Source organism: Pleurodeles waltl, chromosome 6, assembly GCF_031143425.1.
Source record: "Pleurodeles waltl isolate 20211129_DDA chromosome 6, aPleWal1.hap1.20221129, whole genome shotgun sequence".
NCBI lineage: Eukaryota > Metazoa > Chordata > Amphibia > Caudata > Salamandridae > Pleurodeles > Pleurodeles waltl.
Window position 1 is genome coordinate 1078082230 of NC_090445.1, and position 288358 is coordinate 1078370587.

Consider the following 288358-nt stretch of genomic DNA (forward strand, 5'->3'; position numbering starts at 1 on the left):
ACAGTGAAGCATAAAAAGGCTGCATGAGCACCATTTGACTTATTTAGTTCAACAGTCTTTAGTTTCTTTCAGGTGAGACTTCATAGGACCTGACTAACAATTTTGGATTAGGATCTAAAGGTGTCAGCATAAGCCATGCAAAGTCCTACCAGAGCTGCACAAAATAAACAAGGCCAGTGCTAGTAGAATTGTGGAAGACAGTTGTATCTGAGTTGCAAGAAATGTAGGAAAACAAGGGTTCAAATACACTCTAACCCTCTGCTCAAAGGTGAAAAGTAGTAAGTCAAGATAAATTGAGACACAATTTTGCATTGTTACGGTTGAGTGCACAAGCGCTCCGTCCCTGTTGTAATCTCTCTTTGGGCTTGTAACCACACCCATGTCACGCCTGTCACTTTCATTGGTTTGTGGGCTTGCCTTTTAAAATCCGCTTGATTTCATTAGTGAAAGGCATGCATACGTCATGCCTTTTCAGGTGTTTAGCCCTCCATAAGCGCACCAGCCAACTGCTGAAAACTTACTAGGCTCGATGTTTTCAGCCTGGTTTATGCACAACTTTATCTTTTTATTTTCCACGCTGCGCGATCACGCTGGGTTTTACAAAGCACGATCACACTTGCTTTTTTGGTTTTCAGTTTCAGTGCGATCATGCTGCTTTTACATAGCGTGATCGTGCTCATTTGTTTCCTTTTGTGTGGCAAGAAAAGTCTGGTTAGGAGTTTATAACGCTAATAGCTCTAACTCGAGCAAATGCGATACCCGTTGCATTGCAAATGCTTGTTTTTTATGTAGTCCACACTTGACAAAAAGAGTGAGGTTACTGGGAAGCAATGAAGGATTGGGATGTCTCTGTATTGGTTAATGAACCTACTATAATGATGACATGGGAAATTTGAAGGAGCAGCTCATCGAACTAGTCACCGTCTTTCTTTGCTTGCTCCCTAAATTTCCTGCCTGGCATACAGACTACAATAACTGCTCCTGCGCCCGTGCAATACAGAGCAATCCCGGCTCTGTGTAATGTGTAAAGAAGAATCCTTCCAGCTTCAGAAAACAGTTCGAAAATGATTATTTTTTATACCCAGTTTTAGGACACAAGCAGGCAGAAGCTGCTAGGTTTTTTCAGACCCATTAATGACAAGCTGCTTCAGTCCGGAGTTTCCATTTGCATTTTGAAAATGTAGCCCTGAAAAATATATGACACTCAAATCTTTCCATGAGGACAGAGTGTCCGTGTTCCCTGCAGCGTTTGAATTCAACATAGTTGTATTTTTAGTTCAAAATAGCACTGATATGCCCTCAAAGAAAGATACCTGAATCGAAGTTCATACAACATTAAGATTCCGGAGCCACTTAAATGTTGCAATTCTGATGCTGTGGCATTTTCCATTCTATTTATGAATTTGCTGCATTGCCCAGTGCTTAATTTGTGCTGGTTGTTTCCGGTGCTGAGCACCGGCACTTATTTTTGAGGGCCGGGGCCTTTTCTTCTGTCTCAAGCATTTGCTGCAAGCAAAAGACACATACGGGAAAGATGGAAGAAGGGAAAAACGAAAATGCGTCATGAAGGGAGAAAGTAGAGAGCTGCAAGAGTGAGCTGAAGGGGCAGGGAGTGGCTGTAAATGGATTGAAGAGGCACGAGATGGCTTCAGAATTACACCACCTCAGTATTCTGTGTTCCCACATTTAATTGCAGCAGCCGCGTGTTTAAGAGGAGGGCTTTGGGCACTGCCACGTTTTTATTTACAAATTAGGCACTGCATTTGCCACTCAATCAATCCATCTTCTGCTGCACAATCTGACATTTTAAGAAAACAATATTGTTACTAGCTTTAAAAACAGAGTGACACGTGTTGCTGCGCGGTAGAAAGGCCTTTGCAAATGTTAACTGGCCACAAGCAACAGAAGTTGCTTGTTCCTTGGGTGATAAACTGGTGCTAACGAGGTGAAATATTTGCCGTGACAGTGTTAACATGTACCAATAAAATAATGAAATAGTACTATCAAACAATGAAAAAAGTGCTGTATTGCACTCCATAATCCGCCTTTTCTTGGTGCATAGTTTACTCACCCTGCATCAGAATTTGGTCCTTCCTCGTGGCATAATTCCAGTGGCCCTGAATAAGGCAAACACTGCGCATACAGCTATCATAGCTCGACTATGCAATTATCAGGCTAGTAAGGCACCCAAAAGCCCTTTCTACTGTCAGCAATTAAAAGTGACATATCCCATATATATTTCGCGTACCACCACAAAACTGAATGAAACTCGGGTGTGCGAAGGAAAGGACTGGATATTCCTGATGTAGCGAGCATTGCTCAGCTGGAACTACAGGAATTTCCGAAAGAAAATCCAGAAGAGTACTAACCAGTGAAGACTCAGTCACCAATTCTAAATACCTTCAAAACAACTGGGCAGCAAGCCACCTTCACTGTATTCCTAACTTTTCCTTCATCGGTGTATTCCAGAGTCAAAGGTCAAACGTGGTCTCTTAGCTCCTCTCTAAATAAAATATCTGTCTTGATGACAAATTAATATTTATTCAGTCAAACATAATTTGTCTTTGTATAGTGTGTTTTCTGGGCCAGTTTCCTGCTCTTTTTACCAGAAGCTGGAAGCACGTGTGGTCTATAAGTGGGAATCGATAATCATTCACTGGTAAATAACTTTAGACAGTGACCTGCTCCATTTATATTGTGTTTTTTTAATTTCACAGCACACAAGGAGCACAGAAAGACAAATTCTAATTCAAACTTATTAGTTCATCAAAATTGTCATGCAATTAGTTATTTTATGTCCCAGCAAAGGGTGTTGTCATAGAAAGAACTAAATTTGTTGTTGAATTTTAAGTCAAGAAGTCTGATGGATGTCTATTAGGAGTAGTACATGGTAGGAACTGCAATTCATGGTTGCTCGCTGCCTAATGTAACTATAACTATATCTCCCGCCCTTGCCATGCACTGATAATTAGCGTAGATATTACAGCATTCATGACAGCTTTTATAACGTCAATACAAATATCAATGAAACATTATAAGTCAAATTATTGAAGAAAAAACTGTGTATGGCAAGGGCATGCGTAAAGTTACCTTAGGCCCCAAGTTACAGTTACTTGAAATAACTCTACAACTGATGTATTTCTATGGTTTTGTGTGAGTGAATTCAGAACCTAACTTTAATGTCCCTGTAATCTTTAGTTTTTTAAGTCAATATATATATATATAAATGAGAAGAAGAACAAAGGGGAGAAAGGAATCAGTATAGTGAGGTTCATTACCACATATAATACTGCGCATACGCAAGTGTGAAAGTTACTGCAAAAACATTGGCATATGCTAAAGAGTGACCCAGTGATAGAAGAAGATCTAGCAAGAAAACCTCAGGTAACTTTCAGAAAAGGTAAATCCATGAAAGACATATTGGTAAAGAGTGATGTAAGACAGCAAAGTAGTTATAAAACATGGCTTAATACACAGGATGGCTTTTACAAATGTTCGAGATGCAAAGCGTGCAGAAATGGTGAAAACATTAAGAGTTTATCTATCGGAAATAGGATAGTTACATACTATTAAAGGGAGGTATACATGCAAAAGAGACTATGTAATTTATATTCTTAAATGTGGCTGCCCCAAATTATATGTAGGCAGCACCAAACTTCAGGTACACAAAAGGATCCTTCAACATTTAAGAGCCATTTCAAATAGGGATGATTCCTATCCGGTGGCTCGTCATATGCCTGATTTTCATGGAGGAAGAGTGGATGAACTGAGTTAGAGTGTTATAGATGGAATATTGAAAGATATCAGAGGCGGAGACAGGGAAAAGAACTTACGTAAGTTAGAGTCGAGATATATATTATCTTTAGATACCAAGGAACCTAGCGGGCTAAATAGCAGTGAAGAATTATATATTCATCTTCACTAATGTATGAATCAAGCAAACCTGTTTTTGATCTTGTTGATTATCAATATACATCACGGATGTGGCATATTTTTTCATATTTTTCATAGAAACTAGATAAGTGTATTTTACACGCAAACATTGTTAAATGGTTCACTTTGGAGCACAGAGGGAATTAATTATATGAAATTACTAATGCGTATTTTATGCAAACACTCTAAGCGGTTGTACAGCAATGTATATGATAGTTTTTGACAAGTTTTAATAACACACATAAGTTAGTATACAGTACAGACAAAATAATCCCTTCTGGGCATGAACTGTATCACAATAGTCACAGTTTCGTTGATTTTTGTTAAAACATTGGCTCTTGCTCTTAGGTAGAATAGAGATGGAATTAATTATATGGTGTTACTAATGAGTACATTATGATTATATGTGGGACAACAATGCAATGTTACGCAGGAAGGTCAATATCATGTGCAATATTACTATACATTTTGGTATAGGTTGAAGATCAAATAAGTTCCAGATTACAGATCTCTTCAAAGAGAATCGCAGGTACTATCATGTCGAGGTTTGAATTTTACTACTATCGTCATCGTTGTGCTGAGTTCAGGTCACTTTGCAAGTGTAAACGCAAGAAATATGCTTCAAGGAGGAATTTAAACTGCAATATATATTTTTTATCATACAAAGTTGAATGATTGCCCTTCGCAAAATTTATGAATTAATTTCACTGTATTGGTGTTTTGTTAGTGTGTAATGGGATCACATGATGCCAAGATGGCGACCATTAAGCTGACAAAGGCGGTAATGCCGAAACGCGTTCTTGTGCTAATAAATCTTGAAATTTACTATGCCTGTGGAGTGCCGTCCTTCCTCATTTTAAGAAGAAAGTGCGAAGATTGAGACGTGGTGGCACGCGTCATCCGACGAGCACCTCTGACGGTCAGGTGCAGGAACGGCACGCCGACACGGAGTGTTTATATATATATCTATATATATTTATATATACACAATAATAATCGTACTTGGTTAACTACAGATATTAGGCCGCTCATTTCTACTCAAGCCTGACTAATGAGCTACTAAACAGTCTCAGAGTTCGGCTCCGGCTGGAAAGGGCTGCCATGGTTATGGTAACACAAATAATTACACCATTTATAACCCTTTTTGACGTGTAACCCACAGGAAATTAGGTCGAGGGTGCAAACACTTTGACCTGTTGTAAGTATTACAGGCTTTTTACCACGCCCATTCGCCCATTCGTTCCTGGCCTTGCCTTTCAAAAATCACTTAATGTCATTGGTAAATGCCTTACATTTGTTCCGCCTTGAGGCTGTTTTTGTCACGCCTTGCAGACTGCCTCCATTACACAGATTATTGCACGATTGGCGATATACTTCAGCGTGGGTGAACTCTTTTTTTTTCTTTTGCCTCACCCCTTCATGCTGCATGGCAGCCATGGCGCTCACAGGGTGAACAGCCACAACAGTGTGAACTCGATCTGCAGCATTGGAGCGCTGGTCACATTGTTCACAGTTACCTAATCAGTCATTTTTTGTGGCTCTCCCCTTAAAACACTTGAAATTGGTAAATGCTTTAAGTAAAACAGAAATCCTCAAAGTGAAAGCGGTTCATAGCACAGTGGGAGAGTCGATACTACAGTATTCACTGCACTCGGGAAACCCGCCCCATAATGCTTTGCAGGGCATTACTTTTACAAAAATCTTTGCTCATAACTCAGCCTGTGGTGGTCCCAGGACAATGGGACCACCTACAAAAGGTTCAGCACAACTTGCTCTTTCTGTCTACATCATCTCTGGGTCCCCACGCTAAGTTACTGGGGTCCCCAAAATAATAACTCCTCCCACCATCCAGTGATTTTTTTTTAAATTGTTTTTTAAGCGTTCTCTGGCTGGAACATTTGTATTACAGTTGGGAATAGCTTGTGTTTTAAGGTTTTGTATGTGACATCATTGCTATAGGCCTGCTATTCCTAAAAAAGTGTAATGCACTATGCTCGCCAGGGGCTAAATGTATGCTTACACTGCATTATTTAATGTCATTTTCTTTTTGTGTGGTTATGCTCTCTAGGGGCTAAGTACATAGTTACATTGCCCTGTTTTTTTTTCAAATGCTATATTCATTGTTGTGTCCTCTAGGGGCTGTTCCAAGCCTTACAGTCATATCAACATACTAAAATATTTGTGGCATGGAAACTTGCCCCATAATGCTTTGCAGGGAATTACTTTTGCAAAACATTTTTGCTCATAACACAGCCTGTGGTGGTCCTAGGACATTGGGAAAACTTTCAAAACGCTCTTTCTGTCTTCACCATCTCTGTTCCCCACCTTAGGTTAGTGGGGACCCCAAAATAATAACCCCTCCCTCCATTCAGTGTCTTTTAAGCTTTCTCATGGCTAGAACATTTGTTTTATAGCTGGGAGAAGTTTTGTTTTAAAGGTCGTTTGGAATATCATTGCAGTAGCCTGCTAGCCCTACAAAACGCTCTCTAGGGGCTAAGTATATGGTTACACTGCATTACTTTCTCCTGTTTTTTAGTCATGGGGTTACACCCTCTAGGGGCTAACAATAAGGTTACATGACCATATTTCTTACAAATGTTATTTTTGTTATGGTGTCCTCTCAGGCTGTTTTGAGCATTATAGTCTAATGCCAAAAGTTTATTTCTGATAAAGGTTTATATGATAATTGTAATTCTCTCCTTATTACAATTATGACCATGATTCAGGCCAAGTTAACATTCTCATTACACTACGACTGTTTGAACACTCTTGATATGTTTGGGAGACCCTTCTAGTTTATTTCTCCTCTGTAGCTGTCTTGTGTCTTTTTGGGGGAATTGTGTTAGCCAGCCAGCAACTCTGATGGTGGGGTTGTGAAGGTGGTATTCTATTGGAATTATCATGGCAGATTTAAATTAGGATGCTGTTTGGCAATATTTCATTTTTTGCTGCAGATAGAGGAAGAAGGTAAATGGAAGTGCTTTAGTTATAAGCAGGGCCACTGGAAGTATATGGCAGGAAAAGACGAAATTATGAGGCAGGGTTGAACAATTTTGTGTCAAGAAAAGTCCAGTTACGATTTTACAATGCCAACAGTTCTAACTCAAGTAAATGTGAGACCTATTGCATTGTAAATGCTTGTTATTTGTGTATAGTTTATGTTGCTAAATATACTGCTAATTCTATAGGATGCCCACGCCGCTTGCCAGTTCTTAGTGGCACAAGAGATCAAGGTTTACTTCACATTAGCAAGTGAATCATTTATTTAGAATAGTGATCACAACAGATGGATGCCCTTGAAATCTAAACTGTAATAGTAGTCCAGTTTAAGCTTCAGCTAATCAACTCTGTCAACTCTGGTAAAAAAAAGAAAGTGGCAAAATACAGCATAATTGATGTGAGATAAAACTTGGAGTTCCTGCTGCAGTACAGGTTGTAGTACAAAGACATGAAGGCCTCCACCTATGGGGTCCAGTAGCTGAGTGGTGTGATAATACCCCTTCAAACACCCAGTGGCGTGACAAAACTTGAGGGTGTCCCCCATGCAAATTACATGGGGGGGAGACCCAGTCAGAAGCCCTTAGGCCAAGGCCCGCTTCCTGTGCACAGTGTACTGTCCTGAGGGGGCCCCCTGGAGCTTGGGGTCCCCGCACCACAGGGGGCTACGGGGTCTATTGTTAACCCAGTGCAAAACAACATAAATGTTCCTATTGATAGTGAAGGTAAGTGGAAATGTAATTTTGCCTGCAGAATAAAGACTCTATATGGCCACCCTTCTTCAGATTGTGCAGACATCCTTTACAGAGATGGCAACATTCAATTGCCTGGCAAACACTTATTGGTAATGTGTAGGGCACACGTTTCTTGGCTGGGTCTGAGGCTCAAAAATAGACATAGTTGGTCATTATCGACATCAATAATATCATTAAAGAGCAAAATAAAAAACTTTGGCAGTCTCTACTCTACCAAGAAAGCCGCGTAGTGTAAAGAAGAGCACTAAAGGTTTTTGAACGATGATCTATTGTTTATTGGTAGATTTTTCTGGCCATATTTTAAAACTTTTTAAACTGCAGCCATTTTGAAGTCAGGCAAGAATATGATGCTCAGATTTCTGTTTTGAAGTCAGCCAAGTTTTTCAGTAAAGAAGCAAAAAAAAACCCACTAGTGATCTGAATTTTTTTAATGTTTTGGAAAATAAGAATTAAAAAAATACGTATAAGGCAGTGCGCTGGAGGCAGGGCGGGTGGAGAAGGAGCCCACTCCATGTTGCACCAGGGTCTCTGGTGACTTACAGTGTTGTTTGTGGTGGCCATATGTGTTATCTGGTGTAGATGTGCATGTGCCAAGCATGCACGGGCGCAGCACTGCGCCTGCGCAATGGGTAGTTATTCAGTAAGGATGACTATATTTCCCATCATTAACTGAGTTTGACATCTGCCCCAGCTGGCACCACTGGCCACTATGCTTCAAGGTCACTGCACGCTAGAGAGAGGAACGAACACCAGTCCATGGTGGTGAAGGTATACAGAAAGGTATTATTTAAGAGTCTTGTATAGTGCGAAGTTGACCTGAGGGTATCAGAGCGCTGTACCGAATAAAAAAATAACAATTATTAACAAGTTCTTGTGTGGGTAATAGGGGTAGGGAGGGAAAACCATCCCACCAAAGAGTTACCAAAAAGCTGTAGAATGGGCATGCGATGGTGGTGATCGACAGCCCGAATTAGGAACTGCCAAACTGTTGCACTAATAATTAGAGTTACTCTCGGATGATTATGAATAGCTTTTGTGTTAAAGCTGCTTAAGACGGAGGATAGCTGCTACACAGAGAAAAAACAAGGTCAGTCTTTTCTCACTTCTTATTTAACCCAAAGGTCTGATTTGAGGGGGGAAATACAAACCTTTTCACCTGGGAAGTATGCACGCTTGGTGTTACGTTAGATCAAGCCCTTGTAGTGCATCTTGGAAGCAGGACCAATCTATGTCAATTCTAAGGAGTGAAAGCTGACTGATTGGATTTTTTAAACTTCAACAGACCACCTAAATTGATTTACGGTGGGCTACTGTCAGTGAAAGCTAGAGAACATCTCAAGCACTTGGAATAGCCACATCAACACAGGCCTCGGTGTACCCTGCTGTGGTGTTTCCTGATTGCTGACTGCACATTTTGTTGCACATTAGACTAAATCCTGAAAAGCCTTGTTCTACTGGCATGCCATGCGACACTGAGATCTTGTCTGTGTGGAAACCTCACACTGGGAGGAGTCTAGAGAATGTTGACTAGAGCACCAGGAATCTCTGTAAACACCTGCTTCCAACAGTGGTGGCACTGAGTACAAGATCACCACTGCCCTAGTGACCTGGATTTCAGAACAAGTGTTCCCAAGCAAACCTGGCAGTCCCCAGACCCTGCCTAGCTCTGCAACGGTCTGGTACCTGAGTGACTGGCTAGTTGGATCCTGATAATGAAAAGGGTCGTGTAAGATCATTGGTACTTCGTATCTCACTACCCAACTTTCTCCAAGGGTCACAGCACTGTCTGATCATCTTGCAAAATCAGCCACTCTTGGACCTAGGACCGCTAACTTGAGCTCACTAGTCTTTGCAGATCTTAAGTTATTGTATTGTATTGTAGTAGTATTTATATAGCGCTTACTACCCCTGACGAGGCGTCAAAGTGCTTTTCGGTGAGTAGCACGCTACTCTGGAACCCAACAAAAATTAGTGATGAATTAGTATCGGGAAATATGAGTACAGTTTTAGTATTATTATGAGTTCATTTGAGCTGCGGATATGAGAGTTTGTTAGTTAGATTGACTGGAGGAGGAAAGAAATCCATTATTCAACTATTATGGTTTTGTGACAACTATAATCCTAACCGTAAACTTGAACTTGGGGTCACAATAGGTTTCCCTGACAAAGATAATTGAACACAAAGACTGAGAAGCTTAATATTAATGTTAGCGTTTTGTGTGGGCCTCAAAGGTTGCCATCATAATCCGACCACATCTACTTCCTCCTCATCTACCAGGAAAGCATGTAAAAGTGTGCAAATCTGTACAACTGGCACTCTTTTTGACACTTCAGCTCCTATGCACTCCAACACTACACTTTCAGAGCATCGCTTTGAACATCATGCATTCCAGTACTAAAGAGGTCATACTCGCAAACTCTGTCAATTATATTGCAAGGCCTGGCTGACGACCAGTCGCCATCAGGGTGTTCATGCCTTACAGTCAATCAGACAAGGCATGATCGCTCTAGCTGGTAATTGATTGGATGTGGCTACTTCGCTGCAAGGACACACTAGTGGTATAGGCATCCTTTACAAATACCAATCAATAAAAATAATATTGCGTTATTGACCATCATTTTTTTAGTAGTTACTATGAGACAATAAACGCACACAGTTCAGTAAGTTTCATATTTTGTTTCAGGAGAGTTGGGAGTGACTCACCCTCCACCAGCAGGATAAAATTGATCGTTGTTTCCTTCGAAAGAGGATCACAATTAGGCCCGGACAGGAAACAAAAATAAGCACTGGCAAAAAACATTCAAATCAGGCCCCCACGGCAAGGGGTCATGACTAGCAACCCATCTGGAAAGTAGGAGAAATGCCAGTCCGGCCCTGGTCACAATTCCGGTTTGTTGTCAGTAATGTAATTGATCAGGGACAGCACAGTGGTTGCAGCAGCATATTTTTGTATTATAATTTAAGTACCCAGTGTTGCTATTTTATATTTGCTGCTGATGTATTGTGAATTTTTTGTGTTGTGGCAGAATAACTCAGTGAGTTTAACGCTTGCTGCTGAAAAAGGCAATGTTGTGCCGGTCATTAGTTTGACTCCTGGGAAGGCCGACTCTGAATTCCATCTTTCAGAGGTAGGTAACTTTGGTACTATACACTGAGTTATAGTTACACTTGCTATTTACAGTGCTTGGACGTGCCATAGCTACAATATAAAGCACTGCATTAAAATCAATGTATTATTTTGTGATAGCATGCAGTTACATTTTTACTTATTCATGTTGTTCTTCCCAAAGTTCTCTTTGAAATATCAAAACTGACTGTAAATCACACCGTTTATGTGAGTCTGATAACTGTGACACTAACTGTGACACTGTATCTGGTCTCATCTTTCACACCACCTCCCCTGCCATAGGAGTTGACTCCTCCACCAAGCTCCACCAGAGTGTCAATCAGGATTTAGTGGTCCACCTCTCAATCACAGATTGTCCCCTAGCACGCTGGTCAGAATGGAAGGCATGCTGTCTCATCTGTGCTACTGCTGGGTGGTCCCTACATTTTCACGGATCTGGGAAACAGCATGAGACATAGTTGCACTATTTTCACCACACACCATCACTTTAACTTGGTTTGCACTAGGTACATACAGGGAGTGCAGAATTATTAGGCAAATGAGTATTTTGACCACATCATCCTCTTTATGCATGTTGTCTTACTCCAAGCTGTATAGGCTCGAAATCCTACTACCAATTAAGCATATTAGGTGATGTGCATCTCTGTAATGAGAAGGGGTGTGGTCTAATGACATCAACACCCTATATCAGGTGTGCATAATTATTAGGCAACTTCCTTTCCTTTGGCAAAATGGGTCAAAAGAAGGACTTGACAGGCTCAGAAAAGTCAAAAATAGTGAGATATCTTGCAGAGGGATGCAGCACTCTTACAATTGCAAAGCTTCTGAAGCGTGATCATCGAACAATCAAGCGTTTCATTCAAAATAGTCAACAGGGTCGCAAGAAGCGTGTGGAAAAACCAAGGCGCAAAATAACTGCCCATGAACTGAGAAAAGTCAAGCGTGCAGCTGCCACGATGCCACTTGCCACCAGTTTGGCCATATTTCAGAGCTGCAACATCACTGGAGTGCCCAAAAGCACAAGGTGTGCAATACTCAGAGACATGGCCAAGGTAAGAAAGGCTGAAAGACGACCACCACTGAACAAGACACACAAGCTGAAACGTCAAGACTGGGCCAAGAAATATCTCAAGACTGATTTTTCTAAGGTTTTATGGACTGATGAAATGAGAGTGAGTCTTGATGGGCCAGATGGATGGGCCCGTGGCTGGATTGGTAAAGGGCAGAGAGCTCCAGTCCGACTCAGACGCCAGCAAGGTGGAGGTGGAGTACTGGTTTGGGCTGGTATCATCAAAGATGAGCTTGTGGGGCCTTTTCGGGTTGAGGATGGAGTCAAGCTCAACTCCCAGTCCTACTGCCAGTTCCTGGAAGACACCTTCTTCAAGCAGTGGTACAGGAAGAAGTCTGCATCCTTCAAGAAAAACATGATTTTCATGCAGGACAATGCTCCATCACACGCGTCCAAGTACTCCACAGCGTGGCTGGCAAGAAAGGGTATAAAAGAAGGAAATCTAATGACATGGCCTCCTTGTTCACCTGATCTGAACCCCATTGAGAACCTGTGGTCCATCATCAAATGTGAGATTTACAAGGAGGGAAAACAGTACACCTCTCTGAACAGTGTCTGGGAGGCTGTGGTTGCTGCTGCACGCAATGTTGATGGTGAACAGATCAAAACACTGACAGAATCCATGGATGGCAGGCTTTTGAGTGTCCTTGCAAAGAAAGGTGGCTATATTGGTCACTGATTTGTTTTTGTTTTGTTTTTGAATGTCAGAAATGTATATTTGTGAATGTTGAGATGTTATATTGGTTTCACTGGTAAGGATAAATAATTGAAATGGGTATATATTTTTTTTTGTTAAGTTGCCTAATAATTATGCACAGTGATAGTCACCTGCACACACAGATATCCCCCTAACATAGCTAAAACTAAAAACAAACTAAAAACTACTTCCAAAAATATTCAGCTTTGATATTAATGAGTTTTTTGGGTTCATTGAGAACATGGTTGTTGTTCAATAATAAAATTAATCCTCAAAAATACAACTTGCCTAATAATTCTGCACTCCCTGTAGTATTGATCCATTTGCTTTGAAAAGCAACGCACCAATATGAACATTGGCCTCTATTGACTGTTCTTTGGTTCCACAACGGGCCAGATTTGGACAGAAAACAGGCCCAGGTACCAAATTAAAAATTGCCTCCACTTGCGAATCATTGCTGTAAAGAAATTACTTTTTTTGCATGATCACCCCCAACGTTTTGGACTGCTGCTAGTTTTTCGGCTCTGAGAGTGCACTGGGGCCCGCTCACCAGTTCCCCTTACAAAATGTGTGTTGAATTTACTACCCCCAAATACTATATGCTGACTTATCTATAAGGTCCTAGTGTATGGTATCAAAGGTACCCTGGACAAGTAAGATAGAGTGTCCACTCAGGGCTGCAGCAGGAGTGTGCCACTGTGCGTGTGACAAAGTACAAAATGTCTCCCAGCCTGCCACTGCAGCCTAGAAGAGCAGTTTTAAAACTGCTAGTTTGACTTTCCCAGTTAAACCAATGGCAAAGCCCCCACTTCCCTTAACAATATATGTTAGTCTCACCTAAGGAAGGTCTACTTCTAGGATGGGTTCAGAGCGTAGAGAAGGATTGCGCTCAGCCTCGCCTAGTGCTTAAGAGACATTGACACCAGTCTGCTGCAATGCGGGAGTGGGACTGGGGCCAGACTGCCCCAGTGATGGAGGAGTCGTGAAATCAGCCTGTACCAGCGGTAGAGTAGTAATTAATTCAGCGTGCCCCAGTGTTGGAGGGGTAGTGAACTCAGCCTCCCCCAGTGATTTAGTAGTAATGAAATCAGCCTGTCCTAGTGATGGAGGGGTAATGAGCTCAGCCTGCCCCAGTGATGGAGGAGCAGTGAACCCAGACTGCCCCTGAGATGGAGAAGTAGTGAACTCAGCTTGTCCCAGTGATGGAGGAGTAGTGAAATCACCCCCCCCCCCCCCGCTCCCCCAGTGATCGAGGAGAGTGAACTCGGTCTGCCTTAATGATGGAGGACTAGTAAAATCAACTTGTCCCAGTGAATGAAGAGTAGTGAACTCAGCTTGTCCCAGTGATGGAGGTGAAGTGAACTCAGCCTGCCCCAATAATGGAGGAGAAGTGAACTCAGCCTGTCCCTGTGATGGAGGAGCAGTAAACTCAGCTTGTCCCAATGATGGAGGAGCAGTGAACTCAGCCTGTCCTTGTGATGAAGGAGCAGTGAACTCAGTCTGTACCAGTTCAGATGAGCATCGAACCCGATATATCACGGCACTGGAGGAGTACTGGCCCAACTCTGCCCAAGTTACAGGAGCGAGCAGGACTAAGCCTGACCCATTGCTTGACGGGCATTTGACATATCCTATTCCAGTACTAGAAAGGAATTGAATCCACACTATCACAGCACTGGCGGGGATATGAACTCAGCCTATCCCAGTGCTGAACGGGCGAGTGTGGCAGCGCCATTAAACTTAGCCTGTCCTTTTTGGGTGGATGGGGGTATTGGACCCTGCCTGTCCCCAGGGTTCGATAAGCTTTCAACCCAGCTTGCCCCGTTCCTGGAGGAGGGTTCAACTCACCCTCTTCCAGTACTGCAAGGGATTGAACTCAGCGGGTCCTAGTCCTGAAGGATGATTGAACTCAGCCTCCCCCTGCACTGTTGGCGGTTTAACTCCACCGGCATCAGTACTAGAGAATATTGAACTCAACATGCCCCAGTACTGGAGGGGGTTATACTCAGCCTGTCCCAGTACTGGACTGGGGTTGGCTTCAGCCTCTCCCAGTACTGGCCTGGGGTGAACTGAGCCTGGCCAATTACTGGACGGGGTTGAACTCAGCCTGTCCCAGTACAGGAGAGAAGTTGCACTCAGCCTGTCCAGTGTCCGGGGATCAGAGGGAGCAATTTATCCGGATTCCACAGGCACGGCACCCACCCCAGACTCTGGGGGGGTCACTCACTCTACCCCGCCTGCCAAAAGCCCTTGTAAGCACGGGCCTGTCCCCTGGTGGGGTGATGAGGGTCGTCTGGGATCCGTACTGAAGTGAGCCGCTCTGTGCTAAGGGGAATGGAGCACTCGCCTAAGTGTCTGTGATGGTGGAGGGGTGGGGGCAGACCCACCCTGCGCTAAAGGAGGGGGGTGCTCACTGGAATGGGCGGGGCTGGGATTGGTTCTCAGCGCTCAGCATCGCCTCCTTGCTCCTCCTGAAAGAATAGAAGTCCTCAGCCTATCAGAGCGGCCCGGGTCCCCTCCTCGCGCCCCTCCCCTCCTGCCTGAAGTTGGTCACTTTAACTACTTGCGAAGCTTTCAGCTGACATTATCCGTCCTCCCCCCGCGCCCCCAGGACCAGCGGAGCCTCCTGCAGCGAGGAAGCCCTGAGCCACCCGGACAGCGTGCCCACCCTCTGCCAACATCTGCCCAACCCCTGCCAAGGGCCGCTCCGCGCGCCTCTGCTCCCTCCGCCGGGGTCTGCTTCGGGTTTCAGGGGCGCTGTTTGCCTTTCCCGGGCTCATCGGTGTTGGGGGGCTGCTCCCCAAGAATTCTCATCCTCTGACGTGCCCCGGCGAATGGCGTGTCTCTCAGGAGCTGTCCCCAGAATGATGCGACCAGGACCCGGGCAGAACTACCCCCGGACGGGGTTTCCTCTAGAAGGTAGGTCTGCAGCCCCCCGCCCTGGCACCATCTGTGACCAGTCCCTGGCACCCCTGCAGTCGGAATAAAATGCATGCAATGATTGCCCCGTGAGAAACTCTTATCGACGTAATTCTACCTCTGCACGGATGGGGGTGGGGGCTAGCACCCCAGCCAGCTTCATTATTGATAAACCTCAGCATGCCACCGTCGCTGAGACCAGCTACCCCCCCTTGCCCACTCCTCCATCATCAAATGCCTTTATAGTTTCTTGAAACAAACTCTTACCTGAGCGGTTCTATTTCCGAGGGGATGTGTGGGGTGTAGCAACCCAGCATCTTCACTGATAAATCTTTGACACCATCTGCGCCCCCTTCTTACCCCATACTCCGGGATCAAATGGATTCACAGTGCCCAGAAGAAAACTTTTATATAAGTAATTCTGTTTCTGTAAGGGACTCCTCACACCACCACCATCACGGCTTTATTAGTAAATATCTGCATACCACTGGCGCGAGGCCAACTATGCCTCCCTTCCCGACAAGCACCATCATCCTGGAGTTACGTGCATGTATTGAAGGCTTCGAGGCACCTCCAGTTTCCATGGGTGCCACTTGCATCTACAGTGATGAATGTCTGCGCCGCATCCCGTCCAACGGCAGCGGTCTTAATTGCATGTCCCTCTTCCACACCCCAGTCGCCTAAACATTCTGCATTAATGCGCCTTGGTCCCTAATCCCTAACATAAAAATGTAGCTGCCCATATTCAGCAACTTTCACTTACACCATCCCTTCCAAGACTCCTGTGAATGAGGAGCGTGTGTGTGGAGTGGGTCGGGGTTTATAATAAATAAACTTGTTTTATATAGCTCTTAAAATCAAAGACTTTCTGTCTCTAAGCGCTGTAAACAATAGGTGTTCCTTAATTCCAATTGTATGGCAGTTTACCGACCTGTATAAGGATGAAAGGCAGGTACGACATTTTGCGGGAATGCAAGTCGTTACCTACAGGTAACAGTAGATATTAGTGGCGAGCGTTTAAATCTGGTTCGTCTTGAGGAAAACTGGGTGTTCATGGCCTTTGAAAACAGCGCGCACCTGAAGCCCTTCAATCTCTTTTTGGTTAATAAAACAGTGTAGTCAAGTAATGCCCGATTAAACCCCGCAATGTAAATCAGCGCCTGTACTGTTACTCGAAGTCCGTTTGTCCGGTTGGGTCCTTTCGACGCAGTGATCGTTCAGACGTGTTTACTCCCCAAGTCCCTGAAATAATGAATTGTGTGGCGGGGTAAGTCGACTTTAGCACAGAAGTGGAAACGTCCTCAATTTTTGGTAAACCGAGAATAGCGCCCGAAGGCTCCGTGCAGTAATAACGGCACTATTGTCGAGAAACCATGAAGGAAATTTGGGGAAAGGAAGACAATTTGCTTCCCGTATATGTGTGTGTTTTTGTAGGCGCAAAAAGAAAATGTTGATTTTCCTAGACTTGCAATCTGCTTTGTGCTTGTGGCATACTGTAAAACGTGGAATTTTAACTCGGATGATTTTGGTAAATGGTAAAAATTACGCCGACAAATATTGGGTACATCTGCCACCCCCTTACAAGTTGCATGCATGCCAGTTTTATACCGATTAACTATGTAGTCGGTATTTTGATATATTAAGCACATATCGGACAAACTGACTCCCACTAGAAATAGTACTGAAGATCGACGTATACAGTTATATTAAAAGTTGTGCCCTTAAAGACCTAAAGCGAGTTTTATTGCTGAAAAAAGAGAAAATGACTAAAAAGTGGCTCCGACCCCAGATAAAGGAGTACATCCAGGAGATTTGTTTATATCTCATTCACAAGCAGTGCAGGGGAAGTTCGAGGTCAGATTAATAATAGAACAATTTTCCGAATGGGTGATTCGGTCACAGCGCGGTAAATAAAATAAAAAACAGCACACCCGAAAATGTAAGTACCAACAGTACTACAGTTCTGCAATCTGAACCTCTGGCTGTCCACTTCACTAGACCCACCACTGCCCACATACCCCCCGAGCAAGACCCGCGGGTCTCGACTCAGGCCCTTCAGTCAATTCTTCTCTGTCCCCATCATTGCAGACTAAGCGCGCGCATCTCTCGTGTGGGCCTAATCATATATATGTAACCCCCCCCCAAAAAAAAAAAACCAGGGTCTACTCCCCTGCTTGTCCCACCTCTGGGATCTGTACTATGCCTGCTCCCCATCAGAGCAACCTCGGTGACCCCACTGTGCATCCGTGAGCGTAGCCTCTATGACCCACCGTGTATCCGTGAGCGCGCGCAACTTTGGTGATCCTACTGGTATTCACCCGTGAAAGCAACCTAGGGACCCCGCGTAGCACCTCTGATGAAGCCTCGGTACCCCACTGTGCACCCTTCAAGGCAGCCTCGATGACCCCACTATGTACCCGAGAGCGCACGCAACCTCGGTGGCCCCACTGTGCAACCGTGAGCGCAACCTCGGGACCCCACTGTGGACCCTTGAGCGCAGCCTAGGTGACCACATTGTGCACCCAAGAGCGCAACCTCGGGATCCCTACTGTGCACCCTTGAGCGCAGCCTAGGTGACCACATTGTGCACCCTAGAGCGCAGCCTATGTGACCTCATTGTGCACCCTAGAGCGCAGCCTATGTGACCACATTGTGTACCCAAGAGCGCAAACTCGGGATCCCTACTGTGCACCCTTGAGCGCAGCCTATGTGACCACAATGTGCACCCTAGAGCGCAACCTCGGGATCCCTACTGCGCATCCGTAAGCGCGCAATCTGGAGAGCCCAATGTACCCCAGTAAACGCAACCTTAATGACACGGCCGAGTCGTGTGGACTCCGCCGTGCCTGCACCCGTAAGAGCTGTCCTGTGTCTCACCTGTGCCTGTACTCTTAAGCACTGCCCCGTGTCTCACCTGTGCCTGCACCCGTAAGCGCTGTCCTGTGTCTCACCTGGGCCTGTACTCTTAAGCACTGCCCCGTGTCTCACCTGTGCCTGCACCCGTAAGCGCTGTCCTGTGTCTCACCTGGGCCTGTACTCTTAAGCACTGCCCCGTGTCTCACTTGTGCCTGCACCCGTAAGCGCTGCCCTGTGTCTCACCTGTGCCTGCACCCGTAAGCACTGCTCCGTGTCTCACTTGTGCCTGCACCCGTAAGCCCAGTCCTGTGTCTCACCTGTGCCTGCACCCGTAAGCTCTGCCCCGTGTCTCACCTGTGCCTGCACCCGTAAGCGCTGCCCTGTGTCTCACCTGTGCCTGCACCCGTAAGCACTGCTCCGTGTCTCACTTGTGCCTGCACCCGTAAGCTCTGCCCCGTGTCTCACCTATGCCTGCACCCGTAAGCGCTGTCCGTGTCTCACCTGTGCCTGCACCCGTAAGCGCTGCCCCGTGTCTCACCTGTGCCTGCACTCTTAAGCACTGCCCCGTGTCTCACTTGTGCCTGCACCCGTAAGCGCAGTCCTGTGTCTCGCCTGTGCCTGCACCCATAAGCGCAGTCCTGTGTCACCCCTGTCTATACATCCTTCAGCACTCTCTTCTGTGCCTGCACCATTAAGTACTGTCCTGTGCCTTATCTGCAGCTTTACCCCTCATCACTGTCCGTGTCTGAGCTGTGTGTGCACCCTTAAGCACTGTCCTGCATCTCAAGATCATCTGTACCCCTCAGCACTGCCCTGTGTCTCTTCTGTGTCGCTAAATATCAGCACTGCATGTGTCTCTTCTGTGCCTGTCCTTTTGAGCACTATCCGCGCCTCACCTCTGGCTTTACCCCTCAGCACTGTCTTTTGTCTCACGTGTGCCTGTAAATATAAGCACTGCCCTGTGTCTCACCTGTGCCTGTAAATATAAGCACTGACCTGTGTCTCACCTGTGCCTGTAAATATAAGCACTGACCTGTGTCTCACCTGTGCCTGCATCCTGAAGCCCTTTCCGTTATCCCAACCCAGTTTCTAGCCCTAAGCACTGTCCTGTACCCCTCAGCAGTGTCTGTGATGTGCCCGCAAACCCTGTGTCCTATAGAAATAAAAATAACAACCCTCTCCGTGATTTCCTAGAACCTGTAACCTCAATCTGTAACGTACAATACGTCGTGAATCATAAGGATGTGAGGGAACACAAATCAGTACATTTCTCCAGTTCTCTTGCTAGGAGCGCATACTGGGGGGCGCGTGGAACATATGAGGGGGCACATATTTATCTTCTGTGCACGGTACCAGGGCCTCTCCTGTGCACAACATTGAGGGGCTGTTCAGTGCAAGGTACTGCGATCTGTCCTGTGCGCAGTACGGGGGTCTCTCCTTGGCACAGTACTGAGGCCCTGTCCGATGCATGGTACCGCAGTCTCTTCTGTGCACGGTGCCGGAGTCTCTCCTGAGCACCGTACCAGGGTCTCTCCTGTGCACAGTATTGAGGGTCTGTTCTGTACAAGGTTCTGCGGTCCGTCCTGTGCACAGTACTGAGGGTCTCTCCTGTACATGGTACCGCTGTATCCACTTTGCACGGTGCCATGAGGGTCTCTCATGTGCACGGTACTGGTGGGTTCTATCATGTGCAAGTACCTCATAGTTGTTTGCATCCCATATGCCTGCACGCACCCCCCCACCCCCCCCCCCCCACCACCACCAATGCATAGTTCCCGGTTCCTTGTGCGACTGGGCCCCCCGAATAAGACCTCTGCTTTCCCCTGTTGCCCTGTGACTGCAGCCCCTCGGCACATAATGCTGACCACCTTGCCTGCAATCTCTTAGCATTGCTTGCTCTTCCCTTGTGACTGCCTGCCCCTCGGCACATACTAGGTCCCACACTTCCCCCCCGAGCCCCCCCCCCGAACTATACGCCTCTGCCCAGCGTGTGACTGCACCCAGTCATCACAGACCATTGCCTCGTTACTGCACCCACACCAGGTCCAGGACCCCCTGTTATTAACTCTCATCCCCTTGGCCACCAATCATCACAGACTGCACCCCCTGAGCACGCATAGGGAGTCTCACCCTGACTGCGCCCCTCAGGAGAGCTTGAGGTCCCTTTTCAGTACACCCCTCAATGCATATCACCCTCCTACTTACTGCACCCCCTGAGCACAGCTTGGGACCCTTTTGTTCACCCCCTCAGCTTAGATTGGGACCCCTTTGCTCGCGCACCCTCGGCACATGTGCCCGTCCGCGGCAGCGGGCCTGAGCAGCAGTTTGCGCATTTATTAACGTGAAGACTTCATACGTTTCGTGCCCAAGTGCTGGGCAGGAGCCTAAGGCAGCAAAACCCACAATCCGGGGATTTACTCAAGTGGCTCCTGCAGCAAGTGACAGAGGCAGGCATGTTTGGACAGCATGACTGCGAATAATGAGCGCTGAGGGGGGAGGCCGGGGCTCCACGGCTCTCTATACCCCCTCAGCTCCGTGCGTGAGGGCTCATAATTGCCCTCAGAAGCGAACGCTGCCTTTTGGCTCCTCTTCCTGGCACCTCGTTGTATGCGCCCCCATTATACCGATCGCTCTCTGCCCCAGGTATGTGAGCTCTAATGATGAGGGCTGGTGTTAGAGATCTACAAAATTGGGGTGGTGTATACACCTATCAAAGACGCCCCCACCCCGAAGAATAAGATAGACGCAAGTTCCATGAGGCTCCATACACATCCCGCTGGCACTGTTATTTTACGCTTTTCGAAAAGCGCGCACTCCGAACCTGGAAGTGTCTAGGCGCTTCGTGCAGGTGTTACCTAGATACCGACTAAAGAACCCCACCCCTGTGAATGGAGGGCTAATATTTGTTACTAGAATGGGTGAAATCTTTGGGCTCTCACTAAAGGCATTATTGTGGCAGGTTTATTGTGGCAGAGGCTTATAATGCTACAATTGTGACCGGTGAGAGTGAGAGGGTCTCACTGACATCCGCTTGACCCGTTTTCTCAGATCTTTCTGCCAGAGTGGCTGCCCACATACGCCTCCCCTAGTTAGGTCTGGCAGGCATTAGCATCTGGTCGAAAGTTCGAGCGAGTCTGCGAAATACAAAACTTCCAAATCCACACAAAACCAAAAACCACGGCGCCGTACCGAGAGATCGATAATGGTCAATTAAAGACAGACAGGCCGTTTTAACTGGAAAAGAAAATCGGCACGGGAACCAAAAAAGCGCCTCTAATTAGCGAATAAGATAGCCAGAAAAGTGGTCCACATTTACAAATCGGGGCAATCGTGAACTCATAAAAACATTCTGCAGGGTCCTGAGACTGCATGGCTTTGTGTTGCAGGCAATATTTGTGACTATCCAATTATTAACTTCCTGTGCCAACCCTTCCTCGCCCACCTGTCCAGAACTAAAGAAGAACGAGTCGCTTCCTGTTAGGCAAAAAATTGTATTCAGTCCTAGGACATGGCTATATTTAATGACAGGTTCGGTTGAATTTTCACCAACAAATCTCCCCCTTTTTTGACAAACCTCTGCCTCTCGGCGGTGTGAAAAGCAGGCGTTTTACCAATTACTTCACTTACGCCCAATCTGTAATTAGAGGTCAGGGCACTACATGGGGCGGACGGTGCAGGTGCCTTGCCCTGACAGCAGGAGCACTTCTGAACATCCTGCAGAACGGCCCACAGGTGTGTGCTTATAAAGGCAAGAGGCTCAGCAGAGAATAAAAGGTGCACACCCCAAAATACAGACCTGCGCCAACAGCCGGAAAAAGAAATCCGAGCTAGAAAAGGGAAATGGTTCAAACTAAATTATTAGTGTGAGAACTGCAGTTGCATCCCTTTTATCTAGAGCTTAAACCGTTTAAACAATTTCGGGAGCCAAGAAGTGCCTAAAATGCCATATGATTCGGGGTGTTTTCTTTAAAATCAAATGTACTCTACTTTGATAGTAAACTGCAATTTAACATTTGTATTATAGCAATGTGTCATTTTGCATTTACTACTGCGGTCGCACTATATACCGTGAAATTATAAATTATTGATGCACATATATATATATAATAATTATCCAGGGACTATAACCGGTGGAAGGCGGAGGGGGTCTGAGATAGAATGTGCTACATGACCGAAGGAGCCTTTAATGACGCCCCACCTCTACCAGGAGCTCCGATAAAAAGTCCTGTCTTCCAGCGCGTGCTGGAGTACGGATGTCGGGCCTCTGGGCTGATAGGTGGATGCACAGCCTTCACCGCCAGCGTCCACCACCTGTCATAGAAATTTTAACGCTGGGTGGGTGGGTCGTGCCTATGAGCGCATGGATGCGTTTGTTAGTCCGAGCCGTCAAAGTACGAATTACCCCGGAAGAGCATGTAACCCACACTTGGCACCCGGAACTCGATTGTGTGTGCCACTGAAACGTTTTTTTTTTTTTCGGGCCTGAGGATGTGCCTTGTATTGACCCCGCCAGGGCGCAATCTGTTGGGCGATTACGCAGGCGTCCAGGCGCTTGTGCTGTGTTCCGAAAAAAAAAAAAAAAACTGAATATTCTTTCATGTTAAATAGCGTTTTCACACGTCTAGGTCTCCAAAGACGGTATACATTTAAGAAGTAACAGCACACACAACCACGCTCCGATACAAGTTATTGCGCCCCCCGACACTGCCTCTAAATGTCCCTCTTTGCTTTTTCTAAATGTTGGGATGCTGATGCAAAAAAATACAAAAATATATAATTGAGTGTGATTATGCTCTGGATATAAAATAAATGATGACAAAAAATCTGTAAGAGCATTCTCTGAATTGATTTAGAGCTGGAGGTTGAAAGGAACGGTCCACCACACACTATGAGATCCAGTCAAGTTGTCCATGTTTGGTGTCTTTTTTGCCTTTTTTAAATCTATTACAGTTGTTGTTTTGTGTAAAGATGCAAGGTTTGGAGCTAATGTGGGTTCCCCACCTCTTTCCATTTTTATGATTCGCAGTGTCTACTCCTTTGGGCCAGGGCAGAGTCAACCAGCTGGGAGGGGTCTTTATCAACGGACGCCCCCTGCCCAATCACATCCGCCATAAGATCGTGGAGATGGCTCACCATGGTATCCGGCCCTGTGTCATCTCACGGCAACTGCGTGTGTCCCATGGCTGCGTTTCCAAAATTCTGTGCCGGTACCAAGAGACGGGCTCCATCCGGCCCGGAGCTATTGGGGGCAGCAAGCCCAGGGTGAGTGCCAAGGTTTGCAGGGTGAAAGCAGAAGGGGCAACTACCCCAGTGAGTGAGGGGCGCGAGGGGGAAAGCTGAAGGGTGTACCGAATGAGAGGGAAAGGGCAGCAGAGGGACAATCCCATAATGAGTACTAGGGTTGCAGGCACAAGGCTAAAGTGCCAGTGAGCTCGGGGTGAGTGCAGAGGGGTGCAGAGTGAGTGTTGAATGGGCAGTAGGTCCATAGTGTGTGCCAAAGGGGCAGAATGAGGGCTGAGTAGGAGCAGGTTCACTGTGAGGAAAGAAAGCCAGGGCAGACATTTCATGGTGATTGCTGAGAAGTGCTGGGTTAGGTCTGAGGGGCATTAGGCCTATTGCACTGGGTGGTGGAAGCAGTGTGAGGATGAAGAGGACAGGGCAGCAGAGTGGTGATCAGTGCTGAGATCTGCAGGCAGGTGGTTGAAGGCACACCAGGACAGCTGTGAGAGCTTCTGGGTGTAGGCTGAGGGGGAGGGAACAGGATAGCAAGCTCAAGGTTAGGGTTCAAACGGCAGACAGCTGGGGAGCCCTTAGAGGGAAACACATTTGGAGTGCTGAGGGGTGTAGGATGAGCACTGAAAAGACCATACCACCAGGACGTGTGCTGAGGGGTGTAGGATGAGAACCAAACGGGCCGTATGACCAGGAGAGGTACAGGGCTAGAGCTGAGGGTGCAACAGGTCCTCTTTAAAATATGATGGGTGGAAGGAGAAAGGCAACAATTTCAGTGCCAAGCGTGACTGCAGAGTCAGCGCTGAAGGTCGTGGTAAGCCTACTGAGAGTGCCTAGAGGTGCATGCTGACGTATGAGGACGTAGTGTGCCCAATTTGAGTCTTTGGAACAGCAGAATGAGTACTGAAGGAGCAGCTGATCTGATGCGAGTGTCAAAGAGGAGAAGATGAGTGCTGAGAGGACTGAAGGCAGTGAAGGGGAAAGCAAACTTTTGTACAGTGTATGGTGCCCAGCTTGGTACATTGTAAGAGTGATCTCAGGGAAAATTGGGGTAGCATCACTCAAACTCATGGTCACTGTAGAGCGCATACCATTCCATAACTGAGGCATCACTGCAATTTTGTCTCATTCTAGAATTACTAACTGGGTCGGGGTTCCATGACTGTCAGGAGTTACAGGGCTCCAGTTGTAACAAGTGGCATGGTTTACATCTGTCCCAGGGCCTCCTTACTTTTGGCCCCAAACTGATACTAAGTACAATCCGTTCACATTTGATTCTCAGTGTGGCAAGGCAGAGCAGTACATGGTTTAATCAAGGAGGCAATCCGTTTTATAAATGCAGAACTCAATAAGCCCAATAAAAACATTTAATAATTGAATATTTAGTAAGTATATTTACTTTAAGAAAATAAAAAGTAAGCTTTCATACGTATTGAGCACAATACTTCGCATGAAATACAGAATGCAGTAAATGAGAATTTTCTAGCTTCTCAACTAGAGATCTCCATAAAGTTATGTTTTATCAATATTACACAACCACCTAAAGGCACTGCCAGGCTTTCTAAGGTGTTTGCACAATGTTGCTCTGCTGGGTAATGCCGTTCTATAGTGCTTACGTGTCCGAACTACCGTCCCTAATGATCCAGTGTGCACTTGAACACTCGTCTTTGGCAGAGCAGCAACTCGTCAGCCTTAAGCACACAGACAGGGATTCCCAGAGTGAGGTGGGGGAGGCCAAAGAATCAAGACATCCTTGAACAACAATTACATCCCACCCGGTCAGCAAAAAACAGCCTGGGACCTACCTTTTGCTGTACTTGAGAATAACAATTCACCTGCTGTATTTATTTTTTCAACACATGAAAACACAATGTAAACATTCTCATTCAGGTAACTTTTAAACACTATGTGCATGAGAGAGAAACTAGGCATTGATTGTCAATCAATGAGAGAATTCAAGAATGCTGGACTGCCCAGTATTTGCCCCCATGAAAGACCAATCAGTTCAGATGCAAGGTTCGAACTTTTTGTGGGGATTAAAGTGGCTCCTTTTTTCAAATCCTGCAACCCCATGCATGCATAATAAGTGTATTACCCATGCCTGTCATAGGCTAGATGTCAACAGGCACCCTTCCAGAGCTGGCTCCAACCAGTTCATGTGTGGATGCTAACTGGACTCAGAAGGAAGGGCGAAATCATTTGCCACACAGATGAAACAGTAAGAAATGGCAGAGCTGGGGGCCACTCTTCTGTGGGTGTGGGTAGGGCGGGGTTCGACAGGAGGCAAACCACCAAGGATGAATCTGACGACCATCCCACATACTACTACATGTTATAGGGCAGGTCCCCAGGCCAACTGAAAACTTGGGCTGATTCACCCAAAGCCCTCTGCCAACACAAAGGGAAGACAAAATTGATTCCCTATTGCAACCACCCAGACAGACACACACGCTCAATCACCCTGTGCAAATATACCTTTCATACAGATAGAAGCCAAATATCCCAGAGGAGGCCAACGCTTATCTTCCAATGATGTATGTCATTAAAAAGCCCGTCTCTTTACTAGAATCAATGGTTCCACCACTTCCAGTCACACGAGGCCCAGGTAGACTGGGCAGTATTTACTCACTCAGAGAGGGATGACTTTTGGTGTCCTCTCAAACTCAGAGCTAAACGTTGGGGTCTCAACACATTGAATAGGGAGGTCCCACAGTGAGCACACATGATTTTAAGGCTCATTGACCAATAAATGGAGACCAATGAAAAGAGTAACTGCATAACGGGAACAAACAACATAAGGCAGGGCTGCATTCTTCCTAGGGCCATGCAGGGGCTATTCCTATCATAACAGGGGTTACAGTACATTAATATATTGACGGATTTTGCACCACATCATGGGTTAAACATAACATTCCAGAAATCTAATACAGTAGGAGATTGGTTGATTCTGTGCTACGGGGTAGTTAGACACAATGATCCGGTGGCCTACTACATTAGGTGATCAGCAAGTTCTGTATCACAACCCGGGGTTGTGAGAAATGTTTAAGTACTGTGGTACATTAAGAGATCAGCAGAAACCATACCTCCATAGGGACTGAACACAATGATATAAGGGCCTGGTACATTCGATGATCAGTAGATTCTGCACCACGTGACTTTAACACAATCAACAAATAGGACTAATACACTAGGAGTTGAGCAGATTCTGCACTGCTGGAGTGGTAGCCACAATGATCTAGGGTGTCTAGCACAATATTAGAAGATCAGCAGATTTTGCACCAAATCAGGGGTTGGACACAATAATCAAGGTGGCCTGGTACATCGCTAGATGGATGGATCCTACACCAAAGCAGGGTTTGAACATAGCGTCTGATTTATTGGATCATCAAGTTCTGCAACACCACAGGGATTGGGTGTAATGTTCTGGGTGTGTGGTACATTAATACATGATACAGCTGGAGTCGGATCCATAATTCCAGATTAGGGAGTCTGGTTTGACATCACACAATATCTACCTGTCCTTCCAGCACTGGGAGTGAGCTTAGCGTGTTACTTACTCTGGACCGTCTTCCTTCCTTTTTTCATTTTCCCAGCATCTTCAAGCCTTTTTTTCCCTCTGCACACCGACTTTCCATCCTTCACTTCTCCACTCCATGTGCCAGTATAGTGGTCATTCATGAAAGCTCGAGTAACTATGTAAATTAAAGTGCTTTCCTGTGTTTGTGCCCTTTGCCTCCTAAAGCAGGTGGCCACTCCTGACGTGGAAAAGAAGATTGAGGAATATAAAAGAGAGAATCCAGGGATGTTCAGCTGGGAGATCAGGGACAGACTCCTAAAGGACGGACACTGCGACCGGAGCACAGTTCCCTCAGGTGAGCCTCCTATGCTAGGGTGGCCTGCTGTGTGGGGGCGAGCTCCTTCAATTAATACACAGAACACTGCACGCAGAGACAGCTACGCTACTCATTGGGGCACACTGCTGGCAGGGTGGGGTACTACAAGTGGGACTGGGACACATTGTGTGTGGATGTGGCATTGCCCAGGGCGCAGGGACATAACACATTGGGCAGAGTGCAGGACAGCATCATAGCACAGGGAACTGCTAACACAAGGGAAATTGTCACTTTACTCAGAGTACCATTTTGCCACCTTCTAACTTAGCAATGGGGGAAGATTCGCTCTTGAAAAGAGCTTCTGATGGCCCTTCACTTGTTGCCAAAGAACCAGTGACACTAATGCTGTAGAACGTACTGGGAAAACAAATAAATGTATACTATAATTTGTTTAAACTATAAAATATGTAGGATAGAAACATAAACTAAGAAATGTAAAGAAACCCATACTATATAATGCTACCACATACATATAATCCATATACTGATTTGGGGGAACCTAATAATCTAATGTTTACTCTCTATTGAGAAGATATTATTGATATTGTGATCCTGATAATGTTTGATTTTGATTTCAATGGCACTAGTTTATCTTACTGGTAACAGTTGAATGTTTTCAATAGATGTTTTTTGTTTTCCTTCTTATTTATCCTGCTTAATTAAAATAAAAAAATAGAAACTCGTATATATATCCAAAATCACACCTCTTAAAGTCCTCCACTGGCTCCACATTCACAAATATGCCCTCTTAATTCTCTTCACTCACACATACAAAGCACTACACATTCCTGAACAACTATATCAACTTTCACACACCGACCAGACACTCCCGCTGTGCCAGCCTCTTGTCGCTCATCGTCCCCCGCATCTGAAGAGCCAGAGCCGGCATTCATGTCTATTCATACCTGGCTCCTATAGCCTCAAATGACCCCTCTTGCACATCAGAGCCGCCAGCTCAGCCCTAGAATTCCATAAATAAAACAAAAACACTGGCTATTCCAAACGTACCTGTCAAGGCAATGTCCTATCTCTCAAGGTGCCAAGATACCTTCCTGGGTGATACGTGCATCATGCAAATGAACATAACATACATATCTTTAACTGGCACCGCACATGATAGTATGGTACATATGCCCTTTAAGGAGACTGTCTGATGGAGAGAAAACAATCCATTTGCCTTAACTAGTACATTAGAACCACCTACAGTAAGGATTCTGGAATGTACCTTTGTGGATGACACTGACTTGAGATTGAGAACTTTGTGATGTGATTCAATAAAGGTTCTCTTTAGGAACACTAATCAGTTAGAAGGGTGTGTGGTCTAGGGGCTTACTTGCTGACTGTGGATCAAGAACACTTTTATTCTGGTCTTGGCTTCAGACTTGACACATACTGAAATGCTGTGTAGTCATTTTGTCTCCTTGTGCCTCAGTTGTCAAACGAGCTACAGTGCAAATAATAGATGGACTAACAAATGTATGAAGTAGTAGATACATAACACAACACTTCCGCTTGTGATTTATAGTAAACAGACACAGTATATATTATTAAGGTGGACTAGTTTATGACTGATTGTTGAGCAAGTCAGAAAAACTTCTTACTGGCTCAGCACACCGGAGAGGGTGCATAATTAAAGTGAGTGAACCCTAACTACATGTATTGACTGACAACGTCATCAGTGCCAGTTCTATCATCTCACTTTTCACCACCATTTCTTCTAAGAAAAAAAAGAATTATCGGCTGCGAGAGCTGAAACCGAACGCCAGTACCACCGTATATCCTATGACGTTCCACTTAATACATTCCAGTAAATATATTAATACAAAACATTGCTTTTTCAGTCTCACATTGCGTGGACCTCCTGTCGACACTAGGGGGCGCCTAAGCGGGCGGTGCAGTTCGCTGAGTTAAAGCCGGAAATGCGTTTGCGCGAGAGGTGCGTCATCACGTGGTGGACGCACAAGCACACACGCTCGTCGTTCACGCACCATGACTGCAAAGATACAGCGTTAAACATGGCTGTACCCGCAAGGGGCTCTTCTGTCACCAACCAGTGATGTGACTCGGTCCGTGAGGAGATGCTTCCCCCGGGATTGACAGTTGCATTTTTGGGTGTCCAGGGTCACATGTTTCCGCTTAGTTGTATCCTAAAGGTTTAGCACCCAACAGGTGTAAAGCCTACATTAAAGTGTGTTACTTCCGTACGTGGGAGCCGCAAACGCTATCACAGATGCCACCCCCGCACAGTCTCTGAACATAGTGTGGAGTGCTAGCGCTGGAGAATGTGAGAGACAGAGAAGATCACTAACCAGTGTGTGACGACGTGCGCTGTCAAAATGGAGACTGCTAGACTGTATCTGCGTATACTGGCGTACCAAGTGGCCATCTTAACACCTTAGACCGTCAGAGATAGACCGGGGCTTTCAGTAAGTATAGTGTGACAAGGGGTCATGCCAGGACCAGAGGGAGGCGGGCTGAACTTGCCGGCATTCCTCCCAGCACCTTTTGTTGTTTGAGAACCAGAGACTGAAAGACCGTCAAAGTTTGAGACGGTACTTTTTACAATGTGACAAGGGCCCTGCCCGGAGACTGCTATATAAGTTCAATAGCCAAATTGAGGGTGTCGGGGACCTGTCCGCAGCAAACACTGACACGCCTTCGCTGGTACCACCTGCTACAAGGGACAGCACCAGAGGCCATGTGAGCACCAGAGACACCGAGAGTGCACGAGGCAATGAGATCACTCGAGATGCTGCCATCACTGGGGGCACCGAATGCCCCTTACACATTGTCAGCACCGGTGTCACTGAGAGCGGCTCGAGCATAGCGAGTAATCGAGATACTAAGAGCACCCTGGACACCCAGAGATCCCTAAGGCACTGCATTAATCTTAGACACCGCCAGCGCCTGAGACACTTGAGTGTCCCTAACCCACTGTGAGCACCAGTTGCACGGAGGACCCTTATGACACGGGAGGCCCTAAGACACATATCACCTGACCAGACCCTGAGAATTTGATGCTTTGACAGGACTGACGTACACTGCCGCGCCCCTGGACAGTGACAACAGAAGACACGGAGTGCACCCGAAATGCTGAGAGCTCCTAAAAGAGTACCAGAACATGTGAACAGTAAATGTCAGAGAAATATCTCCAATGATAGGTTGGTGTCTGTGAGTCCGAGAAGAGAATGATCTGGGTACAGCGAGGCAACACTGACTTGTACCCAATTTCAGAAGGGTGGGAATCACTCATATAGTCGTCCAAGACTGAGTTTGTCTCTGTCCGGGCTGTGTTTAGTCAAACCATGCACCCAACTTAGAGATATCACTTGATCTAATGCCCTCTCAGCCTCACCCCAGCCAACCCTTGGTGGAGCTACCTGGTGCAGGGCAGGCTACATCGTCCAAATCCAATTTATATTGTCCTGTACCTTCTTGATGTACCAGTCATCTTCATGTTTTTTGCCCCCACGCACTGCACATAGACTATCATGTGGCACAAGGAAATCCTGCGGCGCCGGGGTGTCGTAAGGAGTTGCCAGGTGGGTGAGTCGTGTTTCTGTCCCCAGCCCACTTCACACAACCCAGACTGTACCAAGTTGCAGGTGTGTCAATCATGTGGCCCAGAAGTATAGACTACTTTGACTCTCCCTTAGACAACAGATGGTGCAGGTGTTGCAGGCTAAGATTTTTTTTTTTTTTTGGGTGGGGGGAATTATTAAACCATCATATCTCCTTGTCCCTTACCCTAACCAGCCTTCACAGAGCCTAGGATGGGGGAGGGGCGCGCCCCAAACCTAAGCGAAAGCGGTTGATATCAACTCTTCACCCCCCACCCCAGCTCTTCCACCGCGCCCTATAGAATACCCAACGGTGCAGGGATGTTAGGGCCAAAACGCTGGGTGGATGCAGCTTTTCTCAACTTTTGAGCACATACTGCCATGCTCAGGTCGCAGGACCCGAAGCCGAGCGGATCGAGCTTAAATCCCCCTGTGTTTCTTTGCTTTCCGAGGTTTAGTGAGTTCGATTAGCCGGGTGCTGAGAATCAAGTTCGGGAAGAAAGAAGACGACGAGGAGTGTGAGAAGAAGGAGGAGGAAGGCGAGAAGAAGACCAAGCACAGCATCGACGGTATCTTGGGCGACAAAGGTAGGGTCAATTATCCGAACTATTCACAAATGTTCCTGTGGACGGTGGGACTCCTTGAACTGAGAGGGAATATTTTGTCGGAATGTTCAAGTGCGGGTGTGATGTTCTAGGCACGTTTTAAATATTCGAAGTGTCATTCCAATTTTCGAAGTGTGGTATTTGAATATCAGATGGACTTTTCGAAGTGCGTTTATGATATTGGAAATCCGGGTGGAATACGTAAATTTATGCCACGTTGACTCACATAGTTTTGTTACAGTGCAGCTTTCGTTTTTTTACATGATCTTTTTGATTTGGATGTAAAGTGCTGATGGTTTTCGTGGAACTACCGGAGATATTTGAAATGCTCAACGTGTAGAATATTCGAATATTACTTGTATAGTGCGGCGGAGCATTTGATTTTTGAATCTATTGAAGTCTGCGATGTATCATTCTTGATTACACGGGGCCATTGATCAGCAGTGCGATAATGCATCACTATAATTACACAGTGGACTATAAAACTGCTTTGTACAAATTAGAAAATTATAACACGTACATATGTGTATAAATATTGGTATTTAAATACATATAGATAGTTATCTTTCTGTAACTTAACCCGATTAGTGTATTAATGTATCAACACAAACACAAATAAAGGGGCGCTTTTACATATAGCTAAACTTGGTACATAAAAATTAAGTTAATAACATGTAAGTAAAATTATAAAGGTAAACATAAACACTGTTATATTTAAGGAGATAGGCATATGTATAGTACACGTGTAAGAGAAAACCACAGCTATAATGCTTTGCTTACAAATCACATATTTATTAGCTTATATTTATCATCTATTTATGTTTATCTTTATCCTTCGTCCACTCTGCCTTACAGGTTATTATTGGACCATATTGCACAGTCACTTATTATAATATCTAATGTTATATATATATATATATATATATATTCATCTTTATTGTTTGATTTATAGATTTTACTTTGAATGTTGAGTTGCAATCCCTTATTAAGAAAAACAGTGGCTTATGTTCCTTAAACTTTTACACCGTCGTTCGGTTATAAGTCAAGTATCTTCAATTTTCCCATTTTGTATGATGAGTACATTTATTAAAAAAATTAAAGTATTCTTTAGTACACCTCGAAGTACAGAAGTTCTTCTGAATAGATCCATATATGCGAGGTTATTTGATTGCCCCTGTGATGTGCCATTTGTTGGTTTTATGTTGTATACTCTACATTTCCTGAAACCCTCTTTTGAAGTCATGGATTATCTGGGAGTGAGGAGGTGAAAGATTGTGTGAATAGTGTGTTTATCATTTTGCAGTGATAGTCGGTGAAATGATGTTTGGTGAGTCATTTTAGAGTGACCAGATTTAATGCTCAGTATGTAATTTTGTTGTGAGGAGGAGGGGTGGGATGATGATGCTCAGTGGTAATTCTGTTGTGGGGACGTGGGATGATGATACTCAGTGGGTTATTCTATTTTGAGGAAAAGGGGAGGGATGATAGTGGGTAATTCTGTTGTGAGGAGCAGGGGTGGGACGTTGATACTCATTGGGTATTTTTATGGTGAGGAGAAAGGGTAAGCCGATGATACTCAGTGGGCAATTCTGTTGTGAGGAGAAGGGGTGGGATAATTATACTCAGTGGGCAATTCTGTTATGAGGAGAATAGTTGGGATGATGATGCCTGGTGAGTCATGTTGTAATGAGGAGAAGGGATTGAACGATGATACTCAGTGGGTTATTCTGCTGTGATGAGATGGGGTGGGACGATGATGTTCGGTGGATAATCTTGAACTAAGGAGAAGGGGTCTTATGATGATGCTCAGTGATAGTTCTGTTGTGATGAGAAGCTGTGGGATGATGATGCTCGGTGGATAATCTTGGATTTAGGAGAAGGGGTCCGATGATAATACTCAGAGGGTTATTCTGTTGTGATGAGAAGGGGTGGGATGATGTTCTATGGATAATCTTGGACTGAGGAAAATGGGTCCGATGATGATGGTTGGTGATAATTCTGTGGTGATGAGAAGTGGTGAGGTGATGATTCTCAGTGGATAATCCTGGACTGAGGAGAAGGCAGGGGATGATGATGCTCGGTGGATATTCTTGGACTGAGGAGAAGGGGACGGATGATGATAATGCTCCGTGGGTCATGTTGAAGTGAGGAGAATGGTCAAGGCTGTGGTGATGGGCCATTTTGTGACATATTTACTTGGCTAATATTGCTTGAATGAAAATAAGCTTGGAATGGTGCTGTGTGGTGGTAATTCTAGGACAGCAGTTTTGGGTGGTTAGGCTTTTTGTTGGTGAATTTCACGCGGTGATAAAAGGGCGATAATGGTGGGAGGGTTATAATATTGGGGTGGCAATAGTGGGATTTTGAAGTTGGAATAGTGTTATTGGAGTGAAACTTTTGGGGTTGATAAAATCTGTACCGATCCTTTTAGACGAACTGTCTCTTCCCTTCCAGTGATGTCTCTTTGGGTGTAGTGAGATGTCACCTTCCCTTGTAGACGTGCTGTCCCTTAGGATGTCTGTGCGGCTTGAGTGAACTGCATCAGTCATTGTTAACGAGCTGTTTCTCCTGTTTTGGTGATGTCTCTATGGGTGTGGATACATGTCTCTGTCCCATGTACATAGGCTGTCTCGTGGGACGTCTATGCAGCTGGAATGAGGTGCATCAATCTTGCATACGAGATGTTTCTTTTGTTTCGGTTAAGTCTCTTTAGGTGCAGAGATATGTCTCTGTCTCCTGTAATCACGCTGTCTCATGAGATGTGTGTGCGCCTAGTGTGAGACACATCAATCCTTGTAAACGAGCTGTCTCTTCTCTTTCTGTGATGCCTCTTTGGGTGTGGATCGATGCCTCTATGTGTTGTACACGAGCTGTCTCATGGGATGTCTGTGCGGCTGGAATGAGCTGCATCAACCCTTGTAAAGAATCAGTCCCTTCTGTTTCGGTGATGTCACCATCCCTTCTACTTTGGAGTCCTCTGAGGGGTCTATGATGCTGCAGTGAGCTGAATCAATCTTTGTGAACGAGCTGCCTCTTCTGTTACTGTGTTGTCTCTTTGGTTGTAGAGAGATGTCTCTGCCCCCGGGCTGCTGTGCGGACTGGCCCTCAGGCTCCATCATTTGTTGTCACTGTGAGCTGCCGGCGCTGACGGGATGGGGAGAGATTCGCTAAATGAATTTGTTGTTAAACAGATTGTTCCCCCGCTTCCTAAACGGTCCCCTGAAACTGGGACTGACAGCTCACTGGTGGGGGTTGCAATATCAATTAGAGACCGGCCGCTGTGTGTGCTGCTCACGGCACAGCTATGAAAACGCTACTCACGGTACAGCTGTTACAGCGCCACTCACAGTTGTACGGCACGGGTATTACTTCAGTACTCGCACAGAGCTGTTCCTGCTTTCCACACTGCACCGGTATCACCGCGGTGCTCACAGCACAGCTGTTAATGCAGTACTTAAACACAACTACTACCCACAGCACGGATATGAATTACAGCATTCATTCCAAGTACAACTATTACTGGACTACACACAATACAGGTGTTACTACAATTCTCAAAATACTATTACAGTACATATATTACAGCATTATTCAAAGTATAGCTATTACTGCACTACACACAACACGGGTGTTACTGTGCTTCTGGCAATACACCTATTACTAACAACTCATTGATTGCTGCAGTACTCACAGTACAGCTACCACTGCAGTACTCACAGCACAGATGTTGCAGCACTGTTCACTGTGCAGCTATTATGCACAGCGCATCCAGTACTCACACTGCAGAATGTATTTAATTATTCACAGCACATCCAATAGCTACAGCACAACTATTACATAGCACAGCTACTGCTGCAGTTGTTACAGCTCAGGTTCACATCACATCTATTGCAGCACTACTCAAACTACTCCCAGTCCAGCTGTTCCTCACAGCAGAGCTGGAGCTCACAGTACTCAAAGCACAGTTACTCCTGCAACATTGACCATCCAGCTATTTCTTTTTCAGCTTTTACTGCTTTACTCAAAGCACAGATATAACTTCGATACTCGCAGCACAGCCATTGTGCCTTACTTACATATCAACAGTTACTGCAGAACTCAAAACACAGCTATTTCTCACAGCACCACGTTATTCAGATTGCATCTGTTACTCACAGCGCAGCTACTACAATTCCACTTTAAGCAGAGTTATTACTACCCCACTCAAGATACAACTATTACTCACAGTACAGCTATTTTACTGCAGTACCCATGGCACAGCTTTTATTGTGCTATTCACAAATCAGCTATGAATCCACTACCGACAACACAGCTATTACTGCTTTACTCAACACCCTAGCGTTACTTACTGCACGGCTATCACTGCACAATCTAAAGAACAGCTATTAGAACCCGGATGCCTCCAGTCGGCCCCAGCCACAACACCTGCCACACGTAAAGCGACAAGTCTGACTGTCTTTGGCATTGGAAGAATGTTATTTACAAATGGCATTAAAAACACACAGTTGCAGAATTAATTAAAATGAACATATAAATAATATCATGTCAAACTTCAATCAGGTCATAAATCTTGATAACACCCACACATCCAAAGGATCCTCCCGCGTCCCGAACTTCCATTGGACCACAAAGGTGATATGTATCTCACCTGTATCCATGGGAGGGGTAGGGCGGTTCCACACCCCTCACCATCCCTTGTTCTTGTGCTCCGGGTTCCAGCCCCGCCCAAACACCAATCTGCTGTGGGGGGTGCAACGGGGTGGCCAAGAGCGTGAGCACCATGCCTGCGATCTGGGCACCCTAACTCCCAAGCTGGTGTGTACATCCGCCGCTAGGCAAGAGGGCAGAAGCGCATACACCCAGAAAACGCATAACCAGTGCGCAGGGCCCAGGCCACGGTGGCCCCAAACCCTTTGCGCGGCGCCCCTTTCCATAGATCCCGGATGCCTCCAGCCAGCCTCAGCCCAACACCCGCCACACGTAAACCGACAAAGTCTGACAGTCTTTGGCTTTGGAAGAATTTTATTTACAAATGGCGTGAGCAGCGACGAGCAACTTCATGTCCTCAGAGGTCGCCAGGAGTTTCTCCGGTCACAGATCCCTGCCGCCCAAAGCGCATCCACGAAAAGGCTGAGGCCTGATCTGGGGGGCACTTAAATAACCCCCCACTGGATGCGGCCCTGGTGGTCAGAAGCGATGCACCCAGTGCAACCCCCAATTCCTGCTCCTTCTCCCTCTCACCTCGCAAGGCAAGAGGGCGGAAACGCATACGGCTAGAAAACGCATAACCAGTGCGCAGGGCCCAGGCCACGGTGGCCCCAAGCCCTATGTGCCGCGCCCCTTGCCATAGAACCCGGATGCCTCCAGCTGGCCTCTGCCCAACACCCGCCACACATAAACCCTTAAAGTCTGACTGTCTTTGGAAGAATTTTATTTACAAATGGCGTGAGCAGCGACGAGCAACTTCACATCCTCAGAGGTTGCTATGAGTTTCGCCGGTCACAGGTCCCCGCCGCCCACAGCACATCCACGAAAAGGCTGAGGCCTGATCTGGGGGGCACTTAAATAACCCCCCACTGGATGCGGCCCTGGCGGTCAGAAGCGATGCACCCCGTGCGACCCCCAATTCCTGCTCCTCCTCCCTCTCACCTCGCAAGGCAAGAGGGAGGAAACGCATTCGGCTAGAAAACGCACAACCAGTGTGCAGTGCCCGGTGCCACAACGGTCTTGTGTCCTCAGCGCTGCACCCCCCAATTGGGAGGGCCGCTCTTCCAAACTCCATGCAGACACTGCAGCAGTGCTCACGGCACAGCTGTTACTGTAGCACTGACCACACAGTTGCCACCTCAGGTCCCACGCACTGCTATGACACACGGCTGTTACTGCACTACTCAGGGAAGCTGTTATTCCCAGGTCAGCTGTTACTGCAGTACTCACAGCACAGCTGTTATACAGTACTGACAACACAGCTATTACATCACATCTTGCAGTACGGCTCTTACTACACCCCGAACAGAGTTATTACTGCACTACTCACAGCATATCTGTTTCTCTGGTACTTAAAATGTTGCTGGTACTGCTGTGCTGACAGTAAAGCTGTAACTTTTAGTGACACTTACAGGCAAGCATTACACGTGGGGCACTTCTTGACACAGTTTACACCACAACTCGTACTACCACTTCTAACAGATTAAAAAAACAGCACACAAAAATTCAGATTGGGACTACTCAGTGCACTGCTCAAAACACAATTTATGACAGAGCTCACAGTTTACAGGTCACATTACAACTCACAGCAAAGTTGACATGCATCTGGAAGAGCAGTTTGCGGGATAGATTACATCTCGCATCAAAGCTGGTATGCATCTAGAAGCACAGCTCAGAAGACAGTTCACAACTTACAGCAAAGATGACATGCATCTGGAAGAGCACCGTACAGGACAGTTTACACCTCACAGAAAAGCGGACATGTATCTGGAAGATGAGCTTCTATGGCAGTTTACAGCAAAGCTGACATGTATATGGAAGGACAGATTACAGGACAGTTGACACCTCACAGCAAAGCTGACATACATCAGGACAAGCATCTTACAGGGCAGTTTACAGCTCGTAGCAAAGCTGAAGTCCATCTGGAAGAGCAGCTTACAGCACAGTACACATACACCTCACAGCAAAGCTGACATACTTCTGGAAGAGCAGTTTACAGGACAGTTTACAATTTACAGCAAAGCAGACATGCATCTGGAAGAACAGCTTACTGGGGAGTTGCACCTCACAGCAAAGCTGACATGCACCTGGAAGAACATATTACAGGACAGTTTACACCTCACAGCAAACCTGGTGTGCACCTGGAAGCGCAACTCACAGGAAATGTGGCGTGCACATGGAAGAAGAGCTTACATGGCAGTTTACAGCTCACATGAAAGCTGGTGTGCACCTGGAAGAACAAGTTACAGGGCAGTTTACAGCTAACAGGAAAGTTGGCGTCACTTGGAAGAACAGCTTACAGGACAGTTTACATCTCCCAGCAAAGATGACATGCATCTGGAAGCACAGCTTACAGGACAGTTCACAGCTCGGGTTACAGCAGAACTCAAGGCGCATTCACTGCAATGCTTATAGTACAGATCACATCACAGCTTACAGCAAAGCACAAGGCACGTTTCCCAGCGCCTCTTTCAGTACAAGGCCACAGCACAGCATACAGCAGAGTTCGGAGCACTACTCAGAGGACACCATACATCTTACAGTTAACATCAAAGTTCACAGCACATCTTTTCAAGTCGAAGTATTATATTTCATCACACACACAGTGACTCAAAACAGACAAAATTAGCAAATAAACAGTTACTTCATAATTAAAAATCATGATCCCTATTCACAATACAAACTCTGCAAATGTCCGAGTGTGGAAATCCACAGCACAGCACATCCCAGCACAGCACACTATGCATCTGGCCGTTTACATCGAAACCTACGCTTAGTGCAAAGTTTTGAGACCTCGTTCCTGGCTCCAGGCTAGCTTACAGCACAGCTCACGTGCAGCTCATAGTGCAGCTCACGCTACAACTTACAGAGCAGAGCAGTAGACACAGCCTCTCCCTGCAAGAGAGCTCACAGCACAGCAGCACTGTCGAAGCTACTACTGACTGCACAGGCTCTTCTCACAGCACAGACTACTCATGACTACTACTCGTGTCACAGGAAGAACTAACAGTCAGTAGTCACAGCCTCTGCCTGCAAGAGAGCTCACAGCACAGCACCACCATCGCAGCTGCTATTCACTGCACAGTCTCTTCCAACAACACAGACAGTACTCACGGCTACTACTCACTGCACAGGCTCTTCTCACAGCAGTCAGTACTCACAGCTATTACTTACCGGATAGGCTCTTCTCACAGCACAGCAGCACCATTGCCCCTACTACTCACCGCACAGGCTCTTCTCACAACACAGCCAATACTCAGCTATTAGTCACATCACAGGAAGTAATAACAGGCAGTGGTCACAGCCTCTGCCTGCAAGAGACTTCACAGCATAGCAGCACCATCGCAGCCACTACTCATCGCAAAGGCTCTTCTCACAACACAGCAGGTGCTCACAGCTACTACTCACAACACATGTACATTTTACAGTTCAGATATAGTATATCCATGCCTCACAGCACTGAAGAACTCACATCACCGACGCAGCTGCTAGTTACTGCAAATGTACTATTTACAGCACAGGTCTCACAGTAGTCATACTCGTGCCTCACAGCACACCGCCACAGCTACAGTTACTACTTACAACACGGGTGATACTTAGAGGGCATGTTGCCCCCAATCATGTTCCTCAGCACTGAAGAGCCCACAGCACTGCCACAGCTAGTGCTGATAGCACAGGTGCTGCCCAGAGGACACGTGCTGCCATGCCTGTGCCTCGCAGCACTAGGGCGCTCTCACCTGCTACTCACAGCGCATGGGTTAGCACAACTATTACAGAGAGCCCACAGCCCTGTTCAGAGTACAGCACTGTCACCGCCAGCAGTAATTTACACAGACAGTGATTACAAGCCCGACACCTGCCACTGCACGACAGCACACCTGCCACTTACAGCACGGCCAGGACTCTGCCCAGCACAGCTCCCAGGCCAACACTTCTGCAGGAGCGCGGAGCTCAGCACCACATCACTTTCTACTCAGCACGAACTTACACACGCACAGCCCTCCTGCTGTGTGCACCTAGAATCTCACCGCAGACCTCTCTTTGTAGACGCTGCGGCTTCACCCACATACACTGCTGCGAGCACAGACGGTACTCAGCACAAACTTACACACACACACAGACCTTCTGCTGTGTGCACCTAGAATCTCACCGCAGACCTCTCTTTGTAGACGCTGCGGCTTCACCCACATACACTGCTGCGAGCACAGACGGTACTCAGCACAAACTTACACACACACACACAGACCTTCTGCTGTGTGCACCTAGAATCTCACCACAGACCTCTCTTTGTAGACGCTGCGGCTTCACCCACATATACTGCTGCGAGCACAGACGATACTCAGCACAAACTTACACACACACACAGACCTTCTGCTGTGGCCGTACAGAATCTCACTACAGACCTCACTTTGTAGACGCTTCACGCCCGTCTCTCTCTCACTCTATCTCCAGAAGCCCCTCCCCTACAGGCACCAGCCCCACAATAGGAGTTTTCTTTCTGCACGGACACCTACGTGCACACATCTCTCTCCCGGCACCTACGCCCCTCGTCTCTGCACAGAACCTTGCGTGCACAGACGCCTTTCCCCGCAGAGACACTAACGCCACAGTGGGACTATCTCTATGCACACACATCTTCTGTCTGCACGGACACCTCTGTGCACTCATCCGTCTCCCGGCACCGACGCCCCTCGTCTCTGCACAGAACCCTGCGTGCACAGACGCCTTTCCCCGCAGAGACACTAACCCCATAATGGGACTATCTCTATGCACACACATCTGTCTGCACGGACACCTCTGTGCACTCATCCGTCTCCCGGCACCGACGCCCCTCGTCTCTGCACAGAACCCTGCGTGCACAGACGCCTTCCCCCGCAGAGACACTAACGCCACAGTGGGACTATCTCTATGCACACACATCTTCTGTCTGCACGGACACCTCTGTGCACTCATCCGTCTCCCGGCACCGACGCTTCCCCATCACAGACGTCCGTCTGCGCGGAACCCTCCCTGAACAGACACCTCTCCGTGCACGGATCTCTCACCTAGCTCCTCCGGGCCGCCGGGACTCAGGTGGTCGGTTTAAAACAAACACGACGCCCCCACTCTTCTGCCACCAAACACACCCTCGCACCTTGGTGAAAACTTGGCAGTAATGTACCATCCTCATTTGAGACTTGGTGTGGGAAGTTCTGGATCTTAGAACAACGAATACAGAAAGAAACAGTTTTTAAAATAAAAAAAAATAGAAACGAAAATCACATGAGAACGTCCACTATCTCACTTTGCTGGTACAGTGGGTCAAATAGTTTACATCCTTGTGTGTAGGTATGAATGTCTGTGCGTGCATATTCCACAGTATAAATAGTGAAAAACGAAATTACAGTTCACCAACTCCGAATTTAACCGTAAACTTTTGACAGAAAAACAGATAAAAAACGGAAAGCATCATGTTGTTTTGGGTATGTATGTGTGTAAATATAGTGTTTGCGCTAGAACGAAACATTGACGTTTTCGCTCAGCGCGATTCGATTGCGTTTTATTTTTTATTTTTGGCATATAACGTAAGACGTTGCCCACGAGTGATACTCTGTGGCAAATTATCTGAAATTAAACCGCACGATTTTGTTGAGTCGTAAATCACTTTTTACGTTGTTGAAATGATTACGATATATCTCGCCGTGGCTGCGCGTAATTTATGCCTTTTGGAACGCAAAATCATGTTTTTGGCAAGAATAATTATATACTGCCTTTTTGGATGCCCCGTGTTATGTGTGGTGTTTGTTCGAGGAATAGGTGTTTTCAATTCGTGTATTGATATTTATGTGCATCGATGTATTATTGAATTTAATATTTTATCAGTGTTTATTTATATTATATTCTGTGCTGCTTGTATATTTATAGATACACGTGAGCACAGTTATATTATTCGTTTACGTTAAAGTACGCAAATCATTTAGCGCTTTATTACAATTTATATATTTTCATAGCGCTTAGGTTTTTATACAATATCATATACTCTGTTGGGTTATTTAACTCCAAAGCGTGCAGCCTCCTGACTCTTGCATGAGAAGCAGAGTTCGCCTTTCATCGCCGCTGCGTCTCCTCACCCCGAAATGTATTTAGGAAACCAGATGAAAGTTTCTTTATTCACCCCGCCCCGTCCTAAAAAGGGACAGCTAAAGGGGCGCTCTAGTAAAGGAAGAAAGGCTGAACAAAGAGGGACGAACAATCCCCCAGAAGAAGAGAGAGATAGGCGGCTGACAATATTTAAATTTAAATGTTTCGCGGTGGCAGAGTGGCCCCCACTCCCCTGACCTGAGCAAACATTTGTCTGCCTCTGAAAGGCGGGACACAGACAGCCTCTCGGGGCCGCAAGAGGCTCTTCTGTGCTGGCCCTCGGTGATGAACTGCGGCACAAAGACAGTTTATGGAGCCCTCACAAGCGCCGGTGTCTGACACCACAAAAGCAAACAGTTAAAAAAAGACAGAGCGCCTTAAAAACACACACACAAAACCCTCAGAGAAAAAAAGAAGTGCGGCGAAGGGGGAGGGAATTCCTTTCCCGTTGAAAAAGCAGCGAGCAGCAGAGAAAGTTTGCACAAAGCGGCGAGAAAAGGGGCTAAATTATTCAAAACTCCCCGCTGTTCGCGAGTTTAGCGAGAGCGGAGCCGCGTCTGTTCGCGAAGAATAACCTCCTTTTACGGGATGCTCTTTTGGAACACGAGAATAAGCTCTTTTGTTGTTAAAGAGGGTGTTTTTTTTAGATTTAAGGATTTTTTTTAATTCTTCATTTAGAGCTGTTAATACGGCGACAGGCGCCGCGGTAGAAGGTGATGTGTGTTGAGGAGCAGGAGGGTGTGAATTTCAGGATCGTTCATACGTTTGCTTTTTGGCTGTTTGCTATGCCGGCGAGCACAGTGTCATTTATAAGTTTGTATTTTTGTTTCGCTTAATATATAGAGAATATTGTTAGTGTTTTAAAATCTAAATTACAAGCAAAGGTAAACCAAATTTGCGAACGAGATGTGACACATAAATCATTCAAACATTTGTTGACGAAACTTCAATATTGCGTTTTTCTTGTTGCTTGTTTTCTTAGAGAAATGCCATACTATTTTATTCGTAAGTGTATATACATGTTCAGTTTTATTTTGAGTTCATTTTATATGTTTCTTTCAACAAAAAGGGGTAGGGTAACGAAGTTAATGCCCCCCTTCTGTATTAATGTATTTAAAACAATTGCCTTTTGTGCGCCTAGAAACAAAACTCCGTTTTATACGTTCTATTGAAGTTAATTGCATTACTCAGATTTTAAGATGTGAGAAAGCCCCTCGTTGGTGAGGAGGAGTGGGTACTCCTGGTGTAAGTTTCACAGCGCTCTCTTCTTCCGGATTTCTGAGAACACACATTCCAGGGCTCCCGTTCCTACTACCGAGCCTGCCCTAAAAGCCCCCCACTTGTCACAGTACAGGGTCTACAGAGCACGTCGAACGTTCTTCCTTGTGTGTGTGTGTGTGTATATATATATATATATATATATATAGTTCATAGCGTTTCTCTAGTCCGTAGTTGGCGGTCAGTGTGCTTTACAGATGCTTTATGCCTGGAATTGTATCTCTCTGGTGAACAAAGGGATTTACTAGAGCCAGAGCAGAAGCGGTTTTCCACTTGGTGAATGCAACACTAGGCCTGCGAGGGAATGGGTCATGATTTCTCCTGGACTACGCTGAAAACAGGAAATGTGACCTTTTCAGTGTACTGTGGTTATGGATTTGTGAATATACCTGTATTAGTACACTAATAGTATATGTTTTATTGGGGACGTATTTGCGCACTGGCATGACGTACATTTTTTGTGTGGGTGAAATGTATGAGGCACAATAAAATATATTAGGAACAAGCCTACCAGTAAACTCCGATTTGATTCACGCATTTCTTCCCACATTGGAAATGTTATTGTATGACCACTTCCTGTGCTCTGACTCTCCTTGAATACCTCTCTTTACATCTTCTAAACATCAAACATGGGCCAGGCCTAAACCGTATGGGCAGTTCCGCAGAGGGTGATATGTTATTTATTACCATTTGTTTGGGGTAGGGTGGTATCCTAACAACAGCTCGCAGCCTCTCCTGGCTCAATGTTATGTTACACTGCCTTATATAACGGCCATTTTGCCATTCTTAATAATTAGCATATTATACCCGGATTAATAAAGGGGCACACTTGTGATTTGTGTGAGCTTCTGAGCTGTGAAATGTCTGTTTTGATGTCTGAAAGAGTGGAAGGGATCATTAGTGTCCAAGTCTGACTCAGGATGGGGGAAGGACTCTAGGAAACGTGTACAGGGCGGCGGGGTTGGGGGGATCTCAAGCTGACAGGCGCGGAATGCTGAGTGCGCACTTTTCTCTCTCAGGAAATTGTTCTGTTACAGGATAAATTGAACGTTTCTAGCTGAGCAGGCGTGGAGGTGAGCATGGACGTGTTCCTGGTTTGAGGGTGGCTGGAGAGAGGGGTTTACAAACACGGGTGATGACTGTCGACACCCGCTGCTCGGGAAAGGAGGGGGCACCTTCCTCCCCTCCAGGAGGTTGGTGCCTTCCGGTTGAAGGGATGAAATGCCCTGACGCCAGCCCTACACCAGCCATCAACATCAGTGTTGTTTGGGACTGAAATCTCTCAGAGGAAGACCTCTGTTGGATGAATCACGACTCTTGGCTGGTGTTTGCGAAACAGTGCATCCTATTTCTTAACACTGCCTAAAGCAGTTCGTTCCTGCATATCCCAATGTCAGTGACTGTGAATGAGATCATGACTGATTGCTAGTACACCCAGTCCCTGTCCCACCACCCGCTAGGAGGTCCAGGGGTAGGAGCTTCATAGGGGGTCATCCAATGATCCAGGACACCTACCTCTGGCGCACCCGCCATCCTCAGGCTCCACCCCCCCCAAGGGCTAGCTCTAGCTTCAGGCCTTTGCGCATGCGCGAGTGGTTGGCCCTACGGGCCAGATGCCAGTGACCGCTCGCAACCCACGCCCCTCTGGATGTCATCCTCACTTCCCAGCCAGCAACCCGTGGATGGTCCAATTACCTTGCTGCCCTACTCAGGTAAGGAAAGGTACCTAATTGTCCCCCTAGTCATAATCTCACCCTGCCACCATCCCAGTATATTAAATACGACAATATGGCAACCTGCTTTAACGACAAATCCAATCACGCTGCCAAAAGACAACCTGTTAAAAGGCACAGTATACACTACAGACATGGATAAGAAACAAGATATGACAAGTTATCAAACTGTATTTCAAGAATGGATGGCTGCCAAAGAGGGGAGCCATGTGTGTGTTTCCCCGTTGGGCAGGGCAGACATCATTCGGTCGCGGCCAACGAGCGGGAGCAAGAGACCCGCTCGGTGACCGCGATCCCTGTATAAAAGTGGTGCATATCACTTCCATCACCGCATACAACCCCGGTAGCACTTGAAGTGCACATGGGGCCGTGCCAAGTAGCCCTCCCATGCCTTGAGCCCTCATTAAGGGGCGGTCGAGGACACACGCGCCCCTAACCCCTATACGTCCGACCTGGCACTGCTGCAATAAGCAGGGCTCCACTGATTGGGGTGGCCCCATGCATGTGGCCAGGTACCACCAAGGCCTTCTGCAACAAATTCCCACACCACCCCCAAGGATACCCCGCAAAGATATTACTTTGCCTTGCACAGAACCGCACTCTTTTAGATTGAGGGATTGTGAACCCATGACCGTATTTTTATTGACAAAAGACACATAAATCAATCATCAAAAATATACGCAGTAAGCCCCATCATATTTACATAATATTTACAGCGTTTCAGATGCCTAGCCTTAAAGGTCGCTAATACATCCAATTTCCTAACACTGACCAAAGCAGTTCGTTCCTGGATATCCCAATGTTGGTGGCTGTGAATCAGATCATGACTGATTGCTAGTACACCCAGTCCCTGCCCCACCTTCCGCTAAGAGTACCGGGGTAGGATCTCCATAGAGGATCATCCTATCCCCTCCCAAACCTCCTTATGGGTCCACCCTGTGGAAGGAGCCCGCGAGCCTGCCGGATACCTACGTTGGGTGCCCCTGCAACCCCCAGTCATCCCACCCCCAAGGGCCACTACTAGCTTCAGGCCTTTGCACATGCGCGGGTGGTTGGCCCTAGCGGCAAGATGCCAGCAACTGCTCGCAACCCCCGCACCCCTGGATGTAGTCCTCACTTCCCATCCAGCACCTCTCGAAGGGTCTGTCCTGCTCAGGTAGGGAAAGATACCTAATTGTCCTCCTAGTCATGATCTCACCCTGCCACAGCCCAGCATAGTAGACCTACTATCTGGCCTCCCCCTCCAGCAGGTACTCCTCTATCGAGGTCGATGAACCAACCAGGCAAGAAGATTTTTCAACAACATGTCATACCCAACACGAGAAAGATGCACCCCACCCATCGTGTAGGAAAGAACCCTCCCCATGAATGCAGCCATGTGTAACAACAGCTAATCTTGGAGGTCGAAATACCTTGGCCAACTTGTTATTAATTCTCCTCACCAAGTCGTTAAGAGCCTTAACTGACAGACTGCCCCTCCACTGCAGATGGGGTACCATGTCGGACCCGGCAAGCTCTGCCTGTGGGAATCTCTTGGCCAACCAACCAAACTCTGAAACCACCAGCTCAAACCACTGCCGGCGACAAAGGGGCACTAAGTCATTACCCCCAAGATGCAAGATGATGATACCCAGTATTGGGCAACCTCGAGGAAGCATTGAGTCCAGCACTAGCCTCAGTTGAGGGAGGCGAAGCCCGCCCGGCCAAAGAACGAAATACGGTATCCAGCCTGGACACGCATGATGCAAAGGCACTCCTTACATAAAGTTCACCTGCCCATCGGACATGAGAGTGGCAATGACCCACACATCAGTGACCCCTGCAGCTCCTGCATGAATCAGAACTCTTGGGATCTTCAAAAGACTGTCTCGGCTACCTACAGAGAATACAGGAAGAAACTCCGGGTGTAAGAGACAGATAATCACAGCATATACAATCTCACATACCTCTTGTAGCAATCCGAGGACCACCTTCCAATCCTCCTAACCGCTGCTCCTGAAAACCCCATCACCACTGCTGCCAAAGCTACCCGATCCTAAAGGAGTGGGTTCTGAATTCCGAGGCATCAAAACCCGCTGTGGACAGAGCACGCTTGAGTACTCAATCAATCTGAACTTGCTGGGCTCTTTTTTAGAAACCACTTCTAGGAGAGAACAGATAAAACCCTGCATGGGAACTTCATCAAAAGGCCCTGCTACCTGCCCCAACTTCAACTCCCTGAAATTCTTAGCCCTATTCACTTCTGGGTTGGACAGCACAGACAGCTGGTTCTTACAATGGGGTGAGCCCACATAGCTTTGGGTCAGGTCCCTGAAACCGTACCTAAAGCCCTGAGACAGCACCTGTGTGGCTGCACGTTTATTGTAGGAATTAAGCCAAAGGACCATAGCCAATAACTTAACAGGGGATGAGGCCTTACCGAAAACCGAACACCATGCCTAGTTCCTGTTGAAATATCATTCCTGTTTTTTGATACGTTTATCTTGTAATTTTTTGAAACATTTGAATTCGGGATGGGAGACCTGACCACAGAAAGAACAGCAGTGCTTGAAACAGCAATTTTCCGGGAACCGTGAGCACATGCACTGGTTCAAATCCCAGCAGGTCCCTCTCTCGCCCATACACCGCACCCCCCACCCAGACAGTGACCGAGGCAGTTTGCGACCCTTATCCCAAACCCCTGGTCGGCTTAATGGCCTTGATTCTCCTAAACTCCTTGTCGTACTCTTTCCGTGCAGTACCACCATACTCATCATGGGCTCCCACAATCTTGTTCTGGTAACAGACTAGCTTGGGCCCCCAAATCGTCAAAATGCTCTGCTAGAATGGCCTCATAAATTGAGAAAGCCTTCACTCAGTTGGACAGTGACTCCTCAACTTTCTTCTTTAGAGGTCAATGGCCACACTCCTTCGAGTGAGCGCACTCTTTACACCGCTTAACCTCATCCTTGTCTGGTTTGTCAACAAGTAGGTCAACATTTTTAATGTAAGCCCTCTTCCAAATCTTCTTCCTCACTTCAACTGGCACATGCTGCGCCAATTGCTCACGCTCGGAATGAATATCCCTCAGGTCTGTGAGGGTGAAGAGTGACTAGTACCTCAGTTTACTGCTCAGTGGTTTGAAGAAGATGTCACTGTAGCACTCACTGCTGCTGGTGCAATGCCCAATTGCTGGGCAGATATCTCTGGCACAGGGGCAACCTGACTCGCTGCCAGACAAGCTAAGGATGGGGGATTACTTCTGTAATCATTCCCTATGCCCAGTCCCAGCCCCATTCATCTGGGACCCCTGGCCACCCTTGCCAGTGTCCAGATGGGAGACTAGGCGCTGCACCCTCTCCATAACGTCACCCTCACTAGTACCTGCTAAGGGACCTCCAACCAGGGAGGCAGACAGCATACCCACCTCAGAAAGCCACGGCAACACTGATGCCAAGTGAGCTATCAGGTCCTGCTGCCCCACCTCACCACTGTAGGAAGCCCCCGCAGTCATCGTGTACAGGTCACCAACTGCCCCCACCTTTGCCTCATTACCAGTTGTGGCCTAAATGGAAACCTGGCTAGTACTACTAATAGTGAGCAGCGCCATCGCTGACACAGGAAATGATTGGACCACCGTTGGCAATAGAGGGGGGCTGGGGCAGAGTTAGCCTTCCCATTGTCAGTACGCTATCCCTCACCTGGATCGGACCAGTCTGCCTTACTTCGGTCTGTCCAAGTGCAACCCCCTTGCCCTTCGCTTCTCGGGCCGGGAGAATGCCTCCCTAGGAGGTACCTCTGCCACCGGGGCCTTCTGTCTGACCACTTGGTACCACCTCAGGGACAGAGGGCTAAGTCCTTAGGGTTGTTATGGCCTGTTCCATAGCATCCATCCTAAGCATCGGTGCCTCCAAGAGTGCCTCAATGCGTGAGCACTTCGCACCTCTGTGTGCGCTAGCTGCCATGCTTTGAGGACAACCACAAAACCAAATATTCTGATGTGCAACTACACTGCTAGGGCTAGAGCATGCCACCCAGCACTGAGAACCTGGCAGACGCCAGATGTGCACCATAAAAAAAGGCTGAAATTGGGGAGGACGATCCAAACCACTTACCACCACTGCCAATACGTCCCAGACCCCTTAATAAAATTTGCTATGAACAGATTCCAACAATCAGCCCGCCCAATACAGCCAGAAGCCCCTCCCTCACAGCACAAGTGGCCCACTTTGCAAGCCAATACATCTAGACCCAGAGAACAGCAGCAATAGCACAACATCTTGGACCCAAAATCAGCCCAACCAGTACTACCAAGAAGCCCTCATCCAAAAATCAGCACCACAAATATGGCCAGAGGCCCCTTCACCCACAGCACCAGAGGCCCCCCACCAGAACCGCCACAAGACAAACTTGGGTCGGGTGAGCACAGCTCAAACCTGTGCAGCTCCCAGGGAGGCGTGTAGGCCTGCTCGTGTAATTGTTGCCCAGCATGCACCAGGTGTCCTCCTGTGGCTCCCAGTCAGTATTGGCACCTGCCAAAAACAAAAGAAAGAAAACAAGAGCTGCAAACAAATCCAAGTGCTCCATTGGGCAGTGGCAGATGTAGTTCGGTCGTGACTCGCTCAGTGACTGTGATTCCCCTCTTGAAGTGCTTCCGGGTCAACACCAACCAGCCCTCCAATGCCTTGAGCTCTCATTAAGAGGAGTGGGGGGGTGGTCAAGGGCCCACCGCCATCAGCAGGCGCCCCCCCCAATTGGGGTATCCCCATACAAACAATACGATATACAAATACCCACTGAAGTTAGCATAATGAGTGCAAAGAGAAGCACTAGTGAATTGCAGACCCTAGGGTGAAGAAATAGTTGTGAAAGGGATAAACACCGGTGAAAGGGCAGACTGGAGTGAGGTGGATACTGGTGGCAAGGGAGGTGAACTGGAGGGTGAAATACGCACAGAGAGGCACTACTGGCGGTGGGGAGCTACTAAGGTGGGGGTGAGGGAGAGCCTGTAAGGGAGAGTTGATGTTAGTGCAAGGGCATACCTGTAGGTAAAACACAGTGGCTGAAACAGAGGAAGGAAGGCATCATTTAGAGGGTTAAAGACAGTAGCCTATAAAAAAAGACACTGGTAGATGCCAGGCACTGGTGAAACTGGAGAGACTCATTCAAAGTAGAGGAAATTCAAGGGGAAGATATGGTGGCAGAGTGTAGACACTAGCAGCAGAAGAGAGATGCTGAAATAAAAGGTGGGACACCACTGGTGGAGGGAAAGAGATACGCTTGAAGGAAGAGGTGACATTCGACATGGAGACAGTTGGTTGACTGGTGTAAAGGTGAAACTACAAAAAAAGAGTGGGCGCCATGGATTAGAGCACATGTTGATAGTCGGGGACGTGGATTGTATTGAATTTTACGCTGTGCCTGTGGAAGGGGAGGCAGGGAGAGTTTCATGATTCCATAGTACTCTTGTGACAAGGAAGAGATGGACAGTGCCAAAGGTCACGCTTCTCGGGCTCCCTTGCAATCCAGTGTGCGTCTGTCCATTCCTGATTAACCTACGGCAGGAAGGGTGAAAGCCAGGGTTTACAGCTGGTGGTGGGTGGAGGGGATGTCTACTCAAAGAGATTTTGAAGTTTTATTAAGATAGCAAACAGTAAAAGGAGTGCAAGCATGTCCTACTGTCATCAACACGTGATTACCTCAAACTATTTAGGCTTGAACAGGAGAAAATCAGGACCTTGGGGAACTCTGGGGACTGCTATTGTCATATGCAGTGATATTGATGGTAGTACTTTCTGATCTGGAACCTCGTGGTTCTTTCCACAGAGCCAAAGTCCTTCTCTGGACAGTTAGTTCTATCCGAGGCAAAACCTTGAGGTTCCCTTGAAGCTTCAGAATAAAGGTCCGAGCCACAAGCTTGGCAGAAGTGTATTAAGGCATCTTTCCTTTAAGACAGCTGCCAATGGTGGAGTTATTGTGCTCAACTTACAACATACCTCCTAAGACAGTGGTTCCCAACCTGTGGTCCGGGGACCCCTAGGGGTCTGCAAAGCCTCCTCAGGGGATCCGCAACTGCTAAGAAAATTCAATAATATTAACAGATTAGGTCCCCAGCTTTCACTAATGACTCGGTGGAGGGTTCCCGGATTCCAATAATGATTCAGTGGGGGTCGCCGAGTTCCAGTAATGATAAAGTGGGGATCCACAGAAGTAAAAGGGTTGGGAACCACTGTCTTAAGACAAGTCAGTGACCTCAGACTTCTTCTCAGAGCATCGACAGTGCTCGTACATAGTTAGCAACCTAAAATCACAGGAGAGGCAGCTTCTGATAGAACCAACCTGAAGGTACGCCATGGCAGACTTCTAGGCACTACCTCACATTGGTTGGGTCTCTCAAAGACAAGAGGACATCCTTTATGTTTTTATTTATATATTTTGTAAAGCTCTGCTCTGCATGGCGCCTAGCTTAGTGACAGAGTTTCCAAGGAGAGGAGGCAGTGATCATGTTAATATGAATACTCCTCCCAGACAAACATTGTCAAAGCCTTGGGGTGCACAAACCACTGCGTAATATATATGAAGAAGCACCAGTCATTCATAGCCATATGAGCAGCATAATGTGAATTAACTCCTTCAGGAACGCACCAAGAAAACAGGCAGCTCCTTCACAGTGTAGTGTGCAGACAGCTCCAGAGGGAAGATCCTTGCTGGATGACTTTACTAGGGTTCAGCATCACTGCCTGCAAGCCTCACAGGATTATTTATTTACTTGTTTATTTATGTATTCATATTTATTTATATAAATCTATTTATTCATTTATATATATGCATTTATATAAATCTATTTATTTAAGAGTTGCATAAAGTGATCTATGGTTACCTAAGGATCCTGGACAGGCACTATACAGCAGTCCATAGCCTCAGAGCAAGCTATTCTTTATGCAAAGGTCACGGATGAGCACTGAAGGAATCATCATAGCAAGCGCCATGGCAGCTTCAACCTCAGCAGCAAAGCCATAAAACTCAGAGACCACCAGAAAGCCCTCACCCCAACACCTGCCACACGCAGAGCGACAAAACTTTTGTTGGAAGAATTTTATTTATAACTGTTACCAATTACTTCATAAAGACACCAACAGTAATATTTCACTTCAAAAAGAATCTTCAAAAACATATTTACACTTATTTATAAAAAACATTTCAATAAGCTTTATTCATTAACCATAAATCAATGTGACAGGATCCCTTCCCGTCCTGAACCTCCTTTGGACCACACAGGTGAACAGTACCTCACCTGTATCCCTAGAGGGGGCGGCTCCCCCGACTTCACTGTTCCTTGTCCTCATGCTCAGGGATCCGCCCCCTCCCCAAACACCAATCTGCCAAGAGGGTGTAACGGGCGGCCAGGATTGGGAGCCCCATGGCCACGCAGCGATCTGGGCTCCCTACCCCCCTAAGCTGGTGTGTACATCTGCAGGTTGGTCCAGGACTTCAGGATCCTATCTCTGGTGTTATACCGGGGCCCCAGCCTTGGGGACCCCTCTGTTGCTTCAGGTTACTTTAGTACTTCTTCTTCCGCCTAATAAAAAAGGGAGAGGGTGGGTGGGACAAAAACGCCGCCGTCCGACCGCACCTCCGCTGCGCCAAAGGAAGAAGGCCGAGCCTTTCTGGGGGGGCGCTTATAAAGCCCCCCACTGGCACACAGCGGTTCGGTCCGGATCGGCAAACGCAGATCCGACGCACCTTCCGATGTGGTACTTCCACCCACACACCTTGCGAGGTGTGCAGGTGGAAGTATCAAGCCAGCCCAACGCACAAGTAGTGCGGAGGGTCCGGCCCCCGGTGGCCCCGACCTCTAAGGGGCCTCGCTCCCCCCATATTGGGGGGGCGCTTTTCCAGACACTGGTGTTGGGATAGACACCAGTGGTGCGGATGGACGCTGTTGACAGGACAGACTCAAGTGTAGGTGGTGACAGATATTTGGGTATGTACATTAATGGGGGTAGGCACAGGTATGAGGGACAGATACTGGTGTTAGGGCAGATATTGGGGGACGGGTGGATTTTAAGCGACAGACATTGGTGAAGGGAAACAGACACTGGCGTCCTGTGCTGTTTAAGAAAGAAAGGGATGAGCTATGGGGCAACTGTAGGGAGCGAGAGAGATGAGCTATGGGACAGGTGCTTCTGTAGGGAGAAAGTGGTGAGGTGTAGGGACAGGTACTGGGGAAAGTAGGCCTGAAATGTGGTGTAGATAATGAAGTGGAATAGATGAGATGTGGGTACAGGTACGGGGGAGGGAGCGATGAGTGGGTGCAGGTGTTAGGGAATAAAATATGAGATTTGGGTGAAGAGAGGTAAGAAGGCGAGAGATGAAATGTGGGACAGTTTATGGTGAAAGGAGGGTGACATGGGTGGTGGGTGCAGGTACTGGCAGGGCTTTAAGTGGGCCAGTTCCCTACAGGTTTCCGACCCGGTAGTAATTAAAAACGCACCTTGGAAAGGGTCGCTACCGGGGCATAAAACATTGCCTTTAACCTTCCTGCTAAAACGCCGAGCAATTTCTGTATAATGAATGTGAAAATCTTGAAGGTAATCCATTTCAGCAATTTAGTTCTAGTTTATATTTCAGCTATTTCATTTAATGTTGCATTCCCCAAGAATGAATAGCTATTTCCGTGATGGGGTTTTGTACTTTTTTGTGTGTAGCATATTCTTGTTTTAAAGATATTTTATTGCAAATACATCAAAGAGAATCATTGTGACATTAAGCAGCAAATTTCTCAAGAAGAAAATGATTGGTACACTAATTCTCATCTGTACTCTATAAACCAGAACCCCCTCCCCCCCCCCCCCCCCCCCCCCCCCCAACACCCCCTCTCCCCCACCCCCTCCAAGCAATTCACAGGACAGTATCAAAGTTCTGGCATCTTTGACCCCAAGTATCTCGATCGCTATTTGGAACTTTGGAGCACGCAACTCCTCCCGATATGCATTTAATTTCCCTCATATTTTTGTCCACTTGCTAGGACAACCCTTGCTTTGTAGCATATTAGTGTTGTTTTTTGCTTTGTCTTGAACAGTCAGTACGCATGACACAGCCAGTGCTCCTGGGAGGTTGTGGATGTATGTCCGTTGTGCTGTTATTATTTGGATGCAATAACAAAAAACTTATAGAGACACCAAAATACCGTTTGGGTGACACACTATGGGCATCACAAACATTTCGATTAGATGTTTAACCCACGCCTTATTTACATAGGCCACGCCCTTTTTAGACACCACCCTCTTTTTTTTTTATCCCGCTCAAAGCTCTAGGTACGGGGGAGGGGAAGCATAAAGATGTACGGCCAGCTACTGGTGGCGTGAGGGAGATGAGATGTGGGGAATGTACTAGTAAGGGAGAGAGTTGAAGTCTTGGGGCTGGTACTGGTGGAGGGAGGGAGAGGGTGTGGTATGGCTGCAGTTTCTCGGCCGGGAAGGAGTGGGAGGTCGGAGCCGAGAAATGAGGTGGGGGCAGGTAATGATGGGTGAGAGAAGTGAAATGTGGGGGCTGGTAATGGTGGAGGGAGGGGGAGATGAAGTGTGTGGCCATTTATCGGCGGAGAGGAGAATGATGAGATGTGATGGTGGACTGTGGGGGAGGGAAACCGTATGGGCAGGTATTGACGGAGGGAGAGAAATGAGGTGCGGCTAGGTATCGGGGAGATACAGTGAGATGAGATGCGGGGTGGGGCAGGTACTGCTGGTGGGTGAGATTAAGTGTGAGGTCTGATACTGTCGGTGCTGCGGATATGAGGTACGGGCAGGTTTCAGGGAGGGAAAGGGGAGGGGCGGGGGGCGGTAGGTACTGGTGGGGGAGTGAGATTAAATAGGCGGGCTGTACTCTTTGAGGGAGGTGAGGTGTAGGGGACAGGTATCCGGGGAAGAGATGAGTTCTGGTGCAGGTATCGAGGGGAGAGAGAGATGAGGGGCGGAGTGGTGCAGGTACTGGTGGGTGACTGAGGTACAGTAGGCGGACTGGCACTCCTTCAGGGAGGGAGGTGAGGTGTGGGGGACAGGTATCGGGGGAGGGAGATGAGGTGTGGGGTAGCAGCAGGAGGGTAGAGATGAGATGGGGCAGGTATCCGGGAGGGAGGGCGCTGAGGTGGGGGTGCAGGTACTGGCGGCGTGAGATGATGTGTGAGGGTTGGTACCATCGGAGTCAGGGCGGAGGGGCGCGCGGGACAGGTATGTGGAGATGTGTGTGTGGTGTCACGCGCTGGCTCTTGGTTCCGCCCCTCTGGTTTAGGTTCCTGCAGGGAGCGCGGCGTGCGGCGGCTCCCGAAGGTGCCGCACCTGCAGCCTTGTTTACTGAAGGGGGCGAGGGATATCAGCCGATGTATCAAGAAACAATCTGCATTGATTAAACCAACATCTCGTCTGTAAATGTATGTTTAGAGGGAGCCGGAGCCACTCCAGGGATCAGGGGATTAGCGCTAGTGCGCAGAGTAATGAGACACGGAGAAGGGATTTGTGAGAGCTCTGAGTGGGATCAGCGCAAATAATGGGGGGCAGCGGGAGACGGGAGGGGGCGGAGACAGGAGATGGGGCTCCCCTGCATACTGAGGGACAGGGGGGCCGCGAGGAGGGGACAGAGTGAGACACGGAGAGAGGAGGGCGCTTGGGGAAAGAGAAGGAAAAGGAAGCTGAGGAGAAAAGGGGGAAGGCAAAGGAAGAGTGGAGAAAAGGAGAGCGTGGGAGAAGGAAACGCTAGCGAGAGGAAGAGAAACGGGTAAAGAAAACAAGCACAGGAACCCGAAAAACAATGGGAGAAATAAAATGAGGGGGGAAGAGAAAAAAAAGCGAGAGAAGGAGAGAAATGGAAAAATGTAGAGATAAAGAATGATGCCGTTAAAAGAAAAGGTAGAGATGAAAAGACAAAGGGGTGAATAGAAAATGAATGAAAAAGTGAAAAAGAATGATAGAAAGAGTAAGTGAAAGGAAGATAAATACGTTTGGGGAAGAATGGAATTGAGCGAGAGAGTGGACGGAAATGAAAGGGAGAAGAGGAAAGGGAAAGGAGAGGGTGAAAGCAATGGGAGGTCTAGGAGAGCAAGTCAAAAAAAGAAAGGAAGGCAGAAAAAAGGCAGAGGTGGAAAGAAATTAAGAGAGGGAGAGAAAGGTAATGTGGGCAAAAAGGGAGAGGTGGTGGCAAGGAAACAAATGGAAGAAATCAGAGGGAGAGAAAGAAGTACATTAGTGAGATGAAAAGAAAAGGAATAGAAAAAAAAAGAAGAGCGAGGACATGAAAAAAAAAAGGAAACGAGGAAGTGAAAAACAAATAGAGAAGAAATGTGTGAGCGGAAGAGAAGAGGTGGAACAGTGGAGAACAACAGGTGAGTGAAAAATAAATATGAACGTGAGGAGAGAAACAGGGAGTGGCAAAGAAAAAAGAGGATATGACCAATAAATAGGAATGCCATTAAAAGAGTAGGGAGAAAAGAAATATGAAGAAGAGAAAGGAAGAGAAAAGGACGGACATAGGAAGAAAGGGAGGAAGATGAATGAAAAAAGAAGCCAAGGAAGAGAAAAAGAGAAGAAAATTAGTAAGAGGAGGAGAAGAGGGGATGAGTGGGGAAAACGGGAGAGAGTGAAGAACAAAAGGAAAATGAGATGAGAAAAGGAGAAAGGCAGAATGGAAAAGATAAGGGGTTGACTAAGAGAGAGAGACAAAAAGGAGAGCTGGAAATATCAGGAAAGTAAGAAGAGAAAACGGAATAAACAAGAGGACAGAAAAGGATAGAGGAAAATAAATAGATGGGAAAACATTTTTTTTAAACTAAAACAAAAAGAAATTCGAATAAACGAAGAGGGGAGGACAGTAAGAAAAGAGGAGAGTTGCATAGAAAAATGGTTGCCAAAATAAATGGGGAGAGGAAGAGGAAAGGAAGTGAGGTGAAATTAATAGTGAGGAAGAGATAAGGAGAGCTGGCAAACAAAAGGAAGGAAGTAAAAAGGTGGGAAGGTAAGCAAAGTAGAATAGCGTGAAAGGAAAGAATAGGAATACGCAGAGAGAATGAGCAAGAAAGAACAGGAACGTGAGCAGGAAAAGAAGGAATGGGAGAAATTAGAGTGCAAAGTAGTAGAATAGATGAGGAGAACAAACAGATGTGAAGAGTAAAAGGTGGCAAACGCACAGGATTCAGAAGAAAAGAATGGAATTATAAAAATAGGAAAAGAGAGGGTATGGAAAGAGGAGGAAGAGAGCAAGATTGGGAAGTAAAAAAAATAGAGATAAATGAAGAGCAGCGTACGTTACAGAGGGAGAAAAAGAAAAGAACAGAAGGCAAAATGAAGAAAGCAACGAAAAACACGGTAGGGTAAGGATGAGATGGATAAATGGACCATAACCGAAAACAGTAGATACATTGAAAGAAAATGACTGGGAAAAAGGGAAGAAAAGGAAAGGGACTGAGAAAAGGAAAAGAAAAGAGGTGGCTAGAAAGTGCCATAAAATGTGTTGAGAATGCCAAAGTGCATTAATTGTCTTTATTTTCAGCTTTCTTTTGTGCACATCTCTCTACAGCTACAGTTGTCGAGTTATGATGTCACCCTCACGCCCATTACACTTCCCTCAGCTACCTTTTTGTGCCCAGATGCCATTGTAACTGCACCCTCACACACCTTTGCCCTAGCCCCTTTGCTTGTTTGAAGTTCTAACGGCTCATACGTGCTACAGCATTCAGCTACAGGAGGCCAGAGTCACTGGATGAATGTGAGACGTAAGCTGTGCAGAAACCTACAGCTCAGGCCAGCCTGCAGCTCAGTTAAGCTGTTGCTATACCTTTGTCACTGCATATTGTGTTACTAGTTTGTCAAGAGCTGTCACTGCTCTTGCACCTCCTTGTCTTCAATCATTCCTGTCGCCTTTCTGATGTTTCTACACCATTTCTCTCTGTCTGGACACTCAAGCTGGGGAAGAAAATCAGTTATTTCCAAAATGGAAAAAAATGGAGAAAATTAGCAAAAAAGTAAAAAATCTGAAGGGAACTAACATCTGCTTCCTCTAATGTGTGTCGGTATGTGAGTGTGTGATTGTATGCATGATAGCATGGGTTTGTGAATGTTTTGTTGCATGCCCTTGTTCTTGTGTTCCTATTTGGGTGTGTGCAGATGTGCTTGTGTGAATGTAGCCTGCCTTCATGGTATTTAATTTGTGTGTGTCTATATGTGTGTGCATGTGTGGGTGTGTATACATCCACACATGCATACATATGTGTGCAAACCATTTCCTTGCAAGGATGGAGTGGGCATAAATTAGGGATTCGAGTAGGAAAACTTGGGTAGTTCCCACTCTGTATGTGGATACTAGTAATGTCTATCCGAGCATCTCTGCCAAAAAATCCAAGTCCTCCCTTCCTATCTTTCTGGAATTTTTGGGGACTGCAGACACAGTAGTATTGCTACAGCTCAACAGTGGCAATGAACTGCTAGCTAGTCAACCCAAAACTTCACAAGCAGTCCTCAAAGCTTTTCTATACCATCACAGGTGCATAGAAGGCAGACCACATCAGCCCCCTTCTGAAAAAGCTTCACTGGTTTTCCCTCCAATCCAGCCTCTTCTTTAAAGTGACAAGTGGCACAAATCTCTACACATTCTTCCCGGTATAAGACGAACTATAAACCACATAATGTAAAAGGAACATGAAAGTCAAACCCCACCCACTTCTAAAAATCCCGAAAACCAGAAAAAGTGAAATCCTCACTCTAGGTTTCGCTTGCTAAGCTTCAATACTGTGGAATAATAGACCATTACATTTCACTCTGTGTGTCCTAACTTGCTGTCCATCTGGAAAGACTCACCTTTCCAAGAGCTACTTTAATGTTTTTTTTTGGCTCTTGCATTGCTTTGCATTGTCAGTATAGATAGGTCTGGCCTATCTAAGTACCTGAAATAAATCAGTTCATAAATATTTGGTCCCCATAATTTAAAAGGACCTACAAAGATAAAATAAAATGACTTGACACCATCTAATTTAATTTCTAGTGTAAAGGACAATTAGAAGGAAGTGAACACTTCAAAATACACTGGATTGTGGGTCTGTAGAGGCAGATGGTCCTCGGGCTCTGCTTGTGGGCTGCTCGCGGGTGTGGTACGTCACAGCTCACAATGACTGCTGCGGTTTGTGTGGCTGGGATTAGATATTATCACTTTGCACTTGATCTTAGTGTCAAGCATGCAGCAACGTGTGTGTGTGGTTGGGGGTGTGGTGGGGGGGGGTTCATGAGATTCCTGCTATCCAGAATAGAGCTCCACAATTATTACTGCACTTCTTCCCCAGGCTGTGCCCGTCTTCATCTGAAGCTATGCTCAACTCTTTAGAGGATCCAGCAGCCCCCAGTGCTAGGCAGAGATAAGGCAATCAGACTGGGATTGTGCCTTCAAGCATTAAACCTGGATTAGCCTCCAGGGCCCCTCAGCTCCACAGCCCAAAGGCCATGACGGTCCCCAGAAGATGCTTAAACGTTGCAGGTGGGAGTCTACTACTGAAGACGACGTAGTGGGGGCTGCCTCTGGTGCCATTATAAACAGCCACTCCCCGCACTAAAAGCAACACCACGTCCATGTATGGGCGGTATTCACTATTCCACAAATCTTTACTGAAGACAGTTCCAAGCATATCACTAGGATTGGAAGGGTGCAGATAGTAAAGAGTGCTTTTAGATAACTAATTAAACATTACCTTCATAACACAATTTTACTACAGTACTACTGTTTGTACTCAATATATTTACTTTGCTTTAGAAGCATCCTGATTCTATAATCCACAAGTTTACATGGTAGGCCCCATCTTGTCTATCTAACGTGCCAGCACCCCGTAATCTTAGAACCTCCTTGCCATCTATTAGCAAGTTGTTGGTAGACACTGGCTTGCACAATAATCCACCATCTGATTTGCCATTCTGGTCCTCTTGTGTGTCAAAGGTCTTCCTAAAGATTTGGAGAGGCCTGAGACATGTCTTGTGATAGTCCAAGGGACTAGGATTGCCAACATTCAAGAAACTCCCCGGAACACTCATATAATACCACCAGCCAACACTTACTTTGACAGCTTGACTTTTAAACAGCAATGCCAACTAACCACCCAGCACTTGCCAAAGTCCTGTGAGCTCCCACCATACTAAAACTTCATTATCAAACCCATCTCCAAAGAAGTTGCCTATGTCTCCACGGGATGCATGAGCCAACCACTGATAAGGACACATCCCCTGTACCACCCGCCCCAGGCAGCCTCCACATAGCTAACGAATTTGTAAGTATTTTAATAAACACGTGCCTTGTTGAACTAAATTATGTTGTATTTAATTGTTTTAAATCACATTGCTCACTCTACATCCTTGTGAAAGTAGCCTCTTCTTTTAACCCGAGGCAAGGATAAAGGTCAGTGGCAGAGACAGAGGATGTGGGCATTGCGGGCAGTGCCATTGATACAGAGGGTAAGAATAGAGACCAGTGCCTGTGAAACAGGTAGCAGAAATTCAGGCAGTGCCAGGATAGAAGAAGCAGGGATTTGGGCAGGTTCAGTAATACAAGAAGCAGCGATTGAGGGCAGTGCCAGTGACCGAGGAAATTAGTAATTGGGGCAGTGTCAGGGATACACTGAATATATGTCTAGAGCAGTATCTGGGATACAGGAAGCAGGGATTGGGACAGTACTAAGGACAGCAGATGCAGGAATTGAGGCAGTATCAATAATACAGACAGCAGCGATTAAGGGCAGTGTTAGGGGTACGTGGAACATGGCTTGAGCTACAAGCCAGTGACACTAAAGGCAGAAATGTACAGCACTGTTGTCAAAGATACAGGAGATTAAGGGTGTGTTCGGCAGGCATAGAGGAGACAGTGATTGTGTGCTGTGTCAGCTGGAAAGAGGGCACGATTGTGTGCTGTGAAAGGAGGCAGGAGGCAGGGGATGTGTGCTGCGCCAGGTGATGGGAAGCAGAGGTTATATTCTCTGCCAGAGGGGGAGAGGCAGGGACTGTGTGCTGTGCCAGGTGTGAAGGAGGCAGTGGTTGTGTGTTGTGCCAGGTGTACAGAAGACAGGGGTTGTGGGCTGTGGTATACAGGAGATAGTGTGTGAGCAGTGCCAGGAGTAGAGGAGACAGGGAGCATGTATAGTGTCATGAGTACAGCAGACAGGGATTGTCTGCAGTACCAGGGGTGCAGTAGACAGAGAAGGTGTGCAGTGCCCCGGGGTGCAGGAGGCACGGAGTGTGGGGTGTGCCACGGGAGTATGTGGCAAGGGTTGTGAGGTGTGCTACAACAGGCTTGAAATGGGGGTATAGCAAATTAGACTTGTGGGCTACAGAAGTCCTGTTTGCGGACTGCACCTCTGGAGGACAGAAGCCAGAGATAATGGACTGTGGTCGTATTTAGTAAAATGTTAAGGGGAGGCAGATTTAGAGATATACTTTATAGTGAAAAATCCAAGCCTCACACAAAAAACAAACGTAGCAAATAAGCAACGCCTATTCAGTAGGAAAGAGGTAAGGGTGGGATCTGTAGCCGATGGTGCATTTTGGAGCATTTACAGACAGCACAGTTTCAGTTGAATTGGCCACTACATTTGCATATAGATGTAGTTTCACTGGTAAAACTATATAGCGCACAAACTAACGCATAGAACCTAGGTTTCAGTGAATAATTTTCATTTTCACTTCAAGTAAAGCGTCTTGATTTGTTTTGATCCATTACATTGTTTGCTTCCATGACACTTCGGAATTACAAAAAAATGTATTTCATCTGTTCTTTCATAACTGCTGATATAGTCTGAAATGTGGGTTCAGTTAATTTACAGTATTTAAATGTGGTTGTATTTTAGAACACAAAATGACAGCTTATAGCCTATGCTTTCACTTCCTTTACCCAAGCAAGATTGTCACCTAAGTCACTTTAACAAAATCCTCTCACTTTACATTTAGATAAATAAAAGTAAACACCCGCTCCCCAATAAGCGGCAATTTCTCAGAAGACTTAGCCTACTATTAGACTTATTGTCTTGATTGTATTACAAGTGTGGAAAGATGAACAGAAAATATAAAGGCATCTTTATTGCTCAGTCACCTTCTGAACACCAGCATGGTCATTTTGGTTGGGGTGCTGCTCTACTTCCAGCATCTTTGCTTTAAAATCGAAATTTTAAAAGAGACGTGTCGGAAACAATCGTGTCGCACACGTACATCAAATGTGTATAGCATTTTGGGCACTGAAAGGAAAATAAAGTTTAAAAAAAGATTTAAAACGTTCTTGGGTCCTAATTTTAAGGAACCTGGAGCTGCCTCAAAATTCGCATTTTGTCCTGTTTTAAGCTTCGAAATACAAATACCCCATGTCTTGCTTGCTTGGATTACTTATTAAATGGAATTCGTATAATGTTGGAGTAAATCTATCGGAAAACACACACACACTCCTTCTTCAAGCTCAGCCCAAGAAAAAAAACACGACTCCAAATGTGCCGAGGTCTCTTCTTGAAAATATCAAAACCCACGGCATCTAAAGGGGAATAAAAACAACACATCCGCGCCATTTAGTTCTAAAATCCAAACGATAAAAAAAGATCCAGGGGGTTCAGGCTAAAATTAAAAGGGGATTTTGGTGGACGTCCGAGATTAGAAGGCTGCAGCGCCCCCTCCAGGGGGCCCTTGACCTTTGGGTCAGAGTGTTCGGTACAAGTGAAAGCTCCTGTCCCGGCCCCTCCGCCCCTCCTCTATCTAGCCAACACTCGCTACACTTTCCTAGGCTGTCAATGGGCAGTTTAGAAACACAAACATCTGAAGAGGTGGTGTAAGCGAGCCCCCTCGGCCCTTTGAAGGGAATAGCGAGCTCTCTCCATGGAGTGTGCAGCCGCCGCGGCCTAATCCACCTTCAGATCCGCCGACAAATGCTTGGAATCCCTGTCTGACCCCCACCCTCACCACCCCTATCAGAGAAGCCCCAAACTCCAGGGAGGGTAAGAGACAAGAGCATCTTCACACTGTTGACTTAAGGGGATAAAGTCAGGAAGGAACGTGTCGCGGATGTAAAGAAACAAACAAAAACAATCTAATACGGATATTTAGGGTCGAGGGTTCTTCGGAGCACAGCGAATACCAAAACCCCTTTCCCTCAGAGGTAAAACGCATCCATGAACCTTAACGCCCCCATCTTCCGTCCCACACATACCCCTTACTCCCGCCCCCCTCAACTCTCACGATTCCCATTCTTCAGTAGCAGACCAAGGAACTCGTCGGCATGCTAAGTAAATGAATAAAATAAACCATGGTTTCCCCCCCATGGACTCCTGCTGCTTCAGGGCTGCCAGGTCTCTCACGGTGGGCCTTGTATTTCTATGGTGATGCCAGGGTACAATCAATCAATTAATCAATCAGTGTATTTGTAGAGCACACTACCACCCGTGAGTGTCTCAAGGCGCTGAGGGGTGAGGGTGCTGCTACTGCTCAAATAGCCAGGTTTTGAGCTTCTTCCTGAAAAGTCAGCAGGTCTTCGGTCTGTCGTAGGGGCAGGGGAAGGGTGTTCCAGGTCTTGGTGGCGAAGTGGGAGAAGGATCTGCCTCCGGTAGTCGCTCTTCGGATGTGGGGGACGGTGGCGAGAGGAGGTCGGCTGAGCGGAATTAGCGGGACGGGGAGTAGAAGGTGAGGTGTTTGTTGAGGTAGGCTGGATCAGTGTTGTGGAGCGCCTTGTGTGCGTGGGTGAGGAGCTTGAAGGTTGTCCTTTTGTTGACGGGGAGCCAGTGTAGGTCTCTCAGAAGGGGAGTGATGTGGCTGTGGCGGTGGGCATCGAGGATCAGGCGTGCAGAGGCGTTTTGTATGCGTTGCAGTCGTTTGAGGAGTTTGGCCGGGGCTCCTGCATAGAGGGTGTTTCCGTAGTCAAGTTTTCTGCTGACGAGGGCTTGGGTGACTGTTCTTCTTGTATCTGTGGGGAGCCATCTGTAGATCTTGCGGAGCATGCGGAGGATGTTGAAGCAGGATGAGGAGACGGCACTGACTTGCTTGGTCATGGAGAGTATTGAGTCGAGGATGATGCCCAGGTTGCGTGCGTGGTTGGTCGGTGTTGGGGCTGCTCCCAGAGCGGTCGGCCACCAGGAGTCGTCCCAGGCTGAGGGGTTGGCGCCGAAGATGAGGACCTCTGTCTTATCTGAGTTCAACTTGAGTTTGCTGTTCCTCATCCATTCGGCGACAGCCTTCATTCCTTCGTGGAGGTTGGATTTGGCGGTGAGGGGGTCCTTGGTGAGGGAGAGGATCAGTTGGGTGTCGTCGGCGCAGGAGATGATGTTGAGGTTGTGCAGCCGGGCGACGCGGGCGAACGTGGCCATGTAGACGTTGAAAAGTGTAGGGCTGAGGGACGAACCTTGGGAAACGCCGCAGATGATCTTGGAGGCTTCGTAGCAGAAAGGGGGGAGGTGGACGCTCTGGGTTCTGCCGAAGAGGAAGGAGGTGGTCTACTCCAGAGCTTTGTCCCGGAAAGCTTTGGTACCGGAAGCACATCTTAAAACTGTCTGATGATGATAAGTCAACCCACTAACAGTTGGTCATTCTGCAGGCCCTGTCCTAGTTAGCGATTGATAGTCACCCTTCTTGTTGCTACAAACCGCCGGTGGTGAATAATGAGTATTGAGATACCTGTTTATAAAGCACCCGTCTTTTAAAAGATTTAGGCCCATATTTATACTTTTTTGGCGCCGCATGTGTGTCATTTTTTTATGCAAAAGCAGCACACTTACAAAATATAATTGTATTTTGTAGGTTTGTGCCGCTTTTGCGTCAAAAAATGACACAAATGCGGCACAAAAAATATAAATATGGGCCTTCGTCATAAGAAAACAATTTTTAGGTCTCGCCTGCGACAGCCTTTATGTTGCATGCTCTGTTGCTTGCAAGAGATATTGTATACAATAAGATGCTTTCCGCTTGCCCATTGCTTAACATTACTGGACTTCATTGTTACTCTTATTTGGTGTATTCGAATTCGTCAGCGCTTGCTGACTTACTGTTCTTTCAGCTAGAGCATGGACCAAGTACTGATTGCATCAGCTTGATTGCTGTCCTTCTGCTGATAGCGCTGTCATTGAGGTATTACTTGTATTTTTTTCTTTTTCCCTGTCCTTGTTGAATCTCTTTTGTAGCTGTGTTTTTCTGTGTCACGCATATGTCAATGACACTCCTTTCTTCTTTGAAATGGATGTTTATTGTGACAACAGATAGTATTTGTATTTATTATGACAACAGATATTATCTGCTTCTGAATGTATTTTCACTAAGACATGGACGCAATTGCTTTCTTTATGTGATAGGATTTTTTTTCCAAGTGTTACAATTGTCTTCTTTTTCATGCATGGGGAGTTTAAGAAATTCACCCAGCATGTCAGAGGTGTTGTGCGGAGACATAAAAAGCATTGGCAAAGTCAATAGGTCTCACCTTTGACATTGCCTTTTGTTCATGATGCACCACATGGGCATTGCCAGCTTTGGCAATGATTTGAAGCCATACTGTATAGCAGAATGACTGCTGTGCAGCATCTCTAAAAACAATAATAAAGAAAAGACTATGATGCATCCAGCACTAATGCACTTTTTGAAAAAGAAGCACATTAGCCATAGCTGTCAGTGCTTTCTTAAAGTAGCTTGAGCCACTCAACAAAGCATCTGCGCTGGTACGCAAATCGTTGCCAAAGCCAATAACTGTTATAGGTGAGACTTTTTTGGCTCTGCCATGGCTTGTTTTTTTTAATACAACTAGGCAGTTCCTCTATCCCTAAGAAAATGATGTAAAGTCTCCTGTATGCTGAGCGTGAAGATTATTTTCTTTGTATACCTGGTTGTCTTGGATTTGGTACACGGGGAGGAGAAGCCACACATTCACATTTGGTTTCGCCAGGAGTAAACTACAGGTTAAGGGGTTGGGTGAGCCAGGCTTGGCACAGATAGCAGGAGTTTCAAGAGTGGGGGCAGGGGTAGGTCATTAAAGTTGAGTGTTTTTGTCACAGCCGGTGAGTAAGCAGAGGTTTGGAGCTCTGAACATGTGTAACAGTGATGGAGGTGACCATCAAGTGTGAGAATGAAAGAAGTTGGCAGTCTTGCCACAGGTAGTTGTGAATGTCGGTTATCAGGGTGTTTGTCATAGGTATTGGAGAACATAAAAACTAAGGTCTTGTTGTAGCTGGGGTTTATTAGAGTTTTAGGGTCTTTATTTACAGACAGAATTAGAGCATCCATTGATAGGTCTGTGATCACAAGAGTACATGGTCTTGTCACATAATGGAGCCCTAAGAGGGCATAAAGTATCATGGTGTCACCAGGGGTTGGTAGGGTAGTCAGGAAAGGTTTGCATTTTTGTTGCAAGTGGGAGAAGTCTGCGGTTGGGAGTCTTGTTGCAGTTATAGTAGGGTAATTGTCAGAGGGTAGGGGTTCTTACCCCTGAAAAAATATCCTAAAGACAGTGGTTGTGGATCTTTCTGCTGTTAAAATAAGGGAATAATCGTAGGTTGGGAGGGTCTTCCAGTAGTAAAATAGGGTAAACATCCAAGGTTAGGGGTCGTGCAGCAGGCAAAAATCAGTATTAATCAGAAGTTGGGGGTCTTTCCACGGGCAAAACGGGTAATCGTCACTGGGCGAAGGACTCTACTCATGAGGTTAAAAATCATTCTTAAATGATAGGAGGATTACAGGTACAATGCAGGCAGCTTGTCATATTTCCTGTAAAATCTCACTGTGGTAATTCTGCCCCAACAGAGACGGTATTTGCAATCAAAGACATCTTTCCAATTTGTTAGTAATTCCAGAAGGTAAATCGCTCCTTTTCAAATTATATGGGGGTGGCACAATTAAGTAATATGTTTGAACACCATAATAAAACAGAAGACATTACCCATCTTTTCAGTTAAGAAATGGAAAATACATGGCTAAATAAAAGTACATGGTAACAAAATACACCCCAAATTCAATAACATGTTCAATGGTTCACAACAAAAAAAACAAATGATGACATCCAGCTGCCTCCTTAACATCTGTTTAATGTAAGCGGTAAAAGCAAACTTTATCAGGAACTTTAACAATTAAACAAATGCTAACATAATGGACTGATACCAATCATGATGCATTAGATGTATCAGAAGGCTCACCAGGAGGCTGGTGAAAGTGCAGTCTCAGGCCAGCATTCTTGCTGGCCATGGCAATGGCTCGACTAAATCAAGAGAGATCCCTGCAAGGTGGCATCTCTAAATGTGATGGGTAGAAATCTGGCAGAGATAATGACCTCCGCCAGCCTGACTGATGGCAGCTCACTTGTCAACACTCTCCATGAGGGCCTCAGTCTCTGAGAACTATGCGAATGGAGGACGGGTGACTTTTGGATCTTCAAGCCCATAACCTGAAGAGCCCTTTCGGGGCATGGCATTGGTCTACTCCCACTGAATGATGCGGTTCTTGTGGAGGAGGATTTGGGGTTGGAAATTCTACCCCCTTCACCCACCGCAAGAGCCTATGTCTCCACCACATAACCATCACATGTACACTCGCTACTGCACTCACAATTTTCCAATTTTTGGGGCGAAATCCAAGAAGAATACCAACATTACCACAAGGTGAGACATGTTATCCCACAAGCATAATTTCTTGAAATGTGTCCCACCAGGCAGCACTGCCCAGCTCAACCCAGAAAGACCACGAGACATCCTTTGGCCAGACACATCCCTTAGCACCCAGATCTAGAGCCTAGTGACTTCACAACATCTCTCCTGGGAATCTGTGTAATAGCTTTTGGCAAGGAAGAAAGCCGTCCGATGCTCTTCTTAGTGTTGCCATTTGCATAGATCGACAGAAAACTTCACGTAATCCCAGTGCTGTGTAAGCTTCACTGTTTGCGGGTAGAAAAACATGTTCAAATTGAAACTGATAGGCATAGTCGATCATTCACTTTATAAGACATGCCCTGTGACCACTGCTTCACTATAAGTCAGTATTGCAAATGCCCGGACATATGCCTGGACCTTGCCATTGTCTATTACAGGGAGCAGAACCATCAGATGTTGGGGACTTGCCACTGGTAGTGTGGATCAGAGAAAGACACATTGTTACAGTTAGGGATTATCAGTAAGTGTAGCTTGTTACTATCAGGTAACATTACCACAGAGTGAAGGCCTTCTCTAAAGTGTTTGGGGAAAAAAATGCATCCCATTCATGGGCCAAGGCAAGGGCGTTGTCGCACGTACAGTGTGATGCATCAGAGCTTGGGAGTCTTGCTATATTTTTGAGAATCCTCAGAGGCTGGGTTCTTGGCACAAGTATACTATGAGGCTCATCAGGTTTTCAGGTTTTTTCTTTGGTTGCAGGAATCACCAGAGGTTGAGGGTCTTGTGCTGTTGAGGAATCATTGGAGGTTTGGGTCACAAATACAGTAGAGGCGTCATTCGCGGTTGGGTTCTTGGTGGATCCCTTAGTATTTGGGGGCCGTTCACAGATACAGCATGTGGATTTGGATGCTAGAGAGTAGTCACATATATGGGCAGTTATCCACAATGGGGTCTTGCCACAGGTGAGAGGGTTCTTCAGGGGCTGAAGCTCATTTCACCGGTGGGGAGATCACCAAAGCATAAGGTTGGGGTCTTGATGGAGATACCATAGGGCAAATCATCTTAGGCTGCATCCTTGTTACCCTTAAATTATATGCTATCAGCTTTTTGAGCAGCAGCCGGGGTACTACATTTTTGCATCAGCTGTGGGATGGGGTCAATAGGTTATAGTAGGCTTCAGTGGTCTAGCCACTTGAGGGCAGGACGTGTTCTCAAAGAGGATCTGTACCTTTGTGTCTGCACAAAGTGCACATTCCATCTTTTCCTTGTCTTAGTGCAAGTATTTAAAAGCATATTATCTGCATCTTGAGAGGTAGTGGTGAAGGTCTCCTGTGTTGGAGCTAGAGAAGAATCTAGCTCCAGAGAGGAGTGCCCAATATATTCCCCTTTAATCAAGTCTAGCTATGAGATCCTTGTGAAGGAGTACATGTAGGTCCCATATACAAGATTCTTGGTGTGTGTACTAGCCGGCCCCCTGGTAGTTAGCCTCCTGGACTGACAACTTTCATGTGCCTTCCTGTATTTATAGCCACCCTACATACAGGATTCTTGGTGTGAAGGCTGACCTCTTGAAGCAAGACTGTGTAAATGCTTGCAGATCATCAGGAGCAGGTCTTTTGTTCGAGGTACTTGCAAGTAGCCTAAATGCGGGACCCCTGTTGTGAGCGTTTTCAGCGACCCTAGGAGGAAAACCCCTGTTGTAAGTATCTTCGAATAGCCCCTTGCAGTGAGGATACCCGGATCCCTTGGGGAGAGTATTTACTACTCAGTATATGTGGAATGAGTACTTGCAGGTCCCTGGGGGAAGGACTCTTGGCGTAATTGCAGGTCCCCTTAGAGCGGAAGCCTTGACGTAAGCACCTGCGGGACTACCAGGGACAGGACTTTTGGGGCGAGTCCTTGCATGTGCCTGCACTTACAGAGCTTGTAGAAGCAGGAGTCTTGGTGTCAATGATGCAGTCTCTCTGGGAGCAACAACCTTACTTCGTATACCTGCGCAGTGTCCATGTGTCACCTGTATCACCAGCAACTAGTCATTCATCTTTAGTCAACAGTACCTTGCACTCTGTGATTTTTTAATCCCATACTCAAATTCTTAAAAGCAAATCTACAAGTCTTAGAAAGCGAATTGCTGCTGGATAAAATGCCATGAATGAGTGACGGTGTCACAGGTGATGCAAGGCCACCTGGCTTGTGACATGACAGCATGGCCCTGGTTGTCAGAACGGAAATGCCTGGTCAAGGATTGGTCTCAAAATAGTAGGACAAGGAGGGCATCACACCCTTACCTTTGCTTACATAGCTGCCTGGCTTCCCAGGTCGCTGTGAGATGTGCTGCTGTAGTCCAGGTATTACCTTTGAATTCTGGGACTAGAAGTCCTATTTTATAAAGCAATAGACAAAACTACTAGTCCTAGAATTCAAAGAAAAAGACTGGAACAGCACATCATGCATGGACCTGGGAAACTTGGTAGGGCTGTGCATACCCTGCAATGTCCACCAATTTGTAGACAATTCTGTTTTCACAGATGGAAACGTAAATGTTAGATAAAAGCCATACCATGAAATGTCTTGCAAGTGCGGCTGGTCATCAACATAGTCATCATTAACCCTCCGTGTAGCTAACAAATTGCTCCAGGTGCACATGCTTAATGAGTGATGCACTGGAGAAAAGTGGAAAGTGGCCAAGTAGGCCCCTTGGAGCGTGTGGTGGCAACTTCGGGCTGGCTATTCTTTTTAGGCCAAAGCACCATGCACACTGGGAAGTTCATGCCAATGCTTTTGTTGTTAAAGGTGAAACCACAAGTCCCAAAATGCAATTTGCTCTTAGTTTAAAAATATGGGGTCACAGTTTTACTAGAATGAAATTCGGTTGGCATCGCGGGGTGGCAGAGCTCTAATTCACATAACCGAGACTTCGAAGTTGTTGCTGTGGCCCTCTCCCTCTGAAGATAAGAGATCGTCAGATCATTGGAGAAAGGGACGTCCAGAAAGAGGGCTTGTTATTGGTCTCTCTGAAAGCGAACCCACTGTCCCCGCAGCGCACATTATATAATCCTGCCACACCCAGAAGACCCCCCTACACTCTTTACCCTTCAGGGCTCTTCAGAGCTCAGCCCTCTACGGACTCGGGCTCATGCAGTAGCTGCGCCCCTCAGCTGTGCTCCCTGCCGGAAGGAGCGGGCTAGCGGCCTGCCGCACTGCCTCATGGGACGGGGCGGTAAAAGGATCCAGCGCTTTCACTCGCGTCTCCTCACACCTGGCTCAGAGGTGATGACCTCGGATGATTATGGGGTATTAAGGGCTTTGCTTCAGATGCTTTACCTTTATCTGAAGGTAAAAAGGAAACGTTTTATAAAGGCGGAAACGTTTTGTCATCTGGGGCTTTACCTGATTGAAATCAATAAAAAAGAGGAAGTTCGGGCTCTGCGTAAAGCTCCGTAGAGCAAGATCAGGGCCTGCATCAGAGGAAAATACCTAGAGCAGGGACTGCCGCAGACACAACGCAGCTCTCTTCACAGAGGCTCAAGAGTGCAGATAGCCTGTGTGAAGCCTTCAAAACTTTGGGTTCTGCGATTTGCAGTTTCGCGTTTCGTTTTGCAAGAATTGTTCCTAAACATGCAAAAACATTTTACCATAGACTGAAAAAAACAGGGTGGCTCAAAGGCAATCCCTAATTAGTATTTGCGGTTGCAGGTGGTGGGCAAGGAAGCCTTGCTCTTATATTTAATGTCTTGCTCTTAAAACAATGGTGAGTTACTAACTGTTATACATAAACGACCCAGGAATATTTATGGTATCAACATTTTTCAATATGGGTGTGGTTTGGTCTTCAGTAAGAAATACAACTTTAATTTCTCTTAATTTCCAGAATTGTAACATTTGAAATGATTGCTCATCTTATTCTTTTATTCAGTAACCAAAAAGTCTGCATAGCTATTAGAGCACCTGCCACACAAAGCATTTTTTCTTTTATTTATGTTAGTGCTTTTGATGTGCTAATGTGTCACTTAGGGGCTTTTGAGGTTGCTTTTGCATATGTGTAATGGAAGGGACAGTCTTTGCTTGTATATGGTCCAGGACAGAGAAAAAGCAGGTACATTTTCTCTTGTCATCAATTTCCAGTGTGGTCCTGAACCTGGTTGTAATTCCTGCTTTTACAATCATGGGGAACTTGGAGGATCCATTTAAGAGCCCAGTACGCAGCAACAGTGCTGAGTATGTTGGATGGTGCGGGTGTATCCTGTTAAGAAAAGTGGAGGGGCACCAATAAGAAGGGCTAGTGTTGAGAGAGTTGCCAGAAGTCTTTCCTAAACAAAGAGCAGTTTGTTTGCTTCTCACCAATGGGTCGATCAGCATCTTTTACTTTCAGAAATAACACTCACTTCTTTTACCCTTTGAGCCCACCATACAATTTTAATAATTTGTTTTCCATGTGGTGCTCGGAAACAGAAAGTGTGCAGGGTGTCGTGCTACACCAAATGGCATTTCTATCGACACCCTATTTTCTGAAATCAGATTTTCCATCTGTATCAGACCCTATAGACTGTGGAAAAGAGAAGAGCCCTTCACTTGCAATCAAAATGTACACCAGCAAGGCTTGGCTGACTTTTGTCTGTTATCATTATGTTATATCTAGATTTTTTATGAGGGCTGTGGTAGTTGGACTGTTATCAAAGTGTTTGTTTCTAGTTGAATTTTAATACATAAGTAAATATTTTATTTCTTTAAATAGTCATTAATCTTAATAATGACGATAAACAATGTTTCTTAAATGTGTGCCTCTGTTTCTTTTAATTCATCGTTTGGTATCAATACAGCTTGTATAATTACAGCATTCAAGGCAGAAAATAATAAAACTATCAACAAGCAAAATTGAATTATCGGATTTTTATTTTAAATGTAAAATTCACTCATCCAGACTAAAACGACTTAGTCTACTGAATCAGAATAAATTCACATTTGTCTTTATATGTACATATTCAGAAGTAATCATCTAAAGCCAAATGTTTTACATTTGACCAAATGTTTATTTAAATTCGTGCACATCCCGAGTTTGTGATCAATATATTCTGCGGTACTAATTATATTTAAAAATGGCACATTTAAGATAAATTTAGATATGGCACTGTCTGGTCACCGCCAGCCGATACACACTCACTCTGCCGATACCACTCAGCCAGCAAGTGATGCTGGCTGAGTGGTATGGACAAACACAGGATTTTGGATTTTCGCGACAGGCTGGAGTCTCTAAAAGGACTGTGGGGGGTACTACAGACTCATATCTGACCCTGCCCAATAGTTCTTTCACGGATCCGACCTGTCCGGAAATCTCCGGATCTCCCACAGGCCGCCAGCTCATAAGCTCCGTCCTGTGGTGCCCTAGGCACCTGTAAGTCGGTTTCACTCGGATTTCCATAACTTTCCGCCTGGTGGGACCCGGCATTTAGAATCACCTGGCAGCCGAAGAGTCAGACAGAGTTCAATATCCTACTTTCTTGGCAGAGGACAAGTGGTTCATCCCCCTCGCCCTGGCCGATCTAATATCGCGCTCTCCAGGGGGGTGAAATCCGGACGCTTCTTCCCACTGATTGCAAATAACCGAAAGATTAGCACCAGCAGCTGCTGAGAACCCGGACAATAGCCAGTCCTAAGAACTGGAAGGATTGGGAATTAGAAAGAGCCCTCACATCCCCTCTGACCCCCCGCCCGCAAAGCTCGAAGTTCAGCAGATCAGCATCACCTCCACCTGCAGCTGGTGACACCGCGAAGGGATTCAAATAGGAGGCTAATAACTTCCAACATTTCGGAAAAACACTGTGAGCAACCCGGCCATGTGGGAGTATAGACCTGGGACACGAACATGTGACAAGAAGCGCAGAGTCTGAGCCAGGGGAGCACACATTTAGAGCCGGACAAAGAGGGCAGTGTAGCGGCCTAAGGGTCCCACATAGTGTATGAGAAAGAGCAGCACAGATTCAGAGCACGAGGAGCACACATTGAGAGACAGAGAAAAAGGAGCGCCGAGTTAGAGCACAAGGAGCAGACATTTAAAACCTGAGACGAAGTAACACACATAGGGCCATATGTACGAACACTTTTTCCCATAGACAGAGAATGGGTAAAAACCTTTGCTACATCTGGCCCATAGAGACTAAGAAAGAGGAGCACAGAGTCAGACCCTAAGGAGCGCACATTTAGAACCTGAGAATGCGGAGCACAGTCCGAGCCTGAGGAGCGCACATTTGGAACCTGAGCAGGAGGAGCGCAAAATCAGAGCATGAGGAGCGCACATTTGGAACCTGAGCAGGAGTAGCGCAGAGCCTGAGGAGCGCACATTGAGAACCTGAGCAGGAGGAGCGCAGGTTCAGAGCTTGAGGAGCGCACATTTAGAACCTGAGCAGGAGGAGCGCAAAATCAGAGCCTGAGGAGTGCACATTTAGCACCTGAGCAGGAGGAGCACAGTCAGAGCCTGGGGAGCATACATTTAGAACCTGAGCATGAGGAGCGCACATTTAGAACCTGTGTAGGAGGAGCACAGAGTCAGAGCCTGTGGAACATACATTTAGAACCTAAGCAGGAGGAGCGCAGAGTCAGAGCCTGAGGAGTGCACATTTGGAACCCGAGCAGGAGGAGCGCCGAGTCAGAGCCTGAGGAGCGCACAATTAGAACCTGAGCAGGAGGAGCTCAGAGTCAGAGCCCGAGGAGCGCACATTGAGAACCTGAGCAAGAGGAGCACAGAGTCAGACCCTAAGGAGCGCACATTTAGAACCTAAACAGGATGAGCGCTGAGTCAGAGCCTGAGGAGCGCACAGTTAGAACCTGAGTAGGAGAAGTGCAGAAACATAGCCTGAGGAGTGCACATTCAGAACCTGAGCAGGAGGAGTGCAGAGTCAGAGCAGCACACATTGAGAACCTGAGCAAGAGGAGCACAGAGTCAGAGCCTGAGGAGCGCACAATTAGAACCTGAGCAGGAGGAGCGCAGAGTCAGAGCCCGAGGAGCGCACATTGAGAACCTGAGCAAGAGGAGCACAGAGTCAGACCCTAAGGAGCGCACGTTTAGAACCTAAACAGGAGGAGCGCAGTCAGAGCATGAGGAGGGCACATTTAGAACCTGAGCAGGGTGAGCGCAGAGCCAGAGCCTGAGGAGCGCACAGTTAGAACCTGAGTAAGAGAAGCGCAGAAACATAGCCTGAGGAGTGCACATTCAGAACCTGAGCAGGAGGAGTGCAGAGTCAGAGCAGCACACATTGAGAACCTGAGCAAGAGGAGCACAGTCAGACCCTAAGAAGCGCACATTTAGAACTTAAACAGGAGGAGTGCTGAGTCAGAGCATGAGGAGCGCACATTTAGAACCTGAGTAGGAGAAGCGCAGAGTCATAACCTGAGAAGCGCACATTTAGAACCTGAGCAGGAGGAGCGCAGAGTCAGAGCCAGAGGAGCTCATGTTTAGCACCTGAGCAGGAGGAGCACAGAGTCAGAGCCTGAGCAGAAGGAGCGCAGACTCAGAGTCCGAGGAGCGGAAAGTCAGAGCACATATATTTAGAACTTGTGCAGGAGGAGTGCAGAGTTAGAGCCTGAGGATGGCACATTTGAAACCTGAGCAGGAGGAGCCTACATCTGGAACCTGAGCAGGAGGAGCGCAGAGTCAGAGCCTGAGGAGCGCACATTTAGAATCTGAACAGAGAGCCTGAGGAGCACACATTTAGAACCTGAACAGGAGGAGCGCAGAGTCAGATCCTGAGGAGCGCACATTTAGAACCTGAGCAGGAGGAGCACAGAGAGAGTCAGAGCCTGAGGAACGCCTATTCAGAACCTTAGCATGAGGAGTGCATATTTAGAACCTGAGCCTGAGGAGCACACATTAGGAATCTGAACAGGAGGAGCGCAGAGTGTGAGCATGAGGAGTGCACATTTAGAACCTGAGCAAGAGGAACGCAGAGTCAGCCTAAAGGGCGCACATTTAGAACCCGAGCAGGAGGGTCGCAGAGTCCGAGCCTGAGGAGCGCACATGTAAAACCTGAGCAGGAGGAGCGCAGAGTCAAAGCTAGTGCAGCGCATATTTAGAACCTGAGCAGGAGGAGCGCAAAGACAGAGCCTGGAAGAGCACACATTTAGTACTTGAGCAGGAGGAGCGCAGAGTCAGAGCCTAAGGAGCGCACATTTAGAACTTGAGCAGGAGGAGCACATAGTCAGAGCCTGAGGAGCACGCATTTGGAACCTGAGCAGCAGAAGAGCAGAGTCAGAGCCTGAGCCTGAGGAGCGCACATTTAGAAACTGAGCAGCAGCACAGAGTTAGAGCCTGAGGAGCGCACATTTAGAACCTGAACAGGAGACGCGCAGGGTCAGAACCTGTGGAATGCACATTTAGAACCTGAGCAGGAGGCGTGCAGAGTCAGAGCTTGAAGAGCGCACATTTAGAACCTGAGCAGGAGATGCACAGAGCCTGATCAAGGGGAGAGCAGCGTCAGAGCCTGAGGAGCACACATTTAGAACCTGAGTAGGAGGACCGCAGAGTCATAGCCTGGGGAGCGCACATTTAGTACCTGAGCAAGTGGACCGCAGAATCAGAGCCTGAGGAGCGCACATGCGGAACCTGAGTAGGAGGAACTCAGAGTCAAAGCCTGAGGACCTCACCTTTGGAACCTGAGCAGGTGGAGCGCAGAGTCAGAGCCTGAGGAGTGCACATTTGGAACCTGAGCAGGAGAAACGCAGAGTCAGAGCCTGAGGAGCTCACCTTTGGAAGCTGAGCAGCAGGAGCGCATTGTCAGAGCCTGAGGAGTTCACATATGGAACCTGAGCAGGAGGAGTGCAGGGCCAGAGCCTGAGAAGCACACTTTTAGATGCTAAGCAGGAGGAGTCAGAGCCTGGAAGAGCGCACATTTAGAACCTAAACAGGAAGAGCGCAAAGTTAAAGCCAGAGAAGCACACAGTTAATGCCTGGGACGGAGGAAACACACATAGAGCCTGAGAAAATGGAACCCAGAGTCAGAGCTTGACAAGAACAGAGGACCTTACAGTTCTGAGCATATGAAACAGGAGCAAAGAAACGGAGCCTGAGTCCAAGGAGTACCTATTTAGAGCCTGAGAAAGAGGAACGCAAGTGGAGCCTGAGACTGTCAGAAGGGCACACATTCATCATGAGTGACAAGAGTGCAGAGACAGAGCGTGGACAGAGGAATACTTAGAGTCTGAGATAGAAGAGCATAAGTCACATCCTGTGACAGAAGAATGCAGTCAAAGCTTGAGACAGAGAAACACAGATACGGAGCATTAAATAAGGGTTCACATATTTAGAGCTTGAAAGGGAAGCAGAGATTTGCAGCCTGAGACAGACCACGCATTCAGAGTGTGTGGAAGAGGAGTACAAAGACAGAGTCTGATATAGGAGATCTCAGATTCAGAGCATGAGACAGAGGAGCCCTTAGTTTTTTTTTGGCAATGTGTTCCCTGAAGGTGAGGTTGGTGTCCATGGGGAATCCAAGTGACTTGGCATTCGGTGAAAGTTGGGTTTCAAAGTCATCAATATTCTTGTGATTGAGCCTTGTTTGTACTGTATCCTGTTTATTGTTCTTGACAAATAAGAATTCTGCCTTGGTTTGCATCTCAACTCTAAGCCCGAGACAGGTTTTTGTTTTTAGTGAGAACCTGAGACATTGCACCACAGAGTCAGGTTGAGGAAGAGGAGCAGAGAGTCCTGAGAGGTTGTGTAGGACACAATGAGAAGATGTTGGAATACCCCTTCTCAGTATAACCAGAAGATGCCTATCAAGTGCACTGAGCTCCCCTCCCCTCCAACCCATCCAGCTCAGATATAACCTGTACAGTGATTGAGGGGACTCTGCTCACCTGCTGGGTGTGAACTGTACATTGAGGAACTGACCAGTAAATGCTGTCCAGGGAGTGACACCTGAGGGCACGGATCACTAATTCTTGCCAATGAGATGTACCCTGAGAGCACTCACCCTGTCTGCATTTATTTCATGAATTGGAAGGTATTCACTTCTTCCTTGGCACACTTAATGCTCAGGGGCCATAGCTGCGAATAATCTCCTTGAGTTATTTTTTATTATTTGTATTATCAAATGTGGACGTTGGTACAGATGGCACAGCCGTGAGTGGATTTAGACCCTTGCCTACTAATTACCACAAGCAATAGATCATATAATACAGTAGCTCATGGTATGTAGTTTGTGAACTCACATTTCCTTTGGTGCTGGGTGATTTTAAATGAGACTTCAGCTTTAACCTGTCAAGTACTTGGTTAGGAATGGAGGGCAAAGCAGAAGACATAATACATTCCAGCGTGACCAGGAGAGAATGCTCGACCTTTGAGGCCTAATGACAAAACAGAGAGGGGAAGAGTTATTTTTTGTGTACCACATTTTCACTAATTACTTGGCCTCAAAGGGCTTTGATGCAGAGCTTGCTTGAGGCTGTGGTTATGCCTGCAAGACAGGAGCTCCATAGGAGGGACGGGGAAGGACATCTCTGGGCTGACCTTATGCAGTAAGTATGGTGTGCAATGAGCATAGGGGCTTCAATGCATATTAGGGCCCCATATGCCTAAACTGCCTCACAACTCTGTGATCCCGCTAAAGTTGATACTCGGCTGCTGCTACTAGATCTACTACTTCAAATGGTGAAGACATCAGTGAGTGGCTAAAGAGACACCCATGCCTACTTTCTTGAGAGTCCATGAATTTTGAGCCTTAAAGCACCTTGTCTGGGTTCTTGTACAAATGACTGGTATTGACTACTGTTGGTGATGGGCTACTTGGTAGAGAAGAGTCTCCTCTGGGAACAGTCTGCCAGGATGTCCTACTGTATGAAAATTGGGTATTGGAGAGGAAGCACAAAAAGTCCACAACACAGTTTTTACTGTCCAAGTGTACCCAAGATCCAAAAGAATGTGCCTTAGACACTTGCAGGGAACATGTATCACTCACCACCTAAAGATCTAGCCAGAATGGGATCACTGGAGTTTGGTTTGTCAGGGCAGGTGATTGGTCCTTCATTCCTGCATATTATGCCCTTTAATAATTGTTGACATTCTTCTATCATGTGGATATACTTGATATTGTGATAAAGACCCCTGGCATAATGGTGGGCTCTTCTGATAGGAGTCTCTAGCATTTGATCAAGATACATGCAAGTGGTGATGATGATACATGGTCACACAAAACAGATCCCTTCTGTAGATAGGTGGTAGTACATGTGAGTACTTGATTGAAAATGGCACAATGATATCTGAGCACCAAACAAGAAATTTCTAAAATGGAAGCTGATATTTCAGGATAATTTTCTTCAAATAAAAGTACACATTTCTTTTTTATTTTGAGGGAAATTACAAGCTTGTATTTTATAGCAAAACAAAGTGTGTATTTTCATAAATTGACAAGCTAATTTATGGGGACACAATTGTTGCACTTCTGATTATAGGTTTGAAAGATGTTTGAGTGATAATTCATGTGACTTTTGAAGAAGCGTTGATGTTTGTTTCCACGTTGTCAGGGGGCACCTGCTGTTATTGCATCATGTATGTTGCTAAGGACCAGATGTATGACCTTTTCTTTTGCTACTCGCAAAATGCGACCCCATTGGGAATGCCTGCACTCACGGGGATGATGGCCTGCTGGGGACTGCAGACCACCATTTCTGTGACTGCTTTTTTAAATTAAGCAGTTTAAAAAAAAAATGCAGCTTGTTTTCCTCAATGGAAAACGGGATGCATTTCAAACAAAAAAATTGAAAACTTTTCTTTTTCATTTTTTCAGATTAGGCAGTGGTCCGTGGGACTACTACCTGCTCTGAAAAAATAATTGGCCTTCCATTCACAACGCGGAAGGGGGCACTTGGGGTCACCTTCCCATTTGGGAATGGGTTAACACCAATTTGAAATTGGTGTTAACTGCGATTGTTTTGCGATCTCATTTACGGTTGCAACACAATAATGTATACCGTTCAGATTCGGTATTGGGAAGGAATGCCCTGAACACGCCCCTTCCTACTACTGAATTGCAAAACCAAAATTGCGATTTGATAACAAGTTACCGAATCGCAATTTGGGCTATGTACATCCCAGAAAACACTTTTCTAGTCACAAACTGGCCAATTCTGCGAAACATGCTTTGTACATGTGATCCCAAATAATTGTGTTTATCGCTCTGGCTGGCTGAGTGATGAGCCCAAAGTTTGGTGTAATTGGTTATCTCTGATCTTTTAAGGCCTCTTTCAGTTAAGTGGCAACAATAGCTCTGCCATATGGGGACTTGCTGTGATGTTAGCGACCTCTGATTGTAAGGCTTGTTTATTTTTCCTCGCTGTCCCGTTAAAGAAGATCCTTAGTTTTAATAATGATTGAACATCTGCTTCGAAGAGGCGGTATGAAAAAATGGCAGTGAAATGTAGAAGCAAAGAAAGATGCCACTAAAACATTATGCCCTGTGAAATTCTGCATCCAGGTTTCTTTTTTATTGCACGCAGTACCAATGGCCTTTAATCACCTCTATGAAATTGTTTTAGAAAATGTACCATTTTACATAATTTCCTTTAAGTATTATTGGAAAAGTTAAATCCCCAGAACCCTTAGGGAGCGTCAGACTTGAATAACACCATTTAATATGTTGCAATGTTTAATTAATCCCTCTTTCAAAACCTGTGATTTTTTTTCCAAGTTTATGGTAAAATTGTCTTGTTAAGTACACCAGTTCACTCCATTTTGTAACCTTTTTTGGGCGATTCTTCAGCGCCTCTCCCAAGGAATCTGTGCTGTTCTGGTGAAATTGTGGCTGTTGTGCACGCCCCAGTTAATACAAGTAAAATTGTGGCACAGTAGTGCTATAAAAAACCTTGAAATGTACAATCCATTTTCACCGCTGCTGCCACCACAGGCTGAACTGACAATGAGACTGTGGATGCTGGAACTCAGGATGAACAGAAGCTCTGCACCGAGGACACTGGCCTGTTAAAGTGAGCGGGCACTGTAATGTGGCCCCTCATCCTTCAGGCTCACAGATGCTGTAGAGTGAGGCCTCTGATCCATACAGAGTAAAAGAGAAACCAAAGACTATCTACAGCCAGAAAGGCCAGACGTTTCACTAACACTGTTACAGCTGTTCCAGTTACATATTTTTTCTCCAACTGTAGCAGAAAACTTTGCCATGTTGAAAATCGTGAACGTTGAGACTATTTACGTCACATATATCCCATATTTAACACTAGCAAACAGTTTCTGCACAAAATATACTCAAAAGAAAGCTTGCGTTCTTCAGCTTGGCAAGCTTTATGAAGGACACTTAGTTGAAATTCACAGGAGTGAAAAAATAAAAGCTTCACCCGCCCTAAAATAAGACTGTCGTAAACTGGTATGTGACCTTTTGTTAATCAGAGCTATCTTGGCTTACATAAGACAGTCGTGTGACCTACCCTGCACATCAGAGCCAACAATTCAATTCTTGAATTCTTCAAAAAAACTAAAAACCGTGGTTCTTCCAATGGGCGCCATCCAGGATCGCATCATCCTTCTTTAGGTGCCAAAATACCTACCTGGGTGATATGCCGGTACTACAAATACACATAACAGAAGTCTTAGGACCGTCTTAAACCAGAGAAAGACTTTAAAAACTCAGACCCATGTAGCTGATTAGGAACAGCTTCTTAGACATGGAGCTCAACGGACCGATCGATCTTAGACAGGGAGCCACGAATACTAATTAGAATATCCAAGGTTTAAACTTTTCTAGTTCCAAAATGCGTTTCACACAATATCGAAGCCTTGTCAGCGAAGTCTGACTTGTGTGTGTCCGGAGGAGGCATTGACTGACCCATGACTAAGGTTGGCACCACTGGTATTTTGATGTCCTGGTCGGAATTATAATATGCGAATCACTGAAAGACGGTATTTATAACCCTTATCTGTACATACTTCATCAGCAAATATACCTAGAAAGCACTTTACATGTGGTCTAGAGTTGTGCTAACGGCCCTGACTAATAATGAAACCAAACAAAGGCAGAAAGCTCATTTTACTTAATCCTATTTAGTGTCCTGCCCAGGCCTTTTCAGACACGTAAAACAACAAATGGCCCATATTTGTTGCCTAAAAACTGGCAACCCTACCCGTAACGCATGATGCTATGAAACAGGAAGCAGTCACTCATAAGGCAGCCACATAGGATGTAGTCACTCAGGTATCATTCACACAAAATGCAGACACTCACAAAATGGTCACACAGGAAGGAGGCACTCAGAAGGCAGTGACACTGGGCACAGTCACTCAGGAGGCAGTCACACAGGATATAGTCCCCTAGGAAGCAGCCACTCAGGAGGCAGTCACACGGGAAGCAGCCGCACAGGACGCACCGAGGAGGCAGTCACACAGGACGTAGACACTCAGGAGGCAGTCACACAGGAAGCAGCCACCAGGGAAGCAGCCGCACAGGATGCACCCAGGAGGCAGTCACACAGGAAGCAGCCACCCAGGAAGCAGCCAGACAGAATGCAATCACCCAGGAGACAGCCACACTGGTCTTAGTTACAATGAAGACAGTCACTGAAAAATCAGGTGCATAGTACATTGTTACCCAGGAAGCGCAGACCGGTCTCAGGCACACAAGAGGCAGGTAAGATCGAGCTTTCCCCGCTGGTGCGCCGGCCCACAAATCCTTGCCAGCGGAGCCTTGCTCTTTTCTCTGGCAGCTTCCCAGTTGGGATGAAGGTTTCTGCTCTCGGTTCTCCTTCCAGCTTGCAGTAGGTATGTTTTATATTTCATTTAGAAACGCTTGGTAACACAATACGGCCAGCGAAGGCGCAGCTCAATTGATTTTATTTTAGGCATGTTATCCAAAACAAAGCAAGAAACGCTGCATGATGCTTGGCAGCCACGATACACGCCAGAATGTGTGTACATTTTGTGTTTCTGACCGGTTCCATCAGGCCACCTCTCCAGGGCTCAAGGCACTAGGAAAATGCTTGGCATTTTCACTGGTCCTCAGCCGTGTGGGAATGTTGCTTGCAGAGATTAACACGGGTGCAGTCACTTTAACTGTCTCCAGTAGAAGTTCTGGTTGCGAAGTCAAGGCTTGATGTAGGAGGTGATAAAAAAACAAAAAGGTTGAGCTCAGGTACACTATAGAATCAAAAGAACAACGCCCAGGGCGATCTCCTGCTCCCTATTCAAATAGAGAACCATATTAAAAAGACAACTACGTTTTAGTCCAATTTAACCTGTTGAACATTTTAGCATACCTGTGTAGCCCTTAAGTGTTTCAATCCAGGCATTCTTCATCTTAACTTATCCGAGGCAGTGTCCTTCAAACTTAATAGTCGTTGTGCTAGGCTGCACTTTTGCCTTTTTGAAATTGGTAAAACTCGGCAATTATGGAAAGAATCGGAAACCCGGGGCTGGAGGTTTTGTGCGTATAGATTTGGCAATCTAGCGAACAGTCTGCGCTGCTCAGTACAAGTCTCTCAGGGGAAGGAACTTATTCTTAAGAGCATCATTTAGCCATCTCGGAATTTGAAAATGTATTGATGTCATAACCTGCTGTTTTAGCAGCCGTTGCATGCTGCTGGCCAGTGGCTTGGTCATTTGTTTTGAAGGCAAACACTTTTAAAAATACAGAGTTTCGCAAACTGTGTATTTTGAGCCCTTCTGAGTTTTAGCAGCAAGATGTAGGCGTGCCAAATTAACATGTTTCTACATTTTGAATCTAGGGTCGACAAAGCATATCAGTATGCCAAAAGTTGAATGTGCTAAAGGCAGGTATGTTTGATTAAAACAAATGTTAGTCTTTATAGTCGGGCATCGTGTGAAATTAATAGAAATTTTTAGAACAACGATTAAGGAGCTTCAATATTTTTTTTTATAAAACTGTAAATGGTTTATTGATTGTTGGTTTTCTGTGTTGGAGAATTGTAATGGTTCAATCAAGCAATAAAGTTTTCATTCTTTCACTAGATCCAGCTAGGTGTATTTATTGAAAGGGAACACTTCTTTAACCCGTCTCTGAGTAGAAGTGTTAAAATGTAGCAGTATGAAAAACTTGAAGAGCCCAGAACCTGTCCCCACTGAGATATGTCACCTTTATGGTTTTGGTCACACTATTACAATAGAAATATCAACCTACACATCTATAACATCATCAACATGAAAAATCTTCAAGACTAGGTGTATATTTGTTTTATTAACTTCACCTTCACTATATTTCAGAGTCAAAATTAATGTGGCCATATGTATGCATAGATCAGTATTTCAACCGCAATAATGCAGCACCTCACCACCCAAATATACTCCAATATTAATATACGGGGGCAAAGATAACAGATTACTACAGTATTTAGTGCTAGACGAGCAATCAGTGAATAAATACTACATCTCTGCAGCTTCCACCAAGGAATAGCATGTCAGTCTGGTAGAGTTAAGGGCAGGTAAGCAGTTTGGATTGCTGCTTAGTTAAATAGTATAGCAATGTTCAGTAACTGTACAATAGATTTGTGAGCATGATGGTGCCTTGAGCAATTGTTCTTCGGATAGCTTAGAGCCTCCCTTGGGTATCGGTTACTGGATTGGGCTAAAAGTAAAAAAAAATCTAATTTATAACCTAGCAGTCATGGCTTATTCTTTTAGGTGCCCCCAAAGTCTTTGGATCTTCAGATGCCCATATTGTAAAAAAAAAAAAAAAAAAAAAAAAAAAAAATGGCTTCTCCATAGACTCAGGCTAAATAGGGTTACAGTTACTGCGAAAAACAATTGATGGCCTGTAGCTCAAGAATAGGCAATGGTGTTCTTAAAATTCTTTAAGCAGAAGATCCTTAAAGTCTGCAGTCCCCTTTCATGTTGGATTTGGAAATTCTATTAACTAATGAAGCAGGCAGTACCACAAGGGGGTCAAGAAAGTTTCTGGGTCAGGGTTTGGGAAGGCTATGTGCATTGGACATTCAGTGCCTTGCTGGCTGGTGGTCATTGGGAGCACCAGATATCTGCAAACACCATCAGAGCAGAGCAGGAGTAAGATTACCCTAAGATCATAAGCCAACCAGACGGAAACTGACACATTTGTGTTACAGGTTCCAGAGTTACTGAGTAATAGGAGGGTATCTTTTCTTTGATGTTGGGAGTAAGTTTCCCAAGCAAACTTAAAAGTTCTGAGTTGTTCACAAGGACTCTAACCGCTGAATCCACTTCTCCAGAGCCGCTTGTTCAACACTGAGTCATGTCTGCTGTCTCTAGGACAGGCAAGCAATCCTGGACATGTTACTGTCTCTTCAAGCTAGGTTTCTTTTGGGCTCCAAACAATGCTTCAGTTGAAAGGCAAGACAGTCCGTTTCAATAACATTTCCTTCCTCTATGGATCTCAACTGGAGGAGATTATGCCTCTGTACATTCAGACTCTGTAATTACCTACAGTAGGCCAGTTGACCAAGTACAAGTGTACAACAATTCCTTCAAAATCTGGGTAAATGGTCTTTCATAAACAAAATTCACTTTCAGTTAGAGCTAAATGTTAATTCAGCCACAAACCGCATCTTTACACACAAAAACATTTTGGGAATAAGGCTATAACATAGCAGATCCCGAAGGCATGAGGAGGGCCCTCCAAAGACTAACCATGGAAACCTGGCCATACAACTTAGTGTTCTTACCCTTGAGAAGGGGATGGCCTTCTTGAGGGGAACAAAGTGGCAAACGTCCATTACTGATTATAGGCCTCAGGCTTGCCAGAACCTACTCCGATCACAAACACACAGGCTAAAGGGAAAATATAATAGGGATCATAACAGTGACATTTCAGGGTTGGGGTTAGGAACCATCAGGAGTGTTACAGCTGGGATTTAAGTGGTTGGGCTTGGGAGGCCTCAACTCTATGGGTAGAAAAGCAAAGGCTGCACACTGACTCACTCCATGCACCCCCAGCTAGGGAGTGATGCATAGCTTGCGCAGGAGACTGTTCCTTGGGTACAAAAGGAGGAGTGCATGGGTGGCACACAGAACTGGCACAGGTATCAGAGACCAGCAGATGAAAATCATTACAAGATTGTGTTCTTTCTTTATTCATTGTATTGGCTGAAAAAAAGAATTAAGTAAACAAATATGTCAAACCTCAGATGGTGTCTTTCTGCACGTGGTGAAAAAAGGCCACAGGTTCTTGTTTCTCTGTTATTATCTGTGCATTTTTCAGCAAATATCCCACAGGGAAGGGTTTAACATTTTAAACCTTTAGTACACTAAAAAGGCCTGTTATAAATTACAGAACATTTATTTTTTATGCATTAATTTATTACAATGGCTTGTATGGAGCATTTATCTTAGTTTCTACACTCTTTTAACCTTTAATTATATGTTTTTTATAAATTAAATTAGTTGGATTCATGTGTATTTTTACAGTATCCTAAATCTAAAATGGCTGTTTTGTTGAGGTGAACAGACCACAGTGGGGGCACATTCATGCACAGAAACAAGTTATACCCTCAGGTCTCCTGTACTGCATCATACTCACACTCCACCCATTCGGTGGGAAACTGTGCTATGGATGTCAGTGGTGCCAGGAGATACTAGCACCCCATCTTCCCCTCCCCTTCTGACTACCACCGAGCATCAGTGTAAAGTGACCGGTAGTCCTAGTGCCAGGTACAGTGATAACAGAATTTGATTTGCTTTATTAGGAAAATATAATTTTCCTGGCTGGGCACCAACAGAAGAGGGACATTTCATCTATCAAGCCTTTACTGCAACCAGCAGGTCCTGAGGTACCAGCTTGCTTGGGCTTCTGGTGTTGTCACCCAAAAGCACGGGATTAGGAAGGCTCCTAAACTAGGATGGGCTTTGCATGGGGGGGTGGATTGCCAAGCCAAAATGGCGGGCGTGCTGTAGTGAGGCTCTGCTTCTAAAACCCCAGTTGTCCTATTGTTATCCCGTCTAAGTCACAACATCCACCCCCGTATTTCCCCCATAGTGTTCCCGCATTAACAGCCCACCTGGGAAGCCATCCATCTGTGGCCACGCGGATCAGGCACGTCGACTCGCCGGAGCGGGGAGGCCACAGCCTGCCTGGAGCTGCTGCGCCCCGGAACAGAAATGGAGCCTTGGTGGACGCTGCGGTGCACCACATAAAACCACTATTGCAGCTCAACGGCCACGCTGGAGGAGAGCGACCACCGCCCGGACCACTCCTGTGTCGGGAGTTGCTGTAGACTATACATGAGGTAGGAGCAAGCTGCCCTGACCCTGTGTGTGCAGCAACTGGGCCCCACGGCTGGGCAAGCCCGTCCTGAGGTTAGGACACCTCATTGACTCTCCCTAGCCTCTGAAGTGAACATGATCGCTAAACCAGGAGCGAAAGCTGTGTCCTGTGAGCTCAAGCACCGAAAGCAACACCAGCTGAGGCCTGGACTATGACCCTGAATGGGCCACACAGAAGACAGTTGGGCATGGCATACACATCTTGACTGAGCACTTAACCCCCAAGCCTGCTCACTTCCTAGCGGGTGCCCAAACAATTCCAGGGGACATCCTTGTTGGTGCCTTGGTGTACTGAGGCAAAGAGACTGGGCACACAGTAGGTGGAACCCTGGGGAGGGCCCCTCCATACCTTCTACTAGCCGCTGAGCACCAGACCATAGGCTATGCAACATAATTCTCTGGCAAAAGACATCAGGCTCCTACTCCCACGAACTAACCACTGGGGACTCGACGGGCATTGTAGGAACACAGGCGTATATATCTGGACCGCCTGCATGCCCATTACTGATGGATCGGCATCCACCAATTTGTGCACTTTGTAGCATGCCCTGTAATGAAAATTTTACAGCGACATCTTTCTAAGTAACTGCTGTCACAGGCCCCATATGCCTGTTGTAAAGCAGTGAAGCATGATCACGTTCCCAGACCCTGGTTACGAAGACAATGATGTTGCAGTCCACCTGATTGGACAGAGCTGAGAGGGGGTTTCATTGGCTTCTTGTTCTGCGATGCCTGGACTGTGACATAGGCATTACTAAGCAGCCCCTCTGCAACTATTTTCACCTGGTGTACTAAGCTGCAAGGCTGAACTCACTTGCCTGCCAGCGGCACCATGAGATGTTTGCACTCTAATATCTCTGGAGCCTCGTCATGCTCGTCCACTGTCATGGGTCCTGTACACCTGCTTGCACTGAATAGCAGCCACCTTCAGCAGATAAACTTGATGTGGTGTAGGCAGACATTGAAAAGACCAGCATAGCACCAGAATATAAAATCAATCACATAGAGGACAGACAACCTCAGGTTGCTACGCGAGGGTCATCGTGAACTGGCAGATCGCATGCACACAATAAAAATGTCAATCTTTGATATCCAACTGAAAACTCAGCAACTGATAATAGACCTGAAAACTTGCATGCAACGAATGCACACTCTGGAAGCACAGACGAAGACTCAGAAGGACGCGTTAGACGCAATAATGTTCAAATAATAGGACCCCCTGAAGGAACAGAGAGACAATACAATGTGACCTATGTTGAAAGTTGGCTCTGAGACCTCCTTCCAGCCACGGCGCTGTCGCAATTCTTCTCCATTGAACTGGGGCACCACTTCCCAGCCTGTGGGCCTGTGCCTGGCTGCAACGCCAGGACTCTAATATTTCAGCTTCTGCATTATTGCAAGCACTATTAGATACTGAAGGGAACCCATAAGCTTGCCAACATCAAGGTGGACAATGCACGTGTCCAGTTCATCCCTGATTACCAATACAGGTGCAACACCAACATAATTCATTCCTAGCAGCCAAACGTCGCTTATGTGAACTGTAATTATGATATTCTCTGCTGTTCCCTGCATGCTTGAGAATAGAGTTGGAGTGGAAAACACATTTCTTCGACTCTCCACAGGACGAGTGGAACTGACTGGACTCATCAGTACTGGCGACCACATCCTTTTCACAGAAGAAAGATTCTGCACGGAAATGATTCTGCGAATAAATCCAGTGACGAGGGATCATCTACAACGTGGTCTGGAATGGACTACAGGAATATCTGCAATGTGACTCCCCAGACATCGGAAGACACTGTATGAAAACTGTGGCAGGTGTTTGTGAAACTCAATGCCCAACCCTTAAGTTACTGTTATAACCTTCTTACCCTATTATCTTGGACAATAGTCCTTACTTTGCACCTTTCAAGCTTTGTTGGTATTTATATACTACTGCAACTTGGTGCGTATTAGGGGCTGGACAGGGACCCTTGCTCATGATGATCGTATCTGATGGGGGCACCAAAGGAGACTGTAAATATCTGGTATATATTCTGATTATCCTCTCATACTGGGGTTGCTTGTGCACAAGATGAAACACACTTGAGCCTCAGCCCTTCAGTATTTTGGTCACTGTTCTTGGCACAAGATGGCCACAAGTTTGGGCTGACACATTTTGTGGATCTGCTCTGATTGTATTATTAGGATTTTGTTGTTGGTTAGCCTTATAGTTCATTGTTTCATTATTTCGACCTCACGACACCTATAACACTTGGAACATGCCCACATTCCTCCTCTACTGATCTATTACCATGGTTGCTGCTTCTTTCTTTATGGCACACGTTAATATAATTACTGGGAATGTGCGGGTATGCACACCCCTTCACACCGCTACGCGGTTTACTCATATCTTAAATGCTGCTCAACACACATTCATTTAATGCAGGGTTCACATTTAGCACATCTAGAGGCAACCAGGTTGCAGCACAGATGGCGTGAACATGTATATGCCACTCACTTCTTTTCTTATGCACGAGGAGTACTAATCTGGGTGCGTCCTGGGGTTCTCTTTACAATGAAGGAGGCAGTCATGGGCCTTAAGGGTCGGTATTTCTTTGTAAGAGGTCACCTAAATGGTCATCTCATTGTAAAAGGGGATATTTATGTCCCCAGTACAGACCAGACCTCCTTTCTACACACCATCACTGGCACGCACTTTGGCTGGAGTGGGCTTCCATGGCTAAAAGGAGGAGACTTTAACAGTCCCTCCCACGCACCACAGCCACATCTAACGAACTGGCTGTGCAAGACTGGCTCACCCAGTGGCATTTAACAGACAATTGGCGATCCTGTCATCCTAACACCAGAATATATTCCTTCTATTCTCAACCATATAACCTATATGTCAGAATTGATCGACTGGTTTGTACCCTCATCCTGCTACCTTCCATTACTCACATAGAATAGTTAGGCCACAACCACTCAGACCATAATCAAGAATACTTACTTCTCACATGGGACACTGGTCCACTCCCAATCCTCGCCTGGCATTTGCAAACTGCAACATTTGAAGACCTCTTGTTTCGAGCGGCATTGGGCGCTGCCATCGAAGCATACTTCAAACACAACATGGAAACTGCCTTGTTGTGACTAATTGAGTGGAACTCACGAAAAATGACGCTCAGAGGACACTGCCTGGGAGCAAACTGTTGCATGCGTCGCCAAGTAGAAAAGGGGAACTGTCGCACATTGAACACACTCTCCTGGATCTTGAAACCCGGTTAGTGTGATTTCCATCGAGCGCATCTGCCCTTGCAGAAGAACCTCACAAGCAGGCCACCCTACAGAAGCGCCTTTGTTGCCTTAGCTATGAGGCTCATTCCACCAGAATCCACGCTGTTCAGAAACACCCACGACATCCCATCACTGCATTGAGTTCCTCTGATGATGCCTTACTTTACACTCAACAGGACGTACACATGGAATTACCCCGCCACTACACTGCGCGATACCAATCAACATTAGCTGCCAACCCAGACACAAGGACGAGAAGGATTTTGCATACCTGACATGACCACATACCTTATGCTAGATATAACTGTGTATAGAACACTATAGTTCTCAAACGACTAAAAAATGCAAAGAATCTCTGTTGTGTAGGATTAAGTGATTTAAAAGGTAATGTAAAAATCTCAATAAACAGATTGAACAAAGGATGAGCTTTACATAACTTTAGCTCCAAAAACACAAAAGCTAAGTAATGTTAAGAAAACACTATGCTGCAGAAATACTGTCCATGGTTGCAACCATAACAACATAGCCACCCATACTAATTAGCAAGTCACTGCAGATTTCCAAGGACTGTGGTCTAGCCCAAGTTTAAAACTGGCACTTCTTGATAACTGTGTCTCCCCTACTAAAAATTTTAGCACTTGACTTTTTTTTATTCACAAACTGCGAGTTAATGGTTAGTTTACAATTGCAGAATCTCTGCAGTCGTAAACTTACTATTAACTTGTAGTTTACGAATACGAAAAAAATAGAAAACGTACACAAAAGTGTACATTTGCCTATGTCTGATCCTAAGTGTTCCAATTACCTAGCAGCATAATAAATATATTTTTCTTTTCAAGGAAATGCCTCTCACTGTGCATTGTCCTTTGTTCGTTGTGACACCTAAAAAGGTAGTTTAGCTTTTGGTAAGCAGTCTGTGGTGCAATCTCGCCAGGACAGCGAAGGCCCCACCTCTACTGCTGGTGAACCAATCTCTATGTTTTGTGTGCTCTGGGAGGTTGGGGAAGCATTTTCATTGAAGGTGTCTTCACCAACATGTCAGGAGCACTTTCAGTGAAATTGTTATGCCCGGTAGGTGGACATCGTTGTCCATTTGGTGTCTTTTTTTGGTATTACCGAAATAAACCAAAAATTTGAGGATGTTTTCTGAATTATGAAGACAGCCGATATCCATGAGGCATGCATGTGCCTGGCCATGGAAAATCTGCATCTGAAAGCCTGCCCTAAATAGGGGGAGTCTTCCAGTGCTGTTACCTCGGCAGCCCTGAGGCGGATTGGTCTACTGAGAAAAAGTTTCTTTCAGAGGAGCCCTCTGCTGATACACCATCACTAAGTGGTTCTTCTTCCTCTAAGTGAGGCAGGCATCTGTTAGTTTGATGAAATTGGACATCTGCCAATTTACCGCAGGTGTCCCACTCTGCCAAATTCTGTGACAAGCCCCCTACCGCCTCCTACAGGTTAAGCTGCGACCACAATCCCTGGGTAGTTGGGGCGGCAGGAAACAAGGGACTGTTGGCTAAGCTATGCAAGCAACAGTGCACTGCATCCTAGGAAAGTTGAGAGAACATGCAACATCACCTCTAATCTTGGCTGGTGCTTCTAAATTCAGCAGAATCTGGAGGAAAACCTGACATGACCCTAATAAAAACTGAGGATACCTTGAAAAATTCTGATAGCTTAAGTAAATATTTTAATTCTGTACGATCCTAAGAGCAGTCGCGGTTCGCAAAAGGGGTGGAAATGTGTGCGGGGTGTGGGCGGACACATAACATTATATATATAAAAAAAAAAAACACTTACCTTCTCTGCCACCGCACCGCTTCTCTGCTTCCTCTCCGGGCGAGGCAGGCACAGGCTCCCAGCCTGCCCTGCGGCCAATCGCGTCAGGATTGGCTGGGAGCACCCAGTCAGGGCGCTCCCAGGCAGACTGGGAGCCTGTGCAGGCTCTCTCCAGCCTGGCAACTTTGTTGCTGGGCTGGATAGAGCCCTCTGCGCATGTGTGTTTGGCCGGCCTGACATGGCCGGCCAAACATACACGCGCCCTGAGGGGTGTGCTCTGTCCATTCCCCTCAATTGCTTGTCACCCCAATGACCCGCCCCTTTTCAAGAAAACGGTAATAAATACTTTATTATTGTTTCCTGGAAAAGCTTTCGCAGCTGCCACTGCTGGCGGAGGGGGCGATGCTTTCTTTCAAAGACCCCTGTATTCCACCAAAGCATTGATAGCTTGAGGGTAATGAACATGGAGCACCTCTGCTATTCCAGTAGATGATCTCCATATGATACTTCTGCAGCAAACATGTTATATTATGTGGATTTATAAAGCGCACTATGACCAATGAGGGTATCCTGGCACTGGGGCACTGGAAGCAACAGTAAAGATTCACTTTCAAGGTGCATAGATTCTAAAATGGCGGAAATCATTAGTGATCATCATCCTTACAAGTAAATCTTGTTCCTCATTTAAATCTCCCAGAGATTGTGGTCTATGTCAATATGGTAAGAATATACAAAGGTAAAAGTGGCTGAAGATTTTAGGTGTGCACAACTGGGCCCATCATAAAGCTACAGTGTCCATTGAGTTTGGTTAACTTACTGGATGTGTTTTACAACTTGGATACCCCAATAGGTTATTGAAAACAGAGTGGACAGAAGGTCATAAGGCATCAGACAGTGGCGTAACCCAAATTATGCCTCCTCCACAATGCTTGGTGTGGGGCCCTCAAATGTGATTTTTGCTGGCCCCCTTGCAAACATTCAAGGCTTTGTAAGAACGAGGACCCTCTGTGGTTTGGGCCCCCGCACCCCAGGGGCTGCAAGAGCTTTTGGTACACCCCTAACTGCAGGAGTCATGGCCCCCTTGGTTTGGCCATGGCTGCACATTTTCCACACATTACATCGCCAACACATTACCCCAGTCCCTCCACACAACCCCGCACATAGCATGTTACCACACCTAGAAATCACTGCATGGCTTTTGACGTCACCGCAGGAGGAAAGGATCCCACCCACCACTCAACACGTTTACAGCTGTAGTTTGCCCCTTACCACATCTTAACAGACCCAAGCTTTTGTGTTAAAAAATATTGGCGTCTCTCTTCTCCGGGCGCAGTGGCTTTGGGGACTGCGGGTAAGTGAGCCTTTGTCCTGGCCTTTCTTCGCTGCTCTTTGAGCCTTTCAGCGCCATCTGATAGAAAAAGGCCTGTTTCAAAGCAGGAAGAGGCTCGGCCCTTCTGCCCGGGCCCCGCGGGAGAAAGGTCTCATCAGCCATTCAAGCGGATTGATGAACTACCCCAAAAAGTTTATTAAGAGAGGTCGGAGACAAAGGCACTAAAGAGCGCAGGCAACTGGACAGGCAGTTTATAAACTGGCCCTTATTGTCCCCGGGAGGCGGGTGCCCGAGCAGGGCTGAATGGGCGTCTTTGGAGTGACACGACTGGGCCAGACAACAGCGTGTTAAAGGAAGGGGTGCCGTGCAGGTCCGGGCCGCCCCACCCCTTCATGTGCATCTGCAGGGGGCGGAATAAATATCCACCGCGTTCGTACATCTGTCTTTTACCCGCTCCAGCCTCCGTCCCCGGGATGTTCCTCGCACCATATGCCACAAATCACTCCCGACCTGCTCCAGAAGGGCCCAGAGACGAAACATGAAAAAGAAGCTGCTCCTCTCATTAGCGCCTGAATGTTAACACACCAGATAAATTCTATCAAACTGGACGCGCTCGACATTCCTTCAGATCAGAAGAAAGGTGACTGATTGCTTGGGATGGCATGGCACCCGGGGGTCCTGCAAGCACAGGTGACTGTTTAGCTCCCTCCTACCCGTTATTCAACACTGGAAGGGAATCCTGTGCTGCACAGCGCTGCTCGACCGTGCTGGCCTAATTTGCGTGGTTGTACATAGTGCTTCGACTCTGGTAATTCGTCAAATCGTCCCATCATTACCGTGCTGAAAAGATTACAGAACACATGAGTGAGTGAATGACTGATGAATGTGGGAATAACAAAAGGAGGAAAATGATTATTGAAGAAACTATATTTTTTTGGGATACGAAAGAATAGGCTATAATAAACACGTCAATGTATAATGCACCTTCTCGAGGAGGAGTGGTTGCAAAAATATTCAAGAAAGTGTCTTTTTAGTTATTATTAAACGTCTTTGCTGCAGCTGTCCACAAGGGTACATAACATGGTCTGGGTCAGTGGACTTAAATGCACCTTCCTTATTTTGACCCAGAAGCTTTGTGTGGTGTATGCTGGTGACATCCAGTGTTTTTATGTTGTCACTGAGTTATTGTGGGGTTTTCCATGGATGTCATTGTGGGTGAAGCACTTAGGCCTTGACAACAAACCAGGTACTGATGGAAGCCACCTAAACGTTTGTGGGTGATGGTGTTCAGCGGCCAGTCTTTCAGTGGTACCCAGACCCCCCTCGTGGTGGGAGGCTGTGCCAGTGCATGTTGGTTGCTATCGCCGCTGCTCCTTGATTCTTAGCGAGGGAGGGGAAAGGGAATGCATGGAAGGGCGGCTGGAGAGAAGTACTTGGACATGCTAGCTGCTGATCTGATGGAGCATCCTGTATTATTTCTTAGTCCATGGGTACTTCAGGCCTTGGGACCCGATACTTCTGCTTGTTGCCTGACTCTGGAAGGATGGAGGAGTCTTACTGGCAGAGCATTCAGCACTGAGAGACAGTAGCTCTTCTTGGGAATCATTTCCTTTCAGGAAGCCTGTGGTCACACATGACAGGAAGGCAGACAGTCTGGTTACAAGAGACTGGGATTAGGTTTTCTTGTTAGTAAATGGTTTATAAAGGTGTTTGTCATCAAGGTAGGAGAGGATAATATGTTGACAGCAGGCTTCAGTAGGTGGTGCGGTTAGATCCAGGCGTTAAATTGTGCTGTAGTGTCATTTTCAGTACAACTCTGGGGTCTGCATCATGATGCTGATTCACACCAGTTACAGATTCAAGTGTTACATTGTGCTGTAGAGTCATTCACATTACAGAGTTATAAATGGTATATTACCCCCTCCCCGATCACTGCTGATTGATAAACATGCAGCATTATGGTTCTTAATAATTTTTTAATAGAGACATAGGTGGTACATAATTCTGTTGAGTAATTCACGCATTCCCATTAGAGACATAAGATATGAGCATAGCCTTACTCATTCCACATCCAGATGATACATTGGGGGGCAGAGTTATTCTTAATACAAGCTAGGGTGTTACATTCCTCTTTGTAGTCTGCATATGGCATGGAGTGCCTCAGAAAACACAAATACATTCTGCCCAAAATTATTCTCATTACAGGTGTAGGTGCTGCATTGTGCTTTCGAGTCATGCAGAGTAAAAACAAGGTGCTGCACTGTGCTACTGAGTCATTTTCAGATCTAAATGTTGCCTTGCCAGGTTAAGTCATTCTCAGTATAGCCCGTGAGTCAATTTCAGAAAGGACCTAGAAGTAGCCTAGTGCTGGCAAGTATTATCAGTACAGGGTTACGTGCTGCCAGGACATTCCCATTATGGACCTATGTGCTCCTGAACCTTACCCTGATCATATCTAGGTGCCCCTTAATTTGAAGTTTTCCATCTCACTCAAAACTTTTTTACATAACTGTATTTGCAAAAGGCAGCATGCAGTGATAGGACAGACAGTGCTATGTATTTATAGGACCATGAAACAACAACATAGTACGGTTTCTGTGCACAGAGGAAAATAGTGTCCGCAGACAGCTGTGCAAGAATAGGGGCAGTGTGCAAGGGTAGGACGATATTGTTTTTGCTAGGATCAGTGCCCTGCGGTAGAACAATACTGTTTCTGCTGGAAAACAGTGTACAAGGAAAGACCAACACTTTTTCTGCTGGAGGCAGTGTACATGACAAGCAACACTAATTTCTGTTGTGGACAGTGTACTAAGAAAGGACACTGCAGTTTCTGCTTGAGGCAGCGTACACGTCTATGATAAAGTTTCCCCTTGGACCTCTTGCAAGGATCGGACAGTACTGCTTCGGCGAGGGGAAGTTTGCAAAGATAGCACAAAATATTTCTCCTGGGGGCAGATTGTAGCATAGCACTTTTTCTGATAGAACACTATATCAGTGTTTAGTGTTATAGTAAACGCTAAGTCTAGAGCAGGGTTCTCCAACCAGTCGATCGTGAGTTACCTGTAGCTCCCAGACTCTTTCAGAGTAGCTCACAGTCTGGAGTTCATTTTTAAATAAGCACAGGGCTGCATTTTCCCTTTTAAAGTTAAGGGAAGGCTGTGTTTATTTTATATTATTATCATCAGGCTGCAGGTAGAAGGGCCTGATAAGGAGCAGTGCTGTAGTCAGATTTATGATCAAGGGTACAGAGGTGAAGAACTGAAGCACTGAAATATTTCAATCTTAACTAAAGGTTCTTGTCAACTCAGTATTGGATCATGAGAACAAAATTATGTTTTTCAATACTTTTAAATTGGAGAAAGTTAAAATGGAACCTTACCTTAATTATTAAGTTGACTTTTCATTTTAATGTTCGAATTTTTTTTTCAAAGTGTTGCATTTACAGGCAGCAGGCCTCTTGCTCCCAGTAGAGCACTGTGCCATGGATGTATGATGGAACAACGCATGCACTTCCCACGCATGCTTTTCCAACTTGGTAAGTACAACGCATGGCCATTACCATGGATGCACTTACCACAAAATGTTTTTACCACACATATGCTTTTACCACGAAGATTTTGTAGTAAAGCCATGGTTGGTAAAGGATTATGCATGGTAAAAAGTAGAGGTAAGTATTATTTATATATATATATATATATATATATATATATATATATATACACAAACACCTTTCCACCCAAAAACCCTACCTACCCTAAAAAATTACCTTACCACCCCAAAACCCATACCCACCCAAAAACCTAAACCTCCTTAACACCCCAAGACACATGCACACCTAAATCCTAAAAATTCCCTTACCACCCCAAATCCCATACCCACCTAAAAATGCCCTTACCACCCCAAATCCTATACCCGCCCTAAATCCCAAAAACATCCCTACCATCCCAAATCGCAAACCCACCCTAAAACCTAAAAATCCCTTTTCTACACAAAACCGTTACCCACCCTAAAAGAGACCCTTACCACCACAAAACCCATACCACCCTAAAACCTAAAAATGTCCTTACCACCTTAAAACCCATACCCACCCTAAAACCTAAAAATACCCTTACCATCCCAAAACCCATTACCGCCCCAAAATCAAAAAATTCCCTTACCACCCGAAAAGCCATACCTACCCTAAAACCTAAACATGCTATTACTACCCAAAAAGCCATACCCACCCTAACATCTAAAAATGCTCTTCCCACCCCAAAACCCATATCCATCCTGACACCTAAAAATGCCCTTACCACCCCAAAACCCATACCCACCCTAAATCAAAAAATGCCCTTACCACCCCAAAACCCATACCCACCCTAAAACCTAAAAATGCCCTTACCGCCCAAAAAGACATACCCACCCTAAAACTTAAAAATGCCCTTACCACCCCAAATCCCATTCCCACCCTAAAACTTCAAAATGCCTTTACCACCAGTAACCATTACCCACCCTAAACACTATATATATATATATATATATATATATATATATATCACTCAACCCACTTAATACTTACCTGTTCTTTCCTTTAAAACCTTACCACCCATACACCATTACCATACATGCCTTTACAACGAAATTCGTTATAGAGGCATGCAAGGTAAAGTTATATTTGTGGTAAAGCCATGCATGGTAAACCCATATGCGTGGTAAAGGCATCGTGGTAAATGCATCTCGTTGCATTTATTTGCCGCGTTGTAAGTGATGTTTCCCCTGTGCCATATTTATAACTGAAAAATACAAATATTTAAAGTGCAGATTTTTTTTCCACATTATGATCATTTTTGCTATTTAATTTTCTTACATTAAAAAAAAATGGTTCTGTGTTTGAGTTATACATGTAACTACCACATATAGTGAAAGGAAGGTCCTGTGCCACAGGTACATATGACATAGGCTCTGTTACACATACACATATAGCCGATGTATCTGCACACATGTTCATACATCACCAAAGACCATGCCCTCACTGTCACACACACAAAGGGCAGCCCTGTCATAGTACCCCTAGTCAAAGTATTTTGTTCAAACCATAATATCTGGCTTTAGGAACATTAGGCTGAAAGTCAAGGAAGCCAGGCCTGGGGGTGTCTGATAATGCGCAAGTCGTTTAGCTTTTGTTAGCTCAGAATAATATTCACTAATCAGAAGTAGCTGTTGCTACAGAAAAGGTTGGAGACCCCTGGTCTAGAGGGTGTCACTGTACAGCGCTAGTGTAAATTATAAGCCTTCAGGGGATCTGGGTGCACTGCCAGGGAAAATGCTGTCTCTGCTTGGGGTCCGTATGCAGTGCTAGGATAGATTATGTGATTGCAGGGGACAGTGTACAGTTCTCACGTTGATGCTGTGTCTGCAGCGAGTTAGCCTGCAGTGCTCGGGAGGATGATATATCTGCAGAGGGCAGGTTACATGATATGTCTGCAGGCGTAGTGTCTGCAGGCGTACTGGGTAGTGTTAGGGTACATACGTCTGCAGGGGGCAGTGTTCAATTCCAGGGTAGATGCTGTGTTTGCAGGAGTTGAATGTGAAGTACTACTACAGACTGCAGGGCCTATCTTCTGCAGTGCTAGAGTACAGGTTATGTCTGCATGGGCATTGTGCAGTGTTGGGGATAGATGATATAACTGCATGGGGCAGTGAACAGTGTGGCGTATAATGCTATGGCTTCAAAGGACGATGTGTACTGCTGGGGTTGATGTTTTGTCTGCAAGAGATCAGTGTGCAGTGCTAAGATAGATGGTGTATGCGTAGTGGGCAATGTACAGTGCTTAGGAAGATGTTATGTCTGAATGGGACACTGCAGTGTAAGGGTAGATGCTTTGTCTGCAGGGGCACAATAAGTAGTGTTAGGGTAGATGCTAGTTCTCCAGGGGTCAATGTGCAAAGTTACATTAGATGCTATATCTAGAGGGGGTAATTGCCCAGTGCCAGGGTCGATGCTGTGTCTGCAAGGTTCAGTGTGAAGGTCAGATGTCCATGATATAGCTACCAGGGTAAATGTGCAGTGATAGGTAGATGCTCTTTCTACAGGGGGCCAGTGTGCAGTGCTAGAGTAGAGGTCTGTCTGCAAGGCCAGTGTGCAGTGCTAGGGTAGATGCTATGTCTGCAGACCTCAGTGTACCATACGAGGGTAGGTGATATGTCTGTAGCAGACAACTTACAGTGCTGTTATAGATGATATCTCTGACGACAGTGTGTTTTTCTGTGTTAGGTAATATGGTTGCAGGGGGGATAGTGTGCATTGCTAGGGTAGATGACGTGTCACCATGATTTAGTTTACCATGCTGAGGTAGATTATATGTCTGCATTGGTAAGTGTGCCGTTCTGTGTTAGGTGATATGTCTGCAGTGGATTAGTGTGTAGTGCTATGATAGGTGAAAAGCCAGCAGTGGTAAGTGTGCAGTGCTAGAGTAGATGCCGTGTGTGTGTGTTTGTGTGTGTGTGTAGGGGTCATTGTGCTTGTGTGGATGACATGTTTGCAGGGGGCAATGTGTAGTGCTAGTACAGCTGATATGTCTTCTAGGAGTCAGTGTGTGGTGCTAGTGACGGTAAGTGCTATATCTGTAGGGGGCCAGCTTGCAGTGCTGGGGCAGATAACACGTCTGCAGGGAGTCAGTGTGTATTACTAGTGACGGTAAGTGCTATATCTGCAGGGGGTCAGTGTGCAGTGCTGGGGCAGATAATACGTCTGCGGGGAGTCAGTGTGCAGGGGTAGAGTAGATATGTCTATAGGGAGCTGTTTCTAGTGGGAAGTGTAGATCACATATTTTCAGGGGCAATGTGCAGTGCCAGGACAGATGATATGTCTGCAGAGTGTCAGTGTGCAGTGTCCCGGTATATGATATGTCTACAGGGGGTCAGTGTGCAGTGCTACAGTAGATATTACTTCTTCAGTGCTAAGGTATATGATATGTCTGCAGAGGGCAGTGTGTGGTGTTTTGATAGATGATATGGCTACCTAGGCAGTATGCAATGTAGGGGTTATGTATGCAGGGGCCATATGCAGTGCTACGGTAGAGACTATACGAGCAGGGGGTCATTGTGTAGTGCTACGGTCGATGGTATGTTTGCAGTGCGACAATAGATATGTCTGCAGGGTGTCTGCAGTGCTGGTGTAGATATGTCTGCAAGGGGCATTGTGCAGCGATAGGGCAGATGATATGACTGCAAGAGGTGTGCCTGCATTGTTGGTGTAGATGACGTTTGCGGGCAGTGTGCAGTGCTAGGGCAGATGATGTGTTTGCAGTGTGTCAGGGTGCAGTGCTGGGGTAGATAATATGCCTGCAGGGGCAGATGGTATGTCTGCAGGAAGGCCAATGTGCAGTTCTAAGGTAGATACTATGTCTGCAGGGGACAGAGCACAGTGCCAGGGCAGATGAAATGTTTGCAGGTGTCGGTGTACAGTGTCAATTTAGATGCTCGGTCTTTAGAGGGTCAGTGTGCAGTGCTACAGTAGAAGCTATGTGTGCAGGGGCAGTGTGAAGGGAGAGAGTAGATGATGGCTGCAGGGCGGCTGTGTGCAGTTCTACGGTAGACACTGTGCCTGCAGAGGGTCGATGTGCACTGCTGTGGTAGATGCTTTGTCCTCAGGGTTCCTCCCTGCGGAGCTGGTATCGATGGCATGTTTGCATGAGTCAGTGTGCAGTGCTAGGTTAGTTGCTGTGTCTCCAGGGGTCAGTGTGCAGTGCCTGGGTAGACGCTATGTCTGCAGGGGGTCAGTGTCCGCCCGGGTCATGCTATGTCCGCCCGGGTCAGCGGCCAGTGCTCTGGTTGATACTATGTCTGCAAGGCTCAGTGTGCAGTGTTCGGATAGGTGCTATGTCTGCCGGGTTAGTGTACAGTGTTCATGTTGATGCTATGTCTGCAGTGGGTCAGTGTGCAATGCTAGGTTAGTTGTTGTGTATGCAGGGGTCAGTGTGAAGCACAAGGGCAGATGATACGTCTGCTGGGATCAGTGTGCAATGCTAGGATAGGTGCTATGTCTACAAGAGTCAGTGTGCAGTGCCTGGGTAGTTGCTATGCCCGAAGGGGTCAGTGTGCAGTGTTATGGGTAGGTGCTATGTCTGCAGGGCCCAGTATGCAGTGCTAGATTAGAAGGTATGTCGGCAGGGGTCAGTGTGCAATGGTTAGGTAGGTCCTATGTCTACAGGGGTCACTATGCAATGCAAAATTAAGTGCTGTGTCTGCGGAGAGGGGCAGTTTGCAGTGCTAGGGTAGACGCTGTCTGCAGGGGTCAGTGTGCAGCGCTAAGGTAATTATGACTGCAGGGGGCAGTGTGATGTGCTGGGGTAGGTGTTATGTCTGCAGGGGGCAGTGTGCGGTGCTGGGGTAGGTGTTATGTCTGCAGGGGGCAGTGTGCGGTGCTGGGGGAAGTGTGCGGTGCCAGGGTAGGTGTTATGTCTGCAGGGGGCAGTGTGCGGTGCTGGTGCTGGGGTAGGTGTTATGTCTGCAGGGGTCAGTGTGCGGTGCCAGGGTAGTTGTTACGTCTGCAGGGGGCAGTGTGCGGTGCTGGGTTAGGTGTTATGTCTGCAGGGGGCTGTGCGCGGTGCTGCGGTAGGTGTTATGTCTGCAGGGGTCAGTGTGCGGTGCTGGGGTAGGTGTTATGTCTGCAGGGGGCAGTGTGCGGTGCCAGGGTAGGTGTTATGTCTGCAGGGGTCAGTGTGCGGTGCTGGGGTAGGTGTTATGTCTGCAGTGTGCGGGCTGGGGTAGGTGTTATGTCTGCAGGGGTCAGTGTGAGGTGCTGATGCTGGGGTAGGTATTATGTCTGCAGGGGTCAGTGTGAGGCGCTGGGGCAGGTGCTATGTCTGCAGGGGGCTGTGTGCGGTGCTGGGGTAGGTGTTATGTCTGCAGGGGGCAGTGTGCGTTGCTGGGGTAGGTGTTATGTCTGCAGGGTCAGTGTGCGGTGCTGGGGTAGGTGTTATGTCTGCAAGGGGCACTGTGCGGTGCTGGGGTAGGTGTTATGTGTACAGGGGTCAGTGTGTGGTGCTGCGGTAGGTGTTATGTCTGCTGGGGGCTGTGCGCGGTGCTGGAGTAGGTGTTATGTCTGAAAGGGTCAGTGTGCGGTGCTGGGATGGGTGTTATGTCTGCAAGGGGCCAGTGTGAGGTGCTGGGGTAGGTGTTATGTCAGTTGTTGTGTATGCAGGGGTCAGTGTGCAGCATGAGGGCAGATGATACGTCTGCTGGGATCAGTGTGCAATGCTAGGATAGGTGCTATGTCTACAAGAGTCAGTGTGCAGTGCCCGGGTAGTTGCTATGCCCGCAGGGGTCAGTGTGCAGTGTTATGGGTAGGTGCTATGTCTGCATGGGCCAGTATGCATGGCTAGATTAGAACGTATGTCGGCAGGGGTCAGTGTGCAATGGTTAGGTAGGTCCTTTGTCTACAGGGGTCACTATGCAATGCAAAGGTAAGTTCTGTGTCTGCGGAGAGGGCTAGTTTGCAGTGCTAGGGTAAACGCTGTCTGCAGGGGTCAGTGTGTAGCGCTAAGGTAATTATGACTGCAGGGGGCAGTTTGATGTGCTGGGGTAGGTGTTATGTCTGCAGGGGGCAGTGTGCGGTGCTGGGGTAGGTGTTATGTCTGCAGGGCGCAGTGTGCAGTGCTGGGGGAGGTGTGCGGTGCTGGGGTAGGTGTTATGTCTGCAGGGGTCAGTGTGCGGTGCTGGGGTAGGTGTTATGTCTGCAGGGGGCAGTGTGCGGTGCCAGGGTAGGTGTTATGTCTGCAGGGGTCAGTGTGCGGTGCTTGGGTAGGTGTTATGTCTGCAGGGGTTAGTGTGCGGTGCTGGGGTAGGTGTTATGTCTGCAGGGGTCAGTGTGCGGTGTTGGGGTAGGTGTTCTGTCTGCAGGGGGCAGTGTGCGGTGCTGGGAAAGGTGTTATGTCTGCAGGGGGCTGTGTGCGGTGCTGGGGTAGGTGTTATGTCTGCAGGGGGCAGTGTGCGGTGCCGGGGTAGGTGTTATGTCTGCAGAGGTCAGTGTGCGGTGCTGGTGCTGGGGTAGGTGTTATGTCTGCAGGGGTCAGTGTGGTGTGCTGCTGCTAGGGTAGTTGTTATGTCTGCAGGGGTCAGTGTGTGGTGCTGGGGTAGGTGTTATGTCTGCAGGGGGCAGTGTGCGGTGCTGGGGTAGGTGTTATGTCTGCAGGGGGCAGTGTGCGGTGCCAGGGTAGGTGTTATGTCTGCAGGGGTCAGTGTGCGGTGCTGGGGTAGGTGTTATGTCTGCAGGGGTCAGTGTGCGGTGCTGGGGTAGGTGTTATGTCTGCAGGGGGCAGTGTGCAGTGCTGGGGGAGGTGTGCGGTGCTGGGGTAGGTGTTACGTCTGCAGGGGTCAGTGTGCGGTGCTGGGGTAGGTGTTATGTCTGCAGGGGGCAGTGTGCGGTGCCAGGGTAGGTGTTATGTCTGCAGGGGTCAGTGTGCGGTGCTTGGGTAGGTGTTATGTCTGCAGGGGTCAGTGTGCGGTACTGGGGTAGGTGTTATGTCTGCAGGGGTCAGTGTGCGGTGTTGGGGTAGGTGTTCTGTCTGCAGGGGGCAGTGTGCGGTGCTGGGAAAGGTGTTATGTCTGCAGGGGGCAGTGTGTGGTGCTGGGGTAGGTCTTATGTCTGCAGGGGGCTGTGTACGGTGCTGGGGTAGGTGTTATGTCTGCAGGGGGCAGTGTGCAGTGCCGGGGTAGGTGTTATGTCTGCAGAGGTCAGTGTGCGGTGCTGGTGCTGGGGTAGGTGTTATGTCTGCAGGGGTCAGTGTGCTGTGCTGCTGCTAGGGTAGTTGTTATGTCTGCAGGGGTCAGTGTGTGGTGCTGGGGTAGGTGTTATGTCTGCAGGGGGCAGTGTGCGGTGCTGGGGTAGGTGTTATGTCTGCAGGGGGCAGTGTGCGGTGCCAGGGTAGGTGTTATGTCTGCAGGGGTCAGTGTGCGGTGCTGGGGTAGGTGTTATGTCTGCAGGGGTCAGTGTGCGATGCTGGGGTAGGTGTTATGTCTGCAGGGGTCAGTGTGCGGTGTTGGGGTAGCTGTTCTGTCTGCAGGGGGCAGTGTGCGGTGCTGGGAAAGGTGTTATGTCTGCAGGGGGCAGTGTGTGGTGCTGGGGTAGGTGTTATGTCTGCAGGGGGCTGTGTGCGGTGCTGGGGTAGGTGTTATGTCTGCAGGGGGAAGTGTGCGGTGCCGGGGTAGGTGTTATGTCTGCAGAGGTCAGTGTGCGGTGCTGGTGCTGGGGTAGGTGTTATGTCTGCAGGGGTCAGTGTGCTGTGCTGCTGCTAGGGTAGTTGTTATGTCTTCAGGGGTCAGTGTGTGGTGCTGGGGTAGGTGTTATGTCTGCAGGGGGCAGTGTGCGGTGCTGGGGTAGGTGTTATGTCTGCAGGGGTCAGTGTGCGGTGCTGGGGTAGGTGTTATGTCTGCAGGGGGCAGTGTGAGGCGCTGGGGTAGGTGTTATGTCTGCAGGGGTCAGTGTGCGGTGCCGGGGTAGGTGTTATCTCTGCAGGGGTCCGTGTGCGGTGCCGCAGTTGGTGTTATGTCTGCAGAGGGCAGTGTGCGGTGCCGGGGTAGGTGTTATGTTTGCAGGGGTCAGTGTGAGGTGCTGGGGTAGGTGTTATGTCTGCAGGGGTCCGTTTGCGGTGCTGGGGTAGGTGTTATGTCTGCAGGGGTCCGTGTGCGGTGCTAGGGTAGGTGTTATGTTTGCAGGGGTCAGTGTGAGGTGCTGGGGTAGGTGTTATGTCTGCAGGGGTCCGTGTGCGGTGCTGGGGTAGGTGTTATGTCTGCAGGGGTCCGTGTGCGGTGCTAGGGTAGGTGTTATGTCTGCAGGGGGCTGTGCGCGGTGCTGGGGTAGGTGTTATGTCTGCAGGGGTCAGTGTGAGGTGCTGGGGTAGGTCTTATGTCTGCAGGGGTCAGTGTGCGGTGCTGGGGTAGGTGTTATGTCTGCAGGGGTCAGTGTGCGGTGCTGGGGTAGGTGTTATGTCTGCAGTGCTCAGTGTGCGGTGCTGGGGTAGGTGTTATGTCTGCAGGGGTCAGTGTGCGATGCTGGTGCTGGGGTAGTTGTTATGTCTGCAGGTGTCAGTGTGTGGTGCTGGGGAAGGTGTTATGTCTGCAGGGGGCAGTGTGCGGTGCTGGGGTAGGTGTTATGTCTGCAGGCATCAGTGTGTGGTGCTGGGGTAGGTGTTATGTCTGCAGGGGGCTGTGCGCGGTGCTGGGGTAGGTGTTATGTCTGCAGGGGTCAGTGTGCGGTGCTGGGGTAGGTGTTATCTCTGCAGGGGTCCGTGTGCAGTGCCGCGGTTGGTGTTATGTCAGCAGAGGGCAGTGTGTGGTTCCGGGGTAGGTGTTATGTCTGCAGGGGTCCGTGTGCGGTGCTGGGGTAGGTCTTATGTCTGCAGGGGTCAATGTGCGGTGCTGGGGTAGGTGTTATGTCTGCAGGGGTCAGTGTGCGGTGCTGGGGTAGGTCTTATGTCTGCAGGGGCTGTGCGCGGTGCTGGGGTAGGTGTTATGTCTGCAGGGGTCAGTGTGAGGTGCTGGAGTAGGTGTTATGTCTGCAGGGGTCAGTGTGCGGTGCTGGGGTAGGTCTTATGTCTGCAGGGGTCAGTGTGCAGTGCTGGGGTAGGTGTTATGTCTGCAGGGGTCAGTGTGCGGTGCTGGGGTAGGTGTTATGTCTTCAGGGGGCAGTGTGCGGTTCTGGGGTAGGTGTTATGTCTGCAGGGGTCAGTGTGCGGTGCCGGAGTAGGTGTTATGTCTGCAGGGGTCAGTGTGCGGTGCTGTGGTAGGTGTTATGTCTGCAGGGGGCAGTGTGCGGTGCTGGGGTCGGTGTTATGTCTGCAGAGGGCAGTGTGCGGTGCTGGGGTAGGTGTTATGTCTGCAGGGGTCAGTGTGAGGTGCTGGGGTAGGTGTTATGTCTGTAGGGGGCAGTGTGCAGGGCTGGAGTAGGTGTTATGTCTGCAGGGGGCAGTGTGCGGTGCTGGGGGAGGTGTGCGGTGCTGGGGTAGGTGTTATGTCTGCAGGGGGCAGTGTGCAGGGCTGGAGTAGGTGTTATGTCTGCAGGGGTCAGTGTGCGGTGCTGGGGTAGGTGTTATGTCCGCAGGGGTCAGTGTGAGGTGCTGGGGTAGGTGTTATGTCTGCAGGGGTCAGTGTGCGGTGCCGGGGTAGGTGTTATGTCTGCAGGGGGCAGTGTGCGGTGCCAGAGTAGTTGTTATGTCCGCAGGGGTCAGTGTGCGGTGCTGGGGTAAGTGTTATGTCCGCAGGGGTCAGTGTGCGGTGCTGGGGTAGGTGTTACGTCTGCAGGGGTCAGTGTGCGGTGCTGGGGTAGGTGTTACGTCTGCAGGGGGCAGTGTGCGGTGCTGGGGTAGGTGTTATGTCTGCAGGGGGCAGTGTGCGGTGCTGGGGTAGGTGTTATGTCTGCAAGGGTCAGTGTGCGGCACTGGGGTAGGTGTTATGTCTGCAGGGGGCTGTGCGCGGTGCTGGGGTAGGTGTTATGTCTGCAGGGGTCAATGTGAGGTGCTGGGGTAGGTGTTATGTCTGCAGGGGTCAGTGTGCGGTGCTGGGGTAGGTGTTATGTCTGTAGGGGTCAGTGTGCGGTGCTGGGGTAGGTGTTATGTCTGCAGGGGTCAGTGTGCGGTGCTGGTGCTGGGGTAGGTGTTATGTCTGCAGGGGGCAGTGTGCGGTGCTGGGGTAGGTGTTATGTCTGCAAGGGTCAGTGTGCGGCGCTGGGGTAGGTGTTATGTCTGCAGGGGGCTGTGTGCGGTGCTGGGGTAGGTGTTATGTCTGCAGGGGTCAGTGTGCGGTGCTGGGGTAGGTGTTATGTCTGCAGGGGGCAGTGTGCAGGGTTGGGGTAGGTGTTATATCTGCAGGGGTCAGTGTGCGGTGCTGGGGTAGGTGTTATGTCTGCAGGGGGCAGTGTGCGGTGCTGGGGTAGGTGTTATGTCTGCAAGGGTCAGTGTGCGGCGCTGGGGTAGGTGTTATGTCTGCAGGGGTCAGTGTGCGGTGCTGGTGCTGGGGTAGGTGTTATGTCTGCAGGGGGCAGTGTGCAGGGTTGGGGTAGGTGTTATGTCTTCAGGGGTCAGTGTGCGGTGCTGGGGTAGGTGTTACGTCCGCAGGGGTCAGTGTGCGGCGCTGGGGTAGGTGTTACGTCTGCAGGGGTCAGTGTGCGGTGCTGGGGTAGGTGTTATGTCTGCAGGGGTCAGTGTGCTGTGCTGGGGTAGGTCTTATGTCTTCAGGGGTCAGTGTGCGGTGCTGGGGTAGGTGTTATGTCTGCAGGGGGCAGTGTGCGGTTCTGGGGTAGGTGTTATGTCCGCAGGGGTCAGTGTGCGGCGCTGGGGTAGGTGTTATGTCTGCAGGGGTCAGTGTGCGGTGCCAGGGTAGGTGTTATGTCTGCAGGGGGCAGTGTGCGGTGCTGGGGTAGGTGTTATCTCTGCAGGGGGCAGTGTGCAGTGCTGGGGGAGGTGTGCGGTGCTGGGGTAGGTGTTATGTCTGCAGGGGGCAGTGTGCGGTGCTGGGGTAGGTATTATGTCTGCAGCGGTCATTGTGCGGTGCTGGTGCTGGGGTAGGTGTTATGTCTGCAGGGGGCAGTGTGAAGGGTTGGGGTAGGTGTTATGTCTGCAGGGGTCAGTGTGCGGCGCTGGGGTAGGTGTTATGTCTGCAGCGGTCAGTGTGCGGTGCTGGTGCTGGGGTAGGTGTTATGTCTGCAGGGGGCAGTGTGCAGGGTTGGTGTAGGTGTTATGTCTGCAGGGGTCAGTGTGCGGTGCTGGGGTAGGTGTTATGTCTGCAGGGGTCAGTGTGCGGTGCCGGGGTAGGTGTTATGTGTTATGTCTGCAGGGGTCAGTGTGCGGTGCTGGGGTAGGTGTTATGTCTGCAGGGGGCAGTGTGCAGGGTTGGGGTAGGTGTTATGTCTGCAGGGGTCAGTGTGCGGTGCTGGGGTAGGTGTTATGTCTGCAGGGGTCAGTGTGCGGTGCTGGGGTAGGTGTTATGTCCGCAGGGGTCAGTGTGCGGCGCCGGGGTAAGTGTTATGTCTGCAGGGGTCAGTGTGCGGTGCTGGGGTAGGTGTTATGTCCGCAGGGGTCAGTGTGCTGTGCTGGGGTAGGTGTTATGTCTGCAGGGGGCAGTGTGCAGGGTTGGGGTAGGTGTTATGTCTGCAGGGGTCAGTGTGCGGTGCTGGGGTAGGTGTTATGTCTGCAGGGGGCAGTGTGCAGGGTTGGGGTAGGTGTTATGTCTGCAGGGGTCAGTGTGCGGTGCTGGGGTAGGTGTTATGTCTGCAGGGGTCAGTGTGCGGTGCCGGGGTAGGTGTTATGTGTTATGTCTGCAGGGGTCAGTGTGCGGTGCTGGTGCTGGGGTAGGTGTTATGTCTGCAGGGGGCAGTGTGCAGGGTTGGGGTAGGTGTTATGTCTGCAGGGGTCAGTGTGCGGTGCTGGGGTAGGTGTTATGTCCGCAGGGGTCAGTGTGCGGTGCTGGGGTAGGTGTTATGTCCGCAGGGGTCAGTGTGCGGCGCCAGGGTAAGTGTTATGTCTGCAGGGGTCAGTGTGCGGAGCTGGGGTAGGTGTTATGTCCGCAGGGGTCAGTGTGCGGCGCTGGGGTAGGTGTTATGTCTGCAGCGGTCAGTGTGCGGTGCTGGTGCTGGGGTAGGTGTTATGTCTGCAGGGGGCAGTGTGCAGGGTTGGTGTAGGTGTTATGTCTGCAGGGGTCAGTGTGCGGTGCTGGGGTAGGTGTTATGTCTGCAGGGGTCAGTGTGCGGTGCCGGGGTAGGTGTTATGTGTTATGTCTGCAGGGGTCAGTGTGCGGTGCTGGGGTAGGTGTTATGTCTGCAGGGGGCAGTGTGCAGGGTTGGGGTAGGTGTTATGTCTGCAGGGGTCAGTGTGCGGTGCTGGGGTAGGTGTTATGTCTGCAGGGGTCAGTGTGCGGTGCTGGGGTAGGTGTTATGTCCGCAGGGGTCAGTGTGCGGCACCGGGGTAAGTGTTATGTCTGCAGGGGTCAGTGTGCGGTGCTGGGGTAGGTGTTATGTCCGCAGGGGTCAGTGTGCTGTGCTGGGGTAGGTGTTATGTCTGCAGGGGGCAGTGTGCAGGGTTGGGGTAGGTGTTATGTCTGCAGGGGTCAGTGTGCGGTGCTGGGGTAGGTGTTATGTCTGCAGGGGGCAGTGTGCAGGGTTGTGGTAGGTGTTATGTCTGCAGGGGTCAGTGTGCGGTGCTGGGGTAGGTGTTATGTCTGCAGGGGTCAGTGTGCGGTGCCGGGGTAGGTGTTATGTGTTATGTCTGCAGGGGTCAGTGTGCGGTGCTGGTGCTGGGGTAGGTGTTATGTCTGCAGGGGGCAGTGTGCAGGGTTGGGGTAGGTGTTATGTCTGCAGGGGTCAGTGTGCGGTGCTGGGGTAGGTGTTATGTCCGCAGGGGTCAGTGTGCGGCGCCGGGGTAGGTGTTATGTGTTATGTCCGCAGGGGTCAGTGTGCGGCGCCGGGGTAGGTGTTATGTGTTATGTCTGCAGGGGTCAGTGTGCGGTGCTGGGGTAGGTGTTATGTCTGCAGGGGTCAGTGTCGGTGCTGGGGTAGGTGTTATGTCTGCAGGGGTCAGTGTGCGGTGCTGGGGTAGGTGTTATGTCCGCAGGGGTCAGTGTGCGGTGCTGGTGCTGGGGTAGGTGTTATGTCTGCAGGGGGCAGTGTGCAGGGTTGGGGTAGGTGTTATGTCCGCAGGGGTCAGTGTGCGGCGCTGGGGTAGGTGTTATGTCTGCAGGGGGCAGTGTGCAGGGTTGGTGTAGGTGTTATGTCTGCAGGGGCTGTGCGCGGTGCTGGGGTAAGTGTTATGTCTGCAGGGGTCAGTGTGCGGTGCTGGGGTAGGTGTTATGTCTGCAGGGGTCAGTGTGCGGTGCTGGGGTAAGTGTTATGTCCGCAGGGGTCAGTGTGCGGTGCTGGGGTAGGTGTTATGTCCGCAGGGGTCAGTGTGCGGTGCTGGGGTAGGTGTTATGTCCGCAGGGGTCAGTGTGCTGTGCTGGGGTAGGTGTTATGTCTGCAGGGGGCAGTGTGCAGGGTTGGGGTAAGTGTTATGTCTGCAGGGGTCAGTGTGCGGAGCTGGGGTAGGTGTTATGTCCGCAGGGGTCAGTGTGCGGTGCCAGGGTAAGTGTTATGTCTGCAGGGGTCAGTGTGCAGGGTTGGGGTAGGTGTTATGTCTGCAGGGGTCAGTGTGCGGTGCCGGGGTAGGTGTTATGTGTTATGTCTGCAGGGGTCAGTGTGCGGTGCTGGGGTAGGTGTTATGTCTGCAGGGGTCAGTGTCGGTGCTGGGGTAGGTGTTATGTCTGCAGGGGTCAGTGTGCGGTGCTGGGGTAGGTGTTATGTCCGCAGGGGTCAGTGTGCGGTGCTGGTGCTGGGGTAGGTGTTATGTCTGCAGGGGTCAGTGTGCAGGGTTGGGGTAGGTGTTATGTCCGCAGGGGTCAGTGTGCGGTGCTGGGGTAGGTGTTATGTCTGCAGGGGTCAGTGTGCGGTGCCGGGGTAGGTGTTATGTGTTATGTCTGCAGGGGTCAGTGTGCGGTGCTGGTGCTGGGGTAGGTGTTATGTCTGCAGGGGGCAGTGTGCAGGGTTGGGGTAGGTGTTATGTCTGCAGGGGTCAGTGTGCGGTGCTGGGGTAGGTGTTATGTCCGCAGGGGTCAGTGTGCGGTGCTGGGGTAGGTGTTATGTCCGCAGGGGTCAGTGTGCGGCGCCAGGGTAAGTGTTATGTCTGCAGGGGTCAGTGTGCGGAGCTGGGGTAGGTGTTATGTCCGCAGGGGTCAGTGTGCGGCGCTGGGGTAGGTGTTATGTCTGCAGCGGTCAGTGTGCGGTGCTGGTGCTGGGGTAGGTGTTATGTCTGCAGGGGGCAGTGTGCAGGGTTGGTGTAGGTGTTATGTCTGCAGGGGTCAGTGTGCGGTGCTGGGGTAGGTGTTATGTCTGCAGGGGTCAGTGTGCGGTGCCGGGGTAGGTGTTATGTGTTATGTCTGCAGGGGTCAGTGTGCGGTGCTGGGGTAGGTGTTATGTCTGCAGGGGGCAGTGTGCAGGGTTGGGGTAGGTGTTATGTCTGCAGGGGTCAGTGTGCGGTGCTGGGGTAGGTGTTATGTCTGCAGGGGTCAGTGTGCGGTGCTGGGGTAGGTGTTATGTCCGCAGGGGTCAGTGTGCGGCACCGGGGTAAGTGTTATGTCTGCAGGGGTCAGTGTGCGGTGCTGGGGTAGGTGTTATGTCCGCAGGGGTCAGTGTGCTGTGCTGGGGTAGGTGTTATGTCTGCAGGGGGCAGTGTGCAGGGTTGGGGTAGGTGTTATGTCTGCAGGGGTCAGTGTGCGGTGCTGGGGTAGGTGTTATGTCTGCAGGGGGCAGTGTGCAGGGTTGTGGTAGGTGTTATGTCTGCAGGGGTCAGTGTGCGGTGCTGGGGTAGGTGTTATGTCTGCAGGGGTCAGTGTGCGGTGCCGGGGTAGGTGTTATGTGTTATGTCTGCAGGGGTCAGTGTGCGGTGCTGGTGCTGGGGTAGGTGTTATGTCTGCAGGGGGCAGTGTGCAGGGTTGGGGTAGGTGTTATGTCTGCAGGGGTCAGTGTGCGGTGCTGGGGTAGGTGTTATGTCCGCAGGGGTCAGTGTGCGGCGCCGGGGTAGGTGTTATGTGTTATGTCCGCAGGGGTCAGTGTGCGGCGCCGGGGTAGGTGTTATGTGTTATGTCTGCAGGGGTCAGTGTGCGGTGCTGGGGTAGGTGTTATGTCTGCAGGGGTCAGTGTCGGTGCTGGGGTAGGTGTTATGTCTGCAGGGGTCAGTGTGCGGTGCTGGGGTAGGTGTTATGTCCGCAGGGGTCAGTGTGCGGTGCTGGTGCTGGGGTAGGTGTTATGTCTGCAGGGGGCAGTGTGCAGGGTTGGGGTAGGTGTTATGTCCGCAGGGGTCAGTGTGCGGCGCTGGGGTAGGTGTTATGTCTGCAGGGGGCAGTGTGCAGGGTTGGTGTAGGTGTTATGTCTGCAGGGGCTGTGCGTGGTGCTGGGGTAAGTGTTATGTCTGCAGGGGTCAGTGTGCGGTGCTGGGGTAGGTGTTATGTCTGCAGGGGTCAGTGTGCGGTGCTGGGGTAAGTGTTATGTCCGCAGGGGTCAGTGTGCGGTGCTGGGGTAGGTGTTATGTCCGCAGGGGTCAGTGTGCGGTGCTGGGGTAGGTGTTATGTCCGCAGGGGTCAGTGTGCTGTGCTGGGGTAGGTGTTATGTCTGCAGGGGGCAGTGTGCAGGGTTGGGGTAAGTGTTATGTCTGCAGGGGTCAGTGTGCGGAGCTGGGGTAGGTGTTATGTCCGCAGGGGTCAGTGTGCGGTGCCAGGGTAAGTGTTATGTCTGCAGGGGTCAGTGTGCAGGGTTGGGGTAGGTGTTATGTCCGCAGGGGTCAGTGTGCGGCGCCGGGGTAAGTGTTATGTCTGCAGGGGTCAGTGTGCGGTGCTGGGGTAGGTGTTATGTCTGCAGGGGGCAGTGTGCAGGGGTGGTGTAGGTGTTATGTCTGCAGGGGCTGTGCGCGGTGCTGGGGTAGGTGTTATGTCTGCAGAGGTCAGTGTGCGGTGCTGGGGTAGGTGTTATGTCTGCAGGGGTCAGTGTGCGGTGCTGGGTAGGTGTTATGTCCGCAGGGGTCAGTGTGCAGGGTTGGTGTAGGTGTTATGTCTGCAGGGGTCAGTGTGCGGTGCTGGGGTAGGTGTTATGTCCGCAGGGGTCAGTGTGCGGTGCCAGGGTAGTTGTTGCGTCTGCAGGGGGCAGTGTGCGGTGCTGGGGTAGGTGTTATGTGTTATGTCTGCAGGGGTCAGTGTGCAGTGCTGGTGCTGGGGTAGGTGTTGTGTCTGCAGGGGGCAGTGTGCAGGGTTGGGGTAGGTGTTATGTCCGCAGGGGTCAGTGTGCGGCGCCGGGGTAAGTGTTATGTCTGCAGGGGTCAGTGTGCGGTGCCGGGGTAGTTGTTGCGTCTGCAGGGGGCAGTGTGCGGTGCTGAGGTAGATGACACGTCTGCAGGAAGTAGTGTGCAACAAGATGCGTGTGAGGCGGGTGGACTGGATGAAGATGATTAATTGGTCAAATGTCACACAATGATTTAAAGCCCAGCTGCCTCTGTGCTCGGCCCTGGAGCGGCAGCTCAGTGTGGTGGCTGCGAGGGGTCAAGTGATAATCACAACAAACAAAAACAATTCCGCAGTTACCCCCTCAACCACCCCCTCTTTCAGTAGAACACTTATTCACTTTTCCATGGCTGGTCCACTGAAGTCCAACTGCCTCAGGGCTCCCAGTGCCTTGTGACCTCTGGGACCTCTTCTCAGCACCATGAAAGGACCCTGTGCCCCTCTGGGGTGACCCGCGGCCGCGCGGGTCTCCTGATCACTGACAAACCGTAGCATACGGTCATTGAGGGGTCACTGAGTGGAAAAGCAGACAAAAGACCCTCAAAGGGCAACAGGCGGCACTTAGCAGAGAAATTACTCGCACTTTGCTTCTGCACCACCTGACAACACGCAGACCTTAAGAGAATACATGCATGAAACCACACTTCCACCAGATAACAGCACTGCTGCCTCTTCTCATTCAGTCATGTCACAGCAGCACTGCCGGGTCTATCCGTCCATTGACCACACTGTATCAGTGCTCTCTACCCTCATTCAGTCATAACACAGCACAACTGCTGCTTCAACTCAGTCAAAAAACTAAACAGCGCCACTTCTGCCGCTGCACATTCAATCACCTAATAAAAGCACCACCACTGCCTCTTACAAATCAATCACCCCACAGTACCACTTCTGCCACTACCCATTCGGACACCTCACAGCACCACCACTGTCTCTACCTATTCAGTCACCTCACATTAGCATTGCTGCCTCTACCCATTCAATCACAGTGCAGCACCACTACTACTTTTCATCATTCAGTCGCCACACAGCACCACTACTTCAGCTGCCCATTCAATCTCCTCACAGCACCACCACAGCCTCTTACCAATCAATCACCCCACAGTAGCACTGCTGTCTCTACCAATTCACAGACCCCTCCTGCCTATCCTCATTCAATCACACCACTACTGCATCTTACTATTCAGTCACCTCACAGCAGCAATGCTGACTGCCCATTCAATCACCGCACAGCCCATTACTGCTTTTCATCATTCAGTCCCCATACAGCACCACTACTGCCTCTGCAGATTCAATCACCTAACAGCAGTGCTGCTTCTACCCATTTAATTACAACACAGTACCACAACTGCCTCTCCACAGTTGAGCAACCATACAGCATCACTTCAGCATCTACCCATTCAATTACAACACAGCACCATTATCAACTCTTCCAATTCAGTCACCTCAAAGCACCACCACTGCCTCTCCCAATCCAGTTCTGACACAGCACCACTTCTGCCTCTTTCATTTCAATTAATAAAGAGCATCACTACTGCCTCTCTTCATTCAGCGACAGCTCAACACCTCTACTGCCTCTCCTTATTCAAAGATTGCCTAACACCACCACTGCTTCTTTTCATTCAGTGACAACTCAACACCACTATTTCCTCTCCTCATTCAATGACTGCCTAACACCACTACTGACTCTGTTCGTTCAGTGATCACTCAACACCATCTCTCCCTCTTCTCATTCAATGACCACTCAACACTACTACTGCCTCTCCTTATTCAATGACAGCTCAGCACCACAATTGTCCCTCCTCATTCAATGACAGTTCAACACCACAGCTGCATCACCTCATTCAATGACCAGTCAACACCACTACTACCTCTTCTCATTCAATGACCACTCAACACCACTACTGCCTCTCCTCATTCAGTCACAGCTCATCACCACAACCGTCCCTCCACATTTAATGACCAATCAACACCACTACTACCTCTTCACATTCAGTGACCACTCAACACCACTACTACCTCTTCTCATTCAATGACCACTCAACACCACTACTGCCTCTCCTCATTCAGTGACAGCTCATCACCACAACTGTCCCTCCACATTTAATGACCAATCAACACCACTACTACCTCTTCACATTCAGTGACCACTCAACACCACTACTGTCTCTTCTCATTCAATGACCGATCAACACTACGACTGCTACGACTGCCTCTTCTCAATCAATAACCGCTCAGGACTACTACTGGTGCCTCTGAAAGGCAGTCAGCTCGGGGATAGGGCCGGGTACGTCTCTGACACACCTACAGTTACCCAACTATAATGCTCAACTCACTTTGCTTTTTCCTAATATGTTACTTTAATTTCCAAATATGCTTCATGCTGCATTCCAATACACTCTTTCTGCTGAATTGTGGGTATGTCCCCAAGATATTTCTCAGCCATTTTCAAAAATTTCCCCAAAAGGTTGATACATATTTTATTAGTTTTTCATGCCCTCAACACCTTTTCAACATGCATTCAAGAGTTTCATTCATTTACATGGGTTTACACACACACACACACCAATTACCTAAGAGTTTTCCACACTTCAGAAGGTATGCAAACCATTGCAGTGTTTCAAACATTTTTGTCAAAAATTGTATGTATCCTTCCCAATTGCTATACACACTTGTCCCAATTTTTTTGTAATTCCTTTCCCAAATCTTACCCACCCTTTCTGCTGAGAGTTTTGTACACCGTTCTAAAGATTTTTGCACTTTTTCGAAGAATTTTGCAGATATATCCTAAGAGTATTTCGTACATTTCACTCTCTTACAAACTGTTATGCCCTTCCAAAGAGTTTTTTTTACTTCATTGGCAATAGTTTTGTCTTCAAACCTCAACAGGTGTGTACACAGTTTTCAAGATATGTGTTCATATTTTGCAAGAATTTTCCACACTTTATTGGAGAGTGATGTACACCTCCCCAAGAGTTTTACAGCCCCTTTTAAGCCGTATCAATTCGACCTTGCATTTGATGCATAGTTAATTTGGGGTTTGTTTAATTGTTTCCACTTCACCACCACCAGTGCTGAGGTGACTCATTGATGGCCAAGGGTGGTCACAGGACCTTAATTAAGGGCAACATCAATTCTCACAAGCATTGCCTATACTACCAATGCTGTCCTAATTCTGCGGTATCTCACATAGGGACATTTGTGGTCTCAGGACAGTAGTTTATACCAAATTCATTCTCACATGCACTACATACACTGCTAATAGTCTTGTTCCATGGTCAGCAGGTACCTTACCTGCAAGTCTTTAGTATGCTGATTTGGCCTCTTCTCCGAAGTCAGATAAGAATGAATCATATCAGGCCACATGACCCAGTAAAACTCCTCTCACTCTCCAAGTTTTAATTGAGAAATCTCAGTTCTAGGTATTTTTAGCTTTCTCCTGCTTGAGACAACGACAGGATAGAAACTGAAAATAGATATCCTTGGATTTTTGCCCCCCTTACTGATTGTCCTTTCCCCCTCCCCTCCTCTCACTTTTTGCAAGTGCTCAGAACTTCTCTTGCACAACAAGGCTCTGCAACGGCATCCTCAAATTATGAAGTGCTTCATTGTGGTGTGTTATTTATTATTATTATTTTTTTACTTTGTGTTCTGTAGAGTGGTGACTAGAGACCGGGGTCACTTTGCAGTGCTAGTGTAAGGAAGGTGTTAGTCTTGTTTAGTCCTATCTTGTCTCCCAGCTGGTGGACCTCAGAGCAGGAATAAGAGGAGTCTCCAACAGGTTGTTGAAGTGAGGACTTAAACTCTTGTTATTTTTGTTAGTTTCAGGTGCCCTATCCTTAGAGGAGCTAGAGGGTGGTGACAGATGACAGTCTAAAAGGAGGGGAAAACTTCATTAAAAAGAGTTGCTTAGGTTTTTTTCTTTAAACTGTTAATCTGGTAAGGTTTCTGAAGTATGTGCAGAGAGAGTTCCAGAGCTGATCACCCAGAACCTGGATAAATCTCCTCCACCTTTCTTCTGATTGAGAATTAGTATATGTTTGCCACATCTCGGGTTTTGACAGTTTACTCAGGGTGTGAAAAGCTCCTCAAGATATTTTGGACCACTGCCCTTCCAAGCTTCAAAGGCGATGCACTAAAGTTTTACTTACATTCTTTATGCCAGCAGCAGCCAGTGGAGTTCTTTAAAAGCTGGGGAATGTGCTCTGATTTCTTTAAGTTAATGCATGTTCTTGGATTTGGATGCCTATCAGCTTTGCTATCGTTTTCTCGTGGAGGTCGGTGCCAGAATGCTCCCAGAACAACAGAAATGTCTAAATTAATGCAGTGAATTAAGAAGTAACTATGAGACCTTATCTGTTTAAAACGAAGCTTCTCCTGTCTTCCTGCATTACCCGAACAAACGATTTGACTTTGGAAACTGCTACCTCCGTGATTCATGTAAATGCCACACATGTGCCTCCAATCCCAAGACTGATTTTTCCTCTTTCAAAAGCTCCATGTTTTCTTGAAACCCTGAAACCCTTTCTTTTGAATTATTTACTTTATTAATGCTTCTAACACAGCACTTGGAGCTACTTCACAGTCTGCGCCTGGCAACAGAATTTCACCCTTCCCCAAATGCAACTACTCCTGCATCTTTGTGTGTTTTCAAAGCATGTTCAACCCATACACTTCACAAGATTATAGCTGCAGTAACTACACACCATCAAACCAAGTGACATGATGACAGTGAACTGTTACTGGCAGCAACCACCACCTGGCACCTTCATTGGGACATTTAGTGAAATCAAGACGCAAACAAGGGGTTCAACTATGGTACCGCTCAAGGATCTGTGCTTAGAGGGGTCAAACAGTACAAAGCCCACTAAAAAATGGAAGTAAATCCCATTTGTTTGCAATTTCTGGCCGCAACCTAATGGAGCCAGTAAGACTGAAGCCTAGCGAGCTTCCTACCTCAAAAACACTGGAGCGCGTCCATTTCCCTCCAAGGCCAGGGACTGCAAAACATTTAGAGGGAAAGGTCATTTTTTTCCGTTCTAAAAACGTGCCACTTTCAGTTTGGGCCTGGTTTTGGGATAACAGCCTGGTAACTAAAAGGTGAGTTTTGAATTTTCAAATAATTTCATTTTTTTGTGCAGTGGTGGAAGGCAGGTGAAGCATCAGCACAGGATATATTTTTCATGGGTGAAATTTGTTTTTCAGTGGAAATTATTTTCCATGACGGCACTCCTCTGGCGGAAATAAGGTTAGCTTTGACTGAAGAAAAATACATGCTCAAAAATTGCCTGTAGCATTCACGCATATTTTTTTTGTAATTCTTTCAAACTGTGGTTCATCTTTTCATGTGAGCGCTTCACCAGGAATCTCTCGGCCACCTGGAAATACTTAAGGAAAAGAGAATCTAGACTGGAGGTTTTGGGGGGCTGGGGTCTGTCGAGTGGCCGCCCTATCAGGGACTTGATAGTAACAAGGGGCTGTATTTTGCTGGACAGAGTATTATGCTTCAAGGGAAGGACGTGTCCCTCAAACACTGGGAGTAAACAGCCACCCTCACCCCCTCTTCCAAAATGTTAGGCTCCAGCCTCCCTCGGGGGGCTATTTTCGAGTGTGTTATTTCAAACTCTCCCCAGCGCGTGGTTCTGGTTTACCTCTGAGCTGTCTTTCATTTGTTCATAATTTGACTTTTACAGGCTCGCGCCACTTCGCTGCTTTCTCAGCCTTGTTGTCGGAAGAGTGGGCCGAACGGGGAAGCATTATTATACTGCGGCCTGGGGTGCGGCTGCCTCCGGCGTAGACAGAAGCATTAAAGGCAAAAGTGGGAACCGAAAGCAGTCCTGGAAAGTGTGTTATTTGCAACCCTACAGCAGGGTTGTTCAAACCCCGCAACCCAGTACGGCCTTAAGCGGGAGGGACTTTTACAGCAAAATCCTTTAAAAGCATGTCTCTAAAGCAGTGATTTTCAAACTTTTTTATGTCGCGCCCACCAGTTGAAAAATAAAAATAATCGGGGCCTCCCCCTCAGAATTTTTCACAATTATTTTATAAAGATGGCAGTGTTTAAATATGTCTAGCCTTATTTAAACATTGCAGTTAAGTACTTTTACCTTTTTTTAAAATGCAATAACATGTTTCTGCTTAAAACAAAGCACTGTTATCTGTATAATGCTTCTTTTGGCCAGAGCTTGCCCCGCCCCCCCCCTCACTTGCGTTCCCCCCTAGGGGGGCCCGCCCCCCAGTTTGAAGACCCCTGCTCTAAAGTATTAATTTTATAGCACAATTTACGAAACTGCTATAAGGCCACAGGTCTGCAGGCAGTTCTGATGGGACCCACATGAAAAATTCCAATACCTGAGTCTTGCATACTAGCTGGGAGCATCATGTCTCTGCAGCAGCTACACATTTATGTGCCCATATGAAACTAATGTTTACTTCGATGTCAGAGTGGGTTTGAGTGCTGGCCTGGCTAAAGACCTCTCTGTCCAACTGCCCAGAAAGCTTTGCTTCTAACCTCCAGCCAACAACACGCTGTGCTTCCACCTTCTGTGGCCAGTCTAGATAGACAGTCCAGACTAGAAACGCACTTGATAGAACCTAATCATTTTTGGCAATAATTTTTTGACAAGATGCTGGTCTGCAGTTATGCCTGGCACTAAAGATGTCCCTCTAAAGAAAGTGTTGGTGCATTATCGTGAATATTTGTAAGATACTGCATATGTCCTTGAATTTGACTTGTCATAGTGAATGCGATTCACATGCAAAGAATATGCTGCCCCACAATCCTGTTAACCACACTATTCATTTCTTCACCTCCCTTAACCAATAGTCTGGAAGCTGTTTATAAATTGTCTGCTGGTCACAATTTAACTCCGCCCACCATGATGAAGAAATGTGGTTTGCCAAACTTAAATCAACTTGTCATGGAAGTGTGTCCTCCTTTTTTGTCCAAAATCTCCATATGTCCCAGATGTTAAAACATTTTTGTAATTTTTAACATTTGTTAATGATCTGGGACTCCTAATCTGGTTCTGTTATTAGAAGCTAATTCTTTAAGCTTTCTAAAATACAGAGGCAGTTGCTGCTTCAGGAGAACCAAGCAGTGATGCTGTCAATGCTTGCCGTAGTACATTATACTTTTTATAGCAATACAATTTGTACCATGTTATCATGTTCTTGTTTGAATGCTTTTCCTCCATGACTAAAACCTAAAGGTGGGTGATGTATATATATCTACCATACATTTCACCGGTGGGGCCAATTAACACTTCTTATATGCCTTGGTGTGAGGCACAGGTATGTCCAGAGTGTGCTTTACTCCACACAACAGGTCTGTCCGACAGTGTTATCTTAAGGATTTTGGAGAACATATTTTGGGGCCCTATGTACAAAAAACTTCCTATGATATTACCCATTTTCCAGTAATTGAAGGCCACATTATGTCAACCAGTTCCAAATTATATGTTAAACTTTCAGAAGCAGGATCACTCAGAAGCAGGTGAAATATGTCTTGCCAAGGGACCCAGAAGTCATTAAGCCGAAACTATGAAGAGATATACAGAGTCAGAGGTAAAGTTATGCAGAGAGAGAGAGAGGGCTTTACATAGAGAAAAAGAATAGACAGGTCAAATAGAGAGAAAGTTAACCTTCTCTAGAGGTCCCATGAAAGATGGGTGCACTGGGCAAATGCCCACTTTGCCATGCCTTAAAAACAGGGGCGTAGCTTGGTCAGTGGGATCGGTTGGGTGTGAGCTTCTGTTTTCCAAGAAACATGCTGGCATATTATGTTAAAATACATTATGCAACAAAAAGGGTGCATGAGAAAGGCTTAAAGGGCAGTGGAAAGGGAGAGAAGTGCGGATTGGTAGGGGCACTAAATTAGGAAAAAAAACAATATTTTGTAAAATAACCACCATTTCAGAAGACTTTCAAAGCTGAGAGGGAGAAAGTGTATGTGCATTTATGTAAACATTCCTTGAGATTGCTGACAGGCGCCTCACCATAACCAACTGAAAGCACCTGTACCCAACTATGTTTATTAGGGGGGGTGTAATACCCCAAACACCCTCGCCCCCCCAGCTGTTCCCCTGCTTAAATCATCTCTGTTGTTTAAGTATGCATTGCTTCGCAGCTCTAGAAAGCTCATGAACTACCCTGCTGAGCTAGAAGAGCTGAGTTAGTACATGCATGCACATGTTAAAATGTAGGCATGCTCTTGCATGGACTTATAGAGTTGATTGTCCAGAATATGCGATCATAAGTAGTGGAGAGTGCAGGAAGAAATGCCTAAAAGTGAAATATACAGAAGTGTAGTGTTGAGAATGACACATTGCCAATTGGTTGGCCTTTGATTCTGTGGTGCATTCAGGTGAGTGCACTAGGGTTTGGTGAGATTGGTCTGGGTCCGGGTGGGAGGCATGCTGACAGAGGGAAGGATCTCAGTAGACTCTTGAGAGCGGTGTGTGTCCAGAAGGATGGCTTTGATACTATCATGGTTGAAACGAGAAGGACTGGAATATTTGTGTTTTAGTAGAAGTTGAGGTATGTATTTTTTAAGCTTAGGAGGCTATCTGGTGTCTGCGGTCTTTTGGTGAAGAGGTAGGTACTCTGATTTTGTTTACTGCATTTGAAGAGTAACACATGGCCTTTTGTATGGCCCTTGGTATTTTATGTTGGTTCCATGAGAGCGTGGTGATGCTATGCCTTCTGTGTCCTCTGGAATATGACATTTGCAGCTGGAGAGTGACATATTGCCTCCAGTGTGGCCCTTGGCATTGTGCTTGTTGCATGTAAATATGCTTTTGGTGCATCTGGTGAGTTCTGTATGTTTGCCAGAGACTGATTTTGGGACGCAGCATTGAAAAATCGAAGTTCTGCTTGTGTTTTGCATTAGTGATGGATTACGTGTGTTTTTTGTGTGTTGTAATTTATTTTAACCAAGTATTGTCCTGGGAAGCGTTTGCTGAAAATATACATGTTTTATGTTTTGATATATGTTTGCTTTGTGAAAAATGTGATAATATTAAAATCTATAAAAAGATAACCCCGCCATATGGCATCATGAGATTTTAAACCATCAAAAATGTTAGGGGACTATAAACATATGTGATGCTAGGTAAAATTATAGGAGGATGGCGCAAGGGAGTATATCAAAGTAACAGCATGCCCCAGACAAAAGGAGTGTTGAGTTGTTTTGTTCACATTCCATTTAGTGCTTGTGATGTCATCGCCAGCAGTGCTTTCCCTGTCATCGCAGCCAAGTGTTAGCGAAATGTAAACAAAACTTATGAATGGAGCAATTAAAACAACATGTAGATGACGCAAAGCCTTTTTCTGGGTTCTCATTTCCCCTTTTCATATTTTGGGTGAAAGCAATCCTTATGGGAAGAATTACTGTCTTAGCGCCGAGGGAGGTCTTGAAACCCAGCTTTCACGCCCTTTCATGGCCTCTTAGACATAGGAATGTCCTACAGAGATCTACTGCCTTTCCAGATGGGTTTTGGGAATGCATGGTACCTGGACCTCCTATGCGGCAGGCCATGTGCTGGTGCAGCTGTTGCTTATGTCCAGAGCTCATTACTAAAGAAACTCCAAATCTCTGGCACAGGTATTTCTGCGAATACATGTTTCTTGGTTCCTCCTAGCTTTCTTATATGCCAGCAAATTGTAGTAAACTTGGGCATTTTGTGAAGATTTTTGAAATTTTTGGAAATTCACGCAGATTTTCTATTGCTACCCGATTTTCACAAATTCTGCAGATTCGGAGTGCCTCTGCTTGAGTCTGCAAGCTCCACTGAATCTGGGTGCCTAGAGACCGTACGACTTCAAGGTGGAAAAAGATGGTCATGTGTCTGTATTGAACCCCTCACTCCTAGAATATACTCCAACACCACAACATAATTGCGCTGACAACATCTCAGCTGGATGTCTCCATCCATCTTGTTCCTTTGGAAGCAGAGTGGAGCCATTGAGGGTGCTCCTGAGGATGCTCACATCCTGTGAAATACTTTCTGCAAAGACAAACGTCCGATCACCAATCTCTTCTTGCATGCTTAGTGTTTTATATTTCATTAATGTTTATTTCCTTGTGCTTCACACAGTGCATACCCAAAGTTCTTTCAGGTGTTTCAGAGAGCAGCCTTTTCTGGTTGGGGGTCCTTGTTTACAATGAGTGACGCAATCATGGAGTTGACCTGAGTTGCACCAGTTACAATTTTAATCAGAGAAGAGCAGCAATTGTTTTTACGTCAGAGAGGAAGAATGTTTTCATTTATAACATTACATGCATTTTGTCCCATTGCATTCAGGTAATGAGTCCTGATTATGAGACTAGGGCAGCAACTGCAGACCTGGTCGTCATCAGCACCACAGTCGTGATAGGGTTCTGAAGTTACAGTGATGGTTGTAATATGAGTAGATGAAGACTGGTTCAACCTTGTCTATGATTGTATTGTCACAGACAGGAGTATGATGTGGCTTGTAATGATGACTTAAGGGTAGTGTTTTCTTGTCCATCTCTCAGTTTGGTGGCTTCGTTTTATTCAATTAGATGTTGATGTGTTATTTTGGTGTCTTGGAGGTGACGTGTTTTCCAGTTTTTAAGTCGATAGGCCCCCTCCCCCCAATTCTGTAGCAGATGTCACTTGTCTGAGCACAGTTGTTGCTGATTATTTGACATGTCTGATTAAGGTTGACCTGTGCGTCTTGCCCTATCTAATGTGCTATCTTTGTTTGCAGCACGTGTGTGTGATGTTCTGACTAATGTGTGGAATCAAAATTGAATGGGTGTGCCTGTGATGTTTCATCAAGAGTATTGGGTTGTGTTTTGATGATGTTTTCAATCCAGTTTGGAGTAAATAGAGATATGTTGTATATGACATGTTAGTACTGTGCTGCACATGTGGAATATGTTCCAACTAATTTATTCCAAGGGTTGGTGTTAGTGAAAATGTAATATTGCATGTTGTATTTTTTGGTGGCTTAGAAAGATTGCAAGTGTTTTGATTCTTGTGGAAGCCACCAATATATAAGGACAGTTATGTAGATTAATAATAACTTTTTGTTAAGTAGCCATTCAGATTGTTTCTCTGCTGTTTCTAAGAATTTCAAGTATATCACAGTATGATCTGTAGTAGTGTCAGGTCCAAGGTGCAATATGCATGACAATGGCAAACGTGTAGTGGTACAGTGCTGAATTAACTGAAGAATTAATGTATGATGTCAAATGCAGAGACTACCTTCTTTCAATCACAAATGCCCAATTAGGGCTGGGAACCACCCCCATATCTATTGTGAAAGACCAGCTATGCTATACGGAACTGATCTTTCAGAGCCTTCACCCCTCAAGATTGAACGTTTCTCCATCCTTTTCTACAAGACCCACCAGATCCTTCTGAAAGGTCATCTGCTGCCCTACAACTTCAGCCACTCGGGACAACCATAAGACAATGCACCTCAATAGATATTTCACCAATCCACCTACTGCAATGTATACTTCGTCTGTCCCACTCATCCATCCTCCCTCCCTTCCATAACATAACCTTTGTAGTGTATACTCTCCTGAACCCTGCATGCATGTGTCTTTCTGTAATTTATTCCTCTCATCCTTGACACCCCTTGTTGAACGGTTCATTCCAGCATGATGAACAGTTTTTATGTGTTGAATGGTGTCTCCTCCTATCAGCAAATGTCTGCCCTTTACACAGTGTCACAGTGGTTCTTACCGTGTCCATGCCTCTTGCATTAGTTGATGGACAAATTAAGGATCTGGGCCATTGAAAGCATAGGCAACAGGTAATAAGTGCTTGTGGGGCTGTGCGACACTCATAATTTATAAATGCCCAAAGTTTGGGCCAGAATCTTTCACGTTGCTTACTGCCTGAAGGTGGGCGCGGAGCATGTGTTATGTTATGTCTATTTGTACAGCACACTAATCACCTGTGATGGTATCCAGGCACTTGAGCAGATGCGTAGGTGAGCGTCCTCTCAAAGTATTTAGAAGAGCCAGATCTTCTTTTGGAACTCAGGAAGTGAGGAGGAGGCTCTGATGTGTTTTGTTAGTATTGCCTCTGGCAGGGGCAGTGGGTGGTGCAAGCTGCAATTGCCTCCTTACAAGGGCCCCTGCACTTATGTTTTTACAAAATTGGTCCTGGCTGCCCACAGGATAGATGATAAAAGGTGGTGCTAGCAATTATAGGCAGTGGCTTGGAGTGCAGTGGCATGGAGTTTAGTGGCTTAGAATGTGGCAGGCGCCACATTTAAGAAAGAAAAGGTGTGAACAAGTAATCAGCATTTCTAAAGGGGGCTGAAGTGGTGATTTAGACACAAAGAATGCTACAATTCAGAGGAATCTCTCATTTCTCATATCATTATTACCTAAGCATTATAACTTTGAAGGCTGAACATTTACTTTACTTATTGAAAAATTGTAGTTTTTTAAATGTGCCAAACAGGTGTAGCACTTATTTTAAAATGTAATTTCGATTCATTCACATGGTCAGCTCCTCAGTACGTGGAATATATGCTTGAGAAACTCAATAGAAACATAACAAAAAGTTTTTTTCACTTTCCATTTGGGATAATATCTAGTTTGATTTTTATAGTGCTCAAATAGTCAGGAGAGGACCAGTAAAAGCAATACATTATCATAAACATCTTAGTCCGAAGCACATGGTTTATAAATGGAAATATGTTCTGTAAATTGTGTGTTTAGTTGCATATATAATGCAGGTTTCTGGGTGTTTACCTCACCAGTGTGAGCAAAGTAGGCGCGATAAGGTTATGACAGCACTTATTTTTAATAAATGACATTGATGCGCATTGCCTACACCAATTACTCCTCACATATTGTACTGAGACTTGGTACCTGCTTTCGGGACTCAAATTGCAAGCTGGGCATTCCAGCACTGGTCGGTTGAAGCTACACAAGATGACTCAACATAATTTACTTATTGTTCTTTGGCTAAGGCAAGTTGTTTCATTCTAGGGTCTTTTCCGTGGACCGTCATGCTTGTGAGTAAATGCATCCTCCAGGGCACACTTGCCATATCCCCACCCAATGGAACTGCAGATATGAAGTGGCTCTCACCAATAATTATGTGAACATGGCTCCCGTATATGGGAGATTGCTGCTTTCTTCTTTTATGAGCCCCTGTTCTCTCTGTCTCCCTGTACGTTACAGTTAACTCTGTCATAGATCCTTTAGTTGATCACTCGAGACCAGGCTGTTTGCTTCACTTTGGAAAACGCTGGACCATGTGGGCTTCTTTTAAATTTGTCTCTTGTTGTCCTAGGATGTTTTAGTTGTGAATCACAGCAGTAAATATTGCACTTATTTGTTTCCTGAAGTTAGATTCTCTGACTGATGCATTTTTAACTTATCTTTTGTGAAGTTGCTTATTATTTACAATTTCAGTTCTTGAAATCTTGACTGTCTCTAATAAATATTTACAAAATATAGAAAGTAGAACATGTGTGAGTGGAGATGTGCCCATGTTTAGGTAATTACTGTAATATTAATGGAGATGATAGGTTTCAGCACATCACTGCCTATCATCCCAGGTATACAGTGGAAGCTTAACATTTTGGTAACTTTCTTGGCAGCCATAGTTTGAGGACCAGTGGCATGCTTCTTTTTTAAATTGATCTTATCTGTCTTCTTTATCAGAGAGCTGAGGCGTGATCTGAAAAAGAAAGTATGACATGCAACACTGATGAAGACAACTATTGTGTCTATATATCTGCGGTACCTGAATGTACCTTGTATTCTGAACAATCACTTGATCCTGGAAGCTAATTGACAGCAAATATCTGGTACACATCACTAGATAATTTTAATCACATGGAATCCTGTTGAACGAGCTTGGTACAATTGACCTGGGCAGAAAAATATTGAGATGGCTTTCATGCTTTCTGTCTAACCACACTCAGAATGTGGCCATGGTCTATTCACCCTCCCTAGGATGTGCCTTAATGTTCAGTTCTCTTGCCAAACCTCTTCAACACTCATGTTATGTTGCTTGCTGCCCTCATCTCATTCTATGGATTTAAATCTTATACTTATGCTGACAACACCCAGCTCCTACTCAGGCTCTGAGGTTGCGATGGCAGAGGCAGTGAGCTCTGTCAATACATGCTGGTGCCAAGAAAAGGCTGGGACTGCATTCAGTAAAATGGAATGGAGAGAAACCAAGATAATAGTTGCTGGTGGGAAACGGGATCTATGGCAACTCACACTGTGGCCTAATAAACTTGATCTTTGTTTGTCTGGTTTGACCAAATTTCTTGCACCGAGATTGACTCCAAAGTTCAAATGACTACCCAACTAATTGTAATATTCTTGTCTTGCACATACCAAAGAAGATGGCTGCCCATGATCCTGCCTTATTTAAATCTGAAAAGTCGGTGTTTTGTCATCAGCACTGTCATTGGGCCAGACCTGTTTGCCACAGCGCAATCTACAGTGGTATTTGCAAACGTTTGAATGTACCATGTTAGAAATGGGAGTCTCTAGTTGGCAGTGGCTTGCACCCTGTCCAAGTAGAGACTCTTCTTCCTAGTCGGGATAAGGGAGTCACACACCTAAGATAACCCCTGCTCACTCCCTTTGTAGCTTAGTACAAGCAGTCAGGCTCGTCTCAGAAGCAATGTGTAAAACATTTGAACATAACACATAGTAATTCAGTGAAAATACTACAAAAGGGCACACACCAGTTTAAGAAAAACAGCCAATATTTATCTGTGTAAGGGGGGCGTGGCCTGCTGAGCAGCGAGATGGCCGCCCTTTGAGTGAGCTTCGCCGGCCGGAACGTAATCCTTTAATTATCCTTCACTTGAGGGCGAGCCGTAGCTGCCAGGACCGGTAAAAAGCTTGCAGGTGGCGGTGGGGCACGGGCGGAGATACGAGAGGCTTATGCCCTAATGCCCACGAGGAACTGGGGACCGCGTGGCCTGCGGACGGGCCCGTCGGAGGCGCCTGCCGAGGAGCACCGCTGGGAGCGCTGAGACTCGGGCGCGGACTGGCAGCGGGGCCCGAGACAGAGAAGCGCCGGGACGTCGAGGATCCCGGCGCAGACAACAGCTGGCCGGGTGATCCTGCGGGCCGGTGTGCTGTGGCGGCCCCCGGGCAGCCTAGGAGCCGAGATCTTGGAGCCGCGCGGCCGGGTGGCGGCCCTGAAGTCAGGGCGCTGCCCGCCGGCGAGGCCGACACTAGCAGGCACAAGGAACCCCTAAACCAATAAGTTGCATGAGCGACACCAGGGCTGCACTCCGTCTTACGGAAGCGGCCCGCTGGACACCTTCGTTGGGCCTACGGCGAGAGCAGTGGCGGCGGATTCTGGAGGTGGCGGATGACATTTAGGAGCCAAAACACAGGCCTAAGAGTGAGACGGTGCGAGAACTTGTGAGCGGTTGGGCATTGACGCGGAGCCCCGCTGATACCGTGGGCGCACGGGTGAGGGCTACTGGAGCACCGGTGGAGGTAGCGGTGCCTGGCATGCTCCAGGGATGCCGAGGTGAGAAGACAGGGATCCTATGAGCAGGCTCAGCTGGGCTGGAGGCTGAAAGTGGTCAGTTGGGACAGGCGCTGCTGTGACGGGGCCAGTTGCCTTACGTGTGCGGGGAGTGTATGAAGGGCCTCCCCCCCCATCGGTTTGTGGTCATGGAGGATATAGTGGACACTTGATTACATCCTGGCAAAGGTTTTGGTCTACCGTGGAGAAACAGTCTAATGGGAACCCAGTGGAGGTGCTGGCAGCGACTAAGTGGTTTACAAGTGAGGAATCAGTCAGCGTAAGCGCCAAGCGGGGGATAGAAGTCCCCGGCTACGACTGCTTGGAAGTGGAGGTGGCTGTAGGCGCGGCTCTTAGCTCGCGGCGCGACCCGGTTGATATCTGGCTGCCATGGGGAAACATGATGCTAAGCAGCCTAAGCTGAACTTTGATAATAAGCGCTCTACACGTCATGGAGAGCCGGAGCAGGGGCCCCAGGCGGCAGGGGCGGCCCAACTTAATCGCTGATGATCAGGGTGAAGATTTGCGCACATTGATGCTGGAGATGCGTTCCAGTCTCAGGAATATAGACACTAAACTGGACAATCTTACCAATCAATTAGACTCTGTGAAAACACAGGTGACCACTCACGAGACGAGGTTGGACACGCTTGAGGCTCGCCAGACTGAGTGTCACGAGTTTCAAGTGGAAACGAGGGACCAGCTCCTACACATGGACAAACTGCTGGGAATAATACAGGCCAAAAATGAAGACTTGGAAGCGCGGTCCCGGCGTAACAATCTACGTATCACGGGGATCCCGGAGACCACTGCCATAAATAAGATGGAAACATACATTACTGAACTCCTACACGAATTATTTGACCCTGACCTCTCGGCGATGTTTGCTGTGGAGAGGGCACATAGGTCATTGGGCCAGAGACCCCCTGTTGGAGCGCCGCCCAGGCCTATAATTGCGAGAATCCTGAACTACCAAGACCGTGATTTGATCCTTAAACTGGCAAGGCAGAGAGGTTCCATCACGCACAGGGGCAACAGCATCTCCTTTTACCCCGACTTCACCCCGGCTGTACAGGCTGCCCGCCGGGGGTTTCTGCCTGCTAAGCGACTTCTACTACAGACGCAGGTCCCTTATTCCCTTCTCTACCCGGCCAAATTAAAGGTGCCCTTTGAGGGGTCTACCCACATATTCACGGATGCCAAGGAAGCGATGAAGTTTGCCAAACATGTAGGACACAAATCCGCACAAAGATCAAGAGAGGCTGCGGAGAAACTAGATAGCAGGCTCAGTGACAATGAGTAAACGCGGGCCCAATCTACTATATCCTTTGGGAATGACTCTTACTTAAATGTGTCCTCTATTTGCTTGAGGGGGTGATGCATATGTGTAGCCTGTGATTCAATCTCTGTCATCTGCTATTTTAGATAGATCTAAATTATAAGGTTTTGTGCGGCTCGGTTCCCCTGCAGTTCTTCCGGCCACCCCGTTACATATGGGGAAGTAGCTGGCATCGCCACACCCTCTCGGGAATGTTCCCTTGTTTAGTACAATGTCTTTTGGGGGATAGTATGGGGATGGTTAATCTACGACCCGGTTGGGGGGTTGGAGTGGGTGGGGGGCGGCTGAATGGGGTTGTTATTTTGTTGTTTATTGCCAATATCTATCGTATGCTATTTGTGTGGTGTCTTGAGTGTAAGGTAGGGTCACTGTCTACATGTCCTCCTGCACTTTACATGATGTGTATGAGAAATGTCAAGAGTAGATAAAACCTTGAACTGTCTCACCTGGAATGTTAGGGGGCTCAACGACCACAGGAAGGCTAGGTTGGTACATGCCTATTTGGTACGACATGGTGTGGATGTCTGCCTATTGCAGGAAACTCATCTGAACACCGCCCCTGCCCAAAGACTGCGCCACACCAGATGGGGGCAAGTTTACTCGGCTATCTACTCCAACTATGCTCGGGGGTGGCAATACTGATACGCCGCGGGCTGGACTGGCGTGAGGGCGTTGTTCAGTGTGACCCAGAGGGGCGATATGTTTGGGTACAGGGTGTTATATGTGGTGTTTCGGTAATATTCGTGGCTGTGTATGGGCCTAACGCTGACTCTCCAGGTTTCTTTCATAAGTTGTGGGGACAAGTGAAAGCCACTGGGTGCGATACAATTATATGGGGAGGCGATTTTAATGCAGTACTTGATGACAGAGTGGATAGGAAGGGAGTGGCTCGCACTTTAAATCCGTTGGCGGGCTCTGCGCTGCAGGATATAATGTTAGATGGTGCGCTGGTTGATGTGTGGCGTGGTAGGCATGAGGACCTGAGGGAGGGCACTTGTATGTCAGCCTATAGCGGCGCGTGGTCCCGTCTTGACTTCTGGCTAGTGTCGCGAGATGTGGCGTTGTGGACGGTGCAGGCGGAGCATATGCCCCGCACGCTGTCAGACCATGCACCCTGCATGCTGAAGTTGCTGCTTCCCGGGGGTCCATTCCCGGCTTTATCATGGCGGCTTCCACCCCAGGCATTACTTGATACTGCATTCAGAGAGGAGATACGGACTGATATCACTGACTATTTTGAGCACAATGAGGGATCGGTGGACACAGAGGCGACTCTGTGGGAGGCCTTCAAGGTCGTCATTAGAGGCCAGTGTATAGCCCAACAGGCAGGTGTATTAAGGGCGATAAGGGGCACGCTGGTGGGGCTGGAAACTGAAATAAAACGTCTTGAGCGCACTTTCTTGGAGGCTGGAGAGTCAGAGGTGGCGGGGCTGTTGAAAACCAAATTATTGGAATATGAGGAGGTGGCGCTACGGGAGGTCAAGTTTCTAGGGAAATATGCGGAGGCGAGGCGTTACGGAGAAGGAGGGAGACCGGGTAGGGTCCTGGCAAATATGATTAGACCGCCTCGTCCCGCGACTTATATCCATGAACTACGCACAGCGGATGGCGAACTGCTCCATGACAGGGAGAACATTGTAGGAGCATTCTCCAAGTTTTATTCTCGGTTATATACCAACACTCATGATACATGTCCAGTGGGGTTGGAGCCCTATCTGGACTCCATTGCATTGGCATGGCTCAATAATAACCACAGAGAATATATGGACCTCCCGATAGACGCCGGAGATGTGGCACAAGTCATCAGGAGCCTACCGCCTGACAAGGCACCGGGACCTGACGGTCTGAAAACAGCCTTCTACAAGGCATACGCAGATGAGCTGTCGCCCAGGTTGCTGGCGGTGTATGAAGAGGCCCTGGAAAGAGGGGTGTTGCCTGCCACTATGCGTGAAGCGCTGATTATCACGCTGCTGAAGCCAGATAAACCGGCTGACGATCTAAACTCATACCGACCATTATCTCTGATTAATGTAGATGTGAAAATTTGGGCCAAATTGATTGCGAACCGGGTGCAACCAATGCTGCCGATGATCGCACTCCCTGACCAATCCGGTTTTATACCAGGTAGAGCGACCTCCCATAACCTACGAACGATCTTCGCTACATTACATCACCTACACCCCGAGATTAGAGCGGCCGTGGTGTTTTTGGATGCCACTAAGGCCTTCGATACAATTGAATGGCCATATTTATTCTGTGTTTTAGAGAGGATGGGATTCAGTGCGTTGCTGATTAGGAAAATCCGCCTGCTCTATACAGTGCCTACAGCCAGAGTGCGGGTGAATGGTCTGGTGTCTGAGCCTTTCCCCGTCTTGCGTGGTACTAGACAGGGTTGCCCTTTGTCCCCGCTGCTATTTGTTATAGCTATGGAGCCGCTGGCAGCGAGGATTAGACAACATCATTCTGCAAGAGGTATAGGATTCAGCTCTAGAAACCTTCTGGTGTCACTATACGCTGATGATGTGACCCTTTACCTTACCAATCCTTCGGACAACTTGAATCCCATCTTGCGGGAATTTGTCCGCTTTGAGGGCTTCGCAGGTATTTCCATCAACTGGTCCAAATCAGTTATCTTTCCTCTCACGAACGCCACCACAGAAGTGCGCTCTGAATATCCTTTGCGTTGGGAGGCAGGAAGGGTCAAGTATCTGGGGATTTGGATTAGCCGGGACCTTCAGGAGATTTGGGGCCTTAACTTTGGTAGAGCAATGTTATGGCTGAGCGAGAAAGTGAAATTATGGGCTTCCCTGCCTCTGTCATTGACTGGACGGATTGCGCTAACAAAAATGATAGTGTTACCCAAATTCCTTTACCTATTCGTCAACATACCTCTACCGCTTACGGCACACTTCTTTGCCACTTTGCCGTCACGCCTGGTGGAGTTGGTGTGGGCAGGTGGACAGGCCAGAGTGGCGTGGGACACGCTAACACTGCCATTGCGATGGGGAGGTCTAGGTGCCCCAGATATAAAACTGTATGCCCTCTGTGCTCAGTTCTTGCATTTTTGGTCCCACCCGGTCCTTTTTCAGCCTCACGTGGCGGTGGAGCGCGATGTGGTGGCGCCCCTTCCCATTGGAGTGGCGATATGCGCTAAGGCAGGGCGCCCCAGAGCAGACGTAGACACGGCTAGGATGCTGCAGTGGGTATGGGAGGAATTGCGCAAGAGGGCCGGGGTACCACTGTTGTATGCTCCATCGCTCCCGCTATTGCATAACCCGTTGCTGCCTTGTGTGGCTGATGGGATAGCTAGTCATCTGATTGACAAAATGCACCTCCACACATTTGCAGACCTTTTTCCCAATGGTAAGTTTATACCTCCCCCGACGTCAGAAGAGGGAGGCACAGCGCCTTTTTCTGAACTATTTCTATACCACAGGCTACGTGCGGCGTGCCGGTCGCTATTTGAAAGTTTCCCTGACGCACCACCCGTATTTACAGCTTTGGAGGCGGTGGTGAGCTCCCCTTCCCCCCGAAAACTGGTAACCCGTATTTATCGCCATATGCAAAGCATGGCACCGGAAGCGACGCCTAAATCTATGCTGTGTTGGAATGAGGAGCTCCAGCCTGAGATTACTGAGGAACAGTGGGAGTTCTGTTGTGGGCAGCTTACTGAGCTTTCGCCAAATTACAAGCTGCGTTTAATACATTTTAAATTCTTGCATAGGTTCTATAGAACCCCCATCAACCTGAGAAAGATGGGGCTTAGGGAGACAGATGAATGTTGGCGGTGTGGGTCTGTCTCGGCCTCTTTTTTACATATAGCGTGGTCCTGTCCAAGGTTAAAGGGTTATTGGTCCCAGATCTTTGTGTCGGTGGGTCAGATAGTGGGCTGCTCGGATGTCCCCTCCCCTCTGCTTGGGCTTTTGGGATATGTCAGGGACACTCCGCCAACAATGCGCAGGCTGCATGCACTACTACTACTGTTTGCTAAGCGACGGGTGGCAATCCACTGGGGTAGGCAGAGGGTACCTATGGTGAGAGATTGGCTGGCTGATGTGACTTACGGACACATGCAGTTAACTACATTCTGGGAGTTAATGCCAGCTGCATCTAGACCCCGTGACATCTGGGACCCGTTTGTGAGCTGGGCTCGGGAACACCGGAGCAGTAGGTTGGGGAGTGATGCTCCGAGTGAATGACCCCTGGGAGGGGGGAGGCGGTGGGTGTCATATTGTACTTCTCCCCTTTCACATCATGTGGGTGGTGTCCATATCGCTAGAGTGTATTCGGTTACTAACCCTGTTTTCTTCTGCTACCGCCCTATCTACATGCTAAAGCAAAATACTGTGGCCCTCCGATCCATTGAGTCCAGGCTAGAGGCTTGTAATCTCTATTAATACGGACATGTTGACTATTGTAACACGTTCTATTTATTCGACACCTAATAGCATACCATATGTAACACAATATGATGATAACTGGCAAGTTTGTTTGTTGTATTTTTTAGATTGTAAAATGCTCAATAAATAAAAAAAAATATATATATATATTTATCTGTGTAAAACAAGACCAAAACGAGAAAAATCCAACATACAATAATAATTATATTGATTGTGCAAGAATTAACTTAAAAATACAGTTCCTTGAAGTCAATAGCTCCGTCTGGGGCTATCACAGTGTTGTGAACAACAAATCCCAACAGTTCAGGCCAATCGTGGGGTCGCGGGCCAGTGTTGGAAAGACCTGCAAACAGTACTTTGGAAATGTAGGGTGTCATGATCCTCGTGATGAGATCCGAAGTGCGGCATCGCTGGCGTCAGCAGGCGTCGGCGGGCGTCAGTACTAGAGGTCGGTGCAGGGGTCGTCGTGCCCTTGAAGTCACAAGTATTGCAGATGGAACTCTGGGCTAATGACGAAGTCAGGAGCGCTGGCGTTGATGGCGTCAGGGCTGCGGTGCAAAGCGGGACGATGAGATGTTCAGTGCCCACAGGTCATGGTACAGGCAGCGTCTCAGTGACAGCATCCTGTGGCGTTAGTGAGACCAGGGCTGCGGTGCAAAGCGGGACGATGAGATGTGCAGTGCCCACAGGTCATGGTGCAGGCAGCGTCTCAGTGACAGCATCCTGTGGCGTTGGTGAGACCAGGGCTGCGGTGTGAAGTGGGGCAGTGAGACATATGACATCTCCAGGTCGCGGTGCAGGCAGCGGCGTTGTGGCTGCTGAAGTGCTGTCATCGGTAGGCCCAAGGCAGCAGTACAATGTGGGGCGAGCTCCGGGCAGCACCCATGGGTCGCGGTGCAGGCAGGGGCATCTATTAACTATGCTGGAGTCAATGGCGTCGGTGTTGGTGAACTGGGGCTGTGGTGCGAGACAGGACGGTGCTTTGTGTACCTCACGAGCGGTGTCCTCAGGCCACGGTGCAGGCAGCGGCATCGGTGTCAGTGTAGAGCGGCAGCGGCGGGGATACCAAGGCTGCAGTGTGAGCGAGGCGATGCGGAGTGCGGTGCCCAGAGGTCACAGTACAAGCAGCAGCTCGGTGACAGCATCAGGTGGCGACATCAGTGAGACCAGGGTTGTGGTGCAAAGCGGCACAGATCCGTGTATCTTCGTCAGGTCACTGTGCAGGCAGCGGCTTCATTGACAATGTTGTGGTGTTTTTTTTCTGTTGCAGCACGAAACGCACAGTTCCCAGTGCTGTAGGCAGATGAATCTGAAGTCTTTGATATCCCTGAGACTTCCAACAGGAGGCAAGCTCTACTTCAAGTCCTTGGAGAAACTTCACAAGCAGGATACCCATCAAAGTCCAGTATTTGTCCTCTCCATAGCAGAAGCAGTAAATGCAGCCCAACCCAGCAAAGCACACAAGGCAAAGGGGCACTACTCCTCCTCACAGCTCTTCATCTCTTCTTGACAGCGGTTCTTCTTGGTCCAGAAGTGTTCTAAAAGTCTGAGGTTTTGGGTCTACTATTCATACTTATTTCTGCCTTGGAATTAGGCAAATTTCAAAGGAACGTCTATGTTGTTCACAAGATCCTGCCTTGCCCAGGCCTGGCTCCAGACGCACTCCAGGGGGTCGGAGACTGCATTGTGTGAGGACAAGCACAGCCCTTTCAGGTGCAGGTGCCAGCTCCTACCTCCCACTCTAGCCCAAGAAGACTCATTAGGATATGCAGGACACACCTCCACTCCCTTTGTGTCACTGTCAAGAGTGAATTCACAGCCAAGCTAACTGTCATTATGACCCAGACATGGATTCAGCAGCCAAGCAGAAGCACAGAATAGTTAAGCAAGAAAATGCCCACTTTCTAAAAGTGGCATTTTGAAACTGTCAAACTAAAAACCAACTCACTAAAATATGTATTTTCAAATTGTGAGTTCAGAGCCCCCAAATTCCATATCTCTATCTGCTCCCAATGGGAAATTACACTTAGGAGGAATTTAAATGCAATCCCCATGTTAACCTATGGGTGAGAAAGGCCTTGCAATAGTGAAAAACGAAATTGGCAGTATTTCACTATCAGGACACATAAAGCACACTAGTAAATGTCCTACCTTTTAAATATACTGTACCCTGTCCTTGGAGCTGTTTAGGGTCTACCTTAGGGGTGACATATACAGTAAAAGGGAAGGTTTGGGCCTTGCAAGTGGATGCACTTGCCAGGTCGAACTGGCAGTTTAAAACTGCACACACATACACACACACTAAAATGGAAGGTCTGAGACATGTTTACAGTGCTACTCATGTGGGTGGCACAATCAGTGCTGAAGGCCCGCTAGTAGCATTTGATTTACAGAGCCTGGGCACACACAGTGCACTTTACTAGGGACTTACTAGTAAATCAAATATGCCAATCATGGAAAACCAATCGGAATCACAATTTACACAGAGGGCATATGTACTTTAGCACTGGTTAGCAGTGGTAAAGTGCCCAGAGTTCTAAAGCCAACAAAAATGGGTTAGTAAAAATTGGGAGGAGAGAGGCAAACATTTTGTGGATGACCTACAAAAAGGGTCAGGTCCAACATACCAACTTCAACTCTTACCAAATTAAACAGCTACGGAAATGACCTCAGCACTCAGGTTCACAAAAGCCAGACCTGTTCTTAGCTTTCTCTCATGGCTGTCAACTTCTGCCAGAATATTTAAGGTACTCTGTTTGGTTCATTATTGTGTTTCCAGTAAAATCTTGAAATGACAAATCGCTTTGCATCAGATACACTCCTTCTATATGCATCCATTCTGTCACCCTTAACTCATCTCACCTTATGAACTTTTAACTCGGTTTGCACTCTTTTTGGGTTCTTGCTCTTTCAAATGGAAACGCTTTATCATCTGAGTAAAGTCCTGTTTCTGCTTCTATTTAGGAAGAGACTGAAAACTGTCCTTTTCTAATCAATAGGTCTGACTTCATAGCCTATTAGTACGGTTCAAACCCTCTCCCTATCACCAAGATACTAGACAGTGATCTGACACTTTACAAATTTACCGTAAGATAACATAGCATAACATAAAATAACAACATGGACATGATATGCAATACAGCATATTATAATAGCTGAACTGTTAACGTATGATGTAACATCTGGTATGATGTGCAATATCTTAGGTGAACAATGATAGCACCTGCTAATATTAAATAATGGCTTATTTTAATTGTGTGGCAGATCATACTCTGGACTGACTAAATAAATTTGGTTATTCCAAACAGAGATATTATGGATAATGCTGGTTTCTCAACCAGGAGAGATCTGTTTAGATAGGTTTAAAAAACTGAGACTGTTTGAAACCAACCAATGTCTTTAAGGACGATTAAGCTACAGAAGTTTTGGGTTTCAACCTTCAAGGGTCCTATAAATGATATGCTTCCCAGGACAGAATATTTGATGAATATGCAGAGTAATGTGCATCCAAGTCAATTTGAAGAAGTATTTTTTCCTAAAGTCAAAGCATCCGACTTGTAGGAGTGGTGGTGGATTGACCGTTGTGATCCATCTAAATCAGTCACAATTTGTACTTTGCAGGGGCAGGAAAAATGCATCATTAATTTCCATATGATCCTTTATAATAAACAGAATGGAGAACATGGATATGTAGTTCTAAGAGTAACATGAAACATTCTTTTAATCTGTAATTTGTGGAATAATGTATGGGCAATATTGCACTCCTTCTTTTAACGTGAATGGCCAATCAATTACATTGCAATCCTATACAACAGTCATGTAGAAAAACCCAGATTCAACGAATAGATACGTCCCTTTTTTAAGATTTCTGCGGGAACCTAAACAGGGGTTTTACTGGATCATGTAACTATTTGCTGTTGATGTTAGCATAAAATCCATTTTTGCATGCTTTTGAAAACAAGTGTAATGTCCATTTTGTAAATCCTTGTGCAGTGTAGATATTGTCATCCATGGAAACTGTGAGGCTAGACCCTAAAATCTGTTTTGCCTAATTTCAGACCTGAAATTTAACCACTCTGAAACCTTAAATACAGTACCTTCGAATGTTAGCCTGGAACAGCATAAATATTCTTCTCTAATAATTGATTTGATTTCCTAATTGGGAATGGAAAGATCTAAACTAAAGGATTCATTCTAGAATTCACGTCACTCTTGGAGGAGGATAAAACAAAGCTGAAGGTGAAAAGATTGCCATTATGTCTATGGAGTCATGTAAATTATTTCAAATTGATCATGCTTTCTGATTGGCTTGGTTTATTTCCGGTCATTACTTAGCTGGACCTTTTCTAAGAGCACTGGCACATTTAATTTGGCCTGATTTTTTATTTAATATAGGACCCTTAGATGTACCACCATGGACGGTTTTTAGAGTTTGGCAGACAGGTTACTCCATCACAAACGTGACAAATATCCCAGCAGCCTTATTTCAAGTCCATTATATCCTATGGCACTGATGGGATGCGAGTTATGTTTGTGATGAAGTATCCCTTCCAACAAACTCTAAATCAGGCCTTACATTTTCATGAAAGGCACATGATACAGACAGTGCAGTTTTTTCCAGTCTGTGCGGCTGCATACAGCTGACCTCCTAATGCACACACAGCAGTGCTCATTGTTTTTGTGTGTATATCTGCCTAGAAAACACATGGAATATAAACAGTGCAGTGTGTGTACTGTCTGTGTGTCTTGTTATGCTAAGCATATGATACAAATGTAGCATTTGTGTAGTTGTCTACATTGAGCGCATTCCACAAAGACTGGCATATTTATAGTCTTTCCCAGTCACTACCTACACTACATTATACAAATTGTGCAGTTTTTTCCAGTTTGTCCCAGTGTTGTCTACACTGAGGGCAATACTAATTGTGCAGGTTACAATCTATTAATTAATTTGGCTATAATAACCACATAATACAAAATATGCGTCATCCTCATATAAAAATGCATAAAGGCTAAGTCAGACCTGTTGCCTACGCCAAGTCTGTATTTGCAGGCCTGGCTGCCATCTTGTGGCCATCAATGGTGTTTAGAAGCAAAGGTGCCACTGTGGTTGCTTTTGGAGCAAATGCATTGCTGCAGTTGTAGGCTTGGGTCACTTCCATTGAAATAATCTGAGTAGTGTAGTAGAGTAGAATGCTTTGTAAATTGTGTTCCAAGTGATAGGGAGACACCTGGGCCCATATTTATACTTTTTGACGCAAAACTGCGCCAACGCAGTTTTGCGTCAAAAAAATTAGCGCCGGCTAACGCCATTCTGAAGCGCCATGCGGGCGCCGTATTTATTGAATGACGTTAGCCGGCGTTAGCCGCCGGCGCTGTCTGGTGTTCGTTAAAAAAAACGACGTACACCAGGCAGCGCCGGCGTAGGGGGAAAATGGCGTATGGGCGTCCAGAAATGGTGCAAGTCAGGCTGAGGCAAAAAATTCGCCACAACCCGATTTGCGCCATTTTTTTTACGACGCCCATCCCCCATTGAAATTACTCCTGTCTTTGCAAAGACAGGAGTCATGCCCCCTTGCCCAATGGCCATGCCCAGGGGACTTCTGTCCCCTGGGCATGGTCATTGGGCATAGTGGCATGTAGGGGGGCACAAATCAGGCCCCCCTATGCCACAACAACAACAAAAAAAAAATACTTACCTGGACTTACCTTAATGTCCCTGGGGTGGGTCCCTCCATCCTTGGGTGTCCTCCTGGGGTGGGCAAGGGTGGCAGGGGGTGTCCCTGTGGGCTTGGGAGGGCACCTCTGGGCTCATTCGGACCCCACAGGTCCCTTAACGCCTGCCCTGTCCCAGGCGCTAAAATCCGGCGCAAATGCGGGTTTTTTAGTCCCGCCTACTCCTGGGCGTCATTTTTGCCCGGGAGTATAAATACGACGCATATGCATCGCAGTCATTTTTTAAGACGGGAACGCCTACCTTGCATATCATTAACGCAAGGAAGGTGTTCACGCAAAAAAATGACGCTAACTCGATGAACTTTGGCGCTAGACGCGTCTAACGCCAAAGTATAAATATGGAGTTAGTTTTGCGTCGAATTTGCGTCGAAAAAAACGACGCAAATTCGGCGCAAACGGAGTATAAATATGCCCCCTGGTAACTCAACTCTAAACTCTGTTTTTTCTGTGTAGGTGTGTACCATGGTCTAGCACTGTGGTCCTAGTCACTGTATTTCTCGATGTGAAAATGATTTAAACTAGTACCATGGTGGCACTGTCTTTCTTCCTCTGCAAAGGCTGTGGTCTACCACTTTGGTTCCAAACTCTGCGACGGATGTAGAGTCTGTGGATTATCTATAGGTGGGCGGTGAGGAGGTGCTGCTGTACATGGTCAGACTCCCTCCTGGCCGAAGTTATGCTTCTCAGTCTCATTTATGATTGGATAATGTAAACTCGGCTTGTCCGCAGTTGAAAACCTTTGATTGGCTGCTCTGCCAACACAAGGCTCTGGTCTGTTGAAAGGCCTGCCCTTCCTAAGGCTCTCCTTCCTGAGTTTAGTTTTCCAGCCCCGTACTGCCATTAGGGTGCTTGGTGGTGACAGACAAGAACAACGAGTGCCCTCCTCCGCCCCCGCCTGCACCCCCAAATGCAGGGAAAAAATCCCTGTGCACCTTGGCCTTTGATTCTTTTTGTGTGTTTATGAAAATTCAATCCACTGCATTGTTATGGCATCTTCTGTTTCCCTGCTTTAGCTTTCTCATGCAGCTTTTCCCCATCCCCTTTGTGGGAAGCAGTTAGAAACAGAAAGACACGTATATTAGTCTGTGCAGTCTGCCATAGGGTGGGGGTGGGCTCTGCAATGCTTAAATCATGTTGTTGGTTGCAGGTGGTGGGCACCAGCACCCATTTTGGGGACTAGGACATTACCTAAGGGAAAGGCAAAAAAAGGAGGAAAGATTGGGGAAGTAAAAAGGGAGGACATGGGGTAGAAATAACCTGCAAGAGTGAAATAACGAGACGAGAAGTGTAGGGTGGTGGAAGAAAGAGGCACGAGGAACCCCAGTAATCGGCAGCTGTGTGCTCCCAAAAAGACGTGTAGATGAAGCACTGACAAGCCACCCACCATCTCTTAAATTGCTCTGTCCTTCTACCTCGAAGCATTGTTGCTATGAGCGCTGACTAGATTCTGTGGTTCCTGTGTGCTGTGGCGGACGTTTGTTGGCACTCGTTAAGACGTGCCCTTTGACTTCCGGGCCCAAACTGACGCTCCAGAGTCAGCCGCGAAGACCCTGTGTCAGTAATTAGGAGGTACACTTCTTTGGCAGTTGCGCAGTAATCATTTAGCTAAGTAGCGGCCACGGTCCAGCGCCCGTCGGATCTCCTCGAGCCCACGCCACTTACGGCCAGAACATTGCTCGTTTTCTGCTTTTCACTCGCCCATCTTCTTTTAGCTCCGGTTACACGTTGCTTCCGAACAATGACAATAAACGCAGCCCCTAAGTGTTGCAAATCAGAAATGTGTCCACATGTGCCCACCGCCTTTCCACGCATGGTGGCTGCGCCTGGGAACAGGAGGGGTGGAGCTGTGGGCAGAAGGGCAGAGAGGGGCCCAGTGAGTGGGCGGGGAAGGTGTGTGGATGGGGCTATTTTCCTTGTAGATTAATAGCTTCTGCTGCTGGGAGGTGGGTGGTGCAGTGCAGAAGACAAGTGGAAGCAGCTGCTCTCAGCCGCTGGACCAGTTTCTACAAACAACTGGGTTTCCTGTACTTAAATGATGAGCGGGTTTATTATCCTGTCCTTTAGAACACCGAGCTGTGATTTTTCTGAGCACAGAAAATAACCTCGCTAGGTTTGTTGTACTCTAAATACCAGCAGGTTGGATTGCTGTGTCCAAAGAAGCAACAGGTTCGGTTGCCTGTATTTCATGGAGCAGCAAGTTACGTTCCTTCTTTCTCAGACGGCATCAGAATAAATGTATTGTATCCCAAGGCACAGCACGCCTTTTCTGTAGCGTAAGCTCGCAAGTTGTATTTTTTATTATGAGCAGCAGGCTGAGTTTCCTGTTAGCTTTCCTGTACCCTACGGGGCTGATTATTACATTTTCTGCATCCTTAGAACTAGCAGATTGTGTTTCCTGTGTCTTCAAGAGATACAGGTTGTGTTTCCTACAGATTAAGGAGCAGCAAGTCCTCTTTCTTGGATCCCGAGGAACTGATCATTAAGATTTGTGTATCCTGAGGAGAAGCAGGCTGAATGTCCTTTGGGCGGGCGAGCAGCAGGTTGAGAATAAGGTTATTGGCTTGCTGGCGTCATATGTGGAGCAGCTGTTAAATTAACTGCACGCTGGGAGCTGCAGGTTGAGTTTCCAGTACTCAAGAGAGTATCTTCTACTATCTTCTACAAGCAAAGAAAGCAGCAGGTTCTCATTCCTTGCCCAATGCTGCAGCGTTCCTTTGCAGAATTAAGAACTCTTTTCACTAATAGGGGGCTCTTGAGAATTTCACTACAGGCTGTCTGTGCAGCTCTGGCATTCACTGTCCAGAATTGCTCACTCTTTCGTGGAACATACAATTTTGAGGGTAACGAGTTGTAAGAAATGGACGAATGTGGACTGCCATAGTAGCAAGGTGAAGGGCACTGACTGGTTGACTCCACACTACAGGAAAGACAGGTCTGGAACTGACAGCAGCTAGAGGGTCTCAGGAGCAACCAAGGTATGAGGGCAAGAAGCATACTGAGGTGGTCTAAAATCACTCTCAGTAGTAAAAAGTTCTCACCCACCCTCGGGGTCTTTACTTGACTGAGCAGAGGGGATCTTGGTTGTGTCCATGTGTGCAGTTGCCCTTTCATTCCCAGATCCCAAATGTTTGTACTCATGGAGTTTAATCTGGTACCATATTCTCCGTTGCTAAACTCTAACTCCTGCCCTACCCTCCTTTGATGCACTAGGCTGCAGAGGTCGAATTCATGTTGACACTGATCAAACCATCTTGTGCAAAATCCTGCCCTAGGACATATCTGCCACCCCAAAACTTTGAACTGCTCAATATTCTCTCCCACCCCCTTCTTCTGTAGCCTTTTAATATTCAGGCAGCATCTTCCTCATGAGCCGCACCGCAGAGCAGACATGTCAGGCTTTATTGATACCATGGCGCCCGACATGGCCTGTCACATGGACATTCAGCCTTTGGCGGCCCCCTAAGGTGAAGTCCTGGCAGCTCTGTGGGCTGCACAAAGACACGCCTTCTGGGTTTTGTCCAAGGTTGGACAATGTGAGCTGTCCCTGCAGCAAACGGGGCGGCCCAGGGTTACCCTAGCTTTTTTCTCCTCTCCTTTATTGAGCATGTCTTTCTCCCCATTTCATCCGTTCTCTCTGCCTCTAACTCCCAAAAGCGGAGGGTGGAAGCCCTTTAAGTGGCAGGGTGGCCTCTAGGAAAAGTGAAAGATTCCCTGACAAGTTACATCCTGAAAGGTTGGTAGGGCAATGCAGACTGTGCCCAGGACCATCAGATTTTGAGACACATTTTGGAGCAAACCTCTGCCAATTTCCCAGTAGGCTTCTGTGCCTCGCAGATCATTTGCACAAAGACATCACTTGTGTGTCAACAAAGTGTGACATTGCCAGGTTATATCTTTGTGCAAGAGGCTGCCACTGGATATGTAGGGGATGTGAACGGGTAAAAGATGCCTGAGGTCGAGGTAGGAATCCCTTCATAAAGGACTGGTAGAGAAGACATCAGATTGACAGCTCAGACGGGCTGGGACAACATAAAATTAAGATGGTGCAGAGGAAGTAGGACCGTTCCACTCAAGGGAAAGGGGTCAAATAGTACAGCTCACAAGGGAGAAACGGTCATTGGGTAAAAAAGTGCTATGGTGAGAAAATTTAATGGAAAGAGAGAGGAGGAGTGCCAACAAATGAAAGAAAGTGAGAGAGCCAGTAAAGAGAAAAAAAAAGACAAGAGGAACGGTAAAAAAAACAAGGTGCAAATAAAGTGTGAGAGGGCAGACAAAGATGAATGTAGAAGGGAAAACGATGGAGGGAAATAAATGAAAAAGAACAAACGAGAAAATGAGTAAGAGATTAAAAAAACAGGGTTCAGTGATTAGTAAGGGGTATAGAAATGGCAAGGGGATGAGTAAAGGAGAATCACAGGAAAGGCCAAAAATAGGAATGAAAATAGAGTAATGAGAGAGAGAGAGAGAGAGAGAGAGAGAGAGAGAGAGAGAGAGAGAGAGAGAGAGAGAGAGAAAGAGAGAGAGAGAGAGTGAGAAAGAAAGTGGGATATGGTAAAGCAACAAATTGAGAGAAATAAACAGAGAAGCAGATAGATAGAGATTTGCAGGTATGGAGATGAAAGTAAGGGGGACCCTAAAAGTAAATAAAAACACCAGAAAGGGTGAATTCAGGACAGTGACAAAAAGAGAAACAAGCATGTATTTTGAAGCCAGATCTTCAGATTGTTTCTTGACAGGCTGCCTAGATATAAAATAATTTAGCCAACTCCACCCTCCAAACAATGACATGATATTTTACTACTCCTTTATGCAAAATGTTAAACATTTTGACTAAGCTAAAATAATGTAAAGGGGCTTGGGACAGTTACTCTACGACATGAAGATAGAGATATTTGTTCATAAGTGCTTTAAATGTATTTCAATAAATATACGCATTGTAAAACACTGCACGCAAGCTACATATTTCAAGGGAGCCCAGAAGGGAGAGTTTATAAGATGGGTCCAAAACTCACAGTTGAAGATTAAGAAAAGAATTTAACAAGAATGCCCAAAGAAATAATACAATGAAGTTCTTAACCAACTCAGGGCAACGGGAAGGTCTCCTGGAGAGATTCCCTTAAATAAAAAAGAAAGAGATAAATTAGCAAATAAAATAGGAGAGAACTGTTGGACTCAGTAACACACATGGCACATATATTTATCACTGTTTGTATTAACATATCTGTGCCTCATAACACAATTGTTTAATTTCCATTACTTTAAAAAACAATGACTTCCTTTACCTTTAAAAATCAATTACTTTTTTGCTAATTTGACAGATTTTTGTGTTCAAACTAATTCGTTTCAGTCACTATTCTTTTGATGAAATCATTATGATCCACCAACTATTTTGTATATAAACATATTTTAGTAAAAATACAAATTACTCTCACATACACAATCACATATTAAAAAAGGCACAAGACAACACGTTTTCACTCACATACTTAACAACATCAACATCATAACATAGCATCTTGCAATTGGTATAATAACATTTAATTGCAAATAATACAATCTAGTATATGATCTAATGAATATATTAAATTGATTATTGTAAACATAAGAACATTAACTGTAAAGCTCTGAAATTACATCGATAGTTCCAGATGTTTGTCTAGTGAGTCACTCGGTATGCATTAGAAGTAACGTAGCTTCATATTTCTTGAGTCTCTTGTAAGAAGGTAACATACTACAGAAAACATATTTTGAGCAGTTAGTAGAATCCTTACTTTAGTGAGATCTACCCATTAAATCACTTTTTTTCTACAAATGATGCACCGTTGCTCAATAATCACAATCTATTCACTTGTATGGGGGAGCTTTTTTTTAGGTGAAATTAAAAACTTCAAAGTAAATCCTTGTGAATTTTTAAAATGGTGGCAAAACACTAAAACATATTTAATAAATGATCTTAGAGAAACAGAAGATTATACATTTTCTTGTCTGTATTTATAATTGCCATCTCAGATATAGGATGTGCAACTGCACTGTTTTGCAAACCAGCACTTGCATCATCTTGTTTTAAAGTGAGGTTAGATTTCTAATTAAACCAAAGTTTTCCATTACAGCAGCATTTTCAAATAACCAGGGCATGAAAAAGGGTATTGGGTCTTTCAACCAATAAGGAGTGGATACCTGAAAAATGTCATGCTTTTGAAGATTTAATTTTCAATATAACAGTGGAGATTCCCATATAAAATGGGTGCTGCAAGAGCAGCCACATATCAAGTTGGATTTTAGGTAACATGATGAGAAATCGAATCAGAAGACAACTAGACATGGATCAGATACTGTAATAAATACAGAAAGGTAGCATTGAGTAATGATCACTCTATTTCATAAATAAAAAAATATACATTTAGTTCAGCTAAACTATTACTAGTATGTGTGAGGCTTGGAATTGGCATGAAGGAAGAAATTGCTGCTATTAAAAGGTGAAGAAACTGAAATAAACTGAGATTCATATCTAGAGGGCTGGCCTTCCTGTGAGGAGTCTCCAGATTCCACGCACACATCACCAAATAGGGGATGCCATAAATGTAATTTTTTGACTACCTTACCACACACAAGGTGAAAAGCAAGGATCAGTTATGGAGCCGTACATAAATTTACAAGGGTAGAATGGATGGAAATCACTGTCATTGGCATTGAAAAAGGCGTTACCCTTAATTTATGATAGACAATAGATTGTCTGTCTTCCTGTTAGATTACAAGGAAGATTTAAATAAAAAATACTTTAAAAAAAGAAAGACTACAAGGAAGATCATTTCCTTGAGATTAAAGCAGCGTCTACTTTGAATGTACTGCTGGAAAGTACTTAAACCACAAGAAGGTCAAGTGCAAAATGTGGCACTTCTGGGAAAAAAACAAAAACGTATGATAGGACAGCCGCATCATACTGCATCAGGCTCTTGATCTTGTAGCATATTCTCCCCTTTCTTCTCTGTAATTTCTGATGTTCCTGGGTACCATGCATCATTTTGTATCTTCTCCTGTCTACATTTATAGTTTCATCAATATGTCTTGACTCTCTTTATACTATATACCTTCTCTTTATGAAGCTTGATGCATGTAAACCTAGCTGACCTTCCTCCTCCAAGAATTAAAATATTCACAGCTGCTATGTGAGTATACTATCCTCGAAATAGAGTTTTCCAGACTATACCTAGAGCTAGAGGTCGCCGTTGGCTGGGTGTAGGGAGTATCTAGCTTAACAAAAAAGGATGGAATGAATGTATGGAAATGCCAACCTAACAAGAATCGACGTAGGTAACATATAGAATCGAATTTTGAAGAGTTGTATTAACATAATGCAAAACAAAGAGAGAATACCACGCTGGCATTGTTTTGGAGGCAAGAACTACCGATTTTAGGAGGTTAGTAATTATACAGATCCTGAAGTTTGAACAAGACAACTAAGATTAGACGGCAGATGGACATATACTCCAGAATGCAGAGATTACTGGACAGGTTAGTTCCTCTAAAGAGATATGAGACTGAGTCTAGTAACACAGATGACACACAGGTGTCGAGGGACCCTTAGGACTGGGGGAACCAGGCATATATTTGGCCACATCTAGGTTATCCACCTTTCTAAGAGAAAAATCTTGCCATTTGTTTATATTTTGAGATTACAAAAATGTGAGGTGTTGAATAGAAATTTTGTCTAAAACCCTCAGTATTTTTGGTATAGCAATGCTGCCTTTGTTTGCTGTACAAACCATTACAGAATGGTTTGGGCAGCTCTAAAATACTTTGAGGTGAATAGTATATTGTTATTTACTCTGTTGTTCGTTTTAGAAAAGAGAAAAATACTGATTGTTTTTATTTTCCCAATGCCTTTTACCCTCCTTCACATACAAATACAAGTCATGTCAGCAAAATTCAGTCCAGATGGGAACTGTAGCTGCCGGTGCTATCCAGAGGTGGTTGTGTGTCTGAATATTGGTAGCAAAAATATCTTCTGCAAAAAGTATTGTGTCCCAAGGATCATTTACTAAAATATTGCGCCAATGGGTGAAGGTTTTCCATTATAAATTCGTGTGGCTATATTTTTCTATACAGCGTTTAAAACACAATATTTCTTTCAATTGATATTTTGGTTAAGATATTCTAGTACCATATCCTGGAGGCATCGGGCTATCCATTAACTCCCTTATTTCAGCATTGGCCCATCCTTCTTATGAAGTGATGGTAGGTGTCAGTCATCAAATTCCATGCTCCCCTGCTTCTTCACACTGTCTTGTAAATGGCGGCAGGTACATCGCCCTGATCCGCGCTGGCGATACAGATGACCAGCTTGATGCCCACGGAGAAGATGCGCCGCCCCCCCTCGCCTTCGAAGCCCCTCAGTGCCCGAATAATACTCCTAGGCTGAAGACGGCGGCATCCCGCTGGGCTCTAAATGACTTTTTCATTTTCCGAGGCCTGCACGGTGGCTGCTTGGTATTCAGGGGCATCTCACCAGCGCTCAGCGCCGGGCGGCTTTGGCCGCATTACTTGATTAAAACGCATATCAACTATTATACGATCCATTTTTTTTCCTGCGCCTTCGCACCACGAATTTTAAACTATGTTAAATCGTAATGAAACTTGTGGAGCAGGAGAGGGCTAGGGGGTCGAGACAAGGTGGCGAAAACACGGCGGCCGTTTGCTTTTATTTGTTTGGAAATGCCGTGGGGGCAGTGGCGGGAGGCTGCCCCAGCGGGACCAACATTTCCATTCAGCTAGGTCTGCGGATTTTGCAACCCATCAGATTTTTGAAGCCTCGCGTTGCCTTCTCTTTCTCCCGCCAATACAATCTGCCGGAAAAAGCCTGCATTTCTTATCTATGCTCTGTGGAATCTCATAAATAGCTGAGCTCCCACCGAATGGAACAGCAGGTGTCGTAATCCTAGGCCCTTCTGTCTGCTCTGTAATTCAATTGATTTTTTGTTGCTTCTTGATGTTATTTGGGATTGGGTGGGGGTTTAACACCCACTTTCAATCAAGATTTTTGAAATTCAGTTCAGCAGGCACATGGTCACCGTGCACGAGCTGCCCAAATGGTGTTCTCTTGTATCATTTGAACCCACGTTTATCTCAGGGCCCCTTAAAATAACCCTATTGGCTGAAGTTCAAGAATTAAGACTGTCCGTTTTGTGTCTTTTCCTTTCGGCGCCATTTGCCACATCAAGATGTAATTCTACCAAGTGAACCTAGATATAAAGTAAAAGAGATGTTTCTTTCTTTCTTGCTCAGGTGATGTTGTACCATAATGTCACAGTCAGGTTGTCGACCTACAGGTTTATCATGATGATCATAATGCTGATTCAAGAAATATCGACATAGCCGTGGTAAAAAGTAAATCCACTCTTACCTTTACAATATTTCTAGAGCCTACATATCATGGTCATAATATATCAGTAGGTCAGTATTTCATGAGTTAATATTTTAACATACACTGTCGTTCTATGATAAAATCAGCCCATTGTTGGGACTTTAAAGAGGGCAGAACAGCAGCTATCAGAACCTCATTAGCATCACTTATGCGGCCTTGGATGTACCCCCTCCTGTTCGATTTACTGAAGAACTATTTGTCCTTGGACTCCAGATCCTGAGCAGTCCATACAACCCACCTTCAGATTGCAGAGTACTCCCCAGAGTTCAGTCAAGAGTACACCTCCATATTACACACCAGCCCCTACAGGGTAATTTCAGAAAAATAGAAACCACAGTGTTCACCTCTAGGTCACTGACACGTCTGTTGAGTCCAGGTGCAGAAAACAGAACAGCTGATTCAACCAAACTCTTGATTACTGACCAGGCCCCACAGTTCAGCACAGAATAAAACATCAACCGACACAGTCCACCTGCCAACCCTGTAGAGTCTAGCTCCAGATAAATATCCTGTCGAAGAACACAACTGTGGCTGCCAGATCCAGAATGTACAGATGAGCCAGGGGCAAGATTCAGATATTAGAGCAGTCCATACAGTTGAAATGTCAAAAATGAACCAGTTCACATGAAATGAAGATAGTGGACCGGCCAATAGAGACAAGGTCTGGATAACAGGCCATCCCTTAGGGCTCATGTCAGGTACAGACCAGCCCATAGATTGACATTCTGGGTATCACACCAGCACTACTGAATTATCAGGCGTGTGTATAGCACAACTCTAGATAAGAGACAAGGCCACAGAGGCATCCTCCAAACATTCCTTTCTGTAAGGATCACATTCAGTTAGCAGTCTTGGTTCCCATAAAATCCATCTCTAAATAACCTTTTTGCCCCACATGGCCCCATACCTCACTTCTGCGTTTCTAGTGCTGTACAGGACAGGTGTTAAATGTGTTTTGTTCAGTTTAATGAATTTGGAAGGCTCGAGGGCTGAGCTGTCCATGACCAGATTTGTACGTTCCAACTGCAATAAATACAGGTGTGAAAAGGGAGGGTTTACCTAGGCGGTCTTAAATGCAGCTTGCCTTTCTGTGAAGTTCAACGGCAAACAGCATATCTCATCTCATACAGTCCAGCATTATGAAGAGACTGCTGTGGTCTGGGTTAGTGGCTCGTTTAAAAGGCAGTTTGAGAGTGGGACATATGTGACCAAACTGACAAACCTCCCAGATAACAGGGTGCGCTATAGAGCAGCTCTTAGACACTGGGGCTCTGGTGTGACCCCGGGGCAGACGGGCCCTAGACTAGTGAGGCAGACTAAAGGGTTAGATGGGCAGTTCTATACGAGGGCGGTCCAAACTGAAATTGGGAAATCGCCCGAAAGGCTGATTCATTTGAAAGGACGATGGTGCAGCGGCCGAGGACGTCACATGCAAACTATATATGCCTGTGAGAAGTAGCGGCGAGGCAGGAAAGTTACTCGGCCCCCAGTGGGCCTGTCAGCCTCTGGGCAGTTTCGCAGAAGAGGGGCCTGGCACGAGGCCCTGAAAGCCTCACTGCCAAAGATCCCGCTGAATCCCATTGATCGTTTACCTCCGGGGCAACCAGGCTCTCGGGAGTAAGAAGAGAGCAAGCCCCCCTCTTTCCCCCTTTTAGTGCTCTCGAGTCGGGGTTGCACACAGTGCTCTTACCCTTTCATTATTAGCTTGCCCTCTTTTCCCATCGTTATCCAGGAAGCCCCCCCTGCCAAGTGTTTACAGTCTTTAATTTACACATTAGCACATGCTCTATTGAGCTTAAGAAGGTTGAATTAATCCTTTCCCTTCCTGAAGTCTTCCCCTGTCCTCCAACCAAAGTGGGCGCTTCGCAGCCTGCCTGTGCAACCGCCATAGCACTCATAAAAGCGCATTGGGGTTGCCCAAGTCACCTATACAGGGGTTCTGGCTAAAGTAACCTGTTACACGCATGATGGGATCCAAGCCAGTAGCATGTCAGCCTTGAGCCTCATAATAGTGCCACTACCTCCTCAAAGTGACCCATACCAGGGCCTTTGCCAAAGTAACTTCTAACACCATAACAAGGACACTTATGACAGGAACCTTGGGCAAGATGTACAAAAATTAGGAATTGTGATTTTCAAATTGAAATTCTTGACGTACTAACCTCCTTTGAGCTGCCAGTAAAATATTAATATTTTGCGACCGGAATTTGATCGTATAACATTAATACATACCACCGCAATTTGGTATTTGGAAGGGACACCCTTGACATGCCCCTTCCAAATACCAATTTGCAAAAGTTACAGAACTGCAATTTGGCTTTTGAAAATTACAAAACACGTTTTTATGGTTGCAAATTGCCTGATTAGCAGAAGGGCTGTTGGCAACTTCCAAAAAAGGTTTGTACATCTGGCCCCAAGTCCCAATTAATGCACATATTTCAGTGATGGCACCTTGGCCTTCCACAAGACTCTAGTAACAGGGCCCAGCCCTTATCGGAGTCCTTTAAAGGGGTCCTGGCTGTGCTTGGGTAGCCTGTCAGCTGCCTTAGGGTCCTTATCTCCTCCAATTTACCTATGCCTGGTTGGTTGCCAGACTAACCTAAATCACTTATAAATTGCTTACCTTTCATACCTGGACCTGTGGACCTAAGATTGCCTGAATTACATATGAAGGGTCTCTGTGGTGCATTCTCTGGGTTGTCCTTTTATCTGTAGTTTGCCTAAATGGATGGGTCAAGAACCTGTTACTGGATCATATAGTTTGGTCCGGTCCTTTCTTGAGTCACCACAAAAAGGATACATTCCTGGCCTTGTCTGTGCTACCATTGAAAGCCCACATCACACTGCCAACCACGAAGCGTAACATAAAACATTACTATAACCTACAAAACAAGCACTCTGCTGAGACCTTTACATGCTGCATTGGTCCATGCACCTTGGAGTGAAGCCATGTGCTCTAAGGTCTACCAGGTCAACTAGTTTGAGGTGGGCTTCTAGAAAATACTCTCATATATGTGCCTTGTACACCAGAATTCTGATCCAGAAACATGTACAGTATTCAACATACATTACACTTATCTGGGCAGTTCTCACAAACACTCTGATTATCCCAGAAAAACTGGGCTTTGACGCTTCCTAAGATCAGCAGGTGAAGAAGTACTTGCTCGCTAAGTCTTGGATTTGAACTGTTGGATGTGATCTGGAATGTGTGTTAATTACATCATAAAATATGAAGTTTAGTGCAAAGTATGTGGCGTTCTTCTGAATTTTTATCATAAAGTACATTCTTACGAATTAACAAAGCCAGTTTCAACATGTGACGAGTTGTTGGCTAAAAATCCAAGGTTAAATTAAAATATTTCATTTGATATTGTTCACTTTCATTTACATGAGCTGGCCGAGGTACGCCCCCATTACATCATTTCTGCAAGCAATAGGTATTTTTAGTACATCTGGAGGGCTGTCAGAATCACCTTTAACTTGTTCATGTGTTGTACCTGACCTTTACCAAGTTGTTTTGAGCCTCAGACCCCATTATCTGTAGTCTAGAAGCCACCTGTAGGGACAAGGTTCCACTGGTCCATGAAGTATCAAGCACCCCACTGTTTCTCTATAGGTCCAGACAAACCACAACCAGAAGGAATGAAGAAAAAGACCACTTTTGGCTGTTCGATGCCCCTGTTGCTTACCATCAGGTTCCAAAGTCCTAGTACCACGAGGTACCAGAAAAAGTCAACTACAATCCTGGCGGTTTATACCAGACTGCATTTGGAAACTGATTATAGGATCATTATTTCTCTAACGAAAACCCCTATCTTTCATAAACGTATTTACCATTAAAAGTTCCTTCTTAGGAAATGCACTTAAAATTCGGGACACATCAAACTTGCTCCTTCCTTACAAACTTTCAGACCTCATCTCCAAAAACACCTCTTAACAAAGTCCCAGTATTTCTATCCTTTCACGATAATGTGTATTTTGCTCATTTACCGTCTTATTTCAATTCCCATATAACTGTCCTGGAGCCAAGCCATCGTTTCCATCATCATAGGCAGTGCTTTAAATGGCCAGGCACATTCTTAACGATATAATTAAATATATTCTCTTCTTTTTTCTAAAGACAATAAAACATTATTGTTCGGTATTTCCCTTGCTGTTTTAAATACAGATTGTCAATGTTTTTCAAACTAGCTTCCCTAAACTAAACATGTAATATGAAAAAAGCATAATAAGCAACACTTCTGCCTCATCGTTTCTGATGTCGTCAGAACCCCCAGTGGCAATTTAGGACCAGAATGATTAACCACACTATCTCAATCAGTGTTTTTTGTACAGCCACACCAGTGATATTGTTATTTGCAACCAAATTCAACTCACCCTGCAGAAAGGGACTAGATGATCTGTGGAAAATGCTGATAAAAAAAACATAAAAAAAAAGACAAGCAGCTAATTTGTGAACAGGTCAAGTGATGTTGTTTGGGCAGGGTCCACGGGTTGGGACAGATGGTGATTGGGAGGTAGCAGACTTAAAATGGTCTCCAAATATTGGTGTCATCTACTACTAATTGATAATACATTAAGTTCGCTGAGACTAAAAACAATATGTACTAATTTTGATTAATGGATTTTAACTTTCCAATTTGAGATCCAAGATGTTTGCTCTGCCCCTTTTGAAGAAGGTACACGAAGCACAAATCACATCACTCTTCAGATATGTAGCACTCATCTGTTTTGTAATGTGTAAGGCAAACAAAGAGATAACAGGTGCTTGTTTTTTAAAAGAAAGCATTAGATCTGAGGGGGGTAGGGAGCTGAACATAGGTCACTAAAAGTGGGTTCCACATGTACATGTACAGTCAGGACTTTCAATGACTGTACATGTCCCACTTAATTACATCAAATGTATGTCTGTATTATGTATAGGATAAAACCATGACCCTCCTGCTCCCAGATCTACTGTTTTTCACTTCGTCTGGAATGCGGTAGATTGACTGATGCGCCAGACCTAATGCTGACCTTCTACAAATCACTACAAATCACTATCCTAGATACAGTGAGGCTGTGAGTGTCGATTATTTCAGAAGGATAATGTCTTTACCGCTCCATGAGTCCTAAAGAGGCCCGTAGGTAAAGGGGCCGAAACGTGTCAACCTTTTTGTTATGGCGGTTGCAAAAAATAGTTAGCATATAGACTACGATTTAAGCTCACATCTTTCTTTGAATCAAAGCCCAAGGAAAGCGGATATATAAGATGTGACAACAAGCGGATATATAAGATGTGACAACATTTGCAACCATTTCTGTTATGTGGATGAAAGTTTTAATATATTTCAACGACTAAGTTTCTCTAATCAGTTTTGGAGACTGATGAAGACTTTGGGGGTCATTCAACAAGCTGGCGGTGCTTCCTGGCCAATTCTGACCGCAGCGGTAAAGCCTCGGTCAGAAAAGGGAAACCGGCGGTTTTCCCGCCGGTTTTCCCCTGGCCATAGGAATCCGCCATGGTGGCGCTGCAAGCAGCGCCGCCATGGGGATTCCGACCCCCTTCCCGCCATCCTGTTCCTGGCGGTTCTTACCGCCAGGAACAGGATGGCGGGAACGGGTGTCGTGGGGTCCCTGGGGGCCCCTGCACTGCCCATGCCACTGGCATGGGCAGTGCAGGGGCCCCCTAACAGGGCCCTATAAAGATTTTCAGTGTCTGCTTTGCAGACACTGAAAATCGCGACGGGTGCCACTCCACCCGTCGCACCCCTTCAACTCCGCCGGCTCCATTCGGAGCTGGCTTCATTGTTGAAGGGGCTTTCCCGCTGGGCCGGCGAGCGGCCTTCTGGCGGTCGCCCGCCGGCCCAGCGGGAAAGTCAGAATGACCGCCGCGGTCATTTGACCGCGGTACGGTCTTCTGGCGGATCCCGCCAGGCAGGCGGCTTCCGCCGCCCCGCCGGGGTCGGAATGACCCCCTTTGTCTGTACATGTTTGTACATATGTGTTTATAAATAAGTATTATGTAACTCTTTCTATACATCAGATGTATGTTGTATGTGTCTTATTTTGGGTCTTTATTTCCAGAAAAATCATGAGAATAATTTTGTTGTAGTTAAATTACATTACCAATGATCAATTTATAAGTTTATTTAGAATACATTTATTTTTTAATTAGTCCCTACTATTGCACCATTTATATTTATGGATTACATTTATTCTACCCAGGTATAGTAGGGTTATCAGGGTACACCCCTTGTTTCTTGTTTATGCCGGATCTACTTTCAGCAGGCTACCCTAGAGCACTGCAACACCAATGGAAGTTATGTGGATCCTTGCCTGATACCCTATATTTTAATGCATCTCCTCTTCAGTTTGCCAGGGCACCCAGACCATCCCTTGGGATCAACCATGGCTGTGTGACCACCATATAGGACGTAACAGGAGTCTAGTGTATCCATTGTAAGCAGCACTACCAGGGCCCTGAAGCAGTGGGGTGAAAAAGACAATCCCAAACACTGATATCACCAAATACAACCCGCTGCCCCAGAGCCTGAGAAGACTCCTGGAAAGGGGTCAACAGGAAAGTCACGAGAATCAACAACCGGCCCAAGCCTCGAAAATGTGAGATGGATTTGTCAGAAGCAGTATCTGCACTAACTGAGTGCTTGAACATTGCTTCGAAGTACAGGCTTTGTCAGTCTGTACTCAGTGTAGGACAGTAATAGCCATTATAGGAGCCTGACAGTTCCGTCGTTGAAATTACTTGGTACAAGAGAGTTTCAGCGATGGCTCCTGCCAGTGCACGACAGTACCACTGTAAATAATGTATGCATGATGGTACCAACAGCTTCAGTACTTGTTGCTTATGGGAACAGTGGTGCTGGTGCTTGGTAGTACCAGTGTACCACTACTCCATGTTGGCCATTACCCCCACAGCCAGTTTATGAAGCTTTACAGTACTGCTACGCTGTTGCCCACTGTACCAGCAGAGCTTGTCACCTATTAGTATCAGTGGTGCAGGTGCGTGGTGCTTAACAGTACCTAGGCGTCAGTACAAGGTGTCTGGTAGTACCTGCTGGGCTGATGACTTTACCTACTACCCTGCAGTACCACTGCGGTACATGTCCCGCTCACATCCAGCAGTGATACACCTTGTGTTGTTGTGAGAATGTCATGAACAATCTTCCTAACATTGACCAGGATCTCCACTTCTGTTTCCAGGTAACAGGCTGGACGAGGGGTCCGACGTCGAGTCCGAGCCAGATCTGCCTTTGAAACGCAAGCAGCGGCGCAGCCGGACCACCTTCACGGCAGAGCAGCTGGAGGAGCTGGAGAAGGCCTTCGAGAGAACCCACTATCCCGACATCTACACCCGGGAGGAGTTGGCTCAGCGGACCAAGCTCACAGAGGCGCGAGTCCAGGTACAGTGTCTGCAAGCATTCAAAATCCTGGCCCATCGGAAGGGCACCTGGTGGTGCTAGCCCTCACAGGATCTAAGCCATGCCCACTCACAACTGCACCAGGTCATGAACGCCAGACACACTCTCAGTTTTGTCCAACACAGTAAATCTTATTTGGATTATTCTACCCAGTAGATGAAGCCTCCCCTAGAGTAGAGTGCCCGGTACTGAACACCTTCTGAGGCTTCTTGCTTAGAAGTGGAAGAGTTGTTAGATATATTGAGTCCACTACTGGAGACCTGACCTGGTGAGCTGTGTCTAGTACTGAGGACTCATTCTGTCCAGTAATAAATGTCTCATTATGGGTATTGTGTCCTGTACTGGAGGCCCATGTAGAGTACTATGTCCTGCACTGTAGTTCTCCCATTCACTAGGCAGCAGAAGATGCATTTACCAAGAAGAGGACAGTACACCAACATTCATCGGGCATGGGTACACTTCTTTCACCAGGGAGCAGAAAGTGCACCCCAATCAGGGTCGGCCTGGGATGGATAACAGGCGCAGGCAACAGAATAATAGTTGCCCCATCAGTGGCAGCTTTGAACTTATAAAGACATTCTGTTTAAGTGGTTTGCAAGGGACTGAAGACTGCATGCTGAACCTGCTGCAGGCAAAGTTTGTTTTAATATCAGGGAAATCATCTGTAAATATCGACCTGGCAGACCATTAAACAGGCCCACAGGCAGCCAGAAAACCCGTGAATACACTAACTTTTCACTTCGAGATTTCCCGATAGATCAGTTCGACCCTCCCCCCAGTCACCAGGGAGGGCATGTTGCTTATCGTTCACTAGGGAGCAAAGACAACAGGTCCTTTCAAGGGGTAGTGGAGGGCGCAGCCCCTTCTGCTGACATAGAAAGGTGTACTGTCATCCATTAGCAAACTCGGGGCACACGCCGTTCACTAGGAAGAAAGGGTGTACTCAAATCCCCGGAAAGCAGAGGGTGCACGGCTTTCACTAGTGAACGGCGCGTGCATGTTTACGTGTTAGCGAGTCTAGAGTGCACCCCATTCATGAGGGAGCAGATAATGCGCCCCCGTGTCTAGATATGGTGATTTTTTTTTGTTGGGGGGGGGGCGTTTGACGTGACGGAAGAGGAAGTCTGAAGAAGTGCACGGTGTGGAGCTGAGGGTAAGCTCATGCTGTGGCGGGAAGAGGCTTGGCTGTATGTGTGTGGGGGTTTTGTTTCAGGGTTGGCTTTGACGTGCACAGGATTAATATTCCTAGTGGGAACAGCACCCGGGGGCCTCTTGTCAGACAGTGAAGCCCATGTCAGCTGTGCCCACAACTCTGAGGGATCGGAGGTGTTAAAAGATTTGTGCACCAAAGAGGTTCTTGGGAACCGAGGTGGGTGTGTGTGTGGGGGCGAGGGCTACAGGGAGACGAAGACGTGCCAAGCAAAGCCCTCGGCTGAGGAATGCCTCGGGCTGCTCAGAGCGCCTGATGTGGGACTGACTTTTCCCCAACCGCATCAGCCTACCGGATGCACCAGGCTCTTTAAAAAGACCCCTTTTCCTCAGAGTCCAGTTCAGTCAAAGGGAGCTTAAGCAGAACGTGACCAAACAACACCAGATTCCCCCTTCTGCATGTATTTTGGCTCTGGGGTGGTTCCCCAACCCTTTACACAACTGAATCCGTGACCAGGGCCCGTATGTTTTGACCCGCGTATATCTCTGAAACCTGGAGAGTAATCCTTGTGACATTGAAGAGTTGACCTGAGCCCATGCTCCTGTACATCCGAGCGTGCTGACTGAAGTTCTGTGACACTGAAGTGGTGACTTGAGCCCATGCCCTTGTATCTGTGAACCTCTAGAATTAAGTTTTGCGATACTTCAACAAATGCCTACATCAATGCTCTTGCCCTCTGAATTTGTAGACTGACGTTTTGTGACACCGAGGCAGTGGCCGATATCCATGCCATTGTGCAGTGACATGGATCCTTTTTCCACTAATGTAGGGTCTGAATACGTGTGCCTCTGAAACTGTGGTCTGGATACTTGAACCACTGAAGCTGTATCATGCATGAATCCCTTTTCACGCTGAAGTTGTGCCCTGGATATATGCCCATGTGCCTATAAAGCTGTGGCCTGATCCTGTGTCACTGAATCTCTGGCCATGAGTTTCTTATGACTAGTGGTAGCCTTGATCCATTTTTTTGCAACAGTGAAGACGTGTCTTGGATCTTTGTACCACTGAAGCTGTGTCTTGGGTACCCACTCTTTTATCACAAAAGCCCAAACTTAAATACAAGCTTTTATGTCACTGAAGCAGTGGTCTGGATCCTACTCCTACTCAAAACGTGGCCTGGAGTTCTGTAACACCGAAGTGGTGGCCTTGAGCAATGCTCTTGGGAATCCTTTGCCACTCCTACTGTGTCTTGGATCCTTTGTGTCACATTCTTAAACCATAGGACACATGGCCTAGATCCTTTTGTCATTGGAACCATGGCCTGGATTTTGGGCAACTGGACCCTAGGCCTGCATCTTTTCGTGACTGGAGCTGTGGCCTGGATTCTTTGGCACTGGAGCGGTGCCTGGATCCTTTATGCCACTCTATCTGTGGCCTCAATACTTAGCCGCTCGAGCCGTTGTGGAGCTTCTTTGCAACAAGTGCTGCATCTGGGAACCTTTGTGTCTATAGTGCCAAGGCATGGAATGTTGTGCCTTTGGAGCTTGTCTAGATCCTTTGCCACTGGATTTGTTGCTTGGATCCCTTGCCGCTCAAGCTGTGCCCGCGATCCTTAGTGCCCCTGGTTCTTTGTTCCACTGATGCCTTGGCATGGATCTTTTTTTGCCATTTGTAGCAGTGGACTGGATCTTTTGCCACTGGAACAATGTCCTGTATCGGTGTATCACTGAACCCATGCCCCAAATGCTTTGTTTCTTGTAGGCTGTGGCATGGATCTTTGATTGCAATGGATGCTTGGCCTGGATTCTTTTTCCTCTGGAACTCTAGACTGGATCCCTTGCCACTCTATTTGTGCCCTGGATCCTTTGTCACTGGAACTGCGGTCTGGATCATTGTGGTTTGTGAATTACAGCCTGAATATATTGGTACTGCAACCAAGGCATGGAACCTTGGGGCAACTGAACCATGGCCTGGATCGTTTGCCACTGGAGCAATGTCCTTGATACTTGGTTGATTTAAATAGTATTGTGGCTAGTTTGACTTTCTCAAGCTGTGACTTATATCTTAGTTGCACCGGAGACATGACCTGAACCCTTTTGCCACTGGAGCATAGGCCTGATTCCTTTACTACTTTAGTCATGGCCTTGATTATTTGCCGCCGGAGCCATGGCCTCAGTCCTTGTGACAATTGAACCATGGCCTAGATCCTTTGCCACTGAAGCAGCGGCCTGGATCCTTTGTCTCTCTGAAGCGTTAGCATGGATCTTTGTTGCACCTGAGACTTGGCCTGGGTCCTTTGGCCCTTGGACTCTGGCCTGGAGCCTTTGCCACCCAAGTTGCGGCCTGGATCATTTCCCACCAGAGCTGTGACCTGGATCCTTTGCCACTGGAGCTGATCTGGATCTGTGCTGTCCTGTACAGTGGCAAGGTTCATGTCTAAGTGTCAGCTGAGGGGCAGCAGCTGTTCTCATTTGTAATTTCTGAGTCATTTCTCACGCCTGGATCCTGGCAGGCATCGCTTCCCACCACATCTAATTCTGCCACTCCTTGTAGGATATTCTGGATACCCCAGTGATCCTTGCAGGACTCCCGGGGCCTAGGAGCGTGAGTCATTCAAGTTCAAGGCAAAAAAAACGTGGGGCACGAATAATACAGTTGAATATTCACTTCAAAACTACAGTAACATTCTGAAGAATTCAATAAAATAAATAGCATCTGATAATATTCTGTCAAATACCGGACAGAATTTTATACGTAGGGTTGAGCAAAAGTTTCATTGCGCCTGCAGAGTTGGGCAAAATCGGAACATTTTTGGCTTGTGGGAACTGGGCTGAACTTTCCCAAATTTCACCAGATTCATGAGATTTAGTAAACTACCCCTGTCCCACCTTCCCTTGGCCATTTCTTACTCCAGGTTGCCCTGTCGACTGGTAATCCTGGAGCAGGAAATGATGAGAGTAGGGCTGCATAGTGCTCAGGTGGGAGGCATCACAGGGCGGAGGGCAAGAGGGCAAGAGGGCAAGTAAGGCTGGGTGGGGCAAGGATGGGTGAAACTGTGAAGGGGGGAAATTGCTGTGGGTGGGGGTTCAGGACAGGACTAGGTCAGCTCTGGGAGAGGGGCTTACAGCAGGGGATTGAGGGCAGCTACTCAACCTTGCCACTCATCCTCTCCCCATTGACCTGAGCAGTCCCCAAAACGGACTGTTTCCCATTACTGCAAAGGTCTATAAAAACGTTGTGAGCTAAGCACTTTTGCAGAAGCCCTGACTAAAAGAACAAGCATTTGCAATGCAGTAGGTCTCGCATATTTCGAACAAGTTAATTGTCATCTTTTGACAACAGCACCAATGAGCAAAAACAAAAGAAAACATGAGAAGAAGCTGGGAAAAGAGGACTTGGCAAAATAACAGAAAGTTAGCTTTGAAAAATAAAACTTTCAATTCTGTGCCTGCTGGTCACGTTTTTGCCAGTTTGCGGGGCACTCGAAGTTTTAAAAAAAGGAAAATAGTACCTCGATCACGTCAGGAGCAGCGAATGGGCACTAATTAAGTGCATCATTTAGTACTTGATCACTGCTCCACACAGAGAAACTGAAATAATCCCCGGCATGCCTTGACGAATTACGAGGCTGTAAAGAAGAGTGCCACGCAAACCAACAAATGGTGAGCGACAGGAGGGCTCCAAGCCCTTTACTGAACACAACAGAGTCTCGCAAGTGAGATGCATGCACTCGCAGGCTCGACCCTAAAAACGCACAGTTACAGCTCCACAGACTGTACATCTTTGCACATCCATATGATGGCAAATTATGAATAACTTTTTATATTATTTCATCGAATACCAAAAGGCATATTGTAGTATTCCGTCACATACAAAATGCTGTTGTATTACCCCACCAAATATAAATTTCACATTGTAGCATTCCCTAAAATACTGTAATGGGTATTGTAGTATTCTATCAAATATTGAATTGCAAGTTATAATATTCAGACAATAAATACACCTTATAACAGCAAAACAACACTTTGATAAATAGGTTCCTATATTTGTTTTATTTCCCCCAGAACGTCTTGATTTAGATAAACTATAAATGGCTGAATATTATGCATTACCATCAGAAATGAATTAATGTCAATTTCAAAATGGAGGGATTTTTCAAATCACATACTCTTGCACCTTGAAAACTTCAGCTTTAAATATCCGTCATGCAATAACTTCACAGAAAAGAATGTGGCAAGTTGATTATCTGAATTTTGGACTTATACAGGTAAATGTTTGTACATTTTACTCAAAGATCTCCTCATAGGCTGTTCAGACCTCTTCCATCCTTTTATTCATTCTCCTTGCTAGGAGCATGTTTAGGCCTATCTTTTGAAAGTACAGTTGTTGATCAGACCTCATGCCTACTAGATCATAAACTGGGCATTCGGTCCACCCCTTTCAACCATTGGCTTTCCTCAATCAACCTCTTTTAGTCACTGGCTGAAGACTTTATCAATCACATCTTGTCTCACCCCAGTGAAGTATTCTGTCTCACTCTCTTACCTAACGCTATTGGCTGTTCGGGTGTATCCTTCCACCTTCACTCACATGGTTGCATTGAACAGCATGAGCGACTACTTCACAATAATAGCCAACTCTGTTCCTGCTGGCTCCTTCTCTGGTGTCTAGTTCTAATGTGTCGATGCTGCATTGTTTAGCATATTAATACAGACCTACTGGCTTTTCCAGTGTTTTTTTCCAAATGCACACACAGTCTTTATTAGGCTGAAAACCAAGTTTTCTCTTAGTTCAGTCGACCTCAGAACAACTACAAAGATGTATTATCCAGTGTCTGTAGCACGCAAGGGGTGAATCTGATTAGCCTTAAAAATCAGCAGTGAAAATGTGATGGAACAGACCTAGTGACTTTTGGTGATTGTAAGTGTAGAACCCAATGTGGGTTACAGAGATAAAACCAAATGATAGATTTGGGGGATTGAAGAAGGGCATAAGTAAAACTAGAAGACAGATTCCTTTTTAGAGGCATATTTGGTCTAGCTTCTTAATTAACAAAATACATTTGCTTCACTGGTACGGCATGAGCTATATCTTAAATAAGAAGAAGGGTACTAGCATAAAAAGTAGGGGTTTTAAAAAAGTGTGTTTTTCATCTTAACTAGGCCTGGATGGAGTTCACAGAGTCAGACTCCGCGGAATTTCTCAGAGTTGAAAAAAACGGTGGAATTCCGCAGAGGCGGAGTTCCGTGACCCGCTGAGTCCTGAATGCGCCCGATCTCAGAAGCCCTAAGCAGGGTCAGGCATGGTCAGCCAGGCCCGACCCTGCTTTGTGCTTCCGAGATCAGGCGCATTCAGAGGGCTGTAGGCAGTGAAAGCTGCCGTTTCGGGCCTCTTGTGCACCGCCTGTCCTGTGCGAACTGCACATGGAACAGGCCGGTGCACAAGAGGACTGAAACTGCAGCTTTCTTTCAGTGCCTACGGCCCTGGCCTGAAAGCTGCCAGGCCTGTTGTGCACCAGTCTGTCCCATGTGCAGTGCACACGGGACAGGCCGGTGCACAAGAGGCCTGAAACCACACTTTCACTTCCTATGGCCCTGTCCCCAGTGTGTACAGACAATGATAAAAGAGACGAGGACTTAACTTGGTCTTCCCGGGGGTCCTCCTCTCCTCGTCGTCCGAAGGGCGACAAGTCTCTCCCTGCTACAGCTGCCTCCCTCTGTGCTCCGGTGCATGCTGCAGCCCAGTTATAGACTGCACAACGTAAGCACAGACTGTCTGCGCTTGCAAAGTGCAGCCCATACTGAGCTGCAACACGCACCGGGTGAGCAACTCTCTGCTGGTAGGGCAAGCTGACTTTTTGGACTTACTCCACGCTCCAAGCAGAGAGCAGAGTTCCAAAAACTCCACCAGCGGAGCAGAGCTTCCTGCACACCCCTAATTTAACTTCCATAGGAAACTTTACTCTTCTCTATAGCAAAAAATATTGAACACTATTACTCCAAACTTAGCATAATATTAGAACTTTGACTGAGAGCAGTGCTTTCTTGGTTTAGTGTTAAAACGCTCAGTAGCTTTAGAGACATTTGTTTTACAAATCAAATTTTGAGGAGGCTTTGAGGGGTAACTTTTAGATATATCTGGACCGTTAACTGATGGATCCTTAGAAAATAATAACTTTGAAGAATGAATCATTTGCTTCTTTTGTGCAATGCAGGACCTGTGAATACTCGGATATTCGCACACCCAGGCCAATGATTGAATGGTTGTAACTGAACATTTTTGTTGCAGCATTCATTACAACAATGCCAGGCACCAACCCCTTCACCCTAAACAAAAGCGAGAGAGAGGGACGGGGCATCATCTCCTACCCCATGGATTATGTGGAGCGAGCCAAATGGGCACATGCTAGTACAGAAAAACACTGATTTTCTCTCAGGATTTGTAGATCCTGATTTAGGTCTACGGATATGCAAACTCAGGGTCGATCTGTAAAATATTTTTAAAAATTGATTTGTTTTTGCAAATACTTCGATAAATGTTAAAACAGCAAAACAAATCTCTGTGCAGCTATTCTTGCCAAAACCACGCACGGTGAGCGGTGTGGTCCTGGGGGCTGGCTCAGGGCCTAGGTAGAGGCCACGTCTATGCCCTTAGCCCTCTGCGCACTGCTGAAGGCTGTTTGAGTGGTACACATCTAATGCGGGTCCTGCACCCAGAACCAGCTACGTACGGTCGATCAAACACACACGAACCATGCAGCGCAGTGGGATTAGGTGTGCAGTAGTTTGGGCATGCAGCATTCCACCACCGAGGGGCATAGCTTCAGGTGGGTGTTTGGGGTGTTACACCCACCTAATGTATTTTGTGTTAAATAGTTGGGTACAGGTGCTCTCAGTCGGGTGTGGTGAAATGTCTGTCAGATTTCACCAGGAAGTTTTACACAGGCAGACAAATCGCACACCCACAATCCCCCTTCCTGTTTGGAAAGGCCTAAAATGTTGGTTATTTCACAAAATAATCTGTTTTCGCTCACTTTCTATCCCTACCGTTCCGCAGCCCTCTCCTTTTTCACTGCCCCTTGAGCCCCTTTGGTATGACCTGCTTGTCCTATAACGTATTTTAACTTTACATGCCCAATCGGTCTTACTGAGCAAGCTACGCCCCTGCCACCAACACACCTAAAAAACATGCGCAGCTTTAGTGGGCATGTGGGAGGCTGCATTCAGGGTGTGGCTGAAGAATGTCTCTTCCGGTTTGACCCCCACTGTGCTAAACCAGATGTACTGTAAAGTTGGCCAGGTGCAATGTTGAACAACTCTATGGAGTTTAGCCTTATGAGAAAGTGAGCTCAGAGTTTGGCATATGGCCAGATCCTGCTGCCAACATCCATTGCACATGGTAGGGCAAAGGCTTGCACAGTGGGGAACGGTTTGTGGGAGGAAAATGTAGTGTCATAATCAAACCCCTCTTCCAAAATTTACTAAAAAACTTTGTTAAGGGTACGTTATGGTTTCCTCTGATCATAACACAGTAGCCTTTGTTTCTTAAAAAAAAAAAACCCTCTGTAATTCATTTAAATACAAAGACAGTTAAAGCGAATTTAGGATTGTGGAAAAAAAACACTGAAAAAAACAACTTGTGCTTTCTCCTTGTACTTACTGTTCATAACCTCATTCATGACCTCACTGATGGCATCTCAAATTATATCATCAGTGATGACAGCTCAAATTACATCATTATTTATGAGATCATTTAAGACTAGGAAGCTAGTCGAGATTCAAGGCGCCAAGCCTTAAACGATGCAAAAATGTCCGTGCTGCTTCTAAACTCGAGTTTAAATTTTAACATAATTGATATGTAACAAAAAAAAACAGTGCGTGTGATATGAAATTAATTTGAGTGAATAGTGAAACACGAATATTCGGGACGTGGGGTTATTAATTCTTCATAACCCGTTTACTTGACATTTAAATGTGTAAGCACTTTGTTCATACTGCAGATAAAACCTCTTCCCAAGTACCTTAGTTAGTGATATTAACGCCATTTGGGCAACATGGTCCCCTTACTGTCCGAAAATAGCAATCAAGAGCTGAGAGGTGACCAGTTAACATTTACAAAGTGCCTGACCACATTTTGATTCAGAAGCTCAACGTTTAGCAACGTTTGATGCATTTCACCTATAAACAATTTTGTTTTGGGATTTTGTTTGGATTGTATGGTAACTGGGGTGAATCCATAATTGTGCAGAAAACGACTTTGAAATGGGTTGCATAATTCCAGTGGCCCTTAATGTAGCGTATTATCAATAAATATATATAACCCCCATAGTTTTAACACATTACAGTGCACTGGCCCAATGGAAATTCTCTGAATTTGAAATACTGTAGTTCAGAATTCCAGTCCCACTTATATGAAGATTGGGAATCTGTAATGCTGATGCAGGGTGTTTCCCATCACAGGGCTGTATTCAGGCGAGGCTCTTCCATTTGGGTGAAGGAACATCCCACCCCTCCCCCCCACGCCAGCAACATCTGATGCAAATCGTTTCACAGGGAAAGGATAATAAACTCAGTTTATTATCCTTTCCTTGTGAAAGGGGCGGGGCAATGGAGGTGACGAGCAGAGGGGAGTGCACTGTGCACCCCCCTCAGAAGGCATGTGTGTTTGGCCTGCTATTTCGAGCCGGCCAAACACGCATGAGCACAGGGCTCTCTCCAGCCCAGCAACACAATTGCTGGGCTGAAGAGAGCCTGCACAGTCTCCCAGTCTGCATGGGAGCGGCCGGGCGCTCCCAGCCAACCTTGACGCTGCTCTGAGCAGCGTCAGAACTGGCCGCAGGTGTGACGGGAGAGGAGCACCGCAGAAGCAGAGCAGGTAAGTGATCTGAAAAAAAAAATGTCTCTCGCGCCCCTCACCACCCACAGTCGGCCCCCTCCCCTCCCGTGCCCCCCACCCTGCCCCAACAAAACCACGCAAGCCACTCCTGGTTGTATTCCTGGGCAGTTTTCGTAAAATAATGTTCTGAATTTGGCACATTATAGAGCAGTACTTGCTTGGTAATTTTGTGCAAAGTGTAGTATTCTCATGGTAATACTTTCGATTTGGCACATTAAAGTTGAGTATTTTCATGTTGTTAGTGTGGGCTTGGCATTCTAATGCAACAGTAATTGTATAATATTCTAGGCTAGAGTTTAATATTTTTCTGGTAATGCTCTTCATCTGTTGTCCTGTAATTCCTTGTCCCTGGAGTAATTCTTTGGGTTTTATACTCGAGTATTCCTAGGGTAGTGCCATGGCTTTGGCAGCACATATAAGGTAAAGCTATGGGTTTGGTACACTGTGGTGCAGTAGACCCATGGTAATGCTATGGGTGCATCACTCTAGTGCAATATTTATATGGTAATGGCATGGGTCTGTCCAAGTGTGCTTACCATTCATGTGGTAATGCCGTGTTTATGACACACGAAAGTGCCTGATATTTGACAGACTCCAACCCATATTCACTGGATCTTTAGAGACATCCTTTTCTCTTGAGAATCTGCCAATGCCCCGTTGACCAGCAGACCTTGGCTTCCTCTGTTAGCTAATGAGATCTGACCCGTAATGTGTGTCACAAGAAACCATTCGGCCATCTGAGTCACCCAACGGAACTGCTGCATGTGACTTTAACTAGTGAAGTAACTAAATCTGGCAACTCATTGAATCATGGATGCCTTGAGGACAGAGGGGTGCTTCGTAATCGTTTCCCTTCCACTTCTCATGAATACCTGGCAATCCATGTTTTCAGTGCACAACTGTTGTCACAAGAGGAGTGACAGCTACCCTGGGCTTTTATTTTTTTATTCTGGAGGGTCCCTTGGTACGGGGGCAAATTGGTTCTGTGTGGATTTACACCAGTTAAGGGTTTGAGGTTTGCAGTCTCAGAATAACAGTCCCGGGCATCGGGGCACCGTTAAGAAAACAAACAAAATGGCTACATGTGGTGTTTAATGTCAAAAAAACAAATTCAAGCTTGGCGCGTAATACCGCACCATTTGCTAAGGATCAAACAATTTCATCCAGAGTGCAAGAAGGGTTGCCCCCATCATCCCTTTTTTCTGCAGAGGTCTCGTTAACCACCAAAGAAAGCAAGTATTGGCAAAGGCTATCCGTCTGTACTCAACAAGTTAAAGCTATAGTTTCTTTTTAAAACGCTTTTTAGAAGTATCTGCCTCAAAAATCCAAAGAAAACTTGCTGCTAGCCATATGCTTGTCACAAATTTTTTAAATTAAAAAAGTAACCATTAGATGTATTGCTAATAGAGTAGTACAGGTGCTTCATAGCAGGCAAATGTTATTGGCACTTTTTAGTTTTAATGCTCATCACAGGAAAATATGATTGTTACTAGTGGAATAAAAGGTACTGTACTCTTTGAATTACTGTAACCTAAAGAAAATGTACAAATGCACAAGGATGACTGCAAAACAAATATGAACAAGTATAAAGAATGGAATTAAAATCTAAGTACAATATTGGACCACCAGTCTTAGCATCAAAGAATAATTCTTTCCAGACAGGTGTGCTCAAGTGACCATGCCAAATGACATCACTCCTGTGCAAGGCAGCCAGTGGCTGAAGATGAATGATCCATTGCACATTGCAATATACTGTGGAAAATTAGAATGTGGAAATATTGTTATGAGTCCCAGGGAAGACATGAGTTGCTAGGTTCAGATTGTATCAATCAGTGTTTTTTACTTTTAGTCCATGGTGTCCTGGGGGCTCAGCCTCACTAATGAGCCCACCATTGGGCACCAAGCCCCACTGCTTGAGCATGTTTAACTAAGGGTATCTAAGTTGAGCAGCACATCGCTCAGTCAGGGCGGTAGTGTGGGTTCAGAGACTCAGAACTCAATAAATCAGCAATACAACTGAATAACTCAAAGTCCAAACTTTACATAGTTGTTGAAAAAGAGGTTGTTTTCTCACCATGCATAATATTACAGACTGTAGCAAATTATATTGACAGTACTGATAACTTTTAGTAATTACTGAAGAAACAGCTTGGGCTATTAGTTTAGGACAAACTCTTCCGTATTTCTGTATTTCCCGTATATCTCGTACAATAATTAGCAATGGGTAGTTTCTGGAAAAGGTTGACCTGATCATGGGACAGATTTTTATGATATACCCTCCCTGTAATTGAGGACATCATTCGCCCCCTACTGTATCCTCCTGGGTTTGCACTATGATTTGGGGTAGTCTTATTCCACTGAAGGTGGAGGTAGCACCTGCATCCTCGTTCAGTTCGGTGCCACTCTATGCGGTATGTGTTACAGCTTGAGGAGTGCTGCTCTCATTCCAGCTGATAAGTGAGCAGTAACAATGGCATAGTATACTAGATAAGTGGAGGTAACACCTGTACTACTTGACAAGGACACTTGACGAGTTGCGGTGCTCGTGACTTGTCAGAACGTGTGGCTTGGATTCATCCTCGAGCCCAGACACAAAATCCACCACCCAAACAAGGTAACTGCCCAGCCCCGGTTGCAATGGTGTGTACTTAGCTGTTAGTTCAGGCCTCTAACTCTTGTTTTTTTTCTTTCATGGAGATTGTGAGCTCGTGTCAGAGTCATCTGGCTTCTTGCTGCTTGGTTTTGCAAATAAAGTAAACTGCAAACAAGTTCCTCAATACTTCCCTCAATAATACTCAATAATCCCCTTCCACGTAGGGCACACAATCTTACTCCCACTGCGGGGTCACTTTGGGATCCCCGAGCCTCTACCCGAATGGTGCATGTCCTTCCTTGGTGCTGCAGTGGTTGTTTTTGGTTCTTCCCACGTCTTTTGCTTCACAGCCCCTCGTCTTCTGAGCAGTGTGTTCCTCATGCACGGGCACCTCCAATGCCAGGCCTGAGCAGTCAGCTCTCCCTTCAAGTAAGATCCAGGCACCTCCCCCTTGGCAGTCTTTGTTGACATTTAAGTTCCTCAGTTTCTGTCTGTTCCCAAACCTAGCAAGGGGAATTGGGGGTAAGTACTCCAAACCTGGGGCGCACAGAGAGTGTGAACCCTGGATTTCTGGTAGAGAACTCTTACCAAGTTGGACTGTATGTTGTGCCCATGTTTATACTAAAAGGGCATTCAGACATTGTGTATTCCAGCAGTCAGCCCCTGACTAGGTCGGGGCAGTTCTGCAACTTTGCTGATTCTTTGTAGACTGGACCAGCCAGTGTCTTTGTTACCAAGTGCAAGCAGGAAAGTGGGGTGGGGCAGAGAGCTTCCTTTTAGGAGAGACCAAAAACAAGGGTACAAAAGAAATTAAGGCAGTGCCACTTAACTACCTATTAACTTGTTGGGGTAGCCAGGATGAACCAGGAATTTCAGGGGAAACTCATTAAGTTGGAAGGGGATCTCTATCGCCTCTCTTCCACCTATAATGGTCTGACCCACCACAAAAGATTCCTGAAATGCCCTGAAGGAGCCCTGCAGTTGTTTTCTGCTGCCTGTGCTCTTCCCAACCATCCATCTTAGGTACCATTTAGAAGTAGCAAACACAGAATGGATTCCAGGCCGGCTGTGGCGATGTGTGTCACAAATACTCCATCCATCAGTCTTCTCCATAGGCAAAAAAGTGCAAATAGACAACTTCCATGTACTAAATAGTTGAGCTAAAGAACCAGTAGCAGTGGACAGGTAGACCCATTTATAAAGATGGAGGAGGAGGCCTTAGGCAGTTCTCCTGGAACTGACAGGTAAAATGGCCTGCCTTGCTGCTATAAAGCATACTGCTGCCTCCACTGTCAGTGCTCGTCTGCCCGGCATGCTGAAAGCAGCCATTCTCGGTAGGAAGCATGCGCATGGAGTGCCCCTTCAGAGCCTGTCCCTTTTGTCTGAATCTGTGTCATAAAGATGCCTCCTGCGCACATATATAACTGTTGTATGTGCTGGGGTGGGGGGTCAAACATCTTTAGCTCGCTATGAGGAACTTAAGGGAATGGCACTTGCTTACCTGAGCTATGCAGAGGATCTTTCTCCATGCCAACATGGAAGCAATATATGAATGGCAGTTAAGCAGATCACTGGAGATGGCTGAACCCAAAACCCCTCTATGTATGCATATATGTATGTATTTTTTATTTATGCACTTTATTACAAGAGGCTAGTGTGACAACTAAAGCAGTTTCCAGGCCATATCTAATGATGGGCTAGGTATACCAGCAAGTAACTTCTGGGCCTAAATGGCAACTATTCAAGAAGCCCTCTATGTTCAGATTGTCAAATAGTCTTATCATGTAAACCCCTGGGAAATCCTACTCAAACCTGAACCAATCTCTCCTTCTCTCACAGGACTTTGGATGTAAACTACACCATGAATCGGTTAGGAGAGCCAATCTGTACTGAGCCGTTTTATGAATTTTCTGTTAACAATGTTTTTATTTCGACAACCTTAGGTCTGGTTCAGCAACCGTAGAGCAAGATGGCGCAAGCAGGCAGGAGCCAATCAACTGGCAGCTTTCAATCATCTGCTGCCCGGAGGCTTTCCACCAACAGGAATGCCCAGCCTTCCACCCTATCAGCTTCCAGACACTGGCTATGCAAGCGCCCTATCACAAGGTGAGCACTGATTCAAGGACCCTGGGACAGTCCACTCCCATATACTATTGATGTTCTCTGTGTACAAACAGGGACAGTCTAGAACCCTTATTCTTAATTGTGTTATCTGAGTATACAGTTCAGGACACACCTGATGCATACATTAAAAGCTGTAGGCAACTGTGTAAAATTCCTAAGGCAGGCCGTCAAGCTCTCAGAGGAAAATAGTTACCCTCATATTTATTTCAATTTGCAACTTAAAGTATTTTAATTGTTTTTAACCAATAACCTGTGATGTGTTTTATGTAAGCTAATATTTTATACAGTTTTATGTAAACTTAAACAATACATTGCTTACTACTACTACCACTACATACATTCCAGGAATTCCTGCTCTTCAAGCAAGTGCTTATATGCTCCCGGGGACTGATTTAGGGTTTGCCGAGCGGGTCCTCCATAACAAAAGCAGCACGTATCATGTTTGCCATATTACAAGTGCAGTATATATCACAAGGCACTTGTAATAACGTGGGTGGGAGAATGTCATGTTTGTGATGGAGTACCCATCTGACAGCCTCTATACCAGGCCATAAGTGCAGTCTAAGACTCCCTTGCTTGCTTCAATAGATGCTTTCTAAGTAGATAGATGCGTAGGTTCTATGCCCCACAAACTAAAAAGAGTCAATCCCTAGGGTGATATGTACCACAGCTTGATGAGCTTCCATCCTTAAGGCCCTATGTCCCACAGCCTGAAGACCTTCCATTCAGAGAGCCCTATGTCCCACAGCCTGAAGACCTTCCATTCAGAGAGCCCTACGTCCCACAGCCTGAAAAGCATCCATCCATGAGGTTATATGCCCCACAGGCTGAAGAGTGTCTTTCCATAGGGTCATATCTTTCACAGGCTGAAGTGTGTCCATCCCTAGGGTGACAGGATGAAGAGTGTCCATCAGTTGGGTCATGTACCCACAGCCAATAGTGTCCATCCATAATGTGATATGTCCCATAGCGTGAAGAGTGTCTTTCCATAGGGTAATATGTCCCACGCACTGAAGAGCGTCCATCCATGGGGTCCTGTATCCCAAATTTCTATTAACAGTGACACATCTTAGAACTTCGGAAGAGCTTCCACTCGCAGTATTATATATTGCATGTGCATGTCCCAGTCACTGAAGAGTATTTGACCCAGTGACGTCTGCCCCGCTCTTCGAAGAACATCAATTGCAGGACTACATTTCCCACAAGCCTTCACCTTCATGGCCCTATGGTTGGGTACTCCTTATCCTCTGAGCCTTGAGCGTGTTGGCCGTAGGACCCCCACACGCTCCGGGCCTTCCCTGCTTGCATGCTGTTTTACCTCAGGACACGCTGATGGATTGGGTACATGTATAAGTGTCACCACGCTGCAGTCTTACTCTCCTGTGCCATGATTCCTTTCAGATGGGGGGAGCACCGTGCACAGACCCCAGCCGCTGCCGCCATCCTCCATGCACCAGGGGGGCTTGTCCGCTGCCGAAGCCAGCTCGGCCTACGGAGCCCGACACAGCTTCTCCAGTTACTCCGACAGCTTCATGAACCCTGGCGGACCGAGCAACCACATGAACCCCGTCAGCAACGGGCTATCCCCGCAGGTACGGGCGCTGTGGGGGAGGGATGGTTCTCGGAAGTGCGTCTCTTCACGTGCATACGTCAGAATGCATGCTTGCGGTCTGTGTCCGTGGCAGTGTTTGCATCATTTAAGGTGGACACTCATGTTGTAGGCTTTGAGCTTGCAGTCTTCATGGTGGTGAGTGGTTGAATGAATGAACTCACGAGACACGATAATTATGCAGGGAATTAGCAGTTAACCACCTCTGTGCACTTATGAGACTCACTGACTCACCAACCCGAGTGCGGGGACTAAGAGGTGAGCTTTGATGGGTTTCTGTGGAAAGTTAATTTCCAAGTCTAAGACGTTGGATTTATGTCGAGAGGATGGTTCAGGTGCAATATGATGCAGATATTCAGTATAATCACTGAGCTCCATATAGGTTCAGTGTATGTAAAAATAACAGTAAAGTGTTTACATCAGGTGTGACCAACGTAGGCCCCGGAAGGCTGGATGTTCAGTATAATTCCTGAGCTTTTAACGATTCACTCTACATATAAAGATGCAGTATTTAAGACAGGGGTGTCCAGCATAGGTTTAGGAGGGCCAGTTCAGTATAATCAATGAGCTCCTTGTAGATTAACTATATGCACAAATAATGGTGTAGTATTTAAGACAGGAATTGCAACATAGGTCCAGGAGACCCAGATGTTTCGTTTAACTACTAAACGCCATATGAAGTCACCATATGAATAAATAGCGTAATGGTGTTTTAGACATGGTTGTCCAACATAGGTCTAGAAAGGCCGGATCCATGTCAGATGTTTAGTATCATAATTGGGCTCCATATAGATTCAAAATATGTAAATGCTATGGAACAGTATGTAGTACAGGTGTGTCCAACATACGCCCAGGAGGGCCGGATCCATGTTGGATATTCGTTATAACCGCTGAGCTGAGCTCCGCACAAACTCAGTGTGTCTTCATTTATCTTATGAAGATATCCCGTAGTTCTGACATGGATCTGTTCCTCATGGGACTACAAAGAGCACCGTTAATTTAAATCTTGCGTGGGCATGTTTAGACTCTTTTGATATAGTAGGATGAGACTCAATCCATGCCATTTTTTCAAGACAACCACAGATTATGCAAATAAATTCCATTAAGTTTCATTACTGCTAAATGTATTTTTTGAGAATATTCTGATAATCTGGCATGGATCCCCCTTTCTTGGACCTGCATTGGAGTACCTAACCACATAACATGTTTCTTCTGTAGCTGAAAATGCTGTGGTTTCTTGCCGTCCCTATAGCATATTTATGGATTGTTTTATGGGGCTAGGCAGAGAGGATATCCACAGTCAAAAGAAGTGAGGAAGTAGCTAATATGTGTTCTTTGAAAAGGGGTCTCCAACGTTTCCTGTAATAAGAGCTACTTGTGTTCAGTGGAATACATCAAGAGCTACTAATACTATTAGTGTTATAATATTGACTGTATCAGACAAAATTACAGTAGTGGCCACCGTATGCAAGATTACTACCAGCAATCCCCTCAGTGCCTCAGGCATGGTTGTAAACAGTAATGTATAAAAGTGTTTGTCAATATGGAATGCCTCTACATAGATAGAACATACCAACCATAACTGCAGTGCCTCTAGCACCAAGGCAAGAACATGTGTAGAAAGTCTTCCCACTGCCACATTATTTAGCACTCAGATATCAGCTTTAGATATATTTTGGAAATTCAGTCATTTTTTTCTAAATAGCAGCCTATGAGTTCTGATAATAACATTTTTTTTGTCTCAACTAAACACAAAAAAATGTGGTATCCGTATATTAATTCAGACAAAGAAAAGATTCTAATTTAGTAGTCTGGGTTGCACACAAGAGAGCTACTTACGGGTACCTGAAGAGCAGCCTGTAGCTCACGAGCTACTTGCTGGAGAAGCCTGGACTAGAACTTGGATGCCTTCTGCAGTGATTTAAAAGGCAGTGAGATCCAACTGCTGCATCAGTCCCTGAGATTTAGTAATGTGATTAGCTCAATGGAGGCAAAACAAGACTACAACATTCATAATACATCAGACCATCACAGAAAAGGCCAGGACTGGAACCATTTTCTGCAGTGTTCTGGAGGGAGGTGCGCTAGAGGGCACTCACTTTACACAACACAAAGCAAGGCAGCAACAATTTGCCCTACATCATATAATAATATCAATTGAGTGCAACTGAAAATTGCATTGAAATGCAGACATGCACGCACAAACGTTACTTGTAACAGGAGTATGTGTAAGTTGTTTGTAACAGGAGGCTGTTTTATTGGTGGATGACAGGTGTGCGGGGATCATCACACACCCAGAGCACTATGTCTGTCCATCTGACAGTTCTGTTGAACGCAGGGCTGCCACATAGCCACAAGGGGACATGCCTGGCATACAAATAAATATGGCAGGATGTTAAAACAGTGTAGGAACGTGGGACTTTTAGTATGATGAAATACCTGTGTGAAGTGATGACGGGGAAAGAGCATTTCTTTCTCCAGGGAGCTGAATTCAATTTCTGTCCAAAATGCACTCAGTCACCCTTCAAAGGTTGATGAAATGGGCACCAATTTCAACAGGTAGTAACATCTGTGGCCAGTCAAAGTGCCTTGAGACCTACACCAAGGTATAAAATCAAATACATCACTAGTAATGAAGCTGTAGTAAAGGGTGCTCAGTAGGGCAAGTATGTGTCACATAGCATAGTATTGTGGTGTGGTAGGAGTATGTGGAACCCTCACCTTCAATTTTACAAAATGGGACATTATTTTATGATGTGCCACAAGGTAGGAAATCTTCCCACAACAAGTCTTGAATACTATGCTTTCATTTACCCATTTAATTTAGTTGGTAAGCATTGATGACGGTAGATATCTCCTTGACCTGGGTTGATATCCTCTTGATGCCAACAGATAGCTCCTTGATCTAGGTAAAGATCTTTTACTCCAGTCAGGTGTCCATTAATCTAGATAAATATGAAAATGATGTCCTCATCCCACAAGAAGAGACATACTCTGGATGCTCTGCTGCAAAGTAACAGAGTCTCACCTTCATTCTACAAAACTCCCATAAAGTGGCTGTGCTGGCACAAACATGATCACATCAGATTAGCACTGACAGAAGCAATGCTGATGGATAAGGTATTTTGTATTGTCCACAATGTCTACAGGGAAAGATCTTTAATAGCTACAAGATTTATACCCATCTTACGCATCAGTCAGGAATCTTTGCTCGCCTTGTCACCCAGTGATGTTTCAGATGGCTCATACACTGCAGTAGATCCTTGGTAGTCCAAGGCCCCAGGATGAAGAACACCCTGGCTAAAACCTGCGAGTTGAAGCAAACTACACATGGTTCAAGGGGCAATTGAAAAACAGAACTTTCCAAGCTTGGCTACAGGTGGATTTGTATGCAGTAAAAGGGTTGATTGAAGCGTGTAGTAGTAGCGCAAGGTTCAAAGTCAACGACTGGTCTCCAATGGTCCTCACAAGCAACCAGAGGTGACAGTTCATCTTCAAAGCTTCCAGTACTGTAAAGAAGCCAAAAGGAGACAAGTATCAATGTATTACTTTCAAATGAATAGGTTGAGGAGCACTCATATGTAAGCAAACACTGGCTGATAGCATTTCTGCACAAATAGTTTCCTCCATTTGGTGTCCGAGAAGTAACTCTCTTGAGATGAAATTATGTATTCTCCACTAGTGACTTTGCAATTGTAAGATCTGGGATCAGATTTAGGCCCACCCGAATTTGTAGGCACTGTAGCATTTGGAGATCACTGAGCTACTCTTTTCATTGAGCTGTTGCTTGCAACACATCTCAGCTGGATAGCTACACGTGGGATACAAATTAGAGGACACAAAAAAAGCTATATATATATATATATATATATATATATATATATATATATATATATATATATATATATACACAATGTTAGGAGAAAGATATCTTATGAACAATAAATCTATGCGTGTGATGAGAGAAGTAGTTTGGTGCTTCTCCACAGGGCACATAGATGGTGATGGAACATGTATAACCTTTAATGCAGCAGTGGTCGAGAGCGCTTTGACAGTTCTATTGTTGCTGGATGGAGATACACTCTCCCTTTGGCTATGGTGGGATGATGGCAGTAGGTCGTTTGATCTCTGCCAAGTAGACCTGATAATGCAGATTTTACTAATTCTGTTCCTTTGCTTGTCTGCACATCTTCATTTAGAGTGAAGTGTATGAGTATGAAACTGAAGGACCAAATTGGTGAGATACACACCCTCCTAACCCTTTAGGCATGCATTAATTTGAATTGGGGCAGACTGCTGTCCGTCAGGTACATTGTATCCTTCCAACTATTTGCCAGCAGTAACATTTTGTGGCACCTGAGTTTTCAGTAGCAAAGGCTTGAGCCTTGTGAAGACTGAAAGACGATGCTCATTTTAGAAGTGGGCAAGCCAGCAAATTCATAGTGAGAGCCGAGCTGCAAGTCAGGGTTCTTCCAAAATATTGAGTTTTTAATAGCGATCTGCCAGTATGGACTACCAACATGTCACCGATTAAGTCAATGTAGAGGTAAGAATAGTAAGTCTATACTAACCTATACACACTAACCTTGATGATATGTTGGTTGTTGATATTCTGGAGCTGATATAGCGGTGGGTCCGTTTTGGTGCCCTTGATATTTTGAAAAAACTGGAGAATGGTGAGTGCCCAATGCTATAGAAGTGCACAGCATCCCTGGCTGTAGGAGCCGGCTATGCCACAAACATCTCTGTGAGCAAAGGCCCATGGCTAATTAGAGGACACAACGGCGACCCTACGGCCATCAGGAAGCCCTCTGTGGACTCCACCTGAGGCTCCTGGGGCTACCATTGTACATGTGCCCCTATATTGGACTCACTTATGCGATGGTAGAGATCAAAGTGGTTATTCACCACCTCAGCCTCTTGGGGAGGGTCCAGAAAAAGTAGCTGATGGCCAGAGATAGGGCAAGTATTCTTTGTTCTCAGGGAGAAGCCCCTTATTATCACACCCCGAAGTTCCCTTTGAATCCTGTCACCCTCTATCTGTCCCCTAGCCAAGGGTAGGTGCTCTGTTCAAACACACTAGCCTCACATATGGGCCCGCTTGTTGCTGTGCCATGGCTGGTGCCATCCTCGCGGAGCCCGCACTGCTGGGCGGCTCGGTCGCTGTGGCTCTGGCGAGACGGATCCGTCCTAAGGAGCGTTCCAAATGAGGCGCGCCCGCTTCGTCAGGGGCGGTCTGCGAGGGGTGCTAAATAGCCAGAATTATGAAAAAACTGATGCAAATCACTGGTAAAGAGAAAATTATGTGCAATTACCGACCGATACTGGGCAGCTCTGCCCACCCCGTCCAACAAGATCTCATTAACAGGCAGAAAATAAGATTGAAATGGTGCGTAAAAGAGCTGAAAAATGAATTTGAATGCTGCATTTGTCCACAATTACCCCCGCGTTCACACATATTTTATTGCAGTTTTTTTATTATTCTTAATCTCTCCATCCCTGAAAGCAGATTGGAGCCGTCGTGGCATTACAGCGGCTGAGGGAGGGGGTATTAAGGCTTCCCGCGTCCCTGAGAGAAAGCGGGCCTCGCGGTGTCTGGGCGGACGCTGTGCGGGACAAGGAGCCTTCTCCAGATTAGCCCGCTCCGTGGAGGCGCATGCGCTGCCCGAGCGCCATGCAGAGAAACCCAGCGCATCCCTCGCTTGCAGGACGTGGCAATTCTTTCTAAGCCCACCCTGCCTCCCTTCCGTTTCTTGCTATCTTTGTTCTCTCTTTCTCTACTCATCGTTCAATTTCACCTCTGTCATTTAGTGTCAGTCTCTTTTATCTATTGCGTATCCCTTTTAATCATTTTTCAATTCATTTCAATTCATTCATTTAAAATTGCTTTATTGGCACAGTGTACAGATTTTTAAAGTTAAAGGTGTCCGAAGCTTAACTCCCGATTCCTTGAGCTCCTGATGTCATCACATGATAACAAGTATTTTGGAGAGATGGGCTTTTTCTTCAGTCTTGTGAAGTAAACACATTTCATTGATAATTAATTCACCAGATTGGTTGTATGTGGAAACATCGAATTCAGAAATACCAACTCACAACAAAAGAGACGGCAAGATATCAACATGCACATTAATGTCAAGTTAAGCATATTCAGAGGAGTGTAAAATTACTATTCTAACTTCACACTCACAGTAAAACTATTATGCAAGACAATGCCATGTTAGATGGTCTAATGGCTCTCACAGTTGGGGTACACAGGGCCATGGTCGCCCTTCTGGTGTATCCTCTCTTGCTCTACTTTCCTGGTCTATCTGTGCTCGTTTTCATTTTTAGTCTGTGGTCTCTCAACCTTTACCAGGTAATTAGTTGCCTGTGTTTGACCTCCCAAGACCTGTCTGCTTGTTTCATCTCCAACCTGTAGCCAGTTTCCTGTGCTTGGTCAATAATTGCCTGGCATTGGGATATTTAGGTCAACCTGTGCCCTTATCATTCTCCAACCTACAGTCTCTGGCCCTATGCTTTGCTAGAATATGTGTAAGATAACCAGGTATGCCTGTTCCTGTGTCAGTCTTCAGCCTTTGGTTTCTGGTCCTGTCCTTGGTCATTACGTGGGATTCTCAGTTATGTCTGTAAGGGCCAGTTTCCATCTCCATCTATGGCCACTAATGCTGTACTTGTTCATGAATTGCCTTTGCCTGTAATTCCCAGGTCTATCTGTGCCTATTTCACTCGCCAGTTCCTGGAAACTACCCTTTGCTGTGTCAGTATATGCCTTTCTTTGGGATCCTAAAGTCAGGTCATATTGGCCTGGTTCCATCTCCATGCATGCCCACTATTCCTGTGCTTGGTCATTATTCAGTCTACTGTGTGAAATATCCAGGTCTATCTCTACCTATTTCAGCCATCGGCCTTCAGCCCTTTGATTTGTCAATGTTTGCCTGTTTTTGAGATTCTAAGGTCTGTTTGTTTCAGCCCATTCCCATCTCCATCTGTAGCTTCTTATCCTGTACTCGGTCATTAATCACCTGTGTCTGGAATTTCCATCCCTGTCTGTCCCTATTTCAATCTTTTGCCTCCGGTCATTACCCCTTGCTTGGTCAATACTTGCTTGTCTTTGGAGTACTCAGGTCTAGCTGTGTCCTCCGTTATTCTCCTTTCTGTGTTCACTATCCTTCTGCTTGGTCAACATTTGCTTTTGCAAGAGATTCCCAGTCTGTCTTTGCCTATTTCAAACTTCAGGGTCTAGATTCCGAACCTATGCATCAGCTTCTTTTCACCACCAACCTTAGATAAACCACTGTGTATTTGGAAATAATGCTTCTTCCTTTCAGATATGTAGGTGTGTCTGTATCCGCTGCTTAAAAGTGCTTACCGAGCTTGGGCGTAGTCATTAGCTGCAGGTGTTTATTGTTCTGTGCTTAAAGTCTGTATTATTATGCATATAAATATGCCAGGTTGTAGTTCATGTGAATCAATCTGTGTGTCTTAATTTTGCTTTGTTTCTGGGTGTTTTTGAGGAGTTGGTGCGTCTTTGCTAAGCTTCTTTAGATCATAAATGCAATGGGTTTTTCAGTGTTGCTGTTATTTCTTTGGTGAGTGTCAACGTTAGACTTTAGTATGAAGAGGATTTCGGCTATTACAGAATTTCTTCTTTTTTTACGTGCTTCTAGCTACAAAGACTGTTGAGTTTTCTTAAATATGCCAGAACTCTGTGGATTGATTCTCCATATTAAATAGTAATCTGTGTTTTCCCAGCTTTGTCTGCATGTTTTATGGGGCATTTCTAGAGTACGTGGTGTGTGCATCTGTCTTTTGGGATTATAGTGGGAAACGGGGTGTAATACTGGGCAATTAACAGACCCCAGGCTTAACTGCTGTAGTGGAGTACAGTTTTAAAAACGTAGCAAGCTTCTTCTATTCAGAGCTGCAGAGTGTTCACACCTTGCAGTTTGCCTTTACAACACAGTGTTATGGGCCTCGAAACGTGAACACGACCCTGCCTGAAAGTTTCCGAAGTCCTGTGCATGGAAGCAGAGAAGTGCTATACAGACTGCACTGGTGACATCTCTAAGACTTCCACCTTAAGAATCACAACTTCTCCCAGGCTGTGTATGAGAGCTAGATGCAGCCACTCTTGCACAATAGAACAGAAGAAAGGACACAGAATGTATGGACCTTCACTTGGGTCAACACCCGCACTCCACATCAACAGTCAGAAGCTACACTGTAGTCCTGAAACCATAGCCCAGGTCCAGGGGTTCTCTTGGTAACCACTGTTGTCTCTGATACTGCAGCCCCAGCCTAGGTCTGTGGGTGCACTTGGTAACTGCAGTCACATTATGGGTCTGCCACCACATCCTTAGACTGCAGCCACGTCCTGGGTCAGCAGCTTCAGCCCAGTTCCAGGGGTACACTTGGTCACCACATCCACCCTCAGGGTCAGCAGCCACAGTCTGGGACTGTAGCCCAACCCAGGTACTTAAGCCACAGCCCAGGGCCATGGGTACACTTTGTAACCAAAGCCACACTCTGATACTGCAGCTACATCGTGGATCTGCAGTTACAGCACAGGTTCATAGATACACCTGGTAACACAACCACACTTAGAGTTAGCAGCCACAGTCTGAGACAACATACACATGCCATGGAAGTAGCCATTTGCCAACTCACGCTACTACACTCAGGTATACCTCAAGCAGAGATGACATCCAGTTGTTACCACCTTCTCTGCACACACTCCCTGGTATAATGAGAGACCCCGATATGAGGGCGTACATGTGTTTTTGACAAGGAAATCGGTAGATCTCTACTAAGGGATGCAGTAAATCTCATGAATTGGCCACCATCCACGGAGTTTCCCTATAGCCAAGCAAGGTAGGTTTGTCACTCAAGACCAGGCTTTGTGGCACTCGGGCAACCCATAGCCCCTTGCTCCACTAGAAAGTATGCAGTGTTGGGTTGAGAAGCCACCAAGTGGAAAAAACAGCTGCCAACCTATGGTGGGGAAATCGAAAGATGGCTGTGTGACTGGTGCAACAGCCCTTTATTTTCGACCTTCCACCAATGTCTGCATCCGTGTGTGGTTGTGTATAAGGAGAGTTGCAAATGTCTGTAAAGTAGAGTGTTGGTATATATATATATATATATATATATATGCACGATTTAGACGGCTATAGGGGTATGTCAGTGAAAGTGTGTGTGGATGGATGCATGCATGTATGTTAATATGTCTCTGACATGTCTGAGTTAATGCAGATATGTGTGTGCACGTGTGCTTGTGTTCTGTGTATGTATGTGTGTGTGTGTGTAGCTGTGTGTATTTGTCGAGGAATATGTGTAGATGCATCTTTGTGCCGAGATATGTCTATGTGTTTATGTGATTCTGTACATTTGTGTGTCTACGGATGTTTGCATGGGTGCGTAAATGGAGTTGAGTAGATGAGTGTTTGTGAGTTCCTCTTTAGGCGGCTGTGTACCTGATCGCACATGTGTGTGAAAGAGAGAGAAATGTTTATGTACAGATGAAAATGCATATTGTTGTGTGTTTGTATCCGTACCTGAGGATGTGCGTGCATATGTTTGTATACCAGTAGAGGTGCATGTGTGTTCAAACGTGTTTGCAGCTGCTAGTGTCTGTACACGCACACATGTGCAGATGCTTTAGTGCACATCGATCACATGACAGTGAGGTTCAGGTGTAGATTTTGTGAATATTACTGATATGGGGGTTAAGAGCTCCACCAACACCTAAACATTCATCACTTTATAAGGAGGGTTTTTGTAAGATCCCAGTGGGGTTTTCCAGTATGAATGAAATTCATCACTTTGAAGGTTTACCACAGCTGGTCCGATGGAGCCATATTTCATTGTAGGGTTAAAAATGGAGCCAGCTGCTGATGCCAAGGAGGTGGAATTGACGGAATGGTCAAAACATATCTCAGCTTCTGTGAGACTGTGCCCATTTGGACCCATGATAGTACAGTGGACCACCTATGTTCCTTTCTCTAGATTGGTCCTCTGTTATCATTTCAGTGATCACTTAGTGACACCATGTTCCACTGGGGCCACCTGCTCTCGCTTCCTGCTAACAACTGTGAGCTCCATTAAACAAGTCAGATCTCAGCAGGATCTCATGCGCTGTTTTGGATTCATGCTCAGGCTTCTAGGCACTGTGCGGAAATCATGTCACACTGGTACTTGGTGCTCTGTAGTCTGGTCTGCGCTAGCAGGCCTTGCTTCACTGGCACATCATGCTCTGTGCGAGATTTCTACTCACAGTGAGGGCTCCATGGCAGAGGTCATATCTCACTCAGATCCCATCTTTCCTCCGAGTTCACTGTCCAGTTCTGCCACGTCCCCCTGGGGATCCATAATGCCTGCTGGAGTTGTGCTCCAGTTTTTGAAAGCTTGTGGTAGAGACAATATGGACTGCTCGGCACTGGAGCGCTGGACTCCTGCTGCCAGTCTAAGGACGAACCTGGAGCAGTTAGGGATGAATCGTTTTGTTTTGTATAAATTATTTCTCCCCAGTACTGAAAAGTTCACGCATAGACCCTCACCAAATATAGGCAAGAGATTTGTGGTTACTTCTAGGAATCGGAGAACCGGCTGTTTCTGGAGTAAACTTATTCAAGGACTTCTTCTTGGAGAGCGGCATGGGACCCATCTGCATAGCAGGGTGGTTGGTAACAGAGCGTACCAGTGATGCATGTCCTTGATTCCAGTCCATTATCGGTACATTTATTGGGAATTACCTGAGCCTTCTGCACTGTCCCTACCGTAGTATTCTACCAGAATAGTGTGTATTAAATATTACCCTGGCCATAATATTGACTACCACAGTATTGTGACCGTAAGGATATATAGGTAAGTAAAGTTTCACTATTTTTAAATCCACATCTGTGAATCTTGCTGATATTTATTTTCACATCTTCGAATGGTGTGCCCTCTTGGCATTTGTGAGCTCTCATGGCTGCACTTATTCTGAAGTGAGAGATATTGCACATATTGGGGAATTGTGGATTATGCATTACTGCACATATCTGGGATCTTTTTGCATTGCTGCACATATTCGTTGTGTCTGAGTGTGTATTAACTCACTCTAGGAGTCTTGCCAACCACTTACAAGGAGGAGATGCAGTTCGGTTGGCGCACGTGCGCTAAAAGATGAGGATGTGCTGTACTTGAGTTTGCATGTTTGGACGTACATAACACATGCATCTGAATAAGGTGCACATCGAAGTGTATACATGTGGTGTTGAGAGTGATACTTTGTAAATTCAATGACTTTCATTGTTGTTGAGGATGTTTAATATCAGCAGGGCTGAGGAGACAACACTGTGGGGATGGTGTGCTTGTGCTGCTGCCAGAGGAGTGGTTCTGTGATGTGCAGGTTAGTGATAAATCAGAGTGCAAGCAGGAGAAGTGGTGATGCATTTTTTAATAGGTGCAGAAGGGTTGGTTGGCTAATGTATAGGAAGAGACAATAAATAAAGTTTGATCCTTTCAATAAAATAGGTTACGAGAAGGGTCAATGTAAATCACTAGGTACTCTAAGAGCTCTGCCTTGATTTGTCAGTAACAGGAATTATAGCTACCACTGATAGGACTGCCATGAACCAAGTAGCTTTAGAGGGCTGCTGGAAGCAAAATGGAGTTTCAATACAAGAAAATCGAGTGGGAACTGAAGAGCTATGACCATTATAACTGCTGGACTGTGCGTTCTTCAGTTTGGTAGAAGATATGATCCAGCACATCTTCTGCCTGTATCACCCTATTCAGTAACTACAAGCTCTGTTTAGAGATAAAAACAGATGGCCGCAAACCATTCAACAGTGAGGGTCTCAACTATCACAATCGCACTGGCATTTAATTTCCTTTGACTTTGAGTCTCTCCACAGGATTAAATAGATGGCAAATTTGATGTTTTCAGTACTGAATTCCCATAGTATAATATTGTGCCACCGACTTGGAGTGCTAAGGGATAGCATTGGCCCTGTTGTTAACTATGGTCCCTGTAACCAGTTTGGGTGACCAACACAAATAGTTGGTAGAAGCTGTACTGGGGAGAACATTGCAGTTTTCTTCTAAAAGCCTTAGTGGAACTGGTTCCCACACAATGCCAGAAATGCCAAAATAATAAATAAGAATGCTGGGCCACAATTTTTACTTTTCAAAATACATCTATTTTTTAGAACACAGTTACTTCTGTGGAGCTTAGGCCTCACTTGCATTTGAGTACCCCATATATTGTAGCCCTACTATTGAAACACCTGGAATTGACCTAGAAAAGGCCCAAATTGCAGCTCATCAAACTCAAAGGGATTTTGAAAGGTCTGGACACCCTGCATAGTAGCAGAAATTAGATCAAGAGGAAAATGTACATAGGTTCAGCTCACAAGAAAAAAACCAGAGAGCTGAGAAATATGCTGATTAAATAGATTGAAGAAACTGGAATTGCTACTGCCCAGGCAAGTGCAATAAAGGTCATCGCCTCGGTAAATATTCGTTCACAGCCTTCCCAAATCCTGAAAAGATGAATTGGGGAATTCCCTGTAGCTCTACTGGGGAATTAAATGGATATGTTAACGCAAATTAAAATATTTGGATTAAAATGTAGCACGGAAAAAATATTTTAATGATGAAAATACTAAAGGGGAAAATACAGATTTGTGAAATTATGTGTCAGAGTAAAAATATATTTAAAGATGAAAGAAGTCAGTGTGAGACGGTTTGGGCAGGTTTCTTGCTTAAAACGTGAAAAAAGAAGCAGAATGGATGTGAAAAATCTTGGACGAACTTGAGCCTATATGTTTGAGCTATTAAGGCAGAAACGTACCTGAGGTGATGTATTTTCGTTTTGGAGAAGCATATTTCAGACGCTTATCCCATGGAATTCAGATACATCATTTGGTTGCTTCCTATAGCCTTTTTTGTTGGTTTGCCACAGATGGATCATCTGTAAACTAGGTAAGTCAAAAGCGGATAGGAATTCAACAAATGGGGTAGGACAAACAAAAACTGCAAGCTGCCAAACCTCCATATCCCACTCTGAGCTCCAAACCTGGAGAAGAGTGCTACTGGGTGGGTTCGAGAAGCCAGGTCATTGATTTAATAGTAGGAAACCTCCGCATTCCACAAACCAGGTGGGTGCTGGGACCGAGATGGCCTAATAAACTTGAGAAGCATTGCCCAGAAGATAAAACCTGCCTCCCACATGTATGAGGCTCCTGTTGGCACCCCCTTATGAGTATTCATGGTAATCTTGTAGGTGCCAACTAATGACTCAGTGTTACTGGCACAGGTGCCATGAACACCCACAAAACTCTGTAATCAGTATTCAATAATGGGAAGAGAGCCACTCGTATTAGCATTATGTGGTTGAATAGGAAGCATATAGAACCCACCCATGTGCTACTTTGGTGGTAGGTTGCCACACAAAGGGCTTTGCTAGAGGAACTGATGAGTGAAAGGGGTATGTAGACTCTTGCATGTTCGCAAGCCCGACCTTTTTAAAGTAGTCATTCAGGATGTCTTCTATGATGCATTCATTAATAGTGACCAGAGAGTATTCTGGTGAGGAGCATACTACAGCAGCTATACATTCAGATCAAAGCAACAGATATGGTGAAGCCGCCAATCCCAGGTTATCCAGAGACAAGTCCTGTGTTATCCATAGGCTCGCAGAGTTATCCATCCTTTGTAGGAGAAGCCTCTTTTAGAGACTATGTCGCTAGTATCTCATCTTATGATCTACATTGTTAACTACAAGAGTTAGCTGTGGCTGGTCAGGATATAGTAGGATTCTTTACTACCCACACTGTCCATTCACGCACAGGCCCAACCAAAGGCTGAAGGGTCTGGGCACAATCAAAAATTAAAAATAATGGCCACCTTTACACTGTTGTTGGATATCGTGAATTTGGAGCCAGCAGTTGACTTATTCTGCCATTGTCACAAGGGCCTCTGCTTCTACTGGCTGGTAAAGCCCAAAGTGCCCTCTTTCTCAGGGGTGTATGGGTGACTAGCTGACTGCGGGGAGAGTCACAGGGGTGGTGAGAATTTACTCATTTTAAGGTACCCAGGGTTGATGCCCAACGGCCACGACAAGAAAGTGAAGGCACTCCCTAGAAGCAACAGCTTGTCCCTAACACGGAATGCATGGTGAATGATAATGTGTACCTGAATCTCTTTTGAAGGACATTTGCTTATAGGCATCCCGGCTTATCCCTAAGAATATGTGTGTGAAACCTTTATGCACACTCCCATGCACACAGAAACGTCTAAGCTGGATCTGATCCTATAAGGAGTGTTTTTCCTGGACGTTATTGGGCATCTTAGCCGATTGCACAAAACATTTGGGACAAGTAACCAGGTCCAATTTCTTCTGGAAATTGTGAAACAGATGTTCTTGACATATCGGCTAGGCCTGATCTCTGCCTCTACCTTTTTTCCCTGGCTCCCTCCCCCGTGGGTTCCTTAGAAATAGTAAATCTATACCTCCTTACATATGCTTAACTTGAAAATATGCTGATAGTTGATATTCTTGAGTTGATATGTGTCAATATTACTGACCTCGAAATTTTGGCATACAGTCCTTCCTCTATGCCTCACTTTTGCTGTCCCCAGACCTCCCATCTCCTTGCTTTCTGTCCTTCCCCTCTTCTCTAATACCCCATCAAGCCATCCTCCTCTCGCTTATTCTCATTCCCTCCTTCCCTCCCCACCTTTTATCCCTGTCTTGCCACTCTCCCTCTCTCTGTTACTCTCTCTTGTAGCAGTCCTCCTCTAGTGATCGGATAGTTGTCCTGTCTAGCCTTGCTTTTCCTCATCTCCTCATCTCTCCTTCACTCTTATACGTTTACTCCTATCCCCCCCCTCGCTCCCAGCTTCTGTTCTTTCTCCCTCCTGTCCCTGGTAGCTTTGTGCAGGGCTCAGGCACTCCTTTCAGTGATAGGATAAGGTCTCTGCCTGACTCGCCTCGTCCTCTTCTCTCTACCATGCCTCCTCTTGCTCCAGATCCCCCTTCCCCTTAGCTGGGCGCAGGGCTGTAGCAGTCCGTTCCAGTGAGGGGATCAAAACTGGCTCTCCTCTTCTTCCTCCTCTCTCCCCCGCTCTGCCTTCTATACTCCTCTCCTCCCAGGGTAGCTTTGTGCAGGGCTTTGGCAATCTTTTTCAGTGATGGGGTAAGGGTTCTGCCTCGCTCTCCTCTCCCCTCTCTCTGCCTCTTCTCCCGTCTCCCCCCTCCTCTCTCTATGGTACCTGGGCGCAGGGCTCTGGCACTCTTTCAGTGATGGGGCAAGGGCTCTGGGTGCTCTGCTCTCCTCCTTCTCTCTCTCTGCCTGTTCTCTCGTCTCTCCCCCTCTCTCTGGTACCCGGGTCGAAGGGCTCTGGCACTCTTTCAGTGATGGGACAAGGGCTCTGCCTGGCTCTCCTTTGCTCCTCTCTCTCCGCCTCTTCTCCCGTCTCTCCCTTCTCCCCCCCTCTCTCTGGTACCCGGGCGCAGGGCTCTGGCACTCTTTGCTCCTCTCTCTCCGCCTCTTCTCCCGTCTCTCCCTTCTCCCCCCCTCTCTCTGGTACCCGGGCGCAGGGCTGTGGCAGTCCTCTCCAGTGAGGGGATCAGAGCTCTGCCTGGCTCTCCTCTCTGCTTTGATCCATGCCCCGAGGCTTGCTTGACAGTAGAAGAAGCGCGGAGACAAAACGACTCAGCCAAAGTGATTCCTGACAACTGTCTCCCAGAGATAAGGCCCCTCTTTCTTCCTGGGATTTCTTTAACACCCCTTCTCGGTTTCCATAAGATGCGCAGCCGCTTTAAAGAGGAGGAATGAGCAGCCTGGCAGCGCCTGTCGAGCGATGATACTGCCGGCCCGGGCTTTATCTGCGCCCTGGCACTGCCGGGGCTACGGGGCTGATCGACACCGAGGAGCCGGTGCCGGGGGCCAGGACTGCGCCTTCCGCTCAATTTCGGGGAATCCTTTGGTGTGGTAGACCAGGGTCCCCGGGCCCTGCAGAGCCCCTTATCTGCCAAGAGGTAAATGTGTCCAAGCTTCGAGTATCTGGAGCTCAGGCGGACATGGAAGGTAGCAATAAAACCTCATCTCACTTATGAATCCGGTGTGAGGAAAGTACCCCGTGCCATCCCAGCCCCCTCGCACCAACCCTCACACAGCAGAGTGCCTGCTGCTGCAGTATTAAACCTTAGTCGCAGGAGAGTCCTTGTGAGGATTCCCCCGGCCCCATGCATGTTTCAGTGCTGCTTCATATTTACATCACATAAAGACGGAGGGTGTGTGTTAGAGAACACAAGTTATTGCCGAAGCTTAAGCGGGAAGTGCTGTTACTGTCACAATAAGCGTATTGCAGCACTGGCAGAAGGTCTGATAATAGGTTGTCATTTGCTCCAGTATGGTCTGATGGCCATCCAGTGCTGTTAGATGGCTGCTGAGAAGGTGTGTCGATCAGTGACGGCCATCCTTCAATGGGATTCGTTAAAAATAAAACAAAAATATTCATAGATGCCCACTGTGCAACAAGCGCATGCATATATGCCAACAGACATCTTGAAATGGGGAAAAAATGTGAATGCCCGTCGATTGCAATGCGACCAGTCAGAATTTTCAGATGTAGCTAAGAGGAGCATTAGGATGCTAGGTGGTACTTGGTGAAGGGGGTTGGGTGAAAAAGAGAGACGAATGCTGAGAAGAGTGGTAGAAGGGAAAGCAGAGAGAGACAATAAAATAGTCCCTCACACGCACTACAGTGCACGGTCTGGCGTCAGTAGTGGAATTATATTTGAAGCAATCAAAATTTTGTGAGATCTAAGTGCAGATGGAGAGGCAAACATAAGAATAAAGAGGAAAGTCATCACATCGTATGACATAGACAATAAATCCATCTAATCATTAGAAAGGGGCAGACTCAAAACCTACTCATTGTCTATGTAATGTATTAGAAACAATAGGCCTGCTGTCTGTAGCTGAGACCTAAAGATGAAGTCCTGCCCTGTTAGGGAGCATTGTAATTTCACAGCTTTGCTACAGCTCATTCTGCCATGGGCTTAGCTATTATTAGTACATGGGTTAGGGCCCAAGAGCTTGAGGGCTTACAACCCAAATGGGTAAAAAAGAGTCAATTCTCCATGCTTGCTTTAAGGCGATGGTACCATTGCTAGGCCACTGGATTCATACTCCAGCCCATTGCAAGGAGCACATGGGAAGGAACCTTGTATATGCGTACATACCTGCGAGCGCATGCTTATTTAGAACTCATCAGACAGTGAAGGTGTATGGGAAGATTCCTTCAGAAACGAAACTGCTGCATGGAGATGGAGTGCTGGGCCATTCTCACTCTCAATTTTCAAATTTCAGTTATCCGATGGACCTTTCTTGGCGAGTCTATGGGTGATGGGAGTTAGCATTAGTCACAATAATTTCCAATTAATAGCATATCACTTTAGGCTACACAATGAGGACCAGGAACCAAGAATAAAGTTAAAGAGCTTTATGGCAAGTTAACAGTCAGTTCAATATCTAAAGTCATCTAGCTTAAGACCTAAATTAATCTTAATAAGAAAATCAAGAACAATCTCAAAAGTCGTGGGGCAATGTTGAAAAGGTAGAATATTCTATATACACTTGCATATCAGGGAATGTGTCAGCATTTTAGAAGCTCGGTCTAGAGTCTTCTAGAGAATAATTAGCATTAGCTAATGGCAAAAAGAGAGAAAGCATAGAGGTCTGCACCTCTCAAAGTTCAAAAGAGTAGTCTTCAACAACCTGTGAGAGCACTAGTTAATACCACACAAATCTTCTAAGTAACACCTCTCATTCACACCATCAGGGATGCCATTGTCTTTTCCAGTCCATGTGTGAACTGCAACATTTGTGGATTCTCCTAGACCAGACCTGAGAACGATGTCAGCCTTGATCACCTGTAACTTTCAGTACATTACTGAATAGAGACTGTCAGTTAACCCTCCGTTTCTCCATGTTCCTCATCAAGGTCTCTTTCTCAGGCTCTCTCTCACTAGTACAGTGTAACATCTATTTTCAGACTAACAATTCATGTGAATGCTCCTGCAAAGAAAAAGACATACAAGCAAAAATGGAAAAATACTATTTCATATCGAAAGAAATTCAGGCCTGGTCATGTCAAGTTTAAAAATATAGCTAAGTGGTGAACATTTTAATGTGCCAGCTGTGCACAAATAACTATAAATATATGAAAATGTCAGTACATTAATTCCAATTAAACTCATATTACAGTTTTTGGCAAAAGCAATGCAGCTTTGAATACATTTTAAATGCAATATGAAAACATTAATGCATAGGTTTACATTAACTTTTCTCGTTTCTAGTGTAAATACATTTCATTAACATGCAGATGCTTTCTAAGTCATTTCAAATGAATACATTTAGTAAGGTTAAGGCGCACAAAGTGTATGACTTTCTAGTTCTACAGTGAATGCACTCCATTACTGTGTTCAAGTGCAACACTTTACATTAACAATGTTAGATTACCCAAAGTATATACTGCTAAGTGCACATATATGTGACGCATAAGGGTGGAGCCAAACTAACGCTGCTCCAGTGGTGATACCTAAGGCAGACTTACAGATCAAATCTCTTTTAGAATGTGCCTTTTGTAATAGTATTGCACCTGGGGAGTAGCACAGGATCACACTGGAGTGCATGAGCAGAGAAGAGTGACATGAAGGACTGGGAAGCAGATCTGGCAGTCACAGAAAGGAAAGTCAGTGATTCCCAGGAGTTCTAGAAATCTCTCGAATCAAGCCCCATTAATTAAAGTGCACCCCTCGGCATGAAGGTTCTCCCCCTGGAGTCTCCAGTCGCCCCCGCCCTCCATAGGTGGTGATAGCATTGTCTTGATTTGGTAGTAGCAGGGCACCCCTTTTCCCCCTTCCACTCACCACGCGTTTCTCTTTTGCATTCAGATTCTTCACACTTTTTTTTGCTTCTCGCTTTTCCCTTTCCTCTCCGATTTCCTCCCTCTCCTCTTCCTCGTTTCTAATCTTCTTTCTTCCTTCACTTTCCTTTTCTCTCTCTCCATTTCTTCAGTCTATCCCTCCTCTTCTTTCCGTACTTCTCCTCCCCTCTCACTGTTTCCTTCTTCTTTGTCGCCCCTTTTTCCTTCCTTCGCTCCTTTCTCTCCATTCATTTCTCCTCTCCAATTTCTCTCTCTTATTTTATCTTCGATTCCCCTCTGGCTCGTCAGCGTGCTCATGGTTGCCCCTCTGGTACTGCGTGACCTGCTGTCAGTATGCCTTATGTACATTGGGCTTCTGGAGGTGAAAGGTCACGCAGGAACAAGCGTTTCCGTTTAGTTCCGGATACCTCGCTGACAGGTGCCCGCCAGTGATGAATTCTTCACCCGGCTGAAGGTTGCACGTGTGTGCTCTGGGCCCCAGGCCCACCTCAAAGTAGGAATGCTACTCACCTTAACTGCCTGCAGTCAGTGCTACTCTGGTGTGCTTGCTCCCCATTGTGCATCTGTAGTGCTGGCTCATGCTACGCCTATGCCAGTGCATACATGACTGTCTGCATACATACGCCTACTCTTTCCAGGTGCATCCGTCCCACTGGTTCATGCCTCTCACCATCAGACAGGCCCCATCTCCCTGAGGCAATGTATAATACATGCACATGGCCATCCTGCGCTAATATCCACACTTCCCATCCTCGCACATGGGTGATACTGGCACGTGTCTGTTCTCCACTGGGGTGTCTAATGTTCTGGAGCACGTTCCCTAAGCCTTCTGCTGTGTTATTCCATGCTGTCACGCCACGCATGCTGTACTATACTGCAATGTCAGGCCATGCTGTGATGTTCTTGTAAGTGCACCTTTGGCTTCCTTGGGACAGTTTCAGAACGGGGTCGTTATGTGTTATTGAATTATATAAAATATAATTCAGATAGACCACACACACTGGGGAAACGTCATGGACACCCAGGTATTTGGAAGTTTGAATGTGTCCTTTACAGATCTGGAAAGGACTGTCCTTCCCCTGCCACTGGCAGGGTCTTCGCACATCACAAACATTCATTAGCGCTTGCTGTGGTAGTCTCTCGGGTGGTCTTCTGCAACCACATATATACCCAAAAAAGGCAAAACTTCACGAAAAAGGCACGAACTTCAAAGAGCCCAGAAACAAGTAGCCCTTCTAGAATTTGGCTTGGATGTAACACACTTCATATTTGCACTGATGAGGGAGCTGCTTTGGCTCCTATTCAAACAAACACTGGCAAAGCTAAAAGGGCTGGCGTTGGCAAGCAGGTGTGATGGTTAATGTGTGTTTTGCTTTTTTCATTGCAAGCTAAAGCCACAAAAATAAAATGTGATTGCCATACGCTTGCAATAAAAAAATTAAACATAAAAACATTCACCGATTTGGACTAGTCATGTTTTTAAACAACAAGCCTTTTAGCTATTTCATATATTTTATCTAACCGACTACCTGACATGCAAGCAAAATAAATAGCCAGTATATCAAGTTAATAAATAAACTTAGAAGACTAACTTTGCCTCTGAAGAGAAAGGAAATATTGTTAGGCAAATCTGAACATTGTACACACGCTTTTGCAGCCATTCAAAATGAAAGGACCCAATGGGTAAATCAAGCTGATCAGTTCTCCGTGCCGTATGTGATGGTGGGCGGGAGCAAAATGTGACAGACATTTTAACTGACAAATGATGAAAAATACTGACCAAAACTCCATCTTTGTACCCATCTCACCTATATTTTTTTTTTGAGGGAGGTAATATTATTGTGAGACAACTAAAGCTATCACAAAGGCAAGACCTAAAAACAATAAACTTGAATTTGCTGTGATTCCTTAAGACAGTACATTGTCAAACTCTTAATTGTTACAAAAACTTTAGAATCACTGTGGTTAGAACCTTCTGGTTGTCTTCTAAAAGTATAATTTTCATTATGTATTAAAAAAAACTATTTCCATATTAAAGTAAATAACTGACTTGGCCTACATGTTTATTCAGAGCGTGATTAAGCTATATCTGGTACCAGTAGCCTACTAAAGAGCTGAGGTTTTGAGTGCTCGGCCATCACTTCCACTGGAGAGCTAAGGCAGCTCAGGGATCTTTGTGTACCCTCTACATTCCGGCACACTAGTTCTAGACCAACACAGAGTGCTCCTTTGGGTCTGTTGTGTGATACTTCCTTGCAGGGTCTGAGGAGTGATATTGCACATATTGAAAAAGAAGGAAGCCCCCTAATATAGGGTAGGGGGTGCGGAACAGAGTAAAAACTCTAAACTTTGGAGAAATAACCACTTACTCCATCTTATTTTCAGAAGCTAATAAGTCTTTCATTTATTATCTCAACAGAATAAATAATTTACTTTATTTAATACAGAGTCCACTAAATATTGTTAAATAATATATTTTATCATTCTGAACATATTTATTCAGTTCATTGCATATTGCTATCCATCTTTTATATTCACTGTTAACATGTATTCAGCATTCTGTTTATGCAATGAATTAATGACTGCATCCAAAAATAAGGTGGGGTAGGTGGTTATTTCTCCCAAGTTTGTAGTGATTTTACACGTATGCTCATATGAATAACTAGTTTTACCTCGTTAGCAATCTCGCCCACCCATCAGCAATGCAAAAAATCATCAACAGGGCCCACCAATCGGAATCCACTTGTACCTCCCTCTTGGTTCATACCTGAAGTGCCAGAAAAACTTGTGCACATGTGGCGTATTGTGTAAATAATGAATTAAATATAATGTGTTCCAGAACTGCACCCAAAGAATTTGTGTTGTGCTGAATGGCCTGCTGGTGATAGGCTCACCATCCTAGTCGGCTGGCCCCAGTTCTAATGCATGGCTCTGAACTTTCTTCAAAATGAGTCAGAAGTCTCATTCACTGTGCAGGTAACTGTACTGACCAAAATCAAAAATCACCAACTAAGTTTTCTATATGCTACATACTGACCACCAGCATGTGTTCTTAAGATCTCTGGTCATGGTTTGCTTGGAAAATTGGAAACATCATCTACACAGAATAAGCCAAAAGCCAGATCAAAAAGCAAATGGTGCAACGCTGGGTGCCAGGCTACAGCTACACTGGAAAAAACATAGACCCCCCCCTCCCATCACTCTCATCTCAAAATCTTTTTTCAGATACTGATGAAATAAGCGGTTTTGCTCAATGATAGATAAAGTCTACTGGGATAATTGACCTCCTATGCGTGCGTCAGTCCCACCAGGCAGCCAAATGTGTGTATCCTCCCAGGACAAGTTTGAGTGGAAAGTGGTGGTAGATCTATAAGGATGGAGAGGATGTGGTATTACAGCCAATGCTGTTGACTTTGGAAGTCAGGAACCAGGTTCGAGCCCTGGCTTCTGCTCAGCATCCTGTGATTCTGGGGAAATGATTTAATCTCCCACAGACGGGTAAAGGGGCGGCGTGGGGACAAAAAAAACAATATATAATAATAATTTTAAAAAGTTACCTTTCGCGCCGCTCCGATCCACTCTGGTCCTCCATTGCAGGCACAGGCTCCCACCCTGTCCTTCGTCCAATCCTAGCACTGCTTTCAGAGTGAGAGTCTCTGCCTGCTCTCTGCCATCCGGCAACACAGTGCCGGGTTGGAGAGAGCCTAGTGCGCATGTATGTTTGGCCGGCTCGAGACAGCCGGCCGGCCAAACATACATGCGCACTGAGGCAGAGTACTGTGCACTCTCCTCCTGGCCATATCACGCCCCATGGCCCTGCCCCTTTTACAGTAAAACCATAATAAGCATAGTTTATTAAGGTTTTACTGTAAAAGTTTTGCAGCTGCTACTGCTGACCCAGGTCGGGGGTGGGGGGTGGATCGACACCGGAACCGCCTCTAATTCTCCCGGCCTAAAATAAATAAATAAATAAATCTGACCTCGTGTAATTTAACCTGTGATCGTGTAGTGCTCCCACAGCCCTTGAGCGGACTTCATGCTGTATAACCTGCAAAAAAATGACCCACAGCTTTGTATCCCTTTCACCAAACTCTAAATACCGTCCCATGGCTTGTTTACTGGTCAGGGTGCCTCTTCGGGCCTTCAAGTTAATCCTTCGAGTGCCGCATCCCTCCTCCCAGTTGAGAGTGCCTGGCGGCTCATGGACGTAAATCTGCTGGTCACCTGAGCTCCTGCTTAGCACTTATTACATTTCCCTCCCTCTACCCCCCCCCCAATACTGCCTATCTTCTGCCTTCTAGTGCTGTCACAACCACCAAACCTTATCGCTGTCCGCTATCTCCTGGATTCCACTCTTACGAAAGAAAAAAGGAAAAAAATATATAAATGCAAATTAAAGCACGGGCAGATACAGAAAAAAAAACATTTTATCTAACAAAAGGATCACTCCTGGGGATCCTAGGAAAATGAGAAGGGAATAAATGATTCCTGATCCTGTGTTTGCAAATAGTGAAGGTGCCAGGGGCATGTTTTTGCTAATTTTGTACATGCTTTTATCGCAGACGTTGTGCACCGGCGGCGGAGAGCTCCAATAAGTGGATTAGCTGCTGAGCTGAACAAGGTGTTTGACAGTTCTGAACAGGAGAGAAGACGTTTGTTTCCCAATAATAGAGTCGTGTTTGTCGCTGAATGCGGCGTTCGGGGTTTACTCGTGGGCATAATGCTGAGGTGGGGGCTTCAGTCTCTGCCCAGCACTCAGGTGCACCTCTGTGTTCTGCCACCTGTCGAAGTGTCTAGAAGATGTTGTAAGGAGAGAAGCCCCTAAACACCTCGGGAGGGTCAGGGATAGAGGTCATAAAGTTAGGGTAACAGGTAGTTTTGGTATAGCACCAGAATATCATAAGCAAAACATCTTCAGAAAGGAATATTGTGACGTAAATATCGTTTACGAAACTATTACCACATTGGAGTTAGTAATAGAATCTCAACATCTAAGGAAACCATATTTTTGTGAACAATAATTAGGCCACAAAATTTGGTCAAAAGTTTTTTTTGTACCTTGTAATGGTAGTATGCCTTGCATGCAGCGGCGGCTCCCCGCTATGGCTGAGTAGCGTTGCCCCCCCCACCACCACCAGCATTAGCCACTGCAAACCTACCTTTAACAACAAAACGATAATAAACTATGGTTATTATCATTTCGTTGTTAAGGGGTGGGCATGGGGGATGATGGGGACGAGGGCAGAGTGCACAGCACTCCCCCTAAGTGTGCACGTAAATTTGGCCGACCGTCTCGGGCCGGCCAAACACACATGCTCACTGTGCTCTTTTCTGCCCGGCACTGTGTTGCTGGGCTGGAGAGAGTAGGGACAGGCTCCCAGTTTGCCTGGAAGAGCCCAGTCAGGAAGCTGCAGCTAATCCTAACGCCGCTTTCATGCACCATTAGGATTGGCCGCAGGGCAGGCTGGGAGCCTGTGCCTACTCTGATCAGGGAGAAGGAGAGGTGGCGCGGCAGCAGCGAGCCAGATAATTTTTTACTTGAATGTTTATTTTGTCCTCCCACCCCTCGCGCATGCACCGTCCCTTCACCGCGCATCGAACTGCGACTGCTGGCATGGTAAAACTTTGTTAATATGTGGCAGAAATAGGGTTAATCAGTGTCAATGGTGTGTTTATGGTTAGTTGTGGCATGTTGGAGTTATGGTTTTGGTAGCAACTGGTGGCATTTGCTTTAGTTGATGTTCGGTGGAGTATTTGTTGCTATCTGGCAGAGATAATTGGTGTAATTGAAAGAGTTACTGTGATGTGGAGATTTACATACCACCTGTTGATACTTGGTAGAGTTGGTTTTGTTGGTTTCTGGTAATTTTAGAGCTTAATGATGTCTGGCAGAGTTGAGGTTAAATGATGTCTGTTAGAGCTAGGGATGATGATGACTAGGGATGATGATGACTAAGATAATGTTGTGTTGAGTTATTAGAGGTTATCTGTGTCAGGTAAAAGCTGGGGTAATTAGTGCCTAATAGAGTTAGAGAAGATTATGCTTGGTAGAGGTAGAGATAGTTGATGTATAGGTTTACAAATAAGTAGTGTCTAGGTGAGTTAGAGATAAATGCTGAATGGCAAAGGTCAGGATATCTTGTGGCAGGTCGAATTGGTTTTTAGGGGTTGATGATATCTGATACAGCTAGGCTTGGCTCACATTTCTAGTTTTGAGGGTCTGTTAATGTCAGTGCTTTGAGTACAGTGTGTTAGTATCTGTGCTAGAGTTGTAATTGTAATTGTATTTATTTATATTATGCTTACTACCCCTGACTTGAAGTGTTGAAGCGCTTTTCTTTGAGTAGCACGCTACTCTGGAACCCCATAAGGATTAGTGGTGAATTAGTATAGGGAAATATGAGTACTGTATTAGTATTAGTACAGGGAGCTATGAGTTAATTTGAGCAGAGGAAATGTGAGTCTGTTAGTTGATTTGAATAGAATGATGGAGGGATAGAGGAAGGAAGAATCCAGAAGTGTTAGTTGGGAGATCATAGTAGTAAGATGGGTTAAGAGATGTGTGATATAGGCATGGGTTGTTCATGTATGCGTAGTGTGGGATTATTGGAAGTCTAGTAGTGGTATGGTTAGTTGCCACATGAAGTTGGGGGTGTTGGTGTCTGACTTGAGTTGGGCCTACGTGGTGTCCATTAGTGATGAGTTATTTGATGTTGTTTGAATGTTTATTATTCATTGAAGTCTCTGGTTTGGTCTCTTTTTTATATCTGGTTAAGAATTGCTTGTTATAGTTGGACTATTAGTGTGTGTATACCTAGGGGTTGTTGATGTCTGGTAATGGTAGGGCCAGTTGTTGTGCCTTGAGTTAGTTGGTATCTTGCTGAGTTAAGGGTGTTGCTTTGTTGGTAGCCTTGGGACTAACTGGTATGGTGCAGCGTTAGGTCAGTTGATGTCTGTTAGTGACATGGTTAATTGATGTGCAGGGAACCGGCAGTGTGAGGAATAGTGCAGCGGCGCTCTGGAAAAGAACTACAGTGAGATGATGAGGCATGAAGTAGGTAGAGCGGAGTTGTTGAAAGGAGTAGTGGTGGGGAGGTTTGTAGACCTGTGGAAGTGAGTTCACGCAGGGTATGTATGGAAGGAAGCTGTGAGGTAAGTTGTAGAGTGGGCAGGGAAGAGGAGTTATGGGTGTGTTTTGAGAGCTGTGCAAAAAGCCGTCATGTGGAAGTATGCTCTGGAAAAAGGAATGTGAACTGAAGGTGAGGGACCTGCAGAGGGGGGATTAAGGAAGGCTGTTGCAGCCCTTGCAGTGCAAGGGAGCCCTCACCCTTCACATGGGCCCTGCTTAGTTCAGGATCTTAATGCATTTGTGAGGTGAATTGACTGTGCACTTTTACAGTCGCCCCAACAGATTTTTCAGGAAGCGCTAACATTTTGCATTGTGACACTTCACATGTGTATTGAAAAGGAGCTGCCTGTCAGCGTCTTCAGAGGGGGGGCTGCTATTGCTGCACCACAGTCCACAGCTGGCCCATGAAACTGCTCTGCCCATCCCTCCCCCTAACTTCCCCAGCTGAGCCCTTCTCACTCTTTATTTACATGTCATTATGGTCCCAGGCTGCACATATTAGCGCTGTCAGCACCAATCTGCCCGGACATCCCTCACTGCTGCTAGAAGAAGATGGCCTCCTTGCGGTGGGCAGGTGGGCTCTGGGCTCTTACAGCTGCCTAATGCAGATCATTAGAGCATTTTAAGATGTACTCCATGCCCCAGGGAGGCCATGGGATGTGCCCAGCCAGTGCATGGCTACTGGAGCATTTCCACTTAAACACACCAAATTTACCGGCTGCTGCCTTTTGTATTGGATCAAACGAGAAGAGTTAACCTGCACTGTTGAAAGCTTTAGGGAACAGAGGGAGATGGGAGTATCTTAGGGAGCTATCAGGACTGTATGAAAGGAAGGAAGAGATCGTGAGTGTATGTTAGCGATTGTCAAAGAGTTGTGTGATAGAAGTTGTCCGGGGTGTATTTTAGGGAGCGATCTGGAGTGTATGATACTGAGTGTCCAGGAGTATATGATAGGGAGAAAACCACAGTCTGTGATAGAAGCGATCTGGGTTATATGATAGGGGGCAATCCAGAGCACGATAGGGAGCCCTCTGGAGTGTTATAATAGTGAGTGTCCAGGAGTATAAATTAGGGATCAGTCCACAGTGTATGATAGAAGCAATCCGGGGTGTAGATAGGGAGCAATCAAGAGCACATGATAGGGATCGATCTGGAGTATATGATACTGAGTGTCCAGGGGTATATGATAGGGAGCAATACACAGTGTATGATAGAAGTTGTCCAGGCTGTATGATAAGGAGCGATTTTAGCAATCAGAAGTGGATGATAGCGAGTGTCCAGGAGATTTTGAAAGAGAGAAACGCATAGTGGATGATAAAGAGTGACCCATAGTGTGTGATAGGGATCAATCCTGTGTATGATAGTAAGTGACCTGCAGCGTATGATAAGGAGTGATCTAGAGTGCATGATAGTCAATGATGTGGTATGTATGATAGTGAGTAATCCTGAGTAAAATAGGGAGCAACCTATTGTATATGACAGAGTGCTAACTGGAGTATATGATAGTAAGTGCCTGGCAATGTTTGATAGGGAGCGACCCATAGTGTATGATGTGACGCAGTCCAGAGTGTATGATCGGGAGTGATCCAGAGTGCATAGCATGGAGCTACCCAGACCTTGTGACAGGGAGCGAACCACAGTGAATGATAGGGAGCAATCCAAAGTATTTGCTAGGGAGCGAGTCAGAGTGTAGGATAAGGAACAATCCAGAGTGTGTAATGGAGAGGAACCAGAAGCGAATTATAGGGAGCAATCAAAGTGCATGACAGTGGGTGATCTGAAAAATATGATAAGGACCAATCCATAGTTAAAGGTACAGAACAAGCCAAGTTTATGATAGGAAGTTATCTAGAGCACATTTCAGAGAGTGACTCAGTGCATGATAGTGAGCGACTGTTAGTGCACGATATGGAGACATCTCGAGTGTGTGATAAGGTGTGACCCTGAGTGTATTATAGGTAGCGATCTAAGATTTTTTTAGACAGAGTGACCTAAAGAGCATAAGGAGCAATCTGGAGTGTATGGTAAGGAGCAAGCTGAAGTATCAGCTAGTTGTTGATCTGGATTTTATGTTTTGTAGAGATCCAGAGTTTATGATGAGGAGCTATCTAGAATGTATGATGAGGACCAATCAGAACTTTGTGATAGGGAACAGGCCAGATCGTATGATGAGGAACAACCCTGAGCTTATGACAGGGAAAGATCTAGATTTTAAATCATAGAGTGACAGGGAGTACTTTATTGGGAACAATCTAAATGTATTTTAGGGAGCAATTCAAAATGCTCTAAGGCAGCAAGAATGTTTGCTAGAGAACAATCTAGAATGTAGAGTAGGGAGCAATCTGGAGTGTTAACCAGGTACCAGGGTGCAATCTGGAATCTCTGTTTTGGAATGATGCAGGGTGTGTGCTAGGGAGTGTGCTAAGGAGTGATCTGCAATATAGTATAGTGAAGGGTACAGAGCTTTTGGTGGGGAAGGTCCTGTGTTGTGATTTAGAGTGATATGTATATGACAAGAAGCAATCCACAGTCTGTGAAAGGGATGCATCTGAAGTTTTTGACAGAGAGCAATTTGCAGTGTATTATAAGACGTGATCTGGAGCGTATAACAGAGAGTGATTAGAGTGCACGATAGAGAGTGATACACTTTGTGTGATAGAGAACAATCTAGAGTGATTAGTATGGAGCTATCCGATGTATATAATATGGAGCAATACGTAACTTGTATGATAAGGAGTGATGCAAAGTGTATTCTTTGGAGCAATCTGTAGTTTAGGATAGGGAGCAACCTGAAGTGTCTGCTTGCTAGCATCTCGATTCTGTGTTGTATAATGTTCCTGAATTTATGCTAGGGAGCAATCCAGAGTGTGTGGTGGGGAACAATCTGGAGTGTATGATACAAAACAATTTGGAGAGTATGATAGGGGAAATCCAGGGTGTATGATAGAAAATAACCCAGGCTGTACAAAAGAGAGAAATCTAGTTGTATTTTGGGAGCAGTACAGACTACTTGTTAGAGTGATATGTTTTAAGGAGCAATCCAGAATAAATTCACTGTAGGTATCAAGAGTATGTGCTAAGGAACAACCAAGTAATGTTTATGACAGGAAGTGATTTAGAGTGTGTATTAGTGAGCCGGAGTTTGTACCATTAAACAAACCGGATCCTGTGTTACGAAGTGTATGTGCTAGGGAATAATCCAGAATGTGTGGTAGGTGATTCTTTGTGTATGATTGATAGTTATGTTACGTCGATGGCATAAAGTGATCCTGAGTATGTTACAGGGGGTTAACTGTAATGTGTGCTGGAAGCAATCAGGAATGTGTGCTCTGACTGTATGTTAGTAAGTAATAGTGCTTGCCATAGTGTTTGCAGTCCTACTCTCAGGGGGTGTTATCAGTGTTCTGGATTGTGTGGTAGGAGCAATCAGAAATAGGTTCTACAAAGAGATCCCAAACACATGCCAAGAGTATAGAGGACATTTCTTAGGGCTGTTCTGGAGATTGTGTTATCGACTCAAATGAGATAGACTATGTATTTGAAGTGCACCAGGGAATGCATTTGAAATATTCTGCAGCAGATGTTATGAAGCAACCCAGAGTGTGTGTTAAAGAGCCATTCAGCATGCATGTTGGGTGTTCAGCTGGAGCAGCCATTTGGAGTTATTCAAAAAGTGCACAAGAGAGTGATCCAGGGCATATCTTATGGAGAGATGCATAGTGTTTGTTGGGCGTGCTCTTGAGTGTTATGGAGTGATCCAGTTTGTGCTTTACACTTGATCTGGAGCATGTAACTGATACTGAGCGTGTGTTTAGTGAAATCTTTATTGTGTCTTAGAATTAATCTGTACCTTGTCTTAGAAGCAATCTGTTGTACCAGAGTGTATTCTAATGAGTTTTTGAGGTATGTGTTTGAAATGATTCATAGTGAATTAGGAGTTACCTGTCACAGGTGTTATGAAGCACTCTCGAGCACGTGGATGGAAGCAATTTAAAGTACATTTTAGGAGAAATCAAGAGCTGGTTTACAGAAAGGTCCAGATCGAGTGCTAGAAAGTGATCCTGAGATCTTGATATGAAGTTACCAGAAGTGATCTGGAAAGTGTGTCGAAGAATGATCAAGTGTTATTTTTCCGAAAAGTTTGGGCCTTGTGCAAAAGATCCAGAGCATTTGATTGAAGCAAATAACATAAATGAGGGATTAATTCAGAGGCTAATGAAAACCCTACTTGGGGACACATATTAGAAGTACTCTGGTGTTTTAGGAAGCATTGGTTAGGACTGCTGAGCCATATGTGTTAAGGAGAGATGCTACGCAAGTCTATGTCAGCACATGTAACTGGACCATTGATCTTGGCTCACAAAACACTAGGCTAACCCTACAAAAGGCAGACACCAAGAGAGAACAGCTGCCTGGAAAGACAGCAGTTCATGTTTGTTCTACTACAGAGTGTGTTCTGTACATTGATCTACAACCATCACAGGCTAGGAAACATGCACAAGAATGAAAGTACTAGACAGAAACCTTATGGTCCCTGTACGGATCTGCATTATGTATTAGAAATAAGACAGCATGTAAATCACAGAGTGATCTGAAGGGTTTGTTAGAGGGGGGATCAGGAACATATGATAGAGTGCAGTGCAGAGCCAATGCTAAGGAACTAAAAAGAGACAGTTGTTAGTTTTACACAGAGTTTATTTTGTAGAGTGATCAGAAGGATATTTTAAGAGTGGTATAGCATGTTTAGATGAGCATTCCAAATCTTTCAGACATATGTAGATTATGTCTTAGAGACAAAATCTGACCATGTGATAAGGTGAAGTCATGTTTATGTGAGTGTGGGTGTGTTGGTGCGTGTGTACACATGTGCCCACATGTAGGGTGTTCATCAGCCTCTGGAGCAATCCCCATTTATGTTATTTCTTTGTTAACTCTGCAAACTCTTTGGATGTTTTGGCCTTTCTGGTGGCAGTGCAATTTAAATAACATTTATGAATGCATTAGCTTCTACTTGACCATGAGAGAAATGATTACTAGCCTGCAAAGTGCTGAATCTGAACCAAATGCCTACTCTCAATTTGTACGTAATAATATATATAATTACCCTGCAGGACTTTACGCCTGTCTTCAGTCGGATCGAGAGAGAGAGAGAGAGTGTGTCCATGTATCCATTCGTGTACATATGGGAAGACTCTTCCACATGTTATTGAACTACCCTGGATTCACTTCTTTTTCATCTGAGAAGTTGTGAGGTGCGAGAGACACATTTAGTATATTAGCCTTACCACCACTTCTAGTGCTGATGCCGAATGGTGCAGATATCCTTCTCACCTTCGAGGCACAGTATTTCACAGTCCTTTGAAGTTGGATAATTAGTGCCCTGCAGAGGATTTTCATTGATAACCCTGTGGATCATTGATAATTAAGCTGTCCTCCAAACCCCAGGGTAGGTTCTCATCCTGTGGGAGAGGAGATTATTTAGAGTTGGTGGAGCCAATCGTAGCCCCTTCTTTTGCTACATTTCTTTGTTAGCTCCAAACAAGACTGTTCATAGGGTGATGATGTTGTATTGTAAATGGGCTAAACCAAGCTAGGACATGCTTTACTTATGTCCCCTCTGTTGTTTTGTGATCTCTGTCTCACTATATAAGGTGATATGAAAAACTGAGCAAACAATCTTGTACTACCTGAGGAAGGCAGAAGCTGAAATGTTGTAGTACAAATATATTTTTTTCCTTTGGCGCGTTCATCTTTTTGAGTCACTTCTTTCTTGGATATTACATTTCATTGTGTCCTATGTGATCTGGATATTTTATATACATACATATCACTGAGAGGAAACTTTGGAAGATCACGACTTCTCCCTTCTTCTCTTTCTTTAGTTTATGAAATGGTCTGACCCACCTTTTAGTCACGTTTAGTCTGCTTTAAAGGCAAATGAAGAGGATTAGAATATCTCAATTCTGTCCCCGAACAACGTAGCCTTGTCTTGGGCGACCAGGGAAGTTTTCCTGGCAAGCCCTCAGGTGCAGTTCTAAAGAATGAGCTCTTATACACATCTGTCCTGCTGAAAATAAAGGGAACTAACATTTACTGTGGACCTTCGTCTGTGCACCAACACGTCGCTGCAATTTTTGTAACTTTTGATCCGTTTGAGCTAGGGACAATTTGGTTTTTTGTTAAAAGATGCAGATTATGCAACAGATGATGGATTATATGGCAAATGCAGCAGATCCATAATTATGTGTAAAACCCTGAAGCCACACAATGCATAATTCCAGTGGCCCTGCCACTGAACTGGAATGCGCTTCAGAGCAATATGTCCCGGTATTGCTGAGGCCTCCCTACCTGACCACAAACCTGCCTCCCCCAACACATCCCCTTATTCCCCACATTGGCAGGCACAACTTCACACATCTTCTGGGTTAGGGGGTCGTAAACCCCCAGACGTATTTTTTAAAACATACAAACATTTTGCAGTAAAGACCATACATCATTTCTGATATTTATACCCAGTGGCCCTTAATATTTACAGCTTTTTTTTTTTTTTTACATATGTTGATGACTAGCCTGAATAGAGACGCTAATACATCTGATTTTCTAACACTAGACGTGTTCCTGCGTATCACTATTTATGCCCTCGAGGGGGATCATGACTGGTCCCAGTGGTGTCTCCTGGTCCAGGACCACCCTTTCCCATCTACTAGAACTGTGGTGAGTCCCTCCTTAGGGAAGGACCCCACTCACCTGCATCCCCTACTGGGATACACCTGTGTAGGGGGCCCACCTGCCTGCCAGTATACCTACCTCAGGCATCCCCTACACCCATCATTACTCCCCCCCAAGGGTCAGTGTTAGCTTTGCGCCCGTTGCTCAGGCATGGGTGGTTGGCCACAAGGACCAGATGCCAATGATTACTCACAATTCCCTGCGCCCTTGGATCCTCCATTCAACACCTTGCCCTCACCATTTGGAGGGCCCCGTGACACCGCTGTCATGCTTATGTAAGGAAAGGTATGCTGAATCGTCCCACCAATCATGACCTTACCTGCCACAGGCCAGCATAGTTCCCCTACTATCTGGTCTTACCCCTAGTCTGCAACCCTACTGAGGGCAGCGAACTAGCCAGGTTGAGCAGGTGGCATCTTTGCAAGGCGGCAAGTAGGAGCAAAAGACCTGATTGCTGCTTCGCAGCCCCTTTTATGGGTGGGCCTAATAACGTGCACTAGGGACGCACGACCAGGAAGCACTTAAAGTGCTTACAGGGGTATCGACTATCCTGCCGCCAATTGTCGACCGATTCAATGGGGTGCGGCGGAGCATTGCGTTGCTGACCCCCAGTTCCGACCCTGCGAGAACTGCTATATGTGTGGCACCCCCAATATGGGGGAGCCTTTGTCATTTGGAGTGTGTGCAGTAGAGGTTACGCAGATGCTGCGAAAGCTAATTTACTACTATTCAACCTCCAGTCCTACAATATTTGGTGAACGCTCAACTTATTTCAAAATAGTCCCGGAGGCTTATTTGCTAGGTACCCCAATATATAACATGCATTATAATGTATGACAATTATATCTCATCCAGTGCGTCGTTATACCAGTACAGTGCAAGGTGAATATTATAGTGAACAGGATTAGGTGAATGACAGTATTGTAAAGCAGGGTCGAAGTGTAATTTTGCATCACAGCACAGTTCCAACCACTGCTGCCACGAGGCCTCAGCGGAAGGCAATAAACTTGGAATACCATACGAAGCAAGTAGAAGCGTGAGTAGGAAGGGCATGGGCTAAATTGTTTGTTAGGACTGGATTACTCTCTCAATAATGTCAAACCAATAGCTTTAGCCTTGTTCAAATTCCATCTTGAAAGAACTCGCGAAGTGGGACTATATAACATGCGCTCATTCGACAAGAGCTGCCAACAAACAGCACATGGCATGCTGGGATTTTGAAACCAGTACTTCAAGTGTTAACAGCGAAACTTCAGGTCCTAGTTCTGGTTTAAGGTATCACGCGCGACCAAACGCCACGCATACGCGCACAGCAGCTATTGGTACTAGTGGTAGAAGCAGAGTAAATAGCAGAGTAAATATTGAATTAAGAGAGCAATGGGAGAAAACAGGTTAATAGCTGTCGTGAGATGATAGTAAGTGGTTGGGTTAACCTATGTGAGATGTGACAGCTTGTTTGTCGGGCTGCTAATGGCTGTTTCCGGTCGTCTTTTTCCCCCTGCCCGGTGCCTGTCACAGGCAATCTGTGTCCTAATCTGCTTCAATTAATGGGGAGCAGTCAGTGCACTGTCGTTCCTCTCCCCCCCCCACCACTCACAATGGCGCGCGCGCGCGTCGAGGCTCGGGAGGGAGCACGGGGCCTGCAGGCTCTGCGCGCTAAATAGGTGCCGCCGATTGCACATCTGACACCCTCTCTGTTGACAAATTATTTGTGTCACCTGCTGTCTGTCTGCCATTAGACAGCTGAGGGCGAGTTCACGAATGGCGAGAACCCGCCTGCCTCGCCGCTGCGCAGGCACTTATTACAAACGCCGCTACTGCAGCGTGAAAATGCTGCAATTAAATGTATGCAAATTGTTGTTTTAAACGGGGATATCTTGTAGATATCTGCAGAACTCAGTTCTGACGCCGCCCCTCGTCCCACATGTAGCCACTATCTACACGTTAACAGAGGCCCTCCAGGCCACATTTAGGTATTCCGTTTGACAGAGTAGAAACTTCACAACGGCTAGCCTGTCACACAACCAGTAAGGCAACAAAATATATTAGAAGCAACTCTAGACTCAACACAATTTTAACGCAGCCTGCGGTACAGCCTACAGTTCCAACTTCTTATAGCTTACATCTTGCACAATCTAAGATAACTCACAAGAAGCTGACAACAGCCGTTCTAACAGAGCAAGAAGCCGAGTGGTTTAGCTTTCCAGAGTATTGCTCACCCACAGCCACAAACCTACACACTTGAAAAAATAAACTTCAAGCTAAGCAAGACCCAATCACCCTCTGGTTCCCCGCCTCACCTTGGGAGTTTAACAGCCCTACAAACACAGCCCTCAGTGGCCAAAACACGCGTTTTATAAGTGTTGCTAAGATAACATAACAGCAAGCGTTGTACAGCACGGGAGGACAGGGAGGCTACAAGACGCCTTCACCTCCACGCACGGGGGTTTCTGGTACCCTGGGCCGTCAACTGAATCCGTATGGTCTGCTCTGACTGGGAAGGTTCCGGGCCCCTGGTGATTCGACCCGTTGCCACTGGTACTGGAGGAATCCCAGAACCTGCATCTCCCCATACTGGTGTCCAAATAGTGTTCCTTTCCTTGTACCAGGGCCCGGTTGTTGAGGGGCTCACCGCACTCCAGCTACGTCTATTTGTATTACCTATCCGAGAGAAGGGACCATATTTAGGGTGACCAGATTACCTGGGACAGGTCCGACATAAAAGAAGGAGTGAAGACTTTACACTCACTTTTATATCTGGCATGTCCCGTCTTTTGCATAGCTTTGTGAATGTGTGCCTATGTGTGTGTGTGTGTGTGTGTGTGTGTGTGTGTATGTGTATATATATATATATATATATATACACACATATACACACACACACACACACACACATATATACACACATTTACAACACTACACATAAAATTAGCTATGGCTTGACCTCCCAACCCGCCCCCACCCACCTCTCTCTGCTCCTCACTCTGTCTCTCTGCTGGTAGCAGACAGGGGACTGTGTTGCCTGACAGTAACAGATAAATTACTTTAATTATTACATTCTTTGTAGGCCTCTTTTAAAGGAGAGCATACCTTTAACTTGTGCTTCCCTTGATAATCTGACCTTTGTCCCAAAAACGATGACATTTATGTAATGATGTGACCTTTGTCCCAAAAACCGGCACATCTGTTTAAAATTAAGAGAAGCGTCGGGACACCGGGACAAGTCTCTAAAAACCGGGACTGTCCGGGGAAATCCGGGACGTCTGGTCACCCTATATTCCCTCTCCACACTCCTTACCACCCCACCCCCTCCACTCAGACTCCCTTCGCTGGTGTCAGTGGGACCCTCCACCGCCCCCTACTGCCGGTGTCTCTTACAGCAGTCCTTAGCCAGGCCTTAACTGATGCCTCCATCCCTTGATCCGGTGAGAGGCGGATTGAGGCTATCTGTGGGCAGGCAGGGCCGCCCCGGGCGAGGATCGAGCTCTGAGAGCTTTGTAGTGCAAGTCCCTCTCACATGTATTAACACCCCGCCCCCCAGGCCTGGGCTCCAGCGGGAGGGGCCTCAAAGGAGCTTCTGAAATCTTGTTTGAAAGCAATAAGTGGGCACTGGCAGTCTATTACCAGCTCCCCTGGGGGTATGAGAGGTAGGCAGCGCAGAGCAGCTTTGTGGGAATTGGAAAATACAAGTTTGATCCTACACCAGGGAGGAGGGAGTACCAAATGGAAAGTGGTGGGAGTGGGGGGTTGTAGTTGGGGGGGTGGGGGGGGGGCAGTGGGAGCTATCCACCGGAGGACACCTGGAGAGAAACATTGGTTTCAGTGCTTAATTTGTACTGGTGTTTGGCACAGGCTTTTATTTCACAACACCGGCACATATTTATGACAGTCCAACACATTGTGACGCTGCCACTAAAATACCGCATGACGAAAGTGTTAACATTTCAACATACCATTGAAACAATTAGGATACCAGTGTGCCCAGGACTCCCTATAGCTTTTAGTCATCTGTATAATACAAATTGTCATATTTGTAGCAGTGTAATGGTTAGTGAAAGGGGTTGATGCTGCTATTTTGCAAGACTGTTAGGAATTGTACGAGTTGAGAGCTGCAGAGGCCACCTGAGAAATATCTTGAGCCAGGGCACTTATATTTCTTACAAATTAAAGACTGATGGGTTTATGAGGAGAAAGGGGAGCCCTTGAGAGAGTAAAAGCGAGGGGAACATAAACGTATGGAGAAAGCAGATAGATGGAGAAATTAAAACCTAGAGCAGAGAAGGACGCATAGGGGCGGGGTTCTGAATGGCAGATGACATACACCAAGACCAAGTAGTGTGGAAATTCCCTGTCGTCTGCAACACTTGCACTCATTTCGTCTCCAACTCTTTTTGCGACTTTGCATTATAAATCCACTAAAATGTAAATACCTTTATTCATATCAGAGGTGTAAAATGTTTCTACTCACAGCCACTAACCCGATGCCCTCCTACCTCTTCTGTGCTACAGACACTTTCTATTTCATAATCTCTTTCTTTTCACCGAGAACAATGCTGAGAAAATGAAACACGTCCATAGATTACAAACAAAGGTTTTTCACGTTTTGGAAATCCAGTCCTCGCTAGGCCTCAATGTATTTCGCTCTGTGGGTCGTGACAGATCTACTGAGAAAATGTTTTTGTGAGCATTTTTTAAATCTGTGTAGTGCTTTCACCTGAAGGGTGTCTCAAAGCGCTTGGTTGAAATCTTTCACCTATTTTTCCAGTTTGGGAGACACAAGCAAATCCAATCTGCTTTCTCTGGTGCCATTAGAGTTTTCACATTGTTGTACAACACCCAGTATCCCAAGAAAGAGGAAACAAAAAAGAAACAACAACAAATCTCACTCTATCCTCAGGTGACCATCACAGTACGGGGTGTGAGGACTGGGGTATAGGCATGGAATAGTAAAACGTGCTTAATTTACCTCTATGAGGCAACGGTCATTTTCATTTTATTTCAAACATTTCGTAATCGTAAATTGTATCTTTTTGATATTCGTTTCATGGGATTATTGATTATTGCCGTCAGCTCCATATTCATTTGACGTCCAGTAAAGTATTGATAAACTGGAGTGAAAAAGGCACCCCTCCATACGACCTTTTGTTGGTCTATTGTTCATCTGCAAATTCGGTGAAAAGCAGCCACGTTTTCATCACAAACTAAGCTCAGTCAGTAGGAGCAAAAATATTTTGGTGTATTTTTTCCTATCTGTTTTTCATGTATAGTCGGATTTTGTTTTAAGAAAGCTGATTTGATGTTTTGTGGTACTTTTTCGTTAATCATTTTTTCAGAGCAAGCGTGCAGTCTCTTTTTTAAATAAATAAAATGGTGCGAATGTACATTTATTTAGGCTCAGTTCCAAGGCTTCCTTTTAGGTAATGCAGTGGTCCTTGTAGAGGCTACAGTAATTAATTGGTACAGCATGTAGGCACAGTAACCGATTATGAGTTTCTTTCATCTATGCAAACCAACATTTTTATTTATATATTCATTGTGCTTAAAACGTATTTCTTAGAGCACGGCTGGATCTGTTTTCATCATTTCTGTGGTATGCACATGTCCTAGGACGATTTTATGTCACTATCAAAATCGGCTGGAATTTGATGGCGACAGTTTGAGCGATTTGTGCTGGCCCGTGATTTTTTTTCTCCAAAACTTAGCACCAAGAAAGCATTGTGCACTATGAAATCATTGTGCATTATGAATCATTTACAGATTTTCAGCACATGAAATATGTGTTTTGTCTTATTAGAAGTTCCAAAGTTAAAGGCAAAACGTGAAAGTTGAATCTTCTTTTGTAATTATACCCTTAATTATAGTGGTGCTATTAAACCGCAGTCATAAAGTCTTGCGTGCACAAATAATTTTGCAACTTGAAGATCGCTACGAGTGAGCGCATTCTTGCTGGAGAGTGACGACTTGCTATCTATCTGTCTATCTATTATATCTATCTATCTATCTATCTATCTATCTATCTATCTATCTATCTATCTATCTATCTATCTATCTATATGTCTATCTATCTGTCTATCTATCTATCTATAATGCAGAGAGAAAGAGAGACATCTACATACGTACTTACAGCAAGGTAGGAACAGTGGGAGAGGTAGATAGATAATTATTGGAGACGTTGGCATTTTCATGAGTTAGAAATATACTCCATCCACATAGTGTGGAAAACAGAAGAAAATAAATTGTTTTAAATACTGAAATGAATACCAGGTAGCGCTGTATTATATTTCTGTAACGTCATCTCCACCCTCAGTAGACATTTGTTAACAATTGTACAAGCAGGCTTGTGGTTTATCATGATGGCACATATTATATACGCATATGTGGGTGCATTCCACGCTTTTATCCTCTGAAAGCTTTGCATTCTGCATCTTGTGTCAGCTACACGTCAGTGCCACTAACAGAAGCCGCACTGAGTATATTTTGGAAAGTACACAGGTTACCCTGGTTAGCGCCTCCAATCTACCTGCTGGGGGAGCCAGTTCTCATTCTTCCTGAATCTGAGCTCCTTAACGGTTGTGGAGAACTTCCTTTTCCCGCCGTCTGGGCGATGGGCTAGAATGCTCGCGCGCATCTCCTCGCGCCCATCCTCTCACGCATCTCCTCGCGCGCATCCTCTCGCGCACACCTTGACCCCCGACCTCCGTACAAGGGGTGAGGAATTGACACCCAACATTGACTTTGCCCCAGTCTTCCATCCTCCCCACCCCCCCAAAACCCCAACGAGGGGGAACGCAGCGATGGTCGAGATTGGGGACTAGTAATTGCAGTCGACTTCCCAAAGACTCGGTGGTTTATCATGAAAGCTGCACATTTCTCGCTGCAGACGCCGTGGCCACAGAGCCCCGGGGGCGGCTCAGCAACGGAGGGAATTAATTACTTTCAGTCCTCCCCTTCTTTTAAAGTACAGGAGAGTGATGAAACGTCCCGAGGGGGAAGCGAGGTTGTTGGAAAGGGTGGCGGAGGAGTACAGTACAAGTGAGGGGGACTTTGGACCTACGCTTTCACCTGGTAGCCATTGCGCAATATCATTGGACCGACACACTGGGCCCTTGGCTGGCTAAGGTCCTGAGGGCACAAGCTGATCACCCTTCGGCCTCCTATTGACCACCCTGGGGTGCCCCCCCCTGCAGAACCTGGGACTGGTGTGGTGCAGCAGGAAGATGGGGGCACTTCAGTACCCCGATCATCAAGGCCTGCCAATCTCAGTGATTGACAGGCTGCTGATTTCCTGTCAGATAAAACTTTGCAGATGTAGAGTTGCTATTGATTTTGCATTAGTGATGGTAATGTACCAAGAAGTAATAAATTACAGCAGGCAAGGTCATAGGGAAGTGAGCTTGTGGAGAGAGAGGGCTGCCTTCCAATCTTCAGGGGGATTACTGCATCCGCAGCAAACTTCCGAAAGTTCAAACATTTGCCTAAATTACTTTAACCTGTTTCCGAATGAACTTGCAGTGACTGAATTCCCTCAGCTCAAGTCCAGTGGCCACTGTTACCACAGATGGGACAGAGGAGAGGCAATCCACGGTCCAGCTGTGGAGTGACTATGCACCATTGTTGGATGTGCTCAGTGTGGCCTAACTCTGTAGGATGTACCTCTGTGGCTGCCTCTGCAGGATCATAGCAGGCGGTCGCTGTGAGTATACTCAAGGCTGTAGGGATGTACATACCAAACTTTATATCATGGAATTTGCAAAATGCAGTCTTGTATCATCACTGGATGATCAATCAATCAGGGAATTTGTAAAGCGCACTACTCACCCGTGAGGGTCTCAAGGCAATGAGGATGGGTGAAAGAAAAAAGTCAGAATGCTGCATATATTGAAACTCAGTGGGTGGCCATGTTCAGGCTTCAGCTTTCCTGAGGCCTGGTTGAAGCAGTGTTTTTTTTTGTACAGAAGGTAAAATAAGACTGATTGTCAGTGCTTAATTTGTAAAGAAATAAGTGCCAGTGCCCTCGTGAGGAGGGCACATTAGTTCGCACCACCCTTTTCCCCTGCCAGCACTGCCAACGACAATACAAACACAACTGCTAAGCATCACACTTCTGCAAGTCTGACAGTTCAGACTATTCCAGATCCCCAAGTCTTGGGCAGCAGCAGGTCTTAGTCATTTTATGGAATTTATAATCAACTGTAGTTGTGCTCATCTTTAAATAAGATAAAAAGTGCCGCCATGTGGCAGAGTGTCATAGGTGCTGGTGTTGATAAATAAGTGCTGGTGCCGAACACCGGAAACCACTGTCTCAAATTAAGCACTGCAGATTGGGTTTCTGTTTTTCACCACAAGTAGCCATTGCTTGTGGCATTTGTGTCAGACTAGGGTGGAATGAGACTCTACATTCAGAAGAATTAGCTGTGTTCCCTGGTGCTTGTCTTGTATGAGGTGATAAATGCCTTTGGACTTCCGTTAGCTCCTGAGTGGAAGGAAAACCTTTGGGCGTAAGTGTGCACTGGTACTATCTGCTTCTTGTTGATTGTGGTTTGATTGGGTGGAGAGAAACACTTAGGACCTCAACATTTTTCGGTGCTGACTATGACCTGGAATTCACATGTTTGATTAAGTGCAAGGATTCCTTTGTGCTTTAACCATTACCAGCTTCACCCATGATGTACATGTCAGACTGAGTCTATGGAGGCTCTTTGCACGTTAACTTTCACTGAAATTAGCATTTTCTCGTACAAGTGTAGGTTTGGGTGGCATCAGCAGTCGCCAGTCTTAGTTGCATCCAAAAGTGTGTGTGGTTGATTGGGTGGAGCGTGGACATTTTGTCTTCAGCATTCACCCATGCTACATGTATCTTTAAATACATAATACTGGATTGGGGTTACAGACCAAGAACTTTGTAAGAAGTATTGAGACAAGTCTGGATGATAAGCAGTGTCAGATGCTAAAAACGGGGGATGGAAGAGGAGTGCGGTAAAATGGCTTGAGATGGAGATAAATAGAGAATGCTGTGGCCTGCAGTACAAAGGGTTTAAGTGGAGATGGGTTTAGTGCACGTCATTCTATGATGCTCATTTTTACACACTCAACCTGGGTCGATAAAGGTAAAAATATAAGATAAGCAGAAACAAAGTTAGTAATTTATACTTGGGACGGTTGCATGCTGCCTCAAATTCACAATTCACTCGGAACAGCAGTCCACAAAAGAACATTACATATTTTATCACACAGTGTTACAGTGTCTCCAAATCACTCAACTAGTCAGACAAAACAAGTATTAATTAATATCTGCTTCTCAATCCTCAAACGTCACGGGTAACGGCGTGGATTGAAGCAATTGAGAGAGACAATACTTTTTTTAGGAATTTTTAAAGAATGTAAAGTGCAATTTGATGATTTTTTTTTTAAAGAGTTAGTGATGTTTTACTAAAAGCATTAGCACTTATCTCTTTTACTCCTCCCATTATGTGCAATATGTGTTGTGTTTATGTTTACTGATGAAAGACATTTTGTAATGATTGTAGTTGAACGTAAAATAAATATCTATCTTTAGCTGTCTCAATTACACATAAAAAGTCATTTAAAAAAGTCGAGAGCGAACATTTTTATTCAAGATCAGGACCTCAGCTTTAGAGGGTGCTCTAAAACTCCTGAAGATCGGAGTGGATCGAGCGTGCTGTGTATTGCTATAAGAGCAGGGCGGGTAAGATGCCTTGAGCCTAGTGAAGATGGATGCAGTTTCCTTAAAGGCACTGTTTCCCAAAGGAGCTATTGAGGAATTGTGCAATAGGCACCCTGACCGGGAGCCTGATGGAGAATTGCACCCTTGAACAAGTTTGTGATTGGAATAAAAAATATTGAGTGTTCGGCCTCACAGAAATATAGTTTGTCTGAAGGCTGTCACATTAATGACAAGTGTGCTTTCATAATTGTTCCTAACCGTATTTGGCTGTGAGTTTGCACCAGCTTCAAAGATCGTCAAGTCAAACTCTGGTCTTTAGTGAGGAACTTTGCCCCTCTGCATTATTTAGCCGGTGTCCTTCTGGTGAAAGAATGCTTTGCACAATAACTCCACAGGCTGCTGGCAGCGGATAAAGCACAATTTCATCACTGGACGGGCTAAAACTATTTTCAATTTGCCACTTTAATTGATGTCAATAAGGTTAAAGTAAATGTAAAGAATTGAAAAAAATCTGCTCCCTTAGTGAATGGTGGATGTCAACAGGTCACTGGGGCTTTTCAGTGGACTCGGGCCTGGACTCTGCAGATACCATGAATTTACCTTGACATTTAAATGTTTTCACTCGGTTGGAGTCCGATGCCTAATGTCCCATAACAGGCTTGGGACATTATTGGTCAGCGAAAATAAATACAGACAAAGGGTTGACTTTACAAATTAACTCAAAATATTTGCTGGTATTTCCTGCTTTCTGGTGTCTCTGGAACGCAGGAATTCTATGGATGTAGTCCAGACGGATGAACCCCTACTGGGTGAGCAGAGCACATACTGACTGGTCAACAATAGGATTTGTACCTCCCACAAGAGGCAATAATGTTAAGAAATTGGGCTACTCTTATTTCTCTTTAACCATTAGAAAGCTGGCAGAAAAGCATCTTGTGTTCTCAGTTTGTTTTTCTGGAGCATAGTTTACGACTTTCTCAGATGGTTTCGTGCTTGATGTGTCTATCAAGTATTCTTTAGAGCCTCACTGTTTCTAGAAGTAGTGAAGTATAGCCAAGGGTGTGTTTTTTGATCCAGAGATCATTTCACAAAGATCCTAGGGGTTCCTAAATGACCTCTTGGTATCCACTGAACCTGCTGCTACTGATCCTGGGTAATTATCTGTCATGCTAAGTGTCAACAGGTCCTGGTGCTCCCCCATGCCTCAGTTTCTAGTGACATGCCAGTGGATGCTGGATTCCAATATGCTTTTGTTTTTCAGAAAGTATTGGAGATGAGATTGTGCATGTTTCTTTATGTCCAGTGACAACATGATAGAAGATCTCAAATGCCCTTGCGCTCTAAATTCTAGTGAAATTCATAGGAATCATCGGGTCTCTTCGACCCCACTCTCCTGTGGTGTAATAGTGGATTACGGTTTATCATCTGCTCGTATAAAGTGTGATGACAGTGGATCAGTCACTGCGTTCTTTTCTAATTACCAGTGATGTGATATTATGAGGTGGATTTAAAGTTTAGCTGATGCAGAACATCTGTCAAAATCAACAGATGTCCTGTCTGACCTATCTGAAGTGTGTAGATGTCCATGTATTTTAAAAAGGGCTAGCTAGAAAAATGAATTATTTGCCGGATGTCCTGAATCCATCAAACTCTAAATGAGGCACCAGTCCACTGTTGATCAACAACTGAATTCTGCTGTAACCTCCAGTAATATAAATATCCGGTGACATAGAGTGGAGCATGCAATCTATTTTGCTGAAAATTCTAAAGCTATGACATTGAATTCTAGGATCACCTCTGTTTAGATATTTGTCAACGGCTTCTCAGGTCCTGCTTTAATTTCTAGGGAGAAGCCATTTGATTCCAGAATCTTTTTTTTGTAATTTTTCTGGTATACACACAGTGAAGCCAGGACCTATGCGCAATTTAATTTGAGGTGATTCAAGAAGAGTTATTTAGCTAGTTTCTGAACCTCTGCCAAAGCCTGGATGGTAACAGATTCTGGTGTTTTCTACATGTAGTTTCTGGTATTCAACAATGATCCCTGAATTCTCATTGGCTATGTGTACATGTTTGCAGATGTGAAAAAAGAGGATAGTTTGTTTATTGTGCTGCTCCCTTACTGAGATAATGTGCCTCATCACTCTTCTTGCCTGGTTCTTTACTCCTGTACTAATGTGGTGGCCTTCTGTTTCACAGGTGATGAGCATCCTCAGTAACCCCAGTGGAGTGCAGTCCCAATCACAGGATTTTTCCATTTCTCCTTTGCATGGCGGTCTGGAAACTTCTAACTCTATTTCAGCAAGCTGCAGCCAGCGGAGCGACTCCATCAAGTCTGTTGATAGTCTCTCCACCTCACAGTCATACTGCCCGCCGACATACAGCACTACCGGCTACAGTGTGGACCCTGTGGCCAGCTACCAGTATGGACAGTATGGACAAAGTAAGTGCCTGACTGCGTGTGTATTTATGGGACTTAGAACCTTGTGTACTAAAACATAGAGAGCTTTGTCTGTGATTGCTAAGAGAATCACTAGCCTGAGTCCGCTGATGCCAGTATACACCAATTACCAGTATACCAAAGGAACTAGACACTGTTTGCCACAGATGAGCAAGCAACACATCAACCAGCAAAGGATACCTGACTTCTCTTCTTAGAGACTCTGATTGGGAAAGAACTCTGTATTTTTTGTGTCCTGACCCTTGACTTTCCAGGGAATAGTGAACAGCATCAGAGACTGAACTATTTGGCGCCCCTTCACTTGTAAGATGCAGAACAATATTACTTGCAGAGGTTAACTAAGTCTCCCTCAGTTACTTGACTCCTCATTGGTGACTGTGGTCAGTTAGTCAGGGATTACTCTGAGGGTGTAATGTGGATGTTGGTTTCAGATGAAATATAATACATATTTCATAGTTTAATATCCAGTCTGAGCTATGTCTTTAAAATTTACATTCTTTAATGTACACTTAGTAGAAAGCAGGCAGGGTGAGTTGAACGCTCACTGCTGACAAAACGCAATGAGCCAGAGATCAGTAGGGTGAATCCTTGAAAAGAAGACCCTGCCTTCCATCTTTCTGTAGGTGAATAAACCGAGTACGGTAAATTAGGCAATTAAAACATTTAACATATATAGCCCTTACAAATAACTGAAGTGTGATGTGTGGTGCTATGTAGAACCCAAGTTATTATTTTATTAAAATATTGAACAAATAGTACGAGAATTAATAGCAAAATCAGTTCCATAGATGTAATCAATTAGCTTACAAATATTATAGACTAACGTGAAACAAAATGGCGGCAGCTCTCTGTACATTTAATTGGCCTGTTTTCACTGTGGACAGACTTTGTGATTGTGCAGAAGCTCTCTGGTTACAATAGAATATCTCTGCTTACAGTTTTTCTGAAGTCACTGCTTTCTTTACAAACATAAAGGCAGTCAAGGGTTGAAACGCACTACAGCGTAATACACCGTCTTCGGTACTGCCAGACCATTTAGCACAAAAGTACTTTGTGGTCAGGAGGAAATTCCAAATGAGGTCAGTTAGCTTTTCTGCAGCATGCACCAAACATTGTTCACATACATTTAAAAAAAAAAGTTTTGGGGGGATAAACGAGTATTTCATGATATTGTGGTTTAAGATTTTCTGTGTCTGTCAGTGAGGCAGAGCCTCTCTTGGCACACAGTTTTCTTATTGGGCTATCATATCGACAAACATGCAGGTGTCTCAAAATTGACTGCCAGTAGTCATGTTTTTCTGATGCTCCTGGGTTACTGGTTTCTCAAGTTCAGATTTTGAGCAGCCAAGCAGACTTAAACATGCCTGCATCTCAAACGTGGCCAGTCTGAGCAAAGAGTGTTCGCTGTTTTACAGAGTTCTGAGGTGACAGGGACTGTGCTGCTGTGGTTAACGCTAGAGAAGTTGAAGATAGTCAAAAGGCTGCATCTCAAGATTCCTACTGACCTGTGGTTCCTTTCTGGTCAAGCTCGGGGCTCCAGGTCCTGGGATCCGGTGCTTGCGTTGCTCCAGGAGACAAATAAGTTCATTATCTGGATTTGTACACAGATTAACAATTGAAGGACCTCAACATCTTACCCGAAAGAGATAAGTGCCTTTTGATATGCTCAGTGAGCACCAGCTAGGGAGTTTATGATTGAGCTTAACACTAGCAAGGGTGGTGGGGGCTGCAGTCAAACGGCCCTTGTGAGTGAAAGATCTCTTCTTGGTCCGTCGATCTGTCCCCTGCCATGGCTTGTTTTGTCCTCCCATAGACTGGCATGACAGCCTCAGGGTCGGGTCAGGTAGGCAAGTGCGAGGCTGATAGCTGAGGGTCTCCTATTGCTGAGGAAAGCATCTGGTCCGTGTAGAAGCTGGTTAGATAGAAGCAGGCAAGTAATCCAGACCAGAGCACAAGTCTAACATATCCTAGTTACAAGGAAATGTCCAGCATGCAGCAGTACATCTGTTTTCCAATCGCCAGATCTTCTGGGTTCACAGTTGGTTGCTTTATCCAGTATTCGCAATGATACTATCCTGAAGAGGTGATCAGGGGTCAAAGGGGCCAATTGGCAGTGAGTTTTAATATGTATTTCAGCTAGGCAGTCACTTAGGAGAGCAGATCTGTGGGCTGCCTCTTGAGCAAGCAGGGCAATACTGGCTTGGGCTGCAAGACAAACATCTTGAAAACTGCTCCTTGTTTAATCATGCAGCGTTTTGGAAGTGGATCCTTTGGGAAAAGTGTGTGGTCCACAGAGCTGTCCATCCAGTGGAAGGTCTCGGGACTACACTTAGGCATCTTTCTAAAAGAAATCTTAGCAATTTGTTATAACGTTCTTACCCCACACTGGGCAAAAGGAAGGGTCCTGCTATTGGATACTGTATGGCTCTCAACACCTTGTGGATGACCTCACCACCATGGGCACAATAAAAAGGCTGTGCCTCTGAGTAAGAAAATTGTCATGATCCTCAGGACACAGTACGTCATCAGACCTGAAAGGGTACCACCTGAGGAAGAAACAAGGTGCACTTCTGGTACTCTTTTGTTAGAGAGAGTCTAGAACTCTGCCTAGTTGCACTCTAGAATTGCCACCTTGGTAGACAACTGGTGCCGAAAAAAAACTAAAGTCCTACCACACATGCATGGCGAATCTACCCATAGGTCGCCTAATTGCACCACTGATAACTTAGCCACTTGACCATTTTATCTATGTAGGAATAGTAAAAAAAAGATCTCACTCTGCACCACTTCCTGAGCAACGAAGGTATTTCTTGCCTAAAAAAAACTAACTATTCACCAGTGATTCATCAATTCTTCCTTTTTACATTTAAAGTTGGTTTAGGACACAAAGCTTTAGCCAGGGACACTTGAATTACTTGATTCTCTGGTCACATCATTTTCCACATAATTATACATTTGCTCCATTTACCACAGAATCCACCACCTGCTGCATAATCTGCGGATTTTAACAAAAAATGTTTGTAGCTCAAGCGACTCAAAAGTTATTAAAAACATGGCGATGTGTTCCTGCGCAGCAGAAGGTCCTTCGCAAAAGCTGACAGGTCACTTTTCAGTTGCTCTTTGCTGTATTTTAGTGATAAATTGATACTAAGAAAGTAAAATCTTTGCGCAGAGAGCCTTACCATGTGTAAAAAACAAAAAGTGGCAAAACAATGAAGTAATATTGTCACAATGTGCCAGATTGCGCCACATTGTTTGGCTGTTCTTGCTGCATAATTTAGCCAACCCTACCACATGATTTGTCTTCCTGCCCGTTAATCCTAGTTGTCATACCCATAGTGCGACAGCCCAAGCCACTTACACTAGTTTGCAGTCCGCCAGTCTTCCTCTCTAGAGGCGCGCTGGTAACAGAGCACAGTAGAGTCGATCAAGCTTAACATTTTATAGCTCATCTGTGCTTCTCTTTAAGCACATCTCAATCAAGCGCATCAGCAGAGCAGTGGAAGTGATTTATCCCAGTGTGGACTGTCCCAACTGCTCACTGAGCGGGGATCCCTAAACACCATTCATAGGGCGATAAACGCCTCGCTGAAAAGAAGGGATTTAATTTATAATCAGTAAAACACATTCAACACCCTCTAACGAGAAACATGCCAAGTACGACACCTTATTAAATGAAATTGAGAGTCCCAGGGCTGCTGCTGCCCTCAGGCAACACTGGCAAGGAGAATCGATAGTCCCCCGGGAGACACCACCGGTACCCTCTGATGTCTGCTAGCCCAGAATAATTGTCATGTGTTATCCATAGAAGGAAGCCCTTAACCAGATCTGAGCCCTTCTTAGTGTCTCCTGCTGCCCCCAGGCAAAGGCAAATCATCCATGTTTATTCTACAGATACACAGTTAATCAGAAACACGGAAAGTGGGGCAGGCAAAAGGCGATTGGCCCAGCAATTGAGCTCTTCGACATGCTAACTGGCCCAGCCTGGCTCTCTTTACATTAATCCATTAGTGATTTGAACTTTCGGAAATTGTGGCGATTACCAAGTGGCTAAACTGGGATAAAGTGACTGCCATGTTAAGCAGTACCCGAAATGCCACTGCCTCTATCCGAGCCCCACCAGACTTTCAAAGGTACTACCGAATAGGGGGAACCCCTGTCGTACACGTAGGTCCAACCACCTCGAGTCTTTTCCCCCTCTATTTTTCACCGAAGGTTTTTTGGTTTCCATTACGGAAACCTAGTTCATGACCTTGGTCGGCATCCCTGTACACCCTGCATGCTGGTGTTAACCTAATAATGGGCCTGTGACCATCCTGGGGTTAGAGAGACTTCCTGTTCATCTAGTCACCTTCAATCCTGCTCTGCTTGTCCTCTGTGACCTCTCCGCTGAGACAGCCCCTAATTTCTTAAATTCCTGTGCTTAAATCAGAACCGTCTGTGGTCACAGAAGGCCACAGTAGCTGCAAATGACACCAGTAGCTAAAGCAGCATCTGTAGAAAGCACTGATATGGACAGAAGGATCAGTATCTACAAATAGCATCTATAGCTGCTCAGGGCGTCCACAACTCAAGATGGCTTCTATTGCGGCTGAAGGCACCTTTGGGGCTCTAAGTTACCAAACGGTGATGCATGTTAAAAAAAACTATTAATAAAAAACAAACAAATTCATTGCTGTAGAAAGTTATCACTTAGTGCACTGTTGTTTTGATGGAAGTTTAAGGCAGTGGTTTCTGTCCTTGCGTGGTTTTGAATGCGGGGTTGGGCACATGCGTTGTTGATCATGTATTTGGGGCATTTCCCAAGGATATGTCCATGGTTGGCCAGAGTTCATGTCATACATACGAGGAAAGGCTCCAGGTATACCTAATGGCAACGGTGCCCATGCTTTGAAGTGTCAGCCTCTCCATTACCAAACTTTACCCACCTATGGCATTACTGGACAGGGAGGAAAGAAATAGGGACAGCTCTGCATTGAAATAGAGGCTGGGCAGCAGTGACCGATAGAAGAGCCCCTAAGGAGGGAGAAGCAGTCTTGGTGTAAAAATGGGATATATCTGGGGCACCCCCACCTTCCCATCTCCGGGAAACCCTCCAAGGCTTCGGGTATAGTCACATTCATGCCCACTCCCTCTCACAGTCTGGCCCTTTCACGTGCATACCCTAGCATACAGGTAAACACGCACAGCAGCATATTTTCTCATACACGAGAATTTGTAGACACGCTTGTGTACACTTGAGATTTTACACTCACAGGTTCCTAAACACCTGAACAGTCACAAATTTCACATTCATAAGCTTGCATGCGGTAGCGCTTCCACACTCACATGTTACCATTTATATACTCACACTAACGCATGTTCCCACACGCAGACATTTTACTATAGACACAAGGGTCGGACCAAATCTTAGACAGGTCCCCTGGAGTTATTCTATTTTGCTCCTGCTGCGTTTTTTGCATAATTATAGATTTGTAGCATTTACCACATAATCCACCATCTGCTGCATAATATGCAGAGTTCAACAAAAGAACATTTCTCTAGGTCAAACGGATCAAAAGTTATAAAAACCGAGGCAACATTTGTTGCTGCGCTGTGGAAGGCCTTCCTTCAAAGGTCAACTGATCCATTTCTATTGCTTCTAGCTGTATTTGGGTGTTAAACGGTTACTAATGAGAAACAAACTGTGCCAGTACAGTGTCTGTATGTGTAAAAATGCCAAAATCAGGAAGCAATGCAATCACAACATGTGCCGCATTAAGCCACATTATCGGCTTTTTGCTACTGCAGAATTTATCCAGGCCTGCAGCATACTTTGGTCCTCCTTGCTGCAGAACTCCAGTGGTCCTGCCTATAAGACATTCCAACAGTGTTAAAAGGGGTGGGATTTCCGGGCAGTGGATGGGTTCGTTTTTTGGGCTAATTGTGGGCTGGATTTATGGTCTGACAAACCAGATTTTACTGTCGATTTCTGTGATATTCCCGCGGTCATCGCCAGCAGTAAACATAATTGCATACCCTCCCACACGCTGTAAAACGTCTTCACAGCTTGTCTTTTCAAGTATAGAACTGCCCTGATTTCAAATGTGGCCACTTTTTTAGCTATCTGATTCTTTAATGGGGACCACTTTAATTTTGTGACTAATTTCTGCCCCAGGCCGACCCTTACAGACACTTCTTGTTCTACTGCTCTCTGGTACTTTCGCAGAGACGCTCACTGGCACACTTGGTACAGGCCCTTGCTGTCTCTGTATGTCCCAGCCGGTCTTGCTGCGGTGCCAGCTCCGGCTTCACCCTCTCAGAGATCAGAGCCCTTCTAATGAGGCAAGAGATGGTACGAGAAGCGTGACAGAGATCCTAATAGATATGACAAGTCCAATCAGAGTCTCTGTCTGTAAGGGGCCCCGGGGGGCAGCATCTGACAACCTGCTGATGGCTGGAATTTGTTTACCAGTTGGTGCCAGTTGTAAAGCTCTGCCAACTCTTTCAGTGTGGACATCAGCAGGGGAGGTCACTGAGAGGGTCGGCTGCACCCTTAGGGAAGCAGGTTTGCCTCTGAACTCCAGGAAGGCTGCCAGTCCTGAGTTGGCTTACACAAGGGAGTGTAAGTTACACTTCCGGTCCTAGGTGGGCATTGCCAGGCAGGCCATAGTGTGTTCTGCTGCATTGGCATTGGGGCGGTGCTGCAGGATCGGTGTCAGTGGGTGCTGTTGGCACTATTTCTCCAACTGTGAATCACACAAATACTGTTGGCTAATAATGGCGTTATTTTCCAGCCTTGCGCCACGCAATGCCTGCTTGTCCTCATTGGTGCTACTGAACAGCAGGTAGCACCCTACTCTGCCTCAGAGCCCATAAGTAGCCTTCAGCCCTAGCTGGGTGCTGCAGTGCGTGCCCCCCATTCAAGGACCCAGCGGGTGCTGAAATTCTGACCTTGGTCAGCTCGCAGCTTAGATTCAGTGGGCTTTGGCACATGGATCACAGTGGGTGCTTTTGCCCTACTGTTTTATGAAGGCCGCTGGAATTTCCTTGGAAAGGGCAGTTCAAGTGGACAAACATCCTGCAAAGACCAGAATGAATGGGTTAAAAGTGTCTAAATTCTATTTTTACGATGAGGTTTTTATTACGCGAGTCTTATGGTAATTGGGCTTTGTATAGCTCAGAGTCCAATTTTGTAGCCATCTTGCACTCATGCTGCTGTGTACTTGCAACAGCAGCACAAGCGGGATGGTGGCCAAAGAGGTATAATGACAGGATAGAAATGGCTGCTTGCCGAATGCATGAAGAGGTGCATGGTTGCAACTGTTGCACTTTTCTGTTGCAGTGCATGTAGCAGACAAGCCCAGAGATGTGGAGTGTTTGGTTGTAGTAAATGTGTCACTGCAACTAAACGTATCATTGCCTCAGAGAGTTGAGCTAGATTTAAAGACATTAATTCCTAGCCTTTGATATTACTCTGGAGAGCAGCCCCTTGGACAAGAGCTTGGAGGTAAAGGAATAGGCCTGCAGAATCCTGTTTTAGGAGTTGAGAGAGGACACACAATTTTTAAAAGCCCTTCGGAACAACAGCTGGTTCGCAATTTTTGAAATGTGTTCAGATAGCGAGTTCCATGATTAGGAAATGGGGCATTGTTAGTATGGTGTTGTGGCTTAGGTTATGATTTTTTGTGTTGTGTTACGTTGGAGATATGGCCTTGTGGCTATCATGGAATTCTAACTCGGTTTCTAATCGCAATCTCAGCAATTAACTAAAAATCATGCAACTCTGGGAGTATCAGTTTATCTTCCTGTACCCTAAATCGCAAGTGTATGTAATATAACAGTGAATAAAGACCCATGCACGCACACGTTTAATTTAAATATGTTAAAAAACAAAAACAAAGTTGATGTCATGTGCTATCTAAGCTGCATGTTCCTACCTTTCACATCCTGGTCTTACCCTGCCCAGTGAAAAAAAAAAACAAGTGATGAATGGAATGCTGTACAATGTCAAACATTCACCCCCAGTACAGAGATCTGGGCCTAAATCCATATTTTTTTTGCTACTCATGCCAGTCCAGTTTGCACCCAGCCATATACAAATCAGTCTTGACCCTGTTCCCCATGGGAACAGTCCAGCCCAAACTGCCAAGCCAGGCCCTCCCTGGACTGGAAACAAGCATCCTAGGACCGATTTCAGGGTAGGACACTTCATCAGCCAGGCTAGCTTGACTCCGGTGGCATGGGGAGCAAGGGACCCACGTCTGGCCTTACCCTTCCCACTTAGTGCAACAAATGCAAAAACAACAAGTGATGGACGGAATGCTGAATAATGTCAAACATTCACCACCAGTACAGAGATCTGGGCCTAAATCACCCTGCCCAGTGTACACACTTGTGAACTGATCTCCTATTGCAGAGTGCTAGGGTCCTGCATGAAGCTTACTCTGTGATGTATCAGGTCCTTAAAATAATACACATTGAAGTATGCAGTGCACTTCAGCCTTTCAAGAAGAATTACCATGTCAAATCAAAAAGTATTTTGTATTATGAAACAGGAATACTGCCTTGTTTTTATCCTTAGGATGTCTAAGAACATTAGATTTTTGAGTTTTGGAGATGCATCAATGCAAGATTATACAATTTTTTTTAACTTCGCTTGTGCCTTTCTAAACTATGGAAAAGGCTGCATTGATTTGTAAACCTTACTCAACTGTACAAGTAGACAAAACTTCCTGCAAAACAAGCTTTGCGTAAGAATTTTCCTGAAAATACCTTTTTACCTTAATCCTTTCACACGCTAAAAGAAGTGTCTAGCTGAGATGCCTTCTATAAGTCCTGCTTTGGGATGATTTTTCTCACAATTTCAATATTTCGCAATCTTTGAGAAGTGTTTAAAAAACACTTTAGTTTTTATAGAAGAATTACCACGTCAACTCAAAAAAGGATGGTATACTATGAAACAAGACTACTACGTTCCTCTTGTCCTCAGGATGTCTTTCTTCACTATGAATACTAGATTTTGAGTTGTGGAGACAATCCAATGCTTGACTATATTCAATTTGTGAAATTTGATGGTGCTTCTCTATGCTGACTGGTCTAACAATTAGTGTATCTTCTTCTTTGTTTGGGCAGTTGACAGTGGGCCCTTGGAGGTGAGCAAACATCCCACTGAGGTCTCAGACTGGGAATTCATGAGAGGCGCTGGCTACCACTACATCAGCCAGTTTTGCCATGTGGTTCAATGCTTAGAATCTTTGTAAGCCTTTGCTGGCAAAATTTGAATTTCACCCACCTTGTGCATTCCTCTAGAAGGCAATCTGTGTACGTTATCCAAGATATCCATTAAGGCGTGCGCCCCTAGTCCAGCTGGGCTGCCAATAATGCTGTTCCAACAGTGTAAAGCTTCTGAGCCACTGAAACATAAAATACCTGAGACATATGGATTGGTTTCTGGGCAGATTGTTTAGAGAGAGACGAAAAACCCCAGTGCCCTACTGCCACAGCCCTTCCTATCATATCCATGGTGTACGCTGATATAGAATGTTTAAATAGTTGTTTACATATATAGAATGCACCACTGAGCAGCTAAAGAGTAATAACTTGTTTTATATAGCATTCCATACCGCACTCTTGCAGTTTCTGTGTTTTTTAACTCGTCTTTTATTGAGCAGATTCAGACAAGGCAATGAACAGTACAGTATAGAGGCCAAAGTCACGTGGAAGTTAGAACAGTCCAGCATGCTTTACAACTGAACGCAAATAATGATAAAAAACTTTAAATGTCATTGTAATTCAGACACTCGACCTTACTCCTGCAACTATATTTGGGGAAGTGTATATAGGATTGCGCTCTGTTTTCTAAACAGATAACCGAAGTAACAAAATGTCAATTCCAACATATGAATAAAACAGACAGCAAAACAAAAAAAACAGGACAGCAGTGGCATAGAGCATCACTGTGTATGTGCTTATGTATAGGGCCTGTATTTAAGTCCCTTCCCTTTGGGGGTGGGGGGTCCTTTGCTGTTTCTAAGTGCTGTTCATAACAGATGTTACAGACAGTAACCTAATTAGAGGGCACTCAATTTATCTGGCTCCAAGGTATGGAACTGAGCCTGGTTTGCCGAGGTTCAGACTCGTGAACCTCGTAAACCTCAGATGCCCTCAAATGTTCGGTGAGCATCAGTCAGTTCACTGAGACACCTTGGCAGCTGTAAATAATAATTTCTTCTATACCTAAAGATAGTTAGTATAGCAAGGCAGAGCCGGCATAGTTTTGTGACTTGAGGATTAAGTATTGTTCCCTGTTTGATCCAAAATGTTCTATTCCTTTTTGTTTGCTCTCTTGGAATGGTATTCTCATCTTTTTTTAGGTCAAGGGCTAGCGCTTTGACCTGTTCTAAGTACTGTGGGCTTTTTACCACGCCCACCACATGCCCAACACTTCCACTCGCTCATGGGCTTGCCTTTCAAATATCCTTCATAATCATTGGTAAATGCTTTACGTTTGTCCCTCCTTCGGGCGGTTTTGTTACCACCTAATTGCACGATTGCTGATACGGTTGACTGCAATTGAACTTCTTTTTCTTTTTGTGTTTCCTTTACACTCATGGCGGCCATGGCGCTTTGAATCGGCTCGCATACGCCAACTGTTTTACTTTTCATTTTCAATTTATGTGGCAAGAAAAGTCCAGTTAGGAATTTGCAACGTTAATAACTCTAACTCAAGCAAATGCGAGACCTATTACCTTGCAAATGCTTTTCTTTCTTTTGTCTTCCTACTTCTTGTTGAAGAATCAGTATCAATTTCTATATTCTCCATGGGTGTCTGCGAACCTACAGAGGGTTTCCGTCTGCAGCTTTCTGTGACTTTTACAACTTTCCTGACCTGTGTGAATTTTACAAACTTTGCGTTTGAAAAAAACAAATACATGTGAATATTCCTCTTTGGAGTAGAAAAACCAAGGCAAAGTATCTCTCAAAACATGAGATAATTGTCCTTTTAGTGAAGTTCGATAAAGCTGGGGTACTTATTAGTCACTGAAAGCTGCACAAAATGAGATGTTTTGCCATTGCGAAAAATAATTTAAAATATTGCTCATCCCTAATTCTCTATTGTTCTTCATTCTTACTATCTTTCCCTTTCTGTTTCTAGTCTTTTTAACCTTAACCCCCTTCTCTCCTCACATGCTGTTTACTACCTCTAAGAGTTCTCTTCCTCATTCCCTATTGTATAGGTCAAGCCTAGGCAGCGCGCAGGTGCTGTCTGCAAGACATGTTGTATTCAGTCTATGGGCTTTTAACCACGGCCACTATTGCCATTCGTTCTTTGTTGTGCTTGCCTTAAATGCTTCCTTTGTATTGTTGCATTTTTCTAAATGTACCTCCTTTGTGTGCTTAGTTCCCTTCCAGGCGATTTCACTAAGTGGGCCCCTCCTCCTGTCTGGTTTCGGTTTTGCCTTAAATCTCAGCCACAATCCTTTATCTACGCGACTTGTTCTTCTTTGAATCGTGTGTGTGCCTGCTCCTCTCTACTAGTTTTAGATTGCCTCCTAACGTGTGTAGCTGGTGGTTGCAACATTACTGCTTTCCCCTGCTACCCACTGTTTCTCAGTGTGCTGTCCCCTTCACACCACCCCCTTCCCTGTCCAGTGAATTAATGTCTGTTTGACACACTGTGACAAGCAGGAATCCTGGCAGATCTACTCAGCCTTCCATCATTCTAAGGTCTATGAAATGAATGCCATTGATCTGGGTGACCAACATCGCCTATTCAGCATCAGGATGCTCTGAGTGTTGAGTGTGTGCTTTACAAATAAACATATTAATGTTTTGACATTACCTCTGTAGGGAAATGTTTGGTCTCCACTTACCACCATTAAAGTTCTGACTTCAAAAGGCCTGCTGTGAAACGCAGGCCAAGTTGCAGAATTTGAAATGATGCCTAAACAATGAAAGTAGTAACTAGATGTATAGACCTGATGTTAGCAAAAGCCTTTTGATTTAAGTCTTGGGTTAGCAAACTCATTTCATTCACATTTTTCTTACACCAATAAATAAAGAATACGTTGACCCACGTGGTCAGCCCTCTTCCGCCATTGGCTAATTTTACTATGAGGGACTGCATGCTAATCTTTCACAATGAGCACATCCAGACACAACAAAGAGGCCTTCCAGCCTCAGCAACTCCTCCAACAATAAAGTTTTACAAAAGCGATAAAAATACAAGCATTGCCAAAGACAAAAGGCTGGCAGCTAACTCCAGACCTGTTGGTTTTCTCCAAGTTTGCTTTTCTTTTGTCTGAATTATGATCCCTGAAGCATTTATTGTAGTAGGTTTACTTTCACTAGTGCAACTCATTGCAAGAAAGTAGAAATGTGCATGTTACCACATATTCTAAGCCACAGTAACATTTAAAAATAATATTAAACTGCTTAAAATAGATTTTGCAACCAAATTAAAACATTATGTTGGAGTCTTAATTTTCGCAGTGCAGTTTCCTTATTAACTGTATCTGCTACTATATAATTGTGGGTAAATGCAATAGTGTGACCATACAGTGTAATGAATAAAATACTCTACCACATAATATAATACTGAAAGTCACCTTTGTTTCATGACATTACATTTATCTTTTTTTGTTTCTCAATTTATGGTTCTCCTTAACATACTCTAGAAAGTACCTTAACGCTTATATAACTGCTTCTCTGAACCTGTCCGTAATTACTCATTCTACGTCCTCTACAGAGCTGCTAAACTCCTCTCTGGTCCCAGTGGTAATTCCTCATTCTTAGTCCTGTAGACAATGCTGTAGCTGAATCTCTGATCCCAGTGGCAATTCCTCATTCTTTGTCATCTAGGAAGTGCTGCTAGCTGCTTCTCTGGTGCCGTCACCAATACCTCATTCTAAGTCCTCTAGAAAGTGCTGCAATCTCCTTGTCTGGTCCTGTCGGTAATTCCTTATTCTAAGTCCTCTAGGCAGTGCTGCTAACTGCTTCTCTGGTCCCAGGGGTAACTCCTCATTCTAAGCCCCCTAGACTATGCTGCAAGCTCCTGCTCTGGTCCCGTCGGTAATTCCATATTCTGGGTCCTCTAGGTAATGCTGCTAGCTGCTTCTCTGGTCCCAGTGGTAACCCCTTATTCTAAGTCCTGTAGACTGTCTTGCTAGATGCTTTTCTGGTCCCAGTAGTAATTCCTCATTTTTTGTCCTGTAGACAATGCTGCATCTGTGTCTCTGATCCCAGTGGTAATTCCTTATTCTAAGTCCTCTAGACAGTGCTGGTAGCTGCTTCTCTGGTCTCTTCAGTAATTCCTCATCCTAAGTCTTCTAGACAGTGCTGCAGCTGTGTCTCTGGTCCCAGTGGTAATTCCTCATTTATAGTCCTGTAGACAATGCTGCAGCAGCTTCTCTAGTCCTAGTGGTAATTCATCATTCTTAGTCCTCTAGGGAGTGCTACTAGCTGCTTTTCTGGCCCTGTCGGTAATTCCTCCTTCCATGTCCTCTAGGCAGTGCTGCAGCTCCGTCTTTGGTCCCAGTGGTAATTCATCACTCTTAGTTCTATAGACAATGCTGCAGCCAATTCTCTGGTCCCAGTGGTAATTCCTAATTCTAAGTCCTCTAGACAGTGCTGCAGCTGCTTCTCTGGTCCCAGTGGCAATTCCTCATTCTTAGTCCTCTAGGGAGTGCTACTAGCTGCTTCTCTAGTCCTGTTGGTGATTCCTCATTCTAAGTCGTCTAGACTATGCTGCAGGCTGCTTCTCTGGTCCCGTCGGTAATTCCTCATTCTAAGTTCTCTAGTCAGTTCAGCTAGCTGCTTCTGTGGTCCCAGTGGTAATTCCTCATTCTTAGTCCTCTAGACAGTGCTGCAGCTGCATTTCTGTTCATTCATCCATTATACTCCAAACCAAAACAAATGGGGAAACGACATTGTCATTTACAGCGCCAATAGCTCTAACTCTCACAAATGCGAGACCTGTTGCATTGCAAATGCTTGTTTTATTTTTACCCCCGTACTAGGCAGGGTTCGTACATTCTCTGATTCAGATGTGTGATTTAGGTAAAACAAGCTTCTGAGATGTTATTCAAACATGTACTCCTTTTCTAAATAAAATCTCATTTTTCATTTTGTCTTCCCACAATCTATAAACATAAATTTGATTTTTTCATCCACTATCACCAAGCTCTAAGCCCAAATATGTGTTGCTCTCTGACTCATTGTCACCTGCAAACTGCATGTTGTTTACTAAGTTCATAGAATTTGAAGCCACTAGTAGCTCAGTGTGTCAAGCCCATCCTAACATTTGTTCCAGGGATGTTCACTGTTAGCCCTCAAAGCTAGAGCCAAACCAGATTTTCAGCATACCACTCCCAATAATGTATAGGATTTTGTTTTAGATGCCTGGTATGTCCATCTATCACAGCTGGAGAGTCACAAATTTGGAGCATGGCTCTCAATCTCATACCTATGTAGGAGGCAGCTGATCTACACCCAATTGCTCCACCCTTCGTGTGAAAGATCCATTATTCCAAAAATAGTATTACTATTTGTATCGATTTGTATCAATATTTTTCTGTTAATATGCAATCAAATTATCTTCAATTCAAAATTACATATTTCTATATAATTACATAGCTTTCAAAAGTCATCATGGGCATTTAATATACTGTATTTTTGTTAAATTCCATATAGAAGTATTGCATCAGAGTATTGATATATGTTAATCAAGGTACTTACTTAAAAGATAACTTACGTTACAAAAAAGACAACTTTTTTGTTGAAAACTTATTTTTGACAAACACCTTAATAATGTGTTCAGTCACCTATTACATTGTATGGGCCAAGTAGAAAGTACATTTAAAGCAAAAAATATATATGACTTGAGAATATATCGTTAAAACTGATGTCTTGTAGAATAATGAATGCCTAGAACAGCATGTATACCTCAATACAGATCTGAGCATCCATACGCAGGAACCAACAGAAAAATATGTCATTTGATAAAACCTAACATGTATAATATAACTGATGATAGCTTTAAATATAAGTACAATTTAAGTGCCAAAATATATTGGCATGCTTAGATAAAACTTCTTAGTAGATCTATAGGAGCCCTTTATGGTCCATTGTGCTGCATAAGACATTCGAGAACTAAATAGGGTTATACCTTTAACACAGATCAGTTCAATGGACCTTCAAAGGTTCCTGTAAATCCTAGAAAGACATACTGTGATTGATAACTTTCTTGCAACATGACCGATTTGTGATTCTAGGTATGTACTTCACGGTCAACAGGCCATGCATATTCTATATGAAATCAGCAAACATCGGTTTAACAATATATACTCATGTTATATATATTTTTTACTTTAGATGTACTTTTCACTTGGACCATACAATGTAGTATGAGACTGTACACATGATTAGGATAGTTGTCAAAATACAATTTCTTAATCGCCCACTGATGACTTTTGAAAGCTTTGTAATTATATAGAAATATGTATTTGTGGATAGAAGATCATTTATTTATTGTACGGTAAAAGAAGAATATTGGTACAAATTTGTACCAAGCTTGATGCTGTTTTTTGGATAATAGAGCTTTCCCGCAAAGTGGGTTTAACACTTTATTAGTTAGTAATGTTATGACTCTATCACTATTCTGATCTTACAATATGTAGAAATGTGCTCCATTTTGAATAATTTATTTTATAAAATAATATCAGGTCGAGAATATGAGAAGTCTTAATGTGAATGTAAGATAATAAAATGATAAATGTGAAGAAATTGTATGGTTTTAGAAATAATCTGTTTTAAGATAAACAACGTGTATAACTGTTATATATCCATGTTATTCACAGCCCCAAAGTAGTTTCATATCCAGCAGAACAAGATGTTTGATGGAATATTCTCTATGCTGTAGTAATGAATAAAGGGGCTGTTTGGATATTTTTACATGGAACAATTAATAAAGAATGAAGTAATGAACAAAAAAGCCCTGCATCCTTGTGCTCTGATCATAGACGGACAGAACCTGACATGCAATGCATACTATAGAGGCTGACTTCACACTATTGTGTATATCATTTCTCTATTAGACAGTCTCTAAGAGGCTGCAGAAGTAGAGAGTTCTGTGGCAGCTGTTCCTACCCTCGTTGTGCATCAGGCAGACTATACACTGATACAGGTACCAAGTGCAGTATTCTGATAAACACTAGCTACTTTTGTAAATTATTTGGTGTAATATCTACATCCAGTGATGCTTCTGGGAAGTAATACTTTCCAGTATCATCACTGGATTCTTGCTCCATTTAATGCCATATTTATTTGCAAAAAGAGCAGTTAGTAAAAAAAAACAAGAGCTGGCATATTTTCTGTAGTAAGTGTCAATAAGTTAAAGATTTTCAGTAAATGATTCAGTTAATAAATTCATTTTCTTTCTTTGTTGTCATACAGCTGCTGTTGACTACTTGGCCAAGAATGTGAGCTTGTCAACCCAGAGAAGGATGAAGCTGGGGGAGCACTCTGCTGTTCTGGGCCTCCTTCCTGTGGAGACGGGTCAAGCCTACTGACGCACTCCAAGGCAAAACGAAGCCACAAGCACCACTGCAGACTCCAGGGACACTTCAGTGTGTGACCCCTTCCACCCTGAAGCCCAATCTTGGCATTTGACTAGCACCAATGTCAGCTCTGCATGTGTCTATTTCCGACACCAGAGGTCAGGAGACCCTGCACATTTCAGATGACTGCCAGGAGGACCTCTTTCGAAGACCATATGAAGCTCTTGTTCACTTTCACGCTCCAGAAAGGACAAGTTCTTTGCAAACTGCAGTCCACAGCTTTAGTGGAAGGGCTGAGATATTTTCTTTATTCAACAGATTGCTCATTAATGACTGTAAAATATATTTGTACATACATTTTGTAAATGTTAAACATTGTATAGGAAGGAAATGCTGAGAAATGAAATCATAGAGATTGTAAGTTGAGCCACGTAACATTTGGACCAAATGAAATTGTTGAGAAGATAGACTGCTTTTCTTTTCTCCCATCTCCCTTTTATCATTCCTGTATTCCCTGACACGAAAAGTGAATTTGGACCACCACATTCCTGCAGAATTGTAGATTGTGGACCTAGGGAATCTCTGGAGCATGGCAGCATTGCCATCTCCATTTTCTTCTATGTGGTCTGGCTGCATGGCAGGATATCCACACTTCAAGGATTGTCACAAAGCACTAAGAAATTTCAGTCCCACTGCACGGACTAGGGAATTTATTCACACTGCAGTGACTGGTGCAGGACAGCTGTGGTGCACATCTTTTGCATTCCCGCAGTGACACACAGGATTAGGCACTCTAGAAGGTGGTGCATCTAATCCAAGTGGTGATCTAGCAACTAGATCTGGAAGAAGCACTTTCTAAATGCTATCACTCACTCACTCACTCTAGACTCTTGTTATAAATTTCCTATTTCGTGCTGATCCAGAAACGTGGTACCTCAATGGCAGTTCTCTGATATTGTTGTAATACTGTAGTATGACTCTTGGGTAGACGACATGTAGCCCATTGGTAGCCAAATGGTAAAGGTCTGGGTCAGTATTTTTATAGGATTATGTGTTTGTGTTCAAACTATGTTCCTAAAGTAAGAGAGGGTTGGTAATCCAATGTTCTTAAATCATTGGCCAATCTATTCAGACTGACAACCAAGTATCCAATTCCTTCATATTAAACTTGCAGAGAAATGGCCCTGATTCTAGATCCGACAACCCTCTCATGCCAATGTGCTTGAATTTGATAAAAGCACTTTATTCACTGGTCAAAACATGTGCACATCAGGCAGACTGCTATTTGACGCTTGTTACTGTCCTTAGAACTTTTCATGGCACTGAGAAGTGTATTTGTGGCTTTGCGGGGAGTATTGTAAAGAAAGGTACATATGGGGCAATCAACTGACTTGGCAATGGGGAGTTGGGAACTGGTACCTGTGGGAGAGTTTTGGGAGATTTCAACAAAAATAGCCATTGCACATTTCAGAAGAAATGTAGAGGGTATTTGGGGGCAAATAGGAAATTATTGTATAGAAGCTAAACTGTACTTGGACTTTTGTGAAAATAAGGGCAGTTAGCAAGTTCAAGAGAGAGGGACTGAGGCTTCTGATGGGGGTATTCCACCTCTAGGTCTCTAGGTGTCTGAGCCATTACTCTCAGGATGGCGGGTGGTGAAGTTTGAGAATGGTAGGGCATTAATATCTTCTTTGATTTCGCAAAGGAAGCGAGCAAAGTGAGTATTCCAAATGTGCTTAAGACGGACCAGGATCTGGAAGTGGGCCTTCTCCAGGATAACATTTTTGGGACTAACACTGTGCCAAACAATGCATTTTGCAGCACAATTTTCATGTAAATTGGGTAAAGTCATGGAGGCTCTAAAAGGGTACTAATGAAATATTCCAGTAGTTTTATGGTAAACCATAAAAGCATTAAGTTCCCCAAGTGTGCTGGCAACCACATATCCCCAAGAAAGCTTTACAAAATTGTGGCGCAATGGGGACTCCTGCAAAAGAATGCCCCATAAAAGAGGGATACATACCCATATTACAGACATTTCAGATAATCTGGTAAAGCAGGGTCACATGACCAATCTTTTTTCCAAATGCATATGGTATATTCATCTGCTTCAATTTTCCATCCAGTCCTTTCCAAACAGATTCTCCATCACGGGTTAAGAGTATTACTTCAGGTTAGCGGGGCAGACTGGAGAAACCACTAGCCCTTTAACCTACAGTGACCCTACCCTTTTTCATGATTACCTCTTACTACATGCATATATAATATGATGTTTGCTTGCTCTGCTCTTGACTAGTCCTAATACTATACTGCCTGGTGCTACACAGTTAACCTGCACTGGCTTTAACGTGGGAAAATACACATCAGTGCTGCAGATAAACAATAGCAAAGTTAGCTTCAAACCCCACCTAGTTCTGTCTGAACGCAGGTGCATTTGCAGGCCAAGCAGATAGGTTCTGGGTGCTACAGGTACATACATGTGTGTTTGAACTGTGAACACCCAATAGCCTTGTGACTTAAAATAGTGCTAAAACAAGATTTACTACTACCCACTGTGACCCAGTTTATCATTTGTCACCTGAAGTGCCAAGCGAATCACTCTATAAATGAGTCTATTAACACCATGGTTGGGATCTTATCAATTGGCTGGCATTTACTAGTAGGCAATATATATTGTAAAGAAACATTCCTCAACACAGTTTTTGTAAAATGTGAATTTCTTTTCTTTGAGTAATATTTGTGGCTAAGGCAAAAATGATGGTGAGTCAGCTTAGTGGGTTAATGGCCTTACGGCAAGAATCTGCAACATAGAAATCACTGGTTTGAAAACAAACCATGCAGAGCCATCCTATAAACATTCCAAGGTTGATAAAAACAGCTTGCTGCTAATTTGGTTAACTGCAGAGGTCTGTCTAGCAGTGTATCTGCCCACCTGCTTTCACATAACTATGAAAGGCAGGATCCCTTACCTCTAGGCAGGCTCACTGGAATTATGCGGCAGGGAGAACCAAGTTATGTGGCAGGGTCGATTAAATTATGCAGCAACAAAAGACAAATTATGTGACGTAATTTTGTGATAGATTTTATTCATTATTTTGTTATTTGTAGGCTGAGCGTTCAAGCGCTCTGATGTGTTGTAATCTATCTGTGGGCTTTTAACCACGCCCATTGCAGGCCCATCATTAACACTCGTTCGTGGGCTTGCCTCCTTTAAAAAAACCTTTATTATCATTGGTAAATGCTTTGTCCCCTCTTGTTGGGGGGGGGGGCGGAGTTGTCAACCGCCTTGGCTATTTACCCTGTTACCCGGATAATCACACGATTGCCGAGATGTTTGACCGCAAGCAAACTTCTTTTTCCATTTGTGTCTCCTTCGTGCTCAGTCTCATGGCAGCCGTGGTGTTTTGAATTAGGTTATGTCAACTGTTTTACTTTTACTTTTCAATTTAAGGGGCAAGAAAAGTTCAGGTAGGAATTTACAATGCTAATAGCTCTAACTCGAGCAAACACGAAACCCGTTGCATTGCAAATGCTTGTTACTCATGGTATCTCTGCATGGATAAAGATTTCACCTGTTTAACACCAGCTTAATAACCAGAGACATCAATAAGTAACTGAAGGATGACCAATGTTTGCGAGAGGCCTTCAGCTGCGCAGGCAAAAGCCACTACGTTTTTAGTGACTTTTGATTAGTTTGAGCTAGAAACAATTAAAAAAAAAATCTGCAGTCTATGCAGCAGATGATGAATTATTGGGCAAATGCTGCAGATCCATTATTATGCGTAAAACACTGCAGCCACAGAAACATATAATCCTAGTGGCCCTGGTTGTAAGTTATATGTCTCCACACTTTGGCTCAGTAATAAATGGTAAAAGTGAAATTCACTTCTGACTCTTGGCCAGCACAAAGGATTTTAAAATAGGCTAATTTATAGTCTCTTTAAGCTCTTGGAACAGAAAGACTTCTTAGAGCAATGAAACTTAAGAGTTAAACTGCTAAACGCTTTAGCACCGTTAGCTGGCATGTTGGTGTACCTGACGACAGTGTAGCCTGTCAGCTATGCATTGAGAATGTCTGAGGTCGGGCTATCCAGCCGTAGCCTGCCACATGCAGTAGCAGTGGGCACAGTGGAGTGTGTCGTACAGATTTTACATATAATATAATGGCCATTTAAATTCTCGTAAAAGCTATACCATCATGTAAGCAGGCAGCTGCAGAGGGAACAGGCTTGTGTTGATGGAGCGGGACCCCTATGAGCGAGCCACTAAATTGCCCTATCGGGTATGACCTGCCACACCACATTGCCCATGCCTGCCTCTGTGAAGTTCAAGGACGACCCAAGACTGAGTCCGAGCTTTTAGGGAGGAATACTGTATACTGATCGTGATAAGGGGAGCTCAGACAAGCCACCCCCAAAGGCATTTCAAGGTCACCAACTTGCAACAAGGCTGCCGTGACTTGCAAGCCAGTTTATGCAAGTCTGTGTAGTCTCCTTGTCCCAGTGCTTAGAACATCTACCGAGTCCCCTAGAAAAAGACAGAGTTGGAGGGGTCGCCATGTTTCTGTGTCAGGAAGCACCGAGGAGTACACAGAAAAGTTGGGTAGGACTTCAAAACTGAAGAAATGAAAAGAGCCTTCAGGTGTGTTTATAAAGTGGATGCAGACTGAGCACCTGCCTACAGAAGCCATCCACTAAACCCCTTATATGCAGACCTCACCCCAAACTCCCAGTTTAATCTTTGACTCCATAATATGGCCCTTGGCTATAACTATTGACTGGATTGACAGCTAGACAAGAAACATGTATTGCGGACCATGCTCCCCATCTTTTCACTCCCCACGACTGTTTGCATTCTCATTCTCCCTGTGAGGGAACAAGAGAATGACAAATCTCACTGTGCCAGTGTGAGGGTGAGGATTGCGTACCCCAGTGGAGCTCACAAAATATGGTCCATGAAGCAGCACAAAGACATCATCACTTGTGAATTACCATGCTGCTATTTGGAAAGTTTGCATCTCTGGATTGCCCTTATAGTGCTGGAAAATTATGTTCTGCAAGGACTCAAGACAAAGTAGGGGCCCTAGAAAGGGGAAAGCACTCAGATACAACCTTACGATCATCAACTAAATGCCAATCAAATACTGTTGAGAACCCCATAGAAAAATGGCTTCAATACTAGCGAAAGATCAAACCTGGCATTACCACAGATCATCAGTCATTAGCGAGTGACCAACAGTAAGTCAAAGAAGACACACCTTCACCTAAGTTTCCATCTAAAATGCCCACATCCTGGCAGTATTGCAGCAGTGATGCAGTAATGAAACTTATTCAGTGGTGCTTTTTAAGAACTTCCTATCACTGTTGCGTCCACATGTGCACATTTCCAACGCCTCCTTTTTGTGCCCCGCCCCCTGTTAGATACATGTAAGACTGAAGCGCATGGAAAAGGCAACCATGTTCGTGTAAATAAAGCTCTTAGTAGGACAGCTTGGTACAAACTGGTGTAAATAGTGGGCTTTCCAGAAAGCCCTACCTATGAGATTTTATGTATGCCTGTGAGAATCTATTCCTGTACACTATGTTCATGAAAAACCTATGACTGTTTCTTGCAATGTGGAGTATGGCAGACATTGAAAGGCCAAATGTAAAGAAGGACTGTAAATAGTATTTCATAACTCCATTCCAGATATTTTTGATGTTGGGTTTATGTATAAAAAGAATTACAAAAATTATCCGAGGACTGAGAATTTCCACTGTGTTTTACAAAAATGAACATAAAAGAAATGAGGCCATCTCTGCAAAAAAGTGGCATTTATGCGAGCAGAGCCGGACTGTTTATAAGATACCAAGTGAGAGCCTCTGTTGATGTGCTGGAAGGATACTCGTACCCACTGCTTTGTTACACACATTAGCAGACACCCGGGCGGTTTGCCGCAGTCTATGCCAATAGAGCCAAGGAGAGGAGAGATTGTCAACTCTTTGGTGCTCAACCCGGCCAACAAGTACCAACACCAGTGGATCTTCTGTCGTTTTTTTGAGGTGCTGCAACTGTTTCTGCTGAGGCCATCTTGGACTATCTCTGTAACCACCACCCCTGACTACATGGCCACTCACCTGAGGATGAGGAGCTTCCATACTGTATGGCTCCAGCCTGCCAGACACACCAACAGTATGTACTCACCTGGAATAGCTACCTAGCCCTGTAGAACATTCCTTGCAACTTGCAACTGCGGATCTGTCGCCTCTGTGTTTAACTCATAGCCATTTCACTCCACTTGCGTGTGTGTGTGGATGCGTCTGTTGGTGCGTGGGTGCACGTGTGTGCCTGTATATATAACCTCAACATAATTTATTCAGCTATATGGCGTAGTAGACTAGAGAGATAAACTGGTATTTGCTTCAATTACCTGCTGCCTGTAAGTGTTCTCTTTGTGTAACTCAGGCGTAACTGTTATACATTAAAAGGAAAAAAAATAAAAGTAAACTGAGACACGTGTATTTCTTCCATTCAGGGAGTTTACCATTGTCCATCCAAACGACGAGCAGGGGAATTACTCTCACACGCTTTCTGACATCCTTGGTGTAGATGGAGCAACAATGCCAGAGGAGTCTCTGCATACACGCATCAAAAAAACACTTTCCACCTAGGCCAAAAGGCACTCATAATGCTCTCAAACATTTCCTGTCCATCCACACATCAGCACTTAGGGTCATATTTATCATTGTTTCACACAACACAGTACAGCAAGACACCGTGCTGCGCTGCATTGCATGAAAGGGAGTGGGCAGAAATGTGCCATATCTATAAAGATAAGGCACATTCCTGCTCTCTCCTTGTGCTGTAGCACTTTTGTCTGCCTAGCGCCAACGCAGGCTCCCTGATACCTTCCCACCAAAAAAGAACAATCCGTTGAGGCACAATGCAGCACACATAGAAAGAGGACTAAAACTAGGAGAAACAAAGATATTATTGCTCCTCATAACGCCTCCTCTGTGAAGGTTTACAATTTTCATTCATTCCCAGGTGTACCACTTCTGGTAAATATGGGAAAGCAACAAAATCCAGTGGTGATTACATGGCCACACCCATGCTCCATCCATGGAGCGCCTCCCTTGGGCAGAGTAACACAAGGCAGCGACTTGTGCTGTCTTGCATTACTCCAGATTTTGCCAAGCAATGCAGGACCACTCAAGGTGGCCCTGTGTGGCTTGGTAAATCTCATCTAGGTTTTGTGTCGCCCTTGTGTTATCTTGAATGGTGCAAGGCCAAAAAACTTTGATAAGTATACCCCTACATTTCTAAGCATCATATGCCTCTCACCTTTTCTCTTCAGATTCACACAGGAGAAGTGACAAAAAGGTGGTAAGAGCACAACTGTGGTCCTCACACATACCATACACTGCCCAAATAGCTCACATGACAAAACACATTTTCCCATCGGGGCTGTGTGCTATCCATTCACAAATGCACCTCAGTGCCTTGTAGGGGGTAGGAAGTACTATATAAATGCCTTTTAATACAATGCAATAGTGTGCACCTCTTCGGAATCGGTGTGACTCGGTAAAGTGCAGGTAATTGTTATCTCCTTGAGAACCACTAGCACAAATGCTAGACCACCTCTCTGTATCAAGGCAACCTCTCTGTGTATCTTAAAGTGTGCAACTTGTAAAGACGAGGTCCCCAATGGAGGCATTCCACTAGCTTCAGACAGCTATATAACAGTGTGACTACATCCCTGTGCGTGCAGTTAATGATGAAAGGGCCTACCCAGTAGATGGTTGCCTATTTATTTCTCAAAGGCTGCTATCAGGGATACAATATGATTTATTACATCACTTTGGCAGAACATTAACTAAGTGAATGTGCAGTAAGAAGGGATGGTTTGGTTAGTCCAGTAAGATTTCTATAATAGATGTAACCTAATTGTGTAAGCAAAGGTAGGCGACAGTTAAACAGTAGAAATCTGAACTTTTTCAAGAAGTAAATCTGTTGTACAGGTGAAAAACACAGCGCTGCCGGGATGTTTCTGGACTAAGAAATATCCCGACACAGCGGAGTTTTGCAGCTTTTCGTGATGCTCTACGGGTCGCCAGCTTATTACAGTGTCATTGGAATGAAAGGCTTCCCACATAAAAGCAACTCCACTCCAGTCGTGGATACACTACAACACAAACTGTGTGGTGGCAAGCATCCGCTACCTGTCCAGAAGATGACCCCGTCCGAATGTGGACCACTGAGTCAAAACTACAACAAATAAAGCAGCAAACCCCGGTTTTATCAGCCAGGGGTTGAAATTGGATAACTTTAAATAGTCACCTTTCTTTTCTTCTGTAGGTATTCTTCCAGGACTTTGGCGTTTCTGAAGAAGAGCTCTGCTAGAGAGTCACATGGACCTTGAGAAGTTGTCACTTTTTAGTTCATATATTCAGAGTTTATACTTCTGTGTAGTTTCGTTGGTGGCTTCTGAGCTACAGTGGAAGTAATGGATTATTTTTGCATTTCTGATAATGGCTTTTTAAAAGATGGAATCGGGTTGGAGCGCATATTCATCTTTATTGTAATATTTCTTCCAGTGTCTTTTCAGCATCCATTATTTTATTTTGAGGGGTTTTAGTTCAGAAGCCAGAAAGCCAGTTAACTGTCTTAGGACACTTAATAGATGAAGAGGACCTTAGTAGGATAAGGTTTTCATTGACAGTTGTAAGCTCACAGTGGAACTGATGAACTTTTTTATGTTTGTTAAACAAGAAAGGGAAAAGCTGAGAGTTAAAGGATGGTAGGTTAAGTTTATTCCAAACTCTTGATATGAATGTGGTTCAAGGGGTAATCAACCCTATGTTAGAGAAGAGACATTTCATTTGGTATATTTAGTGCTCATCAAACCATATTTCAAAGTCACCCAGTAAGAGGAGATTGGGATGTTATAAAGGGATCTCTGAAATAAAGTTCAGAAAGGGCTGAGTAAATGACTTGTTATGTAAGTGTGTAAATTAGGAGAAATGTGGATGTGATGGAGAACACTTGAATGATTAGCGATTTGCATTCTAGGGCAGAACAGTTTTTGATAGATTTTAAGGGCAGTTGCTTTTGTGGAAAAAACTAGACCTCCAGTTTTCTGTACTGATGATTTCTGAGAAATATAGAACACGTGGCACAATATCACTTGGGCAGGTTGTGATTGGAATTTTCTATAAGTCCGAAGATGTTCAGAAGAGTCTTGCTGTTTTATTTCGTCTTCGGGCGTGCACCAGCGAGAGAGTACTAGATTTGAAATGCAGATGGGAGTACACAGTAAGTATAGTGGGAGAATCCGGTGGAAGAGATAAGGCCAGACCGGGTCATTTTCTGCCTTGAGATTTTGCAGGGATTACAAGAGGTGAGGAGAAATGTGGTTGAGGATGGTCATAGGCGTTAGTAAGAATTAGTTTGGGGGGAATGAGACAAGGTTTAAAAAGGGGAAACAAATGTGAGAGAGAGAGCGCAAAGAGAAACACATGGAAATAATTGCATCAAATGGGAAATGTAGAAATTGAGTGGAAGCTATGACTTCAGTTTCAGGGTGACAGTCGTCAGGAGTTATAACAGTGGGAGTGTGGCTGAAAAAAGAGGAAAAGAAGAAGAAACAGGTCTATTTGCTATCAAGAAGGACGTCAACGCATGATGGTGGACACATAATGGGGTTTGTAGGAGATGGAAAGAGCAGGGACCTAGAAAAGCAGAGCAATAGCAAGAGAGGATTGAGAGACAGTCAGGGAAGGCGTAGTCGCTTTGTTTAGTTCCTGGGGGAAAGAGCAATGTGTATGGAGAAGACTGACATTTGTAGGGGGGGAGGGAATAGGGCTGAATATTGAAAAAGAGAGGATCGCAGGCAGGCAAAGGGGAAATAGAAAGAACGTTTGAAGGTGAAGAATAAAAGCTAGACTATTTGTGAATTTTTTTTCTTATTGGCGTGTCTTAGTAAGCATGAATACATTATGTTTTGGTGATACTACTTTCTGTATGTTGATATAATTTTAGACTTATCTGTTTGAAAGTTATCTCTATCAGGTAGTATGAATATTGTTAATCAGTGATCAGTTCTAGAGCCTCGAATATCAGCTACCAAGAGCATGTGTTTTCAGTGCTACAGTAAGGTCCATTGAAGGTTTCAGTTATTAGTGTTAGAGGTTAATTCTGGAGCAGTGCAGACACATCTACCACAACAAATTAAATTCTTTATTAGGTGCAAGTATGCTGGTGCCAGTTTTTGAAGTCTAGGGCTTAACTTTGGAGCAGCGGGAGTCTTAACATCCAGAAACAATCTGTGTTGGTAGATGAGGTAGATGTCTCTCTCGTTTTTTAAAATTAAGCTGTATTGATTATTTCCGCAAGAGCAAAAGAACATCTGTCTGTAATCACTTGCTTTGGTAGTCCAAGAGCTGATTAATGTTGTTTGAATGTGGTTAGTCTTGAATCTGGAGTGAAAGAATCCGGTTTCTAAAGTTATTTATTTAGGTGCACACCTTACGGTTTCACTTTCTGTTTACTTACTTTAGTAGTACGCTATCAGCCCCAGGTGGCAAGAGCTCCACTTCAAGGGACCAATTGTGATGTTTAGGAAGTAGATGGGTTAGATCAGCCCAGGGGTGTGAATAATGGAGCAATCCAAGATAGAGCAGGGCCTACTCATGAAAAATCTTGCTAAATCAGTATTGTACCTGGTGTATGGGTTCACCAAAAGTGGTAGCAAAGTAACACTAGTGATCCATTCAAAACAGCGTTGGTACCACTGAAAATGTCAAAATGGGTCTAGAAGGTCTGTCCAGAAGAGGCAATCCTGCATCCCTAAGAAGTAATCAGAACCACAGTAATGGCTGTATTTAGTCCACCCAAAAGTGGCAATGGTCCAAACCAATTAAGTCAGCCGATACCACAGCAATTTGTTAATTTAGAGCACTCAGAAGCAGCAATGGTGCTACCCATCGAAATCAGTATTGAAGTCCAGTTACTGGAACGAAAATTATCCACTAGAGCAAAATTATACTGGCCCTGCTTATGACGATCTTACACTTCAATAACTTGTGATCTGTCTGGACATTAAGGGGGTCATTCTGACCCTGGCGGTAAAAACCGCCAGGGCCAATGACCGCGGGAGCACCGCCAACAGGCTGGCGGTGCTCCCATGGGCATTCTGACCGCGGCGGTACAGCCGCGGTCAGAAACGGAAAACCGCCGGTGTACCGCCGGTTTCCCGCTGCCCTGGGGAATCCTCCATGGCGGCGCAGCTTGCTGCGCCGCCATGGGGATTCTGACCCCCATACCGCCATCCTGTTCCTGGCGGTTTTGGCCGCCGGGAAGAGAATGGCGGTATGGGGTGTGATGGGGCCCCTGGGGGCCCCTGCAGTGCCCATGCCAATGGCATGGGCACTGCAGGGGCCCCCGTAACAGGGCCCCACAAAGATTTTCAGTGTCTGCCATGCAGACACTGAAAATCGCGACGGGTGCAACTGCACCCGTCGCACCCCTTCCACTCCGCCGGCTCCATTCGGAGCCGGCATCCTCGTGGAAGGGTGTTTCCAGCTGGGCTGGCGGGCGGCCTTCTGGCGGTCGCCCGCCAGCCCAGCGGGAAACCCAGAATACCCGCGGCGGTCTTTTGACCGCGCAGCGGTATTCTGGCGGGCCCCGCCAGGCCGGCGGCTACCGCCGCCGGCCAGGGTCGGAATGAGGCCCTAAATATTGTCCCAAATAATCAGGAGCTAAACTCTTCAGTGCCCAACAATTGTGAGACATTTGTTCAGTGACCAAGATCTAATAAAAGCAAATGCGTACTTTTTCGTTGAACTAGGCCAGAATAAACTATGCTTGTCATAATATTCAGTCTGAACAATTACAAAGGACTGATGAAGACCTGGGATTTCAAGACTAATGTCTCACTGCTAGCCATCTTCCATTGAATAATCCGTGTGGGCACTTCTCTGTCCAACTGACAGTGCTGGGTTGTTCCTAGGAAGTTTGTGACCCATAGATGCTCCATCTTTCCAATACACATCTGGTGCTCATGATTTACCCCTAAGCTCTGCTCTATTCTGGCACACTGTTGCCTTACTTGTAAGCCGAGCGTTTTTTAGATCCTGCCGTACCTTTTTGAGGTGAACCAGGTGGTCTGCTCATGAGTCAAGGTTCACTGCGATTACTTCTGGTAAGGTAATACTGAACCATCAAGGCAAATCAGGAAATGATAAATCTACCTGAAAGGCGGTGCCAGGTGCATTCTTTTCCTAATTTAAATGCACCAGAAATGACTTTGTACATTCAAAAATGCAGTTTTCTTTTTGATGCCAGGCATCAGAACAGTTAACCAGTGTTCACTGGTCAGATAAAAGTTGCTCAGAACATTTTAGCCCCAATATATTGTTGACTCAGTCAATCCACACACAAGTAAAGGTCCCCTGACCATTGTTTCCGGCACAAGAACCATTGTTTCTGGCACGAGAACTTATTAATCAGTAAAACCAGAGTATTAATGACCCCCAACTTGTTACAGTTCTAAACTGTATAGGACAGCCATTAGGTCTTGAACTTGACTTGCATACTCGAATGAGTGTTAAAGTCTTGGCTGCAAAGCAAAGTCAGAGAAAATAGCTATGCGAATTATCCAGAGAGTGTGCTAAGCAATCATTTCAGGTTGGATGTCATTATAGGGAGCATCTCCGTTTCCTTCACTGAGAGGTCTTGCTTAGCTTCTTGTATTTCACAATATCAAGGACCTAAATATCGACCTTCTAGAATATTGAATGCAGAGTATAGACTACTTCTATATTGACAAGGTATGTATAAATAGGTAAGTATTTCTTAACTGTACACCCACATACCTTGAAAATATTAATATATGGTATGTACCGCTACGTAGCATAAAAATATATGTCATCACTGTAATAAGATGTGGAGAACATTACATCTGCAATTCCCGAAATATATTTCCCTTGACAATATTGTGGTGGTCAATATTCTGGAGTCAATATTTTTGTAGATCAGCATTAAAAACTCAATATTATAGTAGCACAAGTGAATGGACGTACTTCTGTCCTCTTGTCTGCCCACAGTTGCAAGCAATTACATTTATCTGCATAAAGTTCAAGCCATACCACTTGTGCCAAATAAATCATCGACGATACTGATATTTTTCAAATCAGTTTACAGCACCCTTCAAATCAGTGTAGGGCAGCATTCACTAGCTTTCCACAATACACATCCTTGTTGATTCCATGATCAGCACCTCTTAGCCATCATGGCACCGACTCAGAATAGTCTAGTGATGAAACTAGTCTTCTGGACCTTGCAGATGGCCTGGATGCTTGCATTTGTTTTGTATGTGTGAGCTGAAGTCATGGATTTAACGTCTGGAATCCTTTTCCAAGGCTAAGGGGGACCCTTTGAACTAACCCCACACTCGCATCTTCCTCAGTAGGCCTTCTAGAACACTCATTATGTGTTTGAGCATTTATGTTTGTAGAAATTAAGTTTGTTCTACTGTCGGACATCACCTGTTTGGCAAAACTGCCCCAGAAATAGAGTCCAAGCTGGGCATGCTTACCTCTGCTGCAATCATGTTCCTGAGGGCTACTGCCTCAGTAGGCAGAGTCCACAGCAAGGATGTATTTTGGACAAGGTTGTTGGGGGTTTAGGGATACAAAAATGTATAGCCCATCCCCCATAATTGTACCCGGACTACAGGCATGTTGAGAGGTCTAGAAAAACCTCTTTATATTTACACTCATGTGACTACAGCAAGGCTAATGGGAAAAAAAAACTTTTATCATCTCTGAAGCCAAGATAACCTTATGCCCCAGTGTCAACAAGAACTGTGTGTGCCACAGCTAAAGTACATCCGGCTTGGGCTTTTAGATTGCCAGGATTGCTGTACACAAGCCATTCGCTTCAGATGTCTTGTAAGCACCCATTCACTTCACTATCGAACAACACCAGCACTTGCTTGTGCAGGTTCTTCATGGTGGGCGCTTCCTCTGAATTGTGTTAAATTCTACCTTGTCTGTCACGACAACCCTTCACTAAATCACTGTTGCTCATAAGGTAGATTCCTAAAGTTAGACATTGCTATTCCCAATGCCTACAGTGGCTGGCAATTCAGATACTGCCATGTACAGGAGGCTGCCTGGGTGGTCCATTAGTGGGAGGTCAACCCAGACTTTCCCTTTCATTCTTCCATGGAGCTTCTGCCCCAGGGTGGTTTTATATGTGCTGCTCCCATACCTAAGTGGATGATGCGGTCTCCTAAGAAACAATCCATGGACAGATCATCCCTCATGCCCAGCTTCACCAGTTCAACCATGCCACCTATTTGCATAGTCATGAGATTTCTTTGAGCAGTGCTCCATTTGTAAATAAAGAAATTCTCTGGCCTAATGTTTTTCTTGGTAGTCCACCACCATTGCCGTTTAATGCAAGGATTGCTAAATACTAAGACTTGATTTCACTGCATGCCTCTTTCTTCCATGCTTTAGCACATCTGGTCTACTTTCTCACTTTTGCAGGTTCCCAAAAATAAGTCGCAATAACTGCAACCGCTGGCACAAATTAAGCCCTGAACCACCATTATGACAGGCCCAAACATGTCCCTTCTAATATTTATCATGTGATAAACTGCTTTCCCTTCATTGTGGTACTGTCTCTGGAGCCTGTCAAAGCAATCACCCAATGTCCATCAATTTATACATTGCAGACATACTGTTATGCATTCCTGTGTACTCAATCTAGAATCTCATAATCCTCAGACCATTCTCCTATTCCCCAGGGGATATCTTGACCATTTGAATTGATGTGACAAATGACTTCTCACCAGCTCGAAGACCAGATTGCTCATCTCTGCAGATTCTTCTCCCAATATCCAAGCACAGTTGCTGACAAAGAGCTTTAGGTCATGATGTTTCTGGACCAATTCTCTGGTTTTCGACCATCTTCACCTGGAACATTCAGTAGCTTTGTCAGTAGTTTGGTCTCCTCATTTTTGCAGTCATCCAACGTTCTCTGCTTTTCAGTTCACTCTGTTGGCTAGTTGCAGATATGTAACCCCCTGTGTAGCAATCACCTGCTCTAAAAAGGAACATTTGATTAGGTTATGCTATCTTTGTGCAGTGCAAAATTATGGAATATCCTACTACCCTCATACAGAATGACTTACCAGTGTCTGCTGTTTAGTTTAGCTCTAACGACCCACCAGAGTATTTTTTGACCTGCCTCCTGATAGGTTGTTCAATTATAGCACAAGAAAGCCACCACAATGGTAAATGATTACACTGTACACAAGAGCTATAACATTACACAGCATACTTATAAAAGTTACACAGGTGATATCATCATTGCCTCTTATGGGATCTTTCCGGGCATTCAATGGTGACTGGGCTCAAATTGTAATAACAAGCCCTTTACCTCTGGTGTCCTGGGCTTACGCTGCTTTTGGACCCACAGCCCAGCACCAAGTATACCCTTTTAGCACATGATCCTCATGGTAATTAGGTATCAATGCCCAAAGATTTAGTCAGGGAGGTGATGTGGGATAGAAATCAGACCTGCAATGTGTCACACATCATCAGCTCCCCCAACAGGGTCATCTGGTGAAGAGCCAATATCAGACGATGGAAAACAAAGTAGGCCGGAGACTCCTGCGGGGAGTGGGTTTCTGGCCCATGTTTGGAGGCTGTGCACAGTCAGTTTCCATTACTGATTTTGAAAGCTCCCCTAGATATCAGTGGCAACTCAGAAACGTTTGCTTGTGTTTTTTATGGCGGGGATAGAAGTGTATCTTGTGCAATGCTTGGCACAAAGACGTGCTACCTCCTTTCAAAGAGTGGAAAGGTTTTTAAAGTTGGCAGGTCTGAGAGACACAGAACTCAATTAAGCAAATAACAACAGTCAACATATCATTGTCTAGCTAGTGGAAATCCAGGGGGAAGCGTAACATTCACAATTATCAAAAGAGTATAGTGATGGGAAGGAAGTCAGCCAATCCTCACTGGAGGGCTACTTCCAGATTTTTTACAAGTTGTTGACAAGACCAGTGTGAAACACAAAATGCTGCCCCCAGGGTAGTGGAGTACAACATTCTTCTCCTTTCCCAAGATGGTTGAGCAAGTTTAAATGCTATTGCTTTGGGAGTGGACAACTTCAGTTAATTACCCTATTGTTTCCTAAACATGATATTTGTAGGAAGTGCAGAAAGAAAGGTGTAATGAAATTAATTATGTTTGACCATTGACTTTGTGTTTCAGCAGTGTGCATATTAATTGTTCAATGTTCACCAGTAGCACATTACATTCTGTATTCAGTTTAGCTGCCTATTGGCTTTATCGTGGCATTGGACATTACATTTTGTATTCAGTTTAGCTGCCTATTGGCTTTATCGTGGTGTTAGACATTGCAGTTGAGTCATTGCAGATGAGCTGTGTTTTTCCACATGGCAAACTAAGCTTGTGTTTTTCGTACCAAACACGATAGCATGATAAGGAAGCGCATATTTTGTGTTTTTCGGCCTTGGGAGAGACAGCCTTGAAAACTTGGCCAACTTTCGACGCTTGTTTCTTCCAACTCTGACCTACAGTAGCCAGCATGTTTTGAATATTATAAAAGGTGTCCCTGGGCATCAGTGAGGGGGAATTTTCCGAGACTTCAGTCAGGAGTGGACATCAACTGCTTGACCTGTCCCGTGAGGGTGGAAAATCTCTTTCTCACAGTTGAACAGGGGTCATCAACTTGCTGGCATGAGAAAGATGACGAGCAGTGATAGGCCCTACAGTGATGAATTTTGACTTTATTATTTGCTTTGTAGTTATGCTATAATATTATCACACATATTTGCTGTGTACATTGCAATTGAGAATCACTTTGATATATTTTCCTTTCATTGCTGTGACTATTTTTAAACGTGTGCCTCCAACCTACTAATCTCCTCTCTCAAGAACCTCGTGGTGAAGTAATAATAAATGTCTCCTTTAAACTAAGAAGTGCATTCCAGAGATTTTTGTCAGCTCGGTCATTAGTGAAAGCAAAACAAAAGGGCATTTTGCCAGAGTATGCAAGGACCCTACTGAGATGGGCAATGAAAACAAAGTAGTACACCAAGTTGAGGAAGTGAGTGTGGGTCTCAGAAATCTGGTATATGCAATCAAAGATGATGTGATTTCAAAGGACGTGTTATGTGATTAAGACAGTGTGAGTATGCCTGAGTGCAAGGTAGTTACTGGGAGTTTGAGGGGGGCGATGGAAACAAATAACTATATTGGCAGACTCTGGGTGCCCTTACACTCTTGTTGGTAATCATATCTAAGAGATGTGTATAGTAGTGAAGGAACTGAACTCATCATACCAGATATTAAGCATTTTGGCTATGGTGGTGCAACCATTGATGTTATGGGGTATGTTCCCATGTTAATTGATTTTAATGGGCGGAAGACATGGGGAAAAGTGTATGTGGCAAAAAGAAGGGATTGTTTATAGGGGTGGAAACATCTGAGAGTTCTGGTTATCACTCTTAATCCCAATGCACTTGAACAAGTCATATTGGTGAATGAAGGATGTGAAAACTAGGATATTGTGAAGAAATTCCCAGACGGTTTTGAGGAAGAATTGGGAAACTTGGAAGGAGTTGTGCACTATATTATACTCAAGGCCTGTTGTGCACAAGGTGAAGAAAGTGCCACATTTGATGTTGGACCCCCTTTAGGACGATCTTGGCAGGTTGTTGAAGTTAGGAGTGATTGAGGTGACTGAATGTTCAGAGAGGCTGTCTCCGGTAGTACTGGCACCTAAGGATAATGGCAAATGTTTGAGAATGTGCATAGATTTGAGGGACCTGAACAAAAACATTTGGGTTGACAGTCACCCTTTGTCAAATAATAGGCAACAATTGTCTCTGTTGAAGGATGCACATCTGTTTAGCGTGATGGACCTTTCAGCCACTTATCAAGTGCCCCTGAGTGAGGAGTCCAAAACGTTAACCTCATTTATCAAACGTTTGGGAGCCTATGGCATGCCATTTGGACTACATCTGCATCTGCGTGTTTCCAGAAGGTGATGATGAGCATGCTGAAGGGGGTTGTCAGATTAAGATTTTTCAGGATGACATCTTGGTGTATTGTAAAGATGAGGAAGACCATGATAAGAAATTGTTTGAGGTGCTTGGATGATTATGTGATTATGGCTTAACAGTAAAGAAGGAAAAATGTTGGTTCAGAGTGACATCGTTATCTTACGTGGGACATACTATTTCCAAAGATGGGATCAGCCCTAAGCCTAATTTGATTAAGTCTAAAGTTGATGCCTCAGAACCTACCAGTAAAGATGAGGCACATTCTTTCCTAGGATTAGCTGGATATTACCATTACTTTATTCAGAACTTTGGGAATATGGTCCAGCCCACAAGGTTATTATTAAAAGAAAGGGGAGAGATTTGTGTGGTCAAATGAATGTAAAAGTGCTTTTGAAATTGTCAAGAAAAGTAGTGGAGGACTGCCCACACTTGAACATTTTGATGTCTTTAGGAAAACAATTTTAACAACTGACACTAGCCTGATTGGATTGCTTTTGCCTCTAGATCTCTGAGATATGCAGAAGAGAACAATTCAGTTATCAAAAAGGAGGCTCTAGTGTCTAATTGGGGCATTTTGCCATTTAAATTCTATTTGTGGGGCTTACCTTTCATAGTGAGGCTGAATCATAGGCCTCCAGTGATGTTGTTCACTTACAAAAGTAGAGAGAAGGCTACACCTCATATTTGTAGGTGGATTGAAGGGGTGAGAGGTTACAATTTCCATGTTGAATATTTGAAAGAGTCTTGCAATAAGACTGCAGATTGCTTATCATGACTACCCGTGATGGCGAGAAGTGGGGATTGTGAAAGCGCCACTGTGTCGTGGGTACAAGAACAAGCTTAGACAAAAATGGAGTGGAGCAAGGCAGCAGAGGTTGATGAGGATATGAGCTCTATTAAAGTGTATGTGGTGAAAGAGTGGCCAGAGAAGAAGTATCTTGGGCCAACGTGGAAAGATATCGGACAGTGAATGACAAACTGTCAATTGTTGAACATTTTCTGTGTACAGGTGAGAGTTTGGTGCCGCCAGAAGGATTGCAGGATAAAATTGTAAACTTGGCACATGAGGGTCATCTGGGCACAGGACCCAGGCCCAGGTGAGAGAGCGTTACTGGTGGCCTCAAATGGATCATATAGTAGAGATGGTGGTTAAGGAGTGTGTTCAGTGTGCATACTGTGACAAGAGCAAGGTGACTAGAAGGGCTTCCTTGTCACATTTGAAGGACTGCGCTTTACTCATCTGAAACTAATGGACTAGTGGAGAGTCTGAACAGGTTGGTGAAAGCGTGTAGTCTGCGTGTGTGGTGTTTTATTGAAGAGTCTACTGAGAGAAAAATTATGGGCACACAGGACCACAACTAATGCTATTACCGGCTTTACTCCTTTTAGTGTAGTTACTACTTTTAAGAGGGAGAAGGGCTGTCACTAAGATGAATCCTCGGTGGTTAAAAGGTGATGAAGTGGGGAGCAAAGAGTAGAGTGAAGAAGTGAGATAGAGCATTGTATCAAGGGAAGTAGAAGGAAAGGTCTGACAACAAACATAGGGGGTCATTACGACCTCGGCGGTCTTGGAAAAAGACCGCTGAGGCCGCGGGAGACAGAATACCGCCATTGCCGGCGGTATTCCTGGCTCCCTATTATGACATTTCCGCTGGGCCAGCGGAAATGTCACATCAACATTGCTGCCGGCTCACAATAGAGCCGGCAGCAATGCTGATGTGCAGCGGGTGCAGTAGCACCCATCGCGCATTTCACTGCCCGAAATTCGGGCAGTGAAATGCGCGACGGGGCTATGCCTGGAGGCCTCTGCACTGCCCATGCCAAATGCATTGGCAGTGCAGGGGCCCCCAGGGGCACCCCAAGTCCCCTTACCGCCAGCCTTTCAATGGCAGTGTGTACCGCCACGGACAGGCTGGCGGTCGGGGACTCATAATTATGACCGCCAGGCGGAATCCTGGCGGGAAAGTGGAGGGGCCGGCGGTATGGCCGTGGCTTTTCCGCCACGGTCATAATTGCTGGCAGAACACCGCCAACCTGTTTGCGGTGTTACCGCCAACTTACCGCCGGCCGCCAGGGTCGTAATGACCCCCATAGTGTGAAGAGAATTGTGTGGTCTGTAGGGGACTAAGGGCCAGATGTATCATCATCCCGGTTTGTATTTCCTAGTAGCGATTTTTAAGAAATTGCTATTTAAGAAATGCAAAATGGGTTGTATGAAAATTGTGATTCGGTAATAGTGATTACTTAAAAGGCGCAATCGCTATTACCGAATCACAATTAGGAAATTGGACTCCATCCCATAGGTGCAAATGGTTTTGCATTACCTAATTTGCGAATTCCTGTTAGGAATTCGCAAATTAGGTAATGCAAATCCCAATGTGCTGGGTGCCTAAGGCCCTTTTTGATGCACCCCAAAAAATTATTTGTGGATATGTAAAGCGCTCACATGCTGAAGGGGCATGTGTGTGCTACATGTCATTTTTAAAAATGCAATTGTAATGCATTTTTTAAAATTGCACATGCTTACCACCAAACTTGAATCTGTGGTAACTGCACTTCCTAAATGCCAAATCATGCATTTAGGAAATGCATGATACATGTGCTTTGGAAATCGCAAATAGGAATTCCCTATTTGCGATTTCCTATTTAGGGAATTGCAAATTGCGATTCCCTATTCACAGTCGCAATTTTAGGGAATCGCCAAAAATTGTGATTCCCTATAATTGCACTGCACTGCACTGCCTTCCATACATCCTGAAAGACGATTTTGCATTCGCAAATAGTGGAATTTACAGATTCGCACCGTTTGCGAATGCAAAATCCTTTGATACATCTGACCCAAGTGTGAATAAAAAAACACAATTTCATGCCAAAGGGAAGAGTGTTTTTTTTTTACCTTTCCAAATCATTGAAAGTAAAGTTCAATGTGATGCATGTGCATAATAGGGAATGGTGGAGCATGTACAGGCTGGCTTTGATGGGAGAGAAGGATGAAGGGAAGGATGTTGTTGTCAATAAGTGTCAAGAAAGTGTTCTTGTTGCACATAGACAAAGATCTTCTGACAAGACTTGTCGTGATAGTGTGGTTTGCACACAAAGATCCGCTGACAACACCTGTTTTGATAGTTTTGTTCGATCACAAAGATCTGTTCGTGCTCTTGTGTGGATGAAAGATTACTGTAAGGAATAATTGTTTACAGTTTTGCTTACAGTGTAAGATAAAGACTTACTTTATGCTGTTTTATTGAAGACAAATTTGATTGTAAGTTTGTTTAACTTTTGTAGATTCTTTCATACCGTTTATTTACAGGCAAACTTTCTCAGAAGTTTGATTGAATTTTTAATGAGTTTTGTTTTCTATTGTTTGGGAAAGGGGATGTGTTATGTTTTGCTTTCCAGAACAGGTCATCTGCTATGTAATCGATTGTCGCGATGTCATCAATGTTCTGAGTGGAATGCTCAGAAGAGGAACAGCAGTTGGAGGTGGCTGAGGAGTGGGCACGGTCTGTTTGCTGTTGTTCTTGGATTGTACCCAATAAACTCACTTTTCTTTTAATATGGATCAAGTCTCATCTCTTCTTTTGGCGGGAGGCACCAAGGCTTGCTATAGCAGCATTTATTAGTTATGTGGTCTACAATGCCTCGCTATAGTGGATGGGACCGGCGCCTCATGTTTTCGACCATGAACTTGCTTTAGCATTCCTAGGGTTGAAAGGGAAGGTGGGTGCTCATGCACTGAGGCGTTTTACGTGCACCTTCTTTTCCTCGTTGTTTGGGGACTGTTCAGTTCCAAAGACAAATCAAATATGTCACGCTTGTGATTTCTCGTGAGACCTTACGTTGTCTTAAAAACTGATGGAGTGAAGGAAGCCTCGGTCAGTTTTACTGTTTTTCAGCACCCGACCTTGATTGGCAAGCATTGGATTTTCAGGAGGCTAATGAAGAGGCTACAGGGCCTTCCTACGGCTTCCCTTCCATGGCATCCATACAGCTCATAATTGAGAGAGCTAGGGATGGGCCTCCTACTACACTACCTCATGTCCAGGATATGGAGGGGGATCCTGATATTAATGCAGATGCAGAGAGGCAGAGGAGAGGCAGATTGATACAGGGAGCAGAGTTCTCTGAATAGTTGCAGCATTTAAGAGGCAATATTGGGTTGCCTACTAATGAGTTGGTGGCAGGAGAAGAGGACTTTCTGTTGCAGTGTAGGTGTCATGAGCCTACCCATGCATGCTGCTCTGTGACATGTCTTGGAGCAGAAATGGAGAGATGTGGATGTCATCTTTCCCTCGTTTTTTGGCCAGATGTTACCCTGTTGGCAAGTTTTCTGAAAATTTCCAGAAGTGGTTAAGGTGGATAACCTTGGCAGGCCTTTTATCTCAAGGCAGTGTTCTGGCTGAAGATGCTTCCCCACCAGATCCTGTAGACATGAAGGTGGAAGGGGCTGTTGAGCGAGCTTATGCAGCCTCCAACTTTCCCTGCAGGGTCGATATGTATGCCACCTACACAATGCAGTCTCTACTCAAGGACTTTCATCAGTTGTCGAAACATATGTCAGAAGGATTAGGCTGTTCATCCCTCCTCAGCACTGTGGAGCAAAGGGCCGTTTTCTTTCAGACTTATCATTTCATAACTTGTGTTCATCAGCCGCTGCATCAGGACATGTGGATGCGGACCTGGAAAGCACATGCCTTACAAAAATCAATGTTGATGAAATTATCTTTTGATGATTATTACCTCTTTGGGCAACAGTTAGGAGATATGATCAAATGGACTGTTGAGAGCAAGAAATAGGTTACACCTTTCATAGCCTTTCCTACAGGAGGAGGTTTTGGCTATAAAAGAGCCTTTCCATTGACTACTGGTAAAGGAAGCTCGCAGCCCTTCCGAGGGAGGGTTCATTGGTGGGGCTCCAAATCTCAACAAGTCCCAGACCCAGAATTCCAGCAGCGCTTCTGTCCCTGCAGCCACCAAGTCATGACAATCAACAGGAGCAGACAGTGGTTGGCCAGCTCTCCTTTTTCAAGGAAGTATGGATGCGGCCTCCGAGGGGTATCATCTGGAGTTTGCTCAGCATGCAAACGGTCATTATCAATTAACTGTACTATCAAGGGACAAGAGGAAACAACAAGGTCGTTTAGAAGACGTTCAAGACCTGCTGGTAAAGAATGGCATTTAGCCCATAACTGCAGGAACTATGTAAGGGGTTTTATTTAATTCTGTCACTGGTCCAGAAGCTGTCTGGCTATTTCTGTCCAGTACTAGACCTCAAATGTCTCAACAAGTTCATAGAACAACGCACTTTCAAGATGACTACATTGCACAGTATCTTCCAGCTGTTAAAGCAGGGAGATTATCTGACTTCACTAGATCTGCAGGACACATATTTTCCCACATTTCCAGTTCACCAGAGATTTCTTCAGTTTGATGTGGGCCACCAGCATTTCCAATTCCCATTTGAATTGACCTCAGCCCCAAGGGTGTTTACAAATCTCTTGGCACCACTGGTGCGTGTTTTGGATTCTAGAGGTATCCATGTACATCCCTATCTTGATGACTGGTTAAGCAGAGCGTTTTTTTCTAAGGCAGAGAGCGATGTGATGGAAGTGTGTGCTCTTCTCCAACAACATGGATTTCTCCGAAATCTCGAAAAGTCGTCACTCTTACCTGCACAGAGGTTTCAATTTATTGGAACCCTCGTTTGCATAGACAAGAGAGAAGTAATTCTACCCCAAGACAGAGTCAACAGGTTGATGTTTCATCTGAGGAACTTGTTAGACCTTCCCCAGGCTTTGGTAAGACGGTGGTTGCGAAGTTGAAAGAAGATGGCCCTGGCTCTGTCATCCATTTCTTAGAGTTGCCTACATCTTTATTCATTGGCACACCATGTGTTGGCACATTGGAACCCCCTTTCTCAACACTATGAGGCCCTGATTCCTCCCATCACCCCTCAGACAGTGACAGATGTTCAATTGTGGCTCATGCCAGCGAACTTGGGGAGGGGTCATCAGTTGAGTCAGCTCACACCCGCAGTGAAATCTACAGATGCCACCAAACTGGGTGAGGGGTGGTCCTGGGAATCTCCGAGGCACAGGGCAAGTGGTCATGCCAGGAGGCTCCATCCTTGTCTAGTTGGCGGTAGTTTGCTGCAGACATGGCAGCTTTGATTTCTTTTCTTCCTCTGTTCAAGGGTCATTCAGTATGGAAATGACCTAAACTACGTGGGCACAGCCACGCATAGCGGAAGCCGCAAGCTAAACAATGCTTGCCTGAATAACGCATATGTCTTAACTACGCATTTGCGTGGTTAAGGCAGCCCGCATATGCGTTGTTCAGGCAGTGGTCCAGCTTTGCGGATGGGCGGGCAAGCAGGAAGGAGCAGGAAGACGGATTGGTCGAGGTAAGTGGGGTTGGAGAGTTCTTTTTTATTTTAGGGGTGTGAGAGGGGGGTTAAGGCTCAGGGCGAGGGAGGTGGGGGCAGAGTAGTTTGTTGGATATCAGGGCAGGGCTTTGGGGGGGTGTTGGTGTAGATTAAGGACAGGGGGCTGAGGGGAGGTTTTTAAGGTGTGCATGGAGGGTTTAGGGATAAGGGCGGGAGGATGGGAGGATGGGAGGGCACACAGGAAAAAGGATCGGTCCAGGTAACTGGGACTGGGGTTGTTTTTTAGGGATGGGGGCTTTATTTGTTTTATTTTAGGGGTGTGAGTAGGGGGGCCGGGGGAGGTTCAGTGTAGATTTAAGGGTAGGCGGGCTGAGGGCAGGGTAGTTTGGTGGATTTAGGCCTCATGCGAGGGGAGGGAAATCAGGGTAGTTTGGTTTGGGGAGGGGCGTTTTTTAGGGGTGCATGGGGGGTTTAGGGCTCAGGATGGGTTCGTTTTTGGAATTTAGGCCCTGAGTCAGGGTGGACTAGGGTTGCCACCCAGCCGGTTTTATACCGGCATGACCGTTATTTTAATGCCCCTGCCAGTAGAACAAATTAGAAAAATCACTTTGAGACTGTATTTTCCCTCTTTTCAGTACATACTTTAAACAGTAAATGTTAGATGTAAACACTTTAAAATGTGTTCCTCAGCTTCCCTAATTACCGCTGACTGATAATTAAAGTAAACAAAGACAGAAAGGCTTTGTTAAAAATAAATATAGGCGACTCCTTATGAAGTTCTACCTTAAGAATCCTGTCTGGACTGAACTTATGGCTGGTATTTTTTTCTGGAAAATATGGAAGTCCCAGGTGGGAGAGAAAAACTGTCCCTACCTAGACTAGTGACTGATGAGCCCAGTTACCAGGAAAAAGACCCTTAACCTCTTGCCCAACCCCGCCCTATCTACCTCACCCAAACCCCTCCCCAGAACACTCCGACCAATACAACCCCTGCAGTCTTCTGACTGCACCACCTACCTAAAAAGCTCAGAGGTCAGAGCTCAAACCACCTACCCTTAAGCCCCATTCTATATGTAGAAATTCTAATAACACTGTGCTGTCTCGTCTGTATCCACCAACTATATGGATGAACTGAGCCATGCAAGGAAGGGATCAGTTTGAACACTGAAAGAGCTGTTATGGTCCATGTCGGGCTGCATCTCAGTGCAACACATGGACCTTAAAGGTATATTTGTCCAGAATGGCTGACTTTCGCAGGGTGGAGTCTCTATTCATCACCTTTTGGTTACATAATAAAGGGTCTCGTCCCTTTCAGTCAACCCTCTCTAGGTGGATTAAGTCCACCATTGTTCTTTGCAATGAATTAGCCTAGGTTCCTCTTCCATCTATCATTGAAGGAAGATTTACTAGAAAGTTGTCAGCTTCTTGGGCATGCTTTAAAGGGGCTTCTTTGGGGAGGTCTGTTGTGGAGCTACAAGGCAATCTCCCCATACTTTCCTTTCCCATTATTCAGTTCAGTTGTGTGAGGGTTTTTTTACTTCCTTTGGGGATCGTGTTTTTTCAGCAGTTTCTGATATCTAATTTATGCAAGCATTTACATGTTTTGAATTTATTAAATTTCTGATATTTGGCATTTCACTTTCTGTGTCATATAGTCTCATATAATCAATCTTGTGCAGCTTGGGTATTCTTTTGCATGTAGGACTGTATCGGGAAGATGGACGAGGAGGTAATACCCTGGTATGTACATGTAATCTTCATTACTCCGAGTCCCCGAAACAGTCCTGCTTACCACCTGTCCTCCCAAGGGTGGGACTGATTATAAGTACTTTGGTATTTTTCCCTTAGTACGCTTGTAAATAACCAGGAAGTGATGTGGGGGTACCTCTCTTTTTTGCAGGCTCCTGAGTAATCGCAGCCATGTTAGGAGGATTTTTTGGTTCAGCTAGGGAACAGGTTCTGCTGGACGGAGATGCAATCTCACATGTGAGGCCTGTATTGGGGAAGACGTGGACTCGGACTAATGAAGATTACAGGTAAGCTCAGAGGGCAGAGCTCAAATCACCTACCCTTAAGCCCCATGGCTGAAGTGGGCTGATTCTTTGATACAAATCCCAAAAGGCTAAGAACAGTAGCTAATGGGAAACAAAACGTAGTTCTAAGTAGCCCACCAATCAGTAACCAATGCACCCTCGAAGTAGTTATCTTGTCCGCAAACAGCCCTCTTTTCTTGTGCGAGAGATCAAAAATTAAAAAACGTAGGAACAATAGATAAGATGATAAAACAAGCCGTTAAAACTAAAAAAAGGCATTGGAGAAAGCTTACAACTTGATGAAGACTTTGCAAGAGATCAACAGACTCCGGGACAGTTTTGAAGGGGTAGTCCGGAGAAGACGTATGGCTCAGACTCTGGAAATGAAGAGTAGTATTATCCTTGAGATGCAGGTTGTGTCGTAGTAGATGATGCTGGTAGGGAGGGAGAAAACAGAAGTAAATACAATGCGGAGGGATAATACTCGCCTCCGTGTCTTTAATAAAATTAAGAATTTCCTTGATAAATTACTAGGAAAATCTACATTCTTATGGCAAGAACGGAGGCTGATATTATGCGTGTTTAAAGCGAATTAATCACAGTTAATGAAGCATGTTGAACAGATTTGCAATAAAATGCCTTAAAAAACATTATCATTATCATTAGACCAGTCAGCCAATTTAAGAATGTCCTCCAGACGAGAACCAGCCCAAAATGCCTTATAAGCCATAGCTCCTCTGGACCATAGAGCTCCAAAAGAGGAGGTATCAATGCCCACCAAGGACATAACCCACTTAATCCAAGGAGCAAGGGTAGGAGAAGAAACAGGCTTAATTGTTAATAAATCTTTAAACACTGGCCTACACATAGCTTAGGATGGTCCGGGAAATATGGATAAAACACTGAAGACAAATTAGTTTTAGTGCGTTTATGGACTGAAAATAGAACACCTGAAGGAGTAAATTGGCGAGCAGTAACATCGAGTGCTTTGACGTTTTATAGAAACTAGGCATAACAAAATAGTAAGTTTTGTAGACAACATTTTTAGTGAAAGAACTGTATTATCAGGTCATGACAAGAAAAGGTTTAACACTAGATTAACATCCCACACATAACTATTCTTCAGTAAAAGAGGATTAACATTTTACTCCCTTCAAAAACCAGAAGAACAAAAGGTGTTCTCCGCTGGTTTTCCATTGATGTAAGGATGAGAAGAGGAAATAGCTGATCTATATAGGCTAATGGTGCGATAAGATTTGCCTTTGATAGCTTCTGTGGCCAGAAAGTTGACTATAGAGGATACATCTGCTGAAAGGGAATAAAGATGTTTTCCCATGCACCAGCTATCCCATAGGGACGATGCGGATCTGCATGCTTTTTTAGTTCCTGGAGCCCACGATTGGTAAATGAAGTTTGAAGCCTCTTCCGAAATAAGTGGGACTGGATGGGAATCCCTGAAATTTTCCAGGCCGAAAGAGTTTGAAGATTGTCGGTAATCAGGTTGTGTAGAAGACCTTGAGGATTCAAGAGAAGGTGAGGGAAAGAAGGAAGAAGAAACAGGGGTTCTACCGAGAGTTCCAGAAGAGTGGGGAATCACACCTGAGATTGCCAGAAAGGCACTATGAGAACCAGCTCTGCCTTTGGCCAATAATCTGCTGATCATAATAAATGGTGGGAAAGCGTAGTTGAGAGAGGTTGACCAGTCTTGAGAAAAAGCATCGGATGCCAACGGATATGGGCGCCAATTGAAGAATTCAGGAAGCTGGGCATTGAGATGGGATGCAAAGAGATCTTCTTTGAAGGGGTCCCACTTGCAATGAATAGAGCTGAATATGTCGGGATGGAGTTTCCAGTCGCTCGAGTCTTGGAAATGACGAGAGTGCCAATCCGCAACAGGGTTTAGATTGCCCAGTAAATACTCTGCACGTACCGAGATTCTGTTTTGGAGGCAAAAATCCCCAAAACTCCTCGCCAGATCCGCCAAGGGTTTGGACTTCGTGCCTCCCAAGTGGTTGATATAACGGACCGCTGAAATGTTGTCCATTCTGAGGATAATAGAGCAAGAGACTCTGGCGGTCATTCTGACAGCGGCGGGCGGCGGTCGCCGCCCGCCATGCGGTTACCGCCGAATGGCCGCTCCACGGTCAGGAGACCGCGGATGCCATTCTGGCTTTCCCGCTGGGCCGGCGGGCGACTGCCAAAAGGCCGCCCGCCGGCCCAGCGGGAAAGCCCCTGCAACGAGGAAGCCGGCTCCGAATGGAGCCGAAGGAGTTGCAGGGGTGCGAAGGGTGCAGTGGCACCCGTCGCGATTTTCACTGTCTGCAAAGCAGACAGTGAAAATCTGTATGGGGCCCTGTTAGGGGTCCCCTGCACTGCCCATGCCAGTGGCATGGGCAGTGCAGGGGCCCCCAGGGGCCCCACGACCCCAGTTCCCGCCATCCTGGTTCTGGCGGTGAAAACCGCCAGAAACAGGCTGGCGGGAAGGGGGTCGGAATCCGCCATGGAGGATTCCCTGGGCCAGGGGAAAACCGGCGGGAAACCGCCGGTTCCCCTTTTCTGAGCGCGGCGGAATAGCCCTGGAAGCACCGCCAGCCTGTTGGCGGGGCTTCCGCTGCCCTCCGCCCTGGCGGTCAGAGACCGCCAGGGTTGGAATGAGGGCCTCTGTCTTTTGTGAGTCTTTTGATCGCAAAGGATCCGTAAAGCATCTCTAAACAATTGATATGCAACCTGGACTCCTCTAGTGACCATGTACCTCCAGTCGAAATCGGGCCACAACGGGCACCCCAACCCGAACGACTTGCGTCCGATTCCAATACAAGATCTGGGGCTGATGCATAAATGGTTCTTCCGTTCTAGGCGTCCAAATGGTGGATTTCTGATTTGATAGATTTTACCTTTGCAGAGGGTAAGTGAAGAGTAGCGGAGACGGAGTCTACGAGGAAGCCTAGAAATTCTATTTGCTGCACTGGAATTTAGGCCGACTTTTCTAGGTTTATGATAAACCCAAGGTCTGAGAGGAGAGAGCAAATTATTTGGATCTGAGATTGGAGGGAGGAAAGATTCTGGTTCATGATCAGAATGTCATCTAAGCAAATGATCATCTTGAGCTCTGAGATAAGCTACAACTGGTTTCATGAGTTTCGTAAAACACCATGGAGCGGAAGAGAGGCCGAAAGGAAGAGAGGAAAAATGGAAAATCTGATGGACCCATAAAGACAATTCATTTGGGTTAACAGAGGCATGTTCTAACCTAGCCGATTCCACCAAGTCAAATATGAGCGTTAACGGGCCTACCACATCCAAAAGTTTGTCTTGGCAAGTGGACCATGCTTTATCTACTCCCTTACACGAGTCTTTGCCAAATTTGGTGAAAAAAGTAAGTAGAGACGGGTCAATAGTTGGAGTTGATTAAATTTTGGAATGAAGAGATAGGTAAGGTCATTCAGAACGTAACTTTGCTCTAGTCTGTCTGTCCAAAGGAGTGCACAGACATGAGGCCACATACTCTCCAACATGCTCAGCTGGAAACCATTCAGTTGAGTGAGGGTGATGGATTTCGTTTGGATCAAACATAGGAACTCCTTGAGAGTCAGAAATTGTGACAGACTTGGAAGTGACTAAAGTTGAGGGTTTGGTCTTTTTCGGAGGAGGAGAGCTAAAAGGATCATCATTGTCTTCATCTGACTTATCAGCCTCCGAGGCTGCATCACCCAATTTATCATCAGTGTCCAGTATTTTAGAGATTATTAAAGGGGATGAAATATGTTTGGACTACTTAGAACATTTGAAAGATGATTTAATATTGGTAATCCTCTCCCTTAACGGAAGCCTGAGAGGAGCCACGCCCTCTGTCTGTTATGAGGAAGTCTCACCAACCAACAGCGCCACTTTTGAGGAATTTTTGGGGCGAGGGCGCTTTCTGCTATCTCCCGCAGACTGGGCCAAAATTGTCTTGGACACTAGGTTAAACACTATTTTTTCTAGATTCTTTGATAATTTATTCATAGAGGCAGAAACTGGCTGTACAACTGATGCTTGAATAAAGTCCGTCAAATTGTCTTTGACCAATTCATCCTCCTCATTGATGTTGTCTGCCATTTGGGAACTATCAATCTCCATTAAAAATATGAGTAAATAGGAACACTGACTAAAAAACGGCACAGGAAGGGTTAAAATCTGCACTTTCTGGCAGAAATAGCAAAACTCCGCCTCTGGCCAGGGAAAAGGGAGTCAGGAAAACTGCCTGGAGGCGAAGCAGTAGCTACGAGTGTGGAAAGGAGGGAGAAACAGGAGCAGGAACATAAAAAACGCTCCGTAATGGCAAGTGAGAGGAAAGAATGCAGCGTTCATCTCAACCATCGTCATCCTAAAATGGCGACGCGAGTTGAGGAGAACGCTGTAAAGACGGTTGTGAAGAGCGCGAGCAAAGCGCAGCAGGCAAATGAATGGGTGCGCGTCTACCAGCTGTCTGAGAGGTGCGCGCAAGGAGAAACAGCACGCTTGAACAAATACACAGAATTAAACACTGTAGAAACAAATATTGGGATAATGTATAAAAAATACTTATCTTGACCGCGAGCAGCAAGAAAAGAGGGCTAGTTCAAGAGTGCATTGGTTACTGATTGGTGGGCTACTTAGACATACGTTTCCTTTCCCATTAGCTACTCTTCTTAGCCTTTTGGGATTTGTAGTTTTCGACCCCGCTGCTATTTAAATAAACAGGAAAAGAGAGCGCATAATATGAGCCTCCGTTCTTGCCATAAAATTAAAATGTGAATTACACAACAACAAACCAAAGGATGAAGAGGACTGGCTGAAAGACCCTATATGTAAGTATGTTATAGATGTAAACTTAAATATTTTTCGATAAGGTCAGACCTAAAAATATTCAGAAATTCACTAGGGGGACTCAGGGTAGGGATGTATGTTCTCCAAATCCATTTATGGGACAATTTCTGTTCAAATACCTTACTACCCTGGAAGCTAGCAAGGAGGTGCCTAAACGTTTTTCAGTTTGATGTTTTACATTTTATTCGCTCATCAACTTCGATGCTTACTGACTCACTTGCGTAATGCTAGAAGAGGAGGCTTACTCTTTTCCATTACTACTTATCTTGATTTCAATAGTGGTATTAATTGAACTAGCCCAGATTGGTTCCTAAAAAGTGCAAGAAACCAATTTCTTTATTTTCAGTATATTTCTTTATTCATTTAAAATTAATTTACCAACTGTTCCATTGAATACTTTCAATCGAAATAAGGCTTTAAACATTCCATTTTTATATTGCCACCACATTTTCTTCTTTTTTCACGTTGTGGTCACTTAAGCTGTATTCTATGGGTCGCTTTTAGGTCATGGCGTAATAGACAGAGCAGCTGTCTGGTTTGTTAAAGACATCTTGGGGACATTCAGAAAACTGACCTAGGAATGCAATCTGCACATTCTTTATCATTGGCTTTGTGGTCTGCAACTCACGTTTTCTGGATTCCTGTTTGCTGCCTTTATTTGCTTTAGGTTATCCAGCTTGAGTTCCCCGCTCCCATTGCCCAAACCTAGTTTACTGCATTCTTCCACAAACTCTCTTTCTGTAAACTGGCTTTTAAATCTTGTTCTTATCTTGTCATATGTGGTGTGCATTCAAAGACAGGTTAAATGTCAGGCTTTCTCTTTCAGGGAACTTTGGCGGTCATTCCAACACTGGCGGTCCGAGACCGCCAGGGTTGGGGACCGCGGGAGCACCGCCAACAGGCTGGCGGTGCTCCCATGGGCATTCTGACCGCGGCAGTACAGCCGCGGTCAGTGACGGAAAACCGGCGGTGTACCGCCGGTTTTCCGCTGCCCTGGGGAATCCTGGGGATTCCGACCCCCATACCGCCATCCTGTTCCTGGTGGTTTCGGCCGCCAGGAACAGGATGGCGGTATGGGGTGTCGTGGGGCCCCTGGGGGCCCCTGCAGTGCCCAGGTCAATGGCATGGGCACTGCAGGGGCCCCCTAACAGGGCCCCAAAAAGATTTTCAGTGTCTGCCATGCAGACACTGAAAATCGCGACGGGTGCAACTGCACCCGTCGCACCCCTTCCACTCCGCCGGCTCCAATCGGAGCCGGCATCCTCGTGGAAGGGTGTTTCCCGCTGGGCTGGCGGGCGGCCTTCTGGCGGTCGCCCGCCAGCCCAGCGGGAAACCCAGAATAACTGCGGTGGTCTTCTGACCGCGCAGCGGTATTCTGGCGGCTCCCGCCGACCCTGCGGTTACCGCGGCCGGCGGGAGTCAGAATGACCCCCTTTGTGTTTATTTTTCTTTCCCTGACTTCAAAGTGAGAGAATCTATGTGACAATCATGCTGATTACCCATGTGAGATGAGACGGGATGTTCTTTTTTTTAGCACACAACAAAAAAAACTGTACTGTTGGTCCAGAATACACCAGAATTCGTACAGATGAAGCAAATTTTTTGAAATTCTGAAGTGAGGGGGAAACAAGTAATTGAATATGATTAAACACATCAGTTAACTAGGTGAAGATATTTGCAAACATTATCATTTGGGTGCAGTAAATCCGTATTTCGGTGCAAATAATAGTCATTTCAATTGAAATGTGTTTCTGTAATGGCAATGCGCTACCACACCATGCATTCACACTACGCTACCCCACTCCACTCTTTGCCCTTCAACTCTATGCCACGTCACTCCATTCAGTGACACTCTACTTTACAACAAACCACTGTATGTCCCTCCACTCTAAGACACTCTGCGACACGCCACACAACTCCATGCCACTCCAATCTACACCACTCCACAACATGACACTCCACTCCACGATTCTCCACTCCACAATATTTACCCTCCAATCCATTCCAATCTACCGCGCTCCCCTTCAATCTATACCACGCCAACATACCCTAATCTACCCCACCCCACTCCGCTTCGCTACAATCTACCCCAATCTACTCCACTCTAATCTACCCCACTCCACTCACCCAATCTAACCCCCTTCACTCCAATCTACCCCACCCCAATTTACACACCCACCCCACTCAACCCCACCCCAATCTACCCCACACCATTCAGTCTTCCCCACTTCAATCTACCCCACACTATCACAATCTACCCCACTCCAGCCAATCTACCCTAGTCCACTCCACTACAATCTAGTCTACCCCACTCCACTACAATCTACCTCACTTCTCTCTACCCCACTCTACTCTACCCCTATCTACCCCACTCCAATCCCATCTACCCACTCCACTCTACACCAAACTACTCCACTCTAGTCTAATCTACCCCACTCCACCACAATCTACTAGACTCCACTTAAATCTTCTCCCTCTGCTCCTATCTACCCCGGGCTACCCCACTCCACCCCAATCCACTCCGATGAACCCCACTCCAAATTACCCCACTCCTCTCCAATGTACCCCAATCCAACTCACTCCACTCCAGCCTAACTGAATCTACTCCAATCTATCCCACTCCAATCTGCCCCACTCTACTCCACTCCAACCTACTCCAGTCCAATTCACCACACTCCATTACAATCTACCCTGTTCCACTCCAAACTTCACTGCAATCTAACCAACTACTCTCCAGTCTATTGTGCCCCACTCTACTCAATCTAACCCATTCCGCCACAATCTACCCTGCTCCAATATACCACAGTCTACCACACTCCAATCTACCACATTCTACCCCACTCCACTCTACCCCACTCTACCCAAATCCTTCCGACTCCACTCAAATCTACCCCACTCCACTCCAATCTAATCCACTCCCCCACCCCACTCCAATCTATTCCACTCCACCTCAATCTACCCTACTCCAATCTACTCCTATCTACTTCACTCCAATCTACGCCACAGCAATCCACCTACTTCACCCCATTCCACCACAACCCACCCCACTGGAATCTACCCTACCCTACTCTACCCCACTCCAATCTACCCAACTCCAATCTACGCCATTCCACTCCAGTCTACCCCACTCCGAACTCCCCCACTCCAATCATCCCTCTTCAATCTATCCAACTCCAGTTTACCCCATTACTTTGCAATCTACCCTACATCACCTTACCCCACTTAACCCTAATCTACCACACTACTTTACACTCTTCCCCAATCTATCTCACTCCACTCCCATCTCGACTCCACTCCAATCTATCCAACTCCATCCCACTCTATCACAGTCTTCCCCACTCCAAACTACCCACTCCGTTCCACCCAATCTACCCCATTCCACTCTACCCCAACCTAGCACACTCCATTCTACTCTACCCAATCTATCCCACTGCACTTCACTCCACAATACCACATACCACCTAAATGTACCCCACCTCATTCCAATTTACCCTCCTCAAACTCCAGTCTACCCCACTCCACGTCACTCCAATCTACCCCCACTACACTCCAATATAACCCACTCAACCCCAACCCACCCAACTCTAAACTACCTCACCCCAATCTACTCCACTCCAATGTCTTCTACCCCATTCTACCTCACTTCACCCTACTCCACCTCATTGCAATATACCCCAGCTCACTCTACCCCACTCCAGTCTTCCCACTCAAATCTATTCCATTCCACTCCACTCTACCCCATTCGAAACTACCCCACTCTAATCACTCCTCTTCAATTTACTCAACTCCAATGTACCCTACTCATTCCAATCTACCCTACATTAACCTACCCAGTCTACCCAATGTCACCCTAATCTACCACACTACACTACACTCTTCCCCAATCTATCTCACTCCACTCCAATCTATCCAACTCCACTCCACCCACTCTAACCCAGTCTTCCCTACTCCAATGTGCCCACTCCAATCCACCCAAACTACCCCACTTCACGCCAATCTACCACACTCAATTCTACTCTACCCAATCTACCTCACTGCATTTCACTCCATAATACCACATGCGCTCAATTCTACCCCACTCCAGTCCATTCTAACCTACTTGACCCAAATCCACCACACTCCAATCTACCTTACCTCACTCCACCCCAAACTAACCTACTTCAATATACCCCATCCAGTCCAGCCCATTCCAATCTACCCTATGTACTCCACTCCAATCTATTCCACTCCACTCCAATCTACCTCACCCTAACCTAATCTACCACACTCCAGTCTACCCCACCCGTCTAACCCACCTCATCCCAATCTATCCTACACCACTCTATCAAACTCCACTTCAACTTACTCCACCCCAGTCTACTCCACTCCAATGTTCTGCAATCTACCATATTCCCATCTGCCTCACTACAAACTACCCCACTCCACTCTAATCTACCCCACTTCTATCTACCCCACCCCAATCTACCCTAATCAAATCTAACCCAATCCACTGTGTTCCACTCTTCCCCAATCTACCCCACACCATTCCAATCTTTCCAATCTACACCAATATATCGCACTGCAATCTACCCCTCTCCACTCGAGTTTTACCTGCTCCGATCTACCCCACTCTAATATACTTCTAACTTATTTTGAAACTTTTGGTCCATTTGAGCGAGAATTTCTTTATCATCTGCATATTATGTGGCAAATGCTACAAATCTATAATTATACAAAAGAAGCTACAGCTGCAAAATCACATAATTCAAATGGACCTGCCTATTACTTACAATTAGGGCTCCCTGTTTTCTGTTTTTACTGATATTTACAGATAAATAAAGACAGAAAACATAGGGGGTCATTACAACCCTGGCGGATGGAGGAGAACCGGCGGTAAGACCGCAACAGGCTGGCGGTCATACCTTGGTGAATTAAGACCATGGCGGTTACCGCCATGGTCATCTGCCGGTTCTCCGTCCCGCCCGCCAGGCTGGAGACCTGGGTCTCCAGCCCGGCGGCCGTCAGTATACCGCCGGCGGTATTTGGACCCGGCTTACCGCCGTGGATTTCCAGCGGTTTGAACCGCCATGAAATCCATGGCGGTAAGCACTATCAGTGCCAGGGAATTCCTTCCCTGCCACTGATAGGGGTCTCCCCCACCCCCCACCTCCACCCCGACTCCGTCCCCTACACCCCCACCACCCCTGCCACCCCCCAAAGGTGGCAGGGCCACCCTCCCCACCCCGACCCCCAACATAACATTACTCACACACACCCGACATGCATGCAGGCACCACCAACACACACACGCACACACCCCGACATACATGCCTACATCCACACACACAGTCAGACACGCACACCCACATTCAAACATACACGCACACATCCATACAGACATACCCACAGCCATACACGCACTCATTCCCATACACACAACACCCCCGCAAGCATACACGCACCCACACACCCCCTCTACATACACACACACCCCCATGCACGCACACAACACACAACACCCCCCATCCCCCTCCCCTAACGGACGATCAACTTACCTGGTCCGTCGATCCCCCGGGAGGGGACGGGAGCCATGGGGGCAGCTCCGCCGACACCACACCGCCAACAGAACACCGCCACGGCGAATCACAGGACGTGATTCGCTGGGCAGTGTTCTGTTGGCGTGGCGGTGGAGGTGGAGCAACCTCCACTTTCCCACCGCCCGCAAGTATGGCTGTTGGTGGCTCTCCGTCGGAATAACGACGGAGAGCAGCCAACAGTCATAATACGCCGAGCGGCAAACCGCCTGCACAGGCGGTCTTCCGCACGGCGGTCCCTCTGCGGTCTTACAAAAAGACCGCCGAGGTCGTAATGACCCCCATAATGTTTCCTGTCTGTATTTATTTTTAGTAGCAGGAAAATACAGATAATTTGGCTTCTTTTGAGTGACTCGCCATGCTGAGATGAAGGACTTTCAGCTACATGTTGGCAGCACTGCAAAACTCGTATGGCACAAAACTCAATGTGATTTGTATAAATTACTGCATATCGCAACAGTATATGTGCTATTATGTTTTTTTTAATGTGGGTTTATTATTTTTGGCTGTGTGATGTGCTAACTTCTGTCAGGCATCAAAGTATGAGCGCACGTTTGACCGCTAAAAAAATGTGCTATCACCTGATCTGTTCACAAAACACAAATAAGATGGCCAAAAAATAAATATGGATAAATACAGACAGAAATGTTAAAAAAAAATTATATTTATAAAACCGGGAGCCCTACTTACAATTTACATAGAAAAGGTTTGGGTGTGGCCCTTTCAACCATTGGCTTTCTTTGACCAGCCTCTTTCAACCATTGGTTTGAGACTTTGCCAATCAACTCTTTGTTCAGCCCAGTTGAGTGTTCATCTCTTACCTAATGATGCTGTTTGAATGTATCCTTCTGAATCCACCCAAGCACTTCCATTGAACTATATAAGAGACTACAATTCAGTATCCCTTTCTGTCCACTGCTACTGGCTCTCTGCCCTGCGGGTCTCACTCTGATGTTCTAACACTGCATGAGTTAGAATATTAAACTCAGACCTGTGAATTTTCAAAGTCCTCGGCTTCCTAAATTCACAATTTTATTAAAAACAATTCTGACCTTCGCATGGACAGTTTTAGTGACCGTTTGCAGCAGTGGTAAACCTCCCGCCACTCGGCAGACGCCCTTATTGCCTTATTCTGAGCCCCTAGCAATGTGCCAGCCTGCTTCTTTCCTACCACTGTAAGGAGGCCAAATCCTTCACCTGGTGCTGCTGCTAAGCTGCTTCAAGCACAGTATATGAGGTCTGAAGAAATCTAAACATAAATGCACAGAATGAACTGGGCTGACTGGGCTTAGGATGCCCTTGCACCGCCGGGTCTCCACAGGGCAGATGATCTCCAAGAAATAAAGTTGTTTTTAAAAATAAAATAAAAGTTTTTCCTTTTTGTACATTTAATACAACATAAACAGTAGTGGAATGCTTCGCTTACACAACAATAGGGTGTATACAATGTGTACACTTTAGTCAGTGTGCAACATCCATGGTCATTAGCAGCATTATCAGTGGTACAGGCTTCAGTAGATGTAATGTCTTCATACTGTTTGGCGTCTCCCCTTCCTGATGTTCAGGATTGCTCTCCTCCCTTCCCCTCCACCCCTTTACCAACGCCTAGTCCCTAGTGCATAGGGGTACCCGATCATTATACGCCGTCTCTCATTTACCAAATCATTGCATTGTGTGGTTTGCTTTATTGTTTTACCTCAACTGAATCCACTGGATTACCACTCCTGAAATCAAAGCCTTGTATAAACAAGGGACGTTGTGCCCATGCGATTCAGGGCTTCCTTCCAAGCCCGTGCTATTCTGGGTGGCAATGCTGCGCCCAGGACATACTGGTAGTGCAAAGTGTAGGACTTAACAGAGGGATATTATCACATCAATATGAGATAACAGAAAGAAATAATGTATTATATATGGCGTGGGAGATTGTGCACCTGATTACTGCATGTTTTGCCTCTTCACAACTATTTTCCGTATGGCAAAGTTTGTCAGGTTTTTCCTGGCAAAAGATGTCAAAGGAGAATTGTGGAATGTGGAAATCTGTGTGCCACTCTGGTTCCTACTGGTTTTGCCATAATCTCCTATTTGTACTTGAATTAGAATTTGCAGGGCACTGAAAATGAGATCCACAGGGTAATATGAGAACCGAACCCTTGAAGACATACGATCAGATCCCAGAGTTCCCATGCCTGCATATTACATCCTGAAGACATCTCATTTGGCCCATCATTTCATTATATTTCTGATGCAAATAATAAGGCCTCTGTGGTAAGTAGAATATTGCTTTCAGGGTTCTAAATGTATATTCTGTCATTATTCCTCGCCTGCTGTACTCCGCAGTAGATTGTTGTCGTTTGTAGATGATTCGCCATTCTTAACAGGGTTTTTGGACTGTTGTAATCCTGCTGCTGTTATGTCAGGATACTCCAAAAAAATGAACATAACTTTTATTTTGATCTGTGCACCTCTCGTCATTTTCCATACGGCATATTTGGCGACGAGCTAGAGGAACGACTCCCGGAAGGAGCATCCAGATATTTTCATTCTATGTCCAGTCAATTGACATTTAACGGCGAGCAGACAGGGGGATTCTGAGAGGCAGCCTGTTAGGAGACTGAGCGCTGCATATCCAGGAAGGCTTTTCTAGCAGCTCAGTGTCAGCAGATACTCAACAAGAAACATTGCCGTGCTCTTTACGTGCACATCATCGACGACCCCACATAATCTATTGAGGTAGCAGAATGATATGGCGTTCAAGCTGTGACGTCATCAACTGGTCGGCCTTTGCGCTGTTCAGCTAAGTGTCACGGACATTCCAGTTTTCCGTAGCGGCATCTTCGGAATGTGTTTGTGCACACTGTGGCCCATATTTATACTTTTTGACGCTAAACTGCGCTAACGCAGTTTAGCGTGAAAAATTTTTGCGCCGTCTAACGCCATTCTGAAGCGCCATGCGGGCGCCGTATTTATGGAATGGCGTTAGACGGCGCAATCAGACCGGCGCTGCCTGGTTTGCGTGGGAAAAAACCACGTAGACCAGACAGCGCCGGCGTAGGGGGAAAATGGCGTATGGGCGTCTTAAAATGGGGCAAGTCAGGTTACGTCGAAAAAATCGTCGTAACCCGACTTGCGCCATTTTTTTTCGACGCCCATCCCCCATCAACATGACTCCTATCATTGTAAAGATAGGAGTCATGCCCCCTTGCCCAATGGCCATGCCCAGGGGACTTCTGTCCCCTGGGCATGGTCATTGGGCATAGTGGCATGTAGGGGGGCACAAATAAGGCCCCCCTATGCCACAAAAAATTAAAAAAAAAATACTTACCTGAACTTACCTTAATGTCCATGGGATGGGTCCCTCCGTCCTTGGGTGTCCTCCTGGGGTGGGCAAGGGTGGCAGGGGGGGTCCCTGGGGGCAGGGGAGGGCACTCTGGGCTCATTTTGAGCCCACTTGTCCCTTAACGCCATGCCTGACCCAGGCGTTAAAAAGCGGCGCAAATGCGCCGTTTTTAGCCACGCCCACTCCCGGGCGTCTCTTTTGCCCGGGAGTATAAATACCACGTAAAGGCCTGGGAGTCATTTTTTAAGACGGGAACGCCTCCCTTGCATATCATTAACGCAAGGAAGGGGTTCACGCTAAAAAATGACGCACATTCCGGGAACTTTGGCGCTAGACGCCTCTAACGCCATAGTATAAATATGGCGTTAGTTGGCGTTAGTTTAGCGTCGAATTTGCGTCGAAAAAAACGACGCAAATTCGGCGCAAACGGAGTATAAATACGGGCCTGTGATTGGCTGAGACCTGCCTGCAGGAACCACGAGCGAAACAACTCATCGTAAGAGTATTTGGTTTTGGTTTTGGTTTGACCAATGCAGTGATGCGCACACCAAATTGCAAGTGCTGATGTGCATTCACCACAGTGATAGGCACACCTTAACTCTTTACTAGTGTTCGTTTCTGGAGCACAACACACGCCTTTTTACTGTAGGTATGTTTTATTTCGACGGTGATGCACACACTTTGTTGTGAGGGTTTTAAATTCTAATTTATTCATTGACAACCAGGATTATAATTATTTTTAGGGTCATAAATACTTTGAATGTGTAGTATACCTTTTAGTTAAATATCTTACATAACCTTATTTTACATTTTAAAATACTTCTGTCATGTGGAAATCCACCACCTCCATTTTCTTTAGTCTCAATCAACCATCTATGAAATGGGAAAAATGGTTGAGACATTTTAATAATGATTTATTAGCCATTAATGGTGATACTTGTCCTGCAGCAAGGAAGAAAGCAATATTAATACATTAATTGGGTACGGATGCAGAAGTTGCTTTGAACACTTACCAGCACTTATGAGACCACAAGGAGTGGAAGAAGGTGACTATGACTGTTTTACAGAAACTTTAGCTCGCCGCAAGAAAAGGTTTAGTGAAGATCTTCATATTGTTATGGAAAGATCTAACTTCTGCACTAGACATCAGTCAATGGATGAATCTGTGAATTCTTATGTTTCTGCACTTTGTATTCTTGCAGCAGATTGTACTTTTGGAGCACGGGTTGATACAAATATTAGAGACCAGCTGATTATTCGCTGTTTAAATAAAAACATTCCAGAACAACTTCTAGGTCAGTGCAATCCAACGTTGTAAAGGAAAAAGAGTGTTTTAAGTGTGGGAGAATAGGACATTTTGGTACAGCCTCTCAGAGTATTGTAAAAAGGTTTTTGAGTGTACAAAAGGAATCTGTGGATGAAATGTCTACTTTGGAGAATGTTGTGCTGTGTATTAAAGATCAAGCTCTCTGTGATGAAAAAAACTCGTAATGTTGTTAATTTAAGGTCTGATGCTGATGTTAAGGACACTCATATTGTTGCCAGAAGTGAGGTAAAATGTACTGATATGGATACATAGGCATATTTACCAACTATGTGTAAAATTATTATTGAGGGCAGAAAGTTAAAGGTAATGGCAGACTCAGGATCCCCATATACCATTATTTCAGATGTTTTCTTTCTGAAAAATTGGCGTCAGATTTTGGTTTTCGCAGAAAGGAAATCAAGATGATGGGGAATTTTGTGACTGAAATAAGTTTTAGGTTTGAGACATCAAGGGAAATTTGATATTATCCCCAATCCCAATGCCAAAGTGCAAACGTACCACAATGGTACCAAGCTTATCAGTATCTTGAAATACCGATTACTTATTAAGACATGAGAACTGGGTTTAATGACGCCGTACCACACGTAATATAACCCGTGAGATTACGTCCCTTAGGTAATGAAGGACCAACTTGGGCTATGTTTGCCACATATACACCTCACCCCGTGGACAAAACATGCAAGCAGCTGATCTTCGAAATCTATACATTGTGCTAGTAACACTATATAGATGACTTGTTCAGTTCGTAATGCAAACTCTGAACATAGCACCAGTGTGTCCAGCACCATCAGCACACGCAGGATATCAATTGGGAACTACTGGGATCAATACACAGACAGTGCATTCTATCATGGGCAAAGTGCACATGGAACAAGAGAAAATCCTGTTCATTTAACCGGACGTGTTAAAACTAATTCAGACTGAACACAGGGCAGCTCTAGCCCTAGATTTGGGGATGAAATAATGCGTAACTTCAACCCAGTCTCCTCAATAATACTTAGTAACATTAAAGGGGAAGCAGTAGCATTGGCTATAAAACAAAGGCTCTGAGAGATTCCACACTTGGAACAGGAGAAAGAGCTACCGAAAATTATTTCCAATACCTATACCAGTATAGGTCGGAATAGTTCGAGAGCCAAGCTGAAAAAAGCCTGAAATACAGAGTACCAGCCTTAAGGAAGGTACCAAACAAATACAGAAGGGTTCTAAAAAGCGTTGGGATAAACAAAAGTAAATTAAAGACAGACCAAATCAGAGAGACTCTCCACACTTGGAGAACTCCGAAAGGAGATCTAATCTCAGAACTAGAGAGAATATAAAAACTCCTGACAGATATACTGATTCACGTCCCTCTCATTCCTTTCAGGACACACCAGACAGACGTAGTGAGAGAGTGGCCCGGTCAGAGCAACGTCCTAACTGAAACAGAAAGACTCACCACAGTCTTCAGACAAAAAAGAAGACAAGTCCCCACAATAAAAGCCACCATTTAAAAAGAAAAAGGTGGCAGCACTGTTAATTAAAAATGCCAGTAAACTTGAGAATATTGCTGAAGAACAAGACATGGACAGTGACACTGTTAGACAGGGCGGCAGAAGTCACGATATGTCACCAGAGTCTGAAAGATCATCTGGATGCAACAGCAACTAGTGACTTTATTGCGGTCGAAACTGTGGACGGGCGCGTTCTCCCACCGGACACAGTTTATGATTTAAACATCCAAATTTAGGGAGACATAGAGTGCCCCATTTGTGTGATATTCTTAGATGAACTTAGTTGTGATATTCTACTGGCTGAAAGGGACTGGCCACCTGAGCAAGTCCGTAAGCTCCCACATAGGGAGGATGTCATTTTGCCTTCATTCTCTCATCTTGTTCCAGAAGCGGTAAAACAAGCCTACGCTGTCAACTGGGCTTTAGCTCAGGCACCTGTGCTATACCGCAACCATGTAGTTTGGGATAAGGATTCTCCTTACCATGTAATACCGATTAGGTCTACGCCTCAGCCCCAATATCCTGTTAAACACGAAGCTAAAGCTCCAATGTGGGAGATCCTCACTCAGTTCGAATAACAGGGAGTAATTGAGCCCTGTGTCTCTGCAAAGAATAACCCGCTATTCCCTATTGCAAAGCCCGACCATTCATATAGAATAGTCTTAAATTACAGACAGTTAAACAGTCATACATGCACATATGCAATACAAAATGCACACAGCACTAATTAACAACATAGTGCATAAAAAATACAAAACGACTTTGGATATCTCCAATGTTTTTTTCTGCCAAAACTTAGCACACGAAAGTCGGAACTTGAGTGCATTCTCATTTGGCTCACAGAAACACTTAGCCTGTGTAACATCAATATTGAATGATATTTATCCTAAGCGTTGTCCTATGTGGATGACATCTATCTCACAAATGACGACCTCAACATTCATCTTGCCAGGGTCGATCGGATCGTTCTGGGATTCATAGCCCTTGGTTACAAATTTCATTTTAGGAAAGCTAAAGTAGCCTTTCTCAGCATACTGTTCCTGGGATATGAGCTATCAAATGAGGACAAGAGCCTGGCCCGCACTTTTTAGAGAAGTGTTCTCAACTCCAGCCGCCAAATACTATCAAGAAACTACAGTCTTTACTTGGTTTCTTCATCTTTGGCAGAACCTACATTCCTGACTATGCACAGCACATCAAGCCACTTTATGACCTAATATGCTCAGATTTTTCTAGCAGACACTGGACAGTAGAACATACATGCATCTTTAGAGGATTGCAACAGGGCATGTTAGAAGCAAAACACCTATACACCTGTGATAACAAAACAAGTTTGGTCATCAGAATAATTGCTGGTCCCATTGGGTTAACTGATGTCACCCTTAACAAGGGCGACAGGGTGCCCAAAGATTATAAATCACATTTGTATTCCAACGCAAAACAACGCTTGGCACCCATAGAAAAAATTCTACCTTCAGTACAGATGGCTGTCATCAAGGAGAAGCCACTTGCCCAAGAGAAACAAGTATTGTCATTACTCCGGTGCCAGCCTTAGAGACCGTCACCAAAGCAAGCGTTCCAAACCCTAAAGCATTACATCCACATTGGATTCAACGGGTAAGGATTGAATTGAGGAATCCAAGATGGCGGCCGGATTTCCCGGCTGATCGCCACTACCGCTCTAGCCCATCTCCAGACTACACGCGGCTCTCACTCACCCGCGGCCGCGGATGCCGCGGACGTTGTGCGCCGGCAGCACGGACCGCTGCGGGCGCTTTTCGGCTTTCTGGTGGTCCCTGCCAGGATCGGGGCCGCAACGGCAGGCACCGGAGGGCCCCGCAAGAATAGGCGAGCGTGGCGCTCGCTCCAGACCCGCGCTCTTGTCCCTCTCGGCTAAGCGCGATTCCCGCCGCTTCTTGGCAATATTAGTTGGTGTTTGGGGCGTGTGGCACGCTCGGATGGCGCCGAAGATAATCAGGACCCCTCGCTTCTTACGGGCACGGCAGAACCAAGACCCAGGAGGAACCAGAAAGGACAAAAAGCTACCGGTCCCCGGATCAAAGGAGCACAGCAATCTTCATGTGAAAGGGGGCCCGCATAAAACAACCGACATGGAAAAAGACGCAAGGTACTCTGTTCCAACAATGTTTTCTAGCATGATGCGGCCTAAGCAAAGGTCCACGGAAAAGGCAGCTTGTGAAGCGCAATCAAACGTGTTAGGAGTCAACGATGAGCATGTACCTGTTGCATTTACATCTCCTGAAGCATTCACTCCTATGTTCGATGCAGGGGGGAGGGAGCCAGCCTGTCAAGAGACCGCCAGTACAAGTCCAGGAAATAGCAGGGAGGGGGTGGCCCTCCCCCCAATGGGGTGTGCAAAGCTATCTGTGCAGGAACTTAAGGAGTCAAATCAGAGGTCTCAGGAATCCATTCCAGAGAAATGTGTAGTACAATCTAGTCCATCAAGCTGCAAGTTAAATTTGCAACAAATTGATGATATGGCCAAGTCCTCAACGATATATGAGACTACCCCCCCAGCTCCTGCCCAGAGGGGAAAAGAGGCGAAACCAAAAAACACCGATCAGGGGCCATTTGATACAGCAGAGAGTTTTTTTTCTCTCTCCGATCAGTCTAAAGACTCAGATTTGGCCGAAGAAATTCCTTTAACAGATTCAGATATCGAGAGTAGCTCTGCTGCAAGTATCTGGGTATCGAGCTACTTAACATGCAGAAGAAAATCAGTTGAGCAAACTGAAGCCAGGAGCAGTTCAGGGGCCAAGCTTAGGAGAGACCCGATTAAGCCTCAAGAGGAGGATGTGAAATGCAGTGGGATTATACGGCCACCCAACAGGCCTTTTCGAAAAGGGATTCGACCTGTAGTACTCTGGTGCCCCCCCCCCACTGGCGACCTTGCAGAACCTCCTTCTTTGGATCTTATTTACAGGACAATGGTTCAGAATCATGAACAGACTCAGAGGGAGAGCAGGAAAATGAAAGCAGCAAGCAGACAGCTACAACTATCTATTAAAAAAGTGGTCAAATCCTGCCAGGATATTGGTGTACGCATCGCCACCATGGAGACTCGAACGGAGGAGCTGGAAATCGAAGTTAAAGCAGCAACAGCACAGACGACGACACAAGGGCAGCAGATCTCGGATATTCAATGGAAACTGGAAGATGCTGAAAACTGTCAGCGGCGGAATAACTTGAGGATCTTGGGTATAGCAGAGGACCTTGAGGGGCAGGATACTAGGGCTTATATAGCTTCACTTTTTAAGAAAGCATTCCCAGACTTGAATGGGTGGGATTGGGAAAAGGAGATTCAGAGAGCACACCGTTTTCCGTTAATGAAGAAAAAACAAGCTTTGACTGCTACTAATAGAGACCAGAGTTACCCACGGGCCATTATAGTGTATTTTGGTAATTTTTTACTGAGACAGGCTGTGTTTGAAAAAGCTCGCCCCAACTCAAAGGTGACGGTGGAAGGTGTATCATTCTTTAGTAGGCCAGACTTCGCACATGCCACTGTAGAAAGACGGTGGCGACTTAGGCAGATGATTGCTCAATTTCAAGAGTTGGGGGCGGAAGCCTACTTGCTAAGCCCTGCGCGTCTAAAAGTTGTCTACAAAACAACTACAAGATTTTTTCTTTCAGAAATTAAGGCGGGGGAATATGTACAGCAGCTGAAAACCGGTCAAGTGCAGGGGGTACGGGAGAAGGGGGGGGAGGGACTGCCGTGAATAGTTGTTTATATGTAAATGTATGTGATACTGTTTGGGGTGTTTTTTTTTTTTTTGAACATTTATCAGTTAAGGGTTTTGATCGGGAGGGTGAAGACGAGGGGCCGCGTGAATGGATTGGCAAGCCATAATTGTGTGAAGGTGTTTTATGTATGGGCGGGCTAATGGGACTGGCAAATACCATCTTACAGGCTCAGGAGCCTGGCGATTCCATTTGTAGGGGTAAGGGTTGGGGGTTGGGTTAGAGGAGGGTGGGGGGGTCACAGGGACAAAAAGGACAATGGGACACGCAGCAGGGGGAGCGGGGTTGGCTCTTATCAGTGGAAAAGGTGTCAGGATGTGAAAGCAGCAAAGTCGAACGAGGCATACAGGGGAACTAGAAGGACCAGCATCCATAAAAATGGGACAGCAAAGTGAAATACGTATTGCCACAGTGAACGTTTGTGGGCTCAATAATAACAAGAAGCGGCAGTTTGTAGGAGAGGTTTTCAAGTCATGGAATGTCGCTATTATTTGTATGCAGGAAACACATATTCCAGGTACACAAAAGCAGCTAATGGAGTTTTATGGGTGGAAGCTAGCGGTTTTTACACGACAACACACAACCACTAGAGGGGTAGCGATATTAACTCGGATCAGTACTCTGGTTATACATAAACAATTTGCTGATAATCTTGGCAGGCTTGCTCTATTGGAATGCTCGGTTAAGGGACTAAGGTTCACTCTATGTTCTATTTATGGATCTAACACAGATGATCCAGAGATACTGGATTGGCTTAATTTAGAACTTACGAATTGGGCAACACCTATCATAATGTGTGGAGATTTCAATATACATTTAGATAGTAAAGAACCCATTCAGGAACAAACACTCTACCTGGGTAGAAAAAACTAAGTTTTTAGGGCACTTCAGTCATTGGCCATTAATCATGGCTTGATCGACGTCTGGCAGTTGTGTTGCCCGCAGGATTCAGGGTCCACCTTTTTCTCTGCTCCGCATAAGAAATTAGTCAGGTTAGACTACTTTTTTGTGACAGCCTCTCTACAAAACCAAATAGGGGTCAATAGACTTCCTAGAATCATATCAGACCATAACCCATTGGTTTTGGCTCTGGAGACCGGGAGAAAGGGCCCACAGCCTAGATCTTGGACATTTGATAGGACACTATTAGCTGATCCAGTGTATATCCATAAAATGAAGGAATGGATCCCAGAATTCTTTAAGATAAATCAGGGCTCTGCTTCTTGCCAGATAGTTTGGGATACTTTTAAAGCTGCTGTCAGAGGAGAAACCCTGAGTTATGGGTTAAGAAAGGAGAAAATACGCACGGATCAGCTAAAATTAGTTCAGACAAAGCTGGTTAAAGCTGAGCAGCGACTAGGGGAAGTGATCCGCAGTGGAGTAGATATTTCAGACATTCTGTGTGATGTGAATATCATTAAGGCAGAAGCCGCCAAGATTTTCATGGATAAGGCTGCTGCAAAATTTTTAGTATATCGTCAGAAATGCTATGAGTATAGCGGGAAAGTGGGCCAACAGCTGGCCTTAAGAATAAGACAAAAGCAGGTGTTTGGGAGTATTAAAAGCTTAGTGAATGAAGAAGGGCGGATGGTACACAACGGTCCTGAGATTATGGAAGTCTTTAGACAATTCTATCAACAATTATATACCCGGGAAGAACAGTCCCAAGAAGAGGAAGGGATTGATGCCGCGGACAATGAGATATCAGGTCAGTTAAGAGAGGAAGATAAGGCAGCTTTACAAGCACCTATGACATTGGAAGAATTGGATGTAGCAACTCGTGCCTTGGCAAGCGGGAAGGCGGCAGGGGGGGATCTAATTCCACTAGAATTCTATAAAGTTTTTTTTGTGGAGATATGTAAACAGCTACTTAACTTATTTATTGAAGTACAAGCAGGGGCTCCTCAACCGGCCTCCTGGGGGGAGGCTAAGATAGTAGTTTTTTTTAAAAAGGACAAGGAACCCACTCAGTCTGGTTCATATCGCCCAATCTCTTTAATTAACAGCAATGCCAAAATCTACGCTAAAATACTTGCTAGCCGCTTGAGTTTGGTAATCTCAGATTTAGTATCTCCATGGCAGCATGGCTTCATCCCGGGGAAAAGCACGGCAGATCATATAAGACGAGTTATTACGTTACTTGATGTTAGTGCAACAGCCTGGCTTCCCATGGCAGTTATCTTGTTAGACGCGGAAAAAGCCTTCGATCGGGTCCATTGGCCCTTTTTATGGTCTGTCCTGCGTAAAAACAACATCGGTCCCGGGTTTGTCAAGGCAATTCAACAGCTCTACCAAAACCCAACGGCTACGATACAAGTTGCCGGGCCAAAGTCGTCCTCAATCAATATTCAGAGAGGTACGCGACAAGGGTGCCCGTGTTCACCACTGCTTTTTGCGCTATATATTGATCCCTTGATCAGGAAAATGATCCGGAATGGTCGGATCATGCCATTCTCATTGAAAGGAGGGTGTACTAAGATTTTAGCATATGCAGACGATATCGCGGTGGTGACCACGGACCCCAGGACTGCTATATTGGAAATAGAGCAGGAAGCCCTGCAGTTTGGGAAAAGATCTGGTTATTTGCTGAACAAGAGTAAATGCCAAATATTGGTGAATGAATCAGTAGATTTTAACGACGAGCGGGTGCTGACACAGGTACAATATTTAGGTGTTAAACTTACAGCAAACCTTGACGAAGTGGTGAAAATAAACATGGGCCCAATTTTAACAAAGACTAGGAAAGATCTTGCTCGCATTAACAATCTACACTTGTCACTCATGGGACGCTGTAATGTGATAAAAATGGTGTTTCTACCCAAAGTACTCTACCTCTTTAGAACAATCCCCCTAGAGATTGGGCAAGATTGGTTCAAATTAATAGAGGGATTGGTTAATAGCTTCATTTGGTCCTATACAAAGCCGCGCTGGGCTTTCCATTTATTTGACTCTCCCAAGAGAGCAAGGGGGGTGGGCACTTCCCAATTTTAAACTTTATTATCTGGCAGCAGTGCTTCAGTATGCACAGATACTTTATGTTACGGATAGACCCGGGCAAGATGCTCTCCCTTCGAAATATACCCTGATTCTGGGCAAAGAAGCAGACGCAGTTTTCCTGCGGATTCTGGAACCCAGCTACTATAAAAAGGTTAAATTTAAGGTAATTTATGCTGCATTTAAGGCATGGACCCAGGTTAAGCGTAAGATAGGTATAGGACGAATCTGCCACTACACTCCCTTGTGGATTCCCCCCACGCTTCCAGCAATATTTAAAGACCACTATTGCTTGAGGTGGAGGAATCGGGATATTCACAAAGTCGGGGACTTGTTTCACTCTGGCAGCCACCTCAAATCATTTGAGGAACTGAGTGCGGAATTTGCGTTGGAAAAAATAGACTTTTTAAAATTCTTACAGATTAGAGCCTTCTTACTAACTAGTATGACCCAAGGTTGGCACACGGATAAGATTAAGCTAATGGAAGTCTCACGACACCCCACTAGCTGTGGTATTAAAAACCTGTATCCACTGCTTTTAAATGCTATACAAGATGACCTGGCGTCATTGGTTAAAAAATGGGAAGCACGGGTTGGAGCTAAAGAGACAGAGGCTTGTGAGTCTATGGAAATGGCACGGACTGTTTTAGTGTCTGCTGGCCCGCAAGCTCAACATTTTATGGTATTGTACAATTTATATTATACACCTGCTGGGGCAAAACGGCGGGAATTATGTGTCCACGATGCGGTTGCCCGAAAGCTGATCTCTGTCATATGTTCTTTCAATGTGTAAAACTGGGAAGTTTGATTACTGGGATATCCGATATATTGAAGAAAATCTTGAAACAGACTATCTATCTGACACCTCAAATGGTTTTACTGGGAGTTGATCATTCAGTCTGCAATAGTCGAGATAGATACTTTCTGTTCATAGCAATGTCAGTATTTCGTAACTGCATAGCATCTCTGTGGCGTGATGTTGATCCCCCACGGTTTAATCAATGGTTTTCACAACTCTTATCTATGTATCACCTGGAGAATAGCCTGTATGAACTAAAAGGAACAGCGGCCTGTAAAAGATTCACTAGAGCTTGGGCACCTTTCTCCGTATGGCTCTTGGGCCCCGAGAATGTGCCGACTAAATAAGTAAATTTATGAGATCCCTAAGAGCAGAAACTATTATCATTGACTCTTGTTTAGAATGTTTGCTTCACCTGTACGACAATATTGATGTATTTACGCTTCTTTTTTTTCTTTTTTTTCTCTTTATTATTGCAAACATGTAACCCGCTGTGTGTCCTTAAAAAATAAAATTAAAAAAAAAAAAAAAAGGATTCAACGGGTAATCTCCCTGACTGCCACCGATGTTGATTACATCTTTGATCCAAAACTTCAGACACAAGAATTCCTCGAATATAAATAGGAGTAACCCGTTCCTCTAGCTATCTTGCTGCTTGACAGATACCATACTGTCATTTACACTGATGGTTCAGCACAACCAGCTGTGGGTACTAAGCATCAATACTCAGCCGCTTGCACAGCTGTGAGCGGAGTGATAAAGGATGGTATATTCCACCATCATAATACCTACATGCAGAACTTGGAGGACTGCACAGCTCAGCTAGCTGAACTTAAAGACCTTATCCTAGCGCTGGAACACACGGATCCATGACAACTCACATTGATTGTTTGTGGTTTGTACTACTGTGTCCAATCCTACAATGATTATCTTAATTATTGGCGAGTGAACGGGTTCAGAGACTCCAAAGGGAACACCATAAAACACGGAACTCTGTGGGGGAGGGTGGCTGATCTTAAGGATAAGCTACCTAGTGTTCATGTAGTCCACATATTTGGCCACCAACATGTAGGTGTACACGTTATTGGCAATACTTTGGCTGATGAAGCTGTCAAATCCGCGGTCGCTACGGCTTCTGTTGCTCGAGTGACTCGTTCCCAGACGAGATTGGATGATTACATTTTGACTGCTGTGAAACCTTCAGCTGAAGGCAAGCCTCTCCAAAAAGCATGCCCTACAAAATATTCATACATCAGTGCACAGAATGTTGCCTATGCAACACTTTCTGGGGTGAGGGACCAAGACCAGAGATTAGATCTAGTAAAAGCAGAGGGTATCACCTTTGCACATGCTGGTGTTGTGGCCACAATAACCCTCTTGCAGAAATCTATACAAACAGACCAAGCAATATGTCCTTTGTTGTGACATCTGCCAGCAGACCAAGGGTTCAAACATGAAACGCCCGCCGCAGACATCCCCGTTAGTGTCCAATAGGCCACTACAATGTGTGTACCTGGACCACTGGGGTCCTCTACAACCTGATGGTGCATACAAATACATCTTAGTCGCTGTAGATTCTTGTTCTAGATTCCTGTGGGTATGGCCATAGCGGTCGGCTGATGCTCAAACTGTTATAAAAGACTTGCTGACTTTTATCGGTATACATGCAGTTGCAGCATTCCATTCAGACCAGGGCCCTGCCTTTGTCTCTAAAGCATTCAGGGACACAATGCAGATGATGGGTGTTGAACTCCATTACTCCTCACCCTACCATCCTGAGGGAAATTTGGTTGTGGAGAGGAGAAATCGAGATCTAAAGCAGTCCTCAACAGCTAGAGTATTAGGTTCTGGCCGCAGTTGGCTTCATCACCTATATGGGGTCCAGAGAGCACTGGATTATCTGCCAAGATGGTCCTTGGGGGGACCTACTCCTTGTGAGGTTCTCTTTGGGATACCTATGTATGTCCCAGATCTAGATGGCCCTGCTTTGGTGGCAGCAGATACACCTTTTGACATAAATTAACGTCTCACTGTCTTACAGGAGCTTCAGCAATATTGTGATGATAATTCATCTGCCAGTGCTGCCACTTTAGGAATAAGGGATTTGCCAACTACTTCTACTGGCTAGATTCCTAAAGTCACGGATCTGGTTTGTGAGAAGATTGCTGTGAAGAAGGAATTTGGCCCAGCCTACAGAGCACTGGTCCAAGTCCTAGGAATACAAGGTACCAGAACTGTCATCCTACCACCACTGCCTGGTTCCAAAGCAAACAGATTTGTCTCCATTGACAACATCAAACTCCATCATGTGGCTGATCGTGCACAGTAAGCCCAGAGGTCCCATGGGTAGTTCCCGCCCCCTCTTACTACCCAACAGGACATACCTCTTCAAAGAAGAACCAACAACACTTCTAACTACAACAGCATGTACAACAATGCTACAAATGCCTCCTCGAGCGTGGGGAGGGTGGAAAATGAGCTTTTGCTGATTCCTGCTACCTCTTCAC

The 288358-nt window shown here is 45.7% G+C and overlaps 1 protein-coding gene across 4 annotated transcripts; it reads left to right on the forward strand.

Annotated features, from left to right (window-relative positions):
• The first annotated feature begins 15185 nt into the window (after nt 1-15185).
• Nucleotides 15186-237757, forward strand: PAX7 (paired box 7). 4 transcript variants are annotated; one of them, XM_069240120.1, is made up of 9 exons: nt 15186-15498; nt 23381-23616; nt 27329-27458; nt 31492-31626; nt 157140-157339; nt 171939-172101; nt 173521-173711; nt 218416-218659; nt 235112-237757. In XM_069240120.1, the coding sequence occupies exons 1-9, from the start codon at nt 15414-15416 to the stop codon at nt 235225-235227; spliced, it is 1500 nt and encodes a 499-aa protein (XP_069096221.1). In that variant the 5' UTR covers nt 15186-15413; the 3' UTR covers nt 235228-237757. The 4 variants fall into 4 exon arrangements, with proteins under 4 accessions (XP_069096221.1, XP_069096223.1, XP_069096222.1 ...); XM_069240122.1 differs by having other exon boundaries at nt 31498-31626; XM_069240121.1 differs by having other exon boundaries at nt 27332-27458.
• The last annotated feature ends 50601 nt before the right edge of the window (nt 237758-288358 follow it).

Bases quoted from the DNA above. Each gene is read 5' to 3' on its own strand.
- PAX7 (XM_069240120.1), top strand. From the start codon at position 15,414: ATGGCGTGTCTCTCAGGAGCTGTCCCCAGAATGATGCGACCAGGACCC. The intron at 15,499-23,380 runs GTAGGTCTGCAG...TATGATTCGCAG, and splicing joins GACGGGGTTTCCTCTAGAAG to TGTCTACTCCTTTGGGCCAG. The intron at 173,712-218,415 runs GTACGGGCGCTG...TCTGTTTCACAG, and splicing joins GCAACGGGCTATCCCCGCAG to GTGATGAGCATCCTCAGTAA.